The 253,480-nt window shown below is 39.2% G+C and overlaps 2 protein-coding genes and 2 pseudogenes across 6 annotated transcripts; 2 read left to right on the forward strand and 2 right to left on the reverse strand.

Moving 5' to 3' along the window:
• Nucleotides 1-3,298: 3,298 nt before the first annotated feature.
• On the reverse strand, nucleotides 3,299-7,995 carry GPR88 (G protein-coupled receptor 88). The gene is made up of 2 exons (XM_054474838.2): nucleotides 7,632-7,995; nucleotides 3,299-7,245 (listed from the first exon to the last, which is right to left on the reverse strand). Exon 2 carries the CDS (start codon nucleotides 7,170-7,172, stop codon nucleotides 6,018-6,020), a length of 1,155 nt encoding a protein of 384 aa, XP_054330813.1. The 5' UTR covers nucleotides 7,173-7,245; nucleotides 7,632-7,995; the 3' UTR covers nucleotides 3,299-6,017.
• A 17,172-nt stretch (nucleotides 7,996-25,167) lies between these two features.
• Nucleotides 25,168-201,519, reverse strand: CDC14A (cell division cycle 14A). 5 transcript variants are annotated; one of them, XM_054474809.2, is made up of 16 exons: nucleotides 194,781-194,876; nucleotides 192,737-192,827; nucleotides 169,723-169,798; nucleotides 156,768-156,860; nucleotides 123,285-123,364; nucleotides 106,929-106,995; nucleotides 103,932-103,994; nucleotides 91,420-91,507; nucleotides 83,859-84,089; nucleotides 78,700-78,838; nucleotides 62,289-62,448; nucleotides 51,703-51,815; nucleotides 50,589-50,636; nucleotides 48,452-48,574; nucleotides 47,397-47,730; nucleotides 25,168-27,486 (listed from the first exon to the last, which is right to left on the reverse strand). In XM_054474809.2, the coding sequence occupies exons 1-16, from the start codon at nucleotides 194,830-194,832 to the stop codon at nucleotides 27,457-27,459; spliced, it is 1,788 nt and encodes a 595-aa protein (XP_054330784.1). In that variant the 5' UTR covers nucleotides 194,833-194,876; the 3' UTR covers nucleotides 25,168-27,456. The 5 variants fall into 5 exon arrangements, with proteins under 5 accessions (XP_054330784.1, XP_054330788.1, XP_054330799.1 ...); XM_054474813.2 differs by lacking the exon at nucleotides 194,781-194,876 and adding an exon at nucleotides 193,600-194,242; XM_054474824.2 differs by lacking the exons at nucleotides 25,168-27,486; nucleotides 194,781-194,876 and adding an exon at nucleotides 201,497-201,519 and having other exon boundaries at nucleotides 47,204-47,730.
• Nucleotides 135,303-154,563, forward strand: LOC129030053 (pre-mRNA-splicing factor SPF27-like; annotated as a pseudogene).
• Nucleotides 201,520-214,054: 12,535 nt separating the features above from the next.
• On the forward strand, nucleotides 214,055-215,804 carry LOC129030050 (keratinocyte-associated transmembrane protein 2-like; annotated as a pseudogene).
• Nucleotides 215,805-253,480: the final 37,676 nt, after the last annotated feature.

Raw genomic sequence — 253,480 nt, forward strand, 5'->3', positions numbered from 1 at the left:
GGAGCTAATTTAACAAGGTTTTAAAGGCAAGAGATGTGGTCTTTCCCTCCTCCCCTCTCCACTTGGACTAGTGACAGCTAGTCAACCTACAACTGTTAGGCCACTTGTTGCTAGTCATTATGCTACTAATCAAATTCTGAAAGCATCTACCTCCAGACTTCTCTTGTGTTATACTTAAATGTCATCGGTGTTTAAAGCATTTTCAGTTAGGTAGTTTGTTACTTGTAGTTGAACATATTCTAATTTTTATAAGCACTAGTGGCAAATACTATCTGTCCCTAGGCCCCACTTTGTAACATCTTTCATTAGCTTTCGCTGTTTTTACATAGGTGAGTATACATACACAAATAAAAATATGTGTGTCAGTATATACTTTCTGATTATAATTATGTACAATTAAGTTTATATAGGAAAGAGTAAAAACAGTAGATGAATACAGCAAAATGTCAAAGGTGATTATCTTTGGGAAGTGGAACTTTGGATGATATCTTTTAATGTTTCTGTACCTTACAACTTTTCTAGGAAAACAGACATTAGTCTTCAGGTAGAAAAAATACTGTCACTTTAAAAATAAAACTTTTCTAGGAAAACAGACATTAATCTTCAGGTAGAAAAACTAATGTCACTTTAAAAATAAAAATTTTTGTAGCAATTGCAGATTCAATCATGCTAATATTTCACAGAACTTTCATTTGGCTAAAAGCAGAGTATCTGTTACAGCATTACTATATGAAGGATGCTACATACTTTTATACTCCCTGAAAATAGAAAAATGGTAAAGGAGCCTAATTTATACCAGGAAAGATTAAAAATTAAAGCACTTTCTATCTAATAAAAATAGCGAGAAGCCATCCTAGATGATGTCTAGTACTTTTTTCAGGCCTCTTAGGCTTTGAAGTGACAAGGAATCGTAAAGACATTCCCATAGTTATTTCTCCCAGCATTCTGGCAAAATTGCATGGCTATTGAATAGCAATGTTTAAGGCTTTTACAAACAAAAAAAAATACACAGTTTTCCTATGCAAGGCCCTGAGAAATAATTGCACATCTTAAGTAATTTGGCTTTGAATTTAAAGTAGTAATTAGGACCAAAACTTTTTACTGTTGCTTTAGTCAGTGTGAACAGCGCTTGGATATGACAGGTGTATAAATCACCCTCGCTGACAGCACCAACAGCTTGTGACTTCACACCTAGCTGATAATCCCACACGGTATTACTCTGGAATATCCTTTGGTATGATACAAGGTGGGACCTAGGATTTATTCTCAGGTCTAGTTCATTAAGAGAACAATAAACATTCAAGGGAAAGGACCAAACTTTTTTTCTTTTAAAATTACTGTCTTCAACTATAAACGTATATTAAATATATGGTATATTTCAGAGAACTGGTTACAAAAAGAGAGAAGACAGTATTTGCCCTTAAAAGTCAAATGAATTGAAAAATAAAAACAAAACCAAAAACCTTTTCCTGTCTGTTTTTGAAGACAAGACATGCACATTGAGAAAGAGATAATAGGAGAAGGGGATATGTGGTCAGAACAAAGTGGTACAGGTGGTTCTTTGGAGGCAGAGCTTATGGCTGTGGGGGGAGCTCTAATGAGGAGACAGAAACTAAATGAGTCTTCCTGGAAGGCAGGATGGAGGCTGGATAAGCGATGAAAAGTTAGGACATCCCAAAAATGTCTTTTGATACACCAAGGCTCAGATACAGAACATGGGCCACGTTTCAAAGGTAGTGTATACATCAACCAGGCAACAGCCAAGGATGCAAGTATGGGAGAGATAGGTTTGGGAAGTTAGGGAATGGCCACATCATGGAGAGAATTTTACTCTTGACTTTAAAATTCTTATTTTATCCTACAGCCCAGTATTTACAACCTCATGCTCTGGAGTCAAAGATTTGAATCCCAGCCCCTCCATTTAATCATTCTGTGACCGTAGGAATGTTAGTTACTTTTCTTTCTTTACTTTTCTCCTTTTTTCTTTATTTTTTTTAGTTTAGTTTCACTTTTTTTAACTTGTCATTATGAAAAATTTCAAAGCTCCACCACAAAAGTAGAGAAAACTATGCAATGCATCCCCATGAACCCATCACTCCCCTTCCACAATCATCAGTATCCAACCTCTTGTTTTATATCAATCCATCCTACTCCCTTCTCACTATCCTCCTCACCTATTGCATTAGGCAGGATATGATTAAGTATCTGGGCAAACTCTGTGTGTGGCACCTGTTTAAAGAGTCCCTGAAGATGGGAGGGGCTAGGAAAGGATGCCTCGAGAGGGCCTATGTGCAAGCTGTATTGAAAGCAGTATTGCCCTTAGAGAATGTGGGAACCCAGCCTGGATCTCAGGCCTTAAAAGCTCTGCTTCTGCCCTTTTCTGGCTACCCTTCCCAAAGGGAAAGAAGTCCCAATGAAATGTGCCCACTCAGAGCCTGTGCCTCCCGCAACAGGAGCTGGTACTTGGAACCCAGGAATTCCATGCCCAAATGGCTCGAGGCCACTCCCAGGGGATGCTCTGGCCCCTGCTTTGTTCCACCATTAGGTCCCAGTAGTGGGCAAGGTGGCTAGTGAGGGAATGGTTGTAGGCAGAACTTGGAATTGTGGGCTGAGTCATACACCTATGCATGAGGACCCTTGAGATGTTAAAAGGGAGGGGGTAAGAAAGGGTCCCCCCACCTTGTTCCTGAAGACTGAGAGCTCCATCTGGAGCTCCACTCTTGCCCAGCAACCCACAAACTTTAAGTACAGGCCTCAAAAGTAAGGGATATCTACAATTTTTCTCAGTGTTCTTGAATGTAACTTATGCCACTGATGTCTTTTGTCAAGTCAGCTCCCAGGACTACTAAAGAGACAGATGAGCATTGTCTGAATGCCAGGAGACAGAACAAAGTTCACACATGAGACAGTGAAGTTGACCAATGTGGTTATTGTCAGAAAAACAAGCTTGCACTGCCCATGAGTTTAAAGCAAGCTGACATTCCATTGGTAAGCAGGTCTTTTCAAGGACTTTCTCTATGTGAGGATTCAAATAAGCCCCTTCCCCCTTCCTCAGCCCCACTCTATCCTCCAACTGGGTCCTCCTGAAAAAAAAACAATAATACCCCCATTGTAGAAATCTTTCTCTCTAATTCTGAGACACAGGAAAACTTGTCTGATCTTGGAACACTCCCTGTCCTGTTTAAAACAAAGATCACCTGTGGATGTTTTTGTGGAAAACAATTCTTGTTTATTCACATACTACAATTTGGAAGAAGGGAAGTGCTAGGGGTAATACCTATTACATCCTAGAATTTAGGCATTTAAAATGCAAGGGGAAGAGACGCAGGTGCTATATGTCTTAACAGGCATATATCTAAAGGGAGAAAAAAGTAGAAAAGGCAAAATAGGGCAGCCCACGACAGCAATTAGGATTTTTTTATTCCTGAGTGGATAATACGTGGTTTCATTTAAATAAAAACACGATCTCTGTTAACTTAATTTGTAAAACCAAAAACTCCAACACTCACAGCTAGTGCCCTGGTAAGCCATTTTTAGACACATCATTACTACCTTGAAATTAAAAGTGAATCAGTCCTGTGGAGTTAATTACCGTAAATTAAGCTAAAGTAGGTCTCCCATATGGCATGGAGCCAGTATAAGATGATTCTCAGTGCTAGCCAGAAACATTGCAAGATACCAAGATACCACTTGGAAAGCTGACTTCATATGCATGGCAGATGTTTATAGGAATAGCGGGGGAAGTCGTTCACAGCCATTTACAGTGAGAAACAGAGATAAAGGTCTAATTAAAAGAAGACCTTTTTGACAGAGACTTAGAAAAGCATCCCCTCTCCAGCCCCACCCCAAAAGGAAAATTCTCAGCTCTCTGTTGTTGTAACCTATTCCCCAACACTTACAGAAAGGAAATTTTACCTATTTCTCTTTAATGCTGGTATGTGGGCCTTATTTAATTATATAAAGTAGAAATAATTGTACAAACTAAAATTAGATAAAGCCAGCAAGAAGAAGTTACTTTCATCACTAGTGCTTTGGAATACCATATCCTCTGTTACAATGTTCTCAAGGAGGTATGCAAGGAAACCAGAGACAGAAGAAAAAAAACTCAGAATAGTTGTCTGAACTTTAATATTTGAATCAAGGAAAATGTGAACAGATGAAACTGTTAGTAAGAGAGAAATGGTGCATGCACAAAAGGGATAGATTAATAAAATGACAGTTGATTGTTGGTGATGAACATATTTGTTTTCCTTAACATGTCCCAACTTCCATAATTATTCAAATGTACAACAAGTGGTCCTAATGTCCTGGCTGAAATTGCCCAGGCATGCAACAAAGCAAGCTGGTTTTGTTCCTGAATTATGCAGTTAACTGAGGCTGTTTGGGCCCAGATTTGATGTGGTAAGTAGTCAGAATGCTGACATATGATCATTAAAAATTATTAAAATTACTTTCTTCCCATTTTAATTTGATAAGGTGATTTCACACAATTTTGCATTTCAAATATTTCTAAGTAAATTTAGTAAACCAAAGATGAATATGACAAATCTCAAATAATATGTTTTAGAACACTTTCCCATTTGAACTCTTCACTATATATGACTGAGTTTATTATACCTCCTTCAACATATACGATATTAATGTTAAATGTCATGGTAATATATATGAACTACATAAAAGCAGTGTTGCTTTCTAACGTGTGGCTTGTTTAAACCCTAAAAGAGCACAGATGGCTTTGCTGAGCCAAACCATATTATTGATCCATCTTGACTGTGATTCCACTTGTGAGATAAAGTCCCAACTGGGAGCTTTCTCATAAATTGGGTCAAGACAGGAAGAACTCTAGGTAGCCAGAGGTGTCTCTGTGTCTCTTTTCAAATAATTGAAGGCCATTTCTTCTGGTGTCTGGAAGAAGTAAAATATCCTTGTCTAACGGGTATTGCTTTAGTATACCACATGCCCAATAAGTTCTAGCATCTAGGAGCATGCAATAGCAGCTAATATTAGCTATGCAGTCATGGTATTATTAGTGTTTAATTATATCATGTGCATTGAGATATTTTAAATGTTAAAGAGAAAACAGAAGGACTTATTCTTCTTAGCAACCATTATAGTACAGAATGTTCAAAGCTGCAATCACATTCATAAGGCAAATAAATTGGTTACAAAATGAGGGTAGCAACAAGTGTGCATGCTATAGAAAATGTGAAACGGTACCTAAAATAGATAATCACCTTATTTGTTTTCAAAATTCCAGTGCTGGCTCTGACCATCAATTATCAAACTGGAAAATTTTCACTTTAACACGCAACGCCAATTTTCAGTCTTCAGAGTGCAAAAAAAAGGAGCATAAAATAATTTTTTTTCTCACTGGCTAAGATTCTACCTCATTTGAGAAAGACTTTATTAAAAACCCTTTTAAGAATAAAGGGCTTGAGGTCTTAATGGCAACTCATACTGGTGGGCACACCTAGGGCTTCACTGCTCCAGGGTGATATACAAAAACTAAATGGTAAGAGAAGCATCATCAAAGACAGGTTACTTTCTAAAATACTTTCTACATATTGTTTTCCTTCTTCGATGTTATTTCCTTTGGCTCATGCACACTCAAGGCGCTTCATATATAAGACGATGAAAGTGGGAAGGGTTATACATTATGAAAGCTCTTTTTCAAAAACAAACTGTGTCGAAATAAATTAACCGGTTATTTTAAAATGCCAGTTTGCAAGTTCTTCAAGTCTCTGGTGTTTTGACTTTAGGATTTCTCTAAAACACAGAAACAAAGGGTAAAAATCAGGTGGCCGTCCAAAATGACTTCGGGCGCTCTACTTAGAGAGACGCCTTGGTTCAGGTAGCAGGTAGCCCGCTGGGGTCGAAGGCCTCATTTTCCCCCGATCTATTGGGCTTCGCGGCGGGAGTCTGCGTTCAGGCAGGGGATGCCTTAGGAGGGAAGGAGGCGACGGTGACCAAGGACGTTGGAAGCCGGGGATCTCCGCTTCCCTCGGGCCCCGGCTAGGTTACCAGTGCTGGCCCGCGGCGCGGGTGCCCAGTTGCGCCTGGGACACTGCGGGCACGGCTGTGGCGGCAACGGCAGCGGCCGCCGCGTCGCCGACACCCGGCAGGACTGAGCGCACGGAGCGGCGGAACTCCTCGTTCCTCCACGTGTAGAGCAGCGGGTTGAGCGCGGACAGGGCGCAGCACAGGAGCCAGCTGGCCGCCTGCACTCCCCAGGGCACCGGCAGCGAGAAACCGCTGGCCAGGCTCACCCACACCAGTGGCTGCGTGGCCAGCAGGAAGACGCAGCAGAGCAGCAGCACTGACAGGCCGCTGAGACGCCGCTGTGCCCGCCGCGGGTGCAGCGCGGGCGGCAGGGGCTGGGCCTGCGCCGGGTGCGCGGCGCCACCGGGGCCCGGCGCGTGCTGGGCGCCCGGGAAGGCGGCGGCGGCGGCGGCGCAGCCGGGCAACTGGTGCAGCAGGTGGAAGTTGAGCACGCTGACCCGCTTGACGCTGACACGCACGCGGCGCACGATGCCCAGGTAGCAGTGCAGCAGCAGCGCCGTCTGCGCCAGCAGCGCCGCGGCGGCCAGCAGCGCCGGGTAGTGGACTCGCGGTGGCGCGGCGCCGGGCCGCGGTGCCCAGGGCGGCAGCAGCAGCACGAGGCCCAGGGCGAGCGCCCAGGACAGCGCCAGCATGCCCGCCGTGTGGCGCCTCTGGTACAGCGCCTGGTAGGTGGCGGGCGCCCGGGTAATGAGCAGGTAGCGGTTCAGGGCCACGAGGCAATGGGATAGGAGGGACACCGTGAGTCCGAGGCCCAGCAGCCCACCCCGTAGCAGGCGGTAGCTGCCGCCAGCGCCGTCCCAGTCAGCAGGGGGCTCCGCAGAGCCGGTGGGCAGGAGCCCGAGCACCGCCTCCTGCGGCATCCAGAGGGCGCAGACGCTGAGGTCTGCGGCGCAGCCGTTCACGATGAAGGCGTTGCTGGTGGTCTGCAGCTTTCGGAAGGACGACACGAGATAGATGACCATGCCGTTGGCCAGCGTGCCCCCGATGGCCAGGCCCGAATACAGGAGTGACACCGGGATGCGCCGGCCCGCCCACGACTCCTCTTCCTCGCAGAGCAGCAGCAGCGAGCCACCGGTGGTGGAGGAGGTGGATGTGGAGGAGGAGTTGGTCATTCTGGCCAACTCTTCACACCTCCCTCGCTAGCGTCGGCTTCTGGCAGCGCGGTCCATCCTGACACTTTCCTGCCTGCCAGAAGGGCAAAGACATCCCTTCAGCCCTCTGCTACCGACACAAAAGGCTGAAGCAGAATAATGGGCTGGGGGAGGGGGAGAAAGGGAGCTCGAGGAGGACGGGGGTGGCAGATGACAGGTGCCTGCCTCGGAAATGTCTCCAGAGCCAGGGGAAAGGCCACTTTGCATTGCATTCAGCAGGCATCGGGGAAGCCTTGGGACAGAGCAATACCCAAAACAGTCTCCTCTTTTCCCCCAACACACACACACACACACAGAGAGAGAGAGAGAGAGAGAGAGAGAGAGAGAGAGAGAAATGTTGCCAGCTGGAGGACCTAGTTCCAGGAGAAAGCAGAGATATCCCAGCTGGGGAAAATCCCATGGGAAAGAGGTGAAGGGTACCTTGCGTTTAGGCTGGTCCTTAGCCCGTGTCTCAGAGGGAGGGATGCCAGGAAATACCTCCTCAGCAACAGTATCAGTGGTCCAGAAATCAACAGGAGAAACTCAGCTGGGATCAGTGCCAGGAGCAAGTGCCCGCTTCTCCCAAGCAGCATCCACACACATGGTCCTGGGCAGGAACTAGCAGCTGCAGGGAGACTTCTCAGCTGGTATCAGGGCTGGAGAAAGTAAAGTGGCGGGCTGCAAGCCCAGGGGGGTGGGCAGGCAGGCAGCAGCAGCAAGAATGCTTGGCTGCAAAAGCAGAAGCTGAGCTCAAGAGGAGAGCACCCTGTGCTCCGAAGCAAGAGTGGTGGCTGATGTGGTGAACCCACTCGAAGCTCTCTCCTGCTTAGTTATACATCACCCAGGGAAAAGACAGCCTTTCCACGCTTGGCATGAATTATTCAATAGCTTCCAACTTGTAAAAGGAAGAAAAATATCTTGCTCAGAAAGTCCTGTAGTTAACAAGTCTCTCTGTCTTTTCTCTCTCTCAATCACCTTATTTTTCATCCTGTTTCATTTTTCTTTCTGTCCTTTTTTTTTCTTCCCTTCAATATTAGAATAAAATTTAATATACCCTAGAGTATTTCATCTCAGTCTGATGCATTTTGTGGGCAAGATTTTTCTGTGAGATAAATATATTCCCAGTACCCAGGACGGATCTCTTTATTCCCACATTTTTTAACGAGAATTACTTTATGCACTACTTGAAATTCATTTTTCTTTGGTAAAGTGGAACATAGATAATTATCCACAGAAAATCTCCATTCCTCAATTTAAATCGCACTTTCAGTGTTTTCTCATCAACAAACTCCTTTCCAGAGTTTGTCTTGTGTTTTAGTAATGAAATGGTTAGGGGGTAAAAATGAAATGGGCAAAAGATTTAAAGCAGATGTCAGTGGTACATCTAGACAATGGAATATTATTCAATGCTAAAAAGAAATGAGCTGTCCAGCCATGAAAAGACATGAAGGAATCTTAAGTGTGTATCACTAAGTGACAGAAGCCAACCGGAAAGGACTACATACTGTATGCTACCAACTATGACATTCTTGAGAAGGCAAAACTATGGAGACAGGTAAAAAGACCAGTGGTTGCCCGAGTTAGGGGGAAGGGAAGAATGAATAGATGAACACGGAAGATTCTTAGGACAGTGGAACTACTCTATATGATGCCATAATAGTGGATCTGTGTACTTATAAATTTGTCCAAAGTTGCAGAATGTGAAACACCAGTGTAAGCCATGGACCTTGGGGAATGATGTGTCAACGTACATTCAATTGGAACAGACGAACCACTCTGGTGGGGGATTTTGATAATGGGAGAGGCTATGTATGCAAGGGGCAGGGAGTATATGGGAAATCTCTGTATCTTTCACTCAAATTTGCCATGAATCTAAAATTACTCTAAAAAATCAAGTCAATTTTAAAAAACGTGTGTCGGGGGAAAGCAAGAAAACTGAATAATCCACAGTGTGAACAAAGATGACTTTTTACTTCAGAACTTTTTGTCTTAAGTCTGTCTTAGAGATTTGCAGTCTGATGTTGGCATCTTCTTTGGTGCAAGAGTTCATTTACCCATTCCATGTGGGAATTTTTTCAGAAAAGGAGTTCTCTCAGTTATTCACTGGAAAAGTCATGTATTTGAAAATGTAACTCAGTATGGGACTATGGTAACATGGCATAATAGAAAAAAATGTTAGGTGAGGTTGCAGCACACCCAGATACTAAGCCGAGCATCCATCAGGTAACCTTGTGATGGATTATTTTCATCTTGTCAAATAAGTTCACAGTCAGTTACTTCAAAGGCCCTTTCTGTTAAAACTTTCTGTGAATCCCTATTCATGAATTTAGCATTTCTCCTCTCTAGTTATGACACGTGGCGTATACCTCTTCTATCTAACATGGATTGTAGTTATAATTCTGGGTCATATGTCCCTAAGAGCAATGTTTCAGGAGAAAGGTCAAAACACAGCTTCTCTGCTTTTCTTTTTCTATTTCAAAATCAATGTGGTTAGTTGATGACTTTAAGAACTCTGATGAGGATTAAGGATAAGCATGACTTGACAGATTTGGTCCAGCTAAGCTGTATCTGAATGAAATTGGTTGGGGCAGGGGCCGGAGGGGAAAGTGAAAGAAAAGAACCAGTGACTTGCTATTCAGAGGGTTGAAGGTTTCGATATCAAGTTTACTGATGTAAATGAGTATTTGTGATCATCTTTTTGCCTATTGTCATTTGTCTTTATTGAGGTTTTGAGTGCATTAAGCACAGCAAGCCTGCATTTCTCCTTTCTAGTTATGATACATGGCGTATACCTCTTCTATCTAACATGCATTGCAGTTCTGGGCCATATGTCCAGAAGTCTTTTCCACTCTGTCCCTAAGAGCAATGTTTCAGGAGAAAGGAGACTCTCCTAATCATTCATAGTTAAAACTTGTCATTGAAGTAAAGTTTTTTCTCTCATATTAACATAGTCCTAAAGGACTCTCTGATAGAATATGGTAGGAGGGTATCCAAATTCTGGATCCTTGGTCCCAGCTGCCACTTTCTGTGTTGGCTTTGAGATGAGCAGCATTCCTGCTGAGGGACTCCAGTGCCTGGCAGTCACACACACTTCTTCCAAGACCATGCCTCCTTTAGCGCTGGCCTGACAGGGGCCAAATTTTTGTTTGTTTCTGGATTTGGTTTTGCTTTTAAGTTAATGAACTTACATAATATAGGGTGGGAATTTTTTCTATCTTATTTCCAGCACCAGGTCAGTGCCTGGCTCATAGTAGATACTTAATCAATACTTATTGAATTAATAAATGAATGGCAGTGTAAGTGATTTCATTTATGTTTTCTCCATGGTGAAACAGTAATTCACTTTTATGAGCGTCTCTTTCCTCCCACCTTCAGCAGGAATTTGCCCTGTCAGTCATCTGCTTTCTGCTGTCTCTTGTCAGTCTCTCTGCTCTCCACTGCTTGCTCCCCTTCAAACTTACAAAAATGCTGATTTCACCACAACCTCATAAAACTGCCCTGGAACTTCACCTCCTTCTCATGGTGCCTACACACAACCCACTTCCCCTTCCTGGTGGAAGTGCTCATTTTCTCCTTCTACTTCTGATTTTACCATTGAATACCCACCCACACGGCCCTTAGCTCTCCCCGCTCCACAGAAACAGCTTTGGCTAAGGTCAACAGTAACCTCTTAGTAGCAAATCGTGACTCCTAAATCCTTGCCCTTTTTACTTTGATTCTGTGAAGAACACCCTCCTCCTCAGTGCCATTTCCCTCCAGGTTTCCCTTTGCTTCTGTTCCTCTGTCTGCTCCCTTCCAGACTCAGTCTCTGGCTCCCCAATGTCATGGTTCCTTTAATATAGTGTTCCTGGCTTCTCTTCTTGGTTCTCTTCTCACCCTACTCTCTCTCCCTAATTGATCTCATCTGATTCCGTGCCTTCCACTCTCACCTATGGGTCACCCACAGATTCTTTCCCACCAAGCTTACTCCTTTCCAGAGTTGCAGACGTGTTGGAACTCTCCATTCGGCTGGCCTCTCTCCCTCCTCATCCCACTCATTCTCCTATGGTCACTGATTTGGTTAATAGTCCCCATTGTTACCCTAGCGTTTCTAATAATTCACCGTCAAATATGGTGTTTGTGATAGTTTTCTGATATATTGTTTATAAGTTAGAGACATTTCTATCTATTTCTAGTAAGACTTTTATATGAAGTGAATGTTTTTTTAACTGTTGATGTAGTAGGTTACATTTGATATATTTTTAAAAGTTGAATCATCTTTGTATTCCTCTGATAAACCCTATTTGGTCACAATATATTATCCTTTTAAAGATAGACTGTAGGATTCTATTTGGTAATATTTTATTTAAGATTTTTGCATCATAAGTAAAGCCCACTTGGTTTATTTTTCTTGTGCCATCTTGTCCTTTCTTAGTGTCAAGGTTATGATAAAATTTCCCCCAAGAGTTATTTCACTACTACTACACCCACATTCCAGCCCACAGAGATGGAGAAGGATGAAGGGAGGGCAACCAGCTTCCTTTTTAAGATTTCAGGAGAATCATAAACATCATCGTTTTCAATGCCGTCGAGTACATACCATATGTGCCAAGCCATGCTTTGAGTATTTTTTATCTGTTGTTACATTTATTCCTCATGCCAGGGTGACAAGCTACCCAGCCCCCCACCCCCCGTCACCTAAATTTGCAGGGCAGAGCAGGTGTTCAAAAGGAAGTTTGCCTGCCAATGTCTAAATATTTTAAAATCATAAATCCAGCTATCAAACTATTAAATATGTTCTATTCTCCTAACTTAACAAATATACTTTCATGACAACTGGAGAGCCAGACTCAAATTTAGAATTCTGGCCAGACACAATAGCTCACACCTGTAATCCCAGCAATTTGCAAGGCAGAGGTGGGCAGATTGTTTGAGGCCAGAAGTTTGAGGCCAGCCTGGGCAACATAGCCAGACCCTCATCTCTACAAAAATTAAAACTTAGCCATTGTGGTGGTATGCACCTTTAGTCCCAGCTACTTGAGAGGATTGCTTGAACCCAGGTGTTCAAGGCTGCAGTGAACTATGATTGCATTACTGTACTCCAGCCTGGGCTACATAACGTGACCCTGTGTCTTAAAAAAAAAAAAAATAGAATTCTCATCACACTCATGGGTTGTTCTGTGCTACCTGAATGTGACTTCTTTGGAGAGTGTGCCACTGGTCTGCAATTCATCTCTATCTCTCCCCACCCTCTGCTCTGTCATCACACGCCAGAGAGGCCTCATGTCTAATGTAGAACACTCTAGCCCGCCCGTCTGAGTTCTACCCACACCACTGTCCCACAGCCACCCCTTGGCAACATCTCAGACCAAGGGTACCTGGTAGGTATAGTCAGCCATCAGGACAAAGCCAGAAAAGTACATGCAGACTTTGGGACCTGCTCATGGCTACTGGGCAGGGAATTCTAGGCCCTGGTACTGGATATAGTCTAGAAAGGGAATGAGCTCTAGGTGAACTTGTCCCTCAGGATCTATTTAATAGATGAGAAAACTGAGTCACAACAAGGTTAAATAACATGCCCAAGATCACACAGCTCAGAAGTAGCAGAACTGGGATTCAAATGCATGCTATTTGGCCCCATATACATCCACTGTACAATACTGCCTCCCTTGGTAAAGTTCAATTTCCTGAACATGACTTAGCTGCTATAGATTACACTGCTATAATCTGTAACAAACTGATCCAAAACTACAGTGGTTCAAAAAAATAAATAACAGTTTATTTATCTCCCATGGGGGTAACTGAGCAGTCCATGAAGAAAGCAGATCTACTCTACAAGATAATCTAGAAACCCAGGTGTCTCCTCTGTTGCCACTCCATCATCCCCTAGGGCGCTAGTATTCAAAGTGTGGTCCCTGATCAGCAGCAGCATCACGGGAATTTGTTAGAAGTGGTCCCCACCCCCTGAATCAGAAATTCTGGAGATGGTATCCAGAGATCGGTGTTTTAACAAGCCCTCCAGGTGACTTTGATGCACACTGAGGTTTCCCCTGTCTACACGGCTGAAGTTATTTCACCACTACTACACCCACATTCCAGCCCACAGGAAAGGAGAAAGGCAAAGGGAGGGCAGCCAGCTTCCTTTTTAAGAATGTGACCTGAAAATTTCAAACATCACTTCTGCACATATCTCCACAGCCAAAACTTTGGTCTCATGGCTGCTCCTTGCTGCAAAAGAAACTAGGAACAGATTGTCTAGCCAAAAGGCCACATGCCCTGCTAAAACTCCAGAGAACAGGGAAAATGAGACTGGATACTGGGGCAGAGAGATGCAATTTGCAGGCTTATGAAACAAAAGCCAAGTCCATTTTATCATTTGTTTTAAGCACAGTGCCTAGAGCCTACCAGCTTTGCAAGACCCCTTTAAAATGACTGCTATCTGGAAAAAAATTACTGGCTCTGAAATACAAAAGGAAAACTTTTAAAAAAGTAATATGTTATTAAATAGTCACCTGCAATTAAAGTCATCATTATGTATAAATTACTTATGTGGAATTGGGGTGCGTTTTAATATGTTTAATATATTGTATAATGGAGTCTCCAAAAGTATCCAGGTCTGCAGAAGCCTTGAAACAGCCCTGCATACGTTCCCACATGACCTCTCTGCCCCATCGCTCCCTCCTGTCACTCTGCTGCAGCCACTTGCCATCCCTGAGTGTGCCCCAGCCTCTCCTCTTTCCCATCCAAGCATCTTTCTTGACAGCATGCTCACCCCTTGGCTGCCTCTCTGCCCCTACACATGTGCTCCCATTTTTTGCCCAGCCAGGTCCTACTCATCTTCCACGCCTGAGCTTAGACTTCACCTACAAAGGGAGTCTTTCTTTATCCCAGTGCTACGGTTTGAATATTTGTCCTCTCCAAAACTCATGTTGAAGCTTAATCCCCAATGCAGCAATATTGAGAGGTGCGGCCTTTAAGAGGTGATTGGGTTACGAAGGCTCTGCCCTCGTGAATGAATTAGTCCATTCGTGGATTCATGGATTAATGGGTTAATGGATGAATGAGTTATCATGGGAGGGGGATCAGTGGCTTTATAAGAAGAGGAAGACAGACCTAAGCTAACATACTCAACCCCTTCATCATGTGATGGCCTGCACCACCTTAGGACTCTGCAGAGGGTCCCCACCAGCAGAAGGCCCTTGCCAGATGTAGCCCCTCCTTGACTTTGGACTTAGTCTCCATAACTGTAAGAAATAAATTTCTTTTCTTTATACATTATCCAGTCTTAGGTATTCTGTTGGGAACAACAGAAAACAGACTAAAGTTGATGACCAGATTGCCTAGCCTGTGTGCCCCCAAAGCCCCTGAGTGTATCACTGCCATGGTCTGACTTCTCCGGCATTGAGTATCCCCTCTCCAAGCGGTAAGCTAGTCAAGGGTAAGGCTCTCTTTTTGATTAGAGTACATGACATGTTGTAAATATTTAATCATGTGCTGACTGAATATGTCCCTTGGGAACCTTTATATGTGGGATCAAGATTTCAACCTCAATTATCTTTCTCGAGAGACACAACTCACATTAGTAGAGTCATGCCGCAGAGCATTGTATTTATTTTTCTAAAGTACTTTAAAACCTTCATGTAACCACATCCTCCTGGTTTATGCTACCATATTATTTTTAAACAGAGTGTTTGTTGAAAACACATCACAGAACCCCACGCCTGATCCTGACAGGATCCAGTGTGGACTTTCCTGGTACTGAATTTCATGATCCACCAAAACATGATGTAGCAGCTGTCTCACATACTTTGCGAAACCGAAGGGTATGTAGCAACAGTGAAAAAGTGCTCATTTCCTGTTGCCTTCCTCCCCTCTGTGCTGTTAGCCAAGCCACAGAACAACCTCACTAAGCACAACACTGAGACTGTCTAAAATCCCATTTCTAACCCCAGCTGTATTTCTTCAGATCTTGGTCTCTCAGATATTACACAACTGAGAATTGTGTTGGTATGGGCCTGTTTCAACTCTATGTTTTCCAAAGGAACAACATCTTTATGCTGTTTTATAGCCAGATTTGAGAGTAATTCAGCTGCACGTGAGCATTCACCATCACAAGAAACCCTAGTGGTAGAGCTTTTTGAAATTATGAATTTATAGAATCATGAAGCTGCAATAACATAGTGTATTTCATCCTGAAATTCTTTGCCGGATATATATGAAACCTTGTAATGATGGTTTTCAGCCTTCTCCTGCCCTACCAGGCTTCAGAGGTTCGATAGCTTCACTTCAGCAGCAGCAGCTCACTATGGTAGTGATATCAGGGGACTACACTATACAGCAGTGGTTCTCAAATGGGGGTGATTTTCCCCCAAGCATACATTTGGCAATTTCTAGAGACATTTTTTGTTTTCAAAATTTGGGTGAGGAGTGCTATTGGCATCTAGTGGGTAGAAGCCAAAGATGTTGCTAAGCATCTCACAATGCCCACACAGGACAGCACCCTCACAATAAAGAATTATCCAGGTCAAAATGGCAACAGTGCCAAGACTGAGAAACCCTGCCGTGGAAGTTAAAGGATCAGGGTCAAATCCGGGCCCTGCTTGTTATTAGTCACGTGACCTGGGCAAGCTATTTCACTTTTACAGACCTCAGTTTTCTCATTTGTAAAATGGTGATAATGTCACCTACCTTGGAGGAGTCTTTGGCTCCCCAAAGTGGCCAGTGCTTACTCTAAGTGTGTTGCACTCTAAGTGTGTTGCACATATTAGTGACAATGGTGATTCCTAACATGGGGCAAGGAGTGGAGGATAAAAAGTGACATGACTCCTCAACAAGGACAAATCTGAATTGGGCAGGGGGCGTATGAAACACAGGTTTTCATGTAAACCCCATTTTTCCCTTCCAAGAGCCACTGTCTGTCATATGAAGTTCACAAAAGCGTTTTAAGGGAGCTGTGACCCTCCCAAATTTGGGTGCAAAAGTGTGTATTTGTGCATTTTTCTGGAGAAAAGATTGAATAGTTTTATTGGTTTCTCGAAGGAGTTTGTAATCTCAAAAACATTAAGAATGATTGATATTGTACCTAAATACTTGTGTCCCTCAAAAATTCATATGTTAAAATCCTACCCCCTAAGGTGATGGTATTAGGAGATGGGAACCTTTGAGGGGTGATTAAGTCATGAGGGCAGAGCCCTCATTAATGGACTAGCGGCTTTATAAAAGAAACTCCAGAGAGCTAGATAGCCCCTTCTTCCATGTGAGGTCATAGCTAGAAGGTACTGTCTATGAACCACAAAACCCTCACTAGACACCAAATCTGCTGGTGCCTTAATTTTGAACTTCTCAGCCTCTGGGACTGTGAGAAAAAAAAAAATCTGTTGCTTATAAGCTACCCAGTTTACGGTATTTTGCTATAGCAAGCCAAACAGACCAATGCATTATCTGATCTCATTTTATTGGAAAGAAAATTGAAACCCAAAGACAGTGAACTATTTACTGAAAGTCACACACAAAATGATGGAGTTAGGCCTGTACCAGGTGGTCCCACAACACTAAGACAGATGGCTCTATTGGAGTGGGCTAGGACATAGTTTCCCAAACACAATTCCTCATTCTATCCTATTAATTTATAAATTTCTACATTGATCTTTTCTGAGTTAATTAAGCTGTGATCTTCAAATCTTCTCTACTTAAACAACTCGGGTTTTGTTTAGCTCTGCAGGCTGGGTTCCAGAATCTGAATTTTAACAAGCTTTTTTGTTAAACAAGATTCTTTCCATGCTAATATCTGAGAATCATTGAAGTGAAGGATATTTAGGCTGCTCTTGTTCATTTTTGAGTGTTGATTTGTAAAGCTGCCAAGACATTTCTTTTCAGGACTACGTTTCCAGTTTTTCCAGGAAAACCAATTTGAGCTAAAATTACTCTGGCTTGGTCTATGTCCAGAAGTGACTTTTTTTCCCAGTAAGAAGTTTAGTATAGTTTATTTTTTGAATCTGCTTTAAAATATTTGTCTGATTGAGATAGGAACTAGATGAGGAGGGTTTTGTGTTTTCAAGCATTTAGGAATTATTTCATGTAATTTAAGTGAGGACATCAAATTCATATTAAAGAGGGGTGTGTGTGTGTGTGTGTGTTCTCTCACATATAACACTGATGGGAAAAAAAGATCATACACTTTTAGGCAATTAGCCACAATTATCATCCTGCATTAGAGTTAAGCAGCATTGACAAAATCACAACATAACTAAGAAATATCTAAGATATTGTTCATGAAATTTTAAAGTCTAAATTATATTGATTAAGAAACAAGAAAACCAGGAGCTACCACCCTGTTTCTACGTCACTGAGGTCATCATTGATGGTGAAAAAAAACTACTTCTATTTGCTGTATCTCAGAAATAGCCTGTCTTCTCCCTGCTTCACAGCAAATTGGCACTCTCAATTTCCAGAAAACCCTTCCTCAGCTATAGTCCTTGAAAATTTTGAAATCCTTCTCTGGATACTGGGCACAACCTTCTGAGCCTCAGTGAAAGCAATGGCCAAATATGTGTTAGAAGCCTCTGCTGTGGAATTTCAGAGCTACAGTCATCACCCCATTTCTGCTGCTTATCAGACATCTCTTAGATATCCCTCAAACAGCATAAACCAAACTAAACTCCTTGTGCTTGCAGCTTGTTGGGGTGTGGAGTAGCAGTGATTCTCTGTGTGCTAAACACCCTTCATTTCATCCTAATCACCTCCACACCCCTCATGTGGTGGGAAGTCAGAGTGTGCGTACACAGACCCAACTCTGAGTAGAAGTTGCTCCTAAGGTTTAGGGTTCTTTCTCAGGTGGGAAAATGCAATATTTTGCACCATTCATTTGGCCTTTACTCTGTAACCACACTGTTTGCCAGTGCTGTCCTGGAATATCTCTGTCTTGCTATGCTACATGTATGGCAGATACTTGTCTTGTCTGCCCAGCAAACCCCTTCATCACATACTTTTTTTGAGTTAGAACCCCTATGGGTCAGAAAACTATTATCTTTCACTTGATTTCAAAGGGAGTTCCCTGTTTTCTTGTGAGCTCAGCCATTCAAACTCCCCACCCCACCCCAGCCACAATTTGTAGGTCCAGAGGTGATTATGAGTCACTTCCCAGTGGTGTGGGTTCAGGACTGACAGTCAGGCCAGTGTCCCTGGTGACTGAACCCTAAGTTGCAAAGATGTGGCCTCTGTTGGCATCCATGTTGTCATGAGATAGGATGTTCCTGCTAATTTGGAGCTCTTGGTTCCAGCTGTACCTCAGGCCCAGGCACTTACCATTTATTGGGTTCCATACACTTGTGGCCTAAACCAGTTAATGTTGGGTTTCTCTCACAATCGAAAAACACCAGCGAATACATGATTATGCCATTTCCCCAAGCGGGTTGTGAGCTCCTTGAAGATATGGATAAAGGCATGGGGAAGATACCTTCTCATCCTTGTCCCATTTATTTGCATTCCCCACAGTTCCTACTATCCCTTGAGCAGGATATTAACTGATAGACGAGGGACGACTATTTAGCCTATTATTTCTCAACCTAAATCTCAATTTTTAAAAGCTGTTCTGAAGAATTAAAAATCTTATTGTCTAAAAGTTCCCCAGGGATAGGGGTGCAGGGAGGAATCCTAAAGAGACAATGTTAAATGGTTGGAAAGTTTGACTCCCCCTTCCCTTAAATGACATGAAAGTATTTAAGGTTGTAAAAGAAAAGAGGAGGAGGAGGAGGAGGAGGAGGAGGAGGAAGAAGAAGAAGAAGAAGAAGAGGAAGAAGAGGAAGAAGAGGAAGAAGAAGAAGAAGAAGAGGAAGAGGAAAAGGAAGAGGAAGAGGAAGAAGAGGAAGAGGAAGAGGAAGAAGAAGAGGAAGAAGAAGAAGAAGTGGAAGAAGAAAAAGAAGAAGAAGAAGAGAAACAAATAATTTGAATCTCCTTTTCTCTGTGTAGTGGTTCTTATTCCTACTGTGCATCAGGAATTACTTTGGAAGCTCTAAAAAAAGATTAAAAATAAGTCTTAGGTCCCATGGCCCAAGTTCTGATTTAATTGGTCTGGAATAGAGCCTGGGCACCATTTTTTTTCCAGAAAACTCTGGAATTTTTATTGCGACTACAGTGAATTTATAGATGTAAATGGAGAATACTGACATCTCGAGTTTCATTGGAATTACCATAAATATGTTACCCTTTTCTATTTGTGTAGATTTCTACAGCCTTATTGAGGAATGATTGATGTATAATAAAACTACATATATTTAATGTATAAGATTCAATTAGTTTGGACAGATGCATATACCTGTGATACTATCACCACAATCAAGGTGATCAACATATCCATTATCTCCAAATGTTTCCTTGTGGAGGAAACACACTTTTATTTTGGAAAGAATACGTCATGTGAAAGCTACCTTCTTAACAAATTTTTAAGCTCACAGCACTGTATCGTTAACTATAGGTGCTAGGTTGTACAGCAGATATCCAGAATGTATCTGTCTTATGGATAACTGTAACTTTATACCAGGTGAACAACTCTCTATTTCCTTGTTTGTTTTCCCATCTGTGTTCCTCAGAAAACTGTGAACTTCAGCACAACGGTTTTAACTTTGTATCTGTTGCTCCACAGTGGCCTTTCAATAAACGTTGCTGAATGAGGGACTGAATATCAATCCACAGTCAACTTTCCAATCTGTGTGGGTAAATATGAGTTCTTATATTTTATTCCCTTCCCACTGTGTCCATTTTTTCTGAACCAGCAATGTGCCCCACCAGAGGCAGTAGCCCATTAAACCTCCCCAAATCTTTTCCAATACAGCTTGTTCAAAGTTCTGCTCCCCATAGGAAGCTTTCCCAAACCAGATTTCAGTCAGAACTCTAGACGTAATGGCCAGAGCTCCACTCAAGAAAATGAATCTATGTAACCATTTCTGAAGAACTCAGATAAAATGTGAAAAGAAATACAAAGTGGAATTTTTAAAGAGGCCTAACCTATGCTTATTATGTTTCAGTTACGTGGGTTACAGCAATAAAAGGCATACAACCCTAATTAAGGATGTCACAGCTTAGTGAGAGAAAAAAAAAATTGTACTTTGCCAAACCCAGAGTGAGAAAGGCTTCCTGAAGAAGGTGGAAAGCAAGCTGACTACTGAAAGGATTGACTTTACGTGGCATGTGCAAATATGTAAGAAGGTGACTTAAAAGGTAAGAACAAATTTTTTAAAACCTGGTTTTTAAAAAACAAAACATAAAAAATAATTAAAAGTTTAAAACATTCCTAAGCAAGAGGGATACTTGTGCAGAGAAAGTTACAGATGTCCACAGACCTTCCATTTAGCCTAATCCCAAGAGTGAACTACCCTGGCCTCCTCTTGTGAATCAAAATCCCCAGGCAGAAGAGTCTAAGGACATGACCTATGAGCAAGACATTTTGTCAGCTCAAAATGATCCCACTTAGATTGACGGCTTGGCGTCTGTAGACTTGCAAAAGCTGTTAAGCCTTGGGGGTAACTTTAATTATTCAATTACTGTAGGCCAAACAAGGTACTAAGTGCTACAAATCTGTAAGTAATCTATATGCTATCTTCTCATAGCCCTAAGATGTATCCATTTCTATAAATGTTGTATCATTTTAATCTATATTTTTATTGTTTTAAGTGCATCATTTTAAAAGCCTCTGTTGCCTGCTTTTTTGCAATCTTTTTTTAGCTTTAATTTTTACTATTCTTTTCTTTAATTTTCTTTAAATTGCAGTATTTTAAAAACTGCATTAACTTACATTTTTATTTCTTTTACTTACAAATAACAGGGAGGTGGCATAGATATTGAGAGCAAAATTTTGAGACTACTTTATCTCTTAAAGCAAATATGAGTTGGTGCGTTTCTCCTACTCGTGTGGCCTGAAAGAGGTTGGAATATTGTAGACATCGGGGAGTAGCAGGTTTACTGTGGCCAGTAGAGTGTTTTATAAGGGGAAGCTGCACCACGTCCAAATTTATCCATTTGAAAACAAAACAGAAACCAGAACTCTGGCCCATCTGGAACACTGGAGTCCCAAAACATAGAGTTCGCGTCTCCTAGATCACAACTCTTCCCTCCACAAACAAGTTTTCTAAAAACACAGGTTTTGCGTCAACAGCCTGAGGGAAAACTGCACATTAATTTACATGGGCTTTAGTTACTACAAAATTAGTTGGCTGTGATCTAGGGTATACAAGAAAAGTATTTAAAAATCAGGCCTGAGACTGTCTTGTGAATGGCTTGCTTGCAAGGTTGTCTTTGACTTGTGCCTGAGAACTTGACTGGTAAACGGTTCCCCTACACTGATATAAAACTTCTTCTGAATGATAAGTGTGGTTCATTGCACCTAGACTGTGTAAACAATATGGTTTATGTGGAATACCTGCTTTCCTTCTGGGCACCTGGAATTTTGATCGTGCTCTTCCAAGGCTGCCCATGTGACCAGCCCCCAATAGAAACCTAGGATGCTGAGTCTCTAATGAACTTCTCCGGTAGAAAATGCTTCACACTTGTCACATCTCCCTAATGGGGGAATTAAGTGTGTCCTGTGCGACTCCACTGGGAGAGGACTCGTGGAAGCTGGTACTTGGCTTCCTCCAGATTGCACCCCATGTGCCTTTTCCCTTTGCTGATTTTGCTTTGTATTTTTTTGACTGTAATACATCTTTCCATTTAAATAAATCTTGGGTATAACTATACGTTGGGTCCTGTGAGTCCTTCTTAGCAAATTATCAAAACTGGGAATGTTCTTGGGGGCCCCCAATACACAGGGCTTTCCTAATTGATAAATAATTAGATCCTGACTTAGTAACTGACTTTCATCTCTCCTCCAGACCAGATGAGTGAACTTTTCCTCTTTTGGTTTACCTTAAAAATTAACAATCCTAAGTACTTGTCACTTAAACAGAAATCCTTAATTAAGAATAATTTGCCCCAACAGATTTGACTTTAAAATAGATCAAACTAAAGTCACAGTTTGTCAGCTTAGTAGATTTTCAAGGTTGCACTCAGCAGTCCCACTTCTTGTCATGACAGGGCAGCCATCTCAGGGCCAGCATCTCTGATTCACCCTCCAGAGCAATATGAGAGAAAGAGAACTCCGGGGCTGGTGCTCTATGGGGATGTGATACGAGACTGAGACCAGGGATTTTTCCACCAGTGTCTCTGCCAACAGATGTTAGCTGTATAGTTCCTGCAATGTTGCCATTTGACGTGGTGCCTGGCCATTTAGTTGTTGGTCATTGAAGGCACCAAAATGGTAAAGTAAGCTACCAGCTGGGCCTCAAGCAGCAGGAAAAGTCTAGGATTGGCGGCTATGCTTGTGATACACATTGGTATGAAAAGTGGAGAAGGGAGAAAGAGGAAGTGAATATTACACAAAAACTCAAATCAGAAAAAGCTAGGCCTACCTTTCCAATCCTGCTGGTCACACTCAGCAGATGCTACATTACTTTACAACCCCAAGCTGCTTGAAAAGCTAACTGGTTACCTCTTTCCAGAGTTGATAAAACTGCCTGGAACATGCTTCTTGAAGTATGGTATCCAATTTATGTTTTTCCATTTAAAACAAAATATCTCTTTGCCTGTAAGGAACCTAGATTTTAAAAAATGGCTCCCTCTCCTCCATTGTTTTATTCATTTTTGGTTTTGTTTTTCACAAAGAGCAGCTCCTTTCTTCTCAAGTCTGTGGGACCCCTTCCCAATACAAAAAGGCATATGTTATACTTACATTAGCTCTAGTAAAGCCCAGTTATATGGTAGGTTGGTAGGAGAATAGTAGGTAGATAGATAGATGGATTCTTATAGTAATCTGATCTCTGGTTCCAATTTTGTCCTTCCACGTACTTGACATAATTATTTTTGGGGATCTGAATATCAAGACTGGCAATCTCACTTGGAGATAATCTTTTCTTAAAAATTGAGTAAAGTGAGTGCCAATGAAGAGTCCTGGAATTGACTAAAAGTGTGTGTGTGGCGTAAATATGTCCAGTCTGGAAAGAAAGGACAGATCTCCTGTGATGTCTGAGAGGCCTCTTTATCTCAGCTTCAAGTCTCAGTGTCAGTTGTCTTGAAATTCGATGTCCAAAGCCCCTATTTACTCTCCCTATGGTACACCTGCTTGGTTCTATGAAGCCACTTCAGATCCTTTTGGAAGACAGCCATAATATAAATAAAGAAAACACAGTTGGCCGTCCATATCCATAGGTTCCACATCCACAGATTCAACCAACCAGGGATAAAAAATATTCAGGGGGAAAAAAATTGCATCTCTACTGTACCGAACATGTACAGATGTTTTTTGTCATTATTCCTTAAACAATATAATAACAATTTACATGGTATTACATTGTATTAGATATTATAAGTAATCTAGAGATGATTTAAAGTATACAGGAGGATGTGCATAGGTTATATGCAAACACCACACCATTATATATAAGGGACATGAACATCCTCTGATTTTGGTATCCACAGAGGTCCTGGAACTAATCCCCCATGGATATGGAGGGATGACTACATATTTGATAGATTACTACCCCCAAATCTGAAGTTTTAATGTAAATATTTGCAGGTAGAGTCATTTCTACAGTTATTACCATGCCCCATTCTTCACTTGGAGTACAACTTCTCAAAAATGCGTGGTCAACTTGATTTGAACCAAAGGAGACGCCGCAAGTGGTGATGTGATTTACTTTGATTTTGGTGGCGTGCAGGTTAAAACAAGACATGGAGAGTGAGAAGTTCAGCTAATTTATGTTTGTCCACTTAAAACCTGTTCCAAATACGTTTCACATTAAAACTAGTCTTTTCATGTTTCTACTTGTACTTAGCAAAAAAAGTTTAAAATTCTTGAGAAAAGCTATTTTTCTCCTTTTTGATATGATTATCATAATTCAATCCATAGAGAGGGAACTGGGTGGGAATATATTAACATTTCAATTCAGCTCAAAATAACTTAATACAATTATTTTCTACTTCCCATTATATGCTATAGTTGTCAACCCTATGCAACCTATGTGTAAATAAAGGAGGTTTCTGCTGTAAATTATATCCTTCTGTAATTGGAATTGTCCCTAATTAATCTTCTGAGGAGACATACAGTGACCAAATTCTTGCTTTGCTAAGTGTTACAAAGGGGACTCTGCCTTATGACTTTTGGAACGAGTACAGACTTCTTATATGACATGAAGCCCACGGAGTCCTGTTCAGCTTATATACTAACAACTGGTTTAATTAGACTCAATATATTAATGGTTTAATATGTCACTCAAGAAAGCATAGAAGTAAAAACAATTTTCAAAATACATTTGTGTATAGTTGGTAAATTCATGTTCCTGCTATATTTGAACCACATAGTTTTCCCAGGTGTGTTTTGAGATTTATAAATCATTTTACATCTAAGGATAAATAAAGAAACAGGTAAACTCAATAGGTGAGAAATCTATTGAAACCAGCTAATTGATTTGTTTTTTTACTTTCTTTTTCATAAAAACCCAATCTGTACAAAAAGAGATTTCCTTCTGCCCTGTGAAACAGGTTCATTAATTCATAAGAAATCTCCTTCTTTAAGATGTTGTCCTATGAAAACCTTGGTACCCCAATTGTTTCATGCAGTGTTGTTAGGACAGCTATTTGCAGATTCCCAATTCCAAATGTAAAACTACCTTCTCACCCACAACCTTTCCTTTGCATTCTAAAAAAAAAAAAAAAAAAAAAAAACCTCAGAAACATCATAACCCAAAGAGATTCAGTTTACTACATAAAATATCTCCAATAAATACTGTAGCTTCTTCCTCCCAAGCTGACTTTTCAGGGCATAGATCCAACAGGTGTGAGGTTTCTTCCAACTGATTTATTTCTATAATTTCTCGTTTAAGAAAAATGGCATTCTTCTTCAAAAGGAACTGATGATCAATCACACAATAGTCATCAGTAGTCATAAATGACTAAGCAGGACCCAAAACACTGATCAGGATCAGCATTTTATTGACAGTAAAAAAAATAAAGAGAAAGCAAGCAAGAACCTAACATTATATGATTTTTGTGAAATTCAAAGTGTAAGGTTTCTGTGAGCTCACTGTCATGTATTTCAGGCAATGGCCACAACCTAGAAAGTCAATAAAAGATAAACTAAAATCCAGAATAGAGATCTTGAAACACTCAGGGTACTGACCACACTGAACCAAAAATAAAATTATAAAGAGACTTCAGTACATTGATAACTCAAAAATTCAAATTATAAACACCAAAAAATAAGTAAATTGCATAAAACTTTTATTATTTATTAGCAGTGTATTCTTCTACACTTTAAAATAGAGCAAAATATCTTTTGGAAGGTAAACTATTCATAACAAAATACATGTCAAACAATTTTTATTATCAGAGTAAAATTACTTTGCTATATACTTTCTATATTATATACATCCACTTCTTGGTGTGTCTATGTATGCACATGTGTAAAGTAATTTTTAGACATATACATGTACATACATATGACACATATACACACATAATTATGGGAAATTTACAGTAGTCAACTTTACAATCATTTTAATAGCTGCACACAAATTAGTGTTCACAGAACTAAAACTGTCAACATGATTCCCTTTCCCCTACTTCTCAAATGTCATCTGAATTACTTTTTATGATAACTTGAAAAAAATACTGTCATCTTCCTATACTATTAACTAATTTTTTATAATAACTCATAATAAAATATTTTACTTTTTTAACTTTAGAAAAGATACATAACTCCACTTATTTTAGTTTTTGATTCCTAAATCATACAATTAATTTTTTTCATCGTTTGAGTATAATTTTTGGTACTGCAGTTACTGAAGGTTAATTTAACAAACCTGAGTCAAACATTCATTCAAATGCCTTTTTTAAAAACATAAAACATCAACAAGATGTTTTGATGAAGCATATATAATGGACTCAAGGTACCCTCCCCTAATAAATACATTATAAATAACTCAATGGTTGGGAGTAAAGCACTTCGTATGAATCCATTTAACTAGCACTTTCAGTGTTGAAGCAGTCCATTCTTAAGCAGCCTGGAAGCATATCAGGATGTAAGGCTCCTTGATTCCTCATAGAAATGAAACCTACAGGCTTCTGAAGACCTAAATATCAGATCATACTTACATGAAAGGGCTGTGAGTACCTATAAGGGTCTTTTCATTTTCATATTAGGTTCCAGATATGCTAGCGTGTGCAGCAGGGGGTTGTACCCTGTTTTAAAAATATCTCCTTTAATACAGAGAACTACATAGCAGCATCTTTTTCAGTTTTTTCTCTCCACTGATTTAAAACTGATGTCAAACCATGTGTGATTACAGGCAACAACAACCTCATACCCAAAGCAGGATATCCTAATTGGGTTAAGAACTCTTTTGAAAGGATGAAGGAAAAAAAAACATTTGGAATATTGAGTCATTTCATAGAGAAAAACCATGAAACCATGCTCTCAGAAGAAATATTCAGTGAATTCTGATCTTCCACTGCATGCTGTTTTTTAAAGCCCCCCAGGATGCAAAACTAACTCAAATTGGCTCAGCAACAAAAACAATGGGAAAGGAAATTGTCCTAAATAAGTCATCCCATGCCATTATACTCTTGGTAGAGATAAACTTGGATAAACTCAGTGTAACTAAACTGACTTCCCAAAAGAATGAACTGACCTGCCATATTTATAGTGGGAGCATAAAAATCACTTTCTAAAAACGTTCTCCCTTACTTCTTCTTAATAAGAAGGAATTATTTATTCATTAGAGACAAAACCATACTAAAACTAAATAGATTTAAAATACAAATTTTTGGTAGCAAACAGCAGGAAAATCTAAATCAAAATATAGTCTAGTTTTTACATAATTTTATATATTTATAAATTTATCAAAATAGTCTTTTAAAGTTCACAATACATACATAATGTAACACTGTACATGTAAATATAATAATAAATGTATTACCAAAATACATTAAAAATAACCCTTCAAAATACCAAATTCAACATTAAAACTGTCTTTAAAAGTATGGAAATCTCCATAAACATAGTTTCAGTGCATTTATAGTAGTCATTGACCAGTTTTCTGTTTTCAAGTCTCTTGAAGGTGTTATCTTAGTGCTCTCTTTAATTTAAGGTAAGAAGGCAGAGATATTCTTCCAGCAAGAAGTTGCTTTCCCTCTCCACTGCTCGTCCAGATGAAGAAATTGTGTCTAAGGAAGGAACAGCTTTCACTGGAGTGGCAAGGCCTTAGTAATGAACATATTCAGACTGAAGGGACTGTGCAGGGAGAGACATAAACCGAGGTTAAATTCCATCACATATAAAACTTCTAGCAAGTCATGCAGCTTCTCCCTTCCACACAAGACAGCTTAGGTCTATTAAACAAAAGATCAATGAAATAAACTAAGCCAAAACAGAAACAAAAACATGGGAGACACAAAGCATTAGCTAAGTAAGAATGAGATATTCAATTGTGCAAAGTGATTGTCAGAAAACTTTATATTTTAAAATGTTTACTAATTTATTTATAGTGATTAAAAATTAAGTTTTAATTTAAAAATCGGTAGGTAGCCTAAACTCATCTCTAAGCATTTCTGCAATTAATGAGTTTTACTTAAAAATATTAAAACATACTTTTAACTAATTAAAGATTACCAGAATATACTTTGAGATGATATATCCTTAAATTTAATTCAGTACATATCAATGGCATGCTTCTAATGCAGTAGAATTAGCAGCCATTTAAATAAATTCCTTAAGAATGCTTGAATTTATAAATATCTTACACATCCTTTCCCTTAAGGGGAAATGAAGTACTACTACCAGCTTGAAATCTGATCTTAAGACCCAAAAACATTTATGCAGAAGAGTCTTGCTGTCGGAATTTAATAAACAATAGGCAATTTTCAAGTAAACCATACAAATTCTTCCACATCACATTAGATACTAACATATAAAAGGAGTGTGATTGGGATATGTAATCAGAATGCCTGGGACAACAGACATAAACCAGGAAAAGATAAAGAGAGTTACAGAAAGTTTGCCAAATGGTTATTTTTTTTTAGCAGGAAACAGTGATTAGAAAAAGGAACGTAAATCAATCTAAACATTAACAAATATTTTGCTCAATTCTTCCAATTAAATGCCTGAGGATAACAAAGTTTACTTGATTTTCTAGTAAGTGCCCTTTTCTCCCACCCAATAATTATTTCTCAAATTAGTCTGTAACATTTTATTAACAGGTCTAGTCAATTATAAGGTCCATTTTGGTGATGATATAGGTTATCAGTAAAAAAGAATCTGTCCGTTTTCCAAAGAACTTACAAAAGGATTCAAGCTATCTTTTCTCAGCTTCAAAACTGCAGTGAATTTTACACCCTATGAACAGCCAAATGGCTGTTCCTGAGTAAGTCCCTATTAACACAGTATGTCAAAGAGTTATGGTCCCTGACCGCAAAGGGCAAAAGCCACAATGTCATAACAGACGTGAAATGAAAAGACAGCGGTGTCAACATTAAATAGTAATATACGTAGTGTAAAGTTAACATCGTGCACCAAGAAAGGCTTAGGTGAGAGGTAGTAAGGGAAACGAGTGGTTCTCAAGGCTGCCAGTTTCAAGAGCTGTAGGAAGAATGGGAAAGGTTTGGCTATTGACTTTCTTGTATGTGGTTCATGCTAATACTTCAAAATAGGTGTGAGATGATCAAGAATCACAGCACTATACTATAAATATACCTGAACCCACAGTGCGAATAAAAGAGGTAAGACCCTAAGAAAGTCCAGTGAAGTTGGTCAAAAGCCTTGAAGCCCATATACATTCCACCTGAGGGATGCCGGCTACCACACTCGCAATTAGAGCATAAACATTTTTCTACCTGCTTTTTCTCAGTTTCTTCTAAGTCTGGCAAGCAGTCAGAGGGCAGAGCCAGTTAAGTCCCCCAGCTATAAGAATGCCACAAAGGTACGTTGTGCGTGTATGTGTGTGTGTGTAGCTCAGCTAGTGCTTTCTTGAGAATATTTAACTTTTACTTTTGTTCCGATTAGTAAAGTTGTGCATGTTATCACTAACAGAAATTAGACACTCTTCAAATTGCATATAACTTAGAACAAAGTTGTTTTTGCAAGCTCCATCAATTATCAATAAACAGAGATGTAACAAATAAACATTAGACAAGCAACCTTTGTTAAACCAACTTTTTTATAGGGTAAAGTATTTCATATGTACATCAATATAGAGGGGCAAATATGTGTGTGTGCATATATTTATATATATAAACACACACATATATATTCATTTATTTATTTACATATTTATTTAATGAATCACAGTACCCAGTGAACTGGAAAACAGAAATAGTCTAGAACATTTTAAAGATTTTTATTATTCATATGGAGAATATATTCATTAGTCTTCTGGCCAAAGCCTTTAGCCTTTACTTTCACACAGAGCTCACAAACTCTGGCTGGTGTTTAATCTAGCCTCAGAGACAGCTCACCACAAGCCCCACTATTTCCTTTTCCAACCCCCTAATTTGCTCTCTTATGTTGCCTAACTGGCCCTGCAGGCCTCTGCAAACAAATGATGACACCATTTGACCAACGAATTGACCTTCTGTCCCACCAGTTCAATTCATTCAACAAATAATTACTGAACATCAGTTGTATCTATTAAGCATTAGAGGATAAAAATACAATACTAAAGTCCTCAAAACAAAACATGTTCCATGGTTTCTTTATATGGCATAAAGGAAAGGGAAATAAAAGATCAGTCAAAAGGGTTCAGCAAATCATTCTGACATCAGTATTTGTAACCAATTAACTTCCTTTCATTTTCAATCTAAAATAAAAATCTTAATAGAAATGCACTAAGGGGGCCGGGCGCAGTGGCTCACATCTGTAATCCCAGCACTTTGGGAGGCCGAGGCGGGTGGATCATCTGAGGTCAGGAGTTCAAGGCCAGCCTGGCCAACATAGCCAACCCTGTCTCCACTAGAACTACAAAAGATTAGCAGGGCATGGTGGCACATTCCTGTCATCCTAGCTACTCGGGAGGCTGAGGCAGAAGAATCACTTGAACCCGGGAGGCGGAAATTGCAGTGAGCTCAGATCACGCCATTGCACTCCAGCCTGGGTGACAGAGCAAAACTCCACCTCAAAAAAAAAAAAAAGAAAAGAACGAAAGAAATGCACTAAGGGGAGAAGAGAATTGTTCAAGTCTCCAAGATCTATTCACTTAACAAAAGCATAACTAACACTGTGAGACCTTTCTATTCAGGGAGCAACAGTGTTGGATGACAGGAATATTTAAACTTCAGATATCACATGGTTATCCTATGGGGTTGTGCTGAGGGTGTCTCTGGGTCATTTGTACTCAGCCACAGTTGAGGAAACCTCAAGGAAAAACACAAGTACTCTCCATTTGAAATATTAGATAGGATAGATAGATAGATAAGCCACATGAGTGCCTGGTTTGACCTAACACACATCGTAACAAAGCATAACTTCATGCTTTTTTTTGTAGTCACAGGTAGGACTACCAACTATATACAATGTTTTCCAAATGTCCATGTATTGTAAAATTACTAATATCCCAGAAAAGACAATAGCCAGTTACTAGCATTTTTAATTTTTACAGTAAAATTACATTTTATAGTAAAATTGCATTTGCATTTTGAATTCCATGAACAATGTTATTGCTATTGATTTTATTATTCAAAAATAGATTAAATACAACTATCTGAACTTCTTAACAAATTAGATATATTACTTGACACCTCAATTATTCTGAGCTAGATATTTGAGTACTTTCTATATGCTAAGGACAGTTCTAAACATCTTATACATGTTCACGCATTAAATGTTTCAGACAACCCACTTTACAGATGAGGAAACTGAGGCACAAAGCAGTACTTAGCCCCAATTCATGTAATTAAGAATTGGTGGAGCTGGAATTTGAACCCCAGCAGTCTGACTCTAAAGCTCAAACCCTTAGCTACCATAGTTTAATGTCTCAAGACAGCCAGCATTTGTCTTGTGATCACTACATATTCAATCCAACATTCTCTATCACCCTAACATAGACAAATAATGACCTTAGGCAAGATATGATTCTGAGTGAATAAAAAAAATTATTAAAAAATATTTGTTGCATTAAAAGATAAATACATTTTTGAATGATTTTCATCAGGCCTGAATTCAAAGAATTTTCAGGAATATTCTAAATTTAAAAGAAATTTTCATTATAAGAACATCCATGCTTAAGTATTATGAGTTGATTAAAGTTTTAATTCTGATTGGCCAATGCTTTTAGTTGTTACCATAATGAATTAATGAATCTGAAATACAAAATAAATTATAACAATGACAATGACGATGGTTATAAAGAAAGTGAAAATAATTTTTATACCTGAAGTACAAATATTATTTTAGAAGTTAGCCCTTGTTTATATAACCAAGAGATTTTAATTTCTCAAATATAATATTCAAGCTCATTTAATTAGTAAGCTCAACAGATTTATAGTGAGTTAGGACCAGATCAAGTTTATTATGAATATGTGGTATTCTTATTGTATGAATACCATAAAATTAATAATGTAGCAATATTCAACCTGAAAAATAAGGATAAAATTGCCTTACATTTGCAGCCCCCAAAATTTTTATGTCAAAATATAAGCTTCCATCAAGAAGTCTTGTTCCCTGAAAGCAGTAAGATTTGACATAAAACAAAGTGTTAGGTAAGGAGATCAAGACAATTTGTTCTGTTCTGGAAATCTGCTACTAATCTGTTTTGGCAGATGTAGGTAGTAACTTTAAAATTTTAGCTATTCTGGAGGTGTTTCTTTTTTAAACAGCCCAGTTACCTAATCATGGCAGGAAAATGTCTAATAATTATAGATATAAATATTGTACAGATGGTTAATAAATAAAACATGTTAGCTATCAAAAACAGCAAATTATAAAGAATAATGAAAGATTAAGGTCCTTGACAGCAAATGAATGTAACGATGTCTTAATGTTCAAATAACTTGAACCAAAGGATCCAACGGCCTGGAATGTTAGCATCCTACTAAGGTCAAAATCCTGATTCATAATGTTCATGGACTTTTTGCCACACTGACATTTTCTTTCCTACATTTTCCCAAGTCCTTTAAGGAATAAAATATACTGTACTAGTTATCCCTGGTTTAAGTTCTAACCACAGAGGCAAAAAGCACCTAAAATAAAAATGGTTTGTTTTAATGTGATTGAAATTAAAGGAAAAAATACATGCTTGGCAACATGGTATTTTATACATAACTATAGTGTTTTAAGTTTTAATGAACAAATACAACACTGGGGAAAAATAAACACACCCATAACTGCCTCTGTACTCCTATGTCTCTTTATGCCTTTGTAATAGAGTTTCCAGTTTTTGTATTGCTTACAAATTAACACATAAAATGTGTGCATTGATACTTATTTCCATAACTGTGGTTTCGCAATACTGAAAGTATCTTTTATTTTTTTATTTCAATAGGTTTTGAGGTACAAGTGGTTTTTGGCTACATGGATGAATTGTATAGTGGTGAAGTCTGTGACTTTAGTGCACCTGTCACCCAAGTAGTGTATATTGTACCCAATATGTACAATACTGAAAGAATTTGCCTCTGTTAATATGATACATATTTCCCCCAATAACACTAGATGAAATGTAGCTGGGTATGGTTTTATTGGCATCATATTAAGATAAAACGATGAAGGTCTGTGTTAAAATCAGGTTCAAAAGGTGTGTGTACATTTTTCCATAGTGTTCTCTGTGCATTTCAGGGACTTCAAGACTTAACAAGCCAATCTGGGCTCATTATAATGCTATATAAAATAGTCTTTCACCTTCCTACATGATTATTAATAGATTCTTTTTTCTGGAGAAATTTAATATATGCTTTTCAACAATCACAAAGAGCTCGATTGTTAGATGACAGATTGTTGACACCCAGCTTGACTCAGCCAACCATTACATGAGTGTTTTCAGTTCATCTGAACACCAAAATTATATTGATGCAAACTCAGTTAAAATTTATTTTCTCTTATTTTAGTAAAGCCACATTTCTAGAAAAAAAAAATACACAACTCCCAGATTACCGTATATTAAAGCTAAAGCTGGAAACTTGTTTGTTTTTTGTTAGTGCTTCATATGCTAACAATGAGACCCAGGCTCCTAAGCACTTTAACATTCACGAACCCAGATATATTATCTGACTTTTAGTTCAACAAATAGTTATTAGGCACTTATACTGTACTGTGGAACCTCAGGAAACAGAGATGTTTCTGAGAAGCTTAAAGGAAAGCAGAGGAGAGAGAGAATCATGTATAACTGACTATAATATGAGAGCGTCAGCGCTCCTAGGAGAGTCGAGAAAGGAAGAGCCATTCTGTTTAGATGGGTCACAAATGCTTATCAAAAAAGATAACTATTGAGCCAGGTCAAGAAATATAAAATCAACAGAGAAAGAAGGGAAAGCAGAGTGGACTGCAAGTGCTAGGGTTCAGGCTCAAGGCAGGTCGTGTCAGGTAGAGCTGCTGGAGAGGAGGCTGGCAGGGAGGCACCCAGCCCGACAGGGAAGAACCCTGAATGCCAAGCCAGGGGAGCCAGACTTGACCCAGTAGGCGGAGTGGAGCCACTGAACGAAGCCAAACATGAGAAGGATTTGATTAGCTCTGTGTCTCAGAAATTTAACACTGGCAACAGTATAGAGGACAGATTAAAGGCAAGAGACAGGAAGACAGAAAGGGCTATGCAATAGTTCATGAAGACCCCAATTAAGGCAGCAGTGGTAAGGATGGAGCGACAGAGGCATTTTAGAGGAAGACTTGATAGGACTTAGTGACTGGTGTGACAGAGGGAAAGGCAGGCAGAAGTAGTGTCAAAGCTGGCTCCGAATATCTAACTTGGATGACTGGATGAATAAAGATGAGATGATTTGGCTAGGAAACCAAAGAAGAGCTGGCAATGGAAGGAACCTGTATTCTCTCCATCCCAGGTAACACCCAGAGGAAGCTGGGAGTGTAGGTCCAATGCTCAGGAGGTTACCCAAAGAGAAAGAGCCAATGTAAGGACAATCATTAAGGGGCAGGCTTAGAAGTAGAAGGACTAACAGGAGCCCATCAGATCTGGCCTTGAAGAAGTCGGCAGTAATCTGCGGGAGAGACTTTCACCAGAATGAGGGGCCACCTCCCAGCTATAGAGCGGAGGAGTACCAAAGAGACAAGGGACAGGGCAGTGCAGGCTTCTCTTTCCCCAAGTTTGGCCATAAAGGAGAAACTGTGAGAGGAAGACAGGGCCAAGGGAAGACTCCTCCCCAGCCCCCACCAGCTTACCAACTTGGATGTGCAAATTTGCAGTTGAGGAGACCTGCAAACGGAGGGTAAGAGGCTAAAGATATAAAAGGAGAAGGAAGTGGTTAGGGCAACTTCATGAAAGATTCTGGAAAGAACAGTATAGGTAGGTAGAGTTATCATTGGAAAATAGTAGGGTTTCTTTGGGTTTAAAAGGGAAGGAAGAAATGGATGAGTCCAGATGCAGTTAAACTTTGAGATAGAGAAGAGGGAAGTTAGAGGAAATTACTTCTGATAAATTCTATGTTCTTAGCAGATCTCAAAGCAGGGTCAGCTGGCTCTGGAGATCAGGAAGGGGTTGTGTTGGTGAAAAATGTTAAAAAGTTTTGGAACAGCCAGGTGGGGAAGAGAAAAGGAGCCAAAAAGGGATAAAACAACTAATTAGGAGCACTGAAGGGCTGGGTAAATTAGAAACACATTTGAGATGGAGCCAATTGGCAAAGTTATGGGATTTTCTCCAACAGTGCTCACAGGAGAGAGATGAGGAACAGATACAACAGATGGTTGAATTGATCTAATTTTGGAGGCTGGTAATCAAGTGGTTACAGAATGTCCAAGTAGAAGTGAGAATGTTGGAAAAAAGAAAGCAAAAATGACTATGCAGGCTATAGAAGGAAAGAGGTGAACTGAGATGGCTGGGGAAACAGGCAGGGTCAGAAAGAGGTCAAGGAGCAGAGTTAGGAGGAGGGGGAAATGTTTAAAGGAGGCTGGCAGGATTCAAGATGTCAGAAGCAATGTGCTAAGCAATAAGAAGGTTTATTCAATGAATTTTCAAGTGAACAAAAATAAAGATAACTGAAGAAAGTTTAAAATAAGATTACTGTGACACCTTAGGCAAGTTATTGCCTCTCTGAGTCTTGATTTCCCCATCTGTAAATAGCAGGTTAAATAAATAAGATAATGGATATAAAGTACCTAATACCATGCCAGGCACATAGAAGGTATTCAAGAAACAGTGGATGATGACAATGATTAGAAAAATGTTACAGTTGTCCAGAATGTTGGCAGTGCCCAGGTAGCTAAAAAGTAGAAGTAAAAGTCTTCCAGGGATGAAGGGAGGTAATAACAGTGATGAGGACAAAAAGATTTGAGTATCCTTGGATGCTGTTTTCAAAAGACAGGAGAGCATGGAAATGAGGTTCCTAATAGGAAGTGGGAACACAGCCTTTCCCCTCTTAACCATAAAGATTCAGGAGCTACTAGAGAGTAAGTAATGTGTACTTAAAGAGTAAATAAGGGAAAATGAGATAGAACGGGTCAACCTTATTTTGCTTACTTTCAAATGGAGACTTCTTGATTTTCTCTTACAGTCTACTGCTTTTTCATAACAGAAGGCTGAAGGACTCACAATAGTCTGCCCAAGAGAGAAAAATATCTACTTCTAAACTGATAAAAACAGTTCTCTCCCACATATATCAACCTTTGAGTTGTTTAGACATTCACTATCAAGGAGAGCCTGCGTTATTTACCAAAGGTTTCTGTTACGGGCAAATCCAATGACTTTACAAGCAATGTGCACGTGGTGTCTGTGCTTGTTTGCACACGCATGCACAGCCACATGTATGTGTATGTGTGTGTAAGAGGGAGGTGCAATAAAAATATGCCTTTCTAAGTTAAAGATCTGACACACATGTGCACACACAGTAAAATTCAAATTTTTGGAAGAAGCAAATGACCTACACAATATTAGAAAAGATGCAAGTATGGACTGAGTATGCCCACAATCAAACAGGTAAGCATAGCTCAGTGCCAGATGCTTTGGAGATAACAAAAATAAAAGACATTTTCTAACCTCAGTCAAGGAATTCAGTGGGGATTCAAGGCCCACATCCACAAGATAGGTGACTCTCAATACAAAAGAGGGATGAGGAAGGCCAATAACCAATACAAACAGAACAACTTCAAAAAACATGATTGCTATGGTCTGGTGAGATTAAGGAAGGCTTCACAGAAGAGGAGGTTGGACTTAGGCCAAGTCCTGATGGAAAGGAGGTGAGAAGCAAAGGGAGGAAGGAAGGGAGACCAAGTTGGGGACATAGCATGTAAGAAAAGCACAGAGGTAGGAGGAGCCGCGCACGTTCAAGGACATAAGAAACTGCCTGGCAGAAGCAGAAGGTTCATGCTCAGGAGTGGAGGGAAATGAGTTTGGAAAGCTGAAAAAGGCACTGAACGGCAAGCTGCAGAGACTGGACCTACTTCATGTCGAGACGGTATACTCCAAACTACCCTCTGTATGCATGTATGAAATATTTTTTAAAGATGAAGAAGAAAGAAAGGGCACAGCAGAAATTAAAAGCAAGATCAGCATCTTTGTGTCCCAGAAACAATCAAGACAGTGGTGGGACTCTGGCTACACAGCTGGAAGCCTGCAGAGGTGGCTAGGTGTTCCATTCATGTGGGTACATAGGTCAAAAGCCGCTGGCCTGAAATCAGGGGTGGAGTCAGGCTCTCCCACATGGGGAAGGAGGCTGAGAGAAATTGGGACCATTGCCCTCAGGCCAGGGCTGAGGTGGAGCCACATCCCTGCCTGAGAAGAAAGCCTGGGAGGAGCTCACCAAGAGATGGAAGCCTGGGTCACTAAGGTCTGTTTCTAGACTGAAAGGCCTAGATGATCAGGTAGAGCCAACAAGAAGGCCAGCAGATGAGGAGGGAAAAACAGAGAGAGAAAGAGGAGAGAAACACACAAACACTCCCATACCATCTGAACCTACCAACCAAATTCCCTAACACACAAGGCAAATGAACATTATGAGAACTGACAAAGTCTGCAACCACAAGGCAAACTCTCACAGGGTGAAATGCAAATAGCAAAGCAATATCAAAATGCCTTATCACCTGAGATCCTCCAGGTGAAAAAAAAAAAATATATATATATATATATACACACACACACACACACACACACACACACACATAAAAAGAATAAAAAGCCATAAAACAAAAACAGGCAGGCCCAAATTATAACAGATGGCTATCATAAGGATCAAATTAGAAATGCTGGAAAAGAAGCCGCCACACCGTCTGGGAAGTGAGGAGCGCCTCTGCCTGGCCACCCCGTCTAGGAGGTGAGGAGCGCCTCTGCCCGGCCGCCCAGTCTGGGAAGTGAGGAGCGCCTCTGCCCGGCCGCCCTGTCTGGGAGGTGAGGAGCGCCTCTGCCTGGCTGCCACCCGGTCTGGGAGGAAGTGAGGAGCGCCTCTGCCCGGGCGGCCCCGTCTGGGATGTGGGGAGCGCCTCTGCCCGGGCGGCCCCGTCTGGGATGTGGGGAGCGCCTCTGCCCGGGCGGCCCCGTCTGGGATGTGAGGAGCGCCTCTGCCCAGCCGCCCTGTCTGGGAGGTGTACCCAACAGCTCCGAAGAGACAGCGACCATCGGGAGCGGGCCATGAGGACGATGGCGGTTTTGTTGAAAAGAATGGGGGGAAGTGTGGGGAAAGGAAAGAGAGATCAGATTGTTGCTGTGTCTGTGTAGAAAGAGGTGGGCATAGGAGACTCCATTTTGTTCTGACTAGGAGAAATTCTTCTGCCTTGGGATGCTGTTGATCTATGGCCTTTCCCCCAGCCCTGTGCTCTCTGAAACATATGCTGTGTCAACTCAGGGTTAAATGGATTAAGGGCGGTGCGAGATGTGCTTTGTTAAACAGGTGCTTGAAGGCAGCGTGCTCTTTAAGAGTCATCACCACTCCCTAATCTCAAGTACCCAGGGGCACAAACACTGCAGAAGGCCGCAGGGTCCTCTGCCTAGGAAAACCAGAGACCTTTGTTCATGTGTTTATCTCCTGACCTTCTCTCCACTATTATCCTATGACCCTGCCGTATCCCCCTCTCCGAGAAACACCCAAGAACGATCAATAAATACTTCATAAATAAAAAAAATAAAATAAAATAAAAAATAAATAAATAAATAAAAGAAAAAAAAAAAGAAATGCTGGAAAAGAAATATACAGCCCCTGAAATCAAAGGTCAGTGGATTGGGGGATATACTCCAGAATGGACATACTAAAGAAAATTCACGAACTGAAAAATAATAGGAGGAATTCAATCAGAATACAGCTAGAGCTTAGGAACTGAAAAATATAAAACAGAAGGTAAGAAATACTGAGGACAGATTGAAAGACTCCAATATAAGTTTGGGGGCTATTGGCTGGGTGCAGTGGCTTATGCCTGTAATCCCAGCACTTTGGGAAGCTGAGGCAGGCAGATCACCTGAGGTAAGGAGTTTGAGACCATCCTGGCCAACATGGCAAAACCCCATCTCTACTAAAAATACAAAAATTAGCCAGGCGTGGTGGTGCACACCTGTAGTCCCAGCTACTCAGGAAGCTGAGGCAGGAGAATCACTTGAACCTGGGAGGTGGAGAATCTGGGAGGTGGAGGTTGCAGTGAGCCGAGATTGCACTCTAGCCTGGGTAACAGAGTGAGACTCCTTCTATTAAAAAAAAAAATTGTGGGGCTATTGCAAAAGGAGAAAATAAGGGGAATAAGGGGAAAGGCAGTAAAGCAATATCCAAAAAGATAGTGGAGCCGGGTGTGGTGGCTCCAGCCTGTAATCCCAGCAATTTGGGAAGCCAAAGCAGGAGGATCACTTGAGGCCAGGAATTTGAGACCAACCTGGGCAAAATAGCAAGACACTCTCTCTACAAAAAAAAAAAAAAAAGAAAAAAAAAAAGAAGGATGATGGTTGAGAATTTTCCATAACTAAAAAAGCAGCCCTAAGATTGAAAGTACACACTGACGCCAGGCAAGATAAATAATAATGAATCTGTATATACCTATATTATGGTGAAACTACAGAATTTCAGGAAAAAGAGGAAAAATCTTAAAATAATTGGTTTTATTCTTCAACCACAGAAGCTGTTAAACAAAGGCTTACATTAGGAAACTGGTATTTTAAGTGGATTCTGGCAGCAGTGCAAAAATAGAAAGGACCAGAAAAATGAGAGCAAATCAATTCCACCAGAAGATGCCTGCATGAAGTTTTTAATCTAGCGGAGGACAATGACTTGTATATATTTGTCTCACCTTGCTCTACCAAAAAAATACTAGGCTCATGCTAGACACTTACATAAATATTAGCTATAGCTTTATTAATTGGATAAGTTTCCATTTCATTTAATTTCAGTTTTTAAGATATGGGTTCTCTCTGTATTGCCTAGGCTGGTCTCAAACTCCTGACCTCAAGTGATCCTCCCACCTTAGCCTCCTAAAGTGCTAGGATTATAGTGTGAGCCATTGCACCTAGCCAGCTTTTATAGGTATATAAAAAGCACTTGCTTTCTTTTACTCCTAGCCAAAAAAATAAGACGCAAGATTAAAATAAGACTCTTTTCTATTGACCTAGTAGTATTATTGACACTACATAAAGTATAAAATTAAGCTGAACAACCAAGGCGATTCATAACTCTAATACATTGAGAATATAAATTAATCCTTACCTATTATATATTTCTGATCAACCTTATCACTTACAGCAAGTTTTATGTTTTCAAGTATTTTCAAATGTACAGTCAAAAACAGCTGACAGGCTTTATACAGAAAATTAACATAAACCACTATTTAACACTGGAAACTTAAATTATAGTTACATATATCTACAAATACTGCAAACATATAAACAGCTTATATGCATATTTAAAGGCATCATCTGAACCATGCTGACCTCATAACAATTTGATGCTTTGTCAAGTAACATTCTCAGGTCCCCTTGGGAAGGGAAAAAAAAAAATCACAATGTTGAATGAATGCCAAAGATGTGGTTCAATACTGAGATTCAGCTCATGTTCTTGATATGTAGTTGGTATCCCTTGGCTGAAAAATTACATCAAATCTAAAGCAATGCCACAACAAAGAGGAAGGATAAAAAACCACAGCAATGTAAATATACAACAAAAGGATAGAAAGCTAGTACTAATCTTTAACTGTAATAAATATTAACACCTAGTTAATATTTAATAATATTAATATGAATTAATAAATTAATATTGATATGGTTTGGATGTTTTATCCCCTCCAAATGTCCTGTTGAAATGTGACTCCAGTGTTGGAGGTGGGGCTAGCGGGAGGTACTTGGGTCATGGGAGTGGATCCTTCATGAATGGCTTGGTGCTGTCCTCCCAGTAATGAGTGAGTTCCCACTCTATGAGTTCACATGAGATCTGGTGGTTTAAAAGAGCCTCGCACATCCTCCCTCTCTCTTGTTCCCTCTTGCCATGTGATACACAAGATCCCCTTTTGCCTTCCACCATGATTGTAAGCTTCCTGAGGATTCACGCAAAGCCAAGCAGATTGTTGGTGCCATGCTCGTACAGCCCACAGAATTGTGAGCCAAATAAACCATTTTTCTTTATAAATTACCCAGCCTCAGGTATTTCTTCATAGCAACAAAAGCAGACAAATAAAAATGTCCTATTTAAAATCAGGACAAGATGACCAATTTTTAAAATGGAGAATAGGCAGAGGGAAAAGACAACAAGTTGATGTCGGGAAACACTACTACATACCACTGGAAAGTATCAGTACTTTACTGGGAATGGATATTCAAACAATCAATAAGTAGCTTATCACTGTCAGCACTAACATTATCCCAAAGTAAAAATGAACCATGCTTTAGTGCACTGCCAATCACTCAGATTTTCATCAAACTGGTTATTTTATAAAGCTAGATTCTAACATTTTGATCTCATTCCAGGTCCTACTTTAAGGACCAATAATTCCTTAAAATACATACATATTCTGCCTGATGTTAGAACACAGAAGGACTTAACCTGTTCATAGGCTACCAAGATTGTTCTTACATTGGTCAAATTTGAGGTGGAAAACATCCACACAGTTTTCATAACCAAAGAGCAGCATTAACCAACTGAGTATAAAAATGCTACTAACACTAGAAAAGAGAACTACATTTAAGCCAACTTCAACTGTCGTATAAGAATGCTGAGGGAAAGTAGGAAGCACACAATATTTCATTTCCATTTTGCTTTCAACTTTCAACCAAATGAGTATGTTAATTTTTAATTCCCTCCTGTGACCAGTACTGTGTTAGAAACCATGAACTATATAAGAACTTTTTGAAATGTCTGCAAAAGGAAGTTTAAATTTGGAGACAATTCTTACATACACAGACAATATGTAAACAAATATAGATGTTCATGTATGTAATAGCATACACGATAAAATAAAGTATTAATTATAGGGTGGATTCCACTTATTGGGGAGAGCTTCACAGAAGACATGGAAGGTAATATATGTCTTTATTTAAAGATGAGAAATTGGTAAGGAGAGCAGGGGGCTTCCAAGAAAGGGCTTCCTAAAGACTAGCAGTAGGCATGAACATTGTGGGAGAAGAAGACAAGAGAATAAGCAAGGTAAATGCTGGTGCAAAGATACAATACTACAGAAATGCAGTACAGAGGGCCTGAAAGCTCAGCAGAGAAAGTCAGTATTTATGTTCTAGCACTAAGGGACCACTGGTCATTTCTGAACAGGGAAATAAGATGTTGAAATCTATATCTCTTATCTGGCAATGCTTTAAAGCAGGGGTTGGCAAACTGCAGCTCACTATCCAAATGCAACCCACTACCTATTTCTGTTAATAAAGTTTTATTTAATATAGCCACAACTTTCGTTTATGTATTGAGTTGAATAGTTGGGACACAAAGCTAAAAATCTTTACTATCTGGCCCTTTACAGAAAAAGTTTGCCAACCCTACTTTAAAGTAGGAATTAAAGGTGGAAAGAGACAAGTTGGGAAGATCATCAAAGACTCAAACACAACAGGGATGAGGAAGCAACTGAATGGAGAAGAAAGGAAAAATTCCAAGAGACAATGGCACCACTGATATTACCTACAACCTTCACTATAAGACTATCCCTGCAAATGTTTGATGATTAAGATAGAAGAGTGCATAACAAAGCTTATTACAGGCTATAATAAGTTTCACTTATTTGTATAGTTTTATTACTAAAGCTATAGAGCATTCATTCATTTAACCATCCATCATTTTATCCAATCAACAAATACTTAATGAGTGCCTAATATATGCCATGCACAGGGCATATAACTATAAAAACCAGAGGCACCATCCCTGCCCTCACAAAGCATATAGTCTAGTGGATGATGCAAATTCTGAGTGAAAAAGAGTATTCTGATTTAGACCAAGGTGGGATGTAGAGCGGCTTATGGGAGAAGCAACATGAACTAACTCAGAGTTGGGGGTCAGGTAAGGTCAATGTGGATGACTAATAATCCAGTGATTAAGTGTCATAAAAATAAAGCATAGCAAATATTCAAGACAGATACCACAAGTAATTTCAATTTAATAAAATACTTCCACCCCACCTACACCATAATCACATGTCCCTCATTTCTTAAGCATTTGAAAACTCCTCTGAGTGTCAGGGAGTGAAACTCATTTTTTACAGTAAGTGGGTCAACAAAAATGTTAACCTTGTGTGTGTGCATTGCACAGGGCAGTAGAAACTGCAAGACTAGCAAAAGAGGACAAATTAATAAAAATAAAATCTGACTGTTCCTCAGCATTCTGTCACAACCATAAGGAATCCTTAACATTTGTTCTTGTTTTCTGTGTTAAACGATTTAATGACAGAATAAGGAAATCATTTTTACATTTTTCTGGGGGCTGAACTGCTGCAAAAAGTGAGTGAGCAATTGCAGCTTTCAAAAGAGGTGCTAATTGTAGCTTTTGAAATATTAGATTCCCTCTAAATACCCATCACCCCCATCCCCTAAGAGTTTCTGGGTCTTTCTTAAAGGTTCTGGGAGGATATTGTCATGCAGACTTCATTTTCCCACCTAAGAATTTTAAAACATTTTTATTGAGTGATTTTCCTAGTTCTTCAAGTCTCCTAATCTCACATCTTCAGAAGTACTAGAACTAGAAGTATGATCCTATTTAGACAATAAACCCAGTATAATTAGACAAGCTGCACTGGACCATAAACAAAAATAACTCATAATCTATCTTATTCCACACAAAGTGGGAATTTTCATCATAATTTATCTTTTTGACCACAAGTTAGCAGAAGTAGGACTTGGAGCTTTCCCTCTCACAGGAGGTTTTCTAAGCAAAGTTAAAGGGGGGAAGGTCTGCTACAAAGACCTGCTGCTTCTTACTTCCAGGGAGGGTGAGAGGGAGGAAAATGTTGTGTTGATAATTCTATTTATAAATGCTTTTCTTTACAATAAGATCATAAATTTAGGAGGGAGGAGAAGGGAAGTGGCAGCAACTGCCCACACAGACTATTACTTAAATTGAATTATTTAAAAATCACTCTATTCTAGCCAGAAGAGGGACGAGGAGGAGGAGAAGTGAAAAGAAATAACAAAATATGGAACGAGACCCAAATCAAGTTATGTAAACATCATTAGGGGAGATTAATAATTGTCTAAAGAATGCCCCCATGGTTCTACCAGCAAAGAGGAAAACAAAAAAGTAGAACATTATTCTTGTCAAGCTACCAATGCTACTGGCATTCAGCTAGAAATGTGGATTACACAATACCTTTACGTATGTAATCTGCAAGGTATTTACATAGTCATGCATCACTTAATGACAAAGATACATTCTGAGAATGCATCCTTAGGCAATTTCATTGCTGTGTACACGATAGAGTGCACTTATACAAACCTAGATGGTAGAACCTGCTACACACCTAAGCTAAATGGTATAGCCTATTGCTTCTAGGCTGCAAACCTGTACAGCATGTTACTCTACTGAATATTGCAGGCAACTATAACACAATGGTAAGTATGTGTGTCTAAACATACCTAAGCATAGAAAATATACAGTAAAAATATGGTATAAAAGATTTAAAAATTGTACACCTGTAAAGGGTACTTACCATGGATAGAGCTTGCAGGATGGGAAGTTGCTCTGGGTGAGTCAGTGGGTGAGTAGTGAGTGAACATGAAGGCCTAGGGCATTACTGAACACTACTGTAGACTTTATAAACGCTGTACACTTAGGTTATACTAAATCTATATTAAAAATTTTTCTTTCATCAATAATCAATTAACCTTAGCTTACTGTAACATTTTTATTTTATAAACTTGTTTTAACTTTTGACTCTTTTGTAATAATACTTAGTTTACTATTTTTTAATTTTTTTATCAACTCCCAATCGCTTGAAATTAACACTTAAAATAAGCATTGTATGTGTAACTGTACCAAGTATTTTCTTCCTTTACATCCTTATCCTATATTTTTTTATTTTAAATATTTTTAGTATTTACTTTCTAAATTTTTTATTTAAAATGAAGACACAAACACACACATTAGCCTGGGCCTACACCTGGTCAAGATAATCAATATCACTGTCTTCCACCTCCACACCTTGTCCCATTGGAAGGTCTTCAGCAGCAGTAACACATGGAGCTGTCATTTCTTATAACAACAATGCCTTCTTCTGGAATACCTCCTGAAGGACCTGCCTGAAGCTTACAGTTAACTTTTGTTTTAATAAGGAGAAGGTGTATACTCTAAAATAATGGTATAAAGTACAGTACAGTATATACATAGGCCAGTAACAGGTATTTATTATCAAGTATTATGCACTGTACATAATTGTATTGCTAGACATTTATATGGCTGCAGCACAGTAGGTCTGTCTACACCAGCATCACCACAACACATGAGTACTGCAGTTATAACCCTACGAGGGCTACGACGTCACTAGGCTATAGGAATTTTTCAGCTCCATTATAATCTTATGGGACCACTATTGTATACGTGGTCTGTTATTGACCAAAACATCATTAGGCAGCACATGACTGTATGATTATCTATATATCTCTAGCACTTTTTCTGAAAATGGAAAGATCTGCATTCTGATCCAAAAGAAGAGGCTGATCCACAATCAGTATGTGAAAATGCTGACTGAACTCAATGCCTGCTGGAAAGTATATGATTTATAAATATAGTTGGGAAAATGTAAATATATTATCTTTTTACATCTAATCCTTAGTTACACGTATTTAAGTTTTTATGATACCTATACACCCAATTTATATAGTGGGATCATGGGATCAGAATCAGATTAAGGGGTAGATGGGCTGGCAATTTCCTGGGACCCTAACCTGTAAAGGAATCTAAACTAATGCCAAGGCCAAGCATGGTAGCTCATGCCTGTAAAATCGGACAGGGAAAATCTCAGATATGCCTGGCTCCTCTTAGGGAATGGGTTGAGAGTGGACAGAGAGGGAAAACATTTTAAAAGAGGTCTGAGGTAGGGACAGGAGTAGTAATGAATCATCTAATGCATCCACACATGAACACACACACATACTGCATTCTCATGTTAGAAAACATCCTCATCCTCATGGTTTCTTTCTTTTTTTTTGAGAGTCTCGCTCTGTCACCCAGGCTGGTGTGCCGTGGCATGATCTTGGCTCACTGCAGCTTCCACCTCCCAGGTTCTAAGGGATTCTCCTGCCTTACAGTAGCTGGGATTACAGGTGCACACCACCACACCCAGCTAATTTTGTATTTTTGGTAGAGACGGGGTTCCACCATGTTGGTTAGGCTGGTCTCGAACTCCTGACCTCAGGTGATCCACCAGCCTTGGCCTCCCAAAGTGCTGGGATTATAGGCCTGACTGTGCCTGGCCCATCCTCATGGTTTCTAAACTGTCAACTAAAGAAAGTAGATGTCATTAAGGATGAACCATGGGGCTCCTGTTTTGCTGAGTGGGCCATACGCAACACACTGCCACCAGCACCTTTCCTCTTCCTCTCTTCTCTACAGAAGCAGCCACTACCTAGATGGTGGCTGAGGAAGTGTTTCAAGAATAGCAAGTGTGAAGGGACACCAGGCCAGAGCCTTCCAAGACACCCAGGGCTTGTTCATGCCCTGAGTACAATCAGTGTTGCAACACTGTATGTATATGTACCATGCTTCATATTTCCTTAATACATAGGATTGATTTCTCCTTCCTAATTGTCCTCGTTCCTCTCAAGTCGAAACTCACATTCCTATAGATCTCAATACCCCTAGAGGCAATCAAAACAGGTTATTAAAGTAATTCATAATAGGAGTTTACCAACAGAGTTTACCTTACCAGGCACTGTTGATTGTTAAAGAGAGCTTGGTAACCTAAACAGAGATCTCATTGGTAAGATGTGTTTGGAGGTCTTCCCACCTTTCTCTAGAAGAGTGCTGGCTACTTTTAAACACCTTCCTGATACTCTGCTTGCTCCCCACCTTGCATCCCAGGTACCTACCCATAAGCCCTTCTTAGAAACATCTTCCACTTGCCACTTATTTTATTCTGGGTCAGTTCCTTGCAGGAGGTGAAATATTCAAGGACCTAATGCTTAGTTCTAGGAAGATACTGTTCATTCAGCACCTTCCACATTTCAATACTCCAAAATTAATTCACTGATATATGATGCAGAAAAAGCCATAATTCCCCAAACCAGCACACCCCCAGCAAATGCTATCCACTGTATGAATCAGCTCCTGGCTTAGCACCAGATATTCAGAGTGATTGGAAACATAACTGAAAAGTAACTGAAGTCAACAATGCCCATAATCAAAAGAATGAAAGCTATTTCCCTTTTAAGAGAAACTAGTTGGGGGTAGGAAGAAAAAGAAGGAAGGAAGAAAACCCAGTTGCAACTTGGCGTTTACTTGAAGAGGAGCTAGCAGAATGTAGTGCATAGACAGTTTCACAGCACAGAGGGAAGGCATCGCTCAGAAGGCTTCCTTGGCGCTATTAAATTTCTTTGGTGGCAGCCTCGGCTGGGAAGGCAAGACACAGAAGTTGCATTCAGGACCAGGAGGTGGTGTCTGTGAACTTACAGGGATAGAACGACTCAGGAATCTCGCTGAAGAAGAAGAAAGCCCGGTGTAGGAGGGTCGGAGGATGGTGGTGTGCTCCTCTGTCTTGGCATTGTGGGGGCCTGGGGGGCTGTTCAGGTTGCCCCCATTGCTGTTGCTGCTGCTGTTGTACTGATTGTTGTTGAGCTCAGGGTAATTTCTGATAGTTGGCTGGGAGCTGCCATTCAAGAGGTTGGTAAACGGGCTGGCTGTGAAGCCTGCCTTAGAAGATGAGGAGGTCTTTTTGTTCTCTGGATCATCTGTTGCAGCATTCAAGTTCCCTAGAGAACTGGCTAGCCGAGAGTTTATGGAAAAGCTGAATGGAAAACACAAGTGAGGAGGGAAAAAACAGACAACAATGTACAATCACACAGAGCTCATGTTTCTGAAACACATACTCATGACATTAGGGGAACGTGATGAAGATGAATCTGATCAATGTGAATGATGTCAGAATGGCTTCTTCATCACCCTTGCTGTTATGATAATATGTAGCCTTGAGTTATACATATGAAGTTGCTTTGTCAAAAGCAGTTAACTAGGACCCAAGAAACTGGCTAAAACACTTTGACTACAGATCTTGAAATAGAACATCACGAAGTTTTATTTACCCTGGGGTGGGAAGTAAAGGAAAAGGGCCATGTAAGGGGAGCGTTAAAAGCAGACTTAAGTACATATTCAATCATATGACTACATCAAACATCCCTACCCATTTTGGTTAGTTCTCCCTTGCCTATATGTGTCAGCTGAGAAATGACAATATCATTTGTATATACAACTGAACTCCATTTTCTGGATCACACTAAGCCAGCTGCTCACTCTCTAGAAGAAGAACACACTCTGCACCATTCCCTCCACAACCTTGTCTCCTGCCTTCCCAAGTCAGGAACGGAAGCCCCAGAACATCACAGGGTCTTCCGTGGTTTCTCCTCTTCTCCCTTGTCCCCTCCTCTGACGAAACTGCAGCTAAACTCATCGCTTGCTGTAAGCTTCCTTTACCTCAAACCAGCATCTTAGAAGAGGGAGAGAAAAATTACCTTCTTACAGTGGCGCCTGAAGACAAAGAGGTTCTGTTGATCCTCTTGGCCGTTGCTGAAGGGGACAGTGCCATTTTTGATGTCTTCAAAGTAGGTGCAGATCCTTGCAGGGATGAACTTAATCTTTGTGGAGAAAAATGGCAAAGTGTCACAATAAAGTAGTCTTATCTTAAACATTCAGCAACTAACTAGGACAAGATAAATTAATCAATCTTAAAGATATCATGACAGGTCCTAATAGTGATGACAGCAGTGGCAGCCAACACAGCGCTAACTCCGCCAGGCACTGTTCTGAGAACCTTAAATACGTCAGCTCAGCTTGCCCTCACAACAACCCTATGAAGTAGCTAATATCGCTGTCCTTATTTTACAAGTGAGGAAACAAAAACACAGAGTAAAAGTTCCTCATCCAGTCACTCAGTTAGTGAATAGCAGACCTGGGATTCAAACCCAGGAGTCAAAGTCCTGCTCTTAGCCATGATCCTTCTTCCTGGGTCACTGCCCTTCTTTGCCACTGGTATTCATTCCTCAGCACAACCTTAGATTCCACTTCTTATATTTCAAATCCATCCTCTCCTTTTCACCCTGCAAACTACCCTAGGCAAGGCCATCTTTATTTCTTATCCTTGACTATGAGTGGCATCTTTTAATCTTATTCCTAAACAATTCAAATTGTGAATAGCCTTCAGTGAATCATGTCACTTCACTGTTTAAATCATTTCATCTTTCCTCTGTGCCCATAAGCCTATAGAAACTCTTTGGCTTGGCTTACACAACCCCTCCAAAATCTGGACAGGTCCTTCCTTCCACACTTTCCCACTGGACATCTCTATTCCAGCCACATAAAAATGCCTTGAGTTCTCTGAATGGGTAGCATCCACACATTTGTCCAGTTTGCACAGACTATTTTCCCTGCCAGGGCATTTTCTCATCTCCTTCCCATCCTCTAACTCTTATCTTCCATCTCCATTTGACCCACTTCTATCACACTTAGCCTTTAATGGTCCAATCAGCTGTTACCTCATCAAGCAAGCCTTCTCTGAGTTCCCAAGCAATATATGTTTCATCATATATTCTCATAGTAAATCACAGCTCTTATACCATATTGCATCATCTGATATTTGTCTATCTCCGTTACTTGATATAAGCTCCTTGAGGGCAAAGACTTCTCTCTCATTTCAATTCCCAGTGGCTAGCACAATGCTGGATTCTGAGCAGGTGCTCAATAAATATTTGCCAAGTGGACAAAAAGGAAAAACTGACTCAAATCTGGAGAGCCAGGGCCCAGTCATAATCTTAATACCAAATCTGTTTGATCCTAGATAAATCATTTAATATAGCTGAACTCTGTTTTCCTCTCTGCTAGAGAAAAGCTTATTTACTTGTACTCTTTCCTTCATTATCCACCCTCCAAACAGCAGCTTAAGCTCATGTTTTGCCTCCAAACTAAAAATGGAAAAAGTTCTACAAAGAAGCGATTCAAGCTTCTCCAGAAGCTCCAGAAGCTTAAGCCCTCTTAGAACTGCCCTCACTAAACAGTCCTAAACCTAAGAATGAATAAGAACCAGCAGATGAAGAGCTTCTTTCCCCTATTTCATCAACACTCTTGGGCAAACATCTCTACTGCTCTCACCAAGTGCCATACCGGATCGTGGTACCACTCCAGGAGGTTTCAGGGGACATTTTTCCACAGAACAAAACTAGTGTTCCCTCTTGAAAAGGAAGGTAGAAAAGAAAATAAGACTAGAAAATAAAGGAGGGGAACAAATGCACGCTGATTTTAAAGGGAAAGAGGACCAATAAAAATGAGAACAATTTAAGCTAGATCTATCACTAGATCGAAAGGAGAGATGCAGAGCACCTGTAGTTTCTTAGAGACCCCCACAATGTGCTAAGAGCACAAAATACATTGATGTCCCTACCACCACCACACAGCTCTGTGGGCATGCCAGCAAAAAAAAAATCCTTTTCATGGTGAGCATTAAAAATAAGGCATAAACAATATGGAACAGAAAGGAAGCAATTTAAAAAGCAAAAAGCTGTGTACAGTTGATTTTCGTGTTTGAGGCTTGGGAAACATGGCTAAAAGGAGGCATATATTTACAAGCTACTAGACATTCAACCTCATTGGCAGTACCTGAAAGGCTGGGACACTGCTCTCGGGTGTCCTTTTGTATCATCCGATCTGCAGAAATCAAAGACAGATGCTCACATATCACCGGGCCACACGTTTTCACAAAGACCACAAGGCACATCAAATGGTATCAAACTGGTAAAAATATTAAATTAGCAAAAGGGAGAAACCTTGCAAATGGATATTAGATTACCCAGAACCAGGCTTGCTATTCCCTTTTCTCATAATACTGCAGAAAATGATATCCTCATCTTTGAGCAATATGAACCTTTATTCTTTAGATCAGGAACTCAGTAAAGACCCAATCTGACTACAGTGTTATAGTTTCTCCCAGATTACACATGAAAACTAAATTCCCTGTGAATCTGTTTGGTGTTTACCATACCGAAAAAACATCCTTCTGCTATGTGTGTCTCTTATTTATAAGTCAAAAAAATGTTGCTGCTTCCCATTATGTTAATTTGTGGCCTTGCCACCCAGTATATTGTAATTTTTAAAAATGATGATATTTACAAATGTTTGCGCCTTTTGATTCCCCTTTTTTTAAACCCAATCTGAACTATCAGCAGGTTTCAAATGTTGTGATCAGAAGTCAAGTCCCATCATTGATTCTGGTGAGTAGTTTGAGACTTCAAAGCCAAGATGGCTTATAACTTTACAGGCACAGGTAAGAATTACTTATTCAATTTTCAAAAATAGAAGGTAAAGCTGAGGAACTAGCTTAGATTGCCAGAGACTGGCATACAGTACTTTTATATACACTATGAGTCAATACAAAAGCCTCAGCACACCTGTGAGGATCCAACACAGGACAAGAAACTCATTCACAGCAGAAGGGGAGAAATCCAAACGGAATTTGAAACAGAGTCCCAGAGATAACTGCTTTGCATCTTAAAGTAGAACTCCAGAGACTGAGATGTAGCAGTTGCTTTCAATAAACTTCTAAACTTTAGCTACTCCCAACAGTGATAAAATAATTAATAAACAACACAAAATAGTAAACTTAGTATTTGTAGAACAAAATTCAAAAGAGAAGATTACAGACTAAAGAGAAGATGAAATGTTCTATTCACAAAAGGAAATGCACTATGAATTGAAGTGTTTAAAACAGATCTACCTAAATGCACAGGATGGTGAGGTACGTGGCTGTCTCTGACTTTTTAAGGCACGTAGTTTGTCTCCCTGGGTTATACCATTTTTCATTTCCACATCATCATCTTCTAAGTTATTCTGGAAAAAAATACACGTTCCATAGAAAGGTCAAAATTTGGCTTTATATAGGTTTCTTAACAGATTACATGTATAGATACATTTTATACAGATTATCTTAATATAGATTAAGTCACTAAAGGCACTATGAATCAGCATTGTCAAAGTTTACACAAAAGAACACTCGACTATTTGCCAGTTCAACAGGCAACAAGTCAAATTCCAAATCAAAGAAGCATGGGAATAGATGTAGTAGAATATACAGGGAGCTGTTTGTTACACTGGACAGCAACAGAGGAGACTCTCCTGCAGACACGATCATACGTTGGAATATAGCCTAGATACAGAAGGGCCCACAGATGCAGTACAAATATGTTTTTAGATACTACCAGGAGCCATCACTGCAAATTCCATAACTTGTTTACAAAAATACAAGATTACTTTAGGATATCTATACAGTAAGTTATTAACACAGTAATCATGTAACACTAGTAAAAGCACACAAGCCCTTTTCAGAAGGATTTAAAGGACCATGTTCACCAGATCTTTCCTTCTGAAATAACTCTTTATAGTTTGAAAAACAGAAGTACCATGCTAGTCTCTTCAAATGCTAGTCTCTTCAATAGCCCTGATGCAGGGGGAGGCACTGGTACCCTTAATTTATCAATGAAAAAAGGACATACTCATGGAAGTTAGGAATATTGCCCAAGCTCCCATAAACTCTTAATGACCTTCGTATGACTTCAAAATTAGATTTCTTGTCCCAAGACGCAATGTTCTTTCTAAAATATATGCCATAGCACACTGTCATTGCACCAGTGAAGACTGTATTTTGCCTTTTTTCCTCAGTTGAAAAATCAAAGTGCTGGGATTTGCTAAAATCCCTCCCAGCCATAATAGTCCCCTCCCCTATTTAAAACTAGAACTCTTGTTTGATGAAAAATGTACTTCCATCAGTCACATTTGAGTCATTTCTCATCGCAATACCTCCTCAATCCCTGCCACCTATGTTGGGTTCCACAGGTAACCCTCAGACTCAGTAAAAAGACCAAACCTCACCATCACATCTCCGAGTTTAAAAAAGAAATAAAGAAATGCAAAGCATAAGGCCAGTGGGAAAGAAAGAATAAGGACAAAAGCTTCCTAGAGGCAATCCCTTAAAGAATGGGTACAAGTGACACAGCCCAAGATCCCAGGAAAGGTCGTCCTGCCCAAGAAGAATACCAGCTCAACAGTCACAGGATCATGGAGTCTTCATGACAGACGGTTTTCTTAGAGTCTCAAGTTGCACTTCTAAAAAATCTCCAGGAATCAGTTTTACCATTCAATTCTATCCATACAACCCCAATGGGGGAGGAACTTGTTACCATCAGAAGAAGCCTGCAAGAACAGAAATCAGGAAAGTCTGACAGCTAGGCTTGCCAGTGGGATGGTGCACCTGAGAAGGTGAGCTTAGCTTCACTAGGCTGCAGTAAGCACTCAACGTGCTGGGATGTTAGCAGTTACTTAGCACAGAGCCAGAGTTTCCTGAATATGAGGTGAGGCCAAAAAATACATAGGCCCTCATGAGAATGGCCAAGAAAGTTTCTAGGAGGACCTGACAGAATCCATGCCACAATCAGTTTCATTGTCAACTGGGTGCTTTTGTACCAGGAAAGCTTATTTGTTCCTCCATCTAGGAGGATCTTTATGTTTCCCACTAGAAACACCTTCAAAATTCTAAATATAAAATGATTCTCAACCTGTAATTCTAAAGTTCAACCTTTCAGGTAAGTATAAAGGTAAAACAGATATAAAAATTTACCTCCCATACAATCTTTCTGAGAAAACTATTACAGGATATGCTCTTCAGGAAAAAAGGAAAGATGACATGAGATCCAAGAAAATTAGGGATCTAACCAAAGAATATGAAGAAGAGTTATAAAATCAGACTATATAGTTCTGATCCTAGGACTTCACACACACACACACACACACATACACACACACACACATACACACACACACACATACACACACACACACACACACACACACACACACAGCAGGGCTAAGAACAATCAGTCCAAGTTAGAAGGGAAAAATGTCTTCAGGAAAAGAATGGAATTAGAATGGAATTTTGCTGTGTTGAAATTTTGAAAAAATTTAAAATTGTTTGGCACAACTTTTTAAAGCATTATCTTTTCCTAAATGCATAGAAAACTATGCAAATTTAAAAAGGCAATTAAGTCTAGGACAAACAAAGAGAGCGTCAAAAAAGAAAACAGTTATAGTGTACTACTAAGCTCAACCGTGAACAATATTTACATAGTAATAATGTGCACATTATTTGATTTAACGAATATAGTTATATTGGGAAGTGGTGGTGACAGTGAGCTAGAAGAGCTGCATCCTGTCTACAACAACCAGGAGACAATAGAAAAATGTCCAAAATTGATCAATTAAAAAACAGCAACATAGGCAAAGTATTTATAATAGAAATATGGCACTAAAAATAATAGTATAATTTTCCTAGAGGTTTCCCCCTTTGGAAGTGGGTCCAGAGATACAGAAAGGTGAGAAAGGAGACTGATATTTTTTGTTGCTAGAATTCAACACTTCTTGATATTTTTTAAGCTGTGATCATATATTGCTTGAAAAGAATAAAAGCATTTTAAAAGATATACAGTTAAACAGAAAATTAAATAACAGTACATTTTAAATTATAATTACATGTATTTTTCTCTCATTCTATTGTGAATCTTAAAGGTCAAATATTTCTGTAAATTATGATACATCTCAAAATCAGAAAACAACAAAAATACTACAATACACAGCCATGCACTTAACTACCCAAATTTAACATACTTTTACTTCCTCCCCTCAAGTTTACTTAAACACCCTCACAGGAGCCACCGCATTGTCTGTGACGAGCTTCGCGGGCCACCGTTCTCCCCCAGCTCCTCTCGGGTGGCTGTGGTGGTGATGACCACGAGGGCAGAGGTGTTTTTTCTTTAAAAGAAAAAAAGTATCTGGCTAGGCATGGTGGCTCACACCTGTAATCCCAGCACTTTGGGAGGCCAAGGCAGGTGGATAACATGAGGCCAGGAGTTCAAGACCAGCCTGGCCCACATGGTGAAACCCCATCTCTACTAAAAATATAAAAATTAGCTGGGTGTGGTGGCGCGTGCCTGTAATCCCAGCTACTTGGGAGACTGAGGCACGAGAATCACTTGAACCCGGGAGGCAGAGGTTGCAGTGAGCTGAGATCACACCACTGCACTCCAGCCTGGGCCATAGAGACCGTCTCAAAAAAAATAAATAAATAAATAAATATATATATATGTATACACACACACGTATATACATATATACGTATATACATATATACGTATATATATACACGTATATATGTATATACATACATATAGAGAGAGAGATGCAGATATATTTATGATATATTTTTATGTATTTAAATATATATGCATTTACCATATATATGGAGATATGTTTACCATATGTTTGTCATTAGTAATAAAGTATAGGTAAACAGGAAAAAATATTAAACCACCTATATATTTACCATCAAAAGCAACACACATTAACATTCTAGCACATAGTCTTCCAGAATTTTCCCTGTGCTATATAAAACCCCCAACCTACTTCTTCCTTATAAAAAGAGGTTGTATTATATACATATGCTGCTTTGTAACTTTTTTAACTTAAAAAACATATAGTGGAAGTTTTTCAGGGCAAATTTTTTAAAATCTCTGTCGTTTTATGGCTCCATAAAATTCCATTGTCTAGATATGCCTAATTTTATTATTTAACCAATAGCCTAGGTTAGGCTGTTCTCTGTCTTTCATCACTATAAACAGCCTCAACAAACATACTCTTATATATACACGGTTTATGAAGACTTATTATTGCCTTAAGACAAATTCATAGAAGTGGAATTCCTTTAAAAGTCATCTTCCACATATGATCAAATTGCCCTCCAAAAAGGCTGTACCATTGTAAATTCCAACTAGCAATGTTTAAGAGCTTTTTATTCCCTAAACATTTGTCAATACTGCATATTTTTAATACATTTGATAGGCATAAATAGCATCTCATCATTTAAATTTGTGTTTCTTCCATTTCTAGGGAAGTAGAATATTTTTTATGTTTACCAGCCAGGAGGGTTCCCATATTGTTTTATTTGTGCACATAGTATTTTGGTGATTCGTAAGAGTTCTTTACACCCACACAACCCCCTCATTTGCATATGTTGCATATATTTCCTCCCATTGATCACTGTGAGAATGAATTGGAGGTCAAGACTCGGGAGAGGGACACATTTAAGTGGCTATGCAGTGGTCTGATGAGAGATGATGGACTGGATTAGGGTACAGGAAACCACATGGGAGTCCAGACTTGGGGAGAGGGAAGAAGGGGGAAAGATCCAGACAGGCAATATGGGTCTGAAAAAATCTACTAAAAGGTAAACCGTATTATTTTTTGTCTAAACTAATCTTCTTTTATTTTTTCTCTGTGGCCATTGTACAAAGTGTGGGGCATTTTTAGGACTATGAGAAATAGAACATATAAACTATAAAATTCTCAGTGATTAATAAATAGCCTTCAAACTCAAGAAAAATAGTAACATTATTCAAAATATATTTACATTAAATTACAGAATTAAGAAACTAAAAAGCTATATGGAAAAGGACTTTGGCCTCCTGGAATACTGAGTAAGACACACAGACATAAATATAACAAGCCTTATATTTATTAGGGGATTGATCCTATAAGATGTACCAGGTCATAAGAGCTTGTGGGAGGAAAATGTTTATTAGCAAATGCAGTACAATATATTGTGTGGCACAAATCAATCTCATGAGTTGGTAGCCAGGGGAGAGTTTGAAGACTTTTCTCATCAGGTGCTGTTAGGCCTCCTTCCTTATACCAGATTCATTCTTCATGATGACTAAAGAACACATTCACAAATGACAAATGAGGAGAACCCAACCTGGGCCTCCATTCTGCCCTTAGGATCCAGCCCCTCTCCCTACAAAATGCCAGGGCAGACTCTCTCTTGTCCTAAGCTGGTCCAGGAGAGGCAGATTCCCTGGAATCTGCTGAAAAGAAACAAAACCATTTGGCTGATGCTGGCAACAATGAAGAACCCTACCTAGTCCAGGGAAGACCCTCCTATCTTTGTCCCCCACAGGAAAGGGGTCTGCTCTCAGATGCCCCACTGCCCTTTGGAGGATCTAAGCAGCAACACTCTTCCTTTTGGATACTGGACTGCCCTACATGAAGGCAAGAAAATGATATTTTAGTAATATCATTTAGTAAACTAAAATATTGTACCAAAAGAAGTACAATTTAAAAAAAAATGAGTGATGACCTAGTGAAAGAACAAATAACAACATGAAGAATAAATATTTTATTCCACCAGTTGTTTTCTCTATACACAATCATGTCTACAGATTTCAGCTGGATAAACTAATTGCTGACCAAAACCTAAACAAAATCGTGGCACAGTAAGCTATAGGAAAGGCTGTGGAAAGTCTCATTAAGAAAAGATCTATGAGATAGAATATAGCACACTAGGGAATAAAGATGGAAGAGTCATAATAGAAAAATGACATAAATAGACAGTTTAAATAGAAATGAGTAAAAATAGAAGTCCAAGAACTGGAAGATAAAGATGAGAATGGAATTTTTAGCAGATTTTAATAAATTGGCTAGGAAGGGTGGCTGGGTCATCTCCAAAGTTCTTTTCAGCTCTCAGATGTTGAACCTATGAGATGTAAGTGCTGGGGAAAGGCAAAGATGTCATCTTTATAATAAGCTGCTTCTGATCAATAAAAAGTTTGAATTTATCAGAGCTACCCACATCTCTCTTCTGGCTGCCCCATTCACTGCCACTGGTTGGGACCTTTAAAACCTGGACCTCCCCATCACCAACTCCCTGGCCTTCCGCCCTCAGCCCTATATGACACCATTGCCAGAGTGATCTCCCAACACCATGATTCTGTGTGCTGTCACTCCCCTGCTTAATAACCTCTGGTGGATCCCAGTGGCATTCAGATTAGAACTGGTCTTCTCTGTCATAATGGGGGAAAGAAAGGTGCTTAAAAAGCAGGACATTAGAGATTTTTTACTTCATAGATTTTTCTAAGATGTACCCTGCTTATGAGTACTTGATGGATTTTATAAATCACAATATCTCAAAGATGTAATTAAAACACTACATTCTTGTCTACTTGATTGTCAATTTGTATGAACTTGGCTGAATATTAGCAGCACCTGTATCTAATTAATATCACTGAGTCAAGAGCATCTACTGATTGGTATGCTAATATTGGACTATAGCCCTAGAATAGAAAGACAAAATGTAAAAACCATTGTAATTCCAGAAGAAGTTTATTAGCAGGGAATGGTTACAGTTTTGCTCAAAATTACTGTATATAATTTACTAAAGCCACACTGAAGACCTCATAGAGACTTAGCAGAGTGTAGTTAGAGGCCTCCCGGGAGGGTGGCTGAGGGCACAAACTTTGGAGCCAGAGCACAGAAGTTCGAATGACTACCTCACCATTACTCAGGATCTTGGGCAGATGGTTTGACCTCTACCTCAGGTATGTCTCCTGTAAGTGGGCCTAGTAACAGTGCCTATTTCATATGGTGACTGCAAGGATTAGTAGAGTTCATTAATGTCAAGTGCCTAAAACAGTTCCTGGCATACAGTAACTTCATGCTAAGATCCTGATTTAATATTTGCACTTTAAATAAAGTACTTTAAATTCTATCTTTTAAAATAACTCCAAGCCATAATGGACCCATGGGCCCCTAAATGTTAAAGTGAGCACTTATTCCTAGTACTATTTTGTATTTGAGCACATAATGCAGTTGTGTAGCTTAGATTATTACCAATTTCATGTCTCTGTCCTTTTTTTTTTCTCTGAAACTATAAGCCTTCTTCATCCATTCACATAATACTTATTAAGGCCTTTTGCCAAAAATAGAATCATGATGAAGACAAATAAAAGTCTCTACCTTCCTAGAGAGTATCACCAAGCAAGGAAGGAGGCATGAGGATCGTGGGGGAAAAGTATAGTGCACGGCAGGAGCAGGGAGCAGGGAGCCTAACCTAGACCCACAGGATGGGCTGTGTATATTTCGTAGTGCCCAGCCCAGCACTGAAGTCCAGGCTCAATAAAGGTGAAGCCTCTATTTTATTTCTCATAACTCTAAGTTGGCAAAGAACATTCAGTAAAACCACAACTTAGTCCATCACTATGACCTGCATCATTCTGGTTGTTTTCCTTTCACCTACATCCTAAGCACTAAAAAACTGTATTTTTGGTTTTTTCGTTTTTTTTTTTTTGTTTTTTTTTTTGAGACGGAGTCTCGCTCTGTTGCCCAGGCTGGAGTGCAGTGGCATGATCTCAGCTCTGCAACCTCCGCCTCTCGGGTTCAAGTGATTCTCATGCCTCAGCCTCCCAAGAAGCTGGGACTATAGGCATGTGCCATCACACCTGGCTAATTTGTTTTTTTTTTTTCTATTTTTAGTAGAGATAGGGTTTCATTATGCTGGCCAGCCTGGTCTCAAACTCCTGACCTCAAGTGATCCATCTGCCTCAGCCTTCCAAAGTGCCAGGATTACAGGCATAAGCCACCATGCCCGGCCTAAAAAACTCTATTCGAATTTTCCAAATCTGGTAATACAGAGCTTCCTAGTAACTAATCACAAGAAAATTACTGTAGGCCTAGAAAGAAAAAAATAATTTAGAATCTCTGCTTTTAATGTTTTTTTAAGGCAATCTCAAGAAGAATACTGCCTTTTTGCACTTTCTATATATACAAACTAAGTAAATCCAGAAATTCCAAGGACTTTTACCCTGCATGCAACTTGAAACACGTTAAATTCTTACAGCATTCTCAATCTATTTTCCCATGTGCAATTTATAAGAACAATAAAGACATCACTAACTCTGTTAAGTCCAATTTTGAGTAAGCGAATTTTCCACATTCATGTGATATTCCAGAGCTGGCACCAGATAAGCATGGCAAGAAAAGTGCTTGTAAGAGTTACTTGCAAAAAGCCATTAACTAGCTAATAAAGTAGTCCAAGAGCCTTATACATGATGCTGTGCAAAATATTCACCATACCATCATTCTCTGGCATCTCTGAATTCTTTCATTTCTGCTCTTGAATTTCAGAAACAATAGCATTTCAATGGCTAAAACTAAAATAATGATGGAGGGTGCTATGGTCTGAATATTTGTAGCCCCCAAAATTCATATGTTGAAATCCCAACCCCCCAAGGTGATGGCATTAAGAGTTTGTTTGCCCTTTTTGCCATGTGAAGATGCAGAAGGTGCTGTCTATGAACCACTAGGCAGGCCCTCACCAGACACCAAATTTGTTGATGCCTTGATCTTGAATTTCCCAACCTGCAGAACTGTGAGAAATAAATTTCTGTTGTTTATAAGCTGCCTAGCCTGTAGTGTTTTGTTACAGCAGCCCAAATGGACTAAGACGGGGGGAGTAGACTTATATACACTCATATTTAAAACTGACTTATTTAAAATTCCAATCATATTGCATTCCTTACCCTCACAGTGATACATAAATGTTAAGTATTCTTAAGTTTAACAAATTGGGGAATAAAAGAGTATGAGAATAAAATGTTCTAACTACCAGATGTTAACTTAATTAAGATTATGATATAGAAAGTACTATGTTCCTACAAGGTAAATATGTTTCTCAGATAATGGGATTAACTTTATGTTTGTCTTTTCAGAGTTCATAACTCAAAGCCCTATTTACTTGAACTCAACCTGGGGAGGAAATGCTGACTAGAGCAAGAAAAAGGTATTCTCGCTTAGCTATATTATCACGTTAAAATCTTAGGTCAGAGCCTTTCTTTTTATTTGCTCTTAAGAGGTGAGACTGGAACACAGAGACAAGAAAAAGTCAACAAAGGCTCTAACATCAACATGACCTTGGATAAGGTGTACATTTCATCAGGACAGATGACTCGAATGGGTAAACTTAGTCACCTCATCAGTGGCCATCCTGGAGAACAGAGCACTGGGCTTAAAAATCATTTCTTCCAACGACCTCCATCCTTTGTCCTTGAAAGAAAATTCATGCTCCCAATCTCCAAGCACTCTGGCTATCTTTTTTGCTAAAAAGAAATCTGTTTGGGATGCCAATCATTAACCTAAGAGAGCTATGATGTGTTCCTTCCATTCTGGGTTCCTTGTGGGCTAAGCTTGAGCCACAGTATTTGGTTTAAGGCCTTTGTCCGGGTCTAATAGGTGACTGTCTAATACAATGTAAATCTACACTTGTTGCGTCTATATTTTTTCTTTCTCTTTTTTTCTTTTTTACTTTTTTAGACAGGGGTGCTTGCTCTGTCACCCAGGATAGAGTGCAGTGATGCCATCATAGCTCACTACAGCTTTGACTCCTGGGCTCAAACATCCTCCCACCTCAGTCTCCCAAGTAACTGGGACCACACAGGCACACATCACCCTGCCCAGCTTGTTCCACTATTTTGAACAGGTCCTTTTTTTCTTTTCTCCTTTAGAGATATAAAAATATAAACCAGATACTTAGCTTCACCTCAGGCATAACATGGTAGAAAGACCTAAACTAGGAATTGAACGCCCAGTTCTCAAACTGGCCCCACTACTGAACAACTCTGGAACTTTGCACAAATCACAAATTTTCTGAGACCCCAGTTTCTTGTCTCTACAATAGTGGAACCAAACAAACAGTGTTTCAATGTTGTTTCTAGTTCCAAAAATGCTCATAATCCTAATTCTTAGTAAATCACTTCTATTTTTATTCAGAGGTAACAGGGTGTGATATAAAAAAACACAAGCTTGGAGTCAGACAGACATGGATTGAACCATGTTTGACACTGAGGTTAGAACATCTCTGATATGCAATTTCCTTCCTATAAGATAGAGATAGTATTACCTAACTCACCAGGTATATATATATTAATCAGACTATATATATCAACTATTTACGATGGTTTGTTTACAGTAGAGCCTTAGTTTTTTTTAAAAAAGTGCCCTAATCATGTTTTCAAGTTGGCACTTACTTTAGAAATCAGCATGAATTTGAGGCTTTCAAAGCACCACTTGTGGTATGTATTATTTCCTCAATTGTCACATTAAAATTTTTCTTCTTGATATCTATTTTAATTTTGATATTTATTTTAATTTTCAAATAGAAAGTTTGCTTTTCTGTTTCCTTTCTATAAATATTATCCCTTACCAGAGTAGCCTCCTTTATAATTTACTCCTTAAATTATAGCTTTTTTTTTTAAGGGCAATTGGTTTCTTTCCTCTGCTTCTTGCTATATAGATGGATGACTCTACAACTAAAAACTTGGTACTCGCGGCATCCAGAGAAAAGACACTGCTATGTTATATAGGTCCAACTGAGAAACAAATGCAGGACATCAGTTTTAAGAAGATAGAATCTTCCTAGGGAAAACTTACCTCTCCAAATCGTTCCATGTTTTGTGTTTTTGAAAGATTTCCACCAATAGACATATCATCTAGGCTAGAAAGAATTTTATTAATACTTCCTTCACTGGATGGTCGATTTTTCAGTTTGGATCGGAAAATGTCTCCTTGGACCCACAACGATGCTTGTTTTCTGTATAAAAAACAAAACAAAACAAAACAAAATGACAAGAAAAAGTTATCTTTAAAACAATCTACTCTCATCTCAAAGGTATGATGTCTTATAAAGGAAAAGATTTAGCAAATAAGCATTTACAAATCAAACTAGAAAGATTATGATATCTTAGAATAAAGAACAATGAAGTCACTTTCAAAAAGCCAAAATAAGGTTCTATATTAAACACAAATGTCATCCTCCAATATTTGTCTATATAGTTGACTGCTGAAGTCCTCAGATGTTTAGAACAAATGCTACAGCAATAAAGATTATGAGCCTATTTGTCTTTTAAATATAAATTTGAAATCTTCAATTTCTCAAATAGCAATTTGATATGCCTATTTATAAAAACAGAGAGAATAACTGGACTCAAAACTGTACATGAAAGAACTTGAGTTAAATGGAGATATTACCCAAAAAAGTATTACATACCTACTTTTGGGTGATACCATGAAAGGCCCTCACACATAACTTTAAAAACCTGCTCTTAGAATCCAAAAGCAAGGCTTATATCCTCAATTAGATTGTCCTTAGAAAAGAAAATGTGTTTGAAGTTCATGTATAAACTTTCATTCATTAAGTCACAATCACAACTGTTTTCAAAGTTATACGAAGATAATTTAAAATATGTAAGCAAAATGACATTCTGAGGATTTTATTTTTATTGATGGGATCACCTTCATACATTTCCTATAAGATAAACTATCCCATAAAATCACTTTATTTCTATCCTATAATATACTGTACAGAATAGAATTAAACTAAAAACACTGTGGTTTGTCATAAAAAATATCAACATCCAATGAAATAATAGCATTATCAAGGAGATGCCATGAGTAAGAACATAGGTTTTTTTTAAAGCAACAGGATTGAGTAATACTTTCTCACAAAGATTTCACATATCACATAAAATTCAGGTTAAAACACTGATCATTAGAGAAATGCAAATCAAAACCACAATGAGATACCACCACACACCAGTAAGAATGGCTATTATCAAAAAGTTAAAAAATAACAGATGCTGGTGAGGTTGCGGAGAGAAAGGAACACTTATACACTGTTGGTGGGAATGTAAATTAGTTCAACCATTGTGGAAAGCAGTGTGGCAATTCCTCAAAGAGTGAGACACAGAATTACCATTCGTCCCAGCAATCCCATTACTGAGTATGTATCTTGAGGAATATAAATCATTCTACCATAAAGACACATACACACAAATGTTCATGTAGCACTATTCACAATAGCAAAGACAAGGAATCAACCTAAATGTCCATCAATGATAGATTGGATAAAGAAAATGTGGTACATATACACCATGGAATACTACTATGCCGCCATAAAAAAGAATGAGACCATGTCATTTATGGAACACGGATGGAGCCTCCCAAGCCTGCACATTGTGCACATGTACTCTAGAACTTAAAGTATAATAAAATATATATATAGATCTCTATATCTTTTGATAGCTCTCTCTGTATATACACATATATACAGAGAGAGAGAGAGAGTTAGGTTGAAAAGAATAAAAATCATGATAAAAAAAAGAGAAGATTCAGCTCTGTCATAAATAGTGAGAAATTCAGATAAATGAAACACACAGGAAGGACAGGATATAAGGATGAAAGACTGAATCCCTGTCTCTCAAGAAGGGATTTCTAGTTTAGGATGAGAAAAGCAAACAAATGAAGTCCAATATTATAAACCCTATGATCAGGATTTGCACAGGACCTCACGAAAAGAGGCCCCTTGCACAATCTGAAGAAATCAAAAAGAAGTTCCCCAACATTCCAGAAGTATCTGGAAAGATGAGCAGGACTTACCCAGCTAAGAGTATTGCCAAGCAAAGAAAACAATCTGGGCTGGAAAAATAGTGATATCAAAGAAAACAGCATGTTTATGAACATGAATTGTTTAATTTGGCTGAAGCAGAGGCTATGAGAGATGGGCCCTGCATGTCATCCTAAGGAATTTAAATTTGATCCCAAAAATACAGGAAAGACCTTTTAAGGGTCTTTAGGAATAAAAAACAAAGTGAGAACAGAGGAGAAGGACATAAGAGGCTAGTTGAAAAAAATTCCAATTCCAAAAGAAGTTATAAAATGAAAATTCTGATGCTGCTGCCAACTTAAAGATGAAAATTACAAAGTGACAACTTTCACTTGCTTGGTTTGAAAGACGCAATCTGTCCCATCTCTGGAAAGGCTTGATTTGAACCTGAATATTAAAGATGAATAAGGTGTCAGAGCTGATTTGTGTGTTGCTAAGCAATGCTGTATGCAAGAGCTTCTTGAGAAAAAGCAGCACTTCACGCAAATTCCTTTTTATTGAAAATGCAAACCATGCTAGTTTTTATTGTGGTGTCTATTACTCCCTAAAAGCCTCATCTCAAACAAAAGAAGTAAAACATGTATTTTTAAGCATTTAGTATTTAAAAATCAAATCTTATGAAGCTAACACACCAGCTCAAAGCACATTCTCCAAGAATATAGTGCATTTTCTAAGACAGCATGAAATTTACTGACCCTCTGCTAATAGGGCATGTGCTTTAAAATGACAGGAAGAGATGTGTCTTGGTTTGAATAGAGGCTTAAGAAGTACAGCCAGTGCTGGGGTCCTTGTTTCCAGCCATGTGCTTGCCCCGGGTTAGTTGGGTTTAGGCTAGCCAGGCATGAGACATAAGAAAATAACTAAATAACTTGGCTTATTATGAGCCAAGTTACAGTTGATTCTGATCTAGAGCCTTCGCAGGTCTTTTTTTACATCTGCTTTTAATATTCCTCTAATGAAATTCAAGTCAGTCACACTGTTATAGTGAATATTCCTAGTTCTGAGTCCAGAACACAATGGAAGCTGTTGTGCAGGCTTCTGTGTGTGGCTGACCTGTCCTCCTTCACTTCCCTAAGCCCAGCCTAATCCCATCTCCACACCAACTGAACTCTTTATCTTTATCCTTCTTCCATCCTGGACAATTTTCCCAAAAAACCCAACCCTGACCCCAAAGTCCATCCAAAGCCACTATTTGGTCACTTCAAATAGAAACATAACCCACTCTCTAGCTTGGCCTAGGCCTACTTTAGCCATGACTTGAGTACCAATCTGTTTTGTGTACCTTCTATTCCACCAGCCCAGAGCTATTATGGAAACAGAGACAGTTCCTGGCCTAAAGAAGTGGGCTAACAAAATGGTCTACCTTGCTATCAAAGGAAAACAGAAGGGAAGCAGTAACCAAGATGCAGGGGGTGGGAAGGCAATAGGTATTCAAGGAGTTCTTCAAATGCTGCGGTACAAGTGGAAGATTCACTAGGAAGATGTTTAGAGAATTTCTGAAAGTATAAGGGAAGGCAGTTAATTGTGAAACATACTAGAAAATGAAGCTAGAAGGAAAAAACTGAGGAAGGGAATTCTCCAAAAGATTCAACTAACTAAATCTAGCTTAGGTATAGAACCCTACAATCAGAAGCTAGATCATTGAAGTGTCATGCCAAAATGCAAACTTCATAACTAAGCCTAATATATTACTGCTTACTTTTTTACTGCTTACAATACTTTTTCCCCCATCTCTAACCCTTTTCATGTAGTTTTATTCAGAGCACACGAAACAAAACAAACAAAAACCATTCATGGTAAGGATACAGAGAAACTGGACCCCTCGTGCATTGTTGGTGGGAATGAAAAATGGCACAGCTGTTGAGGAAAACAGTTTTACAGTTCCTCAGAAAGTTAAACATAGAATTACCACATGATCCAGTAACTCTGCTTTTAGGTATATACCCAAAATCATTGAAACTAGGGATTCAAATAGATACTTGTGTACCAATGTTCATAATAGTTGCATTATTCGCAATAACCAAGAGGTAGAAATAACTCAAATGTCCATCAACAAATGAATGGATAAATAAAATGGGATATATACATACAATGGAATATTATTCAGCTATCAAAAAGAAATTCTGATACATGTTACAACATGGATGAACATTGAAAATATGCTAAGTAAAATAAGCCAGAAACAAAAGGACAAATATTGAATGATTCCATTTACATGAGGAATCTGCAACAGGCAAATTCATAATGTGAGAAAGTAGAATAGAGGTTTCCAGGGACTTGGGTAGGGGGTGGAGATAATGGGGATTTATTGTTCAATGGGTACAAAGTTTCGTTTGGAATGATGAAACAGTCTGGAAATAGTGGTGATGACTGCACAACATTGTGAACATATATAAAGTCACTGAATTATACATATAATAATGGTTAAAATTGTAAGGTTTATGTTATACATATTTTACCATAATAAAACATTAATTTAAAAAGTCAGTCTTCTATCTAGAGTAATAACTGGCATGAGTATTTAATAATAAATTTCTGATGCAACCACTGCCAAAGATTCTGATACATACTTAATTATCCTTAATACTTGAACCCATATTAGGATTTTATTTTTGCTTAGTCAGTAGTTCCAGTGTCAACTGGCAGTCAACAAATGGATCAGACAATGCAGCAGTAACTGTTGAAAAGAAAATCAGAAAATTCTATAATTGAGTGTTACTACGAAAATGTCATTTTCAGTAAATAGTGTAAACTCAAACCTATGCAGTATGCTTGTAATTCTAATAAAACACAGTATCTTGTTTTGTTAAATTCTGATTTTTATAGTATTTCGGATTATAATTTCTGTATTTTAGGAAACACAAAATTTTAAATCCTTAAAATAAATAATTAAAATTTTTTAGCCTATATTCCTTGACCTACTGCATGTATCTAAAAGAAAACCATAAAAGGAAATGGTACAGGTATGCAAAGGCACACAGAGTGAATATAATGGACTATGGAGACTCACAGAAGGTGGGGTCGGGGACAAGAGAGATTAAAAAACTACATATTGGGTACAATGTACACTACTCAGGTGATGGGTGCACTAAAATCTCGGAGTTCCTGCTATACAATTCATCCATGTAACCAATAACCACTTGTATCCCAAAAGCTACTGAAATTTAAAAAATAATAATAATTTTTTTTAAAAAAGGAAATGATAGAAGTCAATCTCAACTAAAACTCAAACCATTATTGTTAGACTTTTTCAAGCATTTTCCATTTTCTAAACAGATGTTTTTCATCTTATTTTTGCTAATTCCTGAAATAAAAAAGCAATGGTTTAACTATTAATTTCTGATCTAGCTCAGTCCAATTGTGAAACTTACCAATACTATTGGCACCAAATTAAGATGTAGCCTAAGTTGCTATTTACAGAGTAAGGATGAGCCAAACACCCTTGTTATTGAATGTGGTTCAGGGACCAGCAGCAGCACATCACCTGGGAGCCTGTTAGAAATGCAGACTCTCAGGTCTCACCTCAGACCTGCCGAATCAGAGACTGCACTGAACAAGATCCCCCAACGATTCCTAGGCATTTTCATGTTTGAGAAACACTGAAGACAATGGAAGGCTTGCAACAAAGTTAGAATTCTGGAAATATCCAACTCAGTAGAAGCTGATGAAAACATCTATTGTAATAAAGTAGAACAGGGGAATTTTTGATTTATGGATTTAAGAATGAAAAAGAGTTCAACCATAATATTGTGCTTCGTAAAGATAACCTCATTCAAAATGGAAGTTCTGCTTTACAGAGACAAAACTTCCTGCAAGAGCCAGATTTAGGCTTTATGTGAGCTCTCTCTGTCTCAGAAGGAAATGTAAAACAAAAACAATGCCATATTGAGCCCCATAAGTAAAGGATCTCTGTGAGCTGAAAATCCCTGTGGGAGCCCAACACTAGTCCCTCAATGATCCCTTTATAATGAATGAAAGCTTTAACAGATCATGATCCCCAAGGTCACAGATAGATCTATCTGTGATATAGGTTACCTATCACAGATAGATCTATCTATCTGTGATATAGGTTACCTATCACAGATAGATAACGATACCCAAGGTCAGGGGAACATTCACACAGTAAATGTTCAATAAATAGAATCAACCAAATTGTAAAAGCAGCCTGACTCCACCTTTATACTTCTAAAGGTTGTCTCTGAGGACGTTGAGTCCAGAGTTGGCTCAAAAACAAAAAGATGTATTTTTACATCATTTTAAGAACCCTGAGGATGTTTGATAGAAGACACATTTGGGATTCAGAATGGTATTTTTGGTTTAAGAACTTCAGTTTTAAATAGAAGAAAAACACCTGATGGTTGTTTTGCAAATAGAGAGCTTTATATCCTTTAAAAGTTTAAATATAAAATTTCAGACTGTAACAAAGGAGAGGTCAGCCAATACATAAATTTATCAACAACTCAAAAGGATGCTAATAAACATCTCTCTTACTGCCAGTGAATAAGAGGGCTGCTTGTTTAAGACATGGCAATCAAGCACCTGGACATATTTTGGTCCTCAAGGACTAGGAGGATGTGACAAACCAGCCTTTCTAAAGTCAGAGATTTGGAATTAACATTCTCTAAAAAGCACTGATTGACTTTTCACCTTTAAAAGAATACAATCACTTTAACTTGTTCAGTCATTTTTGACAGGTGAAAACCTAACAGAAAACGTTTTTACCCTCTTATTTCTTGCTTAATGAACACGTTACTTATTCATGCTTTTGCGTCATCATTGACTTCATACTCTTCGTCTCTCCGATCATTAGTTAGTCTTCAAAGCCCCGGTTTTTTTTTTTTTTTTTCTTGAAATGTCCCTGGTACCCATCTCTAAATCTTCAGTCCAAATTCTATCCACTTTTGATAAGTCCTTGTCTCTCTGAGATGGATGATAATAGTCTCTTTTTTAGCCTCTCTGATTCCAATCTCCATCCACCCAATTCACCTTACATATTGTTGCAACCCAAGCTTCTTTAAATAACACTTAAGTCACACGACTCCTCTATATGCTCTTATTCATCATACTTTCTAATTTGGAGTATTTGGAATTAAATACTCCAAATTAGAAAGTATGATGAATAAGAGAAGTTCAGAATATGCATGTTCATCACTAGAATCTGCACCTCCTACTGTACATATTTGCTGTCTATACAAAACAGATGTATTAATTTCCTATGGGTATTGTAAAGCATTACCGTAAATGTGGTGGTTTAAAAGAACACAAATTTACTTTCTTACAGATCTGGAGTCGGAAGTCTGAAATCAGTTTCACTGAGCTAAAGCAGTGACAGTAGGCAGAGCTGGTTCCATATGGAGGCTTTGAGGAGATAATTTGTTTCCTTGCCTTTTTCAATTTACAGTGGCTGCCCATATTCCTTGGCTTATGGCTCCTCACTCCATCTTTAAAGTGCATCAGTCTAATCTCTGTTTCAGTCATCATATCGGCTTCTCCTCTAAATGGCTCCTCCTGGGTCCCTCTTCTAAGGATACTGTGATTATATTGGGCCTACCCAAATAATCCAGGATAATCTCCCCGCATCAACATCCTTAACTTAATCACTTCTGCAAAGTCCCTTTTTCCATATACAGTAACATTCACAGCTGGTTCACAGGGATTAAAATATGCCTGTATTTGGGGAGACATTATTCAGATTGCCACAGCAGATTTCATGCCAAAAATTATAGGCAGACTAATTACCTTAAAATATAAGGCAATAACACCATTTCTGGAAAATGAAGTAGATGTACTTTTCCCTATTCTTCCCATAAGTAAAATTTAAAATCCTATATATATTTAAAAAAAAAATAACAACACTCTGAAAAATAGAAAAGAAAAAGGCAGATTGGTTGGAACCTTGAGACTTAAGTAACAAAATGGTGGTGAGTTCCTCGAGTTTTCCTTTTGCCTTACATAGCCTAGTCTTAGGGCTGAAGAAGATAATGATTCAAAAATGCCAACAGAGCTGATTTTTTTTTTCCAACAGAGTCCCACCGTGTTGCCCAGGCTGGAGTGCAGTGGCGCAATCTCGGCTCACTGCAGCCTCCACCTCCAAGGTTCAATTGATTGCGTCAGCCTCCAAAGTAGCTGGGATTACAGGCACATGCCACCATGCCCAGTTAATTTTTGTATTTTTAGCAGAGACGGGGTTTCACCACATTGATCAGGCTGGTCTCAAACTCTTGACCTCATGCGATCTGCCAGCCTCAGCCTCCTAAAATGCTGGGATTACAGGCATGAGCCACCGTGCCCAGCCCAGAGCTGATATTTTTAAAGCCCAAAGAAAAGCCTGCTCTGTCTAGTCAAAGGAACACGAAAAGGGTATCCTAGTAGACAACAAAACATTTCAACAACTGCTCTTCTCCAGCCAAACTCCACAGGAAATAAACTGTGGCCCTAACCCTGCCAGCCAGCAAAGACTGAGAGGGGATCCTGGATTTCCATGCTGCCAGGCTACAGGTAGGCACCCCTATACCCTTTGTCAATCACTCACCACAGAAGTGTCAAAGAAGGCTAAATTGGGAGTCAGATAATGAGATCCCCCAATTTCAACCCCACTCCTCACTAAGGTAGTAATGGTGGAACCTGGAAGTCTACCTCAACCAGGCAGTGACCAGCAACCCTCCCCTGTCAGCTGGAGTGGTGTCACAGGAGGCCTAGTGGAGAGTGAAGACTTTCACCAACACCCTTCAGTAACAAGGTGACCCCTATCACAGTGTCAGTGCAGACCAGATGGGAAACTAGAACTCCCACCTCCACCCACCAGCAACAAGAAGCCCCTCAACCTTGGACATCAACAGAGGCTGAGTACAGAATCCAGATTCCTGCCTCCACCTGGTAGTAGCAATGTGGCAACCCCCTGCCCCCCAACCCAACTGCCACCACCTTCCCCTGCTGAAGCAGTGTAAGAAGCCAGATACAACAGAATGTTTTAGTAAGATCCAGAGTCTCACAACATACTAGGAAAATGTCCAGGTTAACATTTTCTCACATTGACAATGACTGAATGAAAAGAGATGATCGCTAAATGCCAACACCAAGATGACAGAGATGTTAGAAGAATTTGACAAAGATTTAAAAGTAGCCATGATAAAAATGCCTCAACAAACAATTACAAAGATACATGAAACAACTGACAAAATAGAAAGTTTCAGCAAACAAACAGATATAAAGAAAACCAAACAGAAGTTTAGAATAGCATATAGCCAACATGTAAAATTCAGTGAGTGGGTTAAATGGCAGAATGGAGAGATGAGAGAATTTCTAAAGGGGAATATAGAATAGTAGAAACTATCCAATCTGAATAACTAAGAGAAAATAAACTAAACATAAAATGATGAAGAGAGTCCCAGAGAGCTGTGGGACTACAACAAAAAACCTGGGACTACAACAAAAAACCTAACACTCATGTCAACAGAGTTCCAGAAGGAAAGGAAAAAGAGGACAGGGTTGAGAAAGCACTTAAGTAAATAATAGCTGAAAACCTTCCAAATTTGACAAGACATAAACCTAAACATTCAAGAAGCTGAGTAAACCTCAAAAAAGGATAATTCCAATGAAATCCACACCTAGACACATTGCCAAAATACTGAAAACTACAAGCAAGCAGAAGGAAATAATAAATATAAAAACATGAACCAATGAAATTAAAAACAAAAATATAAGGAGAAAATTAATGAAACAAAGAGCTGATTCTTTGAAAAGATCAATAAAATTGTCCAACTTCTAGCGAGACTGACAAAGGGAAAAAAAATACACAAATTACTAACATCAGAAATGAAGCTAAGAAAATCACTACAGGCTCTGCAAACACAAAGGAATACTTTAAAAAAAAAAAAAAACACTCTACAAACGTAAATTTGACAGTTTAGATGAAACGGACTAATTCCTCAAAAAACAAACTACCATAATTCACCCAATATGAAATGGATTATTTAAATAGCCTTAAATCTATTAAGGAAATTGAATTCATAATTTTAAAAAGAAAACCCCAGGCCCAGATAATTTCACTGGAGAATTCTACCAAGCATTTTAAGAATTCACACCAGTTCTCACAACCTCTTCCAGGAAACAGAGAAGAACAATTCCCAATTCATTTCATGAAACTAGTATTATCCTGACACAAAACCCAGACAAAACAGAACAAAAAAAAGAAAACTACAAACCAATGTTACTTATAAATATGGACATAAAAATTTTTAACTAACAGAGTTCAGCAATATATAAAAAGAATTACACACCATGACCAAATGGTGTTTATTCCAGGGACATAAGCCTTCTTCAATATACAAAAAACAATCAATGTAATCTACCATATTAACAGTCTTAAGAAGAAAATCGTGTGATCATATCAATCAATGCCAAAAAACTATTTGACAAGATTCAACACTCATTCATGATAAGAACTCTCAGAAACACAGAAATAGAGGGGAACCGCCTCGACCTGATAAAGAACATCTATAGAAAACCTCAATTAACATACTTAATCCAGGTGAATGCCTGGATGCTTTCCTTCCAAGACTGGGAGCACAACAAGGATGTCTGCTCTTATCACTCTTACTCATCACAGCGCTGGAAATTTTAGCCTGTCCAACAAGGGAAGAAAAGGAAACACAAGGTATATAGATTAGAAAGAAAATAAAACTGTCCTATTTGTGGATGAAAAAGCAATCCCCAAGAATTTGCACATATATATACACACACACACACTCCCACACAAAACTCCTAGGTTTCAGGATACAAAATAAACAGAAAAATCAATTGTGGCCAGGCAGGATGGCTCACACCTGTAATCCCAGCACTTTGGGAGGCCGAGATGGGAGGATCACCTGAGGTCAGGAGTTCAAGACCAGCCTGGCCAACATGGTAAAACCCCATCTCTACTAAAAATACAAAAAATTAGCCGGGCGTGGTGGCACGTGCCTGTAATCCCAGCTATTTGGGAGGCTGAGGCAGGAGAATCACTTGAACCCTGGAGGCAGAGGTTGCAGTAAGCCGAGAACGTGCCATTGGACTCCAGCTTGGGCAAAAAGAGTGAAACGCCATCTCAAAAAAAAAAAAAAGAAAGAAAGAAAGAAAAAGAAAAATCAATTGTATTTCTACATACTAGCAATGAACACATGGACATAAATACCATTTATAATTGCTAAAAAAAAAAAAAAAGTACTTAGGTGTAAATTTAACAAAAAAGGACTTGCATCCAGAAAACTATGCAATGCTGATGAAAGAAATCAAAGAAGATCTAAATAAATGAAAAGACATATCATGTTTATGGATTAGAAGACTCAACAATAGTAAAGATGTCAATTCTCCTCAAATCGATATAGAAGATTAACATACTTCTTATTAAAATCCCAGAAACATTATCTGTAGATTTAGACAGTCTTACTCTAAAATTTATATGAAAAGGAAAAGAAAGTGGAATTGCTAAGAATATTTTGTTAAAGAAGGAGAAAGTGGAAGGAATCACTCTTCCAATGTTAAAGCTCACTATATAGGTCCAGTAATCAAGAGAGTGTGGTATTGAAGAAGGAGACACATAGGTCAATGGAACAGAATAGAGAACAAAGAAATAGATCAACACAAATATATCCAAATGATTTTTGATGCTGCTATAGAAAAAATTCAGTGGAGAAACTGAATTTTCAACAAAAATGGTACTGAAGCAACTGGGCATGCATAGGCCAAAAATAAAGAAGCTTGACCTAAGTCTCACACGTTATGAAATAAACAAAAACCTCAAAATCCATCACAGACTTAAATGTGAATGTAAAACTATAAACTTTTTAGAAAAAAAAATATGAGAAATCATTGAGTCTAGGGCTAAACTAAGAGTCTTAGACAATATCAAAAAGAAAAAAGTGATATAAGGGATTTCACCAAAATTTAAAACTTTTATTCTGTAAAAGACCCTATTAAGAGGATGAAAAGGCAAGTTATAGACTGAAAAAAAACTTGAAAAACATTTACCAGACAAAGGACTAGTATCTAGAATATACAAAGATTGACCTTAGTCATCAAGAAAAAGCAAATTAAAACTATAAAGCAAGTTACCACTTTAAAAAATCTAATGGCTTAAATTTAAGAGACTGACAAACCACTGCTGATGAGAACATAAACAGGCATATCTACTTTGGAAACTGTTTAATAATTCTAACTCTGAATGCACACATACCCAACTGTTCCACTCACAGGTATATGTCCAACAGACAGGTGTACCAAAAGATAAGAAATAGCTAATGAGGTTGAATCGCTTTTCGTATGTTTATTGGCCATTTGTACATTCTCTTCTATGAAATATCTTTTCGTGTTTCTTACACATTTTTTATCAGATTGTCTTTTTATTGTTAATGTGTAGGAGTCTAAGTATTCTGGGTACAAGTACAGTGCCCATTATTATGTGATGCAAAAATATTCTCCTACTCTCGTGGTTTTCATTTTCACTCTCTTAATAGTGTCTTTGATGAAGAGAAATTTACAATTTCAACTCAGTTATAGGTAATGCTTTCTGTGTACCACTCAAGATATCTTTGTTAACTTCAAAGTATGAATACATTATTTTATGTTATCTTCCAGAAGCTTCACTGATTTTTCTGTCACATTTGAATCAACAACTCATCAGGAGTTCCTTTAAAAAATAGGTTGTGAGACAGAAGCCAAGGTTCTTTTTTTTCCCCATACAGATATCCAGTTGACCCAGCAGAATTTACTAAAAAGACCTTTTCCTGTTGCTCTAACATGTCACCTTTACCATAAATCAAGTGTCTGTATATTTTTGAATTTGTTTCTGCACTTTATATTCTATTCTATTGGTTAATTTGTCTGTCTTGACACCAATACCTCAACATCATAATTGTTGCAATTTTAAAATGAATCCATATCTGGGAGTGTAAATCCTCCAGCTTTGATTTTATTCAAGATAATCTTTATCTTTTCACTTATTTATATCTTCTTTAATTTCTCTCAATAAAAAAATTTCTCTGGTTTTCTGTGTAGAGATATTGCATATCTCTAACCTGAAGTTACCAGATACATTGTAAATGGTATAATTTTTTAGGTTTTATTTTCTTATTGTTTAAGTCTAGTATATGGAATTACAACTGATTGTGCTCCTGTGTAAACACAACCCAAGATAAGATACAGAACATTTCCAACACTCTAGAAAGTTCCATCATGCTTTTTTTGGGGGTCAGTTTTCCCTGACACAGCTCAGAAGCAATTGCTTTCTGATTTCTATCACCACAGAATGGTTTTGCTTGTTCTTGAGCTTTATCTATACAGCATGTATTATTTTGCGTCTGGCTTTTTTTTTCCTCTTACAATAATATGATATTCATCTATGTTGAGTATATCAGTAATTCATTCTTTTTTATTGCCGGTTAGTATTTCATTTTATGAACATATTATGATATATTCACTCATAAATTGTTGATAGACATTTGGATGATTTCTAATTTTGGGCCATTATGAATAAAGCAACTGTGAATATTCTTGTACGAGTCTTTGTGGACAAATGTTTTCATTTCCCTTATTTAAATACCTAGGAATGAAATCATTAGGTCATAGAGTTAAATATAGATTAACGTTATATGAAACGGCCAAACAATTATACACCAATTGGTTAACACATGAGAGTTCCAGTTGCTCCATATCTTTGCCAGCATTTTGTAGTAAAACTTCTTTTTTGTTTGCCATTTTGGTTGACATAAAATAGTATCTCATTGTGGTTTCAATTTCTATTTTCCTGATGGCTAATGATGTTGGACATCTTTTCATATACATATATTACCTTCTGTGAGATATCTGGCCAAGGCTTTTGCCCATTCAAAAATTAATTTTTAAAATTGCTTATTTATACTTGTTAATATATGTGTACAAGTCTTTTGTCAGATACATATACTGTGTGTCTTTTAATTAGCAGAATTTTAAAATTTTGCTAAAATTTTTGAAAATTGACTCTGTATCCTGCAATCTTACTGATTTCACTCTTTAGTTCTAAGTTTTTTTTTTCTTTTTTTTTCATTGCACTGGTTAAGATTTCCAGTATAATATTAGAAGTAGTGAGAGTAGACACCCTTGTTTTGTTCCTGATCTTACAGGAAAAGCATCACCATTAAATATAATTTTAGCTATAGAGTTTTCACAGATTATTTTTATCTGAATGAGGAAATTTCCTTCTATTTCTAGTTTATTGAAAGTTTCTATTAAAAATGAGTACTAAACTTTGTCAAATTTTTGTACATCTATTGGGATAATCATATAATTTTTTCTACTTTTTGTGTTAATTTGGTGAATTATATTGATTTTCTAATATTGAGCCATGATGGTCATGACGTACTATCTTTTTTATACAGCTGGATTTGATATGCAATGTTTCTTTAGGAACTCTGTGTTTATGATCATGAGGAATATTCACCACCTGTATATCATTTTGGAGGACTTTCTGTTCAAATCATTTGCTCATTTTATATTAAGTTGTTTTCTTGAGTTTTGAGAGTTCTTTATATACAGCTTAAGTATCTATAAATTTAAAAGCCTTTCTTCAGCCTAGAGTGCCTTTGCCTCATAACTCTAATTTCTTCTCTTACTATTTTGAGATATGGCAGAGAGAAAGAGTATAATAGAGAGGTTGGAAGGAGTATGCAGCCATGAAACATGAGGGCTGTGTTATCTGACACCCTGAGAAAGCTAGGTGACCTTGACTGGTAGAATTCTCTGCTATATTCTCACCTTGCGAGCTGTACTTAGCAGAATGCCTGGGGCAATAGGTATAGCGATATCTATTAAATGACAAGCAATAATTTTAAGACATTGATTAAATGGCTTGAAGAACTAGGCTTAGGAGTATTTGGTTTTTTAACCCTAAGACCATTTCTTCAACTTCAGTAATTAGTATAATGAGAACCTGGCAGATACATGGCACAAAGCTCCAGGCTACAGGCACATAAAATACAAAACAGAGAAATAGAGGAAGACAATGAGAATCTGATCAAGAATAAAGCTCCAAAATAACAGAATTATCTTATTTGTACCTCACAGGTAAAAAGAGAGAAATCCCTGTCTTTGTAATGATCCTGTCCTTGCATATTTTTTCTAATGCAATCATTATACATCTGCATCATTCTTTTAAGCTAAAGTATAACCGCTCATTTTTCAGCACTTCTTAATCAGTTATTACCTCTAGGATTGGCAACTAAAGTAAGTAATTCCTCAGCAGGCTCAAATCCTCTTAATCATTTCAGATGCTAAGAGTTTACTTATGGCATCTTCCTATGAAATTCATGATCATTTCTTTACGAATTCACACAAGATCATGATCATTAAAACTGGAAAGGAATAATTATATTTAAATTGGAAAGAAATAATTATATGGAAAAGAATGCTATTCAAAAGAGAGCCATCAGCCGGGCACAGTGGCTCACACCCGTAATCCCTGCACTTTGGGAAGTCAAGGTGGGAGGATTGCTTGAGCCCAGGAGTTCAAAACCAGCCTGGGCAACATAGTGAGGCCCCCGTCTCTACAAAAAATAAAAAAATAAAATTAAAATAAAATAGAGTCAACCCAGCATAAAAAGAAAAAAAAATGAAATTTCAGTAAAAGATATCACTAATAGATAGTATTTTAGAGCTGGACCTAGATCAACCAGTACTAACTTCATCTTCTCGTTTTATTAATGAGTACATTAAGATACGTTCTAACATTCTAAGAAGAAAGGATTGTGTCCTACAGGTTAAATCTCTCTCTCTTGGGCTGAGGCTGGACAAAAAGTTAATGAATGAATGGCTATGGGAATAAATGAATGAGTGAATACATAAGTATTCTTCTAAATAATGGTCATAAAGCTAGTTAGTGGCAGAGCCAGAACTAAAACTCAGTTCTCCTCCTTTTTTATTCTGTGGTAACTTCTTGGGTATATTCATAAGTTGTATCTACATCAGCAGTTTAGTTAGTTGTCAGGAGACCAGCAATCTTACCAAAATCACTGAGTGACCTTAATTGTGGTTTTTTTTCCCATTATGCTTTAAGACATGCAAACAAAAGAAAAGAATGAAAAGTGCCAAGTGGGATGTCATAAGAAAATTGCACTGTAGCCAGATCACACATAGAAAATGACAGAAAAAGGGTAGGCAGAGATGGCTCTGTGATTTTCTTCTCACTCTCACCTGATCTAAGAGATATAAAAGGTACAAAGTTAGACTGCATTAGCTGTCAAATCAACAATATTCTATTAGAGGCACACACTTCTCTTAACAATGCAGCCATTTTATAACCACAAGCTGACATGGTCCACAACCAGGGGAACAAGAGGGCGAAAGGATCAAGAACAGGATATAATGTGACAATGGGGACAATATACTTACTCTTCCAGGAAGTGCTGCTGGGGTCCTATAATAGAGCCTGGCCGGCATATTCTAATCCAAGCAATTATTTCAGCGTGTGTAAACCTGTAGTGTTTCATTACATAACAGGCTATCAATGTCCCTGTTCTTCCAAGACCAGCTGTAAGAGAATGAAACAGAATAAGAAATATAAAGTCTAGCAAATGCTCCCACAAAAACACTGAAATCAAACCTTGCCCAGAAACTGCTCTGCATTCAATTGTGATATTATCAACAGCTAATAAACATAACTGCTATCACATAAAACTCAATTTTTCTTTAAACAATGAAAAGGGCAAAATGAAGCTGCCATAGATTTGGGGGCGAGAAGGTGATGTGATAAAAAGCAAATGGCTCTGGCAGCAGCATTACTGGCTGGAGTGGAAAAGCCAGAGATGGACGCAAGAGAGATGAGATGGAAGGCTGGGGCAGGGAAGCAAGGGTGGCTGGGGGGTTGGGATGAGGGTGGAAAGGGATGAGGGTGAGCAACTTCAACAAAGAGGTAAAGCTGAATTAGAAATCCATTAGGACTGGGTCACAGGGAAAGTTATAGGTAAGTGACATTTCTGACCTAGAAAACTGGTACAATGTTGACTTCATCCATGAAAACATTTAGTTAGAAAAAGAAAGAAAAAAAATTGTGTGCATGTGCGTGTGTGTGTGTGTGTGTGCGTGTGTAAAACAAAACAAAGTAGGGGAACATTGATAGTTTCATTTTTTAAATGTTCAAGAATCTTCTGCTTTTGAGGGGACCTTTTGTCAGCTTTCCCTGATCAAACAATAAAGGTAGTCTTCTCTTATCTCCCAGTACTTGGGAGCACACAGCATTTCAGCAAATCTAAAACTACAGTCCTGTAGTATGTAAGTTCCACTAACAAAGAAAAAATTAAACTATGACATGCCATCAATTTTAAGATCCATTCTAATTTCAGAAATGTTAAAATATGAAAAATGTATGTCTTTAAATCAGTGTTCCTCAACCTTTTTTACATTATTGTTCCTTCCAGGAGCCTCTTTAGATATTTTATTCCTAATCAGTCCCCATGAAATTTCACTGTCACAGATAGACTGCATATCTGTTTATGTAAATCTGTGCTTTATACAAAAAAAAAAAAAGTTTTTCCTCCCACCAAAACAACAATTTTGTGTCTACAGATGTCTGACATTTCCTTCCCATTAACCCCTCCTTTTTTTTTTTTGAGACCGAGTTTCGCTGCTGTTGCCCAGGCTGGAATGCAATGGTGCGATCTTGGCTCATCACAACCTCCGCCTCCCAGGTTCAAGCGATTCTCCTGCCTCAGCCTCCCGAGTAGCTGGGATTACAGGTATGCACCACCACGCCCGGCTAATTTTGTATTTTTAGCAGAGACAGGGTTTCTCCATGTTGGTCAGTCTGGTCTCGAACTCCTGACCGCAGGTGATCTGCCCTCCTCGGCCTCCCACAGTGCTAGGATTACAGGTGTGAGCCATCATTCCCAGCTAACCCTTCCTTTTTAAGAAGTATTCATACTCTGTTTCATTAGATGAGGTGTGTGTGTGTGTTCTGTTTTAATCTGAAGGAACTCTTGCCCCAGATCAAACATCAATGTTCTTTAGAAGAGTGAGGTTTAATTTTGGTCTCAGTGGGGCTCTCCCTTTGTGATTAAGATTTCTGAGTAATTTGCCTTCTATTTCACCCAGTGCCTATCATTGTTAATTCCCTAGATGCCTGGCAAGACTATAGGCAACCATATAGATAAAACACAGGTGACATCCTGGAGCAGAAGCCAGAGCCCAGTGAGTTTCCAGAGTTCTTCCTTCAAGTCACCAATTTGGGTGTCTATCTGGAGAGAAAAGGGCCTTCCTTATGGAGACAACACTCTCTCTCACTGCTCCCCACTGTGCAAAGACCCGGATGGCTCCCTCACTTAGGCTCCTGTTCACACTCACAACCAAAAAGGAGGTGCAGGAAATTTTCCAATTTCTCTGAAACTAAAGCAGCTTCCCCCTTTTAAAAAAGAGTCTATAATTTTGATCTATAAAAAGAACGTACTTAGCACTCAATAGTTAGGAGCTCTTACCACAACTGAACTGAATAGGAACATTTCACTAAGTTTCTATAAAAACTTTAACAAAATTTTTTAAGCATTTGTAATTAAAGGGCTCCCTGGCACAGCATGACAAGATGTTGAAAAGTGTTCTATTTATACCAAGTCAAACACCAATTGCTTTATAGTTCCAGGCATTTTCTGAAAGCCCTATAGAACATCAATAATCACATACTGGAATATCACAATGTTGCTGTATTTTAGATTATTATTTGTGGTAGAGAATTTCAAGAATTCATAGCCATCTCTTTTATCAACCACAAAGTGAAATGCAGATATTGAAATGTAATCCCCAGCAAATTGGTTTCGAGTTTATCGCGCATAAAATACTTTATGTTGAGGCATGACATATTCATTCCCTTTTCAGTAGCTACCAAAGTTCATTTGACATAGGATAAGATTCTTTCTCCTTCCTTCTTTTAGTTCAATTAAAAGACTAAGTGCTGCTTGAATTCCCAGAAAATTAAGCTGACTTAATTAGGGCAGATGTCAAAATAATTAACAAGCCTATAGTAGATAAGTATGCTGTGAAAAGCAATACAGCTGTAATTAAACCAAAGGTGTAATCCTTATAAAAGAATCCTATATGTGTGTGCAAGTGGAAGAAAATGAAATAGCAATCTCAAAAAGACATTACCACATGTAAATGTGACCATCCTATACAAGAACTGACTTCAATGTTAAAGGTTCTGATTTAATATAAAAACATCTACAATACAGACTGAGTACAGTGGGTCACACCTGTAATCCCAGCACTTTGGGAGGCCAAGGCAGGTGGATCACCTAGGTCAGGAGTTCAAGACCAGCCTGGCCAACATGGCAGAACCCCATCTCTACTAAAAATATAAAAAATTAGCCAGGAGTGGTGGCAGGCACCTGTAATCCCAGATACTTGGGAGGCTGAGGCAGGAGAATTGATTGAACCTGGGAGGCGGAGGCTGCAGTGAGCCGAGATCGCGCCATTGCACTCCAGTCTGGGTGACGGAGCGAGACTCTTTGTCTCAAAAAAAAAAAAAGGAAAGAAAAGAAATCTGCAATATAAAATAAATACATATATTTTTTAAAAGGCAAACATTCACAGGTCAAGGATATAGAGAAAATATCTGTAATAAGAATGTTTAAGACCAGAGAGTTTTCTTTGCACAAGGTCTCTCAGATGAGAAATACTATCAAGAAACACACTGAGTTTTAATGAAAGCTTTGCAGTTCTTCTCCTTTGAATTTGTCAATCCAAGATATGGATGGCTAATCCACAGATAAACTCTATGACGTAGTAATAATAAAACTACTTGAACTAAGAAATAAGGCCAAATTAATCTCAGGAAAAAATACAATTTTTATGGCACAAAACTAAACTTTGAAAGAGAAGATAGGATTATCTCCTCCTAAACGTTGATATAAACGTTCCCATTAGCTCTCAAGTTCTACTGCTGTTTAAAATACGTGACATGTGGGCTTTTTCTTGGACCTGGGCAATATTGAACAAAATGCAATAGAAAAGCAAACAGGGTGCAAATGAATCACATGGGGACAAGCCAACACACTGGCACCCCACTGTGGCCTGAAAGCAGCACCCACAAATGAGCCAGCAAGTGACACCTTCCTAACAGACTCCACGCCAGAGACAAGATATTCCACAAAGCCAGGGCCCATCCTGCTAGCTAATAGGGAGGGTGGGGAGGGAGAGCTCTGTCCACCCAGGAGGAGGGAGCCTGGCATGGGGGGCCCTCCTCCAAACCCGGGCAACGTGCTGCTCATTTCCATCTCTCTGGGTCTCTGGGAAACCGCAGCTTCCCATTTCTGCTCACATGTTCACAAAGTACCTCCACCTACTCAAATCTTAAACATAGAAACAAGGGCCTACAAAACGGCATTTTAATTTCTGTCAGAACCAAAGCCATACTCGTCTGAATAAGTCAGTTACAGCAGCACTAGGCACATGAAAAGAACAGCACCCTCCCCAACACCTACTAGATGATTAGCATAAAATGAGAGGGAAACCAGGTCTAGACCCAAAACCACGAGCACAGCGCCACCCAGAGACACTAGGAGGAGCTGCGTGTGAGGAACTCGAGGCTCCAGCCCAGGGCGGCCCTAGTGATTTCTCCTCACTGAAATCAAAGACCCAGTAAAATATCTGGAATATTTCCAGTATTATCTATACTGAAAGATCTGGAATGGAATGGATTTTGAGCCTCCTCGAAGTCTAACAACCAAGCTTAGAGCAAATGGCATGTCATATTTTCTGAGTAGCTGACATGGGGTTGCCAGATAAAATACAGAATGCATGTTCCCTGCAATATTTGGGACATATTTATACTTTTTGTTTTAAAAGTATTCATTGTTTATCTAACATTCAAATTTAATTAGGCAGCCTGTATTTTTATTTGCTAAATCTGCCAATCTTAAACCTTCTATACTCTGAACAGTTCCTGCCCTAAAGTATCCACTCCCAGAGATCAGAGATTTGCAAAACCAACTCTTTAAGTTTATTCCATGAGGCAGCATCACATCAGCAGCATTGTAAGCTAGCCAACTGCCCCTAGCAAAAGGCATGGAAGACACTCTGCTCCATGAAGCCAAAGACTAGCAGGGGAGGGAAAAGCAGAGACTGGAATGGGGGTCCAGATAACTGGGTCATAAAACAGAACCACGACAGTGCAAGAGGATGGAGAAGAGATGAGCAATTCTCAAAAAAAAAAAAGGAGAGAGGAAAACTAATAACCCTTGTCTCTTGAGAATTTTACCTGTTTAAAGGTGTTCCTGCAGCCTAAAGACACTGCTACTGTATTTCCCCTCATTGTGGCACGTGGGCCTGGAAAGGTAAGGTCTGAAAAAGTGGCATATCAAGAAAGCCACACCACCACCAATTGTCCACACCCAAGCAATCGTTTCTTTAAGGGGTTACTAAAATGAGTTTGTGTCCCAGTTGTCTGAAATTTAAAACCTCATCGTTTTCTAAGACACTAAACAGGTTTTGTTTTATGTTATTTGCTCTTCCTTGACCCGCCCCTTCGATAAGCACAGCCACCACCACCGAGGCCTTGCACACACCTTTGCAGTGAACGGCGATGGCCCCTTTGGTGTTCTCACAGATGTTCAGGAACCTTCGCACGATGTTGTCACTGGGTGTGCTGCCATCTATGAAGAAGAGGTCATAGTGCTCGAAGCCAGCGTCTGTGAAGCGCTTTGCCTCATAAATCTTTTTGTTTAGCCTCACAACTGCAGTCACATTATGCTTTTTGAAATAAGGAAAGTAGGCTTCAGGGGCGTGAAGAGGATAACCTAAAGGAAGAAAGGAGCAGTAAGCAAAAGGCATGCATTTCATCTTCCATAACCCAGAAATACAAAACTCTCAACAATGAAGTGTATAAATCTCAACAAAGCTTGGGAGAAAAGTGTGTTGTGTGAGAGAAAAGGTCACAGCAAGCTCCTAAAAGCATCAATCTGCATAACTGCAAGCACCATAGGAGGTTAAAAAGAAAACTTCTGTAAGTACTGGAAATACATCATTAAAGTTCAAAATCTCAACCTCTAGATTCGAATCCTGGGAGCATACTCTTCCCACTCCCAAAACAAAAGCATTCTTGAAGTAATCAAATGTGCATAACAGACCTAGAATGGTTCTTGGTGACTTTATTCTCCCTTGAGCTTTATTCTCCACTTGACGAATAGTTTTCAACTACAGCTAAAGCTCTTTTGCCATATGCATAGTTTTAATTTGCAGTACAATGCTCCCCAAAAGCAATTATTATTAAGCACCTACTATGTACAAGTCACAATTGCGTATCATTTCAAATTCAAAACCATCTCTTAAGAATGGCTAACTCCATTTAACAGATTAAGAAACTAAAAGAGGGGGTGTTGGGGAGATATTGGTCAAAGAAAACAAAATTTCAGTTAGAAAGGAGTATGTCCCGGAGATCTACTGTACAACATGGTGACTATAATAACAATGTATTATATACTTTAAAGTCATTTAGAAAGTAAAATTTAAGTCTTCTCACCACAAAAAATGATAAATATGTGAATACTTAAGTAAGACTTGACTTAACCATTCTACGATGTATACATATTTCAAAACTTGTTGTACACCATAAATATATAATTTTTATTTATCAATTAAAATATAAATTTTTTAGTTAAAAATAAAAAGAATAACTTTTGTGGACACTTCCTTTTTTTGAGGGAGGAAGATGTTCCACCTTTAAATCCCCTTTTATTTTTGAGCGGCTCCACCATCATGTGAGTATTCCTGGGAGCTACACTGTCAGCTGGGTTACAGACCTAGCCTTAGCTAATCAGCCAAGGCGACCACTGGGGGCTTTGGCCATTGCAGGCCTTGCAATAGCAGCTCCAAAAGTTCAGGGGACTAAGTTCCCAGCACACTGATGGCCACATCTGTAACCCATTCAGGATTCACTGATCCCTAACATACCAGCTGAGTGAAATTATCTCAGTTGGAACCCATTCATGATGGTAGGTTACAGGGGCTGCGGCAGCCAGCAAAGTGAACCAGACTGTTTCTACGCTGTGTGCTTGGCTGTATTTCTTGCTGCCTTGGATCCCTGTTATGCTAGTCAGCTCTCAGCTCCAAGCCAACTCTTATGCTCTGTGACACTGGGGCTGGAGTCCATATACTACGTCCTACATTTCCCAGACTACCTTTCTATCTGGCTTCCTATTAGTTGTAAAAATGGGAGGCACTAAAGCTCAACCTGAGGAGGAGGAAGGGAATTCTTCCTGTCCTCCTGGCACTATCACTTTAGCAGCAGAAAACAGAAGCAGCCAGAGCTCTCAGCTTACTTTGGCTCTCATGCCACCATCCTGCTGCACTCATCTCTGAGGCTGGAGCCCTCATGGTCTCCACTCCTCAACCCCCAAATCCAAACACCAGCTGTGTGGCATTCCCTTCAGAGGTCAGAGCACCAGCCTTCTGGCTCCTCCTCAGAGCTCCCAGGTTCTGCTAACTCCACTTTTGTCCCTTTTGTCCCCCCAGCCTTAAAGGTACTAGCTGTTTTCTCCAACATATTCTGGTTTCTTCAGTGTTGCCTTTTTACTTTTTAGTCTTTTTTGAAATAAACTCCTTGTATTAAATTCTTTATGTTTGAAATGCCTAGTGTGGTTCCCATTTTCCCACTTGGGTCCTGTTCATCTTTTAAGCCTAGTTCTCCAGTCTTCTCCTAAAGTCTGTGAGCTACCCAACATATTCCAAAAACTGCCTTTTACCAGAGTTGGACAGCCATAACTGGTACACTTAGCCAGGTCACACAAAGGATGAAGACAGAATTGGAAGGTAGGACCAATTAATCCACAGCTGAGATATGTGATTTTCACAGGCCATGTTGCTTTTGAGCAAACAGGTAAAACAGAGCTTATTTAAAATCTTCTGTGTAGAAACAAGAACTTATACAAACATGGAGAATACACGCTTTTCTAACTGCAAAAATCAAGTCTGTTTTCCTAGTTGATTTACTTGCTCCAATTATTTCCCTGCAACAGATTTATAGCCTAAAGCAAAAAAAGAACTGTAGTTGGCATTAAGAAATAACAGTTTTTCTATCACGTGAGGAATGGGGAGGAGAAGGGCTCATAAACACCTGGGAAGCCTGCCCTGAGTGTGGCAGGCTGGTGAGAGCTTCTGCCTCTGGGTTGCTAGCATGCCTGGGACCTCCATGACAGCACCTGTCACACGTTGTGTTGGCAATTGGTTCGGTGCCTATCCCCTTCCTCCCTGCAACAAAGGCTGCAAGAATCTCTCTTTTCATATATGAATTTCCATCATGAGTAAATGGCAGCATAGCTAATATGCCTAAATAGACTATTAAGAGAAACGATGTATATATCTTTTGAGAAGAAAACACTGGACAGAAATTTTCCAAATATGGCAACAGGGCACTGTAATAACAATAACAACAATAATTGCACCTAACGTTTATCAAGCACTTACTATGTGCTAACCACTATGCTAAGTGCTTTATGTGGATTATCTCATTAAAACCTGCAATTACTCAATTTCTGGTGCCTGGAAAAGTTGGCCCATACACATACAGCTAGTAAGAGGTAGAGCCAGTATTTCAATCCTGGCAGTCAGATTCCAACACCCATGCTGGGGCTAATTTCAAGTAAGATTCAACTTGATTCCATCTGTTAAGACTCCAAATAAGAGAACATGATATGAACATGAGCGGTTAGAATTGGTGAGTAGGTTTTATAAAAATCCTTAAAACTGTTTAGAATAAATTATAACGAACAATGGAAATGTCCTATGACCTGTGAACGACTGTTTGTGGCTTTTACGGATGTACGTGGGTGCTTTTTGCAAGAGACTGGTTTTACCAATGTGTATGATGTGCAGACCCAGAGCTGATGGAGCCTTCATCCGACCCTTACTCCATCTGGCCACAAGATGGTGCGCTGGCATCACTGAACCACAACAAAGTCCTGGAGTTGAGCTGACCAAATAATACATTAAGGGTATCAGAGTCAAAAGAGATTTTTTTATTCATCTCTTCCCAGGCCCTCATTTTAAAGTTCGAAAACTGAAGAACAGCAGAGTCAAATGACTAGTTCACTCAGTCATTATTAAAAGTAAAAAATGCAAACTGAGCAGGCAAATGTAGAAAGACATAAAATCTGTTGATTAGGCCAGCTAATGATAAAAATGTTACCATAATACCTGCTATCTAATAAACGCCTATTATGTGTGCCCAGTACTCTGCAAGGCACTTCATATAACATCTCTAATCCTCACTAGGTGCCTGCAGTGAGCATCATATTTCTCTCACTGTGATATACAGGAAAACCGATGCTCAGAGAAGCTGTGGAACTCACTGAAGTTCACGCAGCCAAAAAGGAATGGAGCCAGGCTTCAACCTGCCCAGGCTCTTTACTAAATGGGACACTGGGCTTCTCTCATTAAAGGAGCAGGCTGATGCCTCAAATGGTCGGGATTCTCAGTCTGAAGCTATCTTTCTCTGTGTGTGTGTCTGTGTGTGTGTGTGTGTGTGTGTGTTTAAATAGAAGTGAGAATGACAGTGACACTTAAGAGACATTTTTACAGAAAATCTGAAATCCAAAATATCTGTTTCATTCTGCTGTTATCCATCATTTATCAATTCAAAAATGTTTAACAAAAAAAAAGTAGGGCTCTTCTCTTCCCCACTGTCAAAATAATGTGAATCAAAATGGCTAAAAGAAACTCCTAGTGTTCCCCGTTGACACAAACACACACTTAAGGCTCTTATAATACATTCTGCCCAGATCCCAAGATTTTAGAGCTTCCTTTAGCTACCTCCTAGCAACAGCTATTTGATCACTTCTTCAAAACCTCAGCTTTTCTAACGAGCCTCTAAAATGACTTTCAGCCTCCTCAGAAAAACACAGGTTTCTCAATTCAAAAAAAAAAAAATTACCACGATGTCACTGTAATTGGATCAAGTTTATTAATTCCATCACAAAATTATTTTCTCAACTTCAAAAAGCATTTACAAAGTTAAAGTCCTTTACAAAAAAGTATAGTGAAGCTTCTAGTGAATATTAGATCTTAAAATGGAAATTCCAGTAAAATAGCCATATTTTACCAATGGCCGCCTTAAATGAAATTGTTCTAGGCATCATAAAAGCTGACAAAGGTGAGATAAATGTACTTTCAGATTTTTTTGTGTCAATATGAGAGGGCACAATATATGCATAGAATAAAATATGCATATACAGCGATATCTTAAAGTGATTATTTCTTGATTATATAATGTTTTTAAGAGTTTTACTCTTTATATTGCTTAAATTTTCTAGAGTGAGCATGTACATCCTCTATAATAAAATTTAAAACAACACAAAATTCAGAATTAAACAGACCAATATTTGAATCCACACACCAACAATTACTGGCCTATGAACCTGGACAAGTTAGGTAATTCCTGTAAGCCTCCAGCTTCTCTTCCATAAAATAAATACCACCTGCTCCAGAGGGTTGTTCTGATCATTAAATAGATGATGTGTGTGCAAGAGGCTTAGCACCCTTCCTGGCAGGAAAGCGAATGGTGGCTATAATTTTTCCCATATTAAATATAGGACTAAAAAATGTTTTAAATATTTTTGACACTTATAACTTATTATATAAAATATGCATATCCTTTTATCTAGTGATTCTATTTCTAACAATTTAGAGAAGAAACTACAGCTGCAAAAAGATGTATGAACATCTATGCCAACCACAGCAGTTTTTAAAAAGTGAAAAACTGTTCATCTGGTTAAATAGATGATGAAATTTAAAAAGAAATAAAAGAATAAGAATAAGAGAAAAACAACTTAGATCTCATTCAAAAATAAATTAACAGGCTGGGCTCAGTGGCTTAAATCTGTAATCCTAGTGCTTTGGGAGGCAGGAGGATCGCATGAGCCCAGCAGTTCAAGACCAGCCCAGACAACATAGAGATCTCATCTCTACTAAAAATTAAAAAAAAAAAAAAAAAATCAGCCAGGTGTGGTGGAACGTGCCTTGTAGTCCCAGCTACTTGGGAGGCTGAGGCAGGAAGATCATTTGAGGACAGGGGTTCAAGGTTGCAATGAGCTATGATCACACCATTGCAATCCAGCTTGGGCAACAAAGCAAGAGCCTGTCTCTAAATAAACAAAAGCAAAAACCAAAAATAAATTAACACAATATGGCACAGTCATATGGTAGAACAAAATGCAATGCAGTCGTGGAAAATGATTACATGGATCTTCATTTACTGCTATGGAAAGAAGTTGTGATATGTTAAGTGAGGAAACCTGGCTGTAAGATAGTAACTATGTTATGATCCCACTTTTGTTAAAAAAAAAATAATATTTTCAAAATGCATGTATCCATAGAATATACAATGTCTATATATATAAAAACATTTTAAATGGCTTTTACAATTATATCTCTCAATTTCTCATTAAGAAAACATAGTCAAACACATGAATCACAAATGGTGAAAGTCTTTCGACTTTGCCAAATACCCAACAACAAAACTACTACTGAAACAATATCCCTACTAACATTTCCTGGGCCTGAGTCAGATAATTTGCACAGAAAGCAGGTTTAATCAGTCTTATCTTGAAAGGCCAATTGTCAGAAAGCAGTTTCCTCAGGCTGTCAACATGTAATTCCTAACAACCCAAAATGACAGAGGTTAATTACTGAATGTCCAGACCAAAAAAGATTATTTAGCAAGCTTATAAGTGAGAAGATCAAACTCTGGCTTCACCATAGAGGTATCCTGTTTGTGAGCTTAACTCTCTAGACCTGGATTGCCCATCCACACAGTAAAATCACGATTCAAGCAGAGTTCCCTATTAAATATGTCACAGGTATGAAATGATAAGCATATTTATGAAAGCTCAAATTATAAAACCTAAATGCATGAATAACAATATACAATGAAACTAGATTCTAGAATATGATGATTAAAGAAAAATAAATCTTTTTTTTTTTTTTAAGAGACAGGGTTTTGCTATGTTGCCGAGGCTGGTCTTGAACTCCTGGCCTTAAGCAATCCTCCCACCTCAGCCTTCCAAAGTGCTGGGATCGCAGGCACAAGCCACCATGCCCAGCTGAAGAATAAATCTAGACCAGAGGTTTCAAGTTAGGTTCCCTCAGAACACTGGTATTCCACCTCTATGATCAGATAGAAAAAAAAAGAGGTGGGGGGTGCTATTTTGTTCACGGATATTTTTTCAATTTTATGTACTTCTCTTGTAAATTATTCTTGAACCTCTGTTGTCTATCATTACTTGTTTTCTAGGGAATGTTAGTAGATAGAAAAAATTAGTAAGTACAAAATAAGTATTAATGGGACTTGCATAGCTGATCATGTTTCATTCAAAAGGTTTATTTTTAGTTTTGTTTTTATTTTTTTCTTAAATATGTATGCCCATGGCAATAAATTATGCTGCAAATAAGTAGTTTAACCACTGTCAGCTAGAAAATTGTACCTAGTTGTCACAATGGAACTAAGTGTATCAGTGTAGTGGCAATGTTTAGGAGCCCTCCTCTGGTTTGGAGTACCAGTTCTGCCTATTACTTTGTGACCTTGGGCAAATTCCCTACTAATAAGGCTCAATTTACTCCCCCCTAAAATGCAGATAACAATATCTATATCTCATAGAGTTGTGTTGAATGTTAAAAGAGATAATGCTGTGATCTGTGTAACTAGCACCTAAGTATTCAGTAAATGACAGATTGTCTTCATCATCATTATTCAACATGGTGTTACCCAAAGAACATCTTGATGTGTAGCTCTCTACCAACAAATAAATCTGAGAACCACTGAAAGAATACAGCAATCTGCTTATGAGTCTGACCAGTTTGTTTCTCAGATTCTTCTCTAATAATTGGGGGTCAGGTAAAGTGAACATCCTATTTATGGCAAGCTAAAAATTTGTTAAGTTCTAAAACAGTGATTATAGCTCCACCTACTGGAAATACAATATTTAACACACTAGTTACTACTGTTCAATTTTTTAAATTATGAATAAATATTCTTTGGAGAATATTACCAAAGAAAATAATTATCTGAGGAAGTTAAGAAACTTAAAAAGATAAATCAAAATAAATGTTTGGATGGTAAAGGAAAAAAAAACCTACCATTCTCAATTTTGCTTTTAGGATGTGGTCCACTAAATGCTAAAAATTTTCCTGGAACAATCCAGTTGAAGTCACCATTTTCAACTCGCTGGCAGAATTTTGTAAGAAAAGAGAAGAAAAATATTTTATAATTCTTATACAATTTAGGAAACCCTTACAAATAAAACTGCTTTTCACTCTTAGTACTAATTAGATATACATGTAGACAAATATAGCTTAAAATAAAAACATGCACCTGATTCTCAAAATGCTATTTAGGAATTCAATCCGCTTTAGAGAAACTTGTGTCTAGACTGTATGAAATGTTTAGAAACTTTTATTTACGGCAGAGGTATTTTGCATAAAATGTTTGTTTCCTGGCCACTCTGCAAAGAAATGAAATGGAAACAAACATTGCTTGTCCTGGCAATAAATAAGAGAAAATGGGAAATATGAAAACTTTCCATGAATGTAGTAAACATATTTTAAACAATGAAAAAACATCTGTAAATATCAAGCTCATGATGAATACACTTCCAATTTTTTTTCTCTTTTTATAGGGCTGTTATCTCTTGTCAATGCCGATTTTTAGAGGGGGAAATGGCAAAAGGCAGGAGTGAGTGATATTGGCGCATCCATTCCACAAACCAGAGTCAGCCAAGCTGTACTCTGGGGGATAACAAGATTCAGGCAAGTGACATACATAGAGTCAGGTGCTCCTCCACTCCAGCTAATGAGACACCTTGTAGGAAAGCCAACTGAACACAGCTGATCTTCCAACTGAATTTTCATGTGAAATCTCTCTTTTTAAAATGTTGACTTTTTAAATTAAGTTTTTAACTCCTATGAAACCAAATAAAACATGCCCGTTAGCTGACTTTGAGCACCAGTTATCAGCCTCTAGTCTAAACACACTAAGAGATCCTCAGAAAAGGCTTAAAAGGACCAAGAAAGTAGCCAAGCACCTTCCCATGCCTCCATCATCTCCCTCATTTTCTTCCCTTCCCCATGTGCCTCCGAACCATGGGACACTGGGGCACGAAATTTGGGTAAGGTTACCCCAAATTTTGCAGTCATTAGAAGGCATTTGTGCAATGCATCACAAAATATATGTATCACCTCTTCACTTACGCTGTCTTTACCACCACCACCCCCTCCCCACCTACCCCTACCCTTGCCCTCCTCGTCTCCATCCTCAGGCAGGGAAGCAATGTTTTTCTCTTCACTGAGCCATCCATTACCATCCATATAAAAAGCTTTCTCCCCCCATTATATGGCAAGGACCTCAATAGTAGAAAACTGACCAAAATATAGACTCTGTACTCTACCATAAGAACACAATAAATACTTGTTAAACAAATTGGAATATGGCCATCAAAAAAAAACTGGAGCCATTACTTTAATTACTTATATTACCCATTATCATTTCCATGAAAATCAAAACTTGGCTATAAAATATAATTGTCATTTTTTAAATGCAGATGTTTTTTCCCAGTTATAAAAAGTTATATGTGAAACTGTGCATACCATTTTATAAACATCTGAACTGCATTTAATCTAGTTGTAATAAACATAATATCTCCAGCTGGGCGTGGTGGCTCACGCCTGTAATCCCAGCACTTTGGGAGGCCAATGCAGGTGAATCACCTGAGCTCAGGAGTTCAAGACCACCCAGGACAACATGGTGAAACCCCGTCTCTACTAAAAATACAAAAAAATTAACCAGGTGTGGTGGTGTGCACCTGTAGTCCCAGCTACTTGGGAGGCTGAGGCAGGAGAATTGCTTGAGCCCCAGAGATGAAGGTTGCAGTGAGCCGAGTTTGCACCATTGCACTCCAGCTTGGGCCACAGAGTGAGACTCCATCTCAAAGGAAAAAAAAAAAAAATCTCCAAAATGCCCTAAGTAAAATCTAAGAAACCCTGAGTGTTATGAATGCACATGTGAAATTAAACCTCAAGCACAGCTTCTATTTATAACAACTTAAATAAAGAATCTAATTATGGCAATTAAAATTTGCTTCTTTAAATAAAAGTCTCAAATTAATTATTCAATATCTCTCAAGTAATTATTAAGCTTAAAACAGTATTTGAAAATCCAAGAATAAAGGTATGCACTAATCATCAAGAGACTAAAACCAATTCTTTATGAACAATAAAAGAAAATAGGTTCCTACGGTCATTATTTCTGTATCCTTGACCACCAACCAAGTAGGTTAGATAAATAGGCTCTGCAATATCTGCTTATTTGGATTACAGAAATCCATTTGGTTAAATAGCAACCTTTTATAATTAATCATAAAGAGAGAGGCAAGGGGCTCCCTAAGATACATTCATTCACAGAACCAAAAGAATATGTTTGCAAATCCTCCTACCCAAAAAGATAAATAGTAGATAATATTGGGTTATATTCAGCAGCCAGGATAAGGTTGATGGAATAAACAAAAAGATTTAGGTCTTAGACCTAAATCTGAGAAAAAAATTAATAAGGAAGTTACAGCTTTTAACTGACCTAATATAATATACGCTTACTTTGGTAGTCTTCCAAAGTTAATATTTGTGCCTTTATTCATAGTGAATTATACAAATGTCAATGTTTATCAATAATAAAATACTTTATATGACACAAGTTGTTTTTTCTAATTAAACACACACATACACTTCAAAGAAACCTAGATCAGGCAGGAACTTAAGGTACTTTCCAATCCTACCACATTTTGTAAACAAATATCTAAGCAAGGATGAGGCAAGAGTATGATATCACCACTTCTGATCTAAAGCCTACTACCTACCAAATACTATGCAAAAAAACTATAGATGTTCTTCACTGTAAGAAAAATCCAAAATAAAAAAATCTGAATTCCTGAAAGTGATACATTTAGGTGTTGTTATTCACTGTGCTATAGGATTCTCCAATCTACAAAAGATTCACAGCTTTCTTTTGAATAACTCACTCTCCTGGTGCACTCAAAATATAATTTGACTAAAAAACATGAATTTTTACAATTACTTTTGTAAAAAAAACAATTCCTTTTTTTTGGAGATGGAGTTGCACTCTGTTGCCCAGGCTGGAGTGCAATGTTGCAATCTCAGCTCACTGCAACCTCTGCCTCCGGGTTCAAGCAATTCTCCTGCTTTAGCCTCCCAAGTAGCTGGGATTACAGGCACACGCCACCAGGCCCGACTAATTTTTTTGTATTTTTAGTAGAGACCGGGTTTCACCATGCTGGCCAGGCTGGTCTCAAACTCCTGACCTCATGATCCACCCACCTCAGCCTCCCAAAGCGCTGGGATTACAGGCATGAGCCACTGCACCTGGCCAATTTTTATGATTTCTAAGAAATGCATCTGTGACTCTACAGTAATAGTCACAAATACATTTTTCAGTCCAAACACTGAAAACTATTTGAACTTTTTACTACTGTAATAAACCTACAATAAGATAGAAAAGATAGTCTTTGAGGTTGACTATTACAAGATTGATTTCCTTTATCAACAGATGTGTTTTCTAGGAAAACATGCAGAAACAGTTTTGAAGCGCAATTCAACATTCATTTAGACATTTGCTGAGCCTTTATTATATATCAAGGACTGTAACTTGGTGTTGAACATAAAAAGCATTCTCTATGCTTTTATGGAGTCCAAAGGCAAGTGGGAATGACAAATAACAGTAACAAAAATGGCAGCAAATATGTGCATACCACTGACTCTGTGTTAAGCACTAGTGTATTCTATACAACTTACTTCTCATAGCAACCCTGAGAGGTAGGTGTTATTTTCATCTTCGTTTTATCCATTAAAGAAAAAGTCACATTACACTTTGAACATGTGATGCTAAAAGTACGTAAGAGGAATGACAGTGGCACAAAGACTATTTTGAAATTTAATAAGGTAGAACCACAATGGCATTTTAAAATTCATTTAAAAGTGCCTTCTTTATATTTCCCTAACTTCTAAAACAACAAAACAGTGTTGACAGTATAGTTGTATTACATAAACGCAAATATGCTGTAAGGACAGGCACTTTATGAGCTTAAGGCAAAGTAAATATTTGAATTATTTGGTTTAAGTTGACATGCCATCTGGCTTTAAATAATAATCAAACTCTAGATTATTAATTTAGACTTGCTTTTGAGGGAGACGGTGCGGTGGAGGGAAAGAGGAGTGTCCCACGTGGATGACTGCTTCACCTCTGCTAGCATCAGCTACAGCAGGGAGAAAGTAGAGTTGGAAAACATGTAGAGGCCTATTCCAAAAGTCCAGATCAGTGAACACCTCTGCTGGTACAACAGCAGGGTGCAAAAATCCAGTGCACATTTGCAGATGCTACTCCAATGTTCAAGACGCAAAGATGATTTGGAGTCAGCAGCACATACATAGTTGTTGAAACTTGGAACTGGATGCACTCAATCATACAAAGTGTGTATAACCAGAAATCATGAGGTCCTAGAGAACCCCAGCAAATCAGGGTGGGCAAAGGAAGAGAAAGGACTTGAGAGGGAGGCTGAGAAAGACGGCTAGCCATAGAGGGAGGAGAAACCCAAAAGACAGCACATTATAAATCAGGGAAGGAATGCGAATTAGAGAGCAACCACAGAACAAACCCAGCAGGAAGAAGAACAAGCATAGCCACTTGGTTTTACTAACCCTTGTGTTAGCAGGAACAGTTTCAGTAGAGGCCAGACCATAATTAGTTAGAGTCGAGACTGCTCTCTTAAGAAGTTTGGAGATAAAAGAAGGAAAAGATACCAAACAATAATTAAAGAGGAAGAAAAAAAGCCATGGGGAATTGTTCAGGTCAGGGTAAGTCTCAAAACATTTTATAGACTTAACCAACGTGACCTTTGAACCAGCAATGGGTGTAACAGATACGGAAACACTGGGTCCCCTCACTTTTGAAGTTGCGGTGGCCAGGAAGTAATTTTGCTTCCTTAAACTTGAGGCTTTAGAGTGGTATAATGAACACTACCAGACGGCTCCAGGAGAATGCTTCTTCTAATAGTTCTTCCAATATTCAAATCGCCACAGGAGGCGTACTTCCATAACTGCTCCAGGTGATGAGGACATGCCCACATACTTGCATTCTGGGGACTGCTTGACCCCAGCCCTATGGCAGTCCCATATTTCCAGTTCCATAATCCACTAACATGTAAAGAAGGCAGGCCAAGCAGCATCCAGATTACATTTTAGTTTGCTGTACAAATTCTAATCCAAACAAAGTCTTGAAGCATCATAACTTCAGTGTTCAACAACATTGACTCCTGCTGTTGACCCAATGTGACTTACTGAGAGAGAGGAAGCCTAACAAACTTTACTGTTTCTCAAGGTAGGTGCTAAAGAGCAATTGTTAGGACTCTACACCACCTGGTCAATCTGAAAATTTACTTATGCAGTGAAGGGTGACACAGTCAACCTGGAGACAGGTCCCCAGTCACATATTAAACTAAATTGATGTTCCATACAGAACTGGTCTTAGATTAAAATATCTATCAATCTGTGTTGTAAATAACTGACTTAGAAACAAAAAAAAAAAAAAACCTCACTCTTGCAGCATAGATTGGCTGCTGATAAAAGAAACATCATTTGAAGAAGTTGTCTACCATGGTAAATTTGTCCCTTGGAATATTACTGCAAAATCAGAATGGATTCTTAATCAACATGTTTTAGGCACTTTCCACTGAAAACAGATCATATAAAATATCTTGAAATGTGCTATACTCCTGTTTTTAGTATTATTCACAGACTTATTCATTAGTTCTTTCATTCCACAAATAATGACTGCCCACTATGAGTGTACTGTGCTACTAGGTTAGTTACTCAAACAAAGAATAATAAGACACAGTTCCTGCCCAAAAGTACCTGCAAATACAGGAAAGACACAGATGTGTAAACAGAGTATCACACAAGGCTACATAAGAAGAGCTTCCATGGGGTTAAGACTTAACAGTCAGCCATGTAAATACAGTGGACCAGAAAGAAGAGCTGACGGGCAGGAGGAGGGAGCAAGAGCATGTGCAAAAGCTCAGAAGCCGCCACCTGGTAAGCTGCGTGGATTTGGGTATGGGGAGGGAGTGGAAAAGGACAAGGGTGGAGAGGAAGGACAAGCCCATGTCAAGAAGGGCCTTCTGTGCTGTAGTAAGGAGTCTGCATTTCCTCCACACCTTTAGTCAGTGTGGAGCCCATTAAGGGGAAATGATAAACAGGGGAATGATATAATCAGACTTAATTTTTAAAACCTACACCCTGATAGTAATGTGAAGTCTTGATCGAAAAGGCCCAAGATCCAAGAAAGAACCAATCCCAGGCATCCAGAATGAACCCATGCTTTTTCACAAACAGTTCCCAGACGGGCTACATTGTAATGTGGCTAAAATAATGTGAAATCACTTTCTAGAATAGAAATGGTCTTTCCCCAAAAGAGCACCCTTTAGGTGAAGATGGCAATAATGATAACCTGTGAATTGCTTGAATGTCTCAGGAACAAAATAGTCCACATTTCAGCCTGTCATGGATCAGTGAGAAATTCTGTATCACAACTAAATTGATAAGCATAAAAGTGGGGGCTTGGAGCAAGACTCAAATATGGCAACTTCTGCAGAATGAGGCACAAGAATACATGGATTCTATGGTACCAGGTGACAAGAGCAAAGGCTTTAACCCTACACATGGAGAGATGATATTACTGGTAGCCTTCTAAAAAACAAAAAAGAAAAAGAAACATTGGGCCTAACAAATATATGGAGCAAACATGAGGCATTTAATATCTGTTCAACAAATGAACTGAAAAGCTATGAGAACGAGGCCATAAGGAGCATGGTGTGGCTACTTGACTCTCAAATAAGAAATGTTCATCTGTACACCATTATTTCTGTAAAACAAAGCTTCCTAGCCAGTGTGACCAGAATGGAGCTGCCTGGGCAGACTGGAGCAGCCAGAGTCCCCAGGCCAGTTGCCAACAGCTATGAGCTATAATCACAGGGTGTTGAGCAAATATTATCATTTTCTCCATGTGCCATGATGAAAAAACAAAAGGAAGCCCTGTGCGGTGACTGTTGTCAAGGCAGTAACAGGTGCCTCTGTCATCAGGCCTGCAGGCCAAGTATGGCTCTAACTTCTGTGAAGACAATGGTAAAGAGGTGGCCTGGGTTTGTTCACATTTAAAAGTACAGGTTCAAGGCCACAATAGCTTGATATTCTGGAAAATATTCTCGTAATTTTGTTTTTCACACCCAAAAAAGGAATGAGTTATGGCAGGGGGGCAGATAATGGCAGCTAGAAAACAGCTCAAAGAAAAAAAGTCAAAGTGCTTTCTCAGTTTTGAAGTCATTTTTCAACTTTTAGCTCCACCTAATCCCCAAATAGATATTTAAGGAGACTCCTTGAAACTGCATGGGCTGAATTTTGAATGGGGTAACAAATGTAAGCCACAGTGATGAGGAACCTCCAATGTTGCCACTGAAGCACCATTTCTCTGCATTTCTTCCCCCAAACTCAACTAATAACAGGACACTGCTACCGCATCACACTTCCATCATCAAACCATGGCAAGCCTTTTGGTAAATAGTGGAAAGCCCTTGGGGACAAGCAAAATAACAAACTAGAGACATAACTTCAAATTCTGTCTGATAAATAACAACTGCTTAACAGTAGCATCATGAATGATCACTGGTGTTTGGGCAACATCTTGTTTGGTAAGGACAGCTACCCCCCAAAAAAATAGAAGAAAGCTGACTGAAGGTAGACTCTGTATACGGGTGCCACTTCCAGGTCTTACGAGCAGAGTATTAGCCTACACTAGCATTAACCACTAACTTTACTACTGAAGAGCATAGTTCCTCACATACCTACAGCTACATAATTTAATTGAATGTTCAAGCTCTATCATCTTCATTATTTTTCCCTAGGACAAAAGGTCAACTTTCATTTTTCTGAACTAGATTGGAAATGGCTAGATTTCAAAGGAGTAAAAGTTCTCAAGGTTCTCAAGGTACGTATTCTTTGAGAATATCTTAAGAAGCTGTTGGAGAAGTACAAATGTTTTGACACTGATTCCTAGAGGAAGGTTTTGGACCACCGTCTCACAGTTACTTTTCTGGACCTTCCCAGCATTGCTGCCCAAATTTCATGTCTGATCGGGGCAAATGTAAGAACTGCACAGTTCCACAACAGCCTGGTAAAGGACCTGGAAAGACCACATTTTGGAAGATACTTTTGCAAGATGGAAGCCAACACCTGGTGTTTATCAATACTTAATACAATGGGCCATTTTTAAGTCACACGAAAATAAAGCAAGAGCCTGAGGTATCTCACCTCGAGCTTTCTAAATAGAACAGGGCTTTGAAATTAATTCTCATGTGAACAACAGATCACATGAAGCAAGGAGATATAACCTAGGCTTCATGTCACACTGATGGACTATGACAATACATTGGCTAACCTGTCCTTGCAGAATCCATACTCTAGCTCCATGTGGCTACTATGCACTTGAAATATGGCTAGTCTAAATTAAGATATGCTATAGTATAAACTGCACACTGGAGGCCATGCGTAGTGGCTCACACTTGCAATCCCAGGACTTTGGAAAGACAAGGTAGGTGGATTGCTTGAGTCCAGGAGTTTGAGACCAGCCTGGGCAACATGGCGAAACCCCATCTCTACAAAAAATACAAAAATTAGCAGGGCAAGGTGGCACACACCTGTGGTCCCAGCTACTCTGGAGGCTGAGGTGGGAGGATGGCTTGAGCCCAGGGGGTCAAGGCTATAGTGAGCCTAGGTTGCACCACTGCACTCCAGCCTGGGTGACAGAGCAAGACCCTGTCTTAAAAAAACACAATAAATAAAATAAATAAACTACACACTGGGCTTCTGAGGCTTAATTCAAAAAAACCTAAAATACATCATTAATAATTTTTATATTGCTTACATGTTAAATGCTATTTTAGGTATATTAGTAAATATGTAAACAACATATTTACAACAAGTAAAATGTATTGTTAAAACTAATTTCATGATATGACTTTCATATTTCTATTGGACAGCACTGCTTTAGACCCTGGAATTACAGAAGGAAGATGGATATAACCTTTTGCAGGATGGGCAGAGGTTTATCTGTAGACTTTACACAACAAAGTATTTCCCACATTCAGTTGACCTCATCACTAGAAGCATTTATAAGTAGCACTCTTTCTATAAGATTCCCCTTTAATCTCACATAGAGATATGGTCTTATTGGTTTAGGCTTTTTTTGGGGTTTTTTTTTTGTTGTTTTTTGTTTTTTTGAGCCGTATCATTTACTAAATGTACTTTTAGTAAAGAAAAGTTGCATCTTGAACATCCCCTAATCATCTAAGGCTTACAGTCTCACAAATTGCTGTCAACAATAAAATTTTGCTTTGAAAACTACACTGTCTTCACTGGAATACTGACTTTACTGGAGCTAATAAAATGTATGAATTCAGCTATTCCACAAGTTCACCAAATATCATACTCACTAGAACAAGGCAAACAGCAAGAGAAATCTGACAGGAAATGACTGGGCCCACAGATTGTCAGAAAAGAGTTCCTTTATTCATTTATTCCTTAAACATTTAAGAAATTAAGAAACTAAAAATTAAGAAATACCTACCAACTGCCAATCACAATAGTGGCTTTCTATTTTATAGGCTTTATAATAGAATAGATAAATCATTCTCAAAAAAAGAAGTTGTTTGACAACATTAAGTGTTCACCAAAACTGACTGCTCCCCTCCCATCACCTAGATGGTTGTTGTCAAGGTGAAAGCATGACTACCTTCTTGTCAGATTTTTGTCTGCTTGGCTGGTTGGTTTGCAAGAATAAAATTGTACTGGCTGCTTCAGGTTTTTCAAGATTTTTTTCAACTAACCCTCAGCATCACCATTAAACTTAGAGAGGAAGGAAGGAATAAATAAAATAACCACTAGTTTTCTCCTTGAGTTGTTCCTTCTTCTCTCTCACCGCTTCCAACCCCCTCCTGCCTCCACCTCTCCTTTAATTGAAACGGCTTTAGTGTTTGGCTGTATATTTAATAATTAATACAATGGGCCATTTGCATTCTTCATGCTCATATACATGGGGCAGAGATCCAGGTTTTGGGGGGGTCTGAAACTTACCTAATTTGAGGGTCCATCTTAGAGTAAAAAAGTATTAACACAAAATTGGGTATAGGACTGTAAAAGGTGCCCATACAAGTTGGGGGGTGAGGCTCTCTAAAATTTAAGCTTCATTAGCTTCAAAGTAAGTCACCTCTGGTCATATAATGTAGATACCTATATGTGTGGGCTAGGGAGTGTCTTACTATTGTTTGTTTTATTACAAAGATGGATTTTATTAAAGCACTCTTCCACATCCTTTCTCTTCAACAAACATTATAGAAATCATTCCAAGATAAGTGGTATAGCTCAATTCATTTTTTAAAATGACTGCATAACATTCAATGATTTAGATGTACTACAAGTTATCTGACCTTCTTTCTTATAAGTACATATTCCCTTTGTTTCTAATTTTGGGATTTTAGAGGGGAATAGTTTTTTTGTCACTACTAAAAATGCTTTTATGGTATTAAAAAAACTCTCTTTGGGTTTTTTTCATAAATTGCATTAAATGTATTAATTTTGGGAAAAGTAGCAGCTTTATGATGTTAAGTTTTTCTATCCAAGAACAAACTATATGTTTTTCTATTTGGTCATAATTCCATCCATGGGGAATTTGCAACCTAATAAGGAAAATAAGGCTTGTATGCAAATAGCCATGATATAAGAAAAATGGAAAGTACAAATTGTAACACATGAAATTGAAGGCAGGGAGGAAGAGTACTCCAGAGGTGAGATCTAATCTGTGCAGGATTTTAACACAAACGAAATGGAGGAGGGGGAGGTTAAAGGGATGGGAATCTGGGAAAAAGCAACCTGAGCCAAGCAACAGGGATATTCAAGAATCAGTAACTAAGCAGTTTGAGGAGCTGGAACACAGAGTACGTACAGTGAAGAAACAGGAGATGCAGCTAGGAGGGTAGGCTGGAGCTCATCACAGCTAAGACTGCCAGGACAGGAGAGTTTATCCACATTTCAGCAGGGCAATGGGAGAAATGGCCAGTTTGGGGCCAAGAACAAGACAAGCAAGATGAGAACTCTATTTTAGGATCACTCAGGTGTGTGCAAGGAACCCTGGGAGGAGAAGGGCCGGGCTCAGTTAGAGAACTATTAAAATGAAAGATCCACAAGAAAAGACGTGAGACCTGAGTCAAAGGGAAGGAAGTGAGAACAGAGAGGAAAGACAGACATAATTAATACATCCTGTGGCACCAGTAGAAGTGATTCGAATACTCACTAGGTTAGGGAGGAAAACAAAGCAATGTTTCTAGCCTTGAGCCTGGGTTCTCAGTAGGATGGCAATGCGGTAACACACACAAAGCAGAGGACCATGTTTGGGTAAAAGATGATCAGTTTCTTTTCAGATAGTTGCATTTAACATGGAAACAGAATATCCAAACAGCGCTATTCTAGACTAGGGCCCCAAATGTGAGGGCTGCCCTTATCTTACTAAGGATAGAGATCAATTGTATTACTCCTCTGGGGAAACCCAATGGATGAGTTCACCTTCCGAGAATGTTGAACCTACTCACATTGTACAGACTTCTCATCTTTCAGAAAAAGTTAATGACCTCTAGACTCCTCCTTATCCTATTCTTCTTCAACATCTCCTTACAGCGCAACCCAGCTTAGAGATAGCCTTTGCCTGCATTTTGAGCAGTCAAGACATTAATCAAAAGTCTTGTAATGATGTCATGGGGAAAAAAAATTCAGCCAACTTTTAGAACTAAGTAAATTCAGCCATATTTCAAAATAAAATTTATACAATCAAAAATATTATAACGGGGCTTGGCATGGTGGCTCATGCCTGTAATCCCAGCACTTTGGGAGACCGAGGCAGGAGGATCACTTGAGCTCAGGAGTTCAAGACCAGCCTGGGCAACATGGTGAAATCCTGTCTTTAAAAAAAAAAAAAAAAAAAATTAGCCAGGCATGGTGGCATGCACCTGTAATTCCAGCTGCTTGGGAAGCTGAGGTGGGAGGATAGTTTGAACCTGGGGAGGCAGAGGTTGCAGTGATCCGAGATTGTGCCACTGCATGTCAGCCTGGACAAAAGAGCTAGACACCGCCTCAAAAATAAATAAATAAAAGGTACAAATTCAGTTTTATTTTAAATAAAACCTGATTTCTAAAATAAAAGTAACATAATTTTACTACCCTACTTAGATTTTTCTTATAAACTATAGGTGCAAAGTGATTGTATATAGATGAGAGAATATATATAGATATGTTATTTTCCCAAAATAAAATTTTGGTGACTCCTGATTCAAAGGAAATAACCAAGCCTGAAAGGACAAAACTGACCACTAAGGAAAACTCCAGAATGCTTTTATTTAGCACCCACTCGATTTGCAATACATGAGTGTGACGGGGAAAAATTAATCAACATGAAATTATGTTTTATAAAAAAAATTAAATGTACAAACCTCATAATGTTCATATTCATCCACATCAAATGTCTCAAAGTCAAAAAATCCATGTTGCAATCCCTAAAAGCAGAATTTGAATTAGTTTTTCCATGCTAAATTGATAAACTCTACTCATCATTTCTGGAACTCCTACTCACAGAAATGATCCTCACTAATCTGAAGAGACAGCTTGAAACCTTTGATGTTGAATGCATATCTAGAAATCTTTTTATAACACTGGTTATACTGCATTAAGACTGTCTTAGTGGAACTAAAAAAAACACTTAGAATAACATGAAAAAAGCCCCACAAAAGATGCCTTGATTTCTAATTTACATCAGTTTTGTATGTAAAATTATATGTATACAAAATGAAATAAAATAAATTTATAGTTAGAACCTGTTAGGAACTAGACCTAACTATGACAGAATATATCATAGTGATTAATTTCTTTGTTAGGAGAAGAAAAATCAATTATTCTTATGAGTTTTTGTCTTCCTTTTATCATAGGGAGATATTTAGCCCCCCAAAAAAACCCTGCATCTTTTACTGTTTTTTTCTTCCTTAATATTTCTACTTAATAGGCCCTTATTAATATTTGATGAGAGAATATATATATTTATATATTATATAGTATATATAATATTTACATATACAATATATAATATATATAATATTTATATATACAATACATAATATATATAATATTTCTTAATATTTCTACTTAATAGGCCCTTATTTGTTCCTAAAACTCTACCTTGGGAGAATCTGTTTCATGATGATAGTTTCTGACAAAGTAGAATTATACTTGACTGCTCTTACAATTTAAAAAAAAAAAACTGATATTTTTATCACAAAGTAAAACTCATACTCAGTTTTGTAACCAATGACTTAGAACTTTTAAAAACTATCCAGCTAGCTCAGATCTAATATTTTAAAGAGAACAGAGTCTTTTATTTTATAAATCATGAAGCTATACAGATTACAACAGAATACAAAACCACAGGTACATTTAAAAGTTACATGATCAAGTCATTAAAAATAGAAAAAGAAACTAGCAAGCCAAGCTCCAGTACATCTATCAGTGTTTTTTCAAAACACAGAACATGGGCCATCAGCATCAGAAACACTTAGGGTAATTCATATGAAAGAAGCAGACTCCTGGGCCCCACCCCAGAACTATCAAATCATATTCTCCGTGGTTGGGGCCCAGGATCACCATTTTCAGCATAGCTTCCCAGGTGATTCTTATAAATGCAAAATTCTGATAACACTGGTTTAAACAACCCCTACAGAATAAGCAGAACAAATTATTTAAATTAGTCCATTCTAAAAACAAAAAAAACAAAAAAAAAAAACTGAGTTCATCCATATGCACCTTTCCAGACAAAAAAAGTGAGAAAAATATATACACTCTGAAGGATTCACTTTTTTTTCCTCTGTATTTTCAAAGGGTTTGCTTATATCCATGTATAGTAATTCACATAACATGGAATATAAACTATACTTATGACAATGCCAATACATTAAAATCAGAGAAATGTGCTCCCTAAAAAGGCAAAAATGTGGCCATACTCTATATAGGTTCTTGGAATGGTACTACTCGTTGCCACACAAAAATAGCCCAGAACATGGTGCCTTATGTAAGAGAATGAACTTACAGGAAATGTCTCAGGTGCTTAAAGACATGCTGCACAATCTATCAGATCCTCCAAAATCTCATTTGTCTTTAAGTTAACCCCAACATTTGATGAAACAAGTTTACACAACTTTCCTCTACAACAGTAAGGATGGCACAACTTTCTATACTGAGTTACTAATTACCATAATTACAGGCAGCGATATTCCAGTGTGAACTCTTTCTAAATTTTTTAAGTGTTATAAAACAAATGGCCTGTACCAGATGGTAGGAAAGGCAAAATAATAATAGTGATGATAAATAAATTATTTTTTCCCTCAGGCATATTTTCCAAATGCTATAATCGATGGTTATATGTTGGGTAATGTCTCCATAGAAGTTCTTAACTGGCATTCCTGGAAGCGCATCTTGGCAATATTGTTGCAAGAGTGGGCTAGAGTATCTCTGTAGTTGTTTAAGGGGAAAGAAACATATTTGAAAACTATTTTAAAGTTTGATAGGGTTTAAATTCATTTTAAATGAAATAGAAACAACCATGTATAAAACAGGTAGCACATTTATCACACCAATTTTCTCAACTCAAAACACAGCAAAAATCAGTTTTATATTACATCTGAGAAATGAACTAGAATTGCTACTGATGATATATTTATAGTCCATGTGACATTATTATGTATGTCCTATGATCCATAGATCATGTAATATGTAATTCCTGACTGATAATAAACCATGGTTATATGTTTGAGATGGAATTATGTACTTTGAGCCTTCATTAGAATTTACAGTATAGCTTGTATAACTTCTCAGATTGTCAATTTATGTTTCTAAAACATGTTCCGAGAGCTCTCAGTAATCTTCTAGTTTAACTTCTCCATTATATACAGAAATAATTAAATAACTATGACTTGGTTCTCAAACTTCGGAGTGCATCAAATCACCTGGAGAGGTTGTTCAAATACAGACCGCAGGGCTCCACCCCCAGAGTTTTTGTTTTAGTGGGTCTGGGGTGGGACCAAGCAGCAGAGGAGCAGAGTGGCTTAGATAACTTCCTGACTCTCCCACACCAAGATCAAGCCTGATAATGAAGCTAAGCATGTGACAAAGCAATGTCACAGGCACTGCAGCTGATAGTGGTGATAAATCTGCCCTGGAACACAAATAGTTTAAACGACAAAGAAAGGCCCCTTCCACTCCCTCCTCCCAGTTTTTCCTGGTGTTTGCATTTTACAAATCAATCATCCTTCAAGAAGTGAAAAGGCTTCTACTTACTGGCTCCCCTTTCTTCCCTCCAATAACAAATAAGGATGTTGAGATGATTCCTTTCTCATATTTTTTTAAACTACTGTGTCAACTACAGCAAGGAGAATTGTTATTACCTTTCTGATTCCCTGCAAACAGTCGAGAATGGTGAGATTGTAAGTGCAATTTCCAAAGGAAGCATCCCTATAAACATAAATAAACTCAACATTAAAAACTTGCATTTAGAACATTCAAATAATAAAACACCAAAGTCAGCTGGAGATGTGCTTGTTTGGCTTCCCAGCTATCAACATGGTAAATTTATATAATACATTAGATCCTACTAATTAACTACCACACTTAACTGAAGCACTTAACTGAAGCACTTCTGAAATTGCTTTAATCCAAGAGGCTGATTTAAGACCCTGCGTTCCTGAGTCCGACTGCCTTGGTTCCACTTCCAATTCGACTAGGTACTGAACAGGAACTTAAGCAAGTTATTTTACCTCTATGCTGAATCTTGGTCTCCTCATCTGTGAAATGAAGTTAATGATAGTAGCTATCACTCATAGGACTGTTATCAGATTATGTTTTTTAAAATATGTAAAGTCCAGGCCGGGCGCGGTGGTTCACGCCTGTAATCCCAGCACTTTGGGAGGCCGAGGCGGGCGGATCACGAGGTCAGGAGATCAAGACCATCCTGGCTAACACGGTGAAACCCCGTCTCTACTAAAAATACAAAAAAATTAGCCGGGCGTGGTGGCGGGCGCCTGTAGTCCCAGCTACTCGGGAGGCTGAGGCAGGAGAATGGCGTGAACCCGGAAGACAGAGCTTGCAGTGAACCGAGATAGCGCCACTGCACTCCAGCCTGGGCGAAAGAGCGAGACTCCGTCTCAAAAAAAAAAAAAAATATATATATATATATATGTAAAGTCCTTCATATAGTGGCTGGTACATAGGAAGCACTTCATAAATATTATGACTATTCTTATTATTAACAGTGAATTGGACTGTTTGATTAAGTAAAACATTCATCATTGCAAGAGGTATTCTGGCAGAGGAATAACCTCCTGTCAGGAATATGATAAAAACAAGCTTAAAAGATAGGAGAGACAACGAATGTAGGCCAACAGAACCTAGCAGGTGTTTTCATGGATTAAATGCCATCCTTCCCCAACAAAAAAGAAAAGAAAAGAAAGAAAACAGGAAAATGTAGTCAGGCTTCCAAACAATCTCCTCTGAGTCACTGGGAGCCACGAGAGCTTCTAATGCACCACGAAGTACTCCTTCAAAAGGAATGGGAACCTACCGTGGTGAAAATTGAGTGCTTCATACTTTATTTAAGTTTTTAGAGCAATTTAGCAGACCTGCTTTAGGCAACATAAAACTAAAGTATCAAGTTCAGGTCAGTTAAGCAAGAACTGGCACCAGAGCTTTAACACTACAGTGTTCCAAGGTGTCCAAGGTAGGAAACTTGACCTCAAGGCTCCAGGCTCTCTGCCCAGCCTCCACTGCTGACCCAAGAAACAGGGCAGGCAGACACCTATCTAGACAAAGTCAAAGGCACATACGGCAGCCATCAGGAAGGGGCCAGAAGACGTTCCAAGGGGAGAATAGACCTTTAAGGGCTTTAAGGTATAATTAACATAAAACCAACTTTTACAACCATCCAAGGTCACTTGAACCTATGGCTGCTAAGCCATGAAGTAAAATGTAACTTCATCATCCCTGAGTTTCAGCATCCCAAAAGCCTAACATAAAACTAGCAAGTTAGCAAAGCAACTTAACAGAATGCTGAAGTCCTGAAACTTCAATTATTCCAAATATTTAAGTCTCATTTCAAAAGGAGGGATCTTCGTTTTTGTGTTTTTAAATATCGTCTGAACTCAAATGTCAGCAAAAAATAAAATAGCCCCCTTTTCAAATATCTTGTAAAAATGTAAACTGTATGTTAGAAAGCAAATTTTAATGGGCTATGCCAGAGAAAAGAGTGACTAGGGATCTAAGAAAAATATTAGTTTATATAAACAACCATAAATTCCTTTGCAGACACTTGTCTTTGGGGTTCGGAGTCTCTGTGCCATGGACTCTCAGCGACCTGAGGAAGCCTGCGAACCCATTTCCTCAGAATAATGTTTTTAATGCATAAACTAGGATTAACAGAAAACTTTCAATTACATTTAAATAAAGTTTAAATATGTATTTTAAATATACTGAAATACAAATTTGCAATACCCCAAAATGCACTTTTTAAATTAATATATTATATAACAAGATCTAGTGGCAAATCTGATAACTGCTACTATAATTTTGAGGAAGGAATGAGCATAAATATTTTAAGAAATAATAACTGTAAGTGATACTAAATTGTCATTTATATTGCTAATGCTACTACAGTTTATTTACAACATTTATAGTCGGATGTAACTTTATAATTGATAAGGTAAGGTCAGTAAAAATAAAGATATAATTTTTTTCGCATCTAAGTTCACTGACTCCCCGAATTCTCTCCACAGACCCTAGATTAAAAACCACTGTTTTACGTTTTTTAAAAGGGGGTAAAATTTTCTTTATATTTAAAAAGAGTAAAACAAAAAAAAATTACGAGAAGTAGAGGTATCCCTTATTCTTTCAGGTATGTCTTCCCACTCCTAGACTCAACCAAACAATGTCACTAATGTAAGCTACCAGAAAAAGTTCCAGGCCTATTCTTTCTGAATGTCTGCAAAGTATGGTGAGGCTTTCATGATACCTCCTACCCCATCACAGCCACAATTGTTATCAGTGACTAAAAGGAGAGCTCTGGTGACCGGGTGGTCAAATCTGCAGGCCTCCAAAGTTGGGAGGGAAAGTTAACATGCCATCTGACAGAACTAGGCAAGTCAGTCACCATGGCTGAAAAGGCAAAGAGAAGTTTACAAATTGAAATCTAATAAGGAATGCAATAGAATTTAGTCATATCCTCCAGATTGAGAAAAGGAAACGGCATGCCTTTTTTGAGCAGCTACTGTGTCAGGTAATTTAGATGCATTAGCGCATTTAATCCTCATGACAGCCACATAGCGCCAACAGGTTCCCAAAATCTGCACCAAAGACTGGACAAGAAAGAAATGGCTTATTAGTGGCATGTGGCTCATACGTAGTCACAGGAGAATACTAACAGTGAAGGGACACAAAAACATGTTACATATTCTCTGGGGGAGAAAAAGAGAAGATAAAGATGGAAGATTGAACCCATGCATTTACCGAACCCCACTAAAAGGAGATATTTTTTTTCTTTGAAACAGGGTCTCACTCTGTCACCCAGGCTGGAGTGCAGTGGTACGATCTTGGCTCACTGCAGCCTCCACCTCCTGGGCTCAAGTGATCCTCCAGCCTCAGCCCCTGAATTAGCTGGGACTACAGGCACAAGCCACCATGCCCAGCTAATTTTTGTATTTTTCGTAGAGCCAGGGTTTCACCATGTTGCCCAGACTGGTCTGGAACTCCTGAGCTCAAGCGATACACCCACCTCTGCCTCCCAAAGTGCTAGGATTACAGGTGTAAGCCACTGCACCTGACCAAAAGGTGAATTTTTAAAGGCTTTTGTTTTTTAAATGGAAACCAACAAAGACTAGGAGAATAAGAGAAGAGACAAAACAATACAATTTTGAAAGCTAGAAATCATTTAGATGAGTGGTAAATAAGTTAGAAGACCAAGAAAACTGAATACTAAACTGACAATGAAAAAACTGAGAACCAGTTGGGCACAGTGGCTCATGCCTGTAATCTCAGCACTTTGGGAGGCCAAAGCAGGTGGATCACCTGAGGTCAGGAGTTCGAGACCAGCCTGGTCCAACATAGTGAAACCCTACCTCTTCTAAAAATATAAAAATTAGCCAGGCATGGTGGCAGGCACCTGTAATCCCAGCTACTCGGGAGGCTGAGGCAGGAGAATCGCTTGAACCTGGGAGGCAGAGGTTGCAGTGAGCCAAGATTGTGCCACTACACTCCAGCCTAGGCAACACAGTGAGACTCCGTCTCCAAAAAAAAAAAAAAAAAAAAAAAAAAAAAAAAAAAAAAAAAAAAAAAAACTGATAACCAGCACAATACCAGGTAAGTCTCAAAAGGCTTAGGAATTGGCAGCACTGTGTTCTCCTGGAAGTGAGGATAAAGGAAATGACTAAAATAAAATTGAAAGTCCATTTAAGAGGCAACATTCCCTCCCATTTTGTAAGTCAATTTTCCCTGTTGATTTTCCTCAACTCACCAATATAGTCAGGACCATCTCAAAATAGAATGGTTAGCCCTAGGAGGCAGAAAGATACCCGCCCCACATGATGTTCAAACTTGGAATTGGAAGATCCCGTCTAAGGAATTTTTTTCACCTGCATTATAACATGAAATGGAGGTCAGGAGTTAGGAAAACAGCAGACTATTGGCCCCAAAAGTCCCCTCCTACTCTGAGGTTATACCACTATTCAATACCATTGATCATCTCTTTATCTCTCTTCTGGATCCTTTCCAACAGAATTTAAACATTTTCAGGTCCCTACTAGCTCCAAAAAGAACAAGCCAACCAAAATTTTCCAAGCTCCACATCTTCCTTCAGCTTCCACCCGGTTTGGACTCATCTTTAAAACAAGATTTCTCTAAAGAATTACTCCTTTTCCTTTTTTTTTTTTTTTTTAGACGAAGTCTCACTCTTGTAGCCCAGGCTGGAGTGCACTGGTGCTATCTTGGCTCACTGCAACCTCTGCCTCCCAGGTTCAAGCGATTGCCTCACCCTCCCGGGTAGCTGGGATTACAGGCGCCTGCTACCATGCCTGGCTAATTTTTGTATTTTTAGTAGAGACGGGGTTTTACCATGTTGGCCAGGCTGGTCTCGAACTCCTGACCTCAGGCGATCCACCCACCTCGGCCTCCCAAAGTGCTGGGATTACAGGCGTGAGCCACCATGCCCAGTCTCATCTTCCTTTTTAAAGTGTACAATTCAGTGGGGTTTGGTGTATTCATAATGTTGTACAACCATCACCAGTAATTCCAAAATATTTTTACTACCCCAAAAAGAAACTCTGGACTCATTTGCAGTCACTCCCCATTCTCCTTCCTCCAGCCCCTGGCAATCCACTAATTTATTTTCTGTCTGTCTGGATTTACTTATTTTAAACCCAGAGAACATTGTGCATGCATCATCTCACCTAATATGTCAGCAACAAGTAACTCCCTACTTTGCTCTCTTCTCTTGGTTCCTGGATTTTCCTTCTACCCTCTAAACACTACTTCCAACCTCCTTTGCAAAGTCATCCTTCACTTCGCAGTCTTTAAAAGTCAAACCTTCTCAAGGTTCAACTCTAGACCAAAATTCTTCTCACTCCATACTCTCTCTCTCTAGACCAGGGCCTCTAAAACTTTAGTGTGTTATTGGCATCACCCAGATAGTTCCACAGACACAGGCTGCTGGGCCCCACCTCAGGTTTCTAATTCAATAGGCCAAAGGCAGGGCCTGAGAATTTGCATTTCTAACAAGTTTCCAGGTGGAGCTGAGGCTGCCACTAGAAAGGCACATATTTTGAGAATCATTGCCCTAGACATCTGCATAAATTACCATCTATCTACCAATGACCCTCAAATCTCTCTAGCACAAACTCCTTAAAGCTTCAAAAATAGTACAGCCAACCACCTACATGGCATTTCCATTCGGGTGTCTTAAAGATGCCTCAAACTCACTATGTAAGAAGAATCTCTTGAATCTGCTCCCACTACAAAAAAAAACAACTGCAACGATAATCCAGTCTTCCAGCGCTCCCTGTCTGGGTAAAAGCTCCCACAGTCACTCAAGCTACAGCCAGAAGTCTCACCTTTCTTTCCCCTTATCCTATCCCTCACTACGCACCATTGGTTTTGCCTCTTAAATATCTCTTGAATGCATCACTTGCCAATTCCATTGCCACTGACTTCCTACACCCACTCTTAAACTTTTTAATGGTTTTCTTCACTGAAGCCAGAGTGATATTTTTAAAAGGCAAATCTAATCTGATCGCTCTTCAGCTATAACCCCTCACTGACTTCCCATTGCTCTCAAGGGAAAGTTCAAATCTTCACTGTAGCCATAAGGCCTGGGGGTATCTGGCCCCATCTTCCCTGAGCTCCCCAGTAGCCACTGGGCTCTTCCTACAGAACCTGCGCATCTGCAAGTCACATGTTCTTCCCACTCACCCTCATCTTAGGTTACCCTCCTCAACCTTCAAACCACCACGCCTGGCCACAGTTCTATCTTTCTAAATGTGACTTCTGGCATACTAGTCGACTGAACCATACAGCTATTATACAGTGATTATAAACATCCACAACTATGACCGTAGGAAGAATTTGCAGTCAATAAATAGTTCTTGAATGAAAAACTAAATGAATAATATTTAAATAGAAGGAGCAATTGGGACTTGTTGTTATTTTGTGTTTAGTGTTTATTTTGCAGAAAAACAGCAGGAAAAAAATTAAGTTTAAGAAAACTAGAATCAACATCCACAATTAAATGTTAAAAGAAAGAGCTTGTTTCACTGGTGTCCCAGCACTGTCTTATATAGGCTCTCAAGAGTCAACTGTTAAATATTCAGAAATTTTGAGAGCCCAAATCAGCAGTGGTAAATGTATTTGTACCATGGAAATCAGCAAATACTTTTTACTTATAGAGCCAGTTTACCAATATACCACTGCTTGCAACATGAGAATCTAAGAAATCACTCAGAATGAAGCAACCTTATAAATATTAATAATGGGAAATGAAACCAGAGATGAAAGAACATATTTACACAAAATAAGAAAGCATTTCTTATTATGACTGATGAAGTTACTCAAAGAAGAAAGAATGGAGAACAGAAGCACAGTGTCTACAATGTGGAGACTACATTAAAAAATACAAAAAGAGCTGATAGAAAAGAGACTAAGAAATTGGAAATGACTATGATCTACAATTATCTTAAGTCCTTGATTCTCTACATTCTCTGGGTAACAAGCAGTTAGGAGGTATGCAAAAATTGCAGAGCAATGGGTTGGAAAGGATCATAAAGGTCATCTAAGAACCCTTATAAGCAGTGAACTGAACCCCATCTTCACAACCTCCACAAGAAGATGAGCTTCTTAAGGACAGGAAACGTGTCTTTTATGTCTGTTGGCCCAGAGTATAGCACAGTGTTGGGAAAATTAGTATGTTATAGCTGCTGCTGAATGAATTAATACAGGAATGAATAAATGATCATTACCAAGAGTTCATTCAACTTATGCCTGAACACCTCTGGGGGCTAAGAACTATTGACCTTTTGAAGCAAAAATGTGTCCAGGGATGATGGCTCACACCTGTGATCCCTTTGGGAGGCCAAGGCAGGAGGATTGCTTGAGCCCAGTAGTTTGAGACTAGCCTGGACAATAGAGGGAGACCCCTTCTCTATTAAAAAAAAAAAAAAAAAAAAAATTTAATTAGACAGGAGTGGTGGCAAGCTACCTAGAAGGCTGAGGCAGGAGAATTGTTTGAATTCAGGAGTTCAAGACTGCAGTGAGCTACAATTTGGCCACCGCACCCCAGCCTGCTAACAGAGTGAGACTCTATTCTAAAAACAAATAAATAAAGCAGAAAGTATATAAAACAATCTTTAATTATGAGCTATGTACAATAGCAAAAACACTCTAGATCATCACTGTCCAATGGAAATATAATGCCATCCTCAAAAGAGAGCCACATGTATAATTTTAATTTTTTATAACCATATTAAAATAAACAAGAAAAAAGTAAATTTTAGTAGTGTATTTTGCTCATCCAATATATCTAGAATATTCTCATTTCAGCATTAATCAACATAATTATAAATAAGATATCTTACATTTTTCTTTTATATTAAATCTTTTTATTTTGAGAGACAGGGTCTCACTATGTTGTCCAGGCTGATCTCAAACTCCTGGTCTCAGCCTGGGATTACAGCTGTGAGTCACCACGCCCTGCCTTTTATACTACATCTTTGAAATCCAATATGTACTTTAAATGTACAATCTATCTCAATTTGGACTAGACTGATTTCAAGTGTTCAACAACACATGTAGCTACCAGCTAACATACTGGACAGTTCAGCTGCAGACTATATTGTATGTATACTTCAGAGCTAGACAATGCCCAAAATACTTTACACAATTGTCCAAAGTATATCCTAGTTTCCAGCCTCTGAACAAATCTATGACATATATGTACCAGCTACAATAAAAGAAAGAGCTTATATCATTGAGACCTACAAGACGAAACTGTATTGAGAATTAGTAGGGAGGACAAAACCATCTCCCATTCATGAAAGAGCAAAACCGCATGCCTCAGGAGGCAGCGCCCAAAGTTGAACGTGACCTGTACCTAACAACAACAACAAAAAAAACAGAGTCTCAGCTTTTCAGATTTAACATAAGGCTATACATGAATCATTTTATTCATCTAAAGAAACAGAGATACGTGAAAATTCAATTCTAAGTCATGGCTTAAAAGGTCACCTGAAATCAGCAGAATAAAATCTGTCTAGAACTAGCAATAACACCAGAAAAACAGACCAAGACCTGTACTCTGGGCATTTTATCAACATCTGACTGACACCCATTTAACCACTAATTTTTCTATTCTTTTTTTTTTTTTTTTTTTTAATTTCAGAGACAGGGACTCATTCTGTCACAGCAGCACGATCATAACTCACTGCAGCCTCAAACTGCTGGGCTCAAGCAATCCTCCCACCTAAACCTCCCAAGCAGCTAGGACTACAGACGGGTGCCACTATCCCTGACTAATTTTTATTTTATTTCTTTTGTAGAGACCAGGTCTTACTATGTTACTCAGACTGGTCTCTAACTCACGGATTCAAGTGATCCTCTTGCCTCGGCCTCCTAAAGCACTGGGATTACAGGAATGAGCCACCCACACGGCCAGTAATTTTTCTTTAAAAATAAAAATACAGGCAAATTGGTTTTAACTCAGGTATTTAAGAGCTTTTCGTAACATTCAACAAAATAATAACTATTACTATGTTCATTAAGGTAAATGACTGCAATCTTATTCAAAACCATCTTTATCAACTAAGGCTTCTGGAAATATACCATAAAGAGTACAAAAACTTTGGCACCTACCCTACTTCACTAAGTTTGGTAAAACTGATCTGGAACCCTAAAGGTAGGAATAAAAAAAAAAAAAAAGTAGTCTGAGAGAATTTTCACAACACAAATCACCAAAGCACCTTCTTGTTCCAGCAGATAAAAAATAGAATAATATAACTCACCTCCATTTGAGTACCTAATGGGTCATGGAGACACTTACACTTGTTTCTCTTCTCAGATCCTGTATAGCGGAGCTTACTTAGCACTTTAACAAGAAAACTCTGACAAAGAATCTTTTTTCATGGGGGTACAACTTATTCAAAATATGCCCCAGCTGTTAAGAATGGATTCAACGGTTTGGACTGGAAAAGCCATCTATTTTTAACACTCAGGAAATTGGCACATCCTCACTAGTCAAAACTAATGCGATTAGCTTCCATTATACCAAGCACCAAAAGCAAAAGTTTACTAAAGATCCATGGGGCAGAAATGACCCCAAAGATCAAGACTGAGAAACAGCGAGGAAAAGTTGAGAATGAAAGGAACATCTTAAAAGAGAATAAAATATTGTTTCCACAGTTTTGATACTCAAGAGGAAAGCATGGTAAAGAGAACTTTTCCTTTGAAGTACAGTTAATTGTTAAACAAACTTCGACAAAAATCACAATATCATATTTAAGCTAATAAAAGTCTGGTTCAATGTTTTATGTAAGGAAATATATTTTATGATTACATCTAACGTCTACCAGCACATGTTTACTTTATGAAAAAGAAGGCAGCCTGATGCCAAGTCCTAAGTGGTTGACCAACTTTTTGAGCCTTTGTTTAAAGACCTACAGTGGTTGACCCTTTTGAGCCTTTGTTTAAAGACCTACAAGTTCTGGCATGCCCAGAAGATCTAAAATAATTACTTTTGAGATTTCCCATTAAGACTCAGCCACAGAGCTCAGCAACTGGGATATCACTAAGGGTCATCCCCCAAAACACAACAAACACCTCCCTCAACACAAACATTATGCATCCATTTTAATGACAGATGTCATAAAAGGATTGCCATTGGGAGGGGTGTGAATCCTCTGTTAGAGAAGATTGTCTGCCCGCACAACAGCAAGAAAACTTGGATATTCCTGTTCACATTAAATAAAATACCATTATTTGATAAGCCATCTATTTCCAAGACTCTCAGGAAACAGCACAAAAAAAATGTTCCACAAAATGCTAGCATATTATTTTAATCCCAAGAGATGTTTTTTGTTCCACACAGGTGTGGATCAGGAAATATGCCTCAGAGTGTTTCAGAACAGGAGTTCTGCTGGATATTAATGGAAAGTATGGGGCAGAAGGAAGAAAATCAGTACTTTGTAAAATTCTGGGCCAGATGCAGTGGTGCATGCCTGTAATCCCAACTACACAGGATTTGAGCCCAAGAATTCAAGCCCACCCTGGGCAACAAAGTGAAACCTCCATCTCAAAAAAACAAAAAGAAAAAAGAAAATTCTGGGTTATACAGAGCTAAACAGGTTACTTCATTACTCAGAACCATTCAGAATCTTTAAAACGGAAATTTGCTTTGTAAATCTCCAAGATGGAGAGTTTTAAATTTACTTGAGATATATATATAAAAAAAAATAAATATACTTGATATATATTATATATAAATATGCTTGATATATATTATATATATAATATATATATATTTGATATATACTTGATATATATATATATATTTTGCCATGGTACATCTTACAGAGCAGGAGTTCTCAACCTTGACCACACATATTGGCATCATATACACAGTTTTTCAAAATCCCAATACTCTGACTTCACCCTTGACCAATTACAGCAAAATTCTGGGCACAGAATCTAGGGATCAATAGTTTTTTAAAGCTCCCCAGGTATGCAGATAAGTTTGAGGATCAATGGAACTTTGAGAAACACCTGTAAATTCTAGCCTCTTCTCCAAGCTTTAGGAAAAAACTAAAGGGATAGGACATCGAATGTTCAACCAGCTTTATTCCATTAATGTCAGCACATTACCCTACCTAACCTTACCTCCAGACTTAGTCATTATTTTTCATGCCATGCTGTCTGGATATGTCTTCAAAACTAGATCCCTGGATGTTATTTATTGTCAGCATAATTTTATTCCCTGTTTAATTGTATATGTCATTTTATTTTATTTATTTTTATTTATTTATTTATTCATTTATTTATTTACTTATTTATTTATTTTTTGAGATGGAGTCTTGCTCTGTTGCCCAGGCTGGAGTGCAGTGGCGTGATCTTGGCTCACCACAACCTCCGCCTCCCAGGTTCAATCAATTCTCCTGCCTCAGCCTCCCGAGTAGCTGGGACTACAGGCACGTGCCACCATGCCTGGCTACTTTTTTTTGTATTTTTAGTAGAGACGGGGTTTCACTTTGTTGGCCAGGCTGGTCTTGAACTCCTGACCTCAAGTGATCGCCCACCTCCCAAAGTACTGGGATTACAGGCGTGAGCCACCACGCCCAGCCTATATGTCATTTTAAAAACTGGCTTTTAGGAGATTTAGGAATTATCACCAATACTAAAAAACTTACCAACCTGATACATATGGACCAATAAACAAAGAAATAAGTATAAAATGAATTTAAAAGCACAAGAGACATCTTAAATAAGAATTGTACAATGTAGATTGGTTACCTTTTCAATGTTTTGTGGGACTTTAAATTTTCACAAATACTGTTTTGTGAGACTTTAAATTTTCACAAATACTGTTTTGTGAGCACCAATAATGTAGATTTAAAAACCACTGCCACTGACTGCCATGAAAACAATCTGGACATTCCACTAAGGGTCACTGGTCTCCTGGGGCTTTAGACAAGTTGAGATTAATATGACTTTGTTTGCTCAATAGTATACACTATAATTTAGTAGTACACTGAAAGGAAGAGAACCTAAAAAGATTCATACCCGGTTTGTCAATTCAAACTCTGCTGAGTCTGACCCCAGAACGGAAAGGCCTCTTGTTCCCTTGAAGGCTAACTGCCAAGCCAACACTGAAAATGGACGACTCAAAGAATTAAGGTAGATGAAAAACACCCCTTTCCCCTGATTTTCACCTAAAGTCACTCTTAATCAACACATTGGCTATTCTCAGTAAAAGTGAATACAGTTTTTGACACAACTACCCTCCAATTCAACAGAACATCCTACGACTGACTCACAGGTGACATCACAACACTCGTTGCTGTCACATAAGCCAGAAATTCAACTATCTCTAAAGTCAACTATACTTAATTTAATCAAGAATAGGCAGTAAAGCTACACAATTCTCATTTTTTTGTTAATTTTAACTAGGTGAATAGAATCTAAGTAGGAATAAAATCAGATCATCCTTTTGGTTATAATAATGTACCCATACTGTGAACTTCGTATTATATATACTACCTAACATACCATTATACAACCTATGCCATACGAATAAATAAACATAGCACCTAAAATCAGTGCCTGAATTGCTGTTCTCCAGTTTTCATCCTAACATGAAAGGCATTCCATGGGGCCTATTCCTAACATCTTCTCCTACCCCCCCATTTCAGAGTTAAACCTCCTTCCTCAGTATTCCCATAACACCTCTCTCCTAACCCTAACAAAGCACTGTAACTGTTTTACACACCTATACATGTATACAGACTATACACTGAGCTCTCCTGCAGCAGGTACCAAGTTGTCCTAAACATCTTTTGATCCATAGGACTATCACAGTGACTGGCACTGAAAAAGCAATAAATATATTTTAGTACACTTGCTCCCTCAGGACACAATAGGAAAAGAACCAACCACAGCCCTCAAGAGAAGAGTCAGCCATGCAAACAAATAATTATAATACAAGGTGTTTGCTTTAATGTTGTATGCAGCCTTGTGATACATAAAATGTAATAGGGAATCACAGGCAAAGGACCTGCCAAGCCTCTCCAGAAAAATGAGGAAGGCTTTACGGAAGTGACTGCTCAGACAAATGTTTGCAAAGTGAAAAAATTTGAAAAACAGCATTATTTAAATTCACAGTAGCCATAAAACTCTTTTTATTAGAAAGAAACTAAAATATATAGCACAAATGGGAACACAGACATTTCAGTGAAAAGTGTATATGAACATAAAAACCACACCTTCAACAAGCCTTCAAAATCATCTTCATTTTTAAAAAATTTTAAATAATAAAACAATTACATCCAAATAGAAATTTCTTTAAGGCTTCTCATTTTTAATTAAAAGTGTTAATATATCAGCAGTTGAAAAAATCTAGACAATGAAGACAAAAGTGTAATTTCATAAGAAATGAGATTTTTTTTTTAAACCTGGTGATAATAAAACCCAGATTATAATGAAGGCCAATGCAATGATGGCTGCCCAGAATTTAGTATGAGGATGATTCTTGATAGAGGTCCATTAGTCTTAGTTGGCCTGAACTGTAGACTAAAAACAACTCACATCTTATCTTAGCATAATAAAAAAATTAAGTTTCCAGAAAACTAGTAGTATTTTTTCAACTAAATTCTTCACTAAATTATAAATGCACTACTTTGTGGTATTTTCTGTTTCAAATGGATGGTTTATGAAGATTCTAGATTTAGAAATGAAGCTTAATGTAAATACAACTCTTGGTATCCTAAGATATCAAAAAGATAGAACTTAGAGTTACATTCAAAGGCATACTTTCAGTAGGAAATGGGTGCATATCTTCATTTACTTATACGTGCATAAAGAAATTCTAGACTGATATCAAATCAACTAATACCAGAAGTTACCTGGAAAGGACTAGACACATAAGGACCAAGAATGGGAGGGATAATTTTCACTTAAACCTTCCTATAGATTTTTTAAATTTCTGAACTATGTTAATGTATTTATGTTTTCAAATATTTACATAAAAGTATTTGAGTGAAAAATATTTGAAAAATAGGCTATAAATTTAGTATTTATGTAGAATTGAAATCAATTCTGTGTTAAGTAGTATTAATTATCTTACTACCTTTTCTTTTTTATTTATTTATTTATTTATTTATTTATTTATTATTATTATACTTTAGGTTTTAGGGTACATGTGCGCAATGTGCAGGTTAGTTACATATGTATACATGTGCCATGCTGGTGCGCTGCACCCACTAACTCATCATCTAGCATTAGGTATATCTCCCAATGCTATCCCTCCCCCCTCCCCCCACCCTACAACAGTCTTACTACCTTTTCTTCTATTCTGGTATTATTATTTAAAAATTCTAGTTCTTGACTGGGTGCAGTGGCTCACACCTTTATCCCAGCACTTTGGGAGGCTGATGCAAGCGGATCACTTGAAGCCAGGGGTTCAAGAGCAGCTTGGCCAACATGACAAAACTCCATCTCTACTAAAAATACAAAAATTAGCCAGGCATGGTGGTGGGGGCCTCCAATTCCAGCTATTCAGGAGGCTGAAGCAGGAGATTCTCTTGAACCCAGGAGGCAGAGGTTGCAGTGTGCCACTGCACTCCAGCCTGGGCTACAGAGTGAGACTCTGTAATAATAATTACTATTACTATTAATTATGTTACTAACAGTAATAACGGTATAATGCTAACAACAAGAAAAACAAAAACCAAACATTGCACTAGGCAGAAGGATAAATTTATCACTTCATCTGATCCTTAGTTTAGACCTGAAGCCATTTTACAGATAAGGAAACTGTGGCTGAGAGAGGATAAGTAATTTGTCCAAGATACTTGTTTATTACAGACAGCAAGAAGCAGAATGAGGCTTCAAACTGCTTGAAGTTTCTCTGCCTCCAAAGTATATACTCCTTACCACTTTGTTTAGAACTTAGAATTATCAGCATTATTACCCCTTTCTGAAAAAATAGGATTATATTTTACAGGGGACTTTCAAAGTATAGGAGCCATTAGAAGTGGAAGGAAAAATAAGCTTTGTCTTCACCATTAAAACTTTCATCTACATTATCTGTCATTTTTTATCTGCCCTTCCATGGCTGATTACCTCAGACTCTAGGTTGCTTCAGAATATTTTCCTCTCAGGGTCCAAATCCCAATGCCTTACTCTTTGACTTCTCTTTAATTAAGCACAATAGGTGTTGCTTCTTCCCTCCCCATGTCTTACCCTAACAGCTACCTCCTGTAATCTCAGAAGCAGAATGAGAATCCCTTGACTCTTAAGGGATTTAGTCTTAATGTATTCATTCAAATATTTACTAAAAGTGCTTTTAAGTATAAGGCACTGGGGCCTGCCCTCTGAGAGTTTACAGCAGAATGAGGAAGACAGACAAGCAGAGTCTTCTCAGTCACTCCCATTCCTTTCGCTCATTGTGCTGGTTAATTATGGTAATATAACAATAATAAGCCATAAGCAATACACATGCTTGCAGATTTGGACACACAAGCAAAAAAGGCAAAAATATTAGAATCATTCACAATTCTAGCAGAGGTAAGTGTTATGGGAGTTTTGATGTATGGTCCCTTCTACTGTATGTATGTATGTATGTATGTATGTATGTATTTATTTGAGAAACGGTATCACTCTGTCACCCACGTTGGAGTGTAGTGGGGCGATCTCAGCTTACTGCAGCCTTGACCTCCCAGGCTCAAGCGATCCTCCCACTTCAGCCTCTCGAGTAGCTGGGACTAGAAGCACGTACCACTATGCCTGGCTAACTTTTGTATTTTTAGTAGAGACGGGGTTTCACCATGTTGCCCAGGCTGGTCTCGAACTGCTAGGCTCAAGCTATCCACCGGCCTCAGCCTCCCAAAGTGCTGGGATTACAGGCATGAGCTACTGCACCTAGTCCCCTTCTACTTTTTAAATGAGCTCAAGTTCACCCCAAATTTTTAAAAGATCTTCTTTTGATGATACTTAGAAAACACAGTAATGAGAGAAAGGCTTCCTGGGGATGCCAGTCAGATTTGTGTGCCAAACTGGTGATTTAGGGTCCCCACTAAACAGGTGCTCCTGAAGAATCTTAGACGGTCTTATTCTATATCCCCAGCCTCTGACATGTGACCAGAGCTCAATCACTGCTCATGAAATGAAAGAATGAATGGATGAATCAATGATGTAGATTACTGAAATCCAACAAGTCTTGACATGGTTATTAGCTTATAAATGAGGCACTCTTTGTGCTTGACATAAACTATAAAGATATAGAAAGGATTCAAGGAAAAAAATAAATTCCTACAAGAAGAAAGCTCTTTTATTCTTGCTAGCTAGGGGGATAAAACTCTACAAAATGAAATAATAAAAACTACCATCTCATTTCATTCCATATAACATAATGGTTATTATCTTAAGACAATTAAAAAACACTACAACCCAAGTCTAAAGTATCCAGCTCTGTAGCAAAAGTTTAACCCAAGTCTCACCAGGAGTTATACCTGAATGGAAGATAGGGGGCGTTTGAGCCAGACAGGAGTGCTCTGTAGGCTTCTTCTGGTGTCTTCTTTAAATAGATTACCTAAGACAGATAAATAGCAACATTTAGAACACCCAAGAATGACACAAAACTAATTACTCACCAAATTTGCATTTCACTTCCTCCACTTTGAGTGACAACTGTTACGGTGATAGTGTTGATCTTTACAAAGCAACAACTTGCCAACATTTCCTTTTCAGCATGAAGCTGTGCAGCAGCCTTTGTCTTCTCCATGGGTAAACTTAGAGACAGAGGGCAGATCCATGAAGAAGCCATCCCAGGCTCTTTACAAAGGCACACTGAACAGACACAATTGCAGGGACAGTCATACCCTCATAATATACCGTGTGCTCACCAAAGACCAATGCACACCTCCTTGACCTTCATCGAAGAACTGAGGTGAATTATTTCAGTGCCTGGTAAATTTTGAAAGACTTCTCACAGTGAGCACAATATCCATGGGGTATCTACTGAATTTTCTGCCTACTCTGAGGAAAGCCAGTGTTGCTCTCTAGACACTCAATAAAATCACAATAAAATGGGTGAAAATGTGTATAGGTAAGAGTATTGGAAAACATATTATCTTGGATTTTGATACCAAAGCTACTTAAATCCCTCTGGTCCAACAAGATGAACTAATCTTAAAGATAAAAACAAAAAAGGAGTCCTTAAAACCAGTGAACAAATCCCAGGTAATATACATAGATACTGAGTATATAGTATATGCCAGGCACTGTATCAGGTACTGGCACCTCCCTTAATAGAATTTATGCTTGTGGGGCAAAGACAATAATCAACAAAAATAAATACAGTCTAAGGTAAAGGCTGAAAAGGAAATAAACAGGGGCCTGGAAAGCAGCTACCTGAGTCAAGGTAGTCAGGGAGGGGTCTCTGGGTGATGTTCAGGGTAAGATCTAGACTCTAGACGGGGAGAACCACAGGAAGAGCTAAGGGGAAGGAGGAATGGCTATCCAGGCGTGAGAATGACAAAGACAAGTTCCCTGAGGTGGGAAAGAGCTTGGTAAGTTGGAGGAAAAGGAGGTCAGTGTGGTTAGGACTGAGAGAAGAGGACAGGGGGCGGGAGAAAGCCAGGCAGTGGCCAGAATGTGAAGAGCAATACAAACCACTGGGAGAGCTCGATTTTATTCCAAGAGCAATTTAGTTTTTTAATTCTGAGCCGATGGCATTGGTCCTTTTCCTCTGTAGTCAGAAACGAGCTTAATTCCTACAATCTTCTCTACCTAAAATTAGTGGCACTATTTCCTTAATATGTCTCAACATCAAAACCCTATGCATTTCAATGACAAGAATGGCAGAGTCTTGGTTCTTAACAGTAGGGTTTTCCTCTACTTACAAACCTTCTTTGAGCTTTAAGCTATTTCACTAGGAATATATTATGTGTTTACTTATTAATATTTCAGGACTAGAAAACGAGTCCATTCTGAGTTTTCTAAAGAAAGAAAAATAAATAGATTAAAAATACTAACTTTAGTAACAAAACCCCATATTCATTTGGCAAGTAAACATGAAGGTCTGATAAAGCACACACCAACCAAAGCTTATTGAGTGTGAAACAAAAAGCAATAGAAAGGAAATAACTAAAAGTGCTGCCAGACAAGAGGCACAGATTCTAAAAGTGGAGAATTGTCACTCTAGTTGCAGCTCAAATAATTACAAAACTCCATTTAAACCAACACTAGCTCTAAAGACCATTTTCAGTAACCAACATTACAACAGGTTTTACCGTAACCTAAGTGGTAGGTTATATAACAGAATTGGTTATAATGCAGTGATTTCTTAAGCCTAAAGATGCTGCAGTATTTGAAAGGTGACTGGTTGCTAAAAGGGAGGGCTGCTTGTAGAAAGCTTCTGTGTGTGGGTTAGATAATTAAAGCTTAGACAACAACCTTTGAAAAGCAAAAATGCATTTTCCTCCCCAGGAGCAATTACGTTAATTCCCTTTAATTTTGAGGGAGTCATTCTGCAAGAGGGAGGCACCAGCCCACATGGAATGCTTCTTTAGATTGGCTACCCCACAGGGCTTTGCTCCTCATCTTACCTGCATGACTTAGCACCATGGCCCATGTTCTCAAACTGCAAGATGAGACCCTTTGTTTTTATTTTTATCCCAGTGCTCAATTATTAATAAGTGCAAAGTGAAACCCAACAGAGGCCATCTAAATTCCAGGAAGATTCCTGGGGCATCTTTTACAGGTTGACCTTTCACAACCTGAAGGTAGGTATTTGGGCAAAGTGGGGAAATGTTCTCCTGATGAGTGAGTGCATTACTGCATGAATGCATGCTGGGTCATTAAAATACCAAATTCGCTTTTTCCAGGATAAAATGTGTCACATATTCTTATGCCAGATCTTCTTAGACATGTCTCCTTATTAAAAAGAGAGAGAGGAGAGAGACAGACTAGGCTAGATTAAAGCTCAGAAGAAAAGTGACATTTAATAAGAAAGGTAAGGAACTTTCCAAACTCTCATTGTGCCTCTAGGATGAAAACAGAATTCGAACAGTGGGCTGACTCCAAAGCCCACAGCAATTTCATCATATCTGCCTGAAAATATAAACTCAGTTGGTAGCATAGGTCTGGAAAAAAGGTTTCCACTCTTCCAAGTTCCTAAATGCCATTTCATTCCATTTGATTTTAAAACTTAGGTGACTTCAAACTGTTAACAGTTTGTAGTCATATTTGAGGAAAAGGGCAGGGGAAGGATCAGAAGGAGAAAGAGGAACTTTCTACCTTATATTTCTACTATCAACACATTGTCTTTTTCACAGACATACACAAATCTGTTTTTTAAATGTGAAGTAAGTAAATTAGTTATGCAATGTTAAATGTGTACTCTTTCTAAAAACAAAATCCATATTTAATGCTCGAAAATTTGTTGCCAGATATTCTAATATTTCTAAAAATATTTTTGCCTTCTCTCAGTAGAATCATAAAAATATTTTCTGAATGAAATTAATTTCAAAGCATCTTCTAAATATCTTGATTTTTTCTCTTGTGCTCCTAAGGGGAAAGAAATAATATGCTGTCTACTTTTCTCGCTAGGTATTAACATATATAAACCCAAACCAGAAATTTCCCCAAACTTTTGGCAAATACAACTTAACAAAAGCATTTGCACAGATAATCTTTGGTGTACCACATCAGTTTAGTGGGTGGTACATGCACGACTTTGATAAAATTGCCCTACTTTTACCAAGAAGTCCTAGAAATCATATTAATAATATAGCATTTAACATATACTTTTATTTTTAACTGAGCAGGAGTCACCCCATTAAAGTGACTTTTTCTGTTTAATTAACTTCCAGGTACCAAGAACTTAAATAACTTTTAGTTTCTTTAATAAAACGTTCTTAAAGAGCCATTATCTTAACATATATGTTATCAACAGCTATGAGGTTTTATTAAACAGCATAATAAAATTTACCCTACTACAAACCGGCACAATTTATATTGTTTACCAGTAAGCCAATGTTGCCCATCAGTTAATCATGCACTTTCCCAACTTCTGCCATAGGTACCACCATGTACTACCATTCATTCTTTTTAAACACACATTTACTTTTGACTTAAATCAATTTGATGTAAAATGTTTTATATCATTGCTATAAATGGGAAAACCCGCCACTGAGTCTATACATAAATGAATATTAAAATGCATATTTTAATAACTCTTATAATTTTAAATATTTGTGTTTACTACACCGTGAGAAACAATGTAACAAATATCAAGTTTGTACTAGTTTTATAGAAGAACACCAGACTAACATGAGAAGTTATATAGAATCCTCTTAGAATTCATCTGCAAATACTTCTAAATCATTTTTTAAACTAAATCCTGCAGTCATCAAATCCTTAATACCTGCTCCAAAATAATATGTGAATTTCTGAAGCATTTTGGAATTTACAACTATATTTCTCTACTCAGACAATTCAATCTCTCTGATACACAAGGGGAGATTCTTAAAACAACAAATGGCTTCATAGAGAAGTCTCAACCAGACTCTGGGTCATGAATTTGCTAATGATCTTTCTCTGGGGACATTTGCCTCAAACTTTACTATGTTTTTAGCTTTGTTTTTAGGTGCTATTTTTCCTCCAAAAAAAAAAAAAAACCTTTTCAGCAAAGCACAACACACACACACATACACACAACATATATATATATATATTTAAAAGTGAAATCTGTGCCCTTTCATTAATTATATTTCTATTTTGTGACTTGGAAAGTGAAAATACTCTTGAGGATTCAATTTGGCCATCTGAAAGAGTATTCTTTAATTTTATTTGTTTAATATTTCACTTGTGTGAAAAAGAGGAAACAAATGCTGACAATAGCCTTTCCCAGGTAGGTGCTGCCACTGGAACATTGGCACGATAGCTTTGAAATTAGCATTCCAACCATGTCTGAGTCAATTAAATTCCTTCAAAATACAATTTCCAGAAAACTGATGTTACAACTTTAAAATAGTCTTGAAGCACTATGATTTACCAAATATGGAAGACTTATGCCAAAAAAGGAGAGACTCCATTTACAAGTTTCAGACAACTAGGTTTAGCATACACAGAATACTAACTGTGGACATTACAAAGACATCACTATGATGTGTGCTTTGGGCTGAAGCCCATTAATCAGCAGAAATGCTGAGTCCTTTCCTTAGCACCATGTAACTTACAATTATCATGCTTGCAAAACTGCAATTGAGGATGGGGGGTGGGCAGATGTAAGACGAAAATGTTTCTTTTACTGGTGAAGCTAACCAGTACAGAGCACTCACTTGGCTTGAAACTACCGCACCCTAACTGGCTGCTCCCAACATCCCCCTTTCTCATGAGGGGTTCCTCCCAGTCAGCCGACCCAGAATCTCAAAAGTCATCTTTGACCGTAGCCTCTCCATCATGTGATACCCACATCAAGTTAATACCCAGACTCATTATCTCTTCACAGTCACAGTCACAGTCAGTCTCTCTCTTTTTATTTATTTTATTTTATTGTATTTTAGACAGGGTCTGGCTCTGTCGCCCAGGCTGGAGTGCAGTGGCACAATCTCAGCTCACTACAACCTCCACCCCCAAGGCTCAGGCCATCCTCCCACCTCAGCCTCCCAAGTAGCTAGGACTACAGGTACACACCACCACATCCAGCTATTTTTTTGTATTTTTAGTAGAGACAGGCCTGCGCCACGTTGGCCAGGCTGGTCTCAAACTCCTGGCCTCAAGTGATCCACCCGCCTCAGCCTCCCAAAGTGCTGGGATTACAGGCGTGAGCTACCACTCCTGGCCATCCACAGTCTCTTTCAGTTATGGGGTAGATCCAGGTTTGGGAGCCTGAAACACATCATTTGGGGAGCGAAGATGGAGGATACAAACATCTTTTCAAATTTTACAAAAATTTTTCCCTCCAACAGCTTGAGAGAGGGAACTAAGCAAGAAAAGGCCCTGAGTCTTAAATTTCATTAGCTCCCCAGTGAACTACCTGGACCTTTCTTCCATGACAATCATCATCACGTTATTTCAAACCCTTATCACCGTACTCTAGGACTAACACCATTTCTCTCTGCCTCCACCTCCTGCCTACTCCAGTAGTTCCAGAGCAGGGCTCAGAAAGTCTCAACCCTGCTCAAAAAGCCCAGCCCAGACTGCCAACCCTTCACCAAGATATCGTGCCAGCCTGCCTTTTCAGGTAAATTTGTCATTTTTCCTCAAATGAACCCTACCCGCTAGCCTGGACTCCTCACCCTTCCCTAAACATACCTGATATCTCTGGTATTTGAGGTTGTTGTTGTTGTTTTTCTGGAATACTTTCCTCACCATTTCTACCTATTAGACCTATATTTCATTAGACCTAAACTCAAATACTATGTCCCACGATGCCTTTCTTCTCCAACTCAGAATCTTTTCCCTTACCCTTTAGATTCCAGAATATGACACTCAACTATAGGTGATAATGATCACAATAATGACAACAATAAAAACAAAAAGTTAACAGTATATACCATGTGCCAGGCACTCTTCTAGGCACTGTACATAACTTGGTTCATTAATCCTCACATCACCCCAAGTTAGGTTCCATTATTATTCCCATTTTCATTTTACAGGAAAAGCACTGAGAATTAGTTGCTCAAGGTCACACAGTCAGTCTGGCTCCCTCATAGAAACTCATAAGCACATCCTGATGGGCCCCTCCCAGCTCTTTTGTAATTAGTTTCCTTTAGACTAAAGTGGAAAGCTTCTGGAGCTCAAGTAATCAAGCTTCCCATACCTTTATAAACCTTCAGATGCCTCCTGTCAGATAGATGCTCAGCAAAAAAACCTATGTTTAATGAACAGCTACTTTAAACATATAAGGATAAGAGTGCATCTACCCCAAAGGGTTAATTCAGCTTAATTAATAATTGGTGAATGAGATTTTAAAAGACTATATCACTACAACTATAGTGGGAATGCCCAAAAGAGGAGTAAAATTAACTTTCTCAGCCCAGTTGTATGAAAGCATCAAGCCAAATAGAGTCAATTCACCAATGATGTGCTTCAAGAGAAAGTAACAGACTGATTTTTAAAAATAAAAGCTCTAGCTCATATGATTTGTATTTGCTTATAGAAAGTATTTAGTCAAGGCATACTCCCTGATCCAAATATTCACTCTCCCACTTCCTGTGTGTCTATTCTGAAGCCACACTCAGCCACTTCCAACATGGGATAAAACGCAGCCAGCAGGAGGTAAAAGAGAGCACAAATCACCACAAATGACTGTAATTCAATCAGCATATATATTTACTTAACACTTACAATCTGCACAGGAACCTGCACATATACGAGGGCACAGGGAGAGTCTGAAATCTCCATTATGGAGCTTAAAGACACTGACTTCAAGGACTCTAAAGGGGGCTGGGAATGGCCTATGAAGTGACCAGACTCAACCTCAGCCTACCTTGCATCATCGCAGTGTTCAGATGCCACCTCCTCCGTTTCCTTGGGATCACAGCTCTAAAGTGAGACAGACTTTTTGGCAATCCAATAAGATTAGGCCCCTGCCTTATGTTCTCAAAGCTCTCTGCCCTTCTCCTTCAAATTCGTAAACCAGTTTGTTTCTGTGGTTATTTGATTGAGCCTGTCTCCCCAAGTAGGCTGTAAGGCTAATGACAGCAAGGTTTCCATCTCTTTTTTATCTGCAGGACTCAACACTATGCCTGGCATGTAGCACACACTCAAAAAATGATGGACGATTGCACAAATAGCGGGCGTTTTATATGAGGGGAAGCATGACATAGACACAGGTTCTTTCCCCATGAGTGGCATGAAACTAACCCTCTATGCTTCCATTGCCTTAGGTATAAACTGAGGATAATAATTATAACTATCACATAAGGTTGTTTGTTGGGAAGAATAAATGAATTAATAATGTATGTAAAGTGCTCAAAATAATATCTAGCACATAGCTCTTCTACAGCAAGGGACAACAAAAAGGAGATAAACTTTGATCCCAAAATGTTTTTTTTCCTTTCCACCATCTGTCTCTGGGTGAATCTGGATCCACACTGTTATTATTTCTCACACCTTCACCCTAAAGCCCGTCTATGTATACAAACATCGGAACATGAGGTTGTAAATGTTCCGAATAAGACCATGATTTAGTTCAACCCTCTAATTATAGAGTACAGACATTGATTCTACTCTCAGTTCTGCCTCTTTAAACAGCCTCCCTAGTCTCCTGATGCCTTAGTATCAACATCCATAAAATAAATGCCACTGGCCCCTGCTTTACCAAACCCATTATCAAAATATCAGAAGATCCCTGAGGTGGGCCATGTCTTTCTGCAACAAAGTAAGCGAAATAAGAAGTAAGTTACTGTTACTAGCACTGTATTCATTTTTTCTATTTGAATGTCTCATGAACAAAAGAATTAGATTCCCAAGCTGGATTTGTTTTTAGGAAAGGAAAGCACTCACCAGTTACCTGCAAAGAATGAACCACACAAGTCCATGAAAAGAAGTCCAGCATAAAAACAGAAGTCCATCATAAAAATGCACTGCAAGGCAAAAAACTCTGCAAAAAGCTGAAACAGAAAACTTTTACAGTCTCTTCCTTGGCTCCCAAAACTTGGTTCTCAGACTTCTTAAATGTCAGGGCACTTAATTCATAAACTGTTTTTTCCTAAAGACAGCATTAATTGTGATACACAAACACAAACAAATTGTTTAATTTTGTTATTTTTAGCAACATTATTTTCTTAATCATGTCCTCCCATTATATCTAGTGACTCAGAAAACAATATCTACATTCAACTTTATAATTTTTTTAAAATAGGAAAAAGTTATACATTTCTCAAATGCATAAACAATTCCACTTTGTTCTAATTGCTTGTTGAAATAGAAATATTCAGTGTTAATCACATATGAATTAGATAAGTCAGTCCGATTACAAATCAGAAACACAACTGTATTTAAAACTTGTATTATATTCAGTCTATTTTAAATCTATCATGCTAAACAGTCTAATTAAAACAGAGTAAGAATGAATGTCTTTTGTTTCCTACGGTCTTTGGTTGAACACGTTGTAAAAGAAAGTCATTCTTCCTGTTCTTCAAGTTTTGAGTCCATTATAAATCACAGATTATGAAGTCAGCAAAGCATAAGACAATATATCTGCTTAACAAATATGGAGGCAAGGCTAATCATAGAAGTTAAGCAGAACCTGACATCAGCTCTCTATAGACATCGCTTATTTCTACCCTAAAAATACTTAACAATTTTCAGTATTTGAATCCTTATGAGAATGAGGTCTAGAAATGACTATGTTTTTTGATTGAGGTGCTGTTTGCTCTGAAATACCCTCATGTGACATCTCTTTACAGTTTAATTTGAAGCTGGTATTTAACATACAGTCAACAAAGAGCAGACTTTATTTATTTGACAATTCGTTTAAAATAGAAATACTCTTTCACCCCTCTCATGGGTATAATTAGAGTGAAACCAGTGGGAGCTTTTTGATGGGCAATTTAGGGAGAATTGCAGACAATAGTAGCCATGTGTGTCTTCCCATCTAATTTGATTACAACCAGAATTTTCATAATCAGCCTAAAAAGATATCCTTCCAGAACTGACAGCTACAGCCAGCACAAATGCACATCTCTTGCTAGCATTGTCTTAGTGACACAACGCTTCTCTTCTGCCTGAGGTGAGTTCATGTACCAGCATAGACCTCACTGAGCTGGTTGTGTAACAGTAAACTAGCCCAACCCCTTATAAAGCAAATAAAGGAAACACCAGCCAATGTTCTTAATACACAGAAACCTAAAAGGACACGTTAAAGGGGGAAAGAAGAAAATGTGTGGCCCCAAAATAACCTCAGTCCCTTAGTCTCACACAAGCTGAGCAAAATACTGTTATGTTACAACATGCAGCTAAATATAACCCTGTAGAACATTTATCATTCATCATCAAGAGGTAGTCCTTATATAAAACGCAAAAACAGACTCACTCCAGAATATCACTTGAATAATACATACTCCCAAACTGAATGGTTTCATGTTAAAAACTCCTGGTGCTGAGTTTCACTGCTAACTTCTGGGTATAGCATGAGCTTCATTTCATAAAACTTTCCAAATGAAGAAAGAAAATGAAAAAAAGTATGTTATTTAAACCCAGGACTGAATTGGATCAAGTTAACAAGGCAAAGAACCATAACTTTGTAATGAAGATGGTGATGCAGATCCACTGTAACAGACCAGGACTGGATGTTTAAATCCTGTTAACACCTGTTAGCAATTATAGACAGTCTTTAAATTGCAAATACATTATACTCCAAACATTTATTTGTAAAAGATAATATGGTGTTTTTGTTTTGTTTTGTTTTGTTTTTTGTTGTTGTTGTTTAAAGTAGAGACGGGGTCTTACTATGTTGCCCACGCTGGTCTCCAACTCCTGGGCTCAGGTAATCCTACGGCCTTGGCCTTCCAAAGTGCTAGGATTACAGGCGTGAGCCATTGTGCCTTGCCAAGGATAATATTTTGACTTCTGGAAATATTTTCCCAAAGACAAAATCTTAAGATTTTAAGTTTCCTAAGCTAGTCCAAAAATGATAATATATTCACTATTATCATTAAAATCATATATCTAAAATAAAATGTAGTAGAAGACACTATGTTCAAAATTAAAACTAAAATAATTAAGTAAGTGTGTTAGTTTTTTAAGTTAATTATCTTCCCTCAATGCTAATACTTAAGGGAAAGCTAAATTAGAAAAACTTGAAGAAATCAAGGAATACATCTATAATGGCTTTAAAGTGAACCCTGAATTATTTCTAATGTTTTGATTGGTACTTAATTATATACAATTCTGCTTCAAAATGCATAACTTTCCTCAGTATTTGGCATTATGATTACAGCTGATTTCAAATCTGAGGTAGTGGAAAGCAGGGCAAATATGAGAGGAAATTTTCTTGCTGTCACTGGAAGGAAAGTAATTGGGGAGAAAAGTGAACAAGAAAGATCATAAACTTTCTGGGAATACACAGGAGGAAGCCTACCAAACTTGCCAGGGATGGAACCCAACTTGGGGGAGCTGCTTCCCATGTACTTATGGCAACTTTAGGCAGTCTGTGATCTCCTCCAAGAGAGAAGGTGGTAGACCAGCAACCCAATGTATTTATTTTAGTAACTAGGGTATATACTTAAGGAGCTGTACATAGAATTGTTTTTAAAATTAAAATTTTAAGAAGACTTTTCAAATATAGTCATCTTATTCTTTTTCAAATTTCAGGAAGTTTGCAGGTGAGATGTTATCCAAACTTCTAACACAAAAGCCACAAAGCATGTGAACTAAATCTCAGGTCTAGAATCATGGTAACTTGTAAGCTACTGTTCTTTGAACTCACTCAAGAATAGAAAACTAACAATGCACACAAACAAGGAACTGGTTGTTCTCTTCCAGTATTTACAAGAGTTGTTGCTTAGAGAGAGCAGGAGAAACAAGAATTTTGCCCATCAGTCAGGTGTTTGCAGAAAAGATTCCGTGGCAATTTTTCTGTGCATTAGCCCCAACTATTCAAACATGTGCCACACAACAGTATTGTCCTTCAAGAAGATAACAGAATTAATCATCCTTTTTTCTCTTTTTTTTTTTTTTTTTTTGACAGAGTTTCGCTCTTGTCACCCAGGCTGGAGCGCAGTGGCGTGATCTAGGCTCACTGCAACCTCCATCTCCCGGGTTTAAGCGATTCTCCTGCCTCAGCCTCCCGAGTAGCTGCAGAATTAGTCATTCTTAAATGTGCACAGATTTTTTTAAGTAAACATGTTCCCTACATACTTTAGCTTACTAACTTCCACAAACAGCAGAACTGAAACAATTACAGATTAAATAAAAGTAACTTAAACCCAACCAACAGATCTATTGCATACATACTATATATATACACACTATATATATAGTATATATAACATATATATAGTACAACATATATATTATATACAGTATATATAACATATATATATATATATATATAAAAAACATACAGGAAGTTCACCCACCTTCCCTGCAGTAACCGGGAACTTCCCTCCTATTCTGGCTCACTACTGTAGGCAGACCTCACTACTTCCAGAAAACAGCCCCCCTTCACCCTGGCCAGCAATTTCTCACCCCCATCTTCCTATGAGCAACAAGACTTGCATGGCAGGTTTCCTGGTAGTAAGGAAAATGAGGAAAGACGAAGGAAAAGGAGAAAAGCAGAGAGCTTTCCACAGTTCTACACACCAGGTAATTCATTTCTTCATTCAGCAAAGACTTACCAGTACCAGTCACCATGGATAATACCAAGAACAAAGCAAGTATGTTCCTGACCTCATGGCATATCCCTTGTATATCATTTCAGATCTAATCCCAGGAGATCCCCACTTTAAGTACTCCTCACAAAAATCTTTAAAGGTTAAGTAATCAGAGCATTATGGCAGAGTAGCATAAGAGAAATGGGAACGATACAGATAACTGTACCATGGAGAGCTTCAAGTGACATTCTAAAAGGTGAGTTTTTAAAGTGTTTTTAAGTGTACATTAGGTCATTTCAGCTCCCTAAGAGACCCACAGGTCACGAAGAATAAAATTCGAACTTGCTCTCACATACAAGCCCGGCAGAGACTTTGGCCTCATCGCCTGCATTATAGCCTTTTTAGCCACAGCAGCTTTGTCTTGGTTCCTCAGCCTTTCCTAGTTCATTCCCACTCTAAAGCTTTTGTATGTGTTGTTCTCTGCCTAGGATGTTCTTCCTCTTTATCAGCATCACCACCCCAAAGAGGGCATCTCTGAACTTCCAATCTGAAGTAGCCAGCCAGTCACCAGCACATCACCAATTTGCCATTATCACTGACCTCTTATTTGTTTGTTTCTCCCAGCAAAATCTAAGCTCTGTCAGGACAGGGATTTTCTCTCTCTTGTCCATTACCATATCCTTAGAGCTCAGAAGGGGTGTCTGGCCCAGGTGCTCAATGACTGTTTGTTCAATGAAAGAATGAACAAATGAATCACACAAAAGGAGAGAGGAAAATACTATTTCCCACTAAAATGAAAAAAGAGTTTTTATTAGAAGGGAAGGCCACAGCAGCCCTCTACTACCCTCTTTTGACTAAACTTCCAGGAAATTCATTAGTAAATTTTGGACTTCAGTAAGTCAGAGTCAATTTCTGTTACACACACCCAAAAAACTCCGACAGCCAACTAAGAAAAGAGGAAAAGGAAGGAAAAACAAACCAATAGGAGATTCCTTTCATTCTTGTCTGAAGAAAAAAAACTTTTTAAAGCAATAGGAGAGAAGTGGTCAGAACACAGGAAGGAGAAAGAGATGGAACCAGTAGGAAAAACAAAAACAAAAATGGAGAGAGAAAGGTACACAGATACAACAAGAAAGAGTGATAGAGGAGAAAAGAGGTAAGCGGTTATTCACACAACAGTGTTCCCTTGCACTATGGGTGTCGAAGTAAGCTGAGGGCTGCAAAGGTAGAGGCAAAGGACTGGAATGCCAATAATATAGGAGGCTCTTGGGCCTGTCAGTTCTGCCTCCTGTGACAAGTTAATTTATCCAGGTTTACCAGTATGGTGAGGATGTGGAGTGGAGAGGGGTGGGGTGGTTAGGTAGGTCAGGGAGAGATCTTCTCTAAGATGTATCTGTTCCTATAACTGAACAGAAAAAAAAATCACTATACAGCTCTACCAGAGCAGTTCTTCAGAGTGGAAATTATTCTCTGCATTGCTAGGGTAACACGGTAAAAGTCAGAGACCTCCAATCTCATCCTGAAGTTCTTGTACTTAACCTGAGGTCTAGATCAACCAATGTTCCTTAATAAAAAGGAGCAGGAGGGAGACAAAAATTTTTTAAATTGAATTAATAGCGAGAATTTGGTGATCACCATCATGGTTAAATCCCCCAAACTTTAATTGTAATAAAAGGATCTTAACAACTTTAATTTCCTCTATTAATTCAGAAGTAAAATATTTTCATCAGTACACATGTGTAAAATCTAATATAGTTTTTAAACACAACCCAATGCCAGGATATTCTAAATGTTTTTGGGTTTTGTTAAAAATTTATATATCTGGCCGGGCACAGTGGCTTACGCCTGTAATCCCAGCACTTTGGGAGTCCGAGGCAGGCGATCACGAGGTCAGAAGTGTGAGACCAGCCTGACCAACATGGTGAAACCCTGTCTCTACTAAAAATACAAAAATTAGCTGGGCGTGGTGGCATACACCGGTAATCCAGCTACCTGGGAGGCTGAGGCAGGAGAATCGCTTGAACCTGGGAGGCAGAGGTTTCAGTGAGCTGAGATTGTGCCACTGCACTCCAGCCTGGGCAACAGAGCAAGACTCCATCTTGGAAAAAAAAAAAAAAATTCATATATCTGACTTGGAGGCAGTAAAACAAAATGATTTTAGAAACTTTTAAAAGGTTATCCCCATTTTGTCACTATTTTCATTACATTTCAAATATATGTTCCTTGGGAAAAAAAAAAACTAAAATTAAAAATTTTTTTTCTTTTTTTTTTTTTTAGCCAGAGTCTTACTCAGTCACCCAGGCTGGAGTGCAGTAGCACAATCACAGCTCATTGCAGCCTCAAAGTTTTGGGATCAAGCAATCCTCTTGCCTCAGCCTCCCAAGTAGCTGAGACTACAGATATGCACCACCACACCTGGTTAATTCTTTTTTATTTTTTATACAGACAAGGTTTCACTATGTTTCCCAGGTCCCAGGCTAAAAACTTAAAATTTGACTCTGGATAAAATACATAGCTTGCTGCTAAAACTCCAACTCACTTGCAAGTACTGACGAATTTCTCAAAATTTCAGACATTTTTGAAGGGAATATAAATACTTTACCATATTCAAACCAATGAGATTCAAGGATTCTCCAGTTCCTATTAGGAACTGATAACTATTAGGCGAGTTATCACATATTCCTACATTCTTTGAACATGATGGGTCCATTCCTATGTTTTAACAAGCAGTTGATTTCAAATTGAAAGCCTTGCAACTGCAACCTTGGTGACAGGAGTCAAGAGCAGGACTGGATGTGAGATATGGAATCAAAGGAGATCACTTTGGAGCTTTAAGATTTGACAGCCCTGCCGTATTTTGAACTTGCATGGGGCCTGTAGCCCCTTTGTTTTGGCCAATTTATTCCACTTGGAATGGCTGTACTTACCCAATGCCTGTACCCCCATTGTATCTAGGAAGTAACTAACTTGCTATTGACTTTATAGGCTCATAGGTGGAAGGGACTTGCCTTGTCTCAGATGAGACTTTGGACTGTGGACTTTTGAGTTAATGCTGAAATGAGTTAAGACTTTGAGGGACTGTTGGGAAGGCATGATTGGTTTTGAAATGGGAGGACATGAAATTTGGGAGGGACCAGGAGTAGAATGATATGGTTTGGCTGTGTCCCCACCCAAATCTCATCTTGAATTCCCAATGTTATGGGAGGGACACAATGGGAGGTGTCTGAATCATGAGGGCAGGTCTTTCCCGTGCTGTTTTTGTGATAGTGAATGAGTCTCATGAGATCTCACGGTTTTAAAAAGGAGAGTTTCCCTGCACAAGTTCTCTTCTCTTATCTGCCGCCATGTGAGACATGCCTTTCACCTTCTGCCATGATTGTGAGGCCTCCCCAGTCATGTGAAACTGTAAGTCCATTAAGCCTCTTTCTTTTGTAAATTGCCCAGTCTCAGGTATGTCTTTATCAACAGTGTGAAAAAGGACTAATACAGGGGATAAGGAGATATTTGTTAAAGGATATAAAATTACAGCTATTAATAGATAGGATAAGTTCTAGTGTTCCATACCACTGTAGGATGACTACAGTTAACAGTAATATATGGTTTCAAATAGCTAGAAGGAGGATATTGAATGTCCCAAACATAAAGAAATTATAAATGTGTCAGATGATTGATATGCTGATTGCCTGGATCCATTCTGATCACTATATATTACATGTAGCAAAACCTCATTATATGGGCAAAGGACATGAGCAGACACCTTTCAAAAGACGACATACATGCAGCCAACAAGCATAAGAAAAAAAGCTCAGTATCACTGATCATTAGAGAAATGCAAATCAAAACCACAATGAGACACCATCTCACACCAGTCAGAGTGGTTTTTATTAAAAAGTCAAAAAACATAACAGATGCTGGTGAGTTGCAGAGAAAAGGGAACACTTATACACTGTTAGTGGCAGTGTAAATTAGTTCAACCTTTGTGGAAAGCAGTGTGGTGATTCCTCAAAGACCTAAAAACAGAAATACCATTCAACCCAGCAATCCTATTACTGAGTATATACCTAAAGGAATGTAAATCATTCTGTCATAAAGACACATGCACATGTGCATTCACTGCAGCACTATTCACAATAGCAAAGACACAGAATCAACCTAAATATCCATCAATGGTAGAATGGATATTTAAAATGTGGTACATATATACCATGGAATACTATGCAGTCATTAAAAAGAATAAGATCATGTCCTCTGCAGGAACATGGATGGAGCTGGAGGCCATAATCCTTAGCAAACTATTGCAGGAACAGAAAACCAAATACTGCATGTTCTCACTTATAAGCTGGAGCTAAATGATGAGAATACATGGACACAAAGAGGGGAACAACAAACACTTAGGCCAACTTGGGGATGGAGGCTGGCAGAGGGAGAGGAAAATATAACTATTGGGTACTAGGCTTAGTACCTGGGTGACTAAATATTCTGTACAACATACCTCTATGACACAAATTTACCTCTACAACAAACCTGCACATGTACCCCTGAACCTAAAAGATTTTTTTAAGTAAAAGCATTACATGTAATTTTTTAAAAACATGAGTATGTGTCCCATGAATATGTACAATTATGAAGTAAATTTTAAAAATCAAAATAAATATAAATTTTTTAAATAGCACAGACAGACACTATGTTAAGTACTGGAGATACAAATATGAGTGAGACACCACTCCTATTCAACATAGTATTGGAAGTTCTCACCAATGCAATCAGACAAGAGAAAGAAATAAAGTGTATTCAAATAGGAAGAGAAGAAGTCAAATTATCTTTGTTTGCAGATGACATGATCCTATATCTAGAAAACACCATCGTCTCAGCCCAGAAGCTTTTTAAGCTGATAAGCAACTTCCACAAAGTCTCAGGATACAAAATCAATGTGCAAAAATCACTAGCATTCCTATACACCAACAACAGGCAAGCAGAGAAACAAATAGTGAATAAACTCCAATTCACAATTAGCACACAAAGAATAAAATACCTAGCAATACAGCTAACAAGGGAAGTGAAGGATCTTTTCAAGGAGAACTACAAACCACTGCTCAAATAAATCAAAGAGGACACAAACAAACAGAGAAACATTCCATGTTCATGCACAGGAAGAATCAATATCGTGAAAATGGCCATACTGCCCAAAGTCATTTATAGAGTCATTGCTATTCCCATTAAACTGCCATTGACATTCTTCACAGAATTAGAAAAAAAAAAAACTGTTTTAAAATTCATATGGAATCAAAAAAGAGCCTGAATAGCCAAGATGATCCTAAGCAGAAAGAACAAAGCTGGAGGCATCACTCTACCTGACTTCAAACTGTACTATAAGGCTACAGTAACCAAACAACATGGTACTGGTACAAGAACAGACACAAAGACCAATGGAGAGAATAGAGAACTCAGAAATAAGACCACCCACCTACAAACATCGGATCTTCAACAAACCTGAAAAAAACAAGCAATGGAGAAAGGACTCCCTTTTTTTTTTTTTTTTTTGAGACAGAGTTTCGCTCTTGTGGCCCAGGCTGGAGTCCAATGGCGCAATCTTGGCTCACTGCAGCCTCCGCCTCCCGGGTTCAGGCGATTCTCCTGCCTCAGCCTCCTGAGTAGCTGGGATTACAGGCGCCCACCACCAAGCCCGGCTAATTTTTTTGTATTTTTAGTAGAGACGGGGTTTTACCATGTTGGCCAGGCTAGTCTTAAACTCCCGACCTCAGGTGATCCATCCGCCTCGGCCTCTCAAAATGCTGGGATTACAGGCATAAGCAAACGTGCCTGGCCAGAACTGCCTTTTTAATAAATGGTGCTGGGAGAGCTGGCTAGCCATAGGCAGAAAATTGAAACTGGACCCCTTCCTTACACCTTACACAAAAATCAACTAATGATGGATGAAATACTCGGATGTAAAACCCAAAACTACAAAAACCCAGAAGAAAATCTATGTAATACCATTCAGGACATAGGCAGGGGGCAAAGACTTCATGATGAAAATGCCAAAAACAATTGCAACAAAAGCAAAAATTGACAAATGGGATCTAATTGAACTAAAGAGCTTCTGTACAGCAAAAGAAACTATCATCAGAGTGAACAGACAACCTACAGAATGGGAGAAAATTTTTGCAATCTATCTATCTGACAAAGGTCTAATATCCAGAGTCTGTAAGGAACTTAAACAAATTTACAAGAAAAAAAACAAACAACCCCATTGAAAAGTGAGCAGGGGACATGAACAGACACTTCTCAAAAGAAGATATATTTGCGGCCAACAAACATGAAAAAAAGCTCAGCATCACTGATCGTTAGAGAAATGCAAATCAAAATCACAATGAGATACCATCTCATGCCAGTCGGAAAGGCTATTACTAAAAAGTCAAAAAACAACAGATGCTGGTGAGACTGCATAGAAAAATGGACATGTTTACGCTGTTGGCAAGAGTGTAAATTAGTTCAACCATTGTGGAAGACAGTGTGGCAATTCCTCAAAGACCTAGAGGCAGAAATACCGTTTGACCCAGAATCCCATTACTGGGTATATACCCAAAGGAATATAAATCATTCTATTATAAAGATGCATGCACGTGTATGTTCACTGCAGCACTATTCACAATAGCAAAGACATGGAATCAACCTAAATGCCCATCAATGATAGACTGGATAAAGAAAATGTGGTACATATACACCATGGAATACTATGCAGCAATAAAAAGAAATGAGATCATGTCCTTTGCAGGGACATAAATGGAGTTAGAAGCTATTATCCACAGCAAAGTAACACAGGAGCAAAAAACCAAACACTGCATGTTCTCACTCATAAGTGGGAGCTAAACGATGAGAACACACATGAACACATAGTGAAGAATAACACACACTGTGCCTCAGAGGAGGAAGAGCATCAGGAAGAATAGCTAATGAATGATGGGTTTAATACCTGGGTGATGGGTTGATCTGTGCAGCAAACCACCATGGGACACATTTACCTATGTAACAAACCTGCACATACTGCACATATACCCCAGAACTTAAAATAAAAGTTGAAGAAAAAAAAATATGTGAGTAAGAGTTATCCCTTCACTCGAAAAGCTCATTCTTCAAAGGCAAGTGTGCAAAGCAAGTAATTACAAGGAGCTCATCCTAGTAGATCATATTATGTGCAATTAATTGCAAAATGAAGTGAGAAAAGCTATAAATGAGCCATGTTCTAAGTCAGATAGTAAGAAAATGACAGTGAAGAGCTGGGAGGCAGTGAGTGAGGGGTAGGCAGAAAAACTAGGGAGAAAACATCAGGAAAGGTTTATCAGAGAAGGGAATTATGGCTTCTTAAATTAAGAAATTTCCCAAAGCAGGCCCACTAAATGACTCGTACACCCACTCTTGAAAGAATTGTCTGATTCATCCTACAGTATGTATATTCACATGGAAAGGCTTGTCTGTCTACTCATTAATTTGAAACTATGAACCACAAATATTATTTCCTATTAAATAATTCTATGAGGTACTGCAGCCCTTCTAAAATATTTCTTTGAGGCTGAGGTTACACTTTCCCAGTCCTACTATTTAGTTTTTGTTTTTGTTTTTGTTTTGTTTTGTTTTGTTTTGTTGAGATGGAGTCTCGCTCTGTCGGCCAGGCTGGAGTGCAGTGGCGCAATCTCGGCTCACTGCAAGCTCTGCCTCCTGGGTTCAAGGGATTCTCCTGCCTCAGCCTCCCGAGTAGCTGGGACTACAGGCGCCCGCCACCATGCCCGGCTAATTTTTTGTATTTTTAGTAGAGACGGGGTTTCACCGTGTTAGCCAGGATGGTCTCTATCTCCTGACCTCGTGATCTGCCCACCTTGGCCTCCCAAAGTGCTGGGATTACAGGCGTGAGCCACCTTGCCGGCCGTCCCACTATTTAGTTTTATTACCCATAAACTTGCTGTCTAACTACATCCCTGGCTTTAAGTCCTCATCAATTAAAAGTTTGAATTTCCATAATGAAAATTCAAAGCCCCTACAAGCATTTGTTATGGGAGTTTGGGAAGATAGGCCCAGGAAAAGCAAAGCTAAGGCAGCAGAGCAACAAGGAAGAAAACTAAGAAAGACACAGAGACAGAGTGTTGCTGACATGAGAACCTAGTAGTTTACATGGCCACAGTCTGTTTTTTAGCATGGCAACCCTATTTTGAGCACTAAAAATCTTAGAAATAACTGAACACACAGCAAACTCAACAGCAGTTGCAGTTAGCTCTTTTTTTTTTGAGACAGAGTCTAGCTCTATTGCCCAGGCTGGAGTGCAGTGGTGCTATCTCAGCTCACTGCAAGCGGTTAGCTCTTCTTTTATTTAAAATTTCAGAAAGTGCTCATGAAGAGGGGTTTAATGAATTAATTCACTTTCCAAAATAGGGGAAAGGCCACAATTTTACTCACTCTATCAAATAGAAAACATTTCTTGAAATAAAAATTTACATAAATCAAAATTATTCAATCAAGAAAACCCTTATAAACCTAAGGTTTTAGATTCGATGTCTTGAGGTGAATGGGACATTATATAACTTTTCAGCCCACACTTAGAAACTAAGCCCAATGAGATACTAAAATGACAGACCCAGTAAGGCAGGCTCAGCGCTGGCTCCTCAGGGCCCACAACATTGACCTAGCTACAGGCTTCTCAATCAAGGTTCTCCCAAACTGAATCAATGCACATTTTGGTTGCCAGGAAGAAGGGAGGAGTATGAGAGGGCTTTAAGGGTAACACAGCGATTCAAATGAAAGTGAGATAAGAAAAGATAAATCATATTATTTGAAGGCTTAAAACAAACTCAGATTTTCCCAAAAAGTCAAGTACCAACTGAATAAAAACCATCCAGAGACAGGTATGCATCTTGATGTTTAGAGAGAGCAGTCTTTGAGGAATTCAGAATACTTTCAGTTTTCCTTAAGCCATTCATGTTAATTGCAAACTAGCCTAGATGCAGAGCAACCAAACAATCACCTGCTCATTCAATGCCAAAATCAATGCCCTAAGAACATTCAAGAACCTTCTGGATCTAAGCACAGTAAGTAGATTCTCCAATGGCTATGTTTTGCTGTCTGCAGGTTACAACCCATTAGTGAGCAGTGAAGTCAATTTGATGGTAAAGACATATTTTTAATAAAATAGAACAGAATATAAAATATCAGTACGCTTTACACCTTGTAAGAATTGTTTCATAAACCTCTTGTTTCAATTATACATGTGAATGGTGCGTGCGCGCGCGTGTGTGTGTGTACTAGGCTGCAATGTAAAATGTGTTTCTTATGGTGAATTACAGTGAATAAAGCTTGGAAAACTCTGTCCTAAAATACCAGCCCAACCTACTTTATATCATTCCTTGCTTCTCTTATTCCCCTATCACTCCTTGCACTTAGACCTACCCCAACACATCCATGGACATCACCAAAGTAAACATGAGAACAACCGCCATTATACCTGGTTGGTACACGAAAGTTTTGGGGGTGTTAGCCCCATTAGCCAGAATCAAAGCCCAGAAGCTACCTGGAGAAGAAACTGTATGACTAGTGTATTTGAAACACTACAACACTGCTTTCTAAATAGAAAATTCTACTCTTCCACACTGCATGCTGTTTCTAATCTTTTTGCAGACTATTATGGTTTAGAGGTAGTATAATATACCAAGACCAGCAGTGCTCGGTGACATGCTATATGACTGGATAAAGCTCCCAGCTAGAAACTTAGGGATCAGGGTTCTAGTCCTTCTCCATTAGCTGGGTTTGATCTTGGACAAGGTACTCGACCTCGCTGGGTTCAGATTCTCCAACTGAAATATGACAAAGCAGGACTGCAGAAGGGTTCTTCCTAGTGAGTGTTCTGTGGAGATACTTCACCAGTCTTGCAAAAGTGGGTCTTTTTTTTGTTAATTAAGATGTTTATTTTTAAAACTAAAAGAAAACAGTAAACACAATCAAATACATTCAATATCAAATTTTACCATGCTGCAATTACCAGGCAGCCAAATAACCTCATTTTTCATAAAATTTAAAGAATTACCTTCAGTTTCTGTATATATTCTAGTAAACATCTCATTGATTGGAAGCCTGTAGCTCTGCATGGGGAATACGTCTAAATGTGAGTCTGCTCTGTTCAGATATTTGTATAAAATGGAACACTGATAGTCCTCACTCGGGTAAATGCCAGGTGAAGCCTAGGTAGACGTGTACAGAACATGCTCTCATATCAGGCATGGCAAACAATTTCAAGTCACACTCTGATAATGGATAATGTCTTCAGGGCTTTGAGTACCTCCTTTCTGATTTTTTTTTTCATAATGAACGCATGCAGCTAAAAATTTTCAAGATCCAACTCTAATTGAAAATTTTCTAGTATTCCTCTTTCAAGCATATGAATTACTTCTTTTTTTTTTTTAATGGAGTTTTGCTCTTGTTGACCAGGCTGGAGTGCAATGGCGCAATCTCGGCTCACCACAACCTCTGCCTCCCAGGTTCAAGTGATTCTCCTGCCTCAGCCTCCCGAGTAGCTGAGATTAAAGGCATGTGCCACCATGCCTGGCTAATTTTGTATTTTTAGTACAGACAGGGTTTCTCCATGTTGGTCAGGCTGGTCTCGAACTCCCAACCTCAGGTGATCCGCCCACCTTGGCCTCCCAAAGTGCTGGGATTACAGGCATGAGACACCGCGCCTGGCCCCATGAATTAATTCTTAACTGGAAATTATCCTGAGACTGCAAGGATGGCTGTTAAAAAAAATCGTTGACAGTTAGCAGCAAATACTTGTATGTATAAATAAGTAGTTTCACCTATTGAGAAAAATAGAAATAATGCTGAGAGTAAAATTAACATTATCATCCACAATATTAATTTCAAATGTCTGTAGGTACAGTATTAACAAAACCCATTTCAGTTCTATATAACACACTGTTTTACTCAGTAATTTTAAGAAAATTAGTTAATGCTTTGCAACACTGATTCTTGCTGTTATTTTTACAATTAGTACCGACTTCATAATTTATCTTTAAGCACATCACAGGTTTTAAATTACTCCATATTAAACTTCCACAAAACGTGGAAGTCAACCAACTAAGACTTATTTATCAATTAAACAGTCATTCATTTCACAAACACTTATTGAACACTTAGGATGTGTCAGACATTGTTCTAGATGCTGCGGCTATTGTGGAAAATAAGACAAAGTCCTTTCCCTTAAAGGGAGAGATAATAAACTGGTAAATAAATAATTTCAAGTGCTTAAAAAAAGTACATCCCCTTAATTCAATATATATAGTTTGAAGTAGCAAAAACCGCAATTACTTTTGCACCAACCTAAAATGAAACAAATGGATGTTAGCTTCCTCACATAGAAAGTATATGTTATTCCAAGGCTACTGATAAGATTCAGAAATTTGTGAGTAAATTACTGTAAGCATACAGAGTGCATCACTACTAAATATATAGTACTAAATGCAGTGAGTATGTATGCCTGTGTGTGCAGCTGCGTATGTGTATATAAATTTGAGAGCTTATTTACAACACAAAGGAAGTTTATTATCAGGATGCCAAAAGAAAAAAAGAAAAAAAAAACTGAAAAGACTGATGCACCTTAACTTGACAAATCTTCCACTAATGAAAAGCAAACAGCTAATTTTCCTCGCCCACAGCTAAATGAAACAGGCAAGAAAAGTTGAGTAAGAGGTGACACTGCTCTACCCATATGCAGAAGGCTAACAGAATGTCCAACCTCAAAGAGTCTGAAATTGAAAATGCTGTATGAGTTTAAGGAGCCTGATCTGTTTCAAAGCCACCAAAAATACAAGCCTACAAAGATAAAAGACTGGCCCATTTACAGGCAATATCACAAAAGAGTTGCCTATCAAACTATAAAAGGAAGGAACTGCAAACAGGAAATTGCCCAGCCCCAGCCATGTGCCTCCCCTCCCTTCCTCTCCACTAACTTCTATAAGCAGAAACAAACACTACCGTTAGATTTACCAACAAGCCACAGAGAAGGATGACAGAACACTAGTAGCTGACATCTAATATATTATTGGTTTAATAAATATTTAAAGTAAATGCCTTTATTATTTTGAACCAAATTTTGATAATTTTACCTATATTTTAAATGACATTTGTTTAATCTACAGTTTTTTAATGTCAATGTAAAGTAGTTCTGAAATCAGAATTTACAGAATTGTGAGTCAAAAGATAAGCAAAATAATATACTTGGTCCAAACAATAAAAACAAAAAATCACAGTTAATTGTCTGGGTATATCAGTGTCCAATGATTTAAACACACACACTCTAACCACTTTTAAATAATACTGTTCTGTTAAAATTTCTGTATATTCAGCAGACAGCTTAATGTTCAAAAATCAATGGGTCCATTATCAGCAGTTCCAATTAAGCACATTTATATTCAGGTATACAGAAGTACTTAATAGAGCATTCTGACATTCTAATGAGTAACAGCAGGAAAGGTCTATGGACTTCCTAATTTTTTACAGAAACTTGGACTGATGGGCATGATTTCTAGTAGTCTGTATCTATTGAAACAAATAGACATAGAAAAAATGACTTCATCTTTTTTTTTTTTTTTTTTTTTGAGTCAGGGTCTGGGCTGGAGTGCAGTGGTGTAATCATAGCTCACTGCAACCTCAAACTCCTGGCCTCAAGCAATCCTCCAGCCTCAGTCTCCAGGTAGCTGGGTCTATAGGCTCCCACCACTGTACCTGGCTAACTTACTTTTTTAATGGAGGCTAACAGCACTTATCCACTCTAAAATGGTCTAAATATAGGAAACAAATATAAAAACACAAAGTTTTCAAACAGTTAATAAATCTATAAATAAAACTATGAGAATAATCAACCTCATTAATCAAAAAAATGATTACTAAAACAATGAGGTAGCATTTTTCACCAATTAAATTTCTAAAACTGTAATGTTCATACCCAATATGCAAAGATTACATGAAATTGGAGATTTCATATAATACCAAATTTAGTATAAACTGGCTTAAGTATAGCAATATGCTCCAAGAGTCTTAAAAACTCTGAAATTTAAAATTATTTACCCCACTTCTGGCAATCTAAAGACAAAAATCCACGAAAAGAAACACTTATAATATAGAAAGAGATCTGTTACATTATAAAAAATTTTGAAAGAAATCTAAAATGTTAAACAATGGTATTCTCTCTAAATGAAATATTATTTGGTCACCTGAATAGCAAAATGGCAAAACATACATAGGCTAAATTTTAAAAGGCTCAAAAAACTACACTGCAATCACACCTAACAAATAGTTCAGGTTTAGAACTGCAGGAGAATTTTTCCACATTTCTTCTACAATGTGGTTACTCCACTTTTTAAAGTTTTTTTAATTGTAAGGGAAAAAAACACCCCCATCTTCTCATTAGATTATCCCCTTTTCAAAATGGACATTTAAAATAAAATTAAATTAAAAATTAAAAATAACTAGTTTTCTTCCAGCCTCCCTTCACTCCCCTACCACCAGAAAAACATCATCACCTTCATGCTATTCTCCCTGTCTGACAGTTCCTCAGCAACCTGGCCTGCTGGGATGGACCATCTTGGAACCTCCTCTCTCGCCAGGTCTGAACCCAGCCCTCCACACCCACACCAACAGGCAGGGAGTCATGCACCTTAGTATCCTCAACTCCAGGAACAAGGCCCGTTACATGAAAATACCTCAAAAAAACATTTGTTAGATAAATTCATATTTACCCAATTGTACCTATTGCCCACTTTAAACAATTGTTTATTGCTCATCTGTCCCACATTTTAAGCTAGGCATTGTTTTTATATATATATATTTTATTCCCTAGAGCCTACCATAGTGCTAGGCAGGGCTCACAGTAGTTAAACAAAGATTTACTGAACTAATGAATACCTGACTACAGATCTCACAAATTCATTTGGTTTAAACAGAATATTCCCTTAAAATAACATCCTTGGAGAGAAATATACTCATACCTTCCAGTGAATTATACTAAGCAATAATCAGATTAACAACCATATGAGTGTTGTTACTGAGCCAAGAAGTATTTAAGTGAAAAATATGATGGACAAGAGGAAGATGGGCAGACAGAAAGAGGGGAAGTAGCTGTCCGATCTTCAGGGAGGTAGCCTAAAGGGTCTACGCACAAAAGTGAGTGATAGGAAGTAGGAGATTGGGTCAGAAAACTTTGTGGAAGGCCACACAGCTTCCCTGCCAGGGCCACCAGACATTCCTAAGTGCATACAACGTCAGACACTGCACCGATGACACCTTTATATAAATGACCTCCTTCAGTCCTCACCGCAAGTAAAATAGGGTATTATTATGCCTATTTTAAAGATTAAAAAAACAGGAGTTTGGATAAGTTAACTTTCTCAGGGCATACAACTAACAATTGGATTCAAAGCCCAGTGAGCCTGTGGCTATGTTAAAGTCATTGCTCACAACCACTAAGCCAAATGGAGAATGGCTTCTTTGCAATTAGTCACAGACTTAGGAGTAGAGTATAACTACTTAGGTCTTAAGTGTAGTCTACAAAATAAATAGCCAACACAGACATGGTTAGACAGTCTAAAAACCTCAGGCTTGTTATCCCCAATTCAGACATGACATCTGGTTCAGGCTAGTCTCAGTTAATCCACAATGTAGACCTCTAATTTAGCAATGCAAAGACTTAACAAGTGGGTAAGGAAAGTATACAATGTGGCTACCACCTCTGTTTAAGCATCCTCCACATAACAGAAAAAAAATTGTATTTCTTTAACTCTGAACTTAATTTTCTAAGCTAAACAGTCACACTCATTTTAACGTCTTCTCATACATATTATTTTCCAATTCTTCAGTCACAGTGACCTGATCCAAATTCTCCTTGACCTTCTTGCCATAGGCCTGCAAAACTGAAAACAATATAGTAACACAGGTACTAGTAAAGACTTGGTCTTTAAGCACATGGCAAGAACCTAATTAATTCATACTTATAATTTTTAAAAGCCATCTTTTTCAAACTCATATCAGAGTGTTTTAGATGCTACAATGATCTAAACATCGTAACTTCAAAATTGCACTGAGTGTTGCCCTGGAACGGAAACACCTTTCTGACAAAGCTGGTTTCTTCTTAAATCTGAGCCTTCCATCTCAAGGAGCACAATGTCACAATGTAGGGGGTGAAGAGATGCTCTACTAGTAGAGGCATCCCTAAAATGGGTGCCTATCATCTGCTAAGTGTCACTGTGGTCTCCAGTGCCCACATCATTCCAGCAACCCTGGCTTTAAGATCACTGAACATGATGGTCTATATCAGGGTGTCTAATCATTTAGCTTCCCTGGGCCACATTGGAAGAAGAAGAATTGTCTTGGGCCACACATAAAATACACTAACACTAAGGATAGCTGATGAGCTTTAAAAAAAAAAATCTCATAATGTTTTAAGAACGTTTATGAATTTGTGTTAGGCCACATTCAAAGCCAGCCGCAGGTTGAACAAGCTTGGTCTATATTTTATCTCCTTTTTGATCCTTATGACAGCTCTATGAGAGAAAGCATAAAAAGTCTCCCCCCACTTAGATATAAGGAAATAGAAACACAAAAGCTGTGAAATACTTGAAGTCATTATCTAACAGAGAAACAAAAGTGCCACAAGATGGCACACTCAAAAGTAAGCCATGGTGTTGGTGGCACAACAATTGGAAAGTAGTTAATACCACTGGGCTATACATTTTAAAATAGTTAAGACAGGAAGTTTCATGTTACGTATATTTTACCACAAAAAAAATTGGGAAAATACAAGTTTATTTTTTTAAAAAAGGCTAGGTAGTGATGTAATTTTGTATACCGGTTACTACCCTTGGTCTATGATCTTTACTTTGATTCTGTATCTTCAAAGACCAAAGTTGGCTGTCATGACTACAAATATTCTGATAAAGGGGAAGACACCACTTTACACTTTACGCCCAACTTCATTATTTTCAGGAGTTTCCCATATATTACCTCTTTCTTTCATGTTTTTTCATCCCCTTATTCATTCACTCAAAAGATACTTACAGAGCACCCATTATGTACCAGGCACAGCTCTAAATTGATAGTGTTCAAATACTGAAATAGTTCTATACCAGTTGGTAAATAGCTGCAGCCCACAGCACACCACTCCACTCCACACTGGCCATCCTAGTCTCTTCCTTGGGACCCACCCCCACCCCCTAAGCCCTAGACTTCCCCATGATTCAGCAAAGCAAGAAGCCTCCAGGACCCTGTCCCAACTTCCAACTCAACGGGTGAATACCCGGCCTAACCCCTTGTTAAATATTTTATCACCCTCCACACACAGCAACGAACAAAACAGATAAAGTGCTTACCCTCTAGTCTGGGAAAGAGATAATAAGCAAGTAAATGCATAAACAAACAAAGTAATTTCAAATAGTAGCATGCTGTAAAGAAAATAAAGCAACAAAGGTCTAAAGGATGACTAGCGGTGGAGGTAACAGGGTAGAAATTAAAAGAAAATCTCTCTGAGAAGGTAACATCTCAGAGCCAGGCACACAGAGGTCTGAAGTAAGAACATTCCAGATAGAACAGAAACATCAAGGCTCTTTGGTAGGAACAAGCATGGAATTTCAGTTAGAAGGCCAGCATGAGGGGAGCATCTTGAGCAAGGAGACCACAGAGGTAGAGAGGGTCAGATCAGAAAGGATCTTAATGGCATTGGTAAGGATAAATTTTATGCCAAGATCAGTGAGCAATCACAGATTTGAAACAGGGTAATGACATGATCTAATTTACAATTTTAAAAGATTACTCTGACAGTTGTGTGGCAACTAAATTAATGGGAAGCAAGAATACAAAAAGGAGACAACATATAAAGCTGTGGTCATAATCCAGGTGAACAATGACAGTGGCTTGGGCTAGGTGATAGCAACAGAGATGGAAAGATACATTCTGATTCAATATGTTTTAGAGGTAGAGCTGACCAAACTTATGAATAAGTAGAATGTGGGATGAGTGAACAAAAGAAATCAAAATGACTACTCTTTCGATTTACCAAGTCACTGATGGTAGTCCACTTACTAAAAAGGGAATGACTTGGGAAATAAATACATTTAGGGAGAGAAGGAATAAAAACTTCTGTTTTGTCACAATAAATTTGAGGTATCATTTAGATGTATAATATGGAGCTATCAAACAGGCAGTTGGATATTTGATCTGTACAATAATCCTGTGAAGTAGATAAGGAAACTCAGGTATTATCCAAATTTTACAAATGAGAAAACTAAGGCTTTGAGAAAAAGGTTTGTCTTAGTACAAAATACTTTTATTAGTCAGTCAATGACCCTTAACAGAGGGCTGATTCCACATTTTAAGAACAAGAACACCTTCACTGTTAAAGACTTCTGTTTGATAAAATATACCTACCTACCTAGCTTGCCTCATGTAAGTTACATGGCTGCTCTGAAGGTAAAGGTCTTTTGTATCCAGAGAAGATTCCCCCAGAAAAGGGACACTTATCCAACTAGCAACATTTAATATATGTAAAATTTAACTGAGATATATGTATAATGGATATTATTGACTATCTTACAAGACTGTCAACAAGTAAATACATACAGACAATAGGAAGAAAGGCATAAAATTCTCTTTAAGGATCCACTGCCAATTTTTAGTTCCATTTGTATTAAGGGTTTGTGTCAAAAAGCCTTCTAGGAAATACAGTTCCAAAATTAGAAAAATCAATTGGGACACGACCAGTTCAAGAATAATCACTTCACACTGCTTCTCAAGACTGTAACTAGTGTGTAAGACAAGCTCATGCTGTACTCAGCACTTCTTCCACCATGCTAGGACTGCTTTTTCCCCTTTTGGTTGCTTTAAAGTGGTGGAAACTTCTGCATTAGAAGACATATTTTGTCACAGAGTATTTTGTCACAAGCTCAACACATCTGTTATAATCCTTTCAAAGTTCTAGAGGCACCCTGCTGAAATGAAGAACCACACTAAACAAAACAGGAAGAATAGGTGTTAAAAAGGAAAGAAGAGGTTGGGTGTGGTGTCTCACATCTGTAATCCCAGCACTTTGGGAGTCCAGAGCAGGGGGATCACTTGAGGCCAGGAGTCCTGAAGCCAGGGTGGGCAACAAAGCAAGGCACTGTTTCTACAAAAATAAAATGAAATTAGCTGGCTGTAGTGGCACACACCTGCAGTCCCACCTTCTAGGGAGGGCTGAGGCAGGAGGATCGCTTGAGCACAGGAGTCTGAGGATACACTGGTCTACGATTGCACCAGTGCACTGCAGCCTGGGGGACAGAGCAAGACTCAGTCTCAATAAATAAATAAATAAATAAATAAGGAAAGAAGAGAGAGAAGATGCAAGGGAAGGAAAAAGGGGTAAAGAAATGAGAAGAGTAGGGCAAACCTGAGGTCCCCAGAATGGCAGGCACAGGTTTGGTGGCTGTAGAGGTTGAGGTGGATGCGCTGCTATATTTTCTTTTTTTTGCAGAGGGGAGCGGGGGACAGAGTCTCACTGGTTAGCCAGGCTGGAGTGCAGTGGTGCAATCTCGGCTCACTGCAACCTCCCACTCCTGGATTCAAGCGATTCTCCTGCCTCAGCCTCCCGAATAGCTGGGACTACAGGCTCGCATCACCACGCCCAGCTAAATTTTTGTATTTTTTAGTAGAGACATGTTGGGCAGGATGGTCTCCACCTCTTGACCTCGTGATCCACCCGCCTCAGGCTCCCAAAGTGCTGGGATTACAGTCATGTGCCACCGCTTGATTGATATTGACCAATTGATCCATATTTTGATCAAGGTTATGAAGCCCCTGGTGTGCAGGAAGCAGCTGCAGTGCTGGTGGAGGAGGAAACTCGCAGATACCAACCTACTATGAACTACCTGAGATACCTGACAGTCTCGGATTATTCTGCTTTTGAAACTGACATAATGAGAAATGAATTTGAGAGACTGGCTGCTTGACAACAACCAACTGAATTGCTCAGTATGAAACGATATGAACTTCCAGCCCCTTCCTCTGGTCAAAAAAATGGGATTACTGCATGGCAAGAATGTGTAAACAATTCTATGGCCTAGTTAGAGCATCAAGCAGTTACAATTGAGAATCTGAAACTAATGTCACAGCATGGATGTAATGCCTGGAAAGTATACAATGAAAATCTAGTTCATGTGATTGAACATGCACAGAAAGAACTTCAGAAGTTAAGAAAACATATTCAAGATTTAAACTGGCAGAGAAAGAACATGCAACTCACAGCTGGATCTAAATTGAGAGAAATAGAGTCAAATTGGATATCCGTGGTAAGAATTATGAGACTGAACGGACTATTTTTCAGCGAAAAAATAAAATCTATCAAATTAAACAGCAACATGGAGAGGCAAACAAAGAAAACATCCGGCAAGACTTCTGAAAAGACAATTTCGCGGGTAGAAAAGTTGGGCTCTCACAAAAGGCATCTGAACTTTTAATGAACTGTGAAGGACAACAGCAACTTCCCAAAACCATTGATGTTTAAATGTTTAGAAATCACAGAATGTGTGGGCTGCTGCGGTAATTCTATTTGTATATCTCAACAGAATTAAAATGTCTAGCTTGGTGATATTTTTATAGCCATAAAAAAGAAAAACCTTTAGGCTTTCAAAATAAGTATGACTTTAGAATAATATTATGTCATAGAATTAATTTTGAGCCATGTGGGTCATATTTTGTATCCAAGGATCTTTATTCAAAGCTTTCAACATGTACAGGAAGTTGGAAACTTTTGGTTTATTACCTTGTCTAATAAACAGATAGTTCTAAACACATTCTTGATTACCAAACAAGACTTCAGAAACACAGTGACTATACAGAGTCATCGTTACCATCATCATCATAGATAACTGTTATATCAAGCTTAATATGTGCTGAACACTGTCCTGAACACTTTGGGTAGATAAACCAGACAAATATGAATAAAAATCATTTGGTCCTCACAAAAAAAAAAGAAAGATGTGTGAAGAGTGGCAAATGACCTCTTCTTGATGGCAATCCTTTATGAGAAAGAATCCACAAATAACACGCTTACAAAGCATCACAAAACCCTGCAGGAAAAACACATTTGTTTACAGGGCTTGAATCCAGAAATTAGTACAGTCTTTTTCCATATTTCAATTACAGTGTCAATCATCAATTTCAAATGAGTAGTCATTATCAGTGTAAGGTAAAAAATATTCAGCTTACCAGAACTTCACTGAACCTTCATGCTAACTGCCAGCTTTTCATGTATGCACTTAAAATAAAACCAATAGCCTGGCTGGCACTACAAATAATCTTAGTATCCTAAGAACTGAAAGGAAATGTAGGGGTCATTACATCCAACCCTCTCATCTTGTGGATAAGGAAACTAAATAAAGCTGAGAGAGATAAAGTGCATCATCACAGAGCTCTTCAAGATGAAAAACATGTTTTCTGACTCTTACCTACTATTCCTTGTACTATTCCATGCTATCTACAGAGCAAGAAAGAATGCTGCCACAAGGGGTAGGCCGAGGGTTTACTGCAGCTACATCAAGGGACAAAAGGTGGGCAGGGCTGGGCACCTCAGTGTTACAAGCAAGGCCCCAGCCCACAGCCTGGCTGACAGTCTGCCACTCTTCTCAGCCTGCACCCTGCAACAGCTGACAGCTTTTCCAGCAACACTGCTGGGCTTTTTCCCCTAGAGCTTTTGGGTTGATGGAGCAGTTTGAGGTCTAGTAGCTGGTGCCCTCTTCCCTCAAGGTCCTTAGAATGAGGCCCTTGAAAAGTCACTCAGCAGGGTTGCTTCCATGGCTTCAGAGGAGCACGAGCCCTCCCCAAGGATGAGGGGAAATGATACCTCTCTGCTCCCTGCCTTTAAACCAGCATATTCCCAACTGGTATCACACATATCTCTGCAAGTATGTTTTAGCTCTGATGGTTTCTGCTTTCTAAGCTTTTGCCCAATCACAGCATATATAGAAAATTCCAGAATCACCACTCTAAAACTCCATAGCATGGTCATGCGGAATTCATACTGACATGTTAGTGTCTGCAGAGAACAAAATTTCTAATTGAAATTAGTTTTGGAAAAGTCTCTTGTAGTTATTAGGGAAGCTATAATATATGCAGGATTTATATTCAGTTTGCCTACTGCAAACAATTGTATAAATGAATGAATGGATTGATAAAAATAATAACAATCCTCCCCTGTGCAATCTAGGATTTCCTCTTCTCCCAAAAAACGAACACTTCAACAGTCTTTTAAAATCTTCCATAATACCACATTTCATGCATTTAAACATACACACATGCACACACACATTTTTTTTTCCTAGCAGTGTCCTTGGTAGGTATTCTTTTTATTAAAATACCTATATAACTGTGGAATTCAAGCTACATATTGCAGTCCCAAGATTCTCTCATTAACTGGTAGAAAATAAAATCTAAAGAGTAAACATTCCACCACTGCTAGTCCATGTTTCTCACTACAGATCAATTCCCAAACTGCTAATAATCTCCACCATCTCTCAATCCCACTGAAAAACTGGTCTGGATTTTCTTTGACAGTGTTAGCATTTCACTGGCCTGATTATACAAAATAATCATGAAGAAGGTGCTTACCGCATAGGCACCTATCAAAAATGCTGCATTTGCTCTTTTCCGTTGGTCAAAACAGGTGTAGTGCACTATTTTCTTTCTTGACAAACTGTATGACTAGAAAGAGGAGATAAAAAGAGTTAGTGTAACCATAGAGACAAAGTTAACATATACAGAAGGCAAACATCATCTCTCTTAACCTTACCCCTACATGCCACTCCAACTCCCAGGAATATTATCTATAGTTTTCATATAACACAATTTTTTTAGATGTCAACGAGTCTACTATGATCTCTAAAAAATCGTATTTTTAAAGACTAATATTAATATTTTCTTTCTGGGATGTTCTATAACAACCCCCTTTTAATATCTGAAAATACTTGGTTAGTGGAAAAATACCATTAAAAATTATATCAGCAAACATCTTCATACAACACATTACAATAGCCATCTATTAAATTCATGAATTCAGACAGTTATTAAGCACCTGTTATATGCCAGGCAATACGCTGCATGCTCAAGTATTTAACTAAGTTCAAAATAATCAACATGGTATGTTGTACACATGCTAAACATGAAAAGAAATGACAAAAAGATCTGGTAAAATGAAATCAAATTATTAATCAAAACTCAAATAAGTATAAGACAACGAGAACACAATGTAACTCAATGAAGTCTGCTTGATTTTCTCACTTTTCAAAATTTATGTATTTTGACAATTGATTTTCTAAATATAGGCACATAAACTGTCTTTAATGAGCTAGCAAAAAAAACACAGGCACAAAAGTACATTTCAGTATTTGTCTATAAATTCACATTGACTATAAAAGCAGCTTTTTCTATCTTATACATTGACTACAACACAGAAAATCTCTGCTTTTAGAACCTCTTTAAAAAAGGTAAATAGAGCTCAACTATGTACTTTTCTTGATCCTGCTATTGTCTACAAAGAAAAAAAAAAAACTCTACCTTCTCTGAAGCCCATTCTAAGATGAAACTGCAACACTCTGGCTTTACCATGTAACCACAGAAAGTGTATCCCTCCAATGAGCCAGGAAATCTTCATCACTCCAAGTCAGGCATTTCTTTTATAACCAAAAATCATATATATATATATATATATATATGTGTGTGTGTGTGTGTGTGTGTGTGTGTGTGTGTATTTTTTTTTTTTTTTGAGACAGATTCTCGCTTTGTCACCCAGGCTGGAGTGCAGTGGTGCAACCTCAGCTCACTGCAACCTCCGCCTCCCAGGTTCAAGCCATTCTCCTGCCTCAGTCTCCCATGCAGCTGGGACTACAGGCACCCACCACCATGCCTGGCTAATTTTTGTATTTTTAGTGGAGACAGAGTTTCACCATGTTGGCCAGGCTGGTCTCGAATTCCTAGAATCACATTATCTGAAAATGGTTGTACCCTTTTATCTTTCACCTTTTTTTTTTTTTTTTTTTTTTTTGAGACAGGGTCTTGCTCTGTCACCCAGCACCCAGGCTGGAGTGCAGTGGCATGATCTTGGCTCACTGCAGCCTTGACCTCCCGGCCTCAATCGATCCTCTCACCTCGGCCTCCTGAGTAGCTGGGACCACAGGCACATGCCACCATGCCTGGCTAGTATTTGTATTTTTTGTAGAGGTGAGGTCTTACCATGTTGTCCAGGCTGGTCTCAAACTTCTGGGCTTAAGTGATCTACCTGCCATGGCCTCCCAAAGTGCTGAGATTACAGGCATGAGCCACGACACCCGGCCAGTAGTGCCCTTTTTGTTAAACTTTTAAAAATTAGTATGTGAAGCCAGGTGTGGTGGCTTATGCCTGTAATTCCAACACTTTGAGAGGCCAAAGCAGGAGAATCACTTAGGGCTAGGAATTTGAGACTAGCCCAGGCAACATAGTAAGACCTCATCTCTACAAAAAGACTGGATAGGAGTATCACTTAAGCCCAGGAGATGGAGGCTGCAGTGAGCCATGATCACACCACACCAGTACAGCCTGGGCGACAGAACAAGAATTTGTCTCAAAAACAAACAAACAAAAATCAAACAAAAAAAATTAGTATTTGACTCAAAGAAAGTATCTTATTGCCAACGCTCTTATTTCCTGACAGGTTTATACAAATACTCCTATGAAATAAAGAGAGAACAAAGGCACAGCATTTAATTCAGCTCAGTTGAGTTGATGCATTGAAGTTACCTAGGGATGTAAAGGTTACAACCAATGGTGCTGACACTTGATTCCTTGCTTTCTCAATTTGGAACTACTGACTGCCTGAACATTTCCTTTTTCTGTTTTATTTCATTGTCTCATTGTCTGTTGGATGGTTGGTTGGTTTTGCCACTTATTTGTTCCCCATCAATAAGTTATGTTTGATTTACCAAAAAGGAAATAAAGGCTCTTCAGACCTAAGCATCTCCTATCATCTCTGAATTGCAAATATCTAAATACTGCCTTACACAGGCCAGGCTCTCAATAAACATGAGTCAGACTGAGCATAGGGACTCGATGCTCTCATGGCTCCCAGCCTCTCCCTATTTACATTTCCTAATTCCCTAAAATACCTGTGGGGAAGAAAATATCAACAGTCTATCTTCAAGTCTGCATTATCATTTTTGATGCTCTTTTCTACTAAGAATTTAGGTTTTATGACAAACTACTGCTATTGTTTAATAATGTGAAACTGTATTTATTTTACAAATCTACTTGCTGAAAGGGACAAGTCATAGTGCTGTTCTTTCATCACTGATGCTTATTTCTTCCTTGGGTTTTTTTGGAGGGGGTTGGGGGGAGTAGAATCTTTTGTGTTTACTTGGTTTTGTTTTCTCTGTCTCTCATTCTAAAGTATATAGAATACAGAGACTTATCCTGGAACATGAACCATAAAACTAAAGGACAGAACTCTGAGGAAGACTTTCTTTTCACTGTATAGCTATAAATATTCTTTAAGTAAATATAATGCAAATTAACACTTTAAAGATTTTAGAAGAATGCTTAAACTTTATAAGCTTTCATAAATTACATCAGATAGAGAATGGTCTTCACAAAATCTTCCTAGAAATTTTATTTAAAAATATTTCCTATGAGAAACTCCCCACAGGAAGCAAACATAACTGACTTTTTTTTTTAGAGCTTTCTGCCTGATTTTTAGGAAAATGTTTAAAGCTGCTAGCATTTACTTTGCTTAGATATTTTTGGAATTCAGTTTCCTTGGTTAAGTTTCAAAAGCACACCAGCCAAGAAATGATTTCCTGCTTAGCGAAGCTTGGCCAGCATCTCCGAGGTCAAATCACTGAGAGGTGAGTTCTCTCACTCGAGGAATCAAAACGAATTCAAAGTCAATGAGAGCAGAGAAAAATCTACTAATCTCAAAATTAGACCTTGTCCTAATTTCCTAATTAATTTCCTAGTTAATCTCAAATTTGCTAATCTCAAAATTAGGCCTTGTGCTAATGTCCTTCCTTTTCACAACTGGGCCTCCCTCTTATGGTCATCCTGGCCCACAGTTTTATACCAGTGATGCTGTTCAACAGAGAAGATACTTTGGCATTGGAATAAAAATTTGAGAGATAACAAAATATTTTGTCAATTGTTTAGTTGATGTTTTATATGAGAGGGCTGATTTAAAAAAAAAAATCTTTAATGTTTTTTCCTCTCAAATTGTAAGCAAGTCCCCCACTTAAAAAATACTATTACATAATCAAAGCACCCTAGAAGAAGCAATACTAACACCCAGTGGAGACATTGATGACTGAAGTACCTTCTATGGAACATTAACTTCTCTTTTGAGATCTTTCATGGAAGAACTTTACCATGCAGACAAAGTCACAGTTTGGAGACAACAGGACAGGAATCTATGTATGAGCCTAGTCAATGTTTTCTCAGATTCTGCCCTAATATCAGGAGAATATCATGCCTCTAAATTGGACAGTGGCCTCTTCCTTACTCTGGTCTGTCTCCTCTGTAGCTGGGACCACAGGAAGGTGTCACCACGCCTGGCTAATTTTTGTATTTTTAGTAGAGATGGGGTTTCACTATGTTGGCTAGGCTGGTCTTGAACTCCTGACCTCAAGTGGTCTGCTCACCCCAACCTCTCAAAGTGCAGGGATTACAAAGCAAATATGATGAGTGGGCCCTTCAAGGAGAACACTTGCAAGGTTACGCCATAGCCACAGGCTTTCAATGAGCTACCTGCTCTATTACAGATTACTTTCTGCTTTACACAAGAAGCTCACAGGTTACAAAAACACTGTATGCCATAGCAAAGTGAAGTTTAAAATTGGTCAATTCCAATAAATACAGTGTAAATATAAAATAGAGAGGGTCACAGAAAGAATACTAAGACCTCTGGACTATTTGCCGGCTCTGTAGCAGCACAGCACATGACCCATTACAAATCACAATCTGCAGCCAGCCACCATCCACCTTATGTTTTAGATTTCTATCTTGAAACTGGAACAAATACTCTTCTTTTTTTTTTTTTTTTTTAATACTGTCTCACTCTGTCACCCAGGCTGGAATACAGTGGCATGATCTTGGCTCACTGCAACCTCCACTTCCCAGGTTCAAGCAATTCTTATGCCTCAGCCTCCTGAATAGCTGGGACTACAGGCAGGTGTCACCACACCTGGCTAATTTTTGTATTTTTAGTAGAGATGGGGTTTCACCATGTTGGCCAGGCTGGTCTTGAACTCCTGACCTCAAGTGATCTGCTCACCCCGACCTCTCAAAGTGCGGGGATTACAAAGCAAATACCCTTCTGAACTTTCTAAACTGAAATGGACATAGCCAGCCCTCTATAATAACCGCAACAACAGCTCACATTTATTGCTCACTTATGACATTCCACCATTTTCCAAAGCAATAGGAATGGCACCAGAGGGGTCCAGTTTAATCAGACACATAATGTCTCCCAGACTAGGGGTCCTGGGCAAGGCTAAAATATAATGAGCATACTGTGTTTTACAAGGAGAACATAAGCCCAGAGTCAGAGAGGGCCTTTGATGAACATTTACACAGCAAGAGTAGTAAGCAGGATCAATCCAAAACTTTCTCACTGAGCCTGATAATTTGTGTAAATATTAATTATGAGGCCATAACAAGTTTCATGCTTCAGAATTTAAATAATTCTCAGGTTGAATTGGTCAATAGTACTAAGACTTTTCAGAAATAACTAAATCTAACTCTAAACCATATTATATTATTATTGTATTATATTTCATTCTCTTAACAGATTGGTTCAGAATCACCTGCAGGGCTTATTAAAACACAGATTGCTGGGTCTCACCTCCAGAATTTCTGATTCAGTAGGGCCGGAGAATTTAGATTTCTAACAGGTTTTCTAGTAATGCTGACACTGTTGGTCCAGACACCACACATTGAAATCCACTACTCTAAGATATGGCTAAATTTTGGAGAAGCACTACATAAACATCTAACTGGTCCCACTCCTGGGAATCTTTTATATGAAGCTAAAACACTGTCCATCTGGTCAAGTAGTCCCCAAAGAACTCTACATTCTCTTAAAAAGGAATTCTAAGTCAGGCAATAAGCCTTTTAAAAGCATTTTACAAAAAACACATTTCCCCAGATTCCTCAGCAAACCTTATTACAATTTGTAAGTTCATGCATTCCAGGTGATAACACCTTAGGAACAAGTCCCTTTAATGATTCCGTAATTAAGCTGCCTTAAATGTCATTATTCCAGAAGTTCCAAATTCAGATGTTCTCAGGTGCCAAGAATCTGAAGTGGGGCAGCTGGTAAATAAGAAAAGCATTCCCTATCCAAAGCGCAGTAAGCTCCAACCTACTGCTCTTGTGAGGGAATCTGGGTGCAGAACGGTCAGATATTGCACTATTTAAAAGAAGCCAAAATTGAAGCTTTCATAAACTGCAGATGTTGACTGTGAATTAAAATTTTTTAAACAGTGTTTATGCTCAAGAAAACATGTCTGTGGACAGAATGCAGGCCACAAGTAACCAATTTGCTAAATCTGGGTGCCAGGATACTGCGGCTGCAGAAGGTTCTATGGGTTCCATCAGCATGAACTGAGTAGCTGTTGTGTGTCAAACACTTTGCTGAGCAATGCAGTGACAACGGGAGAAGAAACCCACTCTCTAACCTCAAAGGCTAATGAATATTTAATGCAAAATATTGGCCAAGGCTTATTACAAACAGAGGAGAATAACTGTATAGGGATGCATTTACAGCACACAAGGACCAATAAAATGATACTAATTACAGGTACAGTAAGTGTTCATTTAACAAGGCAAAAAAAAGTAGATAAAAGGTGGAATTTAGTATTGACTATCTATCAATTAACATAATCAAACCTACAGAAATTTCTGTATTGCTTACCTGAGAGTCAAAGTTTTGCCCGTTATGTAAATCATAGGTGTATATCATAAATACTTAATGGTACTTATAAACCAAAGTACAATGACTGCTATGATAGAACAACACAAATTAAGATAAGGGTATTGACCCCAGACATTTTCTATCTTGGAAAGAAAAGCTATGTGAAAGGTTATATTCTAGTGGGATCACTCCTTGTAAAACACAAGCCACAGCAACTTGGAGAGAGAAAAAAATAATGACAAGCTGCACAAATAACAAATAGCTCAGGCTACGCTTGGATTATGGCAACAAACACAAATCATGCACTTGTTCAGCTTCAGTCAGGAGAGCACAAACTACTTAACCATTCAGTAACAAAAGGTGATGCAATTAGGCTCAAAGCCAAAGCCAAAAAAAAAAAGAGTTAATGGTCAATTTAAAGAAACACAGAAAAGTAAAATCTTCAAGTTATTTGGTTAGAATGCTGTATTTAATTAAGCTGTATGAATCAGTCTGACTGAGCTAAGGAAGACATTAATGCAGCCTGGATAATATGCTCTTTAATAAAAATAGAGCCCATGCACCTCGTAAACATGCAAGTTCTGTCAATGATCATGGTCATATTAAGGAGATCACAGCACAGGGACCACAATGACCAAGGCATCATTCTCTTACAGGTGGCTAGGCTAGCCCAGTAATGGCCGCAGCAATCAGCATCTCCATAGCAATCAGTGGTCATCTCACTGCAAAAGCGATAAAATGAGCAGGTCTTCCTGTGAGCAGCCATGACCTTTACAAGTTTTACCTCCAACTTTCTCAGGAAAGGAATACTCTGGAAAATGTTCTTTGGCTGTACAAAACAAAATATGGTTTATGTTTTTATCTAGTGCCAAGATGAAATAGATTGAATCATTTCTTTAAAACGAAAAAGGTGTCTGTGTGGCCCATTTTGTTTCAAACCGAATACATTTCATTAATGAAATGGCACATTTGATTAGAGCAGAAGTCAAAATGTCAGAGAAAAGTTGCTCATGAAGATGATTTTATCGTGTTAATAATCAATAATTGAAGGCACATGGGATTCTCTATAAACGGGGTTCTTCCTGCCTGAGGATTCCTAACAGGCATAAGGGGTTCTTGCCTTGCAAACTCTGTATATGCTCTCTCCTATGGGAGTTGACATTGCTTTGGAGCCCCTAGAACCTCTTTAAACTACATGAACTATCTCCAGAATGTAGCTTGCTTTTCTTCCCCACAAACCCGTGAGCCAGAAACAGGAGAGAATCACACGAAGAAATCTCAACATGTTTTTGTAGTTATAATAGGGTGGTCTAGTCATTATATCAAAAGAGTTCTGGTGTATATAACCCCCTGATAGGGTGGCAGGTGTCTGGTTTCCAGGATAGGATTATGGCACTGATTCATTCAGCAACAAGGACATTCCCTAAGCCCCACCATCTGCCAGGTACTTCCAATGCTTCAATATAATGGTTGGTTCCATGATACCCACCCCCTTCCCCTTTTACCCTGAAAGGGCTATGTGGGATGTTTTGTAAATTTAAAATTACATTTCTGTGAATATTCCTTTAATCCTTTTTTAAAATAGTCCTCAAGATTACTGTAATTATCCTGTTGATTCATAACAGCAGGTATTAAAAAAAAGAAAAAGCACTGCCCTAGAAAATGTCCCCTTTTTTCAGAGATTTTTTTTTCTCCATGCTCAGGTTTTATTTTTCTCAGAGGAAAATGAAATCAATAGTTAAAACTGTATTGATGGCCAAGCACAGTGGCTCATGCCTGTAATCCCACCACTTTGGGAGGCTGAGGCGGGAGGATAGCTTAAGCCCAGAAGTTCAAGACTAGCCTGATCAACATAGTGTGTCCCTGACTCTACAAAAACTAAAAAAAAAAAAAAAAAAATAGTTAGCTGGGTGGGGTGCACCTATATTTCCAGTTAGTCAGTTGACTGAAGTGGGAGAATCATCAAAGCCCAGGAGTTTGAGGCTGCAGTGAGCTATGACCACACCATGGCACTCCAGCCCAGGTGACGCAGTGAGACCCCATCTCAAAAAAATAGATTGAGGAAGGTATTCAGTTTTTTCAAAATACCACAACTTTGTCTTTTGTTAGTAAAGTCTTCTTTTTCAGAAGACTTTAGCCCAGTGTTCTTAGCATGTCTGTGTCAAGGATCCCTCTGAGAACCTGAAAAAAAGCCATGAATCCTCCCAGAAGAAAAATGTAAATACATACAAAATTGTACATATAATTTCAAGGGTTTATGGATCCCTTGAATTACCAGAATAATAATTCCGGCTCAAGGCTATCAATCATTGATGACATTTAACACTAAATAACATACACAGTTTAACAAATTGTTCTCACTTCAATGCATCTTCCCTCTTTTGACTGCTTCCCCTATCCTAGGGGAAAGACCAAACAGCAACCTATTACTGCCTAATTCCTAGTACTGACAATTTTTTAAAGTACAGTTTAAATAAGCAGCAGGTTTTTTATTGGTGATGATGCCTTTTATGTTTGGATTTTTAATCTAAGCATATGTTTGATGGGATAATTTTCCATTCTAATTGACATAATTAAAATAAGGACATTGGGAATAGAATGCATATGGACACATAAACACAAAAATAGCGATAAATCACCATCTCAAATCATCAACTGGAAAAAAACACCTTCTCATTTCAAAAATCAGAAATTTGGGATTGGAATAATGTACAGCAAAATATTACCTATCTATATAAAGCACAGAATGAGGAAGAAAAATCATACAAGCTTTCTTGGAAGGAATAAAAATTTCCAAACTGAAAAATGAAATGTGCCTAAAAGAACTGGGAAATCACACAAGAGAAGAATCCTAAGACGAAGTTACTGGTTAACACAGTGCGAAATTACTCAGAGAAGTAAAGGAGTTTGAGGATCCAGCAAGTGCCATCAGATTCAACATTTAAGACATTATTAGAGCAGTTTCAGTAGAGTAGGGAAGGCAAAAGTTAGATAACAAAGGGTTAAGAAATCAGCACACAGGAAGGATGGAGGCAGGCTCTTCTGAAACCTCTGGAAGCAAAAGGAGAAAGGGGGATCTGCAAATTAAGGGGATCATGACAAAGTCAAAAGAAGTCTCTGTGTGTCTGTTGTCCCTGCACTAGGCACTGAGAACACAAAGATATATGACATCCTCCACTTTCCACCCTCTAGAAGGTCATAGTCTAGTGAGAATGACAGGTGCAAACAGGTAATTACAATTCATCAACGATACAGATCTGCACAGAGAATGATGGGAAAACAAGGGAGGCACCCTCAATCCAGTCCAAAAGGACAAGAAGATGCTTCCTAAAGGGTGGTGGCTGGACAAGGTATTAAAGAATGAAGAGCTATCAAGCCAGAGGGTAAGGGCATCCCAGTCAGACTGGTCTTCATGAGCAAATGCATGGAACAGCTGGTATGGTAGAGTAAAGGCTGGGAGTGGCAAGGGTACTGCTGCTTCCCAGTAAATTAGTGCATGAAATCATCCACTGGGAAGACAACAAGGGTGAGAGCTGGCAAGGCAGAAAGACAAGAAAGCAAAGTACCCAAGACCTTACTGAAGTAAGTGACCATGGGCTGCAGGCAAGAGACATCAGCAGGGTGCCAGTGGACTGAGAGAACAGGGAAACTGAAGGTCTAGCAATCCCAGTAGTGTGAGAGGGACAGAATGTGCAAAGTGAGTAACAAAGGCATTTTCCAAGCGGGAGAATCTGGAGTCTGGGTTCCTGGAAGTGAAGCAGACAGAATGGCCCTAACACTTACTGCAATGAAAGAGGCAGAGGAGCCTCAAAGTCAGCGTGGGACAACAAGGTCAGGCAGCTGGGGCAATGCTAAGAGTGAACAAAGGATAATTGTAAACCAGAGGCTATGGTTCCTACTGAAGGTGGAAAGAAGAACAGGAAAAATGTGGTCAAGAGCCATGAAATCTAGCCCTGACTTTGCCTGCTGCACTGGGCAAGTCACACACCTTTCCCAGGCCTCCCTTTCTGAGTCTTGAATAAATGGTCATTTAGATTCCTAAAATTATATTGGACAGCTTTCCCATACGGAAACAATAGCTTTAAGGCTGAGAAACAGGTGTTCATCGATTTTGTAGAACTGTCTTTATTATATTCCCTATCAAAATTCACAAATGTTACATTGGTAACTTCATTATGTATAGGACTTTAAAATGTACAAAGCTTTTACATATTGATATAGTTTGGATATTTGTCCTCTCCAAATCTCACGTGATCCCCAGTGTTAAGAGGTGGGGCCTTCGGTCATGGGGGCAGATCCCTCATGAACGGCTCGGTGCCATTCTGAGGGGATTGAGTGAGTTCTCACTCTTAGTTCCCCCAAGATTTGGTTGTTAAAAAGAGTGTGGCACCTCCCTCCCCTCTCCCTTGCTCCCTCTCTCGCCATATGACATGACTGTTCCCCTTCACCTTCTGCCTTGAGTGAAAGCTTCCTGAGGGACTCTCCAGAAGCAGATGTTGGTGCCACACTTCATGTACAGCCTGTGGAACCGTGAGCCAAATAAAACACTTCTCTTTATAAATTACCTAGCCTCTGGTATTCCTTTATAGCAATGCAAAACAGACTAAGACACATATATTTTCTAATATAATACTAACCACCACCCTGTGACAGTTCTATAATTCCTGTTTTACAGATGAAGAAACTAAGATTCCACAAAACTGAGGCAATTCCAACTTTGGATTGGTACAGTAAATCTTTTTCTCCTAATTAGAGATTCTATGTAGTATGCTTCATTGAGATAACTCATGACTTATCAACAATTGGGTTTTTAAAATTCAATCATTCAGCAAGTAATGCAGTGCCCATTAATTGTCGTAAAGCTACATATGTCATTCCAGACAACCAACAGATAACCTTACCACTAAAACGAACCAAGGAGAGTATTTAAACTTTATTAATAATGCTGAAACAAAGCATTATAAATGAAAGCAAATAGAAACAAGTTTACATACGTATACTTACCATACTGTTCAGTGTAGAAAATGGTAGAAAAAATAGTCTCAACTCAACCCATCTACTCTTGTGCAACTGCTATAAGTAGAACACTGAGTCAGACCAGTGATTTTACTTTCCTGATAATGACTCCTTTCTCTTTGGCTACCCTAGATAGTACTCAGTTCCCAGATTAATTATAATACCCAATTCATACCAACTACATACTAATGACTAATCAAGACAGCAAAGAAATTCCTTGGTTTTCAAAAGAAAAAAATAGACTTCCATTATTTATTAATTATCCTTTTCTTGTTTACTCAGCCATTAAAAGTTCATTTTATATAAAAAGGATATTATTTACTTCCTAGATGACTGCAAAAGCCTCTATTTTACTTTCTAAAACACTGCTTCTTTTCTGAAAAAACAGATCTGGCTTAATTAAAGGAATTTACATGTATCTTTTCAAGTCAGACAACTTTGTAAGTTAATTCCTACAAAAGTTAAGTAAAACAGATTTTATTATGTTGGTTCAAAAGTAATTGTGGTTTTTAACATTAAAAGTAATTGTAAAAACCACAATTGCTTTTGCACCAACCTAATATGTTATATGATTATTGATTCTTTTTGGTGTAATTCCATGTCCACCTCTCACTTTGAAATCAATGGCAAAAATTTGTAAAGTCATAAGGATACAACATATTCTACAGGAAATTCTCTATCAGACTGTTTTTTATACCTAAGTTCATTAAAAACCAATCAAATCAAAAGATAATCACAGAAGAGTTAATATGTCCAAGGCATTGTACTATGTAACACCAGTAACATTTTACCCAGCAGAAAGAGTAAAATACCTGAGCACTATAATTTAGTATTTATCCTTAAGAGTCCTCTGTATAGCATTTTGTCTTTCAAAGTGAAATAGTTAAGATCTTCATTTAGAAATTGGAAGACAAGGAGATAAATATTGCTTTCTGTGTGATAAGTTTACTAAAACTAGGTATATAGATGAGTTTCCTCATATGCTTGAAGAAGAAAAAAAAAGCCACATGCCAAAATCCACATAGAAGTACAGAAAATGAAACCAGATACCCATGTGAAATCAAAACTATAGATGAATACTAAATGTATGACCTGAATTCTATCATCTCAGGTAAATTCCACTCTCTGTCGCTGCTGGTTCATCAATCTCACTTGGCTGTTAACTACACAGAACATTTAAGAAACATGCAAAAAATTTCAATCTTGACCAAACAGAAAATGTTATGCACACAGCTCCAGCCATGATAAGCCCTGTTCATCACTTGGAAACAGGGTCTACAGGCACATCTGAAGGTTTCAGAAAAATTATCCTAGGAGGGAATTTGATAGAGACTCATTAACAACAACCTAAAAGGATTTGTGCTTTCTTTCTTAGATCACTATTCCAGTGACTTCATTCAGCTCATATTGCAATTCATTCTGAAAACTGAAAGAGGTTAACATGTCCTTTGTGGCATAATCAGGAGGATCACTTTCAAATTCTAGGTGAACTACTCACATAAATTTCCAGAGATCAAGATTACCTGACTAAATGTTGTGTGCACACCAACCCCACTGAGCAGATCCTATGGTTCAAATGTTTTAATTCCAAATTATAAATATCACTACAATACTCACTTTTAGTTTCTTGTTTAGTTTGCAGCAATATCTGTACACCATTGCCAAGTTCAGCGGTCCAAAATCTGCATAGAAACTAAGATACAAGAAAAACAAAAAACGTAGTATTTAGTCAAAGTATAATTTTCAGTAACATCAATGTTCATCTTTAATTTCATGAAATTTACAATCAAATTTCAATTATCTTATAACTAATCTGATCCATGGTATAATCCAAATAACTAATGGTTTCATCCTAATGCCCTCTAGTTACTCTAACTAGTCTCTTAATAGGGAACTAGTGGCCAGGCGCGGTGGCTCACGCCTATAATCCCAGCACTTTGGGAGGCCGGGGTGGGCAGCCTGCCTGAGGTCAGCTGTTCGAGACCAGCCTGACCAACATGGAGAAACCCCGTCTCTACTAAAAATACAAAATTAGCCAGGCAGTGTGGTGCTTGCCTATAATCCCAGCTACTCAGGAGGCTGAGGCAGGAGAATCACTTGAACCCGGGAGGTGGAGTTTGCGGTGAGCCAGAGATCGCACCACTGCACTCCAGCCTGGGCAACAAGAGTGAAACTCCATCTCAAAAAAAAAAAAAAAAAACAGAACTAATTGGACAGTTTTAAGTTCCACCTCCTTTTATCTGCCTGCCAGACCATTTAAGTGAACACACTAAAGAGCAGGCAAAGAAAGAACCAACAGGAATATAACAAGTACATGGCCTGTACTACTTGCTTTTATTTCTTTATCATATATTTTAGTCATAAACTTACTTGTGTACTTTGGATTCCAACTATTCCTCTCAAACATAGCTCACAATTCTCAAGTATCTTAAATCCAGTGGTCTTTTTTCAGTTTTCGTTCTCCATGAACTTTCTGTATTATAAGACACACTGGCTCCTCCCCCTCTCTTCATCCCCTAACATCTCCAGGATACAGTCATCAATCTGTAGATCTTCTCTCTTAGCCAACGTCATGAATTTAACTGACGACCCTATGGAAAAGTGATGTCTCTTCCACTTGAGAGCCAGTGTCAGTCTTCTCCATCTCGGCTACCTGCTGGGTCCACCATCTAGAGCCCCTTCCGTCACCTGGAACTCAGAATATCTAAAACTCAACCCATCTTTCCTTCACATCAGCCCTCCAGACAAAAAAACACTTTGCTTCTCCCAGTCACTCAGGCATTAAATCTCTCAATCACAATAGGCCAACAAATAAATATTTAATTCTGATATGTCAAACAAGCTACTACTATAATTCATCCCTTCCCTTTCTCTTCCTATTTTGCCAACAGAAGTCCAGATCCTTTTCATCTCACACCTGTACTTTTTTTTTATATATGTACTTTAAGTTCTAGGGTACATGTGCACAACGTGCACATTTGTTACATATGTATACATGTGCCATGTTGGTGTGTTGAACCTATTAACTCATCATTTACATCAGGTATATCTCCCAATGCTATCCCTCCCCCATCCCCCCACCCCATGACAGGCCCTGGTATGTGATGTTCCCCTTCCCATGTCCAAGTGTTCTCATTGTTCAATTCCCACCTATGAGTGAGAACATGCGGTGTTTGGTTTTTTTGTCCTTGCGATAGTTTGCTCAGAATGATGGTTTTAAGCTTTATCCATGTCCCTACAAAGGACATGAGCTCATCCTTTTTTATGGCTGCATAGTATTCCATGGTGTATATGTGCCACATTTTCTTAATCCAGTCTATCATTGATGGGCATTTGGGTTGGTTCCAAGTCTTTGCTATTGTGAATAGTGCCGCAATAAACGTACGTGTGAATGTGTCTTTATAGCAGGATGATTTATAATTCTTTGGGTATATACCCAGTAATGGGATGGCTGGGTCAAATGGTATTTCTAGTTCTAGATCCTTGAGGAATCGCCACACTGTCTTCCACAATGGTTGAACTAGTTTACAGTCCTACCAACAGTGTAAAAGTGTTCCTATTTCTCCACATCCTCTCCAGCACCTGTTGTTTCCTGACTTTTTAATGATCGCCATTCCAACTGGTGTGAAATGGTATCTGATTGTGGTTTTGATTTGCATTTCTCTGATGGCCAGTGATGATGAGCATTTTTTCATGTGTCCGTTGGCTGCATAAATGTCTTCTTTTGAGAAATGCCTGTACTTTTTAAAATCTCTCTCCCCTTCCCAATCATCCTGTATTCCAAGAAAGATATTAGTCTTCATAAAGTCTCAGTTCTCACATATCCTCCCACTATTCAAAAATGTTTAATGGTTTCTTACTGCCTTTAGAATAATTCCTTGGCCCAGCAATCAAAGCCTTACACAACATTCCCCTGGCTTCCAGGCTGATATCTACTGAGAGGTCCCATAGGAAATCTGCATTCCAACAAACATGTCCATTCCTTATTCCCAAATATTCTATATGTATTCTTAATCTAAGCCTCCACTCACATCGGTTTCCTTGTCTAGAGTGTTCTCCTTTTCTTTCTGCTACACTCTACCTTGCTCAAAGTCCAGTGCAAATCCTACCTTCTCCATGAAGCCTTTCCAATCATCCTAGGGAACACCTTTCTCTCAAAGTTTTCAAAACTTACCGTCTGAGTCATTCTTTTAGTCTACTACATATACTACCAAATATTGCAAATTATTTTAAGTATTGATTCTACTTAATCAACTACAATGTAAGTCTCTCTGTCAGGGACTGTATCATATACTTATGATTAGAAGAATGTCCTACACGTAATACAAAACCAGAAATGAGTATTCATTATGAAATAGTTTGTTCAGTAATGCTTTAAGTTCAATTTAGTCTAGACCATTAATTTACTAAATATCAACATATTTCCAAAATCCATCCCCAAAAGATGTTTGAATTAGTCATTTAATTTTTTTGCTGCCACTCAAATGACACTATCATAACTATGTCATTACATTACATAAAATCTGCCAATAGTCACTTGCCTTAGATAAATAAAGAATGCTGAATTTGTATATTTTATCCCTATTAGGCAAGTTGGTAATACTTTGAAATTTATATTACAGGTGGCACCAAATTTAGCTGTCTCTTTACACAGGCTTCATGAGAAGAACACAGAGATGCCAAAGAAAGAAAGCAGCAGTGATTTGAAATAAAAGTTCTAGACTCATTTCTTAACTTCCCAGTGTGGTGTTGTATTGTAAATGTAAACAAAATACCCATGAATCCAAAATGAACTATACCTATAATCCCCTTACTGACCAGTCCAAGACAAGTCAACAAAAACTAACTCAAAAGAACCAAAATGAAGAGTATAGGCATACCTTATTTTATTGCACTTCACTTTATCATGCTCACAGTTAGTGCATTTTTTTACAAATTGAAGAACCGTGGCAACCCTGCATCAGGCAAGTCTATCAGTTCCATTTCTCCAACAGCATGTGCTCACTTCATGTCTCTGTTTCACATTTTGGTAACTCTCACAATATTTTAAATTTTCATTATTATTGTATCTGTTATGATGGTCATTGATCTTTGATATTACTACTGTAATTGTTTTGGGTCTCCACAAACTGTACCCAAATAAGATGGCAAACTTAATTGATAAATGTCATATGTGTTCTGACTGCTTCACCAACTAGCCATTCCCCCATCTCTCTCCCTCTCCTTGGACCTCCCTATTCCCTGAGACACAACAATATTGAAATCAGGCCAATTAATAACCCTATCATGGCCTCTCAGTGTTCAAGTAAAAGCAAAAGTCACACATGGTTCACTTTAAATCAAAAGGTAGAAACAATTAAGCTTAGTGAAGAAGGTGTATCAAAAGCCAAGACAGGCCAAAAAGCTAGGTAGGCCTCTTGCTCCAAACAGCCAACTGTGAATGCAAAAGAAAAGTTCTTGAAGGAAATTAATAGCGCTACCCCAGTGAACATATGAATGATACAAAAACAAAATAGCTTTATTGCTGATATGGAGAAAGTTTTAGTGATCTGGATAGAAGATGAAACCAGCCACAACATTCCCTTAAGCCAAAGCCTCATCCAAAGCAAGGCCCTAATTCTCTTCAATTCTATGAAGGCTAAGAGAGGTGAGGAAGCTGCAGAATAAAAGTATGAAGTTAGCAGAGGTTGGTTCATAAGGTTTAAGATTTATGGGAGGACGTCAACATATTAACATTCACAGGAGTTTGGAAGATGTTGATTCCAACCCTCATGAATAATATTGAGGGGTTTAAGATGTCAGTGATGGAAGTAACTGCAGATGTGGTGGAAATGGCAAGAGAACTAAAATTAGAAGTAGTGCCTAAATGCTAAATTCTCATGATAAAACTTGAATGAGGAGTTGCTTCTCATTCAACTTTATCATGCTCACACCTTTTGCTCATGAATGAGCAAAGAAACTGGTTTCTTCAGATGGAATTTACTCCTTTTGAAGATGCTGTGAATATTATTGAAATGACAACAAAAAAATTAGAATGTTACACATACTTAGTTGATAAAGTAGCCCCAGGGTTTGAGAGAATTAACTCCTATTTTGAAAACTCTAAGTAAAATGCTATCAAATAGCATCTCATGCTACAGAGAAATCTTTCATGAAAGGAAGAGTGAATCAATATGGCAAATTTCACTGCTGTCTTATTTTAAGAAATTGCCACAGCCACCCCAACCTTCAGCAACCACCACCCTGATCAGTCAGCAGCCATCACACTGGGGCAGGGCCCTCCACCAGCAAGAAGATTACAACTTGCTAAAGGCTCAGATGATCATTAGCATTTTTTAGCAATAAAGTATTTTTAGTTAAGGTATACATTGCTTTCTTAGACACGATGCTATTACACACTTAATAGACCACAGTATAGTATAAACATAGCTTTTATATGTACTGAGAAACCAAAAAAACTTGTGTGACTTGCTTTATTGCAGTATTCACTTTATTGTGGTGGTCTAGAACCAAACCTGCAATATCTCCACAGTATGCCTGTGTATAAATATGCACCTACCAGTATTGATTAAGGTAACCTTTTTTCTAAATAAGAGATTTTCTTATCCTTGGATTAATGGAAGCAACACTTTTGACTAATATACCTTATTTTTTTCTACTTGAATATGAATATTGACACTGGTAGAATTTGAAGTTAAATTTGGAATTTTTAGCTATGGTTATTTCAGCTTTTTAAACTCACTTTGAATAAATTTTGGGAAAGCAAAAATAATTCAAGTTATCCATAAAAATCCTCAACAAACCAAATCCAGCAGCACCTCAAAAAGTTTATGCATCACGACGAAGTGGGCTTCATTCCTGGAATGCAAGGTTGGGTCAGCATATGCAAACCAATAAATGCAACACACCACATTAACAAAATTAAACATTTTTTTTAAATGTGATCATCTCAAAGACACAAAAAAAGCTTCTGATAAAATCCAACATCCGTTCATGGTAAAAATCCTTAACAAACTGGGCATCAAAGGAACATACCCCAAAATAATAAGAGCCATCTATGACAAACCCACAACCAACATCATACTGAATGAACAAAAGCTGAAAGCATTCCCTTTAAGAACTGAAACAAGACAAGGATGCCCACTCTTACCACTCCTATTTAACACAGTACTAGAAGTCCTAGCCAGAGAAAGCAACCAAAGAAAAAATAAAAGGCATTCAAATAGGAAAATAAGTCAAACTATCTCTTTTCACTGAAGATATAATGATATACCTAGAAAATCCTAATGACTCTGCCAAAAGGCTCCTGGAACTGATAAACAACTTCAATAAGGTTTCAGGATACAAAATTCATGTACAAAAATCAGTAGCATTTCCATACACCAATAATATTCAAGCTAAGAGCCAAATCAAAAATGTAATCCCAGTTACAATAGCCTCAAAAGAACTAAAATACCTAGGAATACATCTAACCAAGATGAAAGATCTCTACAAGGAGAACTACAAAACACTGCTAAAAGAAATCACAGACAACACAAATGAAAAAACATTACATGCTCATGGATTGGAAGAAACAATATTGATAAAATCACTATATTGCCCAAAGCAATCTACAGTTTCAACACTATTCCTATTACACTACCAATATCATTTTTCACAGAATTAGAAAAAAAACTATTCTAAAATTCATATGGAACCAAAATAAGGCCAAATAGCCAAAGCAATAAGCAAAAAGAACAAAGCCAGAGGTATCACATTACCCAAATTAAAACTCTACTCTAAGGCTATAATAACCAAAACAGCATGGTACTGGTACAAAAACAGACACATAGGACAATGGAACATTATAGAGAACCCTGAAATAAACCTGCACACCTACAGCCATCTGATCTTCAACAAAATCAACAGAAATAAGCATTAGGGAAAGGACTTCCTATTCAATAAATGGTGCTGGGATAGCTGGCTAGCCAAATGCAAAAGAATGAAACTGGTCTCCTATCTATCACCGTATACAAAAATTAACTCAAGATAGATTAAAGATTTAAATGTAAGATCTCAAACTAAATATCCCAGAAGAGGCCAGGAGCCGTGGCTCATGCTTATGAAATAGCACTTTGGGAGGCCAAAGCAGGAGGATTGCTTGAGCTCAGGAGTTTGAGACTAGCCTGAGCAACAAAGGGAGACTCCATCTCTACAAAAAAAAAAAAAACTTTAGGCTGGGTGCAGTGGCTCACGCCTGTAATCCCAACACTTTGAGAGGCTAGGGCAGGCCGATCCCTTGACCCCAGGAGTTCAAGACCGGCCTGGGCAACATAGCAAAACCCCATCTCCTAAAAATTACAAAAACTAGCTGGGTGTGGTAGTACATGCCTGTAGTCCCAGGTACTTGGGAGGCTGAGGCAGGAGAATTGCTTGAACCCGGCAGGTCAAGGCTGCAGTGATTTCTGATGGTGCCACTGCACTCCAGCCTGGGTGACAAAATGAGACCCTGTCTCCAAAAAAAAAATTTTTTTTTTATTAGCCAGGTGTGGTGGCATATATCTACAGTCCTAGCTACTTGGGAGGCTGAGGCAGGAGGATCACTTGAGCCCAGAAGGTCAAGGCTGCAGTGAGCCATGATTATGTCACAGCACTCCAACTTAGGTGTCTCCAAAAAAAAAAAAAAAAAAGGAAAATTTTAGAAGAAAACCTAGGAAACACCATTCTAAATATCAGCCTCAGGAAAGAATTTATGACTAAGTCCTCAAAAAGCAAACATTGACAAGTGGGACCTAATTAAACTAAAGAGCTTCTGAACAGCAAAATAAACTATCAACAGAGTAAACAGACGACATACAGAAGGGGAAAAATATTCGCAAACTATGTATCTGACAAAGGTCTAATATCTAGAATCCATAGGAATTCAACATTTGAAGAAGAGAAAAATAACCCCATTAAAAAATGAGCAAAAGACATGAACAGACACTTCTCAAAAGAAGAAATACAAGCACCTAACATATGAAAAAATGATCAACATCACTAATCATCAGAGAAACACCAATCAAAACCATAATGAGACACCATCTCACACCAGTCAGAATGGCTACTACTAAAAAGTCAAGGCTACGCACAGTGGCTCACGCCTGTAATCCCAGCACTTTGGGAGGCCGAGGTGGGCGGATCACGAGGTCAAGAGATCAAGACCATCCTGGCCAACATGGTGAAACCCCATCTCTACTAAAAATATAAAAATTAGCTGGGCGTGGTGGCACACGCCTGTAGTCACAGCTACCTTGGAGGCTGAGGCAGGAGAATCGCTTGAACCCAGGAGGCGGAGGCAGGAGAATTGCTTGAACCCAGGAGGCGGAGGTTGCAGTGAGCCAAGATTGCGCCACTGCATTCCAGCCTGGCGACAGAGCAAGACTCCGTCTCAAAAAAAAAAAAAAAAAGTCAAAAAACAACAGATTCACACTGTTGGCGGCGGGAATCTAAATTAGTCCAGCCACTGTGAAAAGCAGTTTGGAGATTTCTCAAAAAAACTTAAAACAGAACTACCATTCAACCCAGCAATCCCATTACTGGGTATATATCCAAAAGAAAATAAATCGTTCTATCTTCACAGCAACACGGATGAAGCTGGAGACTATTATCCTAAAAGAATTAATGCAGGAATAGAAAACCAAATACCGCATGTTCTCATTTATAAGTGGGAACTACACAATTGAGTACTCACGGACAAAAAGATGGCAACAATAGATATGAAGGACTACTGAAGTGGGGAGGGAAGAAGGGAGTAAAGTGTTGAAAAACTAACTATTGGAAACTATGCTCACTACCTGGGTGACAGGATCATTTACACCCCAAACCTTAGCATCACAAAATATGCTTGTATACAAACCTGCACATATACCCCTGAATCTAAAATAAAAGTTGAAATTTTTTAAAAAAGAATTCAAGTCATCAAATTCCAGTTTTATACTAACCATTACAAGCCAACTTCAAACTCAAATTCAAAGATGTACAATTTCTAAAAATCAGATCAGCTTAGCCACGTGTACTTTTGAAAGCAATATGGTTCACATATGAACCTATTTCACCAAACACCAGGAAATAAAATTGGTATACTACAATAATACAGGAGAAAGTAAATCAAATACAAACATTATCCTTAAGTTGATCTGTACTCTCCAACATGGTAGCCACTAGTCATGGCTATTTAAATTTAAATTAACTAAGGTGAAACAAATTAAAAATTCTTCAATTATTTCAAATGTGTTCAAAAGCCACATGTAGCTAATGGCTACAGAATTCAACAATGTTCTGCACTGGTGGACAATACTGATCAAGATGAAAAGACATATCAAAATAACTATAAAAGATAAAAGAAATTACCAAGTACCATAAACGAAGTATAGATAAAATGTTTGAAGACAATATCCTTTCCCTACAAAGGCCCAATTATTTCCCAACAGTGAGATTAGGCCCTGGTAATTTTTATCCTGTTTTGTTGAAGAGGGCCATAGTTCCAAAAAGCCAGTTGGGACATGGAACATGAGAGAATGGAAAAATAGGTGAGGATCTAGTTCCCACTCTCCTTCACTGTCTCTCAAAAAGACAGGCTGTTTTAAGAGTAGGCTGCTATCCAAAGATAGCAACAATGAAGAAGTTATGCCTCTTTTTTGGCAAGAGCCTCAGGTTAAAGGTAGAAAAAAAAATAAGCAATCCTAACCCAGAGGACTTCCCACCCCACAGTATGTTGAAGCTCAGTAGGCCAGCCTTTATATCCCACAAAAAGACGGATGAGCTTCAAGTTACACTAAAAAAATTCAGTCAAAAGTTTTGCACAACCAAGAGCAATTTTGAACAAGTCTTCAAAAGTCAGAATTGTCACAAATATGAAGCCAACAAGCTCTATCTTAAGGTCATTTGATACAATACTTACACTTGTAAGACTATTTATGTATTTAAAATAATATAGTCTTACACATATAGTTTTCTAGCTTACTATTAATAAATACATTTTTAAATGTCAAGATCATTGAAAAATTGCTGATAGTTGTTCACACCATGCTGGGTTATCACCAACTTTGGTACAATGAAATACTGTGAATAAATAAGACATCTTCCAACAACATGCTCCTTTGTAAGAACCTTCTTCACCAGAGTTGAGGGAAAAATGAAAACATAATACATACTATTAGCTAGAGGGAAATTCAAAATAAAAATTAATTGATAATCAATTAAAATAATCAAATGTGCTAGAAAGTAAAAAATATTTATTTGGGCAGCTTGGAACAAAAGCAGGGTGGAAGAGGAGAAATGGAAGGTCATCAACCTGGGGACAGTGATAAGGGAGGAGACAGTAGAAATAAGCGCTTCAGAGACTATGCAGAAATCTGAGGCTTGAGTGCGCTCCTAAACTTGAAGTTAATGACAATGGACAGAGTCTTCTCCACTCTGGCATTTCCTAGGAAAAGGCTTCCAGAGCCACAGCCAAACAAGGGTCCCCACTTTGTCTTGGCAGAGGGGAGAAGTCTTTTGATCTCATGTGGCCAGAGAAAAACATGGACATTTTATTATTTCAGAGTACCCATGGGTTCATCTCCAAATGAATGAACAAATGAACGAATGATTCTCTCCACCTATTTGCAGATTTCTTCTAAGAAGGTTGGCAAATTATGGGTCAATGCCTACAATGAAACTCATGAACTATTAAGGGAAAATCGGTCCATCCATCTTTTTATTCAGTAAGTGTAAATAGCTAAAATCAAACCCTTTTCTGTTTTGACAGGAAAGAAACTAAAAGAATTGGAGCATTTGGAGTCCTGCAAGTGGAGGAGGACGGAGGTTCATCTCCTTACCAGGAAAACAAAGAAATGGGAGCCCAAGGATCAGAGCAAACGTTCACAAGGGTAGGATCACCCACCACCCCACAGGTGCAGGTCCTACAAATTTGAAGGGACATAGAAGCTGGGCCTAGAAGCCTTGCTGTCATACTCAACATATGCATCTCTTCTCACAGATTTATGAAGTTTATGATGTACCATTATTTTGTCTGTGGTTTTTCTAATAAACTATAATTTAAGTGAGTCAATTCCCAGAGGAATTGTTGTTTGAAGTATTGTTATACCTTATTCTACACATTAGAAGCTTCATGTGAAAATTCCCAACGCCTCAGCAAAAAGATAAGCTACATTCCAAGTATCCATTTATTCAACAAAATTTATGACTACCTATTCTAAGCAAGGCATTACAAGTTAGCATATTCATCACAGAGTACTTGCAATACAAAAAAAAATTAACTGCTTTAAAAATAGGATGAATAAATTCTATAAGATCGTTATAAGGCATGCCAACCTTTCAATGTTTTACCAGCACTGCTGACATTTTTTGTCTCTTCATTCACTTGCTCACTCAAATAGTTACTAAAAGCCTATTGGTCACCAGTCCCTACCCACAAGGAGCTCACTGTCTACTGAGAAGACAGGTAAAGATATCATTACAATGTGATAAATGCTAAAACAGCAGTATCCTCCAAAACACAATGAGACCGTGTGTGTGTGTGTGTGTGTGTGTGTAAAATTTTGTTGAAATTGATCAGCTATGCAGCTGGGCCACACATTACCTAATAGTTTCCCTATCACTAGAATACTATCCGCACCCCTCCAGTCAGATGATAAAGTTTCTGTATGAGATGTGATTATTATGGCTGAACTCATAATGATCACATTTTAAAAAGGTCCTAACTGCATAACAAATACCAACCTCAGATGAGGGCACTAGTCTGAGTTTTTGCTCAAGCCCTTTAGCATAACCACCCACAGACACACTGAAGCCAACTTCTTGGGGAAGAGTGGCTGCACATCTAACAAGCTTCCCACACACACTGCAGTCCGATGTAGAACTAAAGATCACTGGGTGCCAAAAGGTTCCAGTCCCAATTTGGTCACTCAATGTCCCTAATCTGGTGTCGTAGCCTCTTTGGGACTCCACATCCTCATCTATCAAATGAAGCCACTGAATTAGATGGCTCCTAAAGTTCTTTCCAGCTCTTATGTAATATCATCTATCACAGTTCTAGCCATTATATAGAGTCTACAGAGTCTATGACTCTAGTTATCCTTATTGGACAAACCCATTCAACTGTTCAAATGTTTCTCAAGGTCTGCTTGCCCTAGTTCATGTTCTCTGTTCTATCTGTCCTCTCAGTGCATTGGGTCTGGGTACAGAAAACATTTCCCTCAGAGTGTCTCCTCTTTGGGGAAGGAAAAGAACACAACTTTTTCCATGAAATTCACTGTTTTCTGCACAGCCAGAAAGCAAACCCACAGACTACAAAGCAGCTACATGTATTAGGAAACTTGACATCTTTATTACTTACTCATCTGCAAAAAGTTTGACATTTGTTGAGATCATAAAGGAAGGCGAGAACCCCAATATCAACTATCAATCCTGTCCCTTGATGCGTTGTCTAGATTTCTAAGAAAGTTCAGGTTTACAACACCAGAGGGTGAGGAACCATTCTCCACTTATTACATTCTTAACCCGAGGTAAATACCGGTCAGGTCAGGTGTCAGCTGCTGTTTCTGTGAAATGGGTAAGTGCTTTCACTTTGCCTTAAAGCCAAACAACAGACCAGATGGTATCAAGACACTTTCCAGTATCAGGGTCTGTAATTCTAACATCCCTCATTAGAGAAAGTCAATTAATAAAAACTCCCTTAGAGACTCAGATTAATGAAAACAAAAGGAGACTTCTTCAGGAATGCACTGGGAAAATTAAAATTCACTCCCACAGAAATATTCTCAAGCAGTGTAAATTAACTCCATTATTCAATGGCTAGTACTGAAGGCAGGAGAGCTATACAGACAGTATATGCAAAGCTTTGTTAGAAAACAGAATGATGAGCGATTCCCCCATACATAAAAGGCTAACCCTCAGATTTCATAAAGTGGCTGAGGCTCTCAAAAGGAAAATAATTACTCTAAAATTTGTGGTGACGATCACAGGGCCGGGGACGACGGCTCACGCCTGTAATCCCAGCACTTTGGGAGGCCGAGGCGGGCGGATCACGAGGTCAAGAGATTGAGACCATCCTGGCCAACATGGTGAAACCCTGTTTCTACTAAAAAAAAAATACAAAAATTAGCTGGGTGTGGTGGCATGCACCTGTAGTCCCAGCTACTCGGGAGTCTGAGGCAAGAGAATCACTTGAACCTGGGAGGCAGAGGTTGCAGTGAGCCGACATCGCGCCACTGCACTCCAGCCTGGCAACAGAGCAAGACTCCATCTCAAAAATAGAAAAATTTTTTTAAAAAAAGATGATCATCCATAATGATGAAGTCTGTGTATGACAGAAAAAAAGTAAATTGTGATCAGTAAATTTTTTTTTTGTGACAGGGTCTTGATCTGCCACCTAGGCTGAGTGCAGTGGCACGCTCATGGTTCACTGAAGCCTTGACCTCCTGAGCTCAAGTGATCCTCCCACCTCAGCCTCCAGAGTAGCTGGGACTACAGGCATGTGGAACATGCCTGGCTAATTTTTGTATTTTTTGTAGAGACAGGGTTTCAGCATGTTGCTCGAGCGATCTGCCCACCTTGGCCTCCCAAAGCGTGGAATTAGAAGCGTGAGCCACTATGCCTGGCCAGTAAATTCTTTAAGAAGGCAGAAATGTATATTCATTTTAGAAAGGTTTCCATAAATTATTCAAATTATAAAACTTTGATATTTCAGAATGCAATTTTCCAATTTTCTGTAGAAGTTGTCTCACTGAAATGCCACATTTCCAGATATACAAAACTGAATAAATGTATTACTAAAGTACATCAATCATGGGGACCAATTGAAATAAACTACCTTTTCCGGTTCTCAAAAGAAAATTAAATTTTATTAAAAAAAAAAAAAAGAAGTCTAAACGGGCAAATTCTTCAATCTGTCACTAGGATGTGAACATATTTAAGACCAAAAAATTAAATTAACAATAAAGGAAATATCGTATTGAAATTTATAGTTTACACAAATTATTTCTTATAAAGGAATTCACTGTCAACAACAAATAATTGTGATCATTTACCAGATGTTTTTGATATACGAGTTAAAAAGAAATTACTTAGGCAGGTACTGAGGGTACGGGAGTCCTCGGGAAGGGTTTCCTTTTAATGAAAAGCAGCCCTAAAATCATTTTCTCTTTTAACAAACAGCAGCCTGTAAAAGAGAGCAGCACACGTAAACAAGCAAGCTGGAAACTTGCACAGGTGAATGTCGGCAGTTGTGCCAGTAGGAATACTACTACCTGGGACTAGGCATGTTCAAAATGGCAGCTCCATCTTCTCTTTTTGCCAGACACATGTACAGTGAGGAGCAAAAAAGACGGCACTGGCCAAGTGGAAAGTCCATTTGCATAATAAGATTAGGGTGGGGTGATCGGCCTTCCCCGCCCACTACGTAAACGTCACACCTGGTTGAACCAATCTGTGGGCCCTATGTAAATCAGACACAGCTTCCTCAAGCCAGACTATAAAACCTGTTGCGGTCAGCGGTAGGCCTGCCTTTCCCTTTTGGACTCCTCTGTCTCACAAGAGAGGGAGAGCTGCTCTCTCTCCTTTCTTCTGCCTATTAAACTCTCTGCTCCTTAACCCACTCACGTGTCCCTATTGTTAATCTTCTTCGATGAGATGAAGAACTCCGGGTATTTACCCCAGGCAACAATGCTGCTTCATTTTCAAGTTGTCAAAAACTGGGGATGTTACATATTTTTAATAAATAGAGCAATATTTTTGATGACTCTCAATCCACATAAAATTCTTTGGTGCTCCTAGAAGTATTTCATTGATTAAAACAAAACAATATTTTTTTTAAGTAAATTGAAACTAAAGCTTTAAAAAGAATTATTCACAGCTCTACTTTGCTTCAGTAATGTGAATTGGAACAACTTAAAATGACAAGACATAGGAAACAACCAAAATGACCAAAGAGAGAAAAATGTTCAATACAGTATTCTATATCCTTTCCCTGAAATATTATTAATATAGAGACATTTATGGTGATTTTGAAAAATGGCATTGGTTTACAATGCTCATGTATGATTAAAAAATATCAGCATTTAAAACTGCATATACAAAATTATGCCAATTAAAAATTTATAGCACTGTAGGTTTGAATTTCTTCATTGTAGAAAAGCAATATTCTTTGAAAAATTAAAAAAAATATTTCTAAGACATAATGAATTTCACAATTCAGTATAAAAAATTCAGCTCAAATCACAAAGCCAGAAAGGAACTTGAGATCAGTTGTGCCACTTACCTCCCCACATTTTAAATATCCAGGACAGACACGGTCTGATCTTTCTGCTTAAGATCACAAAAGACAAAGACTCCATTATAATAAGCCCCTTTTTACTTCCTATCTCCAATCCTCAAAACAAAACAGAATAGCAAAAAAGCAGTTTCCTTCTGATTTACGTACCTCACCTACTTAAAGGTGTCACTCTCTCCCAGTCACCCAAGCCAGAAACTCTGAATTCACCTTTGCTTCCTCTTCCCTACCCTCATCTCTTCAGTCCCAAATCCAGTCAACCAATTCTTTCTAGCCTCTCCCCATCTGGCCTTTCTTTCCCCACTGCTACAACCCTAATCCAATTCTTCCATAGCCTAACTGACCCCACCTTCAAGCGATGGCAGCACTAGTCCTAAAGCAGAGCCCTGGTCACTCTCTGCCATTTACAAGCAAGCACAATTTACTGACATCCAAACAGTTTTCCACAATCCAGTCCCCAATTAAGTGACTGCTGCTGTGACCTGTGACTCCTCTCCATTCAAATATTATTACACCTCCTCTAACAGAATCTTGCTATTCCCAAACACTTCTTGTGCCTTTTCTCAGGACTCTGCCTGAAATCTTTTTCTTTCCTTTCTTCCTCATTCACTCACTCATTCATTCATTCATTCAACTAAAATTTCTTGAGCCCCATATCTCTGCCGGGCACAGTGCTAGGTGTTGGGACATAATGGTGAGCAAAAACAGGTAGTACTGGTCCTCACAGAGATCATAAAATGCATTCTTTGCTATTATACACCCTTCAAAAACCAGCTCAGTGCTTATCACCCTGGGTAGCAATAATCTTCCTTTCTTGAACTCCTAACACATACATTTGCAGCTTTGGTCATGTATTATCCTGTACTGCATGTGTTTCTACTTCCTTCTTTACATATACATATCTCCAAAGCATTAGTCAGTGTTCTGCATCAAAATCTATCCCATCTAAATACTAAGTTTCTTGTATAGCAATTTTCAACTACTTATGAAAGTTTTAAGTTATGCTTTTCACTTCCCATAAAAATGTGTCAAGAGTTTTGTAAGGCTTGTGTTTTTGTTTTTAGTTTTTTCGTTTTTTGATTTTTGTGGTTTTTTTTTTAAGCGCAAAGGGGTATTGAGCTGTGGCTAAGTAAAAGTCATTTACTTCTGGCTTGGGAATGTGTTTATGAACTTACAAATGAGAACATCTGATGTCTTAGGAATCTACTTCAAACAAAATAATGAAGCCGCCCTGTGGTGACCTGGCACAGAAAGAACTTGGAAGGCTGACAGCTCCCCACTGGGATCTCCTGCAGCCCACTTGGAGCTCTCTCTCAGGCTGCATGATTATGACTAGCCCTGTTAAGATAACTCTCCTTAGCACCTTGGCTAAATTTTTTGTTTTCACAGCCTTATCTCAAGCAAACTGAAAGAACAGAGTAATAATTTATCATTATGAAGATTAGAGATCAACTCTACACCGAATGCCTAAGAGGTCAAAACAGCAGATATTTAAATAAATCAGTATCTAGAAGGTAAATTTGATTCCCCTGGATTACAGAATTAAGAACTGTGGGCCAGTCACGGTGGCTCACGCCTGTAATCCCAGCACTTTGGGAGGCCGAGACGGGCAGATCACTTAAGGCCAGGAGTTCGAGACCAGCCTGGCCAACATGGTGAAACCCTGTCTCTACAAAAAAATACAAAAATTAGCGAGGCATGGTGGCATGCACTCGTAATCCCAGCTATTCGGGAGGCTGAGGTGGGAGAATTGCTTGAACCCAGGAGGTAGAGGTTGCAGTGAGCCGAGATTGCCCCACTGCACTCCAGTCTGGGTGACAGAGCAAGACCTTGTTTCAAAAAAAAAAAGAACTATGAATGTACACAGATATATCTACTTCCTCTTAACATATACTACATCATAACACTGGCTGCCATGTGTTCAAAACAGAAGATGAAAAAGGCTAGGCACAGTGGCTCACGCCTGTAATCCTAGCACTTTGGGAGGCCAAGGCAGGCAGATCACGAGGTCAGGAGATCAAGACCATCCCGGCCAACATGGTGAAACCCTGTCTCTACTAAAAATACAAAAAAAAAAAAAAAAAAAAAATAGCTGGGTGTGGTGGTGCGCGCCTGTAATCCCAGCTACTTAGGAGGCTGAGGCACGAGAATCGGTTGAACCCAGGAGGCGGAGGTTGCAGTGAGCCGAGATCGCACCACTGCACTCGAGCCTGGCAACAGAAGGAAACTCCAACTCAAAAAAAAAAAAAAGGTGAAAAAAAGCAGCCCTGAACAATATTACTTTTCCAAGGTTTGGATGAAGAGAAGAAAAAGGGGGGAAGAAACTATAAACTACCATCTTTTAGAAAGTAAACAGTTTTCTGAGGGTTTTTTTTGGAGAATACCATAAAAAAAATCACATTAAGTTACACCAGGTAAGCAGCCAGAACATTTCACCAGACAGCCTACAAAAGCAGTTATCATAGGCTTATAAAAACTGGGCTTCTTTTGTTTTCACGTGTCCTACAATTAACTCAATTTCTTTCCTCTCTTTCTTTTTGGTAGTGCACTGATAGGAAAAAAAAGGCAAAATTATACCCCCCAAAAGTGAAATTACAAAGAAAAATGTTTAAATTACCACCACACATTCCCAAATAGGAGCTGGTCATAGTTTGCATATACTGTCAGTGGCACATTTCCCCCAAGAGCCGTCACCACTCAAGTTAGAGGGATCAAGTCTGTCAGGAAGGGGCAAAGTTGTCCCATACCCTCCCCATTGGCATCAGTCTCAGGCCAACTGGGAAATGCCTGGACTCCAGGGCGGACTGCCTCTGGCTTGCATCCCTGCTCTGCCTTACCAGCTCAGTGACCTTAGGCAATACACTTCCCTCTCTGGGCCTCTACTTCCTCTGGTTGTTAAGTAGTGATAATAACAGCATCTAACTCCTAGGCTTGTTCTGAGGATTAATTGAGTTAATGTGTGTGTGTAAACCACTTAGAACACTGCCTGGCACATATACATGTTAGCTGCTGCTGCTGCTGCTGCTGCTGTCATTATTGCTATGGCTTTATTATTATTCCCACAATGAAATTTGTCTCAAGGTTCAACCAAATCTCCTCTTCTGTCTATATCATAGCAATTTATAATGAGAATTGAGGTTCTAAATGATGACCGTAAGGCTCTATAAGATCATATATATGTGTATGTGTGTATATGCTTAAGTGGCATTCAACTTTCCATTAAATTATCCTACTTGCTACACATTTAATTTGAAATAAAAATTTAAAAACCAAAAGGGTTTCTCCTGACCTACCTCTAACCTAAATATGCATTCCCACAAATATTTCTAGGCAAGAGTAGTTTTTCCATTCTTCTCTCATAAATGTTCTATGTTCACATTTTGACTCAAAACTATACTATAGACAAGATAAAAGAAATCATTTTTCTATAAATTATTTATCCAAAACTTCCTGGATGCATTAATATCAGGCTGCTTTGATTAAGTTTAAACAAAAACTGAATGTTTTAAATTATTTAAATCTTCCATTTAGCTAATTAGTTCTCATTAGAGGCTGAACATTCTTAACATGCTAAAACATTTGGTGAAATTCTTCAAGTCACTTCAGAAACTGCTTAAAATTCAGTCCCTGGAGTTTCTCCCTAAAGAGCTCTTTCCTGCACTTTCAATACCTTTCTTCACAACTCAAAAAGAGAAGAAGTGACAATGCACAGGCTGAAAATGAAGACCCTATACACTATCCTTCCCAGCAAACTGGCTTTCTATGCCATGAACATCCAACCCTACACCCATGACCACCACTAGAAGGGGCACACAGATGTCATAACAATTAATATATTTCATTTCACTAACTTTTTAGCCACACAAAAGTGAGCCAAGTTATTAAAAGTAAGCGCCTGTTTGGATTACGGGGCCCAATTCCAATACCAAAGAACAAGCCTTTCCAGGGAGTGGTGTGTTATTTGTAGCTTAATCAAATGCAGATAAATCTTCTTTGAAAGGCTCCCTTTTTGTGGAGCTATTTTTGTAACACTAGTGTGTTAGCCTATACTTTGATTTTAACTCTGACCTGTGAAATCATAACCCAAGGACAAAGGATGATTTCTTATCATCCTCATTTTATTAAATCTGCCCAGGCCTTTATAGTAATAAGTTCTGTTTTAAAAAATCACACAGATAATTCAAACGTTCACTCTTAATAGCCTTACCTCATGAGGCCACCTCATTAAATTTTCTCCACCAGCATCTCAGAAGGTTGACATTTCAATCATGGAATGCTGTCCTCCTTTCATAACTAAAGAAATATCTGTGCAAAACACAGCTGTGTCCAGAATATCCACAGCCTAATATTTAAAGAGTCTACTTCCTGATTCAAAAACAATCGCTTCTAAGGTGATAATTTAGCCAGAAAAGCAGCATTTCCTTTTTTTTTATTAAGAGATGGGGTCTCACTATGTTGCTCAGGCTGGCAGGCTGGCTTTTCAGTTCAACTGCGGGCCTCAAGCAATCCTGTCACCTCAGCCTCAGGAGTAGCTGGGACTACAAGCACACTCAGCTAGAAAAGCAGCATTTAATTTAAACATTCAGTAAATAATTACACAGTACAAAGTCCTGTGTGATAATGAATATAAATATGTTCCTCTCCTCAGAGACATGCACATTATGATGTGATAGTCAAAATCTTTCTCGCCATAGGACATCCTCCAGACAGAGCCCAGGTTACTAGACATCCTTCTAGGGGCTTTGCAGTCTCTCTCATTCTATACTTCCCCAAAGTGGAGCTGACGAGATGGAGTCAGTCCTTCTCCCTTTCTCCTCTCCCCTTCAGTGTTTGTCCACCTCTTTGTTGCGTACTTCCACCTTCCCTTGCTCCTCTCATCCTGGCTCTACTTGTGAAATACAGACCTTGAGATCTTCTCTATCTTCCCAGAAATCGCATCATTCTCACAGCTTTATTAGTCTCTTTGGGAAAATTCCCAAATTTAAGAACCTCAAATGTATGTGATATCTAACAGTGATGTAAATATCCCTTAAATTTCTTAAATTCAATCTGGCCAAAATAGAATGCCTGATCTTCCCACCAAAGCCAATTATTCCACCCTCCTTCCTTATTTCAGTTAAGAGCTCCAGTAGGCTCACCACAACCTAAGCTGTCTTAAGGACTTCTTTGACCCCTCTTTTTCCTCAGCACCCCTCCACCCCACCCTCCTGTCTTGCCAGGTCACATGGCTTCAGATCCCTTCTTTCCATCACCATTGTCACCATCCTAAGCCAGGTACTTGTTTCTTTCCCCTGAAATTTTTTTTTTTTTTTTTTTTTTTTTTAGACAGAGTCTTGCTCTGTAGCCCAGGCTAGAGTGCAGTGGCGCAATCTCAGCTCACTGCAACCTCCACCTACCAGGTCCTGGTTCAAGCAATCTCCTGCCTCAGCCTCCCAAGTAGCTGGGATTATAGGAACACGCCACCATGCCCAGCTAAGTTTTGTATTTTTAGCAGAGACAGGGTTTCACCATGTTGGCCAGGCCGGTCTTGAACTCCTGGCCTTGTGATCCACCTGCCTCGGCCTCCCAAAGTGCTGTGATTACAGGCGTGAGCCACCATGCCCGGTCCCCTCTGAATTTTTTTAAGTAGCCTCTTATCTCCTTAACAACCCATCTTAAGTGATGCTACTGTATGAATTTTTTGAGAAGGATATATGTCCTGTGCAACTAGATGACTTGGTTTCAAACTCCAGCTCTGCTACTTTTACTTCTGTGACCCTAGGCAAGTGACCCAGCTTCTCTATGCCTTTTTGTACAATAAGGATAATAGTGCCTGTCTCACAGAATTGTTGTGAAAACAAAATGAATTAATAGTTATGGAGCACCTAGAACAGCATCTGGCACACATTTAAATGCTCAATAAATGTTTCCCATTATTTGCAATTAGCACAAATCAAGTCATACCATGGCTGCCCCAAATCCCTCAAGAGTCCCATGGTGTACCAAAGAAACTGCAGGTTTCTCACCCTGGCATTCATTCTGTCCCCAGCCAACCTCTCAGTTTCACATTCTCCATCCCCTACATGTTCCCTGAATACACACCAGGCAAACTGGAGGACTTACTGTTCCCTGAACACATATCCCAAGCCTCTCCCCTCCTCACACTTGCTGTTTTCTAAGATCCCTCCTCTCATGTCTCTACCTGATAAGACCTTGTCCATCCTTCAAGCCAATCCTAACTCTTCCACGAAGCCTTTGCTGAACGCTTCCACCAGATGTGCCCCTACCTGCCTGTGAATGCCTCTCCTGGCATAGAGGATGTATTTCTCTTTGGGCAGGTATCTTTCCTATACCTCAAACTGCAGTCCTGTTATTTTCCCTACAGGCTTGGAGCTCTTTGAAGGTAACATATGCATTCAACATTGTTTTTATTCTCTGCATCACCTAGCACCATGTAATATGTTGGGGTAACAAAAAAGATGGAGTTGGAGGTGTCAGAGCCACAGCCATTACTGTGGCACAGTAGGGTAAGTTCAAACTAAGAAAAGTACACACTCTGCCCAGGCTGAAGTCCTCATCATATTTCAAATGTCAATCCAAACTCACAATATAAATTGGATGGTTTCTCCAGCAAGTCTTTCCTTATAAGATACCAGAAAAACAGTAGACTATAAGAGGAATGTGATTTGTAGGCCTATCCCAAAATATCAACATGAAAATCACGTTAAAAATTTTCCTCATCTATCAATATTAAAATCAAAAAGCTATCATGCACAGTGTTTAGTTGGCTTAATTTTCTGCTAGATCTATCACCTAGCAATCCCAAGAGAAGTGACTCAGATCTCCATGGCTAAAGCTCATTCAATGACATATTAACAACCACTGGCATGTAAGTTACTGTAGAATTGAACATAATGACATATACACCATCCCCACTCTCAGACTCATGAGAGACCCCCAAAACCTAAAATCACAAAAACAGAGGCACAACAATGCACATTCCCAACAACAGAGTGAACACTCAATAAACACTGCTGGCAGTGACATCATCCAGGTACACAGCCGCACATAACTCCACTCTGTCTAGAAGCAGAGCTGTAATCTGACACCAGGGACTCAGACCTCTTTGCCTCAGCAACTCTGGGCATTCATGAGCAGCAGCAAAGGGCTCTTTCATTCCCACTCTTACTTTTGCCATTCAAGAAGCATCCTCCTCCCAGCACCACTAAGAGAAATGTCACAGACCTCAGTTTCAAGAACCTCTGTGATGAAGTGACAAAGATTGTTTTCCCCCAAATAAAAGATATGCTCTTGAAGGTCCAGAACGCTCACTCTTCGAAGACCTGGTAGTACCCACAAATCCTTAGGCAGAACTGCCAATAACCTTTCTAACAAGACAACTCCAAGGAAGCTAATTATGATTCATTTAACTATGTTCATTTATCTGCACATTTGGTAAAGATAACAAGTAAATTTAAACGTTTAGAATAGAATATATTAGACTCCTCTGAAACACCAGCTCTTTTCATAAAAGTACATAACCAGGTCAATTCAGCCTTCTTATTTCTTATTATCTGATACTTTTACTGAATAAAGATTTATCTCTCTTCAATTAATGTTTTACTATGCCTAAAGTATTAAGATATCTTTTTCCTGTAGGTCAGTGGTCTTTCACAGAAAACAGTTCCCTACTTTTATTTTACACTCTCAAATCCTAATCCCACAGAAGCAAAGTAATCAAAGAAAATAAATCAGCACTGCTATATCATTTCCTCAGAAGCAAAGAAAATAATATCAAAAAGTTTGGGGTACCCAAATAAAAGAATCAATAATATGTCAGATAAAATGTTAGTCATAAATGTGACTCTGATACAGCTCCCTGCAGTTAATGTGTCCCACTTTCTGAAAAAGAGCTGCACAAACAAAAACATCCTGAGATAGAACAGAAGTCTTGTAAACTATAAAGCTCAAGCACCTGTAATACATGCACTGCCCTGTACCCTATGGCCACTCCATAAATACTCAGTGACTGATTCACAGGCCAATTACAGAGTCTGGCAATGACAGTGTGTCTCCCTGGTCCTACTCTGGGGAGTGTTAGGAATCTCCAGTTGCTGTTTGTTGTGGTGGTAGGAAGAACTAAAACAGATAGATGTCTAAAAGAACTGAAGTGTTGAAAGGTTCAAATTCTGTCAATTTTCCCTGAACTTCTCCCCAGGCACCTGAGCCTTAAAAAATTGATACTGTTACTCGTATCACTGGGGGGAAATGAATAAAACTGCCATAAAAGTGCATAGTGTTTCCTCGTCAAAGAACAAGCTGAATAGCCAAGAGAAAAAAAACAAAACAGAAACTTACTTTTCATAGACCAGCTCCTCATCGATGGAGAAATAGTGGGTATTTACTGTGCTTTTTGGTCTATTCCTTAAAGTAGCAAAATATAACCGATCTGAAAGACAAGTTTAAAAGACAGAAAAAATATATGAGAAGTAGGGAAGTGGAAGTGAAGGTGGGTGATAACATACGAAGGATCACAATTTAAAGACCCCATTAACACGTGGAATTCTTGCAGAAACCTCATCTCTCCCAGAAAGCTAGAGACTCAAGAGCACAACAGTTAGGCAAGAGGAGGACCAGACCGAGGAACTCAGCGGGGCGCAGAGCACCCACATTTCCCTTGTTTCAGGCCAGCAGAGTAGCCAGGAGCTGGGGGTACCCGCAGAACTGGAGGTGCAAGTTTGGTTCCCAAATCTCCAGACCTCAGCAGCTGCGAGAAGGGGAAGAAAGAGGTGAGCCTCCCCCACGCAGCTTCGGAGATTTGAAAAAGAGGAAGGGAGAGAGACTTGGGGGGTGTGGTTGGGGGTGTCCCGAAAATCGAAGCCTGCGATGGTGGAGGTAAAGGTGACCGGTGAGCATCCGGAGCAGGCTCTCCATGAGCTGCTGAGTGCCAGAGTCCGGGCAGAAGCCGGTGCTGTCCCATTACGAGGCCGAGAGGCCATCCGAGGGAGCTGCAGAGGGAGCAGCAGAGAGAGCAAGGGACACAAGGAAGAGAAGCCGGAAGCAGGGGGTCCTCGGAGAAAGGAGAGTCCCGAGAGGGGACGAGAGCGCGCGCAGCGGCTGCAGGACACTGGCAGCCTCAGGAGAAGGTGGGGACAGTGGCGCGGGAAGTGAAGAGTTGGGGGCAAGAAAGCGTTGGAAGATACGGGGCGGCTGCTCCTCACCTTTCATGAACTCACAAGCCCCGATTAGTTCCCCTGACTCCGCTGCCATCTTAAGCGAGATACGCACGGGGGAGGGCTGGGTCGTGGCCAGCTGAGGTCACTCGCCCCCGGGGGCTTCCCTACTGCCCAGGAGCCAGGAAGCTCACAGTCCCGAACAACAAGCCTGGCCCAGGGAGGCAGCAGGCGCCGACGGCGGAGGCGGCTTCGGAGTCAGCGCGCCGGGCACCCCGGGGACATTCCGAGGGGAACCCGAGCCCGCTCCGCGCGGGGCGCACACGCCCCTGGCTGTGGCCGCTCCTATTTGGACTCGGCTGCTGCAGCTGCTGCTCCGCCGCCGCCGCGCCTGGGAAACGCAGACCACCTCTCACGGCAGGGCAAAGTCTTCCCCCGGCTTCCAAAGTGATCATGGAGTAGGAGACGTCTGGTCCCGATCGCGCCCGTGGCTACTCGAGCGGCAGCCGGCAGGACTTCAGTGCCCGCGGGCTGGCAGCAGCTGCTCCGGATCCTCCTTCGCCACCTCCTTTCAGCAGTTACTCTTCCTCCTCCTCCTCCCCCTGGGTCCGCCCCCAGACCTTCCTCCCCGCCCTCCCTCGGCCCCCTCCACTTTCACGACTCCGCGGCCATCCCTTAAAGGGACAGCCCCGCTCCTTTCTCCGCAGCAGCCCCAGTTACCAGGCGCCCCGCGGGTCACTAGGAGCCGGTTGCTAAGGCTTTGTTGCCGTCCACCAATTGCTGTTCAGGAAACGGAGCCCTCGGCCCAGGGGAGCGGGCGGGGCCTCTAGGCCAGAAACTTATGAATGAAACGGCGGGGTTGGGAGTGAACATCGCCAAGGGCGCTGTCGCGGCCTCGGAGGCTAGGATGTGCCGGCGCCCCCTTTTTTTTCTGCACTCTCTAAGTCTTGTCCCACTCCAGGTTTCTTTTCTCTCTCTCTCTCATTCTTTCTTTCTCGCCCACTCACCCATGCCCTTCTAAACTCTTGCAGCGCGCGCGCGCGCACACACACACACACACACACTCGTAAAAACCTCAGATCTCCGTGCCCTGCCTCGCCTCAAGCTAACATTTCAACCACCCCCCGCGCCCAACATTGAGGGGGTCTGCATCTTTATAAAAAATACAATTGAAAAAGAAGCACCAGCTCCTAGCTCACAGTACTTGTATTGGTTTCTTCTACACATACCAGACTCTGATATAACTTGTACTTTGTTCTCACGGGACAAAAAGTTTCCCATCTGGTTCTCCACGCCCTCTCATCTGGGCCGCCACTGTGAGCGCAAAAGCATCACAAATGCCTAATCTTTACAGTGCTCGCGTCCCGGAGGGGCGGGGCGAGACCGCTGAGCCAGCCTGGGCGGGGGCGGAGGGAACAGGAGAGAGAGGAGAGTCCACTGGTCCAAGGAGAAGGTTAACACAAAGGAATTTCTTTACATAGTCTCTGCTGAAGCGCTCCAGGCAGAAGTCCCGCTAAAAGAGGCCCTTGACTTGTCTCTGCGAGGCTCTACGTACTGTTTGAACAACTTGAACGCTGGGCGTCCCAAGGATGTGCCTAATCAGTGTGCAGTCCCTTCCACACGAAAATGGCGCTACAACCCACTATCCGAAGAGCATGCGCTCTGAGAGGTCTCTCCAGAAACAGCAAGAAACTTGTGGCGGCCTTTTCCTTCGCAGTCGCTTGTTGACCTCTAGGGAGAAAGGGGGCGCACCTGTGCAGAGCTAACTGAGGGAACGAGCCCTTCGAGGGCCAATTCCAGTTTTGTTTGTGGGTTTTTTTCTTTTTAATGTGTGTTTTGTTTGTTTGAGACAGGGTCTCGCTCTGTCACCCAGGCTGGAATGCGGTGGCTCAGTCTCTGCTCACTGCAACCTCCGCCTCCCGGGTTCAAGCGATTCTCGTGCCTCAGTCTCCCAAATAGTTGGATCTACAGGCGTGCACCACTACGCCCGGCTAATTTTTGTATTTTTTGTACAGACCGGGTTTTGCCATGCTGGCCAGGCTGGTCTCCAGCTCCTGAGCACAAGCAATCCGCCCTGCCTTGGCCTTCCGCAGCGCTGGAATTACAGGCTGAGCCACCGCGCCAGGCCTCAAATTATTTTATTGAAAAAAAAAAATCTAGTATTTCTTATATGAAAGAGAGGGAAAAACAAAGTATATGAATCTCTCAATAAACTTGCCCACTTTGTTTAAAAGGCTAAATAAATCCAAAGATGTTGTTGTATTTCCGAAGATGCTGATTTAAAGTTCTTGCATAATCTAAATTCAAATTCCCTAACAATTTTTCATGAGTTTTGTGTTAGAAAAAGTGCATTAGAAATAGAAGTCAGAGTTCTCATTCAATTCATAAACTTTTAATTTCACAAAGTAAATAGTCTAATGAAAAGATCTCCAATCTACACTTTCAGAGAAGCCAGATATAGTTGAACACCCTCTTGTTATTTTCCAAAATGAATTTACAAAAATCTTTTATATAACTGTCCTGCTTAAAATTTTGATCATGAGGAATGAATTATGACCTAACAAATACAAGTCCTTAAATTCAAATGAAAATGTTTATTTTTCCTTAGCATTTTTACAAAGATAATAAAACTCTGTAAGTAATTAATGTTTTTTAAAATATTGCATGGGGCTGGGCATGGTGGCTCACACCTATAATTACAGCACTTTGGGAGGCCAAGGCCTGCAGATCGCCTGAGGTCAGGAGTTCAAGACCATCCTGGCCAACATGGCAAAACCTTGCCTCTACTTAAAAAAATACAAAACTTGTCTGGGCACAGTGGCTCATTCCTGTAATCCCAGCACTTTGGGAAGCCGAGGCAGGTGGATCACCTGAGGGCAGGAGTTCAAGACCAGCCTGGCCAACATGGTGAAACCCCAACTCTACTAATAATACAAAAAAATTAGCCAGGCGTGGTGGCACACACCTGTAATCCCAGCTACTAGGGAGGCTGAGGCAGAAGAATGGCTTGAACCTGGGAGGCGGAGGTTGCAGTGAGCCGAGATCGCGTCATTGTGCTACAGCCTGGGTGACAAGAGCAAAACTCTGTTTCAAAAAAAAAATACAAAACTTAGCCGGGTGTGGTGGCATGCACCTGTAATCCCAGCTACTCGGGAGGTTGCAGTGAGCCGAGATCACGCCACTGCACTCCAGCCTGGGCAACAGAGAGAGACTCCGTCTCAAAAAAAAATTAGCCAGATGTGGTGGCGGGCACCTGCAATCCCAGCTACTACTCATGAGGCTGAGGCAGGAGAATGGCTTGAACCGGGAGGCAGAGGTTTCAGTGAGCTGTGATTACGTGATTATGCCACTGCACTCCAGCAGCGCAGTGTCTCTGGGCGACAGAGTGAGACCCTGTCTCAAACAAACAAGAAAATTGCATGGAAGGAAGTGTCAGTATAATCAAATCTCTCTAAGCCATTCTAAATGGTATAGAAAATTCTACAAGAAAAATATGAACTAGATAATGCACACACAGCACACGTATAATACATAACAAGGTTCTAATGAGATCATAAAACACTTTATTCTCTCAATTATCATGAGGTCAAAGTTCCTGTTGGTTGTAGTTTCACAATAAAGGCATACTTTTACAGTCTACGAGGGAAGATAATGGAAGAAAATTTTCCAACCACCCAACCTGATATAAACTTAAAGAATGGACTTTTAAGAAACAATAAATGCATTTCACATATAAAGGAAATACTAAGAGATTTTAAATATCGCTCAACTGCACAAAAGGAAGGTAATATTACACACAGAAATTCAGCAGGTAAGTGTAAAAAGTGTCGAGTTTGAAAACAACACCTTTTTTTTTTTCTCTAGACGGAGTCTTGCTCTGTAGCCCAAGCTGGAATGCAGTGGCACCATCTGGGCTCATTGCAACCTCCACCTCCCAGGTTCAAGCAATTCTACTGCCACAGCCTCCAGAGTAGCTGGGACTACAGGCGCGTGCGCCACCACACCCAGCTAATTTTCATATTTTTGGTAAAGACAGGATTTCACTATGTTGGCCAGGCTGGTCTCAAACTGCTGACCTCAAGTAATCCGCCCGCCTCAGGATCCCAAAGTGCTGGAATTACAGATGTGTGCCGCTGCGCTCGCCCTGAAAATGACAAAATTTAAATCTAACTCCTCAACCATTGCTTGAAAACTGCTTCAACTACCCTGCAACCCATGCTTGTGCACCTGCAGTTCTAGAAAACTCACTGCTGGAGGCAGCTCTAAATTATGTCAAAAGCCACTAGTTCTAATTCTTCCTGGAGGCTGCAGGACCTATGATCACCCTTATTCATGACAGCTCTTCAAAAATGCAAAGGCAGTTTCCTTGAACACCTTCCTTTTCTCCTTAGTCTTCCCCAGATAAATATCTCCATTTTCTTCAACATTGTCTTAGATTACATGGCTTCAAGCCCCTCACTTTCCAGTCCAGTCTCTGCCCATTTGTCCAGTTGCTTACCAAGTGGGTCCCAGAACTGAATGTAGACTAGTGATAAACTGGTGTGGCCAGTTCTAAAAAAAGAAAAAAGAATAGATGGAAGATTCAGATGACAGCAAAAGAAATGAAAAACATAAAAGAATTAAATTTTATCATTTAAACTGGTGTAACCAGTTCTGAAAAAAAGAAAAAAGAATGGATGGAGGATTCAGATGTGAGCAAAAGAAATGAAAAACAAAAGAATTAAATTTTATCATTTAGCTTCAAGAAAAAGAAAAGGAAAATATTCTTTTTTTTTTTTTTTTTTTTTTTCTTTGAGACAGAGTCTTGCTCTGTTGACCAGGCTGGAGTTCAGTGGCACAATCTCGGCTCACTGCAACCTCTGCCTCCCAGGTTCAAGCGATTTGCCTGCCTCAGCCTCCCGAGTAGCTGGGACTACAGGCGTGCACCACCATGCCCAACTAATTTTTGTATTTTTAGTACAGACGGGGTTTTGCCATGTTGGCCAGGATGGTCTCGATCTCTTGACCTCGTGATCCGCCCACCTCGCCCTCCCAAAGTGCTGGGATTACAGGCATGAGCCACTGCACCTGGCAGAAAATATTCTTTCTTGCTGGAAGAGGGCAAGGAAAAATGAGCTCAAGATTGTCAAAGGCCTGACAGCTGTGTGGTTTACATATTGTATTCTTTTAAAATTATCATCATTTCTTATTAGAATGTATCATGAGAACATACTCTTTTAGTTGTTTGTTCAGTAGTGATACAAAGCTACCAAAGAACGTAAAGAAAATATAGAATACATACTTTGAATTTTTTCTGGAAATTAATTTTCAGATTAAGTATGAAACATGTAGTAAAAACCTGTGCCTCTGAGTAATTCAACGTAATTTGAATTATTTATTCATATAAATATTTTGACAATTTTTGATCCCAAAAATAATTTAAAACAGCTTTTAGTAAAATACATGTAATAAAAAAGTTATTACAGTAGAACCAGAATACCAAAAATAGATAGTGTGACTCATAAACGGTTCTGTTCCAGAAGCCTGCCCACAAATGATAAGACCTTAGCCTAACCCAGCCACATTCTGTATCTGACAAATCACTAATGCCTGTTTAAGAATTCCAAACCAGAATCAAAGAAGTAAAAACCAGAAGGGACCTGGGAGATCAGCTAGTTCCAGTTTTCAAACAGACTCCATCAAACTCAAGGGATTTAGCACAGGCCCAATATGGGGGTGGGAGTGGAAGGCAGTGGATGAGCACTCAAGGCTTCTACACAATAGTTCCTTTATAAAAGGTTATATGGCAAAATAAAAGAGAAAAAAAGAGAAGGAGGTCCACAGCAGGTAACTGATTTCCCAAACTCACATAGCTGGTGGAAGTAAGACCAGTATTCATTATTTGCTGTAATATCAACAACCTTTTCCTAATTTTTCCGTAGTGAGCTTAAATTACAATGTTTAACTTATAGATTATTACACGTTAGCCATAAAGTGTCAATAATAATGTATGCATAATATCTACAACTATTTTCTTCAAGATATTTAGAGGAAATATTCGAAATAATCTCCGAATGAAACAATATAAGATGTTGCATTATCTGCCATTGCTATTGTTCTTGTGTGGCTTCTATAAAAATTTGAATTGTTTCCAACCCTGTGATTTATTAATGGAATGGTATACCAGCATTCTGCAAAATACAGTTTAAGAAATACTGGTATAGTGAACGTTAAATAAAACAAGTCAATTCAATATTCATCTCCTTCTTGACTAATGCAGTCAATAAAGAATGGTGCAGTTTTAGAAGATAAAAGAAAGTTCCATGAGGTCAATATACTTCAGAGTAGTCCATTTATTGTCCAGTTTGCTATACTTAAAAACAAGTTAACAACTCAATACATTTTTTAAATTTTACAGAATTTATCCGTCTATATTTATTTGTCATTACTAATTTTTTTTTTTTTTTGAGACAGAGTCTCGCTGTGTCACCCAGGCTGGAGTGCAGTGACACTATCACAGGTCACTGCAACCTCAACCTCCTAAGCTTGAGTGATTCCCCCATCTCAGGCTCCAGAGTAGCTGGGACTACAGACATGAGCCACTGCACTTGGCTAATTGTTTAATTTTTTTGTAGAGACAGGGTCCCACTATGATGCCCAGGCTGGTCTTGAAGTCCTGGGCTAGAGCCAGTTTCTCCTGCCTCGACCTCCCAAAGTGCTGGGATTGCAGGTGGGAGCCGCCGCACCCACACCATTCATACTCTTTTTACAGAAAAAATAAGTGAACATTTTTACTCCAAAAATAGATAATATTCCCCACACCACTCTTCTCCAACCATCACCACCATAGCCATGCTGAGAAATATTAGTGAGCTACACATTGTAATCTAAAGGTTTTTTTTGTTTTGTTTTGTTTTGTTTTGTTTTTGAGATGGAGTCTTGCTCTGTCACCCAGGCTGGAGTACAATGGCACAATCTCAGCTCACTGCAACCTCTGCCTCCTGGGCTCAAGCAATTCTCCTGCCTCAGCCTCCTGAGTAGCTGGGATTACAGGTGCCCACCCCCACACCTGGTGAATTTTTGTATTTTTAGTAGAGACAGGGTTTCACTATGTTGGCCAGGCTGGTCTCGAACTCCTGACCTCATGATCTGCCCGCCTCGGCCTCCCAAAGTGCTGAGATTACAGGCGTGAGCCACCACGCCCAGCCGTAATCTAAAGTTTTGAATGTTCACTTCCATGTGCAAATTTAATAATGTTTCTACTATACACATTTCTAGCAGGAAAATAATAGTAGTTAATAGTTCGGTTTCATTTAAAACCAAGCACAGCAGTGTATATGTCAGTTCTCACACTGGTTGCCTATCAGGTAGGTATATTATTATTTCCATTTTATAAATGAGGAAACACACAAAATACATGCTCAGTATGTATTTGGAGAATGGATAAATAAATGAGTAATTAAAATGTGAGGAGATGAACTCATGTGAATCATCTGGATTCATAAATCAGTTACTTTGTAGCCTGGAGTAGTGGAAAAAATGCTGGATTTGTAATCAGAAGCATGGTTTTCAGGCATCTCTCTCCCACCAACTGTATGCATTATTTTGGACTCAGTTTCCTCTGATAGTAAATAGAAATTATAATGATTTCTAACTCACAAGAATAACAGTAAAATTAAATGAGAGTGTCATGCCGTGATGCTAGACACTGTGTACAAATGTGATGCTGTACAAATACAGCCTAGCATTTATATTAATAAATATAAATATTAATAAATACAAATATTTGTATTTATTATAATAATAATAAATACAAATATTTATTAATATTAAGCATAGATTAAGAAATACTAACTTGTTTCCAAAATCTAATTTTCACAAGTCTCAAATGAATACAACTATTTGGATCTAGGTATTGTAATTTAATTGACTCCTAGCTAACAGCATAATTAAAATATACACTCACAGAGAAGTCCTTTTTATCAACTGAAGACAATTCTACAGGGTACAAGTTAAGGTCCTTTTTCATTTCTGATTGCCTGTGACGATATGCCTGTCTCTAGAGTGTGATCAGGGCCAACAACCCCATTCAGGCATCCTCAACGGATTCCTAAATTCCCCTGCTCTCACTCACATTCTTTCGGTCCTTAGTGTTCCAGAAGCCTAGGACACAAGTGTTGTGCCCTGTGGTTTCCATGGTGACCCTTGACACACTTTTAGAACATATGTTTTCTGATGCCTAGTCCTGTGTAGAAACTGTAGAAGAAAATTATAATTTCAATAAACAGGAGACCTTTGGTTTCCATTTTTCCAACCAAAAATACTACATATGTATTGAACATATTATTAATGGTTGTTCTTGTTGTTATTAACATCAATAATTGTATTGATTCCCATGGAAGAAAAAAAATCACACTTCATGTCTTCCACATACCAAGCCTTCCTACATGGAGTCTATGTTTTCTTCAAATGACATCTAAAGTAGTATACCTGTATTTGTTAATGTAGGATAACAGTGATATGAATAATGTAACACACACACAAAAATAATGTCTACTTACCCTAAAATATATGTATTTTAGGTAAAATATTTCTCTTCATACCTGTTTTATTTCCATAACATCAAATATACATTTTCTTTATATTTGTGTATTCATTCATTCAGTAAAAATTTACTGTCTACTATTTGCCTGGCTCTGTGCTAGGTGCTAGGATTGCAACTGAAAATAAGGCAGAGTTCTATTCTTAAGGAAGTTACATTCTAGAAAGGGTTATGGATGAGCAATCAGGTTCCATAAGCAAGATACATGCTAGGCTGAAGTAAGCACAGAGCAGAGGCCTGTGTGGGCTGCATCAGACCTGAGGCATGAGGAAAGGGTTCCCTGCAGAATCCTTGTATAGACTTGAAGGTTGAATAGGAGTTAGCTAGTGGGAGGTAGCCAAATACTAGAGAGAGCAAGGTGGGAGGGTATGTGGAAGGAGGAAGGCACACAACAGAACCCCAGGCGGAGGGAACAGTCTATACACAGGCCAGGAAACAGTAGAGAGAAAGGCCAGTTCAGGATTTGAAGCAGCTCCATTTGGCTCCAGCCCAGAGTATAAAAGAGAAGAGGAAGAAGGATCTTGGTAAGTTAGTCCAAAAATTTGGACTTTATCCAGAGGGCAATGGGGCACCAAAATGAAATACAGTTGACCCTTAAACAACACAGGGGTTGGGAGCACAGTTGCATATCCACATACAACTAAAAGTTAACAGCCTACTGTTTACCAGAAGCCTTGTCCATAACATAAACAGGTGATTAACACAGATTTTGTATGCTGTATGTTATATATATGTTGTATTCTTACGATAAAGTAGGCGAGAGAAAAAGCAAGATTTTTCCAAATTATCACAAGTCTCCAAAGATTTTCCCGTATTTACTGAAAATAATCCATGTACAAGTTCAAATCAATGTTGCTCAAGGGTCAACTGTATATTAATGAGGGGAAGCCTAAAATCCCCAGGCTGGGATTTTAAAAATTGACAGAAAGAGTCTGCAAAATTGTTTAACTAATTGTAAATAGATTGCACTTTACTCCATGAATACCCCCAAAATCAGAATTATAATGCGAATGTAGACAAACTTCCACAATAGCATGTTTCATTCTTTCTTTTTACCTCTCACCATTAAAAAGACAAAATACAACTTGCCTGGTTTTTGCAGATCATGATTAAGTACTTAATGGGAAGAATTGTCTTAGATTCCTGAAATTTAATTTGCCTATGTTGGTGATGAATGTAGATAAGATAATATAGATAACTTCTAAATTGTAACTATTTTGAGTAAAAGGACCCTAAGCAAATGTAAAAAATAGAATATATAAGAATTACACTTTAGGCCGGGCATGGTGGCTCATGCCTGTAATCCCAACACTTTGGGAGGCCGAGGCAGGTAGATCACCTGATGTCAGGAGTTGGAGACCAGCCTGGCCAAAATGGCGAAACACTGTCCCTACTAAAAATACAAAAATTAGCCGGGCGTGGTGAGAGGCACCTGTAATCCCAGCTACTAGGGAGGCTGAGGCAGGAGAATCACTTGAACCCGGGAGGCAGAGGTTGCAGTGAGCCAAGACTGCACCACTGCACTCCAGCCTGGGCAACAAGAGTGAAACTCCGTCTCAAAAGAAAAAGAAAGAAAAAGAATTACACTTTAAAAATATATTCTAATTAACTAACAAAAGTAATTTGGCATGTGTAAGAACTTGATTTCTAAAAACCTTCTTTAAAAACTTTTAGAAATAATAAACTCATGTGAATGATTTGATTATTTCACATTGTAGAGGGCAAGTTAGTTGTCCTTAAGGTTTATGGAATAAAAAGAAAAAAATCAGACCAGCACTACATGACATGTGTCCTGGGTCCCCAGAGGGGCAGCCAATCCCAGCCTTGCTCATCTCCTCTTAAGTGAAAAACCATTCACCAGTGTGGAGATATAATTCCTATCTAACATGCTCTATCTGTCTATGTATCATGGTGCCTTTCCTGGTGCTCTGGGACAGTTTGCTTAGTCAGGTTTTCCTGATGGACTTTAGCTCACCACTGCCATTTAACGCATTTCTCTGAAAGTGACTTTAGTTCATGGAGCATCATTAACCAAATATTACCTGCTTGCTGGCAGGAAGACACACACACACATAAAATTTGACAAGAAAACCACTGATTTTCCAAGCTAACTCTTTCCTATCACTTTAACTGTTCCTGATCAGAACTTTGATTTCTGTCCCTAAACCTCTTCCTCCTCCAGACTTCGCCAGGTCAGTACATACTACCATCATTCATCCAATTGCTTAAGCCAACTCCAAGTTAAAAGTCACCTTTGGCCGGGCACAGTGGCTCCGCCTATAATCCCAGCACTTTGGGAAGCTGAGCTGGGTGGATCACTGGAGGTCAGGAGTTCGAGACCAGCCTGGCCAACATGGCGAAACCCCGTCTCTATTAAAAGTACAAAAATTAGCCAGGCATGGTGGTGCGTGCTTGTAATCCCAGATACTTGGAGGCTAAGGCAGAAGAATCATTTGAATCTAGGAGGCAGAGGTTGCAGTGAGCTGAGATCACAAGCAGTACACTCCAGCCTGGGTGACAGAGCGAGATTCCATCTCAAAAAAAAAAAAAAGTCACCTTTAATCTAACCGCCACATCCAGTCAATCCACATGACTTGCCTCTCTGCCTTCATATTGTATCCTGAATTCTTCTAATTTTATCTCCTTGGCAAACATCATCCCTTCCCCTGAACCTCTGCAATAGCGAAGAGCTGCAAAACTTTCATTTGTGTTTTGATCTGTAGGTAGGTCTCAAGAACTGTGGTCCAATTGGAATTCTTCCACTGTTAGGTCCTTTAAAGGTCAGTGGGGAGGGGTTATTTATTTTAGTCAGTTCTTCCCTTCATAATTTCAAGAAGGTATCCTGGGAAGAGTTACCTAGGTGTCCACTGCCTATGGTTGGTCTGTGATATGAAGTCATTGCCAAGTCTAGCTGCCTCTCCTGCCTTGCCTTACACATCCCCAACTCTAAATGCTGGGGCCTTGTGAACCCAGACACACATGCTGTCATGTGAAGAACGTACTTGCTTCCTCTCCTTTCCACCATGATTGTAAGTTTCCTGAGGCCTCCCAGTCATTATTCCTGTTAAGCCTGTGGAACTGTGAGTCGATTAAACCTCGTTTCTTCATAAATTATCCAGTCTTTATGGCAGTGTGAGGACGGACTACTACAGTTCTTGATGAAAAGATGACTTAGGTCTTCTCTCTCTCTCTTTTTCATGCTCTCTTTTCACCATGGGTTGATGCAGCAAGAAGGCCCTTGCCCTTGGACTTCCCAGCCTTCAGGACCGTAAGAAATAAATCTCTGTTCTTTATAAATTACCCAGTGCCAAGTATTCTACTATAGCAACACAAAATAGACTAAAACAGAGGGCCTTCTTTGCCAGTTCATCAGATGTAACCAACTATGTATGAATCACAATGGTGGGCATGGTTTATGCACAAACTGGAACCTCTGCTACTTGGTCATTCAGGAAAAAAATGATAAGGGTAGATGACAATAGGCATAGAAGGCCAAATTCAAGACATCTGTAGGAAATACAATAGACAGGATAGGCAAAACAGATGTAGGTAAAAGTTGAGGGGGAAATGAAGAGCCAAAGATAACTCCCAGAATTGTAACTCTTTCACTGACCGGCTGGTGATGCCATTTTCTAAAACAGAAGTGCAGGCTATTCATGGGAGGAAAAATGAACTCAGTTGTGCTATCTAGAATTTGAAGTATCTGCTGGACAATGAGATGAAAATACATGTTAAGCACTTTAATATATAGATTCCATGCTCAGGAGAGGCAGATGGGTTTGACTGGCAGGTTTCAGATTCTCCAAAGATTAGGCAAAATCTACATTGCGGAAAAGACAAGATAAGCATAGTGAGGTGATGAAGAGCATGTCCTCTAGAGACAGACTGAGTCCAAGTCCTGATCCCTCCACTTACTGCTTATGAGAACTTGGACAAATGACTAACCTCTCTGTGCCTCATTTTCCTAGTCTATAAAATGAGGATAATAAGAGTATCTACCTCATAACATCATAAAAATGAAACCAGTTTGTTTGTCAAGTGTTTAGGTCAGTATTCAGAACCTAGTAAACATTATGTCTATCTCTTCCGAATAAAAATTTTCTCCAAGGAAGAGAGTATGAAATGAGAGATGAAGAAAACTGGAATTAGCCATGAAGAATATCAACATCTTAAGATGTAAGTAAAGAAAAAGGTATTTTTGATGTGGGTAAAGAAAGAGGTATTCTTTTTTATTATTATTATTATACTTTAAGTTTTAGGGTACATGTGCACAACGTGCAGGTTAGTTACATATGTACACATGTGCCATGTTGGTGTGCTGCTCCCATTAACTCGTCATTTAACATTAGGTATATCTCCTAATGCTATCCCTCCCCCCTCCCCCCACCCAACAACAGGCCCCGGTGTGTGATGTTCCCCTTCCTGTGTCCATGTGTTCTCATTGTTCAGTTCCCACCTATGAGTGAGAACATGCAGTGTTTTGTTTGACACATGCACACATATGTTTATTGCAGCACTATTCACAATAGCAAAGACTTGGAACCAAGCCAAATGTCCAACAATGATAGACTGGATTAAAAAAATGTGGCACACACCCACCATGGAATACTATGCAGCCACAAAAAATGATGAGTTCATGTCCTTTGTAGGGACATGGATGAAGCTGGAAACCATCATTCTCAGCAAACTATCGCAAGGACAAGAAAGAGGTATTCTTAAAAGAAAATGATAAGCAGCAGCTCCAAACGAGCTTTCTTTTCTCAAAAGACACCAAAACTGAGACACTGAGACACAGAGGTGATAAAATATCAAGACCTAACTCCTGGTGCAAGATTTTCTGCAACTTTAATGGGCTGTCTCTCAAGTAATTTTTATTTATTTTATTTATTTTTATTTTCTTGAGATGGAGTCTTGCTCTGCCACCCAGGTTGGAGTGCAGTGGCGCAATCTCGGCTCATTGCAACCTCCACTTCCTGGGATCAAGTGATGCTCCCACCTCAGCCCCCCAAGTACCTGGAACTACAGGCACATGCCACTGCACGCAGCTGATTTTTTTTTTAATTTTTTGTAGAGACAGGGTCTTGCTATGTTGCCCTGGCTGGTCTTGCCCAGAATGGTCTCAAACTCCTGGGCTCAAGCAATCCTCCCACCTGGACAGTGCTGGGATTACAGGCTTGAGCCACCATTCTCAGCCTCTCAAGTAATTTTGGAAGTACAGTGTAACATTTTTAGGTTCTATAGGAGTAGAAAAAGGAAAGTATATCTTTAGCTACATTAAAGAGGGAATATTTAGTAATCCTTATCTACTTATAAAGAAGTTTCATATTTTAATAGTAATTGAGTGTGTTGTATTGGGAGAAATCAGTCTCTCAAGAGAAGTTAAATAACTACTCTGACCATAAAATAATCTGTCTACCTTACAGATTCTAGGTTGCATAATTAGCATTCATAAAGTATTTTAAAAGGAAAATCACTTATGAGCCCTAAGCATTACTGTGTAATTAATAATTTCCTAGACTTTATTTGATTAGAGATTACAGATGCAAAATTTAACATACCTGGCATGAAATCAGACTTTCGCTCTCATCCTCATATTCAGCAATGCTCAGAGTGTGCTAATGCCATCAAAATGCAGGAAAAAAATGTACTTTTAAAAATAATTTAGTTTTTGGTAGTTCTCTACTGTTTCTACTCACATTTCCAACATCAAATGTGTAGGAATTTTCCATACCAAACAATTCTGCAATTCTCTGCCCACAACAATTGGGTTTCCTATAGTTCAATTTAATTGTAGGACACCCAGTTGGCGTGAGCAAAGAAGCTACCTGGAGTTACCTGACACTATTTACATGGAGTTAGCATCAGATCTCACAAGTTAAAAGTTCAGTACCACAAGACTGTGTCACTTCAGATGCCAGTTGCAAGTTCCCAGGTTACCAAAAATAAAATTCTAAGCCCCCCAACAAACTGAATGGACCCATCCTGTCACCCAAAGTCATTCCATAGTTAACCTGAAAAACTAGATCAGGCTGTGATGGAAAAGGAGGGGTCCAAACATGCCTCATTATACCCTCCTCCCTTTAGAATTCAGGAACAACTGACCAGTATTAACATTGAAACAGAGACCTAAAGACTGACCAGATAGGCTCTTTGTAGCAATAAGATACCAACATGACAGATAGCTAACCTTGAAAGGAATCAAAGTATTTTACCCCCAAATATATTTCTTTGACATATTTTGAAATGGCCCTGCAAAGCTGTCTCTTGTGGGGAAAATCTACTTTCTGTAGAGAATCCTCTCCCCCTTTCCAGGTCCTTTCCCTGACCCAGGAGAGAATTAACTAAGAGTCTGGCACCTTTTTTAAGTCTGATAGAAAACATTTACAATCTAATCTCTCTGAAGCCTGCTACCTGGAGGCTTCCTCTACATGACAAAAACCTTGTTCTCCACAACCCCTTATCTTAACCCACCCAGACACTCCTTCACTCCTTTCTATTAATTCCAGGTCCTATTTTTTTTTTTTTTTTTTTTTTTTTTGAGGTGGAGTGTCACTCTTGTTGCCCGGGCTGGAGTGCAATGGCACGATCTTGGCTCACCGCAACCTCCGCCTCCTGGGTTGAAGCGATTCTCCTGCCTCAGTCTCCCCAGTAGCTAGGATTACAGTCATGTGCCACCACACCCAGCTAATTTTGTATTGTTAGTAGAGATGGGGTTTCTCCATGTTGGTCAGGCTGGTCTCGTTCCGATCTCAGGTGATCTACCCACCTCGGCTTTCCAAAGTGCTGGGATTACAGGCATGAGTCACTGCGCCCATCCTGATTCCAAGTCTTTAGATAATAACTTAGCTTTTTCGACCAGTTGCCAATCAGGAAATCTTTGAATCTGCCTATGACCTAGAACATCCCTCTCCCTACAAGTTGCCCCGCGTTTCCAGACCAAACCAATGTACATCTTACATGTATTGATTGATGTTTTACATCTCCCTAAAACATATAAAACCAAGCTATAGTCTGACCACCTCAAGCACGTGTTCTCAGGACCTCCCTGGGGCTATGTCATGGGTCCTGGTCCTCAGATTTGGCTCAGAATAAATCTCTTCAAATATTTTCCAGAATTTTACTCTTTTCATCACCATTACCTATCACCCATAAGTCAGAGTCTTCCACAACCCCTTCCTCAGATTCAGTAATTTGCTAGAATGGCCACCAAACTCAGGAAAGTATTTTACTTACAATTACCAATTTATTATGAAGAACTCAAATCAGGAACAGCCAAATGGAAGAGGCATAGGGAAAGGTATGGAGGAAGGGGCACAAAGCTTCCATGCCCTGTGTGCACACCACCCTCTCAGCACCTTCATGTGTTCACCAACTCAGAAGCTCTTCAAACTTTGTCATTTAGGGGATTTTATGGCAGTTCCACTATGTAGGCATGGTTGATAAATCACTGGTCATCGGTGATAGAACTCTGTCTCCAGCTCCTCTCTCTCTCCTCCCCGGAAGTCCTGAGGTGGGTCTGAAAGTTTCACAAAGTTAGTTGCTCTGGCAACCAGCCCCTATCCTGAAGCTGTTGAGGGGTCCCCCAAAAGTCACCTTAGTATGGTTGGAAGAGGCTTATTATGAATAACAAAAGATGCTCCTATTTTTACCACTAGGGAGCATATCTAAGTCTTACGAGAACAAAGCATGTTACTGGTGGCAAATTCATACAGGTAGATAGCAATCTCAATTCTTGCCTTCTCAGAAGAAAGAATTTGACCAAGGGGGCATAAGGCAGAGTGAGAGACCAAGACAAGTTTTAGAGTAGGAGTGAAAGTTTATTAAAAAGTTTTAGGCAGGAATGAAAGAAAGTAAAGTACATTTGGAAGAGGGCCAAGTGGGTGACGTGAGAGAGTCAAACACCAAGCCCTGTTTGACGCTTGGCTTGGGGTATTATACGATGACATGCTTCCAAGGGTTGCGTCCTTCTCCCCTGATTCTTCCCTTGGGGTGGGCTGGCCGCATGCACAATGGCCTGCCAGCAGTAGGGAGGGGCCGCATGCATAAAGTGTTTACTGACATTGTGCACATGCTCATTTGAAGCATTTTTCCCTTAGCAGTCGAGGGCTTAAACTCCACCATTTTCCCTCTTAAAGTGCATGCTTGAGCCCACCCACCCAACTTCTGAGATCTTACCTGGAAGCGGCTAATCACTAGTTTCAGGTGTTTCCTATCTATTGGGAGACTGCTTTCCCTGGCACTGGCTACAATCAATGATTATTTAGAGAGAAAGTTATCAACTGCATGACCATCATCTGATGGTCACCTGATGTTCCTGGTTGGGCAGTGGGTAGGGAGGCCTCTCGTGCCCTGCTCATGTCTGCCTACCTATAGTAACACTATCGCCCCTATCATTCAGGAAATTCCAAGGGTTTTAGAAGTTCCATGTCAGGAACTGGGGACAAAGATCAAACACATATTTCTTATTTATCACAGGTAGAAAAAGAAAAGAAGCCTAGGAATTACTTGCAAAAGGAAGCTTTCTGAGTCTTTCCATTTTCTAAAGACCTTGTTGCATTTGCCCAAAATTATTTAAGAAGGGGCCTTTAATTGCAAATATGCTAATTATAGACTGAAAGTTAGTATTTATTGTGTAGCATGGTGCATTTGAGCTTTATTAAGTTTTAGATTAAATCTAAATACACAGTGTCTTAATTTAATTTAAATTAAATTAAGATTTAAATTAATTTAAATCTGCTTCCCCAAGAAGCAGATTTTGAAACAAGAATTCAAGTGCAAGTAATTTATTTGGGATGTACAAGGAAACCATCTGGGAAGTGAAGAAATGGGGCAAGGAAGTGAAGGCAACTAATAGAGGGTGTGTCCTTGAGCCTAGCTACCACTGGCTTGGTGTGATATAAAACCACGAGCCTCAGAATTATCCCCACAGGAGCTGTGATATTTATCCACCAACTCCTGTCACCCATTGGTGGAGGGCTGCTCCTATGGGTGTTAATTTCTGAGCATTTCCTTTGGTGCATGCAGGATTCAGAAGTCCTTAGGCACAAAGATGCAGATATTGGCAGGTGGAAGCCTTGGAAGCCAAGGGGAAGGGAGCGTACAGCATCAACGATAACAGAAAATCAAAATCAGAAGAACAATTGTCTTTCATTTTCTCAAATAGAATGTGGTTTTTCTGTTGCCTTTCATGCAAAACCTCCTCAAAATTTTTCTATCTTCTCTGTCTCTTATCCTTCTCCTCTCACTGTGTTTTGAACACACTCTAATCAGGCTCTGTACCCACTATTCCACCAGAACTGTTCTTGTCAAGGTCACCAGTGATCCACAAGATGCTAAATTCAATGGTCAATTCTTAGTCCTCATCTTACTGGACCTATTACTAGCATTGATTGATTGATTGATTGAAACAGGGTCTCGCTCTGTTGCCAAAGCTGGAGTGCAGTGGCACACTCATGGCTCACTGCAGCCTCAACCACTCCTCCCACCTCATCCTCCCAGGTAGCTGGTACCACAGGTGTAGAGATGGGGTCTCTCTATGTTGCTCAGGGACAACAAACTGGTCTCAAACTGCTAGACTCAAACGATCCTCTTGCCTTAGCCTCCCAAAGTACTGGGATTACAGGCATGGGCCACCACACCTGGCTCTGTTTAACTCCGTTGTTTGCTTCCTCCTCCTCCGATCACTTTCCTTAATTGGCTTTCATGACATCATAGATCCTGGTTTTTGGTTTCCCTTCTGTCTCATGGGCTGCTGCTTTTTTAGACTCTCCTCATTTTTTGGGCTTTTTAAATTTGGAGTAACCAGGACTCAGAGCCTATATACTTCTCTATCTCAGCCACTCCCTTTGTGATGTGATCTAGTTATATGACTTTTAACTGTGATCTATATGTTTACTTGCAAATGTTTATCTCCAAGCCTGACCTCTCTACTGATCTGCTGATGTATATTTAACTGTATGCTAGACATTTTCACTTAAATGTCCAAAAGACCTTTCAAACTTAGTGTGTCCCAAAACAAATTCCTGATCTTTCCTCTAAAACTTGGTCTTTATGCAATCTTCCTCATCTCAGTTGATGACAACTCCACCTTTTTGGTGGCTTAGGCCAAAAACCTTGGATTTATCCTTGACTCCCCTCTTCGTCCTATACCACATCTAATTTATAGCAATCCTCTGTTACCTCTATCTTCAAAATATATTCAGAACTGCAACAGTTCTCCAGCAAGTACCATATCCAAGCCACCATCATCTCTGAATAATTGCAAGAATCTCCTAGCTGGCTTCCCTCAGAGCAGCCAGAGGGATCCCTTTAGAATGCTAAATAAGGTCATATCACTTCTTGGCTCAAAAACTCTTTAATGATATCCCAAATCATTTAGAGTGAAATCATTCAGAACAAAAGCCAAAATCTGCTGTTGTTGTGTTTTCTTGAGATGGCGTCTCACTCTGTCACCCAGGCTGGAGTGCAGTGGTGCAATCTCAGCTCACTGAAACATCTGCCTCCCAGGTTCAAGCGATTCTCTTGCCTCGGCCTCCCAAGTAGTTGGCATTACAGGCATGTACCACCATGCCTGGATAATTTTTTTGTATTTTTAGTAGAGACAGGGTTTCACCAGGTTGGCCAGGCTGGTCTCGAACTCTTGACTTCAAGTGATCCACCTGCATCGGCCTCCCAAAGTGCTGGGATTACAGGCGTGAGCCACCGCACCCAGCCAAAAGCCAAAATCTTTAGAATGGCATGTAAGGCTGTAAGTAACATAGACTCCCGTTACCTCTCCAACCCCATCTCCTATCACTCTGCCCCATATTCCTATTGACTCCAGCGATATTGGTCCTTGCAGTTCCTTGAACATTCCAGACACTCCCATACGAGGGTTCTTACCCTTGCTGTTCCCTCTGCCAAGGGCACACTAACTCACCTTCTTTGCTCAAACGTCATGTTCGCAGTGAGCACTCCCCATCTCCCTTCCTTGATTGGTTTTTCTCCACAGCACTTGTTATTTTCTAACATACTGGATATTTTACTTATTATTTTGTTCACTGTCTTGCCACTAGATTACAAATTCCACTCAGCAAGAGTTTCTGCCAATTTTGTCACTGCTCAGAGTCTAGAACAGTACCTGGCACATAGTGGTTACCCCACACATATTTTACCTAGTTAACTAAAAGTTTTAATTAATTAATTAAACTTTTTGACCTCATTAACTAGTTAACTAACAGCAAATGATGAAGACTGAAGTGGTTTGAGAAGTGACTGGAAGGTGAGGAATATGAGGCTGATCATATTCCTTTTCTCTTTTTTTCTGAGACAGGATCTCACTCTGTCACTACACTCAGGCAAGACTGCAGTGGCACAATCATAGCTTGCTGCAGCCTCAACCTCCCAGGCTTAAGAGATCATCCCACCTCAATCTCCCAAATAGCTGGGACTACTGGCATGCACTACCACACCTAACTAATTTTTAAATTTTTTTGGAGACAAGTCTCATTATGTTGCCCAGGCTGGTCTCAAACTCCTAGGCTCAAGGAATCCTCTCACCTCGGCCTCCATAATTGCTGGGATTACAGGTGTGAACCACCACATCCAGACAAAAAGAACACTTCTAAGAAGCTTGGGGCTGGGTGTGGTGGCTTACACCTGTAATTCTAGCACTTTGGGAGGCCAAGGCAGGAGGATCTCCTGAGGTCAGGAGTTCAAGAGCAGCCTGGCCAAAATGATGAAACCCTGTCTCTACTGAAAATACAAAAATTAGGTGGGCGTGGTTGCACACACCTGTAATTCCAGCTACTTGGGAGGCTGAGGCAGGAGAATTGCTTGAACCCAGGAGGCGGAGGTTGCAGTGAGCCAAGATCATGCTACTGCACTCCAGCCTGGGCAACAGAGTGAGAATACATTTGAAAAAAAAAAAAAAAAGAGTCCGTTATGGTTGCTGCTGCCCTGAGGAGGATGAGGGGGCCCACACAAGCAAAACTGCTGCCCAGGTCGGCCATCCAAGCCCTTGCGGGGCTGGTGCGGCCGCTGGTCTTGGCGCTCCTCCTTGTGTCCGCCACTCTATCCAGTGTTGTATCATGGACTGATTCACTGAGCCAAACTGTACTCAACTCAGATATTTCTACTCCAAATGTGAATGCTTTAACACATGAAAAACAAACCAAATCTTCTATTTCCCAAATCAGTACCACCCTCCCTCCCACAATGAGTACTGAGAAAAGTGGAGGAGCATCGGTGGCCCCTCATCCCTTGCCTACACCTCTGTCTCAAGAGGAAGCTGATAACAACGAAGATCCTAGCATAGAGGAGGAGGATCTTCTCACGCTGAACAGTTCTCCATCCACAGCCAAAGACACTCTGGACAGTGGCAATTATGGAGAGCCAGACTATGAGTGGACCACGGGCCACAGGGATGATGACGAGTCTGATGACAACTTGGAAGAAAACAGTGGTTACATGGAAATTGAACAGTCAGTGAAATCTTTTAAGATGCCATCCTCAAATATAGAAGAGGAAGATAGCCATTTCTTTTTTCATCTTATTATTTTTGCTTTTTTGCATTGCTATTGTCTACATTACATATCACAACAAAAGGAAGATTTTTCTTCTGGTTCAAAGCAGGAAATGGTGTGATGGCCTTTGTTCCAAAACAGTGGAATACCATTGCCTAGATCAGAATGTTAATGAGGTAATGTCTTCTTTGAAGATTACCAATAATTATATTTTTTAAAGCCCTGTGATTTGAGTTGGCTTATTACGTAATTTTATTCGCTTGACTTTTTATATGATATTGTGCAGATGTTTGCCATAGGCAATTGGTACTTAAATGAGAGGTGGGTCTCTTTTTTGCCTTGGTGCTTTGGAAATTAAATGTCATAAACAAGGAGTATATAATTTTTTTATCAGTACTTTTAGAGTTGAGTTTAATCAGGTGTCCAAAATGTGAGTTAAGCATTACCTTATATTTACACTGTTAGTTTTTATTGTTTTAGATTTATTATGCTTCTTCTGGAAGTATTAGTGATGCTACTTTTAAAAGATCCCAAACCCGTAACTAAATTCTAACATATCTGTTACTGCTGACTCACATTCATTCTCTGCCATTCAAATACTATTTTTTAACCACATATTTTTTTGTGGTCTCAAACTGTAATGTACAAGGATATGTGTGATAATGCTTTGCATTTGAGTAATATTTTTTTTTCCTTCCAAGAAAACTGCTTTGGATATTTTTAGATAATTTAAACATAATTTAGGATAACGATATTGCTCAATCTGACCACAATTTTAGGTAAAACATTAAATGTCTCAAGAAATCTTGGCAACAGAGACTCTGCAGCTTGCAGTGGACATACATAAAACATTACAGAGATACTATTTTTTTGGTTTGAATTACTATGTTAAATTTAGAAGTGGAAACTGTGATAAAATATTAAATACATGTACAGTTGCTTTTAGTTAGCAATTGATTGTAGCATGAGTTCCTCCAAGGTTTCAAGCATTGGGCAGAGTTTAAAATTATATCACATTTGTTTACTCTATTTATTATTTTATAGTGAATTTGAATAAAACTTATGGGCCATTATCACTTAAATAATACTGTATCTAGGTCTTTCAAATTAAAATTATACCTGAATGAAGTTGTTTGTATACATAAAGTATATTTGTGTACAATGACCTTTTTTCCTCCACGCTTATTTTCTTTTTGTTTTTTATAGCAACTGGAAATTATTTACTATATTTCATTTGTGTCTATCTTTCTGTCATAAACAACTGATCAACATGTAAATATGTGATTTGAATCAAGGTTGACTTACAAGTGTCACTACAACATTTCAGAAAACATAAGCCCTAATATATGTTAAGCAGGGCCCACGTGAGCCAGCGGGCTTGTGCTTTGTGTAGAGCTGGAAGAAGGCCATCCATCCTGTCTCTAGGGCAGACAGTGTACTTTCCTAACAAGGAAGGGAAGCACAATGGAAATACCTCTGAATTGTTTTATTGCAGTAATTTTTTTCATGTCTGAAACTGTATTATTTAATATTTGAATAAGATTTTTAAAAATAAATGGCAAAGATATGTATATATACAAAAAGAAGCTTGGATGAGTAGGGAAAATAAAAGATAGAGCAGGGTCATGAGAGTGTCGAAGAACCAAGAGGAATGTTTTGTTTTAAGTCTGATATCTTTGAGCACACTGGTAGATTGAGGGAGAGCAGCATGAGCCACCACGCCTGGCTGCTAAAGGCAATACTTAACCAAATGAGTATAACTGTCTTCCTATAACATTTTTCTCTTACAAAAAAATGTGGCAGGCCCACAGAGGATAGTTTGCTAATTGCAACTCTTAAGATTACAAAGGACTAGGTACGAATGAGCACAAATGTAAATGAGTTTGTGAATTGGATGGTCAGGTGGTAGAAATGGTATACTTGTCTAATTCTATTTTCTCTATGAATTAGAGTCAAGATCATTTGCTAAGAAGGAGTAAGACAAGGTAGGGGATTTGTGGAACATAGTGAGTATTTGAAATACCTACAGAAAAAAAAGGGGAACAAAAATATCACCTAACTGAGACTAGAAACGGGTCCACACAGTTGTGGTCCATCACCACCAGTCTGGGGAACAAATGTCAACCACCTGAAAGAGAATACCCAAAGCCAGGTCTGGTGTTGGCTGCCTCCCTAGGATCCATGTTCCTATTCTTCCTCCAATAGCACCCTAAATTTTCCTTTGAAACATTCGCTCCTCGACCACATGGTTGTGGTCATATTAACCTCACTCATCCACCTCCGCTCTAGTGGTGGGCCCTGGATGGCTTGGCCAATCAGTATTGTCCACCCCTGACACTGGTCACAATGACTGAGGTGGGAATGAAGAAGGGACACAATTTGAGCCAAAGAGAGAGAGAGTGAATCCCAAACTCTATGTCAGAGATCAAGTTCAAAAGCACTGTTCTTTTCTGATGCATGGTGTGGGGAGCAAATGTAACATCTAGAATTGTAGCTGCCATTTTGCCACCAAGTGGAATCCAAGGATAAATCCAGCCATGAAAGGTCTAGCGGAGAGAGGGATAGAAATAGGATTTGGTTACATCACTGGGTCAACCGGTACATGATGGAAGAACTACACCTGCAATTTTTTATTTTGTGAACCACAAGATTCTCCTTTTCCTTTGAGCGCATTTGTGTTTTATTGTCTATAGCTACCTGAGAGTCCTAAGGGACACATCGTATTATTTTAAACATGTGATCTGAGGATTATTTGCATAATTACATCTGAGGGAGAGTACCAGTATTCCTCATTTGTTAACAAACAATCCAGATGAATCTTTTGCATGTAGCCTTTAAAAATAAGAAAAAATTGCTAACATATAAGTATTCTAAGGGGCTTCAGAGGCTGGAAATTCAAATTTTAATTAATTCATTAATTGAACAAATATATACTGAGCACCTGCTTTGTACCATGCCCTGTTCTTGATATTGTAAATATAGCAGTGAATAAAACATGTACAAAAAATTCTTGCCTTAAGGAGTTTATATTTCAGGTCAGGGAGAAAGAGAGAGGGAAGAATGGTAAACAAAGAATATACCAGATAGTGATAAGGACTATGAGAAGAATAAAACTGGGTTCAAGGATACAGGGCAAGGGGGTGCCATTTTACACAGGGTAGTCAGGGGAATCTTTCTGACAAAGTATTATTTTGGCAAAGACCTGCAAGAAACAAAGGAATGGGCTGTGCAGATATTTGGGGAAACATTTTTTCAGGTACAGGAAACATCAGGTGCTAGTGATGTGAGCATTCTTAGGGGAGTCAAGAAAGATCAGGGTGGATAGAGGCTTTGGCAAGTCTTTGGATTTTAATGGTGTCTAGGCCTATAGAACAAAATCCACATTCCTTATCAGAAATTTGAGGCCCTCAGCCATCTGTCCCCCACCACCTTGCAAGCCTGTCTTTGACCATGTTCGATGTGATACCAGTCCTCTTCCACACCGTGTAGCTCTTCCCTGGACATATCATGCCCTGTACAGGTTAACACCTCCCATGCCATAGCTTTGGGATTGTCCAGAATGCCTAGAATGTGCTTTCCATCATCTCTACCTGCTAAAATTCTCTTAGTCAAGAACCAGCTCACATGCTGCTTTTGTCACACGTAATCACTTCCTCTTCTGTGTTCCTACAGAGTTTTATCTGTACCTCTCTTGGGGAGTGCTCATCACACTAATGTCTGCAGTACAGCATCTCAGCCCACAAATGCCATCCCCACTACATTATGCAATGTCTATTCTTCTTTAAACTTCCCGAAATATACAGTGCCTTGGATGTATTAAATCCTTGCCAAATTTGTTACATAAAAATGTGAGGCATACCTGGGGTACAATGAGTAATCCAGTGTGGCTGGAGCAAAGTATGAAAGAAAAGAAGTTTGGGATTTTCAAACCAGAAAAACATGCCAGGCGCAGTGGCTCACACCTGTAATCCCAGCACTTTGGGAAGCCGAGGTGGGTGGATCACCTGAGTTTAGGAGTTTGAGACCAGCCTAGGAGTTTGAGTTTGGGCAACATGGTAAAATACTATCTCTATCAAAAATACAAAAATTAGCCAGGCATAGTGGCCTGGCTATAGTCCCAGCTACTTGAGGAGCTGAGGTGGGAGGATCACTTGAGCCCGGGAGGCCGAGGTTCCAGTGAGCCGAGATCACCTCACTCCACTCCAGCCTGGGTGACAGAGTGAGACCTTGTCTCAAAAAAACAACCACACACACACACACACACACACACACACACACAAATAATGGAGAGTTTCTACCATTGTGCTGAGGCATTTGGAGTGTTACAACACAAACCTGTGCCTCCAGATTCCCTGATCTTCCATTTGTGGTAAATAAAACTAATAATGTTTTTACTTTTTTTTTTTTTATTTGAGAAAGGTCAAGAACTTGATATCTGCCGACCTGCATTTAAATTCCAATTAAGCTACTTTCTTATCAGCTGTGTGACTCAATCCAACCTGTATTATTTTAATGTAAACTACACTTTTCCCCTCCACGTATTGGGTATAAATAAAAGAGCTGGCTGGGCACGGTGGCTCATGCCTGTTATCCCAGCACTTTGGGAAGCAGTGGCAGGCGGATCACCTGAGGTCAGGAGTTCAAGACCAGCCTGGCCAACATGGCGAAACCCCATCTCTACTAAAAATACAAAAATTAGCCCAGCATGGTGGCACATGCCTGTAATCCCAGCTACTTGGGAGGTTGAGGCAGGAGAATCACTTGAACCTGGGAGGCGGAGGTTGCAGTGAGCCGAGATTGCGCCACTGCACTCCAGGCTGGGCAACAGAGTGAGACTCTATCTCAAAATAAATAAATAAGATATTACACAGATGAATGGAGAGATTACAATTTCAGGCAGCCAGTACTGAGCTTAGCACATTGCAATCAGTTAAGAGGTAGCTGCTATTATCACAACCTTATCATTCAGATTGGACTATAAGTACCACTAGTGTCAAACAGGGTTTGCAGGCAGTAGCAGAAAACATTTCTGGAAGCAGGGTGAATAACAGTGGATCCTCTGAAAGCCTTTCTGAAGATTCTAAAACATAAAGCAATGCTACTCATCTAAACTATTGACCAGCCATAAATTTTTGAGATAGTTAACCTCTCTGTGACTTCTAAAGGACAAGAGAGACAAACAAATAGAAACCCCACCAGACAACCATTTACCACTCTAGGAATTCAGATAAGTTATTAACAAAAGTGTCTGTGAGACTTATTAAACTGTATGAGAGAAAGATGATATATCAGTTTTGATAACAAGCAGGAAAAAGGAACTTACCCCCCAAAATATTTTTACCTGTCATCCTCCCTTATTATCAATTAGATGATAATAGATAGAAGAAAGAAGGAAGGGAGGAAGGGAGGAAGGGAGGAAGGGAGGAAGGGAGGAAGGGAGGGAGGGAGGGAGGGAGGGAGGGAGGAAGGAAGGAAGGAAGGAAGGAAGGAAAGAAAGAAAGAAAAGAAGGAAAGAAGGGAGGAAGGGAGAAAAAGAAACTCAACATCCCTAACATTTAACCCACTAGAAACTGTTATTGGCCCTGCATACAAAGGCATTTTCCATTCACAGTCAGCCAAACAGATATGAATTCCAGGTAAGCTACTCTTATTTATTTTTTTGAAACAGGGTCTCCCTCTGTTGCCCAGGCTGGAGTGCAGTGGTGCAATCATGGGTCACTGCAGCCTCAATCTCCTGGGCTCAAGCAAGTCTCCCACCTCAGCCTGCTGAGTAGCTAGGACTACAGGCACACACTACCACGCCTGGATAATTTTTTTTTTTTTTTTCGTGAAGACAGGGTTTTGCTATGTTGCCAAAGCTGGTCTTGAACTCCTAGGTTCAACCAATCCTCCTGCTTCAGCCTCCCAAAGTGCTAGGATTACAGGTGTGAGCCACTACATCAGGCCATAAGTTACTCTTTCTAAAAATGAAACAGCCAAATCTATGGGCACACACATATGTATTTGTCAGAGCAAGTCATTTCAGAAACTTACTGGACCAGAACAACACCCACTTCCCACTAACCTGCGATTTGTGGGGCCCATACTTCTTTTTCTTCATAAGGATATCCACCTGGGCTATAAGGACCCAACATATTCTGAGTTACCTCTTCATTCTTCTGGATGGCACAAGCCTGTTGTACTCAGGTGAGAAAGACAGAAGAATTCCACCCTATCACATGGGCAGACGTGGTGTTCAGTTACCCTCTATCAGTTAGATTTATAGGGTTCAGGAACTAGATCAAATTACAGTCGAGGAGTGTTCAGACATTGTAATGCAAGTAAATGTATGGATGACAATGGGCTACTGCTTTGCCTTCAGAAAACACCAAATTTGGTGAAAAATTCAATCCGATCCTATTTTTTTTTTTTTATCAGAAACTGCCTGGGGGTTCTTAGAAAAGCAGAAGTGTAAAGTAATGAAAAGTAAAGCCAAAATAATAAAGTATAAAATAATGAAAGCTGAATGCATCAGAGCCTATTAGCTTGCTTCTGCTGTTTGTAGTACTGTGATTTATTCTGCATCAACATAACAATAGCTGAATTAGATATGACTAACAGTGTTGGTTGATTCTGTTTAATTGGGTCAGATTAATTTGTCAGCTGCACAATCATGTGGGAAAACCATTACTCATATAAACTAGATGCTGATGTTTTAAAATGTGAAATTATTTTTTCCCAAATTTGTGTTGACTTCCATATCGTTATGTCAACCTCTCTTTCCCCTCTGGCTTCCAACAGATGCCTATAACCAAAAGAGGATCACTAAAGCAATTTCTAATGAGCTAAGGAACAGCTGAAGGGAGAGCCTGGCATCTAAGTTAGAGAAGTTAGACAAACAGTGGTGGTAAAGAGTGAGGAGTCAGACTTCCTGGGCTCAACTCCCTGCTCTGGCATTTACCATCAATGAGGTCTTGGGCAAGTTTCTTAATCCCACCACACCTGTTTTTCCATCTCTAAAACAGAGCGAACAATAATACCCACCTTATTCGGCTTTGATGATTAAATTAGGTGATCAATTTAAAGTGTTTACCATAATACCTGGCCTATAGTAAGTGATCAGTTAATGCCAGTTATTAAAAATAAAATAATAATAATAGATACCAAGCTAAAGGCAGCTTTCCTGATAGTTGCTTTCTCAGAAACATTCAGATTAACATATACACCAATATATATGTATACATGCACTAGCCAGAGATTCTCAATCCCAATACTACTGAGATTTTGGACTCTATATGTACAAAAAAGATAGGTGGAATTAGTGATGATAATAAAAGCTTATAGTGCCATGTGAGAAATTTCTTCTAGGGCGTAGTGTTAGGAAAAGCTATATACTCTCCTGTGCATTGTAGGATGTTTAGCAGCATCCCTGACTTCTAACCACTATGTAGCACTTTCACAGTTGTGAATCCAAAAATGTCTCCAGATATTGCTGAATATCTTCCGGAGCAGCAAAATCCCCAGTTTGAGAACGACTGTGGAGACCAATTAATAGCTCCTATTAAGGACACATCATCTTTGCCATATCACTCTTGCCTAAAGGTCCAGTCAACTATGTTCACTAAATGGTAAATAAATCACACCCCAAAAAAGCTACCTTAAAATTACTTCTTCCTTTGATATTAAGTCAACTCTTGTGAAGAGAGTGTTTGTCGTGTTTACCTCTGCATTCTCACTGCTGGGCACACAATGGACAATGAATGAATGAGGAATGATTGAATGACTGAACACACCTTTAAGTTTTTTTTGTTTTGTTCAACAACTCTGGGCTGGCACAGTGGCTTAGGTCTGTAATCCCAGCATTTTGGGAGGCCGAGGTAGAAGAATCGCTTGAGCCCAGGAGTTCGAGACCAGCCCGGGCAACATCAGGAGCCCCTGTCTCTATAAAATAAATAAATAAATAAATAAGCCAGGTGTGATGGCATAAGCTGGCTGCTGAGGCGGGAGGATTGCTTAAGCCTAGGAGGTCAAGGGTGCAGTGAGCTTCAATCATACCACTGCACTCTAGCCTGGACAACAGAGTGAGACCCTATCTCAAAATAAATAAATAAACAACTCTGAGTAGCATTTCAGTTTCCTCCCTCTTAGACTCCAGGCAATACACAAAGGAGATAAAGACTGCTCACACTCCCATACACTCACATACTGTGAGGAACCGTGGCCAACTAGGCCAAGCTGAGTCAAGCTCTCGGGAGCAAGGGAAGGCAGGAGCACCCGTTCCACAAAGCTTCAGGGTGTGGAGCCAAAGGCTGACCATGGATTATCTCCAGGATACAGTGCCAAGGACCTAGCTGGAGAAGTAGATCCCAATAGGTCAGTAAGAAAGAATGCCTGCAGTTTATCCTGATATGAGAGGGGCAGATCCAGGGGAGTCATAGAGCAAGCAAAGAACAGAGGATTAGAACAGAAAATGGCCCAGAAAAATCCCACAGACAGGCATTTGACTGGATTTTAGCATGTTTCAGATCCTCTGTGATGTGTTCATTTACAGAGCCCGAGATGGAATGAGACCCAGAGTCTGTCATTTATTGTTTGAATTAACCCTGCTAACTTCATGTTTATTACTGTTTTAACCAATATACTCTCTCTTCATCCAAGTTCATGATAAACATTCTGAACAAAACTTTTCCTTCGAAACTACTATTATTTCCCCAGTGGCCCATTAAATGAAGATATTTAGTTATGTAGAGAGCAGAGCAACTTAAATCCACTTTGAAATAATACATGAATCACAAAGTTCAGCAAACAGAATTACCAAGTGAACATTACTTCAACTATTTTCATATGAACCAAAAAATGATGCAATTTTACTAGGTGATTGCATGATATTTCCAAAGCACACAAATGAGGATTCCTAAATCCCTAGTTATTTGCTACTGAGATATAAATTGCTAAACAAATACACAACTCTCTTTAGTCTTGTCATTTACACTCACTGTTTCCTACATGCTCAGTGCACAAGTTAACCATTAGCTCAATTTTGATTCAACTACAACTTACTTTCTTTTTGGCTTTGTGCCCTTTATTATGCAAAGATAGGTGGAATTAGTGATGACAATAAAAGCTTATAGTGCCATGTGAGAAATTTCTTCTAGGGCATAGTGTTAGGAAAAGCTACATACTCCACTAAGGAAATAGAGGGCTTGGGGAAGGGAGGGTTTGGGAGGTATTGGAAGGGAAGTCAAGGGGAGAATAACTAATAACATATCATGTCTCTCTTTTTACTTTCACTAGAAATCCTAGGCCAAACTTGAAACTCAATTCTAGTGGTTCATTTGCATACTACTTTTATGCCTGGTCATGATTTCTACTCTAGTTTTTATTTCTCTGGGCCTGATTCTTAATTCCTTATTTGTAGTTTACCATTTTATGGTCTGTGTTTATTTTAAGTCACCATAAATACATTACAAACTGAGGAATAGTATGAATGAAAATTAAATAAAACAGTAACTCAATTGTATATTATATAAATGACATTGTAAAACAAGAGGCAGGATCAGCATTAGTAATTAGTCAAATAGCATAATGTAAAAGACATAAGCATTAGAAAGCTCATAATTAGAGTCCTTTTTTTTTTTTAGTTTTGAGGGCTTTCTGATTTTTAGGATTCCTGATAAAAACACAGAATCCCTATTCAGGAGGCTAAGGTGGGAGGATCACTTGAGGGGCCAGGAGCTCAAGGCCAGGAGTTGTAGCCTGGGCAACATAGTTAGACTCCTGTCTCTTTTTTTATTTTTTATTTTTTATTTTATTTTATTTTTTGAGACGGAGTCTCGTTCTGTCACCCAGGCTGGAGTGCAGTGGCATGATCTCCGCTCACTGTAAGCTCCGCCTCCCAGGTTCACGCCATTCTCCTGCCTCAGCCTCCCAAGTAGCTGGGACCACAGGGGCCTGCCACCACACCTGGCTAATTTTTTTGTATTTTTAGTAGAGACGGGGTTTCACCGTGTTAGCCAGGGTGGTCTCGATCTCCTGACCTCGTGATCCACCCGCCTTGGCCTTCCAAAGTGCTGGGATTACAGGAGTGAGCCACCGCCCCCGGCCAACTCCCATCTCTTAAACATATACTCACACTCTCTCTCACACACACACACACACACACACACACACACATACACACACAGAATCCCTTTGGAGGGTTAATAATTTAAGGCTTTATCACTTTGCAGCTAGCTGAGGACTAGCTCACATGTGTAGGATTATGTACATGAGAGGATGCTGGTAAGAAAATATACAGATAGGGCATGAAGGAGTGTCAAAGATCAACCATACTTTACAATTTTAAAACGGGGCTGCTGCAGCCACTAGGATCAGCCAGGGAGTAGTCTATGGTTTCTTTGTGCTGTTATATCAAACATGTCAATCAGTCATTGCCCACTTACAGCCCTACTGAAGGGGAAGCCTAGCAGCCATGTTTTACCTCAGCAGGAGTCAGTCCTTGACCAGAGGGCAGTCGACTCTTGCTTCCATCCTAGCCTAGGATAAACACAAAAGATTTGTGTGTTAGTTCATTCTTGCATTGAAACTAGGTCATTTATAAAGAAAAATTTAGTTGGCTCATAGTTATGCAGGTTATGCAAGAAGCACAGCACCCGCATCTGTCTCTGGTGAGGGCCTCAGGAAGCTTCCAGTCATGGCAGAAGGCAAAGGGAGAGCAGGCAAGTCAAATGGAGAGAATGGGAGCAAGAGTGGGGGGAGACGCCAGATCTCACGTGAACTGAGCGAGAACTCTCTCATTATTGTGGGGACAGCACCAAGTCATTCATAAGGGATCCACCCCCATGACTCAAACACCTCCCACCAGGCCCCTCCTCCAATGTTGTGGATTACATTTCAACATGAAATTTAAAGGGGACAAACATCCGAACTATGTCATTCCACCCATGGCCTCTCAAATCCCTTGTTCTTCTCACATTGCAAAATACAATCAACCCTTCCTCATAGTCTCCCAGTCTCAACACATTCCAGCATCAACTAAATCAAAAGTCCAAAGTTCAAAGTCTCATCTGATACTCAAGTCAAATTCCTTCCACCTATAAGCCTGTAGAATCCAAAGCAATTTCTTTACTTCAAAGACACAAGGGGAGTACAAGCATTGGGTAGACATTCTCAATCCAAAGGGAAGAAACCAGCTAAAAGAAAGGGGCTACAGGCCCCACACATCTGAAACCCAGCAGGACAGACATTAAACCTTAAAGCTCCAACATAATTTTCTTTGACTCCATGTCCCATATCCAGGGCACACTGGTGCCAAGGGACAGGCTCCCAATGCTTTGGGAAGCTCCACCCCTATGGCTTTGCAGGATACAGTCCCCATGGCTGATCTCACAGGTTGAAGTTGAGTGCCTGTGGTTTTTCCAGGTTCAGGATGCAAGTCAGTGGCTATACCATTCTGGGGTCTAGAGGGCAGTAGCCCCCTTCCCACAGCTCCACTAATCAGTGCTCCAGTGAACACTCTATGTGGGGACTCTAATTAATTTCCTCTTAGCACTACCCTAGTAGAGTGTCTGTGGGGGCTCACCCCCATGGTAGCCTTCCACCTGGGCACCTGGGGTTTTTCTATACACCCTTTGAGATCCAGGTGGAAGCTGCCAAATGTCCTTCACTCTTGCATTCTGTACACCTGCAGGCTTAAAACCATGTGGAAGCTACCAAGTCTTACAGCTTATGCCCCCTGGAGCAGTGGCCTGAGCTGTACCTGGGGCCCTTTGAGCTGCAGCTGGAGCTGAAGCAGCTGGGATGTAGGAGCAGTATTCTGACACTGAACAGGGCAGCGAGGCCCTGGGCTTGGCCCCTGAGACCAATCCTTCCTCCTTAGGCCTCTGGGCCTGTGATGGGAGGAGCTGCCTAGAAGATCTCTGAAATGCCTTTAAGGCCTTTTCCCATTGTCTTGGATATCAGCACTTGGCACCCTTTTAGACACACAAATCTCTCTAGCAAGTGGTCATTCCACAGCCTGCTTGGATTCTTTCTCTAGCACAGGGCCAGGTTGCAAATTTTAAACTTTTACACTCTGCTTTCCTTTTAAATATAAGTTCCAGCTTTAAGTAATTCCTTTGCTTCCACATCTGATTACAGGCAGTTAGAATCAGCCAGGCCACATCTTGAACACTTTCCTGCTTAAAAATTTCTTCTTCCAGATACCCTAAGTCATCACTCCTAAGTTCAAACTTCCTTAGGACATGAACACAGTACAGCCAAGTTCTTTGCTAGAGTGTAACACAGGTGACCTTTACTCCAATTCGCAATAACTTCTTCATTTCCATCTGAGACCTTATCAGCTTGCTTCGCTGTCCAAATTTCTATCAGCATTTTGGTCACAACCATTTAACCAGTCTCTAAGAAGTTCCAAACTTTCCCTGATCTTCCTATCCTCCAAGACATCCAAACTCTTCCAACCTCTACCCATTATCCAGTTTCAAAGCTGCTTCTACGTTTTCAGGTATTTTTATAGCAACGGCCCACTTCTTGGTACCAATTTTCTGTGTTAGTCTATTATTGCATTGCTATAAAGGAATACCTGAGACTGGGTAATCTATAAAGAAAAGAAATTTAATTAACTCATGGTTCTGCAGGTTGTACATGAAACATAGTGCTGGCATCTGCTTCTGGTGAGGCCTCAAGAAGCTTCCAATCATGGCTGAAGGCAAAGGGGGAGCAGGCGAATCACATGGCAAGAGTAGGAGCAAGAGAGGGAGGAGGTGCCACACTCTCTTAAACAACCAGATTTCACTTGAACTCAGTGTGAGAACTCAGTCTTTACCATGAGGACAGCACCAAGCCATGCATGAGGAATCCACCCCCATCACCCAAACATCTCCAGGCCTCATCTCCAAAACTGGGAATTACTTTTTTTTTTTTTTTGAGACAGAGTACCACTCTGTCACCCAGACTGGAGTGCAGTGGCATGATCTCGGCTCACCACAACCTCCGCCTCCCGTGTTCAAGCCATTCTCCTGCCTCAGCCTCCTGAGTAGCTAGGATTACAGGCATGCGCCACCATGCCCAGCTAATTTTTGTATTTTTAGTAGAGACAGGGTTTCACCATGTTGGCCAGGCTAGTCTTGAACTCCTGACCTCGTGATCCACCCACCTCAGTCTCCCAAAGTGCTGGGATTACAGGCATGAGTCACCACACCTGGCTGGGAATTACATTTCAACATGATATTTGGAGAGGGCAAACACCCAAATGATATCAATATGCTATTTAGCCTAATTCAGCATCAGATCCCGAAAACATGAGTGGACTCATGGCTGTAATAATATCTCCACTACAAAACTTTTCTATTATATCAGAACAAGCATATCTGAGTTACATAAAAATCTCATTTTTTTTCTTTTCTTTTTTTTTCATTTCTTGGATAGATAATGCATGAACATAGTTCAGAATTCAAAAGGGACAGTGAAAAGTATGCTTCCCTCTCTCACCTATCTAGACCCTGTTTCAATTATCCACTGAAGGCAACACTGTTTCTAGTGTTAGCTTTCCAGAATTTTTCTATGAATTATAAAGATGTATAGTCTTATAAACCTGAAAATTGAATAATCTTTTTTTCCTTTTTCTTTAACCTACTGCATCCAGTTAATTCAAAAGTCCTAAAGTCTATTTCAAAAGATTTGTGCATTTTATCAATACTGTGTCAGCAACTTTACATGTCTCCCTGACTCTGTTAAAGAGGAGAGACACTTTCCATGTAGCTACCAGAGCAATCTTTTCCATGTTGTGAAATATATCATAAAATATTAATATTATATAAAGATATATATAATATATGAGATATATATATATACACACATACAGCACACATGCTCTCTTAATCTTTTCTGGTTGCTATTACAAAATATCTTCAACTGGTATATTTATAAACAACAGAATTTGTAATTCATAAACAACATAAATTTACTGCTCACAGTTCTGGAGGCTGGGAAGTTCAAGACCAAAGTGCCAGCAAATTCAGTACCTGATGAAGCTTCCTTTCCACCATAGAAGATGGTGTCTTCTCTGTGTCCTCAAATGATGGAAGGAGCAAAACAAGCTCTCTTTTCTCAAGCCTCTTTTATATGGGCACTAGTCCCATTCATAAGAGCAGATCCCCTCATGACCTAATCACTTTCTAAATGTCTCAACTCTTAATACTATCACATTGGGTATTATGTTCCAACACAGGAATTTGGGGGAATACCACCATTCAGACCATAGCACATACAAAATGGCATATATGATTTACATACATATTTTATATAAGACAACATTTCATATACCTATCACCCAGCTTACATCATAAAACATTACTAGCACTTGGGAAATCTACTTTATGCCCTTTTTTGGCTCACATGTTTTGATGCTCTGTTTTTAGGCACATACACATTAAGGATTATTTCTTCTTAAAGAATTGACCCCTTTATAATTATGTAATGCCACCCTTTATCCCTGATAACTTTCCTTGCTTTGAATTCTCCTCTATCTGAAATTGATATAGTGATTCTTGCTTTCTTCTGATTAGTGTTAGTGTGGTATATCTTTCTTATCATTTACTTTTAATACATGTGTCTTTATATTTAAAGTGGGTTTCTTATGGACAACATATAATTGGAAATTGTTTTTTATCCTTTCTGACAATCTTTGTCTTTTAATTGGTGCATTTATACCATTGACATTCAAAAAGATTCTTGATATTGTTAGATTAATAACTACCTCTTTTGTTACCGTTTTCTATTTTTTGCCCTTGTTCCTTATTCCTATTTTGTCTTTTACTCTTTTCTGCCTTTTGTGGTTTTAATTGCGTGTATTATATGAACTTTATTTTGCCACATTTCTTCTTTGTGCCCTTTTTTGACAGCTTGCCTTTCCCTCTTTCCACCCTAGAGTGATTGCTTTTCTAGATATTGAATTCTCCCATTGTCTTAGAATCAATTTATTGCACCGCAATAAAATAAACGTATAGTTTTGCATGCTTTTGAAATTTTCATGAAGAGAATTAAACTGATTGTGTGTTTTTGTGACTTACCTTCTCAGTTCAAAGTTGCTTTGATATTTGCCCATGTAGCAGTAAGGTATTGATTATTCCTTTTCACTGCCATATAATATTCCATTATGTGACAACACCTACTTTTCTTTAGCCATTCTTCTATCAATACACATTTCAATTGCTTGCAATTTTTAGACTATTTCTAATAATATTCCTATAAATATTATTGTAAATATATCCTGATGCACACATACAAGAGTTCACAGTTTATATATCAAGGAAAGGAATTTTAGGTTATGGACATGTACATCTTCAAATTTCCTGAGTAATATTAACCTTTGTTCCAAAGTGATAGACTAATGTACACGTCCACCAACAGCACATAAGGGTCCCTATTGTTCCACATTCTTGCAAACACTACAGATTTTAAAACACTACAGATTTTAAACTTGGCCAGGCACAATGGCTCAGGCCTATAATCCCAGCACATTGGGAGGCCAAGGTGGGAGGATCACTTGAACCCAGGAGTTTAAGACCAGACTGAGTACCCTGTCTTTTACAAAAAAATTAGCCAGGTGTGGTGGTGTGCATCTGTAATCCCAGCTACTTGGGAGGCTGAGGCAGTGATAGTAGCAGGAGGCAGACAGATTCCTAGGCAGACAGGGGTTGGTCCCCAGTGAAACCCAACCTTCAAGCCAAAGACAGCCAGAGCCTGAAAACTGGGCTGTTAGTTCTGTGTAGAGTCCATAACCCAGAGTGAGAACTTCTTCGATGCCTTTTAGCCAATCAAGTGGTGTTTTTTCCAGGCTCACTCATGGACAAATCAGCATGCACTCCCCAACTGTGAGCCCATAAAAACCCCAGACTCAGCCATACATTGGGACTACCCTGCCTTCAGATAGGGGCTACCCACTTTGGGTCCCCTTTCCTGTCGAGAGTTGGCCTGTTGCTCAACAAATCTCTTCTCCACCTTGCTTACTCTCTGTTTGTCCATGTAACCTCATTCTTCTTGGATGCAGGACAAGAACCTGGGACCCACCAAAAGCCAGGTGCAAAAGGAGCTCTAACACTGTAGCCCTCCTGTGCTCTGCTGGCACTGGCCAGCCACCCCACATGATAAGAAGTGGTGGCAGGGCCAGGCCAACCCAGGAGCCTCAGGACAGAGCAGGATGGCAGGGCCGAATGAGTTGTAACATGAATGAGCTGAAGCATGTTCCTGAACGGCGGGCAGTGACATGCTCCCATTCACCGGACTACAAGGGAAGAGCTGCAATCCTTCTCAGGGCCCAGACCTTGAGACTCCCCGAGCCAGAGCTATGACACACTGTAACACCCCCTTGCAGTCACAAGTGAAATTCAGGCAGAGGAGCTGCCAGCCATAGAGTTTTCCAAGTGGCAAAGTGGCACTGAAAGTATCCTATGTCAGCAGGAGGACTACTTGAGCCCAGGAGTTCAGAACCATAATGGTCAACATAGAGAGACTCCATCTCTACAAAAAAATTAAAAATTAGCGGGACATGATGATGTACACCTGTAATCCCAAGCTACCTTGGAAGTTGAGGTGAGAGGATCACTTGAGCCCAGTAGTTTGAGGCTACAGTGAGCCATGATCACATCACTGCACTCCAGCCTGAGCCACAGAGTGAAACCTTGTCTCCTAAAAGAAAAAACTTTTGCCAGCTTCTAATAAGTGCAATATGGTATCTCATTGGGACTTTCATTTTCATTTCCATGATGATAATGTGATCAAGCATCTTTTCATGTCTCTTTTAAGTAGTGTTCTGGCTGCCTCCCACAAGTGTTTACTTATGCGGTCTTTATTATCATTCAGTTATAAGTATTTTCTAATTTCTATTGTGATTTTCTCTTTAATCCATGGATTAATTTCTGAATGTATAGCATTTTAAAGATATATTTTTGTTACTGATTTCGAACTTAAATGCGTTAATGTCACTGAATGTGTTCTATTTGGTATTTATTCTTTGAAAACTTTTAAGAATTTGTTATACGAATAAGCATATGGTCAATTTTCATATATGTCAATGTTTACTTAAAAAGAATGTGTATTCCCTAATAATTGCATGAAATCAGTTGAATAAACATATTTTGAGTTTCTACCAACTTCTAAGTCTTTTCTAGAGTTGATCACGTGGCTTTTAAGAACTCTTTGAACCTCAGAAACACAAAGATGAAGGTTGCACCTAACCTCATCATTTTGGCTGACATCTACCTTAAAGTAAAACCTTTGGGGAAGAACATTATAATTAACTTCTGAAAAAGAAGAGAAATTAGGATTAAGTAGAATTCAACTTCCAATAAAGGGGAAGTGAGAAGCGGAAGAAAATTAAACTTCTCTTAGTTCATAAGAGAAGGGGGCAAAAATCAAACTTTACAATGGAAGTCTCAAACTTGATATTATCCATATTGTAGCCAAATTCCTTCAAACTATATCTGAAAATCCTCTTTTTCAACAGAAAATTGTTTGAAACATAATGGTAGAAGGATTAAGCAAAGGAAGAAACAAAACCACCATTCCCTCACATCTGTATGGTATGATATGATATGATATGATTGCCTAAATAGAAGATACAGAAGAATCTACAAATTATTAGAATTAGTAACAGTATGGCAAATGTGCTGATTATAAGATTAATATACAAAATTGTACACAACAACAACAACAAAAAGTTAGAAAATTGACATTTTAAAAAGACATATCCAGCCACCACACATCTTTTAGAGTGGCCAAAATCCCAAACACCTACAACATCAAATAATGACAAGATTGTGCGGCAACGGGAACTCCAGACATTACTGGTGGGAATGCAAATGGCACAGCCACTTGGAAAACAATTTGGCAGTTTCTTACAAAACTAAACACACTCTTACCATATGATTCAGTGATCACATTCTTGATATCCACCCAAACAGAGTTTGGAACAAACAGAGTTGAAAACTTCTGTTCACACAAAACCCTGCACATGGGTATTTATAGCAGCTCTATTAATAACTGCCAAAGCTTGGAAACAAGCAAAAACAAGCAAAACGTCCTTCAGTAGGTAAATGGAGAAATAAACTTTGGTACATCCAGAAATTTAAATGCATTTCACTAAGTGAAAGAAGCCAGTCAGAAAAAGCTGTACTGTGTTGGAATTATACAGTACAGCTTTTGAAAAAGACATTCTGAAAAAAGCAAAACTATGGAGACAAGAAAATGATCAGTGGTGACCAGAGACTGGGGTTGCGTGAAGGAGGGAGAGATGAATAGGTAGAGCACAGAGGAATTTTAGGGCAGTGAAACTATTCTGTATGATACCATTGTGGAGTCCCGATGAGTAAGCAACAAAAGGCAAGAACCCCAGGTGAGGAAGAACAATGAACAATTGTTCTGAGAGATGGCTAATCACAAACAACATGAGGACACAACAATCTTCCTGGGCACAGTGACCTCAACCACTGGCACAATGATTGGTTCTGCATGTAGCCCCCTTCAGCACTATAAAACTTCCCAATAAAACTTCCCTCCAGCACCTGCCTCTTTGCAGACAACCCGTTCTCTGCTGTGCTGCCCTTTGCATCCTTGCGACATATTTTCATACCCTCTCTAACAAATATGTCTTTCTTTACCTATGACTGTCTTGGTAAATACTTTTACCACCTGTGACACTGGCCCTAGCTAGTTGCTACCTGCAACAACCATCATAGTGGACACATGTCATTATACATTTGTCAAAACCCATGAAATGTACAATACCAAGAATGGATCTTAACATAAACAATGGACTTAGGATGCTAATAATGTATAACTGTAGGTTCATTAATTGTTACAAATGTGTCACTCTGCTGCAGGATGCTGCTATGGGGAGTGTACTAGTCAGAATTCTCAAGAGGAATAGAATCAATGGGATATACATATGTATACCTACATATATATATGTAGCCCATTGACTCTATGTATATCCCATTAATTCTATTCCTCTAGAAAAACCCTTGTATATATATGAGAAGATTTATTATGGGACTCACTCATTCAATTACTTGAGGACAAGAAGTCTCATGGTATGCTGTCTGCAAACTGGAGAATCAGAAAAGCTGAAAAGTTGGTAGTATATTTCAATCTGAGTCTGAAGGCCCAAGAACCAAGAGCTCCAATGTCCAAGGACAAGAGAAGATGGATGTCCCAGCTCAAGAGGAGAGAGAAAGAATTTGCCATTCCTTTGCCATTTTGTTCTATTTGGGCCCTCAGCGGGTTGGCTCATGCCCACCCACATTAGTCAATCTGATATTCTTTGCTCAGTCTACTGATTCAAATGTTAATCTCTTCCAGAAACTCCCTCACTGATACACCCAGAAATTATATTTAACCAGCTAACTGAGCATCCCTTAGCCTAGTCAAGTTGACATATAAAATTAGCCATCACACAGAGATGACTATGTATATGTGGGAGTGAGGAATATACAGAAAATCTCTGCACCTTCCATGAAATTTTGCTGGGAACCTAAGACTAAAACTGAAATAAAATCTATTTGTTTTTAAAGATTTTTTTTTGCTTGAAATCTCAGCCCTGTGGGAGGTCAAGGTGGGAGGATCACTTGAGCCTAGGAGTCTGAGATCAGCCCTGGCAACATAGCAAGACCCTGTCTCTATAAAACATTTTAAAATTAGCCAGGCATGGTGGCATGTGCCTGTGGTCCCAGCTACTTAGGAGGCTGAAGTGGGAGGTACACTACATTTTATTTTTGTTTCAACAGTCCATTCTGTTTTATTTAGTTATTTTTAATTTGTTTGTTTGTTTGTTTCTGAGACAGAGTCTCGCTGTGTCACCCAGGCTGGAGTGTGGTGGTGTGATCTCGGTTCAGGGCAACCTCCGCCTCCTGAGTTCAAGCAATTCTCATGCCTCAGCCTCCTGAGTAACCGGGATTAAAAATGTGTGCCAACACATCCAGCTAATTTTTGTATTTTTAGTAGCTTGGATTACAGAAATTTAGTAGCTGGGATTACAGATGTGTGCCAACACATCCAGCTAATTTTTTTATTTGCCATGTTGGCCAGGCTGGTCTTGAATTCCTGATCACAGGTGATCCGCCTGCCTCGGCCTCCCAAAGTGTTGGGAATACAGGCATAAGCCACCATGCCCAACCTCAATAGTTCATTCTCTTTTAAAGGGCTCTAAGTAATAAGAAAAAAAAGTATGTATTTATCCATGGAGTTAGCATTTCTGTTGTTCCTTCCCTTGTGTAGTTCCAGGTTTCCTTGTTACCATTTTCCTTCCACATGAGGGACTTCCTTTAACATTTCTTGTGGTGCAGGTCTATTGACGGTTAATTCTTTCAGCTTTTGTAGGTCTAAAAAAGTGTTTTACCTCCATTTTTAGAAAATATTCCTATTTATAATTTTTTAATTTCAGTACTTCAAAGATGTTTTCTCTAGTCTTCTTGCTTGCATTGTTTCTGAGAGAAATATGCTGTCCTCCTTATCTTTGTTCTTCTGTATGTAGTTTTTTCTGGCTGATTTTAAGATTTTCTTTTTGTCACTGGTTTTGGGCAATTTATAGTTGCCCAAACTGGTGTAGTTTTCTTTCTGCTTCTTGCACATGGGATTTGTTGAAATTTCTTAGAATTTTGGGTTTGTATTTTGTATCAGATTTAGAAATACGTTGTCATTATTTCTTCAAATACTTTTCTATCCCCCTTCCTTTAGGGTCCCCAATCACATATACAAGCTCTCCTCAACTCAAGATGGGATTATGTCCCAATAAACCCATCAAAAGTTGAAAATATCATGTCAAAAATGTATTTAATACACCTAACCTACCAAACATCATGGCTTGGCCTAGCCTGTCTTAGACAGGCTCAGAACACTTACATTAGCCTACAGTTCAGCAAAATCATCTAACATTTTATTATTTTTCTATAATAAAGTGTTGAATATCTCATGTAATTTGTTAGGTACTCTACTGAAAGTAAAAAACAGAATGGTTGTGTGGGTACTCAAAGTACAGTTTCTACTGAATAAGCATCACTTTTGCACCATTGTTAAGTTGAAAAATCGTAAGTCAGGGACTGTCTATATAGTAAACCAATTAAAGTTGCCCCACAGTTTATGATATTCTGTTTACTTTTTAAAATTTATTTTTTTCTGTGTTTTTCATTTTGGACTAATTCTATTGCTATGTCTACAAGTTTACTAATGTTCTCTTCCACAATGTCTAATTTGTCTTTAATCCCATCAGTGTATTTTTCATCTCAAGTATTATAGTTTTCATCTCTAAAGTCTATTTGGATCCTTTTTATATCTTCTATGTCTCTAATTAACATGTTCAATCTTTCCATTAGCTTTTTGAACATATGGACTATAGCCATAATAACTAATTTAATGCCATTTGATAATTTTTGCATCTTTGTCAATTCTGGATGAGTTTCTATTATTTTTCTTATAATTATGGGTTTTATTTTCCCGCATCATTTGATTGCCTGGTAATTTTTGATTGGTTGCCAGACATTGTGTTTTTTACCTTGTTGGGGGATGGATTTTTTTTCTGTTCTTTTAAATATCATTGAAGTTGATTCTGGGCCACAGTTAAGTTACTAGGAAATAGTTTGGCCTTTTTAAATCTGTCTGTTGAATTTGTTAGCTAAGCCAGATCAGCATTTATTATAGAGCTAATTATTCCCCACTTCTGGGGCATGGCTATGCTGAGTACTCTACACAATTCCCCATAAATTATGGGGTTTTCTAATTTGGCTGGGGGATGAGAGTGGTCAGTGGACAGGCACATTTCTAGCCCTGTGCAAGCACCATTATTCCCTCTAATCCTCTTGGGTGCTCCAGCACTAGGGAGGTTTAAAAAAGAAATCCTCTTGAGTGATTCTTTCAGAGCCTCAGGTAGTTTCCTCATGTGCATGCATTCTTCACTAATCTGCTAAATATTTGAGGGGAACCCTCTGCAGGTCTCTGGACTTCTCTGTGTAACTCTCCTCTCTTCAAAATTCTAGCCACCCAGGTCTCCTCAAGCTTCCAGTCAACATCCTTAACTCAAGGAGTTTACCAGGCTCTACTTGAGTGTCCCCTCCTTGTGCCATGGGAGGGGACGCTCAAGTTTATCCTCACAGTCAGAGGGGGATATGTGTTTGCTTCCCATATCTCAGGGAACACTACCCCTCATTGCCTGATGTCTAATATCTTGAAAAGTGTTGTTCCATATATTTTGTTCACTTTTTAAGTCGTCCCAAATAGGAGGTTACCTCTAAATCCTGTTAATCCATCTTAGCTGGAAGCAGAAGCCTGACAAATTGTTTTCATTATAATGTTATAGAAATATCTACAAATAGAAAACAGTTAAATTCCTGATGTATGTAACTCATACAACAAAAAAGTGTTTTTTAAATAAATTAATTATAATAAATCCATAAAATAAAATTCAGATTAATTAATTTAACATCACTGATTCTGTGATTTGGTTTAAACTAAACAATACTGATTGGTCTGGTACATTCATTTTAGTTTGGCAGATTTTTACTATTTGTGCTGTGTTGACTCACTTCCCCCATTAGTTCTCTATATTTGAATCACTGAAAAACATTCATCTGTACAATACACTATGATGTAATTCAGCCTCCAGTTAGTTCAAATTCATCACTTACATATCAAGTCTACCCCCTGTTTTCATTGATGTTTCTACAATTAATGTGCAACTTGGAATATTGAAATTTTGTGGCAGTACTTGGCTATAAAATAGGCACTCAGATGATCCTAAATATATTTATATTAATTTTATTAATTTTCAAAATAATCATTGAGTTAGAAAAAATGAAATTCAAAAAATTCTTTTACAGCCTGGGAACACAGTAAGACTCTATCTCTACAAAAAAGAATTTTTTTAAATTAGCTGGCATGGTGGTTGTGATGGTTAGTACTGAGTGTCAACCTGATTGGATTGAAGGATGCAAAGTATTGTTCCTGGATGTGTCTGTGAGGGTGTTGCCAAAGGAGAGTAACATCTGAGTCAGTGGGCTGGGAGAGACAGACCCACCCTCAATCTGGGTGGACAACCATCAAATCAGCTGCCAGTGCATCTAGAATAAAGCAGGCAGAAGAAGTTGGAAGGAGCCAACTTGCTGAGTCTTCTGGTCTTCATCTTTCTCCTGTGCTGGACACTGCCTGTCCTCAAACATCAGACTCCAAGTTCCTGGCTTTTGTACTCTTGGGATTACACTAGTGGCTTGCCAGGGGCTCTCAGGCCTTCAGCCACAGACTGAAGGTGGCCCTGTTGGCTTCCCTACCTGTGAGGTTTTGGGACTCAGACTGATCCACCACTGGCTTCCTTGCTCCTCAACTTGCAGACGGCCTGTCACGGGACTTTACCTTATGACCATGTGAGTCAATTCTCCTTAATAAACTCCCTTTCATATATATATATATATATATATCCTATTAGCTCTGTCCCTCTAGAGAACCCTGACTAATACAGTGGTGTACACCTGTAGTATTAGCTACTCAGGAGGCTGAGGTAGAAGGATTGTTTGAGCCCAGGAGGTCAAGGCTGCAATGAGCCATGTTCACGTCACTGCACTCCAGCCTGGGTGACAGCAAGACTCTGTCTCAAAAAAAAAAAATTATTGTAGAGAACATGCAGTTTGAAATATACTGTTCCAATGCAAGACAATAAAATGTTTCTCAAGTTGGATGGTCGTCATGTTGATAAGGCTATAGACGTATTTGAGCCAAGAGAATTGCTGAGGATCTCTACTTTGTCAAAAGGACTGATAATGGGAGAGAAACAAGGAATGAAGTTGTGAAGAGCTACAGAAAAATGCCTGCAAGAGAAAATAGGGGGAAACTTTAAGAGAATAACCAAAATAAGACTGGGCGTGGTGGCTCATGCCTGTAATCCCAGCACTTTGGGAGCCTGAGGCAGGAGGATTGCTTGAGCCCAGCAGTTCAAGACTAGCCTAGTCAATGTAGTGAGACCCTGTCTCTACAAAAAATATTTCATCTCTGCAAAAGAGTCTGAAGTGGAAGGATTGCTTGAGCTTGAGAGGTGGAGGCTACAGTGAACCATGGGTGCACCTCTGCACTCCAACCCGGGTGATGCAGTGAGATCCTGTCTCAAGAAAAAAGAGAGAATAGCCAAAATAGCTGCATGGTGTAAAAATGTAAGCGTGACAACAGCTCAGTTACAAAGGTTAACTAGCAAGACATTGCCTGACAGAAAAAACAAAAATAAAGAGACAGGGGAAAATAGACTATCCAGGATCTTTATAGATAATGCAGGAGTGAAAGAAAAGGCAGTATCTCTAGGAAAGGAAAAGAGAAGGTACATCAGCCAAACTAAAGAGGAAATATCAGTGCAGCTTTTACCAATAGTCAGAGTATAGATCTGAATCATAACAGGATATAATCATGTTCTCTCATAGAAGGCAAGGTGAGTTTTTAGGCCTTGCATTGGACCAGACTGTGTGGGAAAGTAAGTCATTGGAGTCCCTCACACAAGAAGAATTCAGCAAGACAGAGAAAAGAGAACACTACGCGGTACTGCCTTTCTACGTTAGACCTGGGCTTGGATTCAAGGTCTTCCTGTCTGTGGTGCTCTGTGTCTGCCTCTGGCTTCCTGAGTGCTCTCCTAGTTTAACCTGTAACTGCTCCATGAGCTCTGACCTTCACGAACTTTTTCCTACCATGTGACTTGAGGGTAGATCTTCCATTTTCTTTTGGGCTTCATTCTCAGCCTTTTCATTGACTTTTTTTTGGATCAGGTTTACTTACTCTGTTTCTTCTCTATTCAGTGATGCTTCTGTCACTTATCAGGGTAAGAAAAACAGTCTTCCAAGGAACAGAAAGTTCCCCAGTATAGAATCAGGGAAAGGGCTATTTGGAGTAACTGTAACCCCAAGGGCAAGGTCCTTATTACAGGACTGCATTAGTCTGTTCTCGCACTGCTATAAAGAAATATCTGATACTGGGTAATTTACAAAGAGGTTTAATTGGCTCACAGTTCCACAGGCTGTACAATAAGCATGATGCTGGCATCTGCTAGGCTTCTGGGGGGGCCTCAGGAAAGTTAGAATCATAGCAGAAGGCAAAGGGGTAGCTAGCACTTGACACGGCCAGAGCAGGAGGAATAGAGAGAGAGGGGGGAGGTGGTACACACTTTTCAACAACCAGATCTTATGAGAACTCACTATCATGAGGACGGCGCCACGGTGAGGGTGCAAAACCAATCATGAAGGATCCACCCTCATGATCCAATCACTTCCCACCAGGCCCCACCTCCAACATTGGGGATTACGATTCCCATTGGGGATTCAACATTGGGGCATTGGGGATTATGATTCCACATGAGATTTGGGTGGGGACACAGATCCAAGCCCTATCAGAGACCTAAGAGCTAAATGGAATGCCAAGAAGAGTCTGTGTAGTACTTTAAACCTACAAGTTCTTTCAGTGAGTGTGCGTAACTTGGGGTTTTAATAATTATGTAAAGCCCACTGAATAATCTGAAGTACACTTGAGTTCAAGCGTTTGTACCTCAGAATCCCCACTCTGCGATAAAGGTCAGTTTTCTACATAAACCTAAACAATGCGTTGGAGTAGACAAAGTGAGTGCCAGAAAGAGTGAGAGAAGGTGGGAAAAGGCAGGAATCCAAGCTCCTGGTCTTTGATAGGAAAATCTTTTTATATTCTCTCATGGTGACAGAGAATAGGGAAATCTGAGACACATCAGACGTGAGACGAGATGTCATGCCCTATTTCAGCTCAAAGGCTCCTTAGGAATTTAGCATCATTCACACTCTTCATACGCCCCACTTCGGGCCGCTAACTTCAGGATCATAGTGTGACAGAACTCCAGTTTCTCATCACTGGACATTCTTTTCCCAAGACAGAAAGTCCACTGAGGACATTCACTAACCTGCTGATAAGGGAGCTCTTAGGGGCAGGTCCAAAGATTGCCTTTAGTTTGGGAGATCCTACAGCTTCCTGTGTAGACTCATTTTGCCTGAAGTAATCACTGCCTTATCAGACATTATTTAATTTAGGAATATACTAAGTATTAGATTTTTTCCCTGATAAAGCAGTTATTTTAATGGCTTTTTTCTTAACATTGTGATTGTATGTTTTCTGAAAATATCTGAGTGTTTTTTCTTGAGAAATAGGATTCTCATATTATATATGAAAAATTTTACAGCTAGAAAGGACTACAGTCCTCTTTAAGAAGGAACTGAAGTCTAAAATAATTAAGTATACTGTAGGCTCAGATTATCTCAGTAAAAAAAAAAAAGATAAAATAAAATGATTAACTAATTTGACTCAAGTTATACTTCTGTAACAGCTAAATATTATTCCCATGAAAAACCCACCTAAAGTCAAAACCTAAAAAGTGGTGAAGCTGGTATTCAAACTCAGATCTATTTGTCTCCACTGGCTTTGGAGGCAGCTGTGATATGGTAGTGAAAGAGTCATCTGATACCAGCACCCATTATGTTGTGTGGCTTTTCTCATGCAGATAGAGAACTGCTCTGCATACCTAGATTGGTAATGTGAGTGCAGTGACGTGCTACAATTTGAATCAATGCTAATCAAAGGCAAAAAGGATTTAGGGTTGTCCTTCTACTTGGGTTTCCGGAATCTGATTCTATTGACAACAGAATAACTAGCACCTTTTTCTTTCCAAGACTTACTCGAATTCTTCAATTTTTCCCAGCCGTGGAGCCACCTGTAAATCTAGAGCAGTGTTCCTTAAAGGGTCTGTGTGGACCACCTAAACCAGAGGCACTCACTTGGAGGTCTTTTGATAAATATACAGATTCCTACCTAGGTCCCACCCACAATTTTCCACTCAGAATTTCTTGGGGGAGAGGAGTAAACAGAGATTTTATATCTCCCTGAAGATGCTTATTACACTGAAGTTTGAGGATCACTGAGATTATAGAGCAATATCCCTATCCCTGTGGGTGAGGCTGCAATAGCCTTTGCCTGAGTGGTTTGAAAATAATAGAATTGAAATCATAATTAAAATCAGCTGGGTGTTGTGAGGCATGCCTGTAATCCCAGCCCTTTGGGAAGCCGAGGCGGCAGGACAGTTTGAGGCCTGGAGTTCAAGACTAACCTGGGCAACATAGCAAGACTCCATCCCTACAAAAAAAAATTTTTTTTAAATTAGCGTGGTGGTGGTATGCACCTGTAATACCAGCTACTTGGGAGGCTGAGATGCAAGGTTCACTTGAGCCTAGGAGTTTGAGGCTGCAGTGAGCTATGATTATGCAACTGTACTCCAGCCTGAGCAACACAGCAAGACCCCATCTCTGAAATAAATACATAAATATCAAAATAGCCTCAAGCAATCTTTTTTCTTTTCTTTTCTTTTTGATATGGAGTCTTGCTCTTTCACCCAGGTTGGAGTGCAGCAGTGTAACCTCAGCTCACTACAACCTCCGCCTCCTGAGTTCAAGCAATCCTCCCACCTCAGCCTCCCAAATAGCTGGGATGCCACCAAGCCCAGCTAATTTTTGTATTTTTAGTAGAGACAGGATTGGCCTGGCAATGTTGGCCAGGTTAGTCTTGAACTCCTGACCTCAAATGATCTGCCCGCCTCAGCCTCCCAAAGTGCTGGGATTACAGGCGTGCGCTACCACGCACAGCCCAAGCAATCTTTTCTTAGGGAAACTGAACTAAGTTTCCCAGGGGTGAAGTTTTAAAACTATCTTGAATTGCCTTTGTATTTTATTTTTCCAGGCACACAATAATTTGGAAAATAAAAAAGTAAAATACTTATATTATGCTAATGCCATTTGACAACTATTTTTAACATTTTGATATATTATCTTCCTGTTTTTTTTTTTCTTTTAGAGATCTGCTTTGTCCTTACATAAGGACAACTTAAAAATTAGCTCCTTGGTCAGAAGCAATATTGTGTAAAAACACCCATTAGTACCCGGCTAGTCACATTGGCAGAAGCATTGCGGTCAGGGAAGACAAATCTATATCCTGATTAAAGCAATTCACAGAGGACAAATGGCTACCTCCTCCATTGTGGTCAACCTGCCAAGAGGTAGTCTTCTCCTCTTTCCCAGGGAAAAATCCTGTGTAGAGGGCTCTGTCTCAGTCTCTGCTGTTGACAAGGTAGACATTCAGCAATGGGCATAGCCACACCAAGCTTGGTGAGGGAAGTACATGTTGAGCCCATGCATAATCTTGATCCCTTCCACTGGAGCCACTGAGCAAGCATTAAGGTAACTGCAGAAAGAGGCTGACACCTCCACAGAGTAGGTCATTCTGTCCATCTGATTACTGAAATTCTCTTCTATAGTGGACCCTCTTTGCTGAGTATTCATGTGGGACATTTTTTTTTTCACTCTATCCTGAAAGTGTCATCCACCTATCTCTTCCCCTAACCTTTGGTGACCTTTGTCACCAATCTACCAAAACCTTTTTTCTGAGCCCCCAACATTTCAAACTATCAGTCACTGTCCATGAATCAGAATATGTGTACTTCTGACCATCTCTTAATCTACACAGAGTGAACAACTTAATGTATTGCTGAGTTCTGCCCACTGGGAGAATTTTCCATCACCACTCTCTTACTAGGCCATCCCTGAATGGGGTTATAATGCTGCAGCCATCTGCATCCAGTTGATGCCAGATATATTGTGCAAAACCATCTGTAAACCAGGCCTTAGCTTTTTCTTCCTCAGTCAGCTGGTGACTGGGAACTCCCCACAATGAGTTAGTACAGAGATGGCACTGTAGCAAGAATAGGTGCTATAGGAAACCAAGCCACCTCTCATGCAACATACTTACATCTTCAGGACTTCAGGATCTGCTTGCACCGAATCTCATTCATACCATCTTCACTTGATGTTGGATTGCTGATGCCTTCAACCAATGCTCTATCTTGGTGGTTCAGAAAACGTCCAGTTCGTCATGGGTAGTTCAGGACATGCGGTCTCTGGATGTCCCATGATCAGAAGTTTAGTTGCTACCAGGGCCCAGTAGAAAACCAAGATCTGTTTCTGAAAAGAATTATCTAATCCAAAACCCTAGTGGTCTGTGCTTCTTCCAGTATAACTGTTGTAGGCAGGCTCTAAAATGGCCCCCAGTGATCTCCGCCTTCTACTATTCATGCCTTTAAGTAATCCCATCCCCTTAGGTATGAGTTGGACTAGTAGTTTGCTTCTAATTATTAGAATATTGTGGATGTGATGGAATATCACTTCTGAGATTAGGTTTAAAAAGACTTTGGGGCCGGGCGTGGTGGCTCACACCTGTAATCCCAGCACTTTCGGAGGCCAAGGCAGGCAGATTACAAGGTCATGAGATTGAGACCATCCTGCCAACATGGTGAAACCCCATCTCTACTAAAAATACAAAAATTAGCTGGGCGTGGTGGCACGCACCTGTAATCCCAGCTACTCGGGAGGTTGAGGCAGGAGAATCGCATGAACCCGGGAGGTGGAGGTTGCAGTGAGCCAAGATCACGCCACTACACTCCAGCCTGGTGACAGAGCGAGACTCCATCTCAAAAAAAAAAAAAAAAAGACTTTGGTTTCCATTTTGGTCTCTCTCTCTCTCTCTCTCATCACTTATACTAGAGGAAGCAAGCTGCCTTGTTGTGAGAAGGCCTATGGAAAGACCCATGTGGCATTCAAGAAACTGAAGCTCTCAATTCATCAACCTTCGAGGAACTGAAGCCTGCCAATGACCATGTGAGTGAGGTTGGAAGCTGATCCTTCAACGCCATTCAAGTAATTGAGATGACTGCAACTCTGCCCAGTGGCTTAGTTGCAACTTCATGAGATACCATGAGCTAAAACCACCTAGCTATGTTGCTCCTGGATTGATCAACAGAAATTGTGAAATAATAATTTTATTGTGAGACAAAGTTTTGTACTTGTTGCCCAGGCTGGAGTGCACCAGTGCGGTCTTGGCACACTGCAACCTCTGCCTCCCAGGTTCAAGCAATTCTCCTGCCTCAGCCTCTCAAGCAGCTGGGATTACAGGGGTCTGCCACCACGACCAGCTAATTTTTTTGTATTTTTAGCAGAGACAGGGTTTCACCATGTTAGCCAGGTCAGTTTCAAACTCCTGACCTCAGGTGATCCACCACCTCAGCCTCCTGAAGTGCTGGGATTACAGGTGTGAGCCACCGTGCCCAGCCTAATTATTGTTTTAAGCTGCTAAATTTAGGGGTAATTTGTTACGTATCAACAGTTGAATATAATGATGATCTATGGGCTTATGGGTGTTCTACACAATACTGTTTGTGATTAAGGAACTCGTTTCCCAACTAAAGAAGTTTACCAATGAGCTCATGCCCATAGTTTATTGGTCTTGCCATGTATGACACCTCTCAGAAGCAGCAGGGCTCATAAAACAGCTTACTGAAGTTTCTGTTACAGTGCCAGTTGAGAGACAACACTCAGAAAGGTTAGGGCGCTATCCTATAGGATGTAGGGTATTCTTCGAAACAGAGATTAAATAATATAGGGTACTCTTTCTTCCACAGCCAGAATACATGGATCAAGGGGTGGAACTGGGAGTGGCTCCTCCACGATGGCCGTTAACTACCAACCAGCAAAATTTTCTTTTCCATTCTGCAACTTTGATTGCTGCTGGTTTAGAAGTTTTAGCTCTCAAAGGAGGAATGCTTTCATCAGAGGTCACAACAATGGCTCCACTGAATTGGAAGATGGGACTTCCATGCTATTGAAATAACAAACAAAGGTGGGATCATTGTTTTTGCCAGAGCAATTGCTCCCAATTACTAAGGATAAATTGAGTGGCTGCTACAGTAATGGAGATACAGGAGACTATGTTTAGAGCCCAAGACATTCTCTAAGGTGCTTCTGGGTACTATCAAATCCAGTAACAAAAGTTAAGGCAAAACCACAGCAACAAATAAACAGACACTAAGATTTAGACCCTTTGGAAGTGAAGTTCTGGATCAGCTCCATCAGAAAAGAATTCTGACTGGTTGTGGGGCCAGCTGATGGCAAAGGAAACAGACTATACAGCAGATATGACTACACAGGACTGTAATAATTACGTAATTTTCTTCCTTGCTTATTATGTAATTACTGACACATATTTACTTACTTTCCCCTTCCTCTTCATTGTCCCCCTTTATTTTACACCAGGACTGTTATCAGTGGTTAACTTTACAATTTAGTATTTTAGAATATTTAGGTGAGATTACATAAAACAGATATCACCCAGATATGGATATAGTGACTACTGGAACTTTGGGCCCTCTTTTTTAGGAAGAGGATGGAAATGTCTGTAAAAAAAGACAGTTGTATCTTGCCAAGCAAAAGCAGTAAGATACGATCATTATCATAAGATAGAAACACAAATTGATGCTGACTGACCAAAAGGATAGATTCTGCTGGCTATTTACTGACTCTCAGCTTCAGGCACACCTTTCAAAACTCTGGTTCATGTTTGGGTGTGCAAAGTATAATTTCCAGACTCCCTTGCCACTTGGTTTCTGGTTAGGTTCTGCAAAAAGAAAACCCTGAGTGGAGCTTTGAGAGAGAGAGGAAGAAAGGGAGAAAGGACTTTCCCTGCTTCCAGTTCCTGTCAGGATTGCTTTCATAGCAGCAGCAGCAAATTGTGGCACTGAGCTTCTTTTAGCACCATTGCGGCCCTGGCAACACCCTTGCTGTGCTCCCTTGACAGTAGAAATACTAGCCCCACTGTGCTCCCTCACCAACTAGGCCATGCCACCTAAACCACATGGGCACCTGCCAGGTTGCACTCTGATAACACTACTCTTACCTTTTATTTCCCCAGTCCTAAGGCTGTTAACTGCTTGCACTTACTAATCTTTAGTTATCTCAGTGTCCTCTCATTCCTCTTTCAGCCTTCCAACAACTACATAACAATTTCCTAAGTAAGATTCCACCTTTGTTTGCAATAACAAATGTGGTTTCTGTTTTCTTGATTGAGCCATGACTGATTCATGGGCATATAACCAGTGAAATATCAAAATCAGTATTTTGGTCATGACTGACTTTGGGGACCAATGAAACACACAGCAGAAAACTCAAAATAAGCCCCGTGAATGATTCGGTAGGACAGATCCACCTATGCCTCAGAAATTGTTGCCCCAGTGGTTCCACTTCCTGAACTCCAATTTCTCTAAACTCTTACAGGCCGGTGTGTGTGCTTTGCATTTATTTGGACACCAATGGCTTTAAGTCACTGAGCTTTACAAGGTGGTCCAGAAGGTTCTGTCCTCCTAGGGATATCCTGCACAGCTGTTGTATAGTGCTTGACCTTTGGATATACACGCAGTTCCTAACTTACAATGGTCTAACTTATAATTTTTCACTTTACAGTGGTGCAAAAGCAATACACATTCAGTAGAAAGCACACTTCAGATTTTGCATTTTTACCTTTTCCTCCAGCTAGTGATATATGGTCCAATATCTCTCATGATGCTGAGCAGCAGCAACAAGCCACAGCTCTGTCAGTTACATAATCACAAGGGCAAACAACCAACATACCATTCTGTTTCTCACTTTTAGTATGGTATTCAATAAATTACATGAGGCTATTCAACACTATTATAAAGTAGCGATTTTGCCAAACTGTAAGCTGATGTAAGTGTTCTGAGCATGTTTAAGGTAGGCTAAGCTAAGCTATGATGTTCAGTAGGTGTATTAAATGCATTTTTGACTAATTTTCAACTTACAATGCGTTTATTGGGACATAACCCCATCTAAGTTGAGGAGCATCTGTATTAAATGAAGGGTAGCACATTGCTGCCCGGAGAAGACATTGGCTAGGGTCAGGATAGGAAAGAAAAAGGTGGTACTACTGCTAAAAGAGAAAACGGACATTCGAAATCTCCACCAGGTGATGGGATATCTGTCCGGCCCTACTCCATTAGCATCTACAAAGACCAAGTCTTTCCCTTTCACTACTGCTTTTAATGTTCATTTTAATCTGGCTTTACTTGGAGTTTTTGTTAACTTTGTAGTAAGGAGTCCCTGAGTGTTTTCCCCCCTCCCCTTCTCCTTTAGGAAATGCCTGTGTGCTCAGAGAAATCACTGAAAAAACACATCATGCTCACCTATCAAGCAGCTCCATCTCAGAGCTGTGGAAGCAGCACACATTAAAACCCGGACAAAAACCAAATGTCACACTAATTTTCTACTGTGAAGGAAAGAGCAAACCAAAAGAAACCACCAACCATCACCACCCCCATCAACACCACCATTACAAGAGTCTGATTATTTTAATGATCACCAAAACAATGTTTTCACAATTGTTCTTCCTAAAAAGACACTTTATGTTTTATACTAGCAGTAAAATTGCCTCCTTTCTTATAGGTTCTAATCAATAAAGAACAGATACAAGGAGGGCCGGGCATGGTGGCTCATGCCTGTAATCCCAGCACTTTCGGAGGCCGAGGCAGGCAGATCACTGAGGTAAGGAGTTCGAGACCGGCCTGGCCAACATGGTGAAAACTTGTGTCTACTAAAAATACAAAAATTAGCTGGGCGTGGTGGTGCATGCCTGTAATCCCAGTTACTCAGGAGACTGAGGCAGGGGAATTGCTTGAACCCGGGAGGCAGAGGTGCAGTGAGCTGAGATCATGCCACTGCACTCCAGCCTGGGTGACAGAGCAAGACTCCATTAAGAAAACAAAACAAAAAAAAGGACAGATACAGGGCACTAATAACTTTGAAAATAGAGGCTCTCTGGTAAAGCTGGATTGGGAAGCAAGAGAGCTAGGACCTGAAGTCAAAGTAGAGCCACCTACTGCCTCCCCTTAAATTTAGGCTTAGCCACAGCCAGTGGGGAAGATTTTCAAGGCAGATCCTGAGCAAACTTGCCCCGCCACCGCCTAAAGGATCACAGGTCTGTCTAAAAAATTCCACTGTACAAGTGTCTTTTCACGAAGGAGCATGGGGGGAAGATGGGTGGGAGACCCAGCCTTCTTACTGTCCTTGCTGCAGGCAGTGCACCAGTTGCGGGGAGTGGAGGGGGCTGTCTCCTGATGGAAGTCAGGCTTTCACTAACCAGATTACTGACTCCTCTCCCTCCTTTGAAGAACAAGTAGCCCAAAAGAGATACTGGAAAAGTTCACTACAATTCTGCTTTCTCCTGTGGAGTGGGGCATAAGCCTCATCAATGCGGAAATGACTAAACGCCAAACATCTACTCCAAATGATTTTCCTGAAAGATTTCTTCTCAGTACCTATTACAGAGAGATGATAGTATAGGAGAAGATACAAAATTCAAAAATAGTTCATTGCAGCACTATTCACAATAGCAAAGACATGAAATCAATCTAAATGCCCATCAGTGGCAGATTGGATAAAGAAAATGTGGTACATATATACCATGGAATACTATGCAGCCATAAAAAAGAACGAATCATGTTCTTTGCAGGACCTGGAGGCCATTATCCTTAGCAAACTAATACAAGAAGAGAAAACCAAATACTGCATGTTCTCACTTATAAGTGAGAGCTAAATGATGAGAACACTGGGACACAAAGGGGAACAACACACACTGGGGCCTACTTGAAGGTGGAGGTTGGGAGGAGGGAGAGGATCAGAAAGAATAACTATTGGGTACTACTAGGTTTAGTACCTGGCCAATGAAATAACCTGTACAGCAAATCCCCATGCCCCAAGTTTACCTATATAACAAACCTGCACATGTACCCTTGAACCTAAAAGTTTAAAAAATAAAAGTAAAATTAAAAAATAATAAAGGCAAAGATCTATAATAATTTCTAGATCTGCACTGTCGAGTACAATAGCCACTAGATACATGTGGCTATTTAAATTAAAATTAAATAAAATTAGAATTCATGCTCTCAGTTACACTAGCCACTTTTCAAGGCTCGAGAGCCACATGTGGCTAGTGGGTTCTTTATTGGACAGTGAAGATACAGCACATTTCCATCACTGTAGTGATTCTATTGAATAGCACTGTGTTAAATGTAGAAAAACAGGATACTGAATTAACAACTCTACTTTTCTCATAACTGAATGCAGTTGTCATCAAATATTATGGTCACAAACCTCCTAAAAAGAATTTCAAAACACTATTATTCTTATACATTTTTAAGTTGACATAAATTTTTCATCATAAGTTTCAACAGCTATAGCAAATGATCTAATTTCCATGTTATATTTCCATTTTAAAATAAAATCAGGCAGGGCACAGTGGCTCACGCCTGTAATCCCAGCACTCTGAGAGGCCAAGACGGGCAGCTTGAACACAGGAGTTCAAAACCAGCCTGGCCAACATTGCGAAACCCCGTCTCTACAAAAAAATACAAAAAGTTAGCTGGGCGTGGTGGCATGTGCCTATAGTCCTAGCTACTCAGGAGACTGAGGTGGGGGAATCACCTGAGCCCCAGAGGTCGAGGCTGCTAGTGAACCTTGAACTCATGCCATGCACTCACTCTGGGTAACAAAGCAAAATACTGTCTCAAAAAAATTAAATAAATAATGACACCACTCTCAAATGTATTTACTGGAGTGGCTGTTTGATATCTATTATCTCAAATTAAAAAAAAAAAATTTCCACTTCTCCCACAAAGGTATCTTTTTTTAAAATTTTAGTCACCTAGCTAATTTTTTCACCCACAAAGTTATCTTAGTATATCTTTATGTATTAATCTGCATTATTTAAAAATTTTCAGTGAAGTTTTTTTTTTGTTTTTTTTGTTTTTTTTTTTTGTGAGATGGAGTCTTGCTCTGTCGCCCAGGATGGAGTGCAGTGGCATGATCTCGGCTCACTGCAACCTCTGCCTCCTGGGTTCAAGCGATTCTCCTGCCTCAGCCTCCTGAGTAGCTGGGATTACAGGCACCAGCCACCATGCCCGGCTATTTTTTGTATTTTTAGTAGAGACGGGGTTTCATCATGTTGGCCAGGCTGGTCTCAAACTCCTGACCTCAGGTGATCCACCCGCCTCAGCCTTCCAAAGTGCTGGGATTACATGTGTAAACCACCCTGCTTGGCCTTTTTTTCTTTTTTCCAAGATGGAGTCTTGCTCTGTCACCCAGGCTGGAGTGCAGTGGCATGATCTCGGCTCACTGCAACCTCTGCATCCCGGCTTCAAGCAATTCTCCCTGCCTCAATCTCCCGAGTAGTTGGGATTACAGGCACATTCCACGCCCAGCTAATTTTTGTAGTTTTAGTAGAGACAGGGTTTCACCATGTTGGCCAGACTGGTCAAGAACTCCTGACCTCAGGTGATCTGCCTGCCTCGACCTCCCAAAGTGCTGAGATTACAAGCTTGAGCCACCATGCCCAGCCGAAGATTTTTAAAAATAAAAAATTTCTTCTGACACTTAGTTACAATATCATTATACAATTGAGTATAACAAATATACATTTTGAAATATTAAACACTAAAAATAAAAATTTATTAAAAATATCTTAATGAGATTAACGCTTTTAAAAATTAGATTATATATCATGTATAAATATTGTTAATTGCTGGAATGACACAGAGTTCAATGGAAACATATAGCAAAAGGTTTATCAAGCAAGTGAGGGACTTAAAAAATATGTATTGGCTGGGTGCGGTGGCTCACGCCTGTAATCCCAGCACTTTGGGAGGCCGAGACGGGCGGATCACGAGGTCAGGAGATCCAGACCACCCTGGCTAACACGGTGAAACCCCGTCTCTACTAAACAAAATACAAAAAATTAGCCGGGCGTGGTGGCGGGCGCCTGTAGTCCCAGGTACTCTGGAGGCTGAGGCAGGAGAATGGCGTGAACCCAGAAGTCGGAGCTTGCAGTGGGCCGAGATCGCGCCACTGCACTCCAGCCTGGGTGACAGAGCGAGACTCCGTCCCAAAAAAAAAAAAAAAGATGTATTAAGGCCAGGTGAGGTGGCTCACGCCTGTAATCCCAGCACTTTGGGAGGCAGAGGCAGGCAGATCACAAAGCAAAGAGATACACACTATCTTGGACAACATGGTGAAATCCCATCTCTACTAAAAATACAAAAAAAGTAGCTGGGCGTGGTAGTGCGTGCCTGTAGTGCCAGCTACTCAGGAGGCTGAGGCAGGAGAATCACTTGAACCCGGGAGGCGGAGGTTGCAGTGAGCCGAGATTACGCCACTGCACTCCAGCCTGGCAACAGAGTGAGACTCCTTCTCAAAAAAAAATAAAAATAAAAAATTAATAATTCAGTATCACAACCAGGACAGAAGAACATAAAGGGAAATGAAATTGTTCACCAAATTAGCATTATTAAGAAAATATTTAATAATAATAATTCAATAGGCAGCTGTTGAGCACTTTTGAGACTGTCTCAAAACACCATCTATATATGTATTAATAATGTGTAAATTACACAATAATATAAGACAGATTATAGAAGCTATAGCACACTGCACATGGTAGGGATGAATAGAGAGCAATGAAGTGATAATTTTTACTAAGCAGTAAACTCCCAAAGTTTAAAAGGATTTAAACATTCTAATAGCGTTTTGGCAATTAAAAAAAAATGGTTCTCCTAGTAATCAGAAAATTCTGTTTAAAGATGTAATGTTTATCTGTTGAAACACTGAATAGATAAACATATCAATGAAGCTTTCTCCTCCTTATTTAATATCATGCAAAATACACAAATAAGATGCAGGTTCATACCTTAGTTTAAGTGGGCTTTTCAGAGACTAGTATTTCAAAATGCCCCTTTATGTGGTACCCTGGAGATTTTCTTATAACTCTGGGAAAATGCACTAAGACTGGTAAAAAATAAGCTTCTTATGTAAAAAGGAAGAATGGCAATTGTGAAAAAGATGCAAAAAGAACCTTCAAAGACCTACCTTGACTTTAAGCAACTCAATTTTAGGAGAAAGCACACATTTAAGTAGCAAAACTTGGAAACGAATTCTCTAAAAACCACTGACATCTGCAAAACCTGAATCTCATGGAAAAGCTTTGTAAAACTCAAGTGGTAGGAATACCCGTTTGAAGGCCACTGGTTTAAAGCATATTCTTAAAAGACTGTTCTACAGTGTCAAATCAACAGAACTACTTGCATTTGGTAGTTTAAAACAAACAAACATACTGAAATGGAATTTTAGATAAAGAACAGACATAAGAATAGAAGTTTTTTGGAAAATAGAAATTCAAGTCACTTGTAGGACTTATCGCTGAGACTCAATAACAGTGACACATCCAAGCCAAGATTAATCATAAACTCCCCGTGTATACTGTTGAACTTAAATCTCTCACTCCCAGAGGCAAAATCTCTGCACTCCAGCCTACATCTTTAACACTGCTGGCACACTTCATCAGAAGTACAGAAATCATTTCAGTCTGAAGACCCCCAAATTTATCACAATCCCTCGAACAACAAGTGTAGTATCACTCTAAAAAAGTTTTACTCTAAAATAGAAAGATATCTCATATCTCAACTATTACAGAAATGAATAACTTACAAAACTTACCCACTAGGTGAAAACATAAACAGCAAGTAACACTATCATCAACTTTAAAGCAAATTGAACCCAACTGTCCAAGGTCATAGATATCACAGACAAGGATAAGAATAATGACTATGTACATGGCAACTTTTTTCAGTTTGCTGTTCCATACAGACTAATTCAGGACTTTCTAAATGTATCATAGAGCATCCTCTGGATCTACATTTTGGACTATGTTTTAATTATCATGAGAAAAGGTCCAAGATAGACCCAAGTTTTAATGAATTACACACTCTATTGTAGTACAACACATTGAGCTGACATACCAAACTGATTTCCTTTGAGTCACAACCTCAACTGCTACCGGGAACAGGAAAACATCTAAATGTGGAAGCATGTCGGGTGTAAGATAACAGAGAATGATGAAA

The sequence above is a fragment of the Pongo pygmaeus genome, chromosome 1 (assembly GCF_028885625.2).
Source record: "Pongo pygmaeus isolate AG05252 chromosome 1, NHGRI_mPonPyg2-v2.0_pri, whole genome shotgun sequence".
NCBI lineage: Eukaryota > Metazoa > Chordata > Mammalia > Primates > Hominidae > Pongo > Pongo pygmaeus.

Excerpts from the sequence above, each read along its gene's own strand:
- GPR88 (XM_054474838.2), bottom strand. The coding sequence starts at position 7,172 with ATGACCAACTCCTCCTCCACATCCACCTCCTCCACCACCGGTGGCTCG.
- CDC14A (XM_054474795.1), bottom strand. The coding sequence starts at position 194,832 with ATGGGAAACTTTTTGTCCCGTGAGAACAAAGTACAAGTTATATCAGAG. Across the intron at positions 91,508-103,931 it reads ATGAATATGAACATTATGAG|CGAGTTGAAAATGGTGACTT; the intron begins GTTTGTACATTT and ends AAATTCTGCCAG. Across the intron at positions 50,637-51,702 it reads TCACCATCCTGTGCATTTAG|ATCGGATGATACAAAAGGAC; the intron begins GTAGATCTGTTT and ends TGATTTCTGCAG.